Source organism: Equus przewalskii, chromosome 1 (assembly GCF_037783145.1).
Source record: "Equus przewalskii isolate Varuska chromosome 1, EquPr2, whole genome shotgun sequence".
Lineage (NCBI taxonomy): Eukaryota > Metazoa > Chordata > Mammalia > Perissodactyla > Equidae > Equus > Equus przewalskii.
In genome coordinates, this window is record NC_091831.1 from 69,258,865 (window position 1) to 69,483,787 (window position 224,923).

Sequence of the window (224,923 nt, forward strand, 5' to 3'; positions counted from 1 at the left end):
TGGGCCCCTTCTGAGTACAGGGCTCTGTTGCCCACCCGTGAGACTGGGTCTCCTAACCACTGAGCTCAGAAATAGAAATTCCTCAGACAATCCCTCAGGCAAGGGACAGAAGCTTCGTGGGCCATCAGAGAGGGACAGAAGACTCCCACAAGAACCAGCGCAGCCTGCAGCCGGCTGCTGAAGTAAGTCATGAGCAAGGACCAGGCCTTGGCCACTGAGGCCTGGTGGCCTCCGGGAGAACGGTTTCAGAAGGGGATCTGTGTAGTAGTTTCCTATTACTGCTGTGACAGATTACCACAAATTTAGTGGCTTAACGCAACACGAATGTATTATCTTTCAGTTCTGGAGATCAGAAGTTCAAAAACAGATCTCACTGGACTAAAATCAAGATGTCAGCAGGGCTGGTTCCATCTGGAGGCTTCAGGAGAGAATCCATTTCCTCACCTTTTCCATCTTCTACAGGTTGTCCACATTCCTTGACTTGTGACTCCTCTCTCCATCCTCAAAGTCAGCAACTTCAGGCCTCGTCCTTCCCACATCGCATCACTCTGACATCCTCACATCTCCTGGTCTGACTCTCTTCTGTCTCCAGCTCCCACCTTTAAGATCCATTGTGATTACCTTGGGCCCACAGGATAATCTAGGATAATCTCCCCATCTGAAAGACAGCTGATTAGCAATTTGAACTCTATCTACAACTAAATCCCCCTTTAGCATGTAACCTACCCAGTCATAGGTTCTGAGGATTAGGATGCGGATGTCTTTGGGGACTATTCTTCTGAGGACCACCAGGTCTTAACAAGAGAGGAAAAGAAGGCAAACTTGCCCTAAGCAAGGAGCTGTGGTGGTGAACACACGGGGCAGGAGCAGAGCCCTGGAGTAGCTGGGCACAGAGAGGTGCTGGGCCACACTCAGACAGCCATGAACAAGTCCTGGGAGGGGCTGAGAATCACCCCAACCTAGCAGAAGGGACAATCTAAGTCCAGCAGAGCTGGTATTGGGCACGACTCCTTAGAGAACCCACAGCAAGAAGGCTGTGAATGAGCAGCGAAAACACAATCCAACCAAGATCCAAAGTATAGCTGAATGGAGTCGAGGAGCCAGAGCTGTCCGTTTTAAGGTAGCTTGTAGCTTTATTCCGTCCTCATTGCAACGTGTATGTGTTATAAAAACTACACTGGGACCTGGGATTAGAAACTGGTTCTAGTGACAAAAGACTTAGGAGTTTGAGGTTTATTCTGCAGTGAAACAGGAAAAATGGTGTCAAATGGAAGAGCAGGAGGGCTATTTTCTTCTGGGACTGAAAGTGGAGAAAAGAGAGAGCCAGTCCAGGACCTAGGTGGCTATGTTAGTCAGAGTTCTCTAGAGAAACAGAGCCAATGGGATGTATACATATAGAAAGAGATTTATTGTAAGGAGTTGGCTCACATGATGTGGAGGCTGACAGGTCCCAAGATCTGCAGTCAGCAAGCTGGAGAGCTTGGAGAGCCGATGGCTCCAGTCAAAGGCCAGCAGGCATGAGACCAGGAAGAGCCAATGTTTCGGTTTGAGTTCAAAGGCAGGAAAAAACCCACGTCCTGGCTCAAAGCAGTCAGGGAGAAAGAGTTCCTTCTTATTTTCAGACAGGTCAGCCTTTTCGTTCCATTCAGGCCTTCAACAGATTAGATGAGGTCCACCCACACTGAGAAGGGCCATCTGCTTCACTCAGTCCACTAATTCAAATGTTAATCTCATCCAGAAACACCCTCACAGACACACCCAGAACAATGTTTGACCAAATGTCTGGGCTCCTCATGGCCCAGTCAAGTTGACACATAAAATTAACCATCACAGTGGCCCATGTCCCTGGGCACCAGTCAATAAGGAGCCACAAAATCATTGCCCTTGCAAATTCCAAAGCAGCCAAAATCTCTCAGCAGAATGGTGTGGGCACTCGAAGTTGCTGGTGGGAGCCATTGACATGCCATGCTCTGGTGGCTGTGTCCTGACTATCACATTTCTTCTCCCCGCCTCCTCAGACACACTCCCTCACACCTTGACAAGACTGTGGGACTCAGCCCTCCTCAGTGCCCCTGACCCCTTGTGCAGCCTCTTCTATCACAGACCTTAAACACTGCATAGCAATTGTTGGCTTACTTTTCTCTCTCCTTGTAAATCGTGGGCTCCTGGGGAAGAAGACAGTGGACCAGGTTAGGTATTCCCAGGGCTGATAGAGTTCCATAGAATAGTGCTTCCAAAGAATAGCGGTAGGAGAAGTAGTAGTAATGTTCCAGATAATTTTTTTAAGGTAAAAAACATTACTTTTAAATATATTATTCAAATTTCAAGTATATTATTTCAAATATAAAATAAACACAGGTCAAAGATTTTATTTAACTCATTAAGTAACTGTTATTTATTTAACTCAATCAGTAAGAAGTTACTCTCATTCCAGGAGAAGAAATATAGGCCATGAAATGAATTTACAAATCAAATAGATGCAAAGCTGCTTTTTCCCACAAGAGTTGGAATCAACTGTCTTCCGCCAGACAGAATTTATTTGTATGTCTACAGACAAAGATTATTTACTTTGCTGTCATTTACCTACAGCTTTCAGAGCAGTAAAATAGCTCAGAGATGGTGAAAGGCGCCAAGCCCACAGATTCCGATAACTCAGAAGGGTGTGTGTGAAACACTAGTTTTTCATTGAGGACACCCAGGAATCTTGTTGGTCATTTCAAATTCTTTCATATTTTTTCTGTGGCAGTGTCTCCCTTTTGCAATCGATAATCTCAAAGAAAGATTATTTTTGACCACAATATAAGTATTTCATCAGGTTTAGCCTGGTTATTTCCACAGATGCAGCAAGAGTGCTAACCACCGCACAGGACTCCTTGGGAGTGCTTTGAAACATCTAGAGCCAGCCACACAATTGCCTTCTATCCGGAATTTGTATAAGGGATCAGACTGGATTTTAAGAGCTTCTATTATCAGCTATTCTGAGGCCAGGAAGCCAAGCCCAAGAAACTGTCTCCATAAGATTTCCCTTGCAGTCCTATAACTTTGGGTGACTTCTTTTCTGGAGGTTTCCCAAATATCCTAATGCTCCTGACCTGTCAGGAAGTGACCTTCCATACCACCCAGAAGCCTTGCCCTTGTAAGTCAGCTACCAGGTCAGTTTTCTTTGAAGGATTTTGTAGATATTGTCTTCAAAAGTATGGTCAAACTTTATACCTTAAAAGTGGCTTGTCATATGTGGAACCAACCTAAGTGCCCAGCAACTGATGATTGGATAAAGAAGATATGGTATATATACACAATGGAATACTACTCAGTCATAAAAAAGGACAAAATCATCTCATTCGCATCAACATGGATGGACCTTGAGGGTATTATGTTAAGCAAAATAAGCCAGACAGAGAAAGACGAACTCTATATGACTCCACTCATAGGTGGAAGTTAACATATAGACAAGGAGAACTGATCGGTGGTTACCAGGGGAAAGGGGGGGGGGTGGGGGGAGGGCACAAAGGGTGAAGTGGTGTACCCACAACATGATTAACAATAATGTACAACTGAGATCTCACAAGGTTGTAAACTATCATAATCTTAATAAAAAAAAAGTGGCTTGTGATAGACTTAGTGAGCATTATTCTCAAATATGACACTGCCATAAGCCTTGGTTGTACAATCAGTTTGTTTAATTATATTCTTGGTGCAAAGGAAGACAGTTTCTTACTGAGCCTATGCAAATAACTATATTTCCAAGAGTAGTAAGAAGACGTTGTAAGTTTCTGAATTCCTTAAGATCAATGAAAATCTAAAATCATTTTAAAATGTTTCATTTCACTTCATAGAAAGAAAATTTAATAAATTGTTGTGGATTATGGACAGCTTAAGAAGAAAGAGAAGGAGAATCCTTGTATATTCAGAAAATAGAACATTAAAACAAATACACAATATACCAAATAGATAACCACAATAAAATTTTCCTCATTAATTCCTCAGTCCTATGAAATTACTACTGTTCTGTTGGATCTTGGGCTATTAGTATCATCAAGCCATATGTGTCTCAACTAAAGAGTTCTGGAAATCCTGACTCAGCCTACTGGCAGTCTAAAAGTTGTCTAAGTGATGTCAGCTCAGAAGCCGGTACCCAAGAGTCTATTCTTTGAAGTATCAGTAGTTAGAATTACCTGGTACACTTCTTTCCCATGCGTCACTGAGATGGTCTTTGTTGAAGACACAATATGTGGTCCATCCTTTATCACAGAGCCTCAGGTGAGCCTCAGAGTATAACAAAAACTGTCAGAGTATAACAAAAAAGACTTAATGACTATGGTTAGTTTGTTACCAATAATTTTTAAATATAGAAGTTCTAATGACAATTTATAATAAGAACAATGCATCTGACAAAAAAAGTGATTGTTTCTCTGTGTACAAAACAAAGAAAATAAAGTCATTCCAAAAGAATTTTTTAGACAAATATTTTTAAGAAAAGTAATTAAATTTATTTTCAAAGAAGTCAGTGAATGTTAAGTCTGATTTACAATGAATGAACATAATTTTTATAGAGGAAAAAGCCTGAGATACAATGTACAATAGTCCTGAAACATATAGAGGGAGGTAGGGGTGGTGAAGGAAATCAATTGTCTCTTCACTAGACAGAATTTATGTGCACTTCTAGTAACAAGGATTATTTGCTTTGCTGCAGTTATGTATAATTTATGGAGTTGTAAAATAGCTCAGAGACAATGAAAAGTGCAAACTGCATAGAATCAGAAAACTCAAAAGGGTGTGCCCTATATAACATGTAGTTCTTGTTGAAGATGAACAGCAATATTTCATTCCATTAAAGTCTTCTCTAAAGAGGAGTTAGAGGGAAGATAGTGGAGTTGGAAGCATCAGGAACCCATCTCCCCACCTAGGCAACAATTGCATTGGCAGAATCTGTCTGATGTAACTATTTTGGGCCTCTGGAAATGTATTAGTCACCTTGGGCTGCCATAACAGAATACTACAGATTAGGTGACTTAAACAACAGAAAATTATATTCTCACAGTCATGGAGGCTAAAAGTCCAAGATCCGGGTGCCATCAGGCTTGGTTTATGGTGAGACAGCTCTTCCTGGCTTGTAGATGGCTGTTTTCTTGCTGTGTTCTCACAAGGCCTCTTCTCTGTGCATGCACAGAGAGAGAAAGAGAGAGAGAGAGCTCTGGGATCTCTTCCTCTTCCTATAAAGACACCAGTCCTATTGTATTAGGGCCACACCCTTACAACCTCATTTAACCTTAGTTACTTCCCTAAAGACCCTATCTCTAAAGACAGTCACAAAGAGGGTTAGGGCTTCAACATACAAATTTTGGGAGAACAGAATTCAGTTCACAACAAGAGATTACTGAAGATTTTCAATTTCCAGGGGAAAGCTTGTGCAATAGCTGTTGTTAATTTTGGTCAATTTTAGCTCTTAACATGGTAGCAGCTACCCCTCCTCCAACCTCCGGCCCCATGACAAGCAACTGAGCACACATTTTGGGAGTGGCTTATACACAGCTTGTGGGAACCATGTTGGGCACTAAGGACCCTATTCTCCAAATAACTGGAATCTGTGCTCTGGTCATTGATTGTGGATCAGATGCAGAGGTGGGAAGCCATTGTTGCACACCCTGTCCACTCTGGCTGAAGTGACTTTAAGGAGATTTAAAGGGCTGGTCTTTTATTTGATTCATTTTTCTCTTTTCCCACTTTTGGGGACCAGACATTTAAGGACTAGGATATTCAAAAGCAACAATATATAAGGGAGAATTTAGAAAGCCACTTCGCATGCCCAGTGAAAATCATAAGCTCAGAAAAGACCTCAAATTTACAACTCAGGCTGATCCCTGGCATAGAGATACCCTATAACAACAGCAACAACAACAAACAATAAACCCTGATGAAGGGGAAGAATTGGATCTCCAGAGTTACCACATTATTAGATTCAAATGTCTACTTCTCCACAACAAAAAAAAATCACAAAGCATAACAAGAAACAGAAAAGTATAACCATTCAAAGGGAAAAAAATCAATCAACAGAAACTGTCTCTAAGAAATACCAGTTGGTGGTTTTAGTAGACAAAGACTCCAAAACAACTGTCTTAAAAATTCTCAAAGAGTAAGAGAAGACATGGACAAAGTCACAAAACAATTTTTGAACAAAATGGAAATACCAATAGATAAAAAACATTAAAAAGGAGCCAAAAAGAAATCCTGAAGCTTAAAACTATAATAACTAAAATGAAAAATTCCCCAGAATGATTCAAAAGCAGATTTGATGGAAAGAAGGAGCAATGAACTCAAAGATAGGACAACTGAAATTATTACATCTGAAGAACAGAAAGAAAAAAGATTGAAGAAAGTGAACAGAGCCTAAGGGACATCCAGCTGATCAACCTATACATTCTGGAAGTCCCAGAAGGGAAAGAGAGAAAGGAAGGGGTAGAGAGATCATTTGAAGAAATACTTGCCAAAAACTTCTCAAATTTGATGAAACACAAGAATATAAACATCCAAAAAGCTAAATGAACCTTAAGCAAGACGAACTCGAAGAGACTCACACGGAAGTACTTTATAATCAAACGTGAAAAAGCAAGAGACAGAGAAAGCAGCAAGAGAGACACAACTCATCACGTACAAAGAATCTCCAATAATATTATCTCGAGATTCCTCATCAGAAACCTTGGAGACTAGAAGACAGTGAATTGATATATTCAAAATGTTGAAGGAAAAAAAACTGTCAAGAGTCCTATATCCAGCAAAACTGTCCTTCAAAAATGAGGGAGAAATTAAGACACTTCCAGAAAAGTAAAAGTAGAGAGAATTTGTTACCTCTAGACCTGCCCTGAAAGAAATCAAAATGGGAGTCTATCAGGATGAAGGACACTAGATGTAACTTGAAGATGCATGAAGAAATAAAGATCTCTGTTAAAGGCAAATACATGGACAGTTATAAAAGCTAGTATTGTTGTACCTTTGGTTTATAACTCCACTTTTTATTTTCTACATGTCTTAAGAAAGAGACTATACATAAAAAAACAATGATTGGTCTATGTTTTTGGAAATAAAATACACAAAGATACAATTTTGTGACATCAATGACTGAAATAGATGGGATCAGAACTGTATAAAAGCAGAGTTTTTTTATGTCATTGAATTAAGCTGGCATAAATTCAAATTAGAATGTTATAACTTTAAGATGTTAAATGTAATCACCATGGCAGCCATAAAGAAAACAGCTACAGAATAAACACCAAAGGAAATGAGGAGGGAATTAAAATTTTTACTACCAAAAAAAATCACTAAACACAAAAGAAGACAGTAATGCAAGACACAAAAGGCAAAAAACCTATGAGGTATATAAAAAACAAATAGAAAAATACAAAAGTAAGTTCCTCCCTGTCGGTAATTACTTTAAATGTAAATTGCTTAAACTTTCCAATCAAAAGACAGAGATTGGCAGAATGGATTTACAAAACATCACCCAACTATGTGCTCTCTACAAGAGACTCTCTTAAGACCCAAAGATGCAAATAGGTTGAAAGCGAAAGCATGGAGAAAGAGATGGAAATGGAGAACTAAGGAGTTAAAAAATCTCCCCTAGAGCAAAAACTTTAAGATAAACTTTGATAACTGCAGCTGTGCATGTTTAACATAATCAACTGTCGTTCAAAACTAACCAGGTCTGTCTGTGCTTAGTATATTAGTGGGTGTCTTTCTCAGAAATTCAAGGTCCAGACATCAAGATTCAGTCTTCAAGGCCAAACGCAGTCTGGTGGGAAGGCACCAACTAGCAAGGCCACATGCTCCCCTCCCCCACCTAAAACCCCAGCACAGCTCCCCTCCCCCACCTAAACCCCCAGCACAGCTCCCCACCCCCACCTAAAACCCCAGCACAGCTCCCCTCCCCCACCTAAACCCCCAGCACAGCTCCCCTCCCCTACCTAAAACCCCAGCACAGCTCCCCTCCCCCACCTAAAACCCCAGCACAGCTCCCCCTCCCCCACTTAAAACCCCAGCACAGCTCCCCTCCCCCACCTAAACCCCCAGCACAGCTCCCCTCCCCTACCTAAAACCCCAGCACACTCTCCCTCTCCCACACCTAAAACCCCAGCTAAAAACCCACACCTTTTTCCCTTAGAGAAGGTGGATCTGAGTGCTAACTCCCATCTTCTGGTCTGGCTGCCTTTTGATAAGAAACCATCTTTCCTTGCTAGAAGCCTGACATTTCAGTTACCGGCTCTACTGTGGGGCAGGTAAACAAACCCATGTTTGTGTTTGGTAACAATATTCCATGCAAATAGGAAACAGAAGAGAGTGGGAGTGGGCTATACTAATATCAGACAAAATAAGCTTTAAATCAAACAAGTTCATAAGAGACAAAGAAGTACATTATATATTTATTTTATTTTTTTATTTTTTTTTTGAGGAAGATTAGCACTGAACTAACATCTGCTGCCAATCCTCCTCTTTTTGCTGAGGAAGACTGGCCCTGAGCTAACATCTGTGCCCATCTTCCTCTACTTTATATGTGGGACGCCTGCCACAGCATGGCTTGACAAGTGTTTGTAGGTCCGCACCCGGGATCCAAACCTGCGAACCCCGGGGTGCTGAAGCAGAAGGTGAGAACTCAACCACTGCACCACTGGGCCGGCCCCAGAAATACATTATATATAATAAAAGGTTCAACACAGCAAGAAGATATAACAATTATAAACATTTATACACTTAACAGACATCAAAATACATGAAGCAAAATTTGATAGAACTGAAGGGAGAAATAGATAGCTCTATAATAACAATTGGAGACTTCAATATCCCACCCTCAGTAGTGGATAGAACAATCAAGACAGAACATAAGTAATGAAATAGAATAGAGGACTTGAACAATGCAGTAGACAACTAGACATATACAGAACACTCTACCCAACAACAGAATATACATTCTTCTCAAGTGCACATGAGACATTCTCCACGATAGACCATATGTTAGGCCACAAATCAAGTCTCAATAGGTCTAAAAATGTATCACGCAAATAATTTTCTCTGACCACAGTGGGATGAAATTAGAAATTAATAACAGAAAGAAACCTGAAAACCCCACAAGTTTATGCAAATTAAACAACACACTATTAAACAACCAATGGATCAAAGAAGAAATATGAATGGCCAATAAGCACATGAAAAGATGCAAATCAAAAACCACCATGCCATACAACTTCACGTCCACTATTATGACTATCATTAAAAAAACAAAAATCAAAGGCAAGTGTTGGCAAAGATGTGGAGAAATTGGAACTCTTTTTGCTTTGTTCGTGGGAATATAAAATGATGTAGCTGCTACGGAAAACAGTATGATGGTTCCTCAGAAAAGTAAAAATGAAACCATCACGTGATCTAGCAATTCCATTTCTGGGCATACACCTGAAATAATTCAAAGCAGGATTTTGAACAGATATTTGTACATCCATGTTTTTAACAGCATTATTCACAATACCCAAAAGGTGGAAACCGCTCAGATGTCCTCTGATGGATGAATAGATAAATGGATAAACAAAACGTGGTATATATGTACAGTGGGATATTACTCAGCCTTAAAAAGGAAGGAAATTCTGACACACGCCACAACATGGATGAACCCAGAAGACATTATGCTACGTGAGATAAGGCAGTCATAAGAGGACAAATACTGCATGATTCCACTGATAGGAGGTCCCTAGAGGAGTCAAATTCATAGAGACAAAAAGTAGAATGGTGGTTACCAGGGCCTCAGGGGAGGGGAAGGGGGAGCCGTTGTCTGATGGGTGCAGAGTTTCAGTTTGGGGAGACGAAGAGTTCTGGAGATGGATGGTGGTGATGGCTCACAACAATGTGAACACACTGAAGGCTACTGAAATGTACACTTAAAAATGATTAAAATGACGGGGGCTGGCCCCGTGGCCGAGTGGTTAAGTTTGCGCGCTCCGCTGCAGGCGGCCCAGTGTTTCGTTGGTTCGAATCCTGGGTGTGGACATGGCACTGCTCGTCAGACCACGCTGAGGCGGCGTCCCACATGCCACAACTAGAAGGACCCACATTGAAGAATATACAACTATGTACTGGGGGGCTTTGGGGAGAAAAAGGAAAAAATAAAATCTTTTAAAAAAAATGATTAAAATGATAAATTTTTTATGAGCACTTTACCACAATTTTTAAAAAGTAATTAATTTTTTTGTCTTCCAATCTTTTCCTAACAGTTGCTTGTATTTATTGATGCTTTCTATGTGCCAACCAAGTGCTCTTCCAAACACTTTACCTGTGCTGTTTTATCTAATTGCCATAATAATCTTATGAAGCAGGTGCTATCATTATGTCTATTTTTCAAAATAAGAAAACTGAGGCACAGAAAAGTTTAAGTATTTTATCCAGGGTCATAGAGCCTGTTAGTGGTAGATCTAAGATTTGAACCCAAGCAATGTGATTCCAGATTCCTCATTCTTAGCCACTATGCTATACCACTTCCAAAATGAGTGAGCAACTAATACCTTATAAGTTATTATTGATTTGATTGTCATCATGTGATTTTAGATCAGTTGCTTTGCAACTCTGTCTTTCCTTGCATGCAACACTGAAATTCAGAACTCCTGCAAGTGGTTGTGACCTTCCTTGGCATAGCTGCAGTACGAGGTGGTGCAGCCAAATCAAGGTGAAATGATATCCCAAAAGATGAGTCCCAGACTCACCCCCTCAGAAGGTCTTGCCTTCTCTGACATTGAAAGTCCAAATGCCAACTCTACTACTTCTTGCTGTTTGATCTTGGGCAAATTACTTGACTTCTCTGAGCTTGTTTCCTTATCTATCAAATGGAAATCATAACATCTTTCTTACAAGGCTGTTGGTGAGTGTGACCTAAATATCCTCAGGCCTCATTGGCCTGTGGATGTAAATAAAACCATATCAAAGTTAATGTGTAAATTTCACTGGCTTAGGATCCCCTCCAGACTAAATATGTCAACATAAGATACACACATACATGGGGCCGGCCCCGTGGCTCAGTGGTTAAGATCGCACACTCTGCTATGGCGGCCCAGGGTTTCACTGGTTTGGATCCTGGGCACGGACATGGCACCACTCATCAGGCCACGTTGAGGCGGCATCCCACGTGTCACCACTAGAATGACCCACAACTGAAATATACAACTATGTATTGGGGGGATTTGGGGAGAAAAAACAGAAAGAAAAAAAAAGATCGGCAACAGTTGTTAACTCAAGATGCCAATCTTTAAAAAAAAAAAAGACACATACAGAGAGAATCTGCAAAGCCATATATATGCTAAATAGATTATAGCCAGTATTTTTATTGCTTTAAATAGTACATCAGGTCAAGGTGGAATAATGCCTATATTAACAATCTTAGAGTTTGGATATTATTTTCTGACTAATCCTCACCCATTTTGAATGGGAAACTTATGGGACCAATCTTTGAACTGCAGTATGCATATTCCTTGAAGAAATGGAAGACTTTCTAAGGACTACATGGACATGTAATCATTTTAAGGGAATCTATTTCTGATCCCCATTTCCATAAGTATTCTTCCTTAAAAGTGATGTGCCTGAGAATGTGCCTGGAGAGAGGGTGGGGCTCTCCTCTCCCGCTACCACATACAAAACTGCCCTCCCACCATCTTGTGTTGGTGCATTGCTTCCAAGGGACATAAACTTCCCAGGCACTTAAGAGACCATTTATCAAATGACTGTGACAGTTAGGCGACTAACACGTATACAAGGCGGGGAAGGAAGGGGCAGAGCGAGCAATTCTTTTTATCCCAACACAAGTGAAAAAGGATCTGATCTTGTATGCTCATTGATCATTAAAAATAATTTTGATGCATTAAATTATTATATAATCATTGACGTGCAACTCAAAGAGTTAAAAGAATTGAGGGAAATTTGCAATTCTTTATGTTCTGTTCCATTTGTATAACCAATGTTTGTTACTCTTTATTTGTACAAAGAAGAAAGACAGGAATAGAACTAATGCTGAACTGTGTCTCGTTCTAACATAGGGGTCATCTATGGATATCTGTACTAATAATTTTTAGAAGATCCAACCTTTCATTAAGAAAAATATTTTAAATTAAATTTTGATTTCATCTTTTATTTAAATTCATCAAAATGTGTGCTATATTACTGTTTTGATTAATTATAGTGAGAATGCCTTCCAGAAAAGAAAAAAAATTAATAAATAGAGCTTTATGGTCACCAGGTTGTTAAAATCTTTAAATTTCAATTTGTATATATTTGGCAGAGAACTAAGATGGGATGATCAACAAAAGACAATAATTTTATGATTAGATTAGAATTTTAGGATTAAGATTAAATTAGGATTGGGGGAATTAAATGGAAATAGATATTCAAAGAGAAATGGGGACAATGTAAAATTTTCAACCAATAAAGAATAATTTGGTCACATATCCGTGAAAGTGGATATTGATGATTATCAAATTACTGATTCCACTGTAGTCCTTTAAAAGAATGATAAAGCAGTTTTATTTTAAAATGTCAATATTACAATATGTTTAAAATTCTTCTTTGTGACTATTTAAACATATATGAAAAATTTTAGATGGTAACTTGAAAATACATGAGGGGAACATACTTTTATGAAAAAAAGATGTTATGGAGTACGTGAGCAAAAATTTGAAGACCATTGACCAAGAGCCATTTTTGTCCCAGCAAATGACCCAGCAGGGTTGGCCTGATCCCACCAGGATGGGGACTTGCATTTATTCCATCTCTACTGTTAAAAGACAAACTGAAACACGTTAAAAATTTTAATTTAATTTGATTTCAGCAAAAATCCATTCAAATAGGGCAGCAGCAAAGGGGAAGCAGTTAGGAGCCCTCTGCCAATGGGAGCCAAGGGGAAGACAGAGAGAAAGTTCGGAAGAAAAGAAAGGAAATTATTGAATGGCTGTGGCTTAAAGCCTACTTGGCTGTTTACGATCTGTAGTCCTTAGATTTCAATTTTGTAACTTTGAGGCATTTACAGGCTTCGATTTTGGTTCGCTTACATAGGCCACCACGGCATTAAAACCACCTCAGTTTAATGGCTAATTTAACACTACACATGGCCCCTGGCCAAGGAAATGCTCCGGGCAGCCTGGGTAGGCCTTGTGACAGTGCTTGAGGTATATGTGTTAGGGTGTGTGGGGGTGTGTTTGTGATGGTCTGTGCATTAGTGTGCTGGGTGTGAGTGTGTGTTGGGGGGTGTGTACTGGTCTGTGTGCCTGTGTATGGGGTGGGGGCTGTGTGTGTGAATGTGTATTCGTCTGCATGTCTGTGTGTTGGGGTGTGTGTATGTGAGTATATGCTGAGAAGTGTGTGTGAGTGTGTGTTGGGGAATGTGTGTTGGTCTCTGTGCCTGCGTGTGTGGTGGGGGGGGGGAGGCTGTGTATGTGAGTGTGTGTACAGATGTGTGGGTATGGATGCGTTTTGTGGTGTGTATGTTGGTCTGTGTGTGTAGGAGGTGTGTGCACAAGGCCTCCTCTGCCGCTCGTCTCCTTGAGGAGTCTCACCCCTCACACACGCCGACAAGGCCGAGGCTAAGGCCTGAGTCCCCAGCGTTATCTCCGGTTGTCAGGTCTGAACATGGCAGCGGGGGAATAATATAAAAATACAGCTTCAGGGTTTGATTATCACTTAACCACTGTTGAGGAGAATTGTGATTTCCCTTATGGTGAAGGCAGAAAAGTATAAAAATAGCAAAATGAGGAAAGAGTTATAAAACATGGAGCTGTCTTCACTGCACTTTGGTTTAACAGCACCTCTTGAAACTACGTGATGCCGTGTGAGCCGCACCGACTGCCGTGGAGCGCTGGCGCTCAGCGACGGCTTCACGCTGCTGAAGCCCTGGCAGGGAAACTGGGTCTTTAAATTCTCCTCCAGATTAATTGAGTCAAGAGCAGCTTTCCTTATATAAGAGGATAAAAAGAACCCCCCAAAGGGCTTAAAAGCCTGACAAGAAGTCTTTTAAATTAGCAGGGGGCTGTCACAGTTGTGTATTGATGTCACCGCATGGTACTCTTCACATCCAGATCCCGCCGCCGGGGTTGAGAGGAGAGCCTTTCACTGGAGACGCAGGAACGGAGGCAGAGACAGGCAGCGCAGGGTGTCACTGTAATTCCACTCCGCCCCCCAAGCTGCACTTACGGCCCCTGTAAGATAATCTGATATACCCACAGTACAGAACAATTCAATTCACATTTTCAACATCACAAAAGGGTTCTCTCCAGAGGGATTCCCAGGAGAGTTCAATTAAATAGAAAGTTCCTCTGCAGCATTTAAACCGATTCTATTTACAAAATATCCACAAACAGTAAAATCTCAGGAACCCAATTTTGCAAGCTAGATGCAGCTACTACACATCGTGAACCAAGTCCTTCCTGGAGGGTATCTCTAAAAGACTGCGGTGACTGGAGAGGACGAAATAGTGAGCTTTCAAGATGATTGCAAAGAAGGACTAAAGATCTGCAGAGAAAGGCAGCTGGTGGTTTAGTCTGGAGGGAGAGGCTACAGGTAGGCTTCACCCTGGCTGCAGGCGCCAGGCGCCAGGAGCCGCAAGGACTTCTGCAAGAAGGATGTGAGCAACTCTTATCCAAATCCTGGTGCAATAGATTCACATCGGCCCCCTCTTCCTCAGGCCTGCAGTCCAGGTGAACAAGGTCACCTCGGGTCTGGTAGCAAGAGCCAACTGTCCAGACTTTCCCAAGTATAACCAGAGCCTGAGACAGCTAATACAAAAGCAGAAAAGGATGTCTTCCCAATGAAAGTGAAGTTTTATTAAAATAAGAATATGTGTATCTATAAGAGCAATGACTAAGAGCTTCATAGGTTCAGCCTCAGGAGTCTAAATGTAACAGGCAAATGGAAACACACCGTCACTCTGACACAGATGCAGAAGGAAAATGTTTCTGTCTGTAGTGTAATCGAGGCCCTGCCATTGGTGATCTGGTCATTGCAAAGCTTTCCATGCCCTGCCTCTGTATAGCTGAGGGTAAAGCCCTTAAAAATTGTAGGACTCCATAAAATGCTGGTTTCTCATTCGTTGGAGACCCCAGGAGGCATAATTTGAAAAGGGGCTGAGAAAGAGGGAAGTGTGCTGTGCTGCAGTGTCACGTCCCAGCTGCCGAGTGAACTGTGAGCAAGCTTGCAAATTCTGGGGCAGTTGGAAAAAATATTTTGGGGGCTGGCTCGGTGGCACAGTGGTGAATTTGGCACGCTCCTCTTCAGCGGCCAGCAGTTCACAGGTTCAGATCCCTGGTGCGGACCTACATACTGCTTATCAAACCACGCTGTGGCAGCCGTCCCACATATAAAGTAGAGGAAGATGGGCATGGATGTTAGCTCTGGGCCAGTCTTTCTCAGCAAAAAGAGGTGGATTAGTGGCAGATGTTAGCTCAGAGCTAATCTTCCTCAAAACAAAAAAACAAATTTTCTTCTTCCACATGGGCGTTATCTCAACATGGACTGAAGCACTGTCTTTCTAGCTTTGTAGAAAGGTAGCCTCACACTTTGGGAAACACACAGGCCCAGAACAGGGACCCCACGCCCCAGAGTGAGGACCAGGGAAAATTATGTCACACCCAGAACAATTTCCTGATCTGATAAATGGGAGCCATAAAAGTCCCACTTCCTTGGCTTGTGGTGGGGATTAAATGAAATAATGCTCTTTTCATGTTTAGCAAAGGACCTGGCTGATAATAAACTCAATCAGTGGCTGTAGCTATTCATAAGCGGTGTTATTAATAGGAACATGCCCCTGCTCATCTTGACCTGTTCTCTGTTATTCTTTAATACATGTGAGGTTTCAGTTCATTTGCCTTTCACTTACTTTGAGCAGCCTATTAATTGCCTTTTTACCTGTCCTAATTGTCCTTTGTACCTGCACCTTTGTAGCAGGAAAGAGAAGGGCTTTGGCTCCAGGCAAGCTACTCTCTTCTGGAGGCCCCTGCTGAGATGAGCTTCGGGGTGGGGGAGCGGGGTGACTTCCTCACCCCAGGCCTGCGTCCCCTGAGACTGACATTACTTATTCACTGCAGGCGCTTACAAGAAAGGATGATTTTGCTCACCTTTGCATTTTCTCATCAGGTTTATAAACTTCGTTCAGAGGCATGAAGCCTTTCCTTTTGTGATCACTTTAAAACATATTTGAACAAAATAGTCTTGCAAATAGAAAACAAACCAAAGACTCATTCTATAGACAGAACCTGGAGAGCTTCTTATGCTGTTCTGAGAAGCTTGAATGGCATTTATAGGCAATAGGGAGCTCTAGGGGGCTTGATCAGGGGAGTGATGTGATCAGCCGCATGGAAGGAGGTGTGGAAGGGCAGGGAATGAGGAGCTGCAGTCACAGGCAGAGGCTGCTGAGGGCACCAACTGAAGTCAGGTCCATAGTGCTTAGAAGGACCTTTGACTGACAGGTGCTTCGGAGGGAGATCCAAAAGGACTTTGTGCCTGGATGGATGCAACAGAGAAAGGGGAGATCACAGCTGCTCATTTCCAATCTGAGTGCCTAGGAGGCTGCTTTCACAGACTGAGGGATAATACCGAGAGAAGCAGAAGTGTGCTTGGAAAGCGTGGCTCACAAAGTGACCTTGGAATGCAAGAGGCTCTGAGGGGACCCCGAGCAGGCAGGTCGGAATCCAAGTCTGAGCCACTTGAAATCCTGTTTGGAAGAAGAAAAAGCATAAATGACTACGGAATAAACTCTACAAACTAAGAAAATAGAAAGAAAAAAATTCAGAAATGAACTTGGGAAGTCAGGGGTGGAAGTGAGAAGGTGGGCGTCGCCAGCTTCGAGGTGATTATTGAAGACGCAGATGAGCAGCAGAGAGATCAGAGTGCTGAGCAGGAGCAGGCAGGGAGACAACTGGGGCTCCCAGAATGGGCAGGGCTGACCCCAGGGCGGAAGGCTTGGTGCCCGCAGGAGGGGAAAGCAAGGGGTGGCTCGTGGCGCAGCTATGAGTTGAGCTGTCAGGAAGCCAGAGTTTGGTCTTGAATTTTCCAGATAAAGAAACTGCAGCTCCTAGTACAGAAATTAACCTGTCTTGCCCCAAACCACATCTTCAGTCAACTAGACTCACCAGAGCAGCCTGCAAAAACAGAGGCAAATTCTCTCTCTCTTTGTTTACTGGGTAGTAAAATAACCCCAAAGCTACTGTAATTAATGATGGTTTCCACTGGCACAGAGACGATTGAATGGACTGGTAAAAAGATTTGGAGCCGAGAAGTAGATTCAAGAGACATCAAAGATTTAACATATAACCAAGGTGATATTTCAATTCAGGGAGAAAATAAGAATAAATGCTTTAATAATAAATGCTGCTGGCATAGTTAGCTTTTCATGTGGAAGAAAAAATAGCTAAACTTCTACTTCACACAATACAGAAATAAATTCCGAAAGGATTCAAGACAAATATTAAAAATAAATTGCAAGAAATAAAAAATGTTTTTGTAATTGAGGAAAACATCTGTATAATCATACAGAATGGGTTCTGTTTCTAAGCCAGATATGAGAGCTAGAGGCCATGAAAAAAAGACCAGACATATTTGATTAAATAAAAATGAGAAGCTTTTGTGTGGTTACAAAAAAAGTAAACTAAGATAATAGTAAAAAAAAGTCTACTGGGAAAAAATATTTCTAATACTCATAGTAGGAAAAGGTTTAATATGCCTAATATTCAAAGAACTTCTACAAATTCATAAGAAAAAGATACACTCACTAAGAAAATGGTGAAAGGATATGCACAGAATAAATCCCACAGGAGAAATCCAGAAGGCCAGTAAACACAGGAAAAGATGCTCAGTTTCACTGAGAGTCAGGAAAATGTAAAATAAAGTAACGTGACAATATCCCCTTATCATGCAATTGACAAACATTGAAAAAAAGAGTGAAAATAACACCTAATGCTTTCAAGAATGCAAGAAATAGACAGTGGGGTGCCTTGCTAGGGGGAGTGGGAATTGCTCCAATTTGGGAAAATAATGTAACAATATCTGTTTAAAAAGTTACACATATCCTTTTACAGATCTATCTCATTTATGATTCTGTTCCACTGAAGTAAAAGCACCAATAGGTAAGAATATATAGAGGATGTTAACTACAGCTTGCCTAATGGTAGCAAGCAAACAAGCAAGTGCAAACCAGATACAGCCTTCATGCCCGTAACTAGAGGGATAGTTTCATACGCTGTGTCCACCTGCTTGAGGAAATCTCACACGACTTTTAAAGAGAACTAGGTAGCGCCATATTTTTACTTGGAGGGATGTCCATGATGTGTTAATACAAGAGGAAAGCAATTTGCAGAGTAATTTATACAGCATGATCCCATTTCTGTAAGAATCCACAAGGCATTTCTCTATATGTGCATGTATGTTTGTGAAGATTGAGAGAGATGTGGACAGACAGACAAACTCTGTTCACTGGTCACTTGGGGAGAAGAGGACAGAGAGTGGCGAAGCTTTATGACTGTTTATACAGCCCTATGTTTTGGTGCTGTGTCACCGGTGTAATTTTAAAATTTATACAGAAAATGTTTTTTAAAGGAGAGACTTTTTCTAATGTTACCCAGATTCCCAGGCCCTCATTCTGTTTGAGCGGGTGGGAACGAAGCCTAGGAATCTGCATTTTGACAAGTAGCTTCAGTGATCCTTAGTGTGGTGGCCATGGACCACCCCTGAGGAGGCAGGCCAGTACAAGTTCCCTTGGGAGGGCAGCAAGGCCCACGTAGGGCTTGGCAGAGGGTTCCCCCGGAAAGGTCACTTTGGAAGAAACAAGAGAACTAACTAGCTGGCAGGACAGGAGAAGGGAAGGAAAGGGAACCGCACACATACGGGCCTCAGTTTGTGAAAACAAGACAGCTCTTCCTCTAAGCAGAGACGGTAGAAGGAGAACACCGGAGAGGAGTATGTGGGGAGATGCAGAGACATTTCCCAGGGCAGGAAAGGGAATTCTGGGAGTTCAGGTGAGAGTGAGGAACTTGGAGAAAGAATGAGGAAGGACTCGGGCCGTGGAGGGGCTGGCTGTACTCACAGGCTGGGGTTCGCGCTGGAGCTAATCTGCAGGTGGTGGTTCCCACCAGCACCAGCAGGACCAAGTAAAACATGCTGTGCCTTCTCCCCCACAAAGAGGGACAGCCTCCGGGCAGGTCGCTACTCTGCCCTGCCAGCCATGACTGCAGGGAGAGACGGGACTGAGATTAGGATTTGTGATAGGCATTTAGCGTGAGCACAAATTGGGTCAGATCCCAGTTGGGAGGTCTGGGAAATGACACCCACCATTTATGAAGTGCCTGATGCTGTACAAATAACATTTCTAATCTTTCAACAGTTTCTTGGGATAGATATTGTTGCACCAATTTCCAGAAAAGAAAATCGAGGTTTAGAGAATTGACTTTGTTCCTTTGGGCAGTGGCAGCTCCAGAATAGGCAGGCACACCTCTCTGTCAGCAAAACTCAGGTTCTCTCCACTACCTCTGCAGAGGGAAGGGGGTTGATGGCCCTGCCCAGAGCCCCAGGAGGAGGGAGGAGGAGCCCAGTGGGTGCCATAGCCCTTTGTCTTCAGGTGCAATGAACAGACTGGCCTCAGCCCCTCAAGCTGAGCCCGTGGGATTCTAGATCTCTCTGGCATATTCTTTCCGCAGCTTACTCACAATAGCTTTGTTGATGACTCACCCACTCCACTGATACACATCACTGTCCTGCAAATAATGCTGTCAGAGCAGGGGTCAGGGTGGCAAGCCAGGTTCCTCCCTCCCCCAGAGCCCCAAGGCACAGTTGGGAGCTTCAGTTAGACAAGAAAAGTGGGTCACCCTTTCTGCTCTTTCCTCCTTCCCTCCTCCTACTGGCATGGCCTGTGTCCCTTTTCCCTGTCTGTCCTCAGCCTGTGCTTAGCGCAGGCAGAGAGGTCCTGCTCCAGGCCCACAGGCCTGTGCACCAAGGGAGAGTGTGGGCAGCACTGGCTACCGGGGACTTACCCAGAAGGACTGGATGAGGATCCAAATTCCTTACCAAGGGAAGACGTGGGGTGGGGAGAGTGGGCCGCAAGCGTGTTCGTCTCCTATCCAGTAAGTGTCCATTAAATGCCTGCTGTGTGTATGCCAGGGATGCCCAGATGCTGAGGGCACAGAATCAGGTGAGAAGCTTCCCCGCGGAATCCTTGGCGTTCTGTTCACGTCTGCAGCTCCGACGCACGGAACAGTGTCTCTGCACACGCAGGCTCTCAGTAAACGTCTGTTGAATGAAGGGATGACAGACTCGGTCCCAGCCTTTATGAAGCTTACAGTATGGGAGAGGCAGACGTCAAGGAAATAATCACACAACTAATTGACTCCAATCGTGACATGGATTATGAAGCTCAGGATGAACTTGCAATTATTTCGGAAAGCTTTAAAAGTTTTTTCCTTGAGTGCAGTTTTCTTTTCAGAGTCTTCTCAGTTTCAATATGAGGGAAAAAAAATCTTAAAAATTAGCGCAAGTCTTAGGTGGAATTGGAGCTATAGACAGTTCAGCATGCTATAGTCTCATTTAACGGAAGAATGAATCCCTGTGGTGGCAAAACAAAACAAAATGGTGTGTGTGTCTGTGTGTGAGAGAGAGTATCCAAGCTCTGTGTCTGTGCAGGGGGGGTCCAGGGGCCTCCTCAGTAGCAGTCCCATGGGGGCTTTGGATCGACTGTTTATCATTTATAGTTTGGCCCCTCCTCTTCCAGTTATGGAATACTGAACAAAGCATTTGGCTAAGATGCTCTAAATACCATTCCTCCCTTGTCGTCATTCCCTAGTCCACTCTCCTCCGTGATGGTCAGTGGCCGCCTTATATAGCCCCTGCCGACCCTGGGCACTGGACCACTCTCTACTGGGGTAGATCCTCCTAACAGGGCGGGCTTAGCTGCCTTTCTCTTGCCCCATGAGCCCTCCCTAAAGAGCAGGTTGTCTTCCACTGGACCACTGCCCCAGCATCAGAGCCGAGACCCTGACTATTTAGAAAAACAGCAGATATGCTATGCTTCAGTGGGAGGCACACGTTTTAGATTAGGAAGACCTTAAATCTCGTAGTGGCTATTTTGCAGAATCACAATCTTGATCAAGCGACTTAACCTCCCTGAGCCTCAGTTTTCTCATCTGCAAACTGGGACTGACAATATTGTCTTCCTGACCTAGCTGTTGAGGGATAAGAACAAATGGGAGAATGTATGCAAAAGCCCAGGAGTGAGAGGACATGGCGGATGACTGGGAGATAGCAGCAGTGCCCACGGGAGCCTGGCTGCCTTGCCCCGCCCCAGGCCAGGGCAGAACATTTAGAGTGCTGCCCAGCCACGCCCCAAGAGAAAGTCAGACACAAGCTAAAATCACCTCTTTTCCCAGGTCTTTCTTTCCTTGGGAAATGTCTATTTGTGTGGCCACTGTAAGTGTGTGTCTTAGTCTGTTTGGGCTGCTGTAACAAAATACCATAGACTGGGTGGCTTATAAACAACAAAGATTTATTCCTTATAGTTCTGGAGGCTGGAAGTTCAAGATCAAGGGGTGAGCATGGTTGGGTGAGGACTGTCTTCCTGGATCACAGCAGGTGCCTTCTCACTGTCCTCACATGGAGGAAGGGCCAGGGAGCTCCATGAGGCCTCTTTTATAAGGCACTAATCCCATTCCTGAGGGCTCCACCCTCACCACCTAAGCACCTCCCAAAGGCCCCACCTCCTAACACCATCACCTTTGGGGTTAGAATTCTGACATATAAATTTAGAGTGGTCACAAACATTCAGACCATAGCAACGTGAGTGGTCTTAAAACAAATAAGACAATGGGAGCAACCAGCGAAGCTTGGCCCAGGGTGCAGGCCCCAGGTCTGCGACCCTCCTTGAGTGTGGCCTCCTGTGGCGGGGGGTGGGGGCCATTTTAGCCTTTTTGTCCAGTTAGAGATGAGTTACCACTCAAAGAATCCTTTAAATTCTTGAATGAAAGCCACTGGTTTTCTTCCCGCCTAGGATTCTAGAACTCTGAGACCATAAGACACACCTATTTTTAAATTGTCAAACAAAACTACATGGAGTGTTTGTAACTGGAGAAGAGCAACCCTGACCATCATTTTCCTCTGATGGTGGCAACGCCTTACGTAAGGGTCACTTGGTACTGTTCACTGGGGCCAACAGCATGAGCCACTGACCTCTGAGGTAATTTTGTCTCCAACTTAAAGCAAATGGAGGTCTGATTTGTAGACACAGGTAAGAAGTGAAGGGAAAAAGAAACAACAAAAGCTAAGAAGCTGAGAGCGCCCAGTGAGCAGCTGTGTCCTCTAGTTGTTGCTGGATTCCATCCGTGTGGGCCTCCCAGAGTCTCTGGCTGCCATCCAGGCCACATTAATGGCATAAGGCCTTTGCACTGTGTGTGATGTAATCGCTACAGCTCAGCAGTTTGCTAAAGGAACTACCCAGCTGCTAGTTATGATAAATGGAGGATGTCCACATATATTCCCTCCTGAGGCCCCCAGACGTCGAGCTCTGGGCTGAACCTAGCTTTTCCATCCGCTCATCTCTCTCACCTGTGATGATCCTGTCTGTGCTTATTGAGCACAACTCACAAAGGAAGTTAAAACGGTACCAAAATCAGCCTCTATGCATTCAATCTAATTGTTAAAGTTGGTTCTGTAACTGAAGACTCTGAGCTGCCCAGAAGCTTCCAGGAGACTAAAAGAGTCTGTCCAGACCTCTCATTAAAGATTAACAGGCTGGAGTTATGGCCCCAGCTCAGCCTGGCTGTCACTGCCCCCTCCATTCCAGGGTGAACATGCTGTCATGGGGCAGGCCAAGCACCCACTGAAGAACCAGAACAAAAGCCCCCAGACACAGAGGGGGAGGCCAGCATCTAGACCCCGGCTCTCCTCTAACCTCCTGGGGCCTCAGTTTCCCCACGTGTAAAATTGTGGGATTGGACCTGACTCCTCACAGTACATGAGAGAGGGCAGCCAGAGAAGGTGCTCTGCGAGGAGCTGGGTTGGTGTCCAGCGAGCTGCTGAACCCCTAAACCCTCACTTCCCTACAGAAGGAAGACCGTGTGCCCCGTTCCCCCTGACTGAGGGAGCGCCTCTAACATTCACCCTCAGGGCCGCCCTGTGAAGGTCCTGGGGCACTCAGCAGGAAGGCATTTTGAGGAAGAATCACTAGCTGCAGAAAGTCCCAGTGAGCCACAGCAGATGCCACGGGACACCTGAACAAGAAATCAAGTTTGGCCTTGCCCTGGGGAGCAGCACATAAAGTGGTTTTATGTTCTCTGAGAAGTTTTGCTGTTTGCTTATTTTTAATGAGAAGCTTTACGGGAATTCCTACATTTTAACATATATCCTTAACACCATGATAAGACATTCTGAAACGACACATATCTCAGAAATGCAGACTCCCATCTCTTACCCACAGGGCTCACATAGCATCAGGTGTTCACAGGCTCCAAATTGGTTTTAATTCAGGAAAACAAATGAAAACACAAAACCAAGCAATTTGAAGAGCAGTCTCTTGAGGGTTAAACTAGCGAGTGTCTGTACCAGTCTGTACCACTGTTTCCTTCTCCCGTCCACGCTGCCTCCACAATCAGATAAACGTGGGCCTGGAAACGCAGGCTCGTCATTTTTGTTTCAAGCAGGTGGAAGCTTCTCACCACTGTTGTGTGGTTCTGACACACATCTCAGTTAAAAATAAATAAAAACAGAAACAGCACCACCAAGTAAAACACCGTGTGTCTCCATTGGTCCATGCACCCATCTGACATGGCTGAGTGACGGCTGTCAGCTCCTGGACCTGCTGGATACTGGGGAACCAGAACAGAGCTACCCAAACTACCAGGATCCTGCTCTCTCTATAAGTATACTGAAACCCGAGGAAGGAATGCGTGTCATATTCTAAGGGTGTTCTTGCACGGCCTCAATCTGTACTCTGATTCACTAAAATGCTTAAGTCATCCTGCTTATTAGGGACTTTTAAGCTACAAAAGACGCTTAGAGGCTGTGAGGAGATATAGAAGAAATAAAGGCCTGCATTCCTGCCCTCAAGGAGTCTTCCTTCTAAGGAAGAGAGAGCAGGAAGCACATGAAAAAGTAACACGTAGTAACATACATAAAGAAATGCAAACTCACTAGTGTGAACAATAGGCCCAGTCCTGGGGGTTATGGGATCAACGAACATTGCAGACCAGGTGACTCAGGGAAAGATTTGTGGGGTAGTGAATCCATAACAGATCATAAGATCATAGATTATCAGATTCTGGACGTTCCCGTCAGTGAAGGCATGTCCTCCAGCGTGAGTAACACATGTAGGCTCCTAGAGTGGGAACCTGTAAGCACGCTTCCTTGGAGCAGAGTGTGAGAAAAGGACATAAGTGAAGATGAGCCACATGGAATGACCTTCCCATGTAGACCATTGGTGCCCATTCACACGTTTGTCTGGTACTGACACCTGTATGCGCTGTCCTGCATACTCCTTCACACCGAGAAGTATGGATAGGAGCGTGGCAGGAGTCAGGAACCAAGCAACGACACCGTCATGGAAGAAGGGAATTTATAGACAGTGTGAAGGAATGTTTATAGCACAATAAAGGCCGGGAGTGAAAACAAGTAAAATAACAAGACTTAGGAGAGTTTTATTTAGAAAAATAAATAAATGGCACAAAACTTGTAGAATTTTGTCCTCATTGTTTTGTGATCTTTTAAATCCAGACTAAAAAGTTAGAAATAAGTACATAGCATGCTGCAACAAAAACAGAGACAATGAAGTGGGTGTTCATTAACATTAGGTGCTTAAAGCCATGTTTTTCCATCAAATTCAACATAATCTGTACACCAACAACCTGGATCCCACAAAATTCAAAACAAATAATACTCCCTCCAAATGGTCAGAGATCCCACAAGCTGCCCAACCGCCTACCAGCTTCTCCTTACAGTCCTTATGACAGCCTAAAACCCAAAGGAAGCAAAGCCCATAGTTAGGGGCTGAAGGAAGAGTCAGCACTCATGTTTGGAGCCTGGCACTGAGCATTCAACGACTGCATGGTCCGTGTTTCAGGGCGCAGTGTTAGACGCACTGGACTTTCCTCCCTGAGGCTGTCACCAGCCAACTTCTCATAGCCTTCCTTCACGACAGGTGTGCTCACATTCTGGGTCGCCCACTGCTCCTCACGTGCACACACACACCCAGGCCGAGCCCCACCACCGGCTCCTGCCCAGTGGGGTGTGCCCTGGGCCTGCCTATGTTGTCTGCCTTTGTGAAGGTGTGTCGTCAAACACTCCAGAGCCTTTTAGTCAACGCAGCTGCTTCTCACCCTGTCTGAGCTGCCGTGCTCTGAAACAGGCTGGCCAAGAAACAATAGACCTAAAAATGTCTCTCAGGGCTCCGCGGGCTTGCAAACTGCCACGAATTAAAACAATATTTTAACAGATTGTCCAACCAACAGGGATCCTGGGACTTTTATATTAGGATTCCATGACTAATCCCGTCAAAACTAACACAGAGTAGAACAATATTTAGCCAGGGAAACTGCTGCCAGCTGCCAGTGTGTGGTCCTCCCTTTATTAGGATAGGATTGGGGACTAGCTAATAGTGAATTCTCAGGATTTTATGCTGGGCTTCGGTTTGGGAAGGAGATGGCATTTCAGAGAATGTTTACCTGCCACAGAACAGTGCCTGATGCATCCCAAGAAAAAGCCCACTGCGCATTCACACCTCCAGAGACTGGGCTGCACATGTGTGGGGTCTTTCGGGCACTCACTTTGCAAAAGGCAGACTGAGGTTCACCCAAATAACACATTATTTTTATTCTTGTAGCTGTGGGGCTGGCAACTTCTTCTGCAGCACCTGCCAAGATTCTGAGCCTTCTCCATAAAGCCTGAGAAGGGAGGCAGGCTAGGGAGGGGCTGTTCCCTGCCACTGGCCCTGGCAATGGTTCCTGCAGATGGAGGAGGAAGTAAAGTCCCCTCTGAGCTTTTAGGGCTGATGCCAGCTTTCCAAATGTGATCCGCAAGTCAAAATCAGTCAGATGGGAACTCTGTCTGGACGCAGCATCCTCAGCCCTGCTTTGGATGTTTTCTGTTCTCTGTGTCACATCTTCTTATACCCTGAATGCACACACGTGTGCATGCACACATATGTGTACACAAGTGCTCACACAAGCAAACACATATCTCTGTACACTCACACTCACACAAGCACTTGCAAACCTCCCCCACCCCCGGGAAACGACAGAGACAGACACAAGTGCACAGAGCTGCGAAGGAGAAGCAGAGAGTTGGGTTGTGTGTACAAAGGCAATCTGCCAGGGTAGCTCGAGTCAGGACATGGGTCAGGCAATAGCAGAGTCCCAGCTCCACCACCGGCGAGCTGGGTATTGTTGGGTTAGCAACTTAACCTGGGGCCTAGTTTCTTTTCCTCAAAAATGAAGATAACACCATCTACACGGGGGTTTTTTTTTGAGCATGAAATGAAATGATATATGCTAAATTATAAATTGCAGTGCCATGAAGAGTCCTACAGGAGCCACGGAAAAAGGAAAATGTGCACCCTTACAAGCACCTAAAATAGACTTACATATTTTGAACCAAGGGTAAAAAGTTAATTAAATCTCTGCAACCAAAAAATATGCCTCCATCTAAAGCCAGTGTTGCCATTGTCAACCATTGTACATCACCTGGTCGGGGGCAAGGGGACAGGGGCAGCTGCACCAGCCTGGGAACCCTGGGCTATTGGAAACCACTGTTTCATTGCACAGTAATCCAGGGTCATGAGACTAGCAACAACATCCTGTCTTTATTTAAAATTTTGATACTTTGTCACATTATGGATTTTTTGGATTAGTTTTTAAATACTGCATTAAAATAGTATTCATTTGCTTACTCAATTCTTTGGTGCTCCCTTAAATGTCACATGGGCGGTGAGTGCCTCCCTTGCGTCTCCAGCCCCAGCCCCAGTGAACTGGAAATGTTACTCCTTGCTGTGCTTGGTTTCACTGGATCTTCTGTGCAGCTTTAGCCAAGCTACTTTATCTTCCTCCCCCTTTGCCCAAACTATAAAATAGTAAAACTGTTGTAAAGGGTATAAAAGAAGCCAGAAAGCTGGTCCTTGAAGTCAAGGACATTTCTGTTTGGTTGGGGAACCAAACTGCTTACAGTCCAAGGACAGTCTGAGCTGCTATTATACAAGACAGTGCGGTACAAACTCTTGTTATACATTTTGTAGGAATTCAGAATAGGAAGAAGATGTCTGGGAGCCATGGCCCCTCTCCAACGGATTCATCAAGGTGAACCTTAAGGGAAATAGAAATTTGGATTAGCACACAAAAAGGCATTTTCAAGAGATGGACATTGCATGGACTGAGATGGCACAGGCCCACTTCCTTCTGTCTGGCTCCTGGGGCAGCCCTCAGTCCTGAGTAACCTTGATAGACAAAAGTGATGGCAGTCGGAGTTCTCTCTCTCAAAAGGAGGGTTCAAGTTCTCCCCGGTGCTCCTAAAAACTCACAGCAGCTGGCAATATTTTTTGGCCTTTTGGGCCATTTTGGCCATTTCAGCACCAACCCTTAAAATGGGTCTTAATGATGTGTTTTTACCATAATACAAAAAAAAAGAAAAAGTCAAGGTCACCAAAAACAGGGAAAGTCTGAGAAGCTGTCATGGCCAAAAGGAGCATGAGGATACCTGACAACTAATTGTAATGTGGGATCTGATGGTACACTGACCATAGTAAGGACATTAGGTGAAAACTAAGGAAATGTGGATGGAGTCTAGATTTGAGTTAGTAGTAAAGATGTAAGATGTTAATAACAGAGTAAGTCGTCAGGGGCACCTGGGGGCTCTGTACCATCTATGTAACTTTTCTATACATCTAAAACTACTCAAATAAAAAGTTTATTACAACAAACAAAAACAGAGGTCTTCATGGTGCAGTAAGACGGATGAAGATTAAAATGTGTCCTGAAGATACACAAGATCAAAGCACTTGGGCCAAAGGCTGTTTTCTGAATGTCCCCAAAGTGGCACATGGTGAGGCAGCTGAGTAATAAAGAAAGGGTGAAGAAGGAGTCCAGGGGGCTCAGTATTCCTTCATCCAGTAAAACCTCAAGTCCTTAACCACAGCCTGGGTGTTCTGAGCTGAGAATGACTCATAAAAAAGTCTCCCAGACCAAAGCCCAAGATGTCAGAAGGGAAGCAGGGTTCCTGTTGCCCTCCACCGAGGACCTCTGGCTCCCGGAGGCTGGCTCGGGCTTCCTTGGTGGCTTTGGGGATCCCACTTGCCCTCTGGGCCTCATCCTGGACAGCTCCGGAAGCTGTGACCCAGCATGTCCTCTTCTGTTGGACGGCTCCTCTGTGGCAGTCTGGACCCAGCTCTCAGTCTGGCCCCTGCCTCCTTTGCCTAATCCCAAAGCAGAAATGCACAGTGCTGATATGCCTCAACATGGGGTGAAGATGAAGAGTCATTAAAATAACAAGGTAGCTGAGGACACAGGGAAGTTCTGCAGACACATGGTCCCAGCCCCAGCCTCCAGGGCACCGTGGATTTATTTGTTTCCCTATTTGAGAAACCAGAACATGTGCTGAGATGAAACATGGAAGGTCTTACTAAAAGCACACCCTGCATGTGCACACATGCACACACTGCCAGGCCTACCACTCAGTCAGCAGTGCCGGACAAGCAGACAGGGGTCCGTCAGCCCACGGTCCTCTCACAGGGGCTGCCTTCTGTGCCCCTCCACCTGGTAAAGTGTTAGCCCACCTGCCTGCTCCACTCACAGGCTCCCAACGCCAGGTCAGACAACTGCTCATCACGTGCAGTTGCCTTCTCATTTTTTTCAAAACCACAAAGAAACTGTAGGACCCTTTGCCTTCAGTCTGCGTTTATCCTGCTATCTGACTGGAAGATTTCCAGTACCCCACACCAAGCAGCGCTCCCTTGACACAGTCAGATATGCAGAAACGGTGTCCAGTGTTGGCGCAGAGCCCCATCATCCTGGCCAGCAAGCCCATGTGATTTCACAACAGCAGGATAGAGACCAACCACCCAATTCTGTGGAGAGCCTGGCCAGCAGCTCATGCACAATCTTTGATCCAGGCACAAACAGTCAGTTAAAGTGTCCTGAGACCAGGCGCTTTGAGAATCGTCTGATCAAGACCCACAGACCCACTTATCAGTGGCCTCTGGCCTGGCCATGTCAGGCCCCTGACTCTTCGCCTCAGAGGCACAGTCCCTGGGACTTGGTGTTGGTGACTCAGTGTCCTTGTTTTCACCTCGCACTTGCCTCACCTCACCTCCAGTTCTCTCTTCTCCAACACTAACAGAAGCTTTCCTTTCTGACTCCCCAAAATGTCCATCATCTGGCTCTTAGTCTGCCTCCTGAATCCACCTAGTAGTGAACTTACTGTGTATGCTGCGTGAGGGACCCTTGTAGTGTTGAAGGCATTCCCTCCAGAGCATTTTCTCCATCCTGGATCCACCTTCAGCGAGCACTTCACTTGCAGAATTGTCACTACTTTGTTTACCTACTGTGGACACTTTGCTTTATCACCATCCCTTAAGGACTCTGTTCTCATAGCACAGTTTGGAGTTTAGAAGGAAATTAATGCCAAGGTAATTGATCCTAACTTTTCCCTTTCTAGCACAACTGGATAATAATTTCATTAGAAATTTCAAATCATTGATTTTCTGATTCTCTCATCCCTTCTACATTTATCTCCCTTTTTCTGTAAAGTAGAACTTTCCCTTATCAACTGAAGCTACTTGGCCAGCATGACAGGCAAGATGAACACTTATTATACTTTAATGAGCTTCAGAAAAGAAGCTGATTCTTTGGTGCAACAAATACTGTAAATGGAGGACTTCTCTCTCTCCTGATAATCATTATGAATCCACAGATTTTTTCCTTTCTAGAGATAAAGCAGTAAAGCCCAGAGAAAGTTTCCCTTTCCAATGTTATGTAGCTAATAAGTGACAGCACTAGGACTTCCAGGACAGTCTAATAGCAAAACCAAGCTCCTAACCATTATACCTCCTGCTTCTCTATTGTTTATGGCTTTTTAGTTTCCAAACACTGATTTTGAAAGTACTAATTCTTGCAGTTCACTTGGTTAATCCTAGATCCAGACACTTGAGTTAATGTTGCTTTGGTGGCTCTCTGACTATCCTGGCATTTAATTTGCTTTTAATAATCCTTCTCTTTCCTGTTTCCAAGATCATTCTCACTGATAGAGAAGACAGAAACAAAACAGACATTGAGAGACTCTGCTTTTTCGCTAACGTTATAGATCTTTCCCGAGCAGTGGCCCACCCCTTTATCATTCATCTTTTTCTATGAAGGCAGCTATAAATGTCACAAATACAATCCAGAGAACTACGAGAACATTCAGGTGAAATACATACTCTCTTCCTCTTTCCTGCTTCCTTCTCCAGATGTTCCCCACTGACATCACACCAGGAGTTTTGTGGCTTTCTTAACCCATAGAGTTCTTCCTCTGTTCTCGATTCTATTTAATTTTTTTTTGAAGTAGCTATGCCTTTCCACATAGTATTATAGTTGGTTCACATAATACCAAGTGATATTTGGCCTACTTCATCTCACCTACTTCCTCCTGTCTATAGGATCGACTCCCATCGTGTCCTGTACCTGTTTCTGCTAACCTTAAGATGGACTACTTCTCAGTTCTAAGGAGAGAGGTGGGCCTGGTATCTAGGCTATTTTTCTGTGTAAATAAAATCACAAATATGAGTGACAAATAAGTAAACAGCTAATCAACTCGTGTATTTGTGGGTTAAATAAATGTTATTGACTGATATAAATCTATCATTTAGAACATTAGTATTAAATAATAGTTAACAATTTTGTCTTCATTTATCACGGACTAGGGAGCATAGTAAGTCTTTTACTTGCATTATCTCATTTTATCTTTATGGTAACCATTTAAGATGGATATTTTATCATCCTCATTTTACAGATGAGAAAACCAAGGTTTAGAAAAATTACCCAAGGGTAGAAAGTGGCTGAGCCAGTGTTCAAAGCCAAGCCCTCCAACCAGGAAGTGCACACTTCAACCACTCTCTGTGACACTATCGCTTTGCTACTCAGGATACGTCAGCCAACAGAAAAGGGGCTTTGGACATAGAGTCGCTCATGTATAATGCTGTCACATGAATTCTGAGAAACAGACTTCCACTTTCAGTTATGAGTAAGTACCTTGGGGCAGATTAATGTTCCTGCCAAAAATAACTTAAAAAGCTAGATAAAAAAATTTTTAAATCACTTCCCATTCATCAGAGGGCCGTTGAAGCAAAGAGGACTTGAGGGTCCAAGATTCCAGAGAAGGAAGTGAGCTGACGTTGTGCAGCTATGTGAACCCTACAGGCCTGTGTTGATTCTGAGGACGGGTCAAGGGCTGACAGTCCCGGCTCTGCCTGGGCAGAGGAGCTGCTGGGGACAGAGGATCAGCAGAGCTTTGGGAGTTTTCTTGTGCACACTTGAGGGGCCAATTATTTCAATGAGAATGAAAGAGCAGAGACATGGACCTGTCACACTGCCAGGTTTTCCCTCAAGAAATTTCTCAAACTCTGAAGCGAGGCAGAGCAGAAGGTTAACAAGCAAACATACCAGGGAGACAGAGCAGCCCTCCATCACACTCTTATTCCTGCTAAGTACAACTAAAAGCGCTGGACGGTGTATATAAAGCAAACCTCAGAAGACTCTGAAAGGTGGAGAGAAGAAGGCAGGTGGGCTAGGACCTCAGGAGCTAATGAGTGACTTGGTGGTGAGTTCTCTAGGTCTGTGTATTGGTTTTGGTTAGTTCGCCTTGTATAATCCATAATCAGAGCTGAAGAAGCCAGCAACTTGGAAATGACAATGGGCACAGACCAAAAAAAGTTCCAGCAGAAGTGTGTTGTCTCTTACCACAGGGCCAGGAAAGGGCAGCCTAGCAAGACAGAAAAACTTTAGACAATAACCGCTCTACTCCAGGCAAACACCACAGAAAATACTGTGGTTTCACTGCCACCCATACCAGCAAGGTGTCCAACACCCCTTCAGGAGTGGTATCAGGGCAGACCAGGTAAAGAGCTGGGACTCTCCTCCCTGCCGGCTGGTGTGAGTGTCCTCCCCTACAGTCAGTGAAGACCACATGGGGCGAGGGGGTATCTGCCTCCATCTGGCAGTGCTGAGGCAGAGCCCCCATCCCCTGCCAGGCCAGTGTCAGAGGAAGCCAGTGAAACAGAAGGTTTAAGTAAGATTTCCATAACATAACATAATATGAAAATGTGTAAGTTTCCTCTGAAAATCACTCATCACACCAAGAAGCAGGAAGATCTCAAACTGAATGAAAAAAGACAATCAACACTGAGATGAGAGAAACGTTAGAAGGATCTGACAAAGATTTTAAAGCAGCCATGATAAAATGCTTCAATAATGCACCACAGTGTAAATGTATTTAATGCCACTGGAACACGCTTGAAAATGGTTAAGAGGGTAAATTTTATGTCGTATGTATTTCCCACAATTAAGAAATTTTCAAATGCTTCAGTAAGAAATTATGAACTTGATTGAAACAAAATTTTTAAAAAGCCTCAGCAGTAGAAGACGTAAAGAAGAACCAAATAGAAATTTTAAAACCAAAAATGCAATAACCAAAATGGAAGCTCAGTGGATAGGCTCAAAGCAGAATGGGACAGAGGAAAGAATCAGTGAACTGGGAGGTAGAATAACACAAAGTACTCAACCTTTACAAGAGAGAAAGTAGACTTAAAAAAAAAAAAACGTGAACACACCCTCAGAGACTTGTGGGATTATAACAAAATATCTAATATTCATGTCAATGGAGTCCTATAAGGAAAGGAGAAAGAGGGCAGGGCTGAATCGATACTCAGAAAAACAAAGGCTGAAAGCTGAGCAAACTCTAAACTAGATAAACCCAAAGAAATCCATACCAAGACACATCATATAAGTTAAAGAACGTATGCTTTATAGACACTGAGAATATATATATACTATATATCTCTCTCTCAAAATTCAGTTGTATTTCTATGTAGTAGCAATGAACACAGAGAGACTGAACTTAAAAATACAATATCATTTATAGTCACTCAAAAAATGAAATACATAGTGTAAATCTAGCAAAATATATGCAGGACTTGTAGACAGGAAACTGCACAATGCCAATGACAGCAACCGAAAATCTAAATAGAGACATACCATGTTCATAGATTGGAAGACTCAACATGGTAAAGATATATGAGTTCTCCCCAAATTGATATACATGTTTAACACAATTACTATGAAAATCTCACCAAGATTTTTTGTAGCTATAGACAAAATTATTCCAAAAATTTATATAGAGATGCAAAGGAACTAGAATAGCTAAGCAATTTTGAAAATGAAAAAGTGAGAGGAATCAGTCTACCCAGTTTCACAACTGTGAAGTGCTGGTAGAGTAGACACACACATCAGTGGAACAGAATAGAGCACTCAGATACAAACCCACAGAAATATGCTCACCTGATTTTGAAAAAGGTGTAAAAGCAATTCAATAGATGTATGATAACTTTCTCAGCAAATGGTGTTGGAACAATTGGACATCTATTGGCAAACAAAAGAAAGTCAACTTAAGTCTCACACTTTATACAAAATTTAACTCAAAATGGATCATAGACTTAAAGGTCAAACATAAAACTATAAAACCTTTAGGAAAACAATGTGGGAGAAACTTTTCAAGATCTAGGGCTAGGCAAAGAATTCTTAGACTTGACATCAAAAGCACAATCCACAAAAGAAACAATTGGTAAATTGGACTTTATCAAATTTAAAACTATTGCCCTGGAAAAAGATCCTGTTAAGAGGATGAAAAGACAAGCTATAGAGTGGGAGAAAACACTTTCAAATCATCTACCTGACAAAGGACTAGTATCTAGAGTATATAAAAATCTCTTAAAACTCCACAGTAGAAAACAGACAATCCAGTCAGAAAATGGGCAAAACGTATAATGAGCAGTGAGGCTGAAGCCATGTGACTAGTTGTGCCCAAAGGGCTCTGAGCAGAAGTGGTACATCACCTCCAGCTGGAGTAGTTAAGAAGTGGTATGAGTTTCTCATGTTTTCCCTCTTCCCTTTCCTGGAAGCCATGTGTTGAGATGGTGGCTTCACAACGTGCAGTGGCCTGGGTCTCTGATTCACTGCATGGAGGAGAGATTCTCTGGATTGTTGCTCAACTTACATTCACCATTGCTTGAGCAAGAGACAAAACTTTGCTGTGTTAGGTAACTGCAATTTCTGGAATTATTTGTTACTATGACTGTAACCTGTTCTACCTAAAAAATGTAGTAGGTAAACTATAATGTAATAATTTGATACATATTTCACTATCATTGGACAATTATATGACTTCCAGCTTTCCACAGTTATTTATAATTAATGATGCTGCAATGACCATCTTTGTTTATGCATACAGTTATTGCAGGATTTTCTTTGGAGTAGTATAGGGATGAAGATTATTCCATAGGATATTTCTGAAAGTGGTATTACTGAGTGAAGAAAATAAAGGGTTTCTATTATTCTGTATATTAGTGTCTAGTATACAGAATTTGGCCATCATAATTTGTTGAATGAACACTTCCTAATACTTGCCACCACCAATCTTACTAACTTTTACTATTACCATGTTTTGGGCAAAGTTAATGGGCGTAACATGATTCTTTCCTGATATTTTAGTTTCCAAGGCTTTAGTTAGACGTGAGACTGAGCATCTGCAAATATATTTGTTTACTAATTCTGATGCTTCTTTTGTGAGTTTCCCGAACAGAGATATTTGCAATTGAGAAACAAAGCAGTAGCTCTGTCTGGTGAAGCTGTTTCTCTTTGTCGGCTCCCCCAAAATAGCAATCAATCACATTGAAAGGTGAGATGTATACCATCTCTTTCTCTAACTATAACTCCTTACATGGAACAGAGCCAACTCTTTCCGCTGAGATTAGCTTTAACTAACCCTTTCAGCTGAGATACTCAAATGTTCTTTCATTATGTTCATCCAAATGTTTAATTAACTATGGTGATGATTAATTAATAGACACCATTTCTGCCATCTGGAATAAGCTCCCTCTACCTCCTGGCCTTATCGTTTCTCCAGTTCAGTTAAGATCTTAGTGAACACATTTGTCTTCTTTTTCATCTCATTTTTCTTCCTCTTTTCTTTTTAATGTTTAATTGTTAGGAGAACCCCAGGTAGGACAATTTCTGCCTAGGAGAAGACTGGGAGAACTCACTTAGATTTTCAGCATCAATGCGGCAAAGTTTTGTTACAGTCCTTTATTTGCTCTATTGCCTAAAAAGCCATAGTAAACTGTTCATTAGCAAGTATGAAAAAAAACCCTGAATAACAACAGAGCTTTTCTTGCTCTGGCCACTGTCTGCTTTTCCAGACCCCTTCTGAACACAGCACCATGCATTCTTGTCATACCAAATTGCTCACACTTTCTAGCATGGCCCCCCATCCTGCATCCCTACATGTCTTTGTATTATGCTCTTCATCAGCCTGGAGTGCCCTTTCCCACCTTTTCCACCTAAGAATTCCACATATTGGTTAGGACTCACACTATTGTCAACATGTCTGTGAAGGCTCCCCTGACACCCTGGCCAAGAGCTCATCACTCCCTCCTCACATTTCTGCAGGATGTGTCAACACTGTCACACCTACCTCATTGCACAGCTCTCTTGTCCTCCAAATTGTGAGTCATCAAGAATGCATCTTCTCTATCTTTTTGCTCCTAACATCTATCACAGTGGAGAGTAAGAATGTAATAAGCTTCTGTTCAATGAATGACACTAAGTCCAACCATTTAGCAAAGCTTATCACTTTCAACTTCTGACTGGCCAGACATCACCCCTGAGCAGTCATCAGAAACAAAACTAGAGTGACTCTTTTTGAGCGAAAGCATCCAAAAGAGCATCATAAAGCCAAGGGGAAAATCATCAATGCTGTGATTCAGGGCTTAGCACCAGCATTCCAGACCCTGTGGGGTCCCCATTCTAGCCACTGCCCTCACCACGACCTAGGGTTCTGAAATGCTCTCGATATACACAGGGAAGGGGTCTCCCAAGTCTGGGTGCACATTTTAGAAATGCTCATTCCAAGCCCAGAAATAAAGGGATGCATATACGTCAACTAATACTTGACAAGGGAGCCAAGAATACTCAGTGGAGAAAAGTCAGTCTCTTCAATAAATGGTATTGGGGAAATTGTATATTCACATGCAAAAGAATGAAACTAGACAGCTATCCTATATCACTCACAAAAATTAACTCAATCTGGATTAAAGACTTAAATGTAAGACTGGAAACCATAAAACCCCCAGGAAAAAAGTAGGAACAAAGTTCTTTGACATGGGTCTTGGCAATGATTTTTTAGGTATGACATCTAAAGCACAAGTAACAAAATAAAAAATAAACAAGTGGGATGACATCAAACTAAAAAGCTTTTGCACAGCAAAGGAAACCATCAACAAAGTGAAAAGACAACCTACGGGATGGGAGAAAGTATTTGTAAACATGTATCTGATAAGGGGTTAATATCCAAAGTATATAAAGCACTCATAAATCTCAATGGCAAAAAAACAAATAATCCAATTTTAAAATGGGCAAAGGACCTAAATAGACATTTTTCCAAAGGAGATATACGAATGGCCAACAGGTACATATGAAGATGCTTAACACCATTAATCATCAGGGAAATGCATCCCTGGCTTCAATTAACCACAAAGAGGTATTACCTCACGTCTTTTAGAATGGTTATCATCAAAAAGACAAGAGATAAGTATTGGCAAGCATGTGGAGAAAAGGGAACCCTTGTGCACTCTTGGTAGGATTGTAAGTTGGCACAGCCACTATGGAAAACAGTAGGGAGGTTCTTCAAAAAATTAAAAATAGAACTAGCATATGATCCAGCAATTCTACTTCTGGGACTACATCCAAAAGAAACAAAAACACTACGTTGAAGAGATGTTTGCACCCCCATGTTGACCACAGCGTTATTTACCTGGATGAAGGTGGTCAAAATGTACAAACTTCCAGTTATCAGATAAATAAGTACTAGGGATGTGACGTACAACGCAATGACTATAGTTACCACTGCTGTGTGGTGTATTTGAAAGTTGTTAGAGTAGATACCAAGAGTTCTCAGCAGAGGGAAAACATAGTTTTTTTCTTTTTCTTTTTTTCATATCTATGTGAGATGATGGATAACTAAAGTAATTGTGGTAATCATTTCACAATATATGTAAGTCGTTATGCTACACACCTTAAACTTATACAGTGCTGTATGTCACTTATATCTCAATAAAACTGGAAAAAAAAAAAAGAAGTGCTCATTCCAGGACTGAACTGATTCCTACCATAGATGATAATCCTCACAAAACTTGAATAGCTTTCTAAAAGCTGTGGATGACTCTTACATATGCATAATGTGGAATAGATAACTGTTCTTATCAGTTAAAATCGTATGTGTTATAGGATCTTAAAAATCTAGGTATTTCTTTTAGGTTACTTTGGTTGGTTTTGTCGTTCCAGCACTGTCACAGCCCACAGCATCTTGGCGTGACTTATGTTCAGGCAGGGCTTACTCTGAGCATACCTATGTTCTCTGTTTAGCCCTGCTTTTGAACAGCACAGGTACAAAATGCCACTCTGTTGAGCTCACTAACTGCTTAGACTCCTGGTAAGATGATACAAATGACTGAAGAGGGACCGGAGGAAAGGGAGTAGACACAAGGGTGAAATTTAACCCCTTTTCAGGGAGCAAAGCTATACTTAGAAACAAACGTAAAGGTTATGTTGATACGGGCAAATTACCACTAGCAATCTAAGTCTCATCCAGAAGACCAATGATTCAACATTCCTGTCCAGTGTCATCAAAAATCCCCTTTATACAAGTAGAAAGGGGAAAGTTTCAGAGGCTGGTGATGACACGGCCATTAAGTGGCCCCACCCCCCAAGAGGGGACTGCTGCAGGGGGGACAAAGGTGTCTCCTAGCCTAAGGGAGGAGCCCAGGTTTGTGGCTCAGTATCTTATTCCATGATCACCAGGTTTTAACAGCTTCAGTCATGAGGAGTGAAACTTCCCAGGAACCGAAATGGGGTGTGTTAAGTTTCCAGACAGTTCAGGTCAATATGATGGATCATTAACTAATGTTTTTGTTTAAAGATGAGTGGGAATGAGTAAGTACTGTCCTTCATCCAGAAAGTTCCCAGAACACAGGGTGCAGAGGGGCCTCCAGAGCCTGGGGCGCATGTAAGTCAGCTCTATTATGTAAGTCAGTTCCCTGGTGGACTTTGGATTCTGGAACCTCTATGGCCTGAAATGTCCATAGCTGTCATGTTAGTGCGACAGCACATTTAAAGAAATATGGAACCTAAGATAAGGAAACTTTACAAACTAACAAAAAATTTAAGAGTTCACTGGCAACAGAACGTTCAATTAGCAAAAACAGTTTTAAGTGACACTGCTCAAGAGAATAATGAAGTAACAGGATAGCACTGATGGAATGTGAAAGAATCTGAGGATTGGATGGACCTGAATGTTCAATGACCTAACTGTGCCACTGTTCAAAACTCGGACTTTTGAATACCAAATAAAAAATGCGTAGGGAAAACCCCCAGATTTTCTCTGTTCTAAGTAAATTAATCATCTATCAAGTTGTAATAGTGTGGTAGGGTTGTGGATGATTTTTTTCTCTATTTTCCAAACTTCCTAAAATGTTGTTTTACTGTTTTGCTAATAATAGTAAATAGATAAATTAACCTAGTAATAGGCTAATATAAACACTTAAGGCTTTTATTTATACCATGACATATGCAAATAAACAGAAGAAAATATTTACCCTTAGGAAGCTGTTTACAGGAAAACATTCCCACAGCGAACAAGAGGGGTCCCCCCACCCCAGCCTCCACTGTCCGTAGCATTGAACATTCTGTTGCAACCCCAGCCTCAAGGCTCCAGTTGCCCTGGAGAGGAGGTCCCTTAGTCCCCCAACCTCTCACCTCACCCCATCTGACTGTGCTGCATTCTTCCCTTGTGCTGCATCTCAGGCCCCATCTGGACCAGCTGTGACCCACACCTACCATAAACATCCCGTCTCACTCTGGAATTCTCAGGGACCTTCAGACATCACCCACCCGACTGCTTTGGCCTCCTTTCAGCTTCCCACCTGGGCTGAGTGGGAAAAGAACTCCTTAGGACAAGGGGGACTTCAAGAGTCTTGCTGCTCATCCCAGGTACATTACTTTCCCATCTAGTATATTGTCCAACACACCCAGAAGGAGCGAGTTGCAAGTGGTCAAGCTTTCACCCAGGGAGCTGCAAACAACTTCATTCATCTTCTAGGCACAGAGATAAGCAGCACTGTTAGCTTTGATTTACAGAGCTTCTAGAGAGAGGGGCGAAGTTTTTGGCCAAGAGTCTCTAAGCAAAGCAGGAAAAACAATAAGTGGTTTCTTCACTTTTCATGTGCTGCTGCCAGAGGCCAGCTCACCTCTCTGTTTTAAGCAGGCACCAAAAGAATGGGCCGGCACAGCACGGTGAACATTAGCACGTGAGGAATCAGCAGTGCCTGGTCTTCAGAGTGCCCTCCCCATCAGCAAGCAACTGCTGCAGGCCTGGGGGCAGAGGGAGAAAGGATAAAGACATCCTTTCATTATAGGGGACAATGGGAAGACCAGGACTCCTCGGAGGGAATGCCTGTACCTCAGAAAATGATCCTCCAGAATTTCAGACTTTCTAAATTTGTCATCGACACCCCAGCCTGGACCCTAGGCTTCTATGCACAGCTACATTCTGATAGGCCTACCCACTTCCCTAAATCCCTGCAACTTCCTCATCCCCATCGCATAGTGCACTGCTGTTCGTCTCTGTGCTGAGAGCCCAGGAACTCACTGGGCATCTCACCTGCTCTCCTGTGTCCACTGTTTCATAAACAGCTGCTCCTCTGGGTAGACACTGTTGGACGCTGCTGCCCTCTAAGCTCCCTCGTTGCTGTGATTCAGAAAGACTTGGTCCCCCAACTCTTTCTGAAGACTTTGGCATCTGACCCATAGTCATCTCGACCCCGTTCCCAGCCTCCTCATTCTTGCCGTTATCTTAAGTGACTGCCGTGTGTGTGAATTACCCACCCAGATTCTCGACCTTCTCATCCCCAAAATGATTTTCCTTACTTTCACTACAGACACCCAAGTAACATGGTTCTCCTGGCCACATGGAACAGCTCCACCTCCCAAGTTCAGATGTTCCTGAACATGCCGCCACATCCTCCTGCCTCTGACCCCTCTGCTTCTGCCCTCTGCCTTACCCATTCTGTCTACCTCTCCCTTCCTAACTAGCTTAGATTCCAAGGCCTGTCTTTTCATCCATTCCCTGAGAACATCTCCCCTACTTTGTCCCCTTGTTCTTTGGTAGCCTCACCCGTGGGTGAGCAAACACACTGGAGCACCGCCTCCCACAGGCATGGGCTAACCAACATTTGTTCCTGGTCCCTTAGCTGCCTCCATTCCTTCCTGCCTCGAAAAGAGTTCTGAGACCTGCATCCGCAGTAGCTACCCTTTGACCTCTGGAGAAAGGCTGAGAGGATGGCCCAGATGCCAGCCCTGACATCACTGAGCCTCTGAACCAAAGGCAGATCTTGCCTCAGTTGGATTTCTAGTCATTTACCCCACTTTCTTAGGTCAAATTTATTCCTAACAGATGCAAGTCCTCTGTAAATTCACTGTTGTTTGTCTCAGTTGAGTCCTCATTCAATGATACCTGTTTATTATGCCTCCAAACAATTCTTAATTATCTCTCCACTGCACTTAGCCAGTCTGTGCCTCCTTTGGCTAGCACAGTGCCTGGTATATACAGGAAAACAGTGATAAATGCCTGGCTTGAAGGCAAAACCTAAGGTTTATTTGGGCTTTAAAATTACTCAGTCCAATCTGTGGACACAATGCCTTATACAGGGACATTCGGGATTACAGTGCAGGACCCGGAGGCTTAGCTTATTTGGCTACAGACATTGAAATGATGCTAAAAGTCAGTTATCAGAAGCAAAAGGAAACAGCGAGTAAGAGACAGGCAGTCAGCCAAGAAAATGTAAACTAAAAGAGGAAAAGGGTCTCTCAGAGTTCTGGGAATGGACAGCGTCATGAAAAAGCAGAGAGTCAAGACGGAGAGAGAGACAAGGCAGGCTGGGTAAATGATCTTTTTATTGTTTCAGGGAACACTTTTCATGCCTGAGGGTTCCAGTAAAATGCATAAACGAGACTAAAGGGATATTGATGTCTGACCGGCCATTTAGCATTTAAACAGCTTTTGCCTCACCTTCCAGGAAGCAGTGTCTCTCTGTCTCTATCAACAGTGCCGTTAGTTTGGGGCACTGATTTCATGACCGTGACCTCCTTAGAGCCTCTGTGCAGACACCAGCCTGCTGTGAGAGAGACTCAGACACATTCATTCTTCTTATTTTACAAGTACAGAAATGGAGTTATGGACGTTCAGGATCCTAGGAAATCTCTTGTGGCTGCCCCTAAGTCACATCTGTGGTTAAGACTCTTGGCTCATGAGGACAGGCAATGGAAGGAAAATAAGGATTGGCCTGAAGACCAGCATATGTTTATGTAACAAAGCCCATCAGACAGGTCCTTGCCTGGTCCCCTCCTCCTGCTCACCCAAGACCAGGAAAGACTAACCTTGGCAGTGAGTCTAGCTCACCTGACTTGGGGCGGCGTTTAGTCAGTGGAGGTGAGGATGGACCAGACAGGACTTCGGCATCCATGACGGGTATTGGGGTGAGGAATGGGAGGGAGAAAGTAGAGGGGGGAATAGGGTGTCAACATGGCACACTTTGCAGCTGGCTGGGGTAGGACCAACCTGAGGAACAAGGAGGCGAGGCGACCTCTGTAGTCCGGGTGTGGGGGAAGCACTGTTGCCTTCAGCACCTTTCCACCCCTCACTTTTCTCTCATACCCTGAGTCCCAGCGGCAATAGCTTTAGACCTCCAAGGAAGGTATGTTAATATTAAATATTGGAGGAAGCCCTGGCACAGATGACTCTGTCAGCTCACAAACAGGCACAGGCTTCGCAGGGGTAGCCTCTGAGAGCTGGATGAGGAGGAGCCAGGATAAAGCCACCTGCTTCCTGGTTATAAAGGACTTTTCCATTTTCCTGTGTCAAAACACACTGTTCGGCTTTTGGAAAGAACCCAAGTTCTGAAGATGTCTGTCTCTGAGGACAGCTTGTGAAAGATGCAGTGTGTTCAATCATCATCTCCAGACGCCAGCTCCAGCAGCTTCAATCAAACCAAAGGAGGGAGGGCCACTCACTGTCAGGGAGTCAGCCCCGCCCCGCCAGTGCCACATGGCCGGGTACACATCTCTTCACTCCCAGTGTAGTGCTGGGTGATACTGAGGCACTGACAGATTTGTGGAAAACAGGAAAGCAAACTGGAGGGTGGAGGAACTGCAGAGTAAAACTACCAATCATTCCTCATCTCCAGAAAGCAGCCACTTCGTCTCCTTCATCCTTCCCTATGCAGCAGACATCAAGCTGCAATGCTAACCGCCTTGTGTTTACTCTGACTCAGCAACAGAAAACTGTATTTGGTGGGAGCAGCCTCTGGTGTGGGGAGCAGGGAGGCAAGTCCCGCGCCCTTATCAGAGGGTGGCCTGGGTCCAAAAATCAGAGATCCAAGGACCTGCATAGAAGCAGACGTGCAACCAACACAGTTCAAAGTGTTCTTTGCTGTGTGGACACGAGGGGTAGGGGTGAGGGGGGGCTGCCTGGCCGCCATTGTGAAGATAACCTCACGTGCCAAAGTCTCCCAGCGCTGATAGAGCAGAAGGCTTCAAAGCAGTTTCTTGACGGGGCTCTCTCGGCAAGAAGCAGAGCTACATTTCTCAATCTTCTTTAATTCCTCAGAACAGGCGAGGCCTGAGCCTTGGCTGGCTGGCTCCATGTCTCATGGGAGAAGGTGTTTACTCCATTTCAAAGCCAGAGTCACAAAACCATCTCCGGGGGATAAATTGGTCAAACGTTCGCTGCTGTCCTGGAGGACAACTGCACTAGCGTCAGCCAGAGGCCCAGAGGCTGGCGGGCAGATGTGAGAGTGTATGATAGCTGTTTTCCCCTCCAAAAATTAAGATCATTCTTCATCAGCATATATGATATTTTCTACTAGAAGTAAAAACAAAATGTCATATTTAGAGAATGATTCCCAAGTTGGGTATCAGGACCCCAATGTCCCTTGTCCAATCATCTCTGAAGTTTTCCTTTCTGGTGCCTGAGACAATGAGTTCATGAGACCCTGAATGTTCAAGGCCAGCAATCCAATGCATTACGCTGCGTTCCAGTTAAATGCTTTTCTCTGGATGTGACACAATCTCAAATGGAGCTATAGAAATGGGGTAGAGTGGAGAGGGGGTCCCCTTTAGCACAAAAGACCACGGAGAACTCTTCTCTCTAGAATATTCCATTTCCATGATGCTCAGGTACTCTGAGTTTAAGCAGAAAATAAGAGTGGAGGTTTGGGTCAAACCAGACACCTTGATCTGCTGGAGAGTGGCCATGCCCCAAGGAGAGGACTTTTTGGTGATTTTGCTCTTTAGAATGGCCCCCAAGTGTAGTGCTGAAGTTCTGTCTAGAGTGTGTAAGTGCAGGAAGGCTGTGATGATTTTACGGAGAAAATCTCTGTGTTAGGTGAGCTTCCTTCAGGCCCGAGTTACAGTGCCGCTACTGTGCTGGTCAACGCTAGTGAATCCATAGTAGATATTACATAAGGCATCTTTAAACAGAAACAAACACAAAACAAGGTTATGTATTGGCCATATGACAAAAATGTTATGACTGGAGAACCTAACTCTATTTTCTCTTGGAGTGCTGGCCCAGTATTCACTAATTCAGTGTTCACGGCAACTTTGTAGAACATAACTATTGCCAATGACAAGAATCAGCTGTAACTGTGCCCCAGGTTTCTGGCTTGAACAACTGGGTGGATGGTGGTGTCATTTGCTGAATCAGGCCTCACTGGGTTATTAGGCAGGGAACATAGCAAAACTCTGGAATTTTCCTCTCCTCCTGGGTCTCCCTGGCCTTATTTTGGTGTCATGAGCTGTGGCTGGACAAGTCCCACCCTATTCTGAGATGTTATTTGGATCAAGTAAATCAAAAGACCACTCAAGGTAATTCATTCAGTCTGATAGATAATATCATTGCTCCTGCCTTCCATCTCTCCGAGCTCCCCAATTTAATCCTCCAAAACCAAAATGCTGTAAACTGTAGGGAGGTGCCCTCAACCAAGTGGGAGATTTGCAAATGGAATTTCATAATGAGCTCAGGGTTTACCGCCAGCAAATAGAACAATGTGATGACAGAAGGGGAAAGAGAAAGGTGGCTGAGCTTTAGAAGACTGCTGAGGAGTAGGAACAAGAAGGAATGATGCTCAGGTAGGATAGCATCTTATGGAAATTAACCCAGACTGATTGCCTAGAAGATAGACAAAGAAAAAGGATTCCAGAAGAAGTGCGCCTAAACTTGAAATATTAAGGAGAAATGGAAGGGAGAGGACAAGTGAGAGGAAGAAGAAAAAAGAACTTACAAAGAGAATTCCAACATGCCTGTGAAGGTGAGTGACATAGGTTGTCATGTACCTAAAACTCACCTGACCCATATGAAGTTCATCACCTTGAGAGTGCTCACACTGTGATAAAGCAGACCAGGGGCTGGAAAATTACGGCCCATGGGCAAAATCTGCCTGTTTTCTGTTTTTGTACAGTCCATCAGCTAAGAATGGTTTTTACATTTTTAATAGTTGGGAAAAAAGTCAAAAGAAGAATGGTATTTTGAGATGTGAAAATTATATGGAATCTCAATTTCAGTGTCCCTAAGTGAAGTTGCATTGGAGCACAGCCATGCTCCTCCATTTCCCCCTTGTCTATGGCTGCTTTCAAGCTACAACAGCAGAGCTGAGTAGTTAAGACAGAAACCATATGGCCTGCAAAGCCTAAAATATTTACTATCTGGCCCCTTACAGAAAAAGTTTGTCGACTCTAAACAGAGCTTGCCTTTTAAGCAGTGTACCTAGGGTATGTTTCAGATGCCTCTATACAGAAAAAGAGGGAAAAGCCAGGAGGGTCGAGTGGCAGAACCTGGGTGCCACATGCACAGTTTCAAAAGCAGTTGTCCTGTAATTCTTTAGGTAATGGCCACTATGTCAACAGTGACCATGGAGAGTTAGTGTCCTGGCTTTTTTTATAGCCAAATGTTATTAAAACAAAACAAAACAAAACAAAACCAGTACAGCCTCATAATAAAATGCAATCTCAGAAAAATCAGTGCAACATGGTAAAATGGACATCTATCTCTAAAAGTCCTGTCCTGATTTCTCTTTTAAAGAAAAGTCATTCTTTTTTTTTCTTAAGATTTTATTTTTTTCCTTTTTCTCCCCAAAGCCCCCCAGTACATAGTTGTATATTCATCGTTGTGGGTCCTTCTAGTTGTGGCATGTGGGACGCCACCTCAGCGTGGGTTGATGAGCAGTGCCATGTCCATGCTCAGGATTTGAACCAACGAAACACTGGGTCGCCTAACTTAACCACTCAGCCACAGGGCCAGCCCCAAAAAACAGTCATTCTTTAGTCATCTCAGCCAGGAAAGCTGAAATTCCCTGCCTTCTGCCCCCTGATGTCAAAGCTTGAAGCTGTGCTTCTCCCCAGCCTTTCCTGGGAGTGCAGGCTGGCCCTGGGCTGGAGAGCCTGACTGGGTACAGGCAACTCACTAGTTAGCCTCCTCCAGTCAGAGGCCACGCCTCAGCCCTGGGGAGCAGACAGCCTCCCCTCCACCTGCCTTCCCATAATGTGCTCTCTGTTCTGATTTGACCTTCCTTCTCATTGCTATTGAGGTCAACCTCTCATCTTAATCCAAGCTAGTTCTCAGGGAAATAAAAAGCCCATCAGGGTCCCTTACAAGCTCCCTCTCTGCGCTATTCTCAGTCTCTGCTCTCGGAGATGGCTGCACAATGCCTTTGATTTTCCATCTTGCTCCTCTTTCTCATGAGGTTCACTTTGTCTGATGTCTCTTACCTTTCCAGACCTTGTCTGCTCTCTCTCACAAGCTCCCCTGCAGCCACAGCCTCACACACAGCCCTTCTAATTTATGGATTTCTTTCTTCTTGTTGCTGTAGCTACAAAGGTTGTAGTTCTGCAAAATAAGCCCCTCCCTGCCTGATTCCATGCTAGAACACTACAGGGCATGGTGACCCTGTGTACATGTGCACCTATGTATATCTGTGTGCATACATATGCGCGTCTGTGTACAGACTCACGTAGGTACCTGCAAGTCTGCCTACCAATGTGGAGGTGGCACCGGCTAGCTTACCTGTCAGACCAGTGCGTTGGGCCAGGCAGTCTCAGTGGCCAGGCTCAGATCTTACTGCCCAAAATATAAGCTTATGATTGATTTTTCGAATGTGTTTGTGTGTATATATTTGCATTTATAGGAAAAAGAGGCCTTAACATTTACCTTATAATTTTTACATTTCATAATAAAAATGATAACACCTTAAAAATAATATTGCAGCCGAGCTCCCTTCCTGATTGATGACAGAACAGAGGGAGCTACAGAAAACAGAGGTCCAAGTCAAGCACTTTAGGTCCTAAGAAAAGAGCCACAGGGAGAAATTAGAGTTATTCCTTTCTAGAACTACTTTTTAAATGGATAATCAAATCCATTATTTTTTAATGGATTAATTTTTTAGGCAATTTTGATGGAACTATTTTTAATGGATAGCTGTTGTCAGCAGTGCAGATGCTTCTTGGATCATCCAGGGAATATTTCCTATGCCTCAAATCTGTTTTGCCAACCAATGTGCACCCAGCCCCTACTACACTGCCTGACAAGTAGGAAAAGCTCAATAAAAATTCTTCAAACACATAATGCATATTGTTGACCTCAGAATCAATCCAAACTGAGGGAGGTCTGACAGCAGCCACTTTGCAGGAAGCTTTTTTCTGGTGAAGGGAAGTGAAGGAAAGAGGGTGTGGAGGATGGAGGGAAGAGGGATCTGTGTCCCCCAGCAACAGGGGGGAGCTGGGGTGAGGAGGAAGCCTGATGTCTTTCCAAGACGCTGGTCCTCCTGTCCTGTGCTCTAGTCTTAGATCTGAGCTCCACATGGAGAAGGGATGCAGGCACCAAGTTCCCCAGTGTGGCTTTGGTGCCAAGTGACATGAGGGAGGCTCCTGCGCCACACAGGGCCCAACCCTGTTGCCTTGAGGGCCTGAGGTAGGCAGCAGCTAGGAAAGTGGCAGCCTCGCCAAGCAGGCTGGTCAGTCAGCAACTGAGACAAGGGAGGCAGCTCCAAGAGGTGGCGTCATGGGGGAGGCAGGAGCACAAGACCTGTACCAGGCAGGACCAGATTGTTCTAGAACTTACATTTCTCATGTAACCCTCTCTGTACCCAGAAGGCAATGAGCCTGTAGAAACTCAGCTATCCTGATCCTATGGATAATGAGATGCAATTCTACATGATTTTAGGCGCAAATGACATGCTTTATCAGGCTCCACGGTTACTACTCAGGCTCCTTGAAGGTGGAAGTCCAGGATTCTTACTCGTACATCATCCAGGGATCACTGGACCCTTAAGGTGTCTTGACACTGAGGAGTCTTGGCAGCTCAGCCCTGGCCTGTGGCACCGGCTGGGGTGGAACTGTCGGTGGCTGGGGGCTGGTGAGTCCCCTTCGCTGGAACACAGAAAAAGCAGGCCTTACAGATTGCTTCCCCTCATTTCCACCTTGAAAGCAACTTTGTTTGGAATCCAGATCAACTGTTTCCAAGCAAATTTCTTAGATGGTCTTTTTTTTTTTTTCCTGAGGAAGATCCACCCTGAGCTAACATCTGTTGTCAATCTTCCTTTTTTTTTGCTTGAAGAAGATTACCCCTAAGCTAATATCTGTGCCATTCTTCCTGTACTTTGTATGCAGGTTGATGCCACAGCATGGCTGATAAGTAGTGTAGGTCTGCACCTGGAATCTGAACCCGCAAACCTGGGCTGCCAAAGCAGAGTACTCCGAACTTAACCAGTAGGCCATGGGGCCGGCCCCTTTGAGTCCTTTTTAAGGCTCAAAATTTCAAAGGACTCTTAGCTAATAAATATTCTCCATCTGCTTGACGATTTCTGGTTGCAGCAAGATAGAGACCAAATGCATCAACATGGTGCTCGGCTTTTCAAAGCTGTTCAGGATTTAAAGAATCTGTTTCTTCAGCTCTATTTCCTTCCTGACGCCATATTGTGAGCTCCAGCCCACACTACCAGCCACATGCGGGTTCATCGCCACCCTCGACAACCAGCTCAATACCCAGTAGATGATTAAAAAGAAGCAAAAATCTCTTGTCACTTTCAACCCATGTGGTCAGGCTTCCATCCCCAGGACCAATAGACATCAAGAACCACCCAACACGACTCAGATCTTACTCTCACCCCAGCCGCCACTGTTCACGCAATTCAGGCCTTGGTCACCTCTTACCTGTACTTCTTCAGTAATCTCCAAAGTGATGGCTGTCCCTGACTCTGGTACAGATCTCTCCAATCCATTCTGTCCTCTGCTTCCAGGAAGGCATACCTGACTGCCAGCCCTACCATTTTATTTTCCTGACTGTAACAGGATAAGCAATGGCCCCTAAAGATATACAGGTTCTAATCCCTGAGACCTGTGAATGTGACCTCATGTGGAAAAAGTTAAAGATCCTGAGATAGGGAGATCAGTCTGGATCATCCAGATGGGCCCCAAGTGCAATCACAAATGTCCTTGTAAGAGGGAGATCACAGTGATGGAAGGGGTGGAGGCAAGGCAGCTACAGAGACAGAGAATGTTGCGATGTGGTCACAAGCCCAGGAACACCAGCGGCCACCAGAAGCTAGAAAAGGCAGGCAAGGATCCTGCCTGGAGCCGCTGGAGGGTGCATGGCCCTGCCCACACCTTGATTTTGAACATGTGGGTCCAGAACTGTGAGAGAATGGATTTGTCTTGTTTTAAGCCACCCCATTTGTGATTTGTTATGGGCCACAGAAAACATACATTGACCAAAACCCTGCTCTCCAAACCATAAAGCCTTCAGTATCTGGGCCCTGAATATTCTTTAGACTCGTCCCTCATTTCGTGCTTCACTCGCAGCCATACTTATGCTGACAGAGTTTTGAGAGCTCCCCTGTTCCTCGTTTGCCCTGGAGAAGATGTGCACAGAGCTCCTGTGTCACCCTGAAAGTCATCTGCCTGAAGCCTTAACAGTCTGCTCCACCCATCCAGCATATTCAGTTCTGAGCTCCTGGAGCATCCCACTTGTCTATTTATAGTGTCTTTTCTACTAACCTGTAAGATCCTTAAGAGCATGGACTGAAGAACTTCTGTTCCTGGTATAGTGTTTATCACATAGTAGAAAGCTAGTAAATGTTTTAGTGTTTCCATGTTTAAATAAAATTACTTTTGGGCAACAATTTTGTACTGATGCTCATTGCCTCCATCTTCAAATTTGTCTCCCTTGGCTTCTGGTGTACCTTCTTCCTTAGTCCATTGCGACCTTAGTGATTGTCTTTCCTCATTTTCCTTTACTGGCTCTCATGCCCCATCCATCTCATGTTGGCATTGCTTAGAGGCCAATTTTCAGTCTTCTTTCTATTTTTCTCTCCCACTTACACTCTTTCTGAGTGATTTTGGCCATTCCCCTATGTCGTTGGCTTCCAAATGTAGTTCCCTCCCTCCTTTGAACTCTTTTCCACCTGCCCACTGGAAATCTCTGCACAGATGTCCCACAGACACTTCAAGCCTAACATGCCAACAACAATTTTCTTCTCACCTTCCACTGCCTATTAATCTGGGCAAGCAGGGCCCGTAGGCTAGGATCCTGGGAGCCAAAGCAGGACACAGCGAAGAATAGGATGGGACCAGGCAGGAGCTGGAGGCCTCACAATCAAGGACATCCAATGTCAATGTCTATGGGGAAGTTCAAACTCTTCTTCAAAGGGCTCAGCAGAGATGCAGAAACAGGACGTGAGACCACAACCAAGACACAAAAACAGGTCAGCAGGATGGGGCTTCCAGGTAAGAGGCAGCATATAGAAATATTGTGCAGAAACAAAGATTCCACAGTCTTCTCATGGGGCACTTTAAGATATCACTTTGGGTAACACCCACTCCTCCTACATTTCCTTTTTCCTTTCATTCAGCTTGTCCAAACTAGAAACCTCAGAGTCATTCTTGATCCTTACCTTGCCTTAGCCCACACCAGTGAGCAGGCTCTGTTGAAGGAACTCCTGACTATCTCCCCTGATACTTTCACCCCCTCCCTATTTTCTCTTCTTGTCTCAGCCTGGAGCACTTTGAAGAGGAAACTCCCTGTCTACAGCATCTTCCCACATCTACCACTCCCAATGTGCTGCCAAAATGCAGATATGCATTAAAACCCTTAGTGGTCCCCTGTAGCCTCTAGGATGAAATCTGAACTCCTAAGGAGGACACCCAAAGATCTTCACACATGCCAACCCTCACCTCTCCCCAGTCTGGTCTGCTGACAATTCCCCTCTTACCTTAAACCCAGTCCTGCCCAGAAACTCACAGGCCCTTGTGGCACCATGCTATTTGACACCTCAGAGCATATACACTCCCTTGCCTTTTCTACCTGCAAATTCTGGCTCATCTTTTAGAAGTCTACTCCAATGCCACTTCTTTTCTCATGTCCCTCCTGAGTGCCTCCTGGTCTGTCCCCATTTTCTGGGCTCTTGTGATGCTCTGCGCTCACCTCCTTGATCTGTTATCACACTATTCTGGGAGACTTGTTTCCACATTCACACACCCTACAAAACAGTGAGCTTCTCGACTGCAATGATAGCTTCTTATAAACTTTCATATTCCTAGCACTTAGCTTGGAACCTGGAACACTGCGGATACTTAATATTTGTTAAATGAGTGAATAGGATGTAAGCAAAGATGATAACTAAGAACAGAGAGGAAGAAGAGAGCCCCCAGTGGCTCCATCCCCCCACATCTTAGTCCACTCAGACAGCTATAACAAAATGCCATAAACTGGGTAGCTTATAAACAACAGAAACGTATTTCTCACAATTCTGGAGGCTGCAAACTCCAAGATCATAGTGCTGGCAGATTCAGTGTCTGGTGAGAGCCCACTTCCTCATAGATAGCTTTCTTCTCATTATAACCTCACATGCTGAAAGGGGCAAGGGAGTTTTCTTGGGTTTCACTTTTAAGGGCACTAATCCTATTAGCAAGGGCTCCACTCTCATGACCTCATCACTTCCCAAAGGCCCCACCTCCAAATATCATCACTGTGAGGATTAGGATTTCAACATTTGAATTTGTGGGACAAAAACATTTAGTCTATTGCACTCCCCAAGAGCTCCCACTGACTAACCATGCCGTTTCAGATAGAGAAGTTTTCTTAGCTTGCCCTGGGAGGAGGACAAGAAGTCAGGGAGTGAATACTTCCTGTGCATCATCCAGGACTGGACACCAGGGGTGAGGCCAGAGAAACTGACAAAGGGTTGATGGAAAATGTGAGTGTGGCTCTCAGAACATCAGAGCTGGAAACTTCTTAGCTTTCACTTAGTCTACACCCTTAATTTATAGCTGAGGGGACTAAGGTCCGGTGAGGTGATATGACTTACCCAAGGAAGTGACAGATGTCTTTATCACAAGGCAAATGGGCAGATTATCAGAAAGCAGCAGCTGGAGAGAGAAATGAATGGAACCAAAAGGAAAACTAAGTAGATTTAATTCATAGCACTCCAGACATCTTTCCTCTCCTCAGTAGTTTGAGGAATAAACTCAGTAGTTGAGTTTATTCCTCAAGTACACATATATTTGTGTGTTCATGTTGCTTTACAAAGAGATTTTTTCATATTATGTTCAGTAAACAACTGTTTATCTGTCTTTCCAACCAGATTAGGAGCTCCAGAAGAAGGTAGCACACTTCTCCATTATTTGAGTTCCCACCTCACCGCTCCATGCATCCGCAGGACCCACGTAGTCACACAAGGTCTCCATCTCAGGCTTGCTTTGACATCTAAGAACATGATGTCAACTTGCAGATAGTTGTCATTGCCAGTTTGGAGCAACACACCTAATCCTGTCAATTCACAGGAATTTTCCTCCTGTTCCTTTTCCAGTTCTGTTTCGCCTTACCCTAGCATCATCTTACTCCATTTACTAGTTTTCATTTTGAAGCATATTTTCTCCGGCCGCCACCCATGTTTTCTCTCAAGTTCCCCTACGTTGCCTTAGTACAGTTTCACTTTTCCAACAACAGATAGCACCTCCATTGCCTTAGACAAAGATTCATGGGGTCATGTATTTCCTTATCCCCGCGATGAGAGGTGGGGCCAGCAGAGGGTCTTTCCCAAAACAGACGGGGTCTGCAGCCAAAGGGCTGCACAGCGCAGAGCCGTGGGAGGCTGGTCATTTGCCTTTTGCTCTCCAGTCCATCCCTCACCTTTTTCCTGCTGGCTTTACCTCCCAGGGAGTTGAGCAGATGATGCAGAGTTTGTTTTATGCCCACAAAGGACATTCATGACCTGGGTTCAAAGCCTTCTTGGAAGATGTTGAGACTCATAGAGAGCTGTTTCGTGGTTCACCAATGGGGTAACAGATATGACAGAGGCTGGCTGTGCACCCTAAGGAACCACTCAGCTTTCTTGAGCCATGTGGCCCAGGTGCACAGCCTGGACACAGACATCCTTACGCTCCCCAACCCTAGAACAGAGAGATGACAATGGTGACAACCTCCCTAAGTGGTGACCGTACCGGCAGACCACATCCTGGAATGCAACTTCATGTGGATATTTCCAGAATCTTTGCCAGGCAGGTTAAGTTGCCTAGGGAGGACTATACCATCTGCTGTGGTCAATACTAATTGCCTGCTGTGGACACCCAGGTGGCTGGGGGCCACGCGAATCCCTTCATCAGACTTCTTCATCATCCCTTTGGAGGCAAAAAGCCAGAGGGCTCTCCCTGGATTATGCTGATTTTCTATATCAGCAATCAAGATGAACAAGTATACACCCTATGAAAGTTATACCTGCTTAGCAGGGGTGAAGGAGAGTCCTCTTGGGTTTCAATGAAGTAGGAGTCTGCCCCGCTTTCAGCATTCAGGGCAACCTTTGTCCCAGGAGGAGAAGAAACTCACTTCACTGAATTTTAAAAGAAGGCCAGAGAGAAGTTAGAAACTGGGGAAGGACAACCTGCTCCAGAGGCTGAAAGTGGCGATTCTGTCTTACATTAGTGTAACAGTAAATGGCTCACACATATTTGATTTAACATGACCCTCCTGATGGCCTGCGAGTATTGTTGTCCTCTCCTGATCCATAAGAACAACAAAGCTCAGTGGAGTGCATCCACTTCAGCAACACCCCGTACACACGGAGCGAGGGTCCACAAGCTCTCAGAGTTCTGGGAAGGCAAGGATGAACAGCACAAGGTCCCCTGCCCCGCTGGGATTTGTAACCCAGTCTGGAAGACAGACAAGTAAATAGGTCTTAGGCAGCAAGCGCTGTGAGAGAGTCTCCACAGGAGCCAGCCTGCTGAACCTGGTAGAGACCCAAGGCATGGATGAGGGGAATCCTCTCTGCATAAGGCTACTCAAGAACTCAACCTAAATGACCAGTGAGATGAGCAGGCCAGGAGGGCCTGAGAACACGTGGTACAAGACACACCAAGCCCAGACCAGCAGGGCCAGCGAGGGCGCACTGCTGAGCCCTCTGGAAACTGGACCAGCACGGATGGAGCGTCAGCGCCAGGCAGGAGGGCCTTGGAGGCCACAGTGAAATGTTTGCCGAGAAACGATTTAAAGACTTTAAACAAGTGAGGAATTTGGCAGATTTTATTTAAGATGCAGCCATGACTCAGATAACTGGGAAATGGATTTGAAGGGAGCAAAACAAGAGATAGTTAGGAGGCTATTACAACAGACAGGTGAGAGATGATGGAAGTCGGTCCAAGACAGGGCGCTGGTGGGAGAGAAACCTGACTGAAAAATATTTAAGAGGTAAAGAGTGACTATGAGGAGCAAAAAAGGAGTGGTCCAGGATGACTGCAGTTTATGATTTGGAGCTGCCTTTGATGGTGATGAGATATTGGGGAGTCGGGGGGCGGTGACTACAAATCCAAACCTCTGGCTCCCCACTGCAGGGTCTTTTGCATGTCCCTTGATGGGGAAGGGTACTAGGAGACCAGAGAAGGAGGGTGGTCTCTAACAGGAAACAAGATCACGCATCACCATAAAACACACCCTGAACGAAAGCAAGGCTACATAATTCTCTAAAAAAGTTGAGGGTGGCCGAGATCTGGGTTCCCAAAGAGTGGTGCACGTCTACCCCAGGCAGAGCAGAGGGGTATGCAGGCTCCTCGTGACCTGACAGAGAATTCAGCAGCCCTATCCCATGCACACATAGGAGTGTGGTGTGTGACCTCCCACCATCCCATCAGCCAGGGTGTTGGTCTGACTGAGAGTCTAGTAACCGTGAAAACTATTTCTTTCCCTAATGCTGACTACCTTTCTCTCATGGTTCCCCTCTGTCTCTCCACCCCAGGAGCAGGTGCCCATGTGCCAGGGAACCAGCAGAGCACACAGCTTAAGCACCCAAGTGCCTGGACCCTGGAGCTACAACTGCTTCCTTGCTGTGAGACCTCCCTCCCCACTCCCCACACATACCCTGACACATCCCCACGCCCACACCCTCTCCCACAAGCTCTCCTTCACCCCTCCCCCCACCCCTCCCCACAGCCACACCCCCACACCCACCCTCTCCCCTACTGTTTCCTGCTTTCTCCTGGGTATAAATACATGTGCAACACATAGAGTGCTGCCTGGAGGGCTCATGGGAAGTGCTGCGTGTGTGGTGGCTTCTCATTCTCTCTCACTGACCTAGAGGTCAGGTTTCTGTTCCCCCCGCAACAACAATTTCAACTCTGTCCCTGCCTGCCTTCCCAACCAACAAATGAACCCTGATTAGGGTAGAAATCGGATAGCAGTTTTCAACTCCAGTTTGATTTCCTGGTACAGACATTTCCCCAGAACTGAAATGCTGGTGAGTGAAGTGGAACCAGCCTGCTCTGTATTCTGGCTCCATTATTACACACTCTTTCTGGGTAATGAAATTATTTCTTATCCTCATGGTTTATACCGACAGCAATAAAAATTATGTTCAACCTTGTTGCTAGAATTCTTTGTTTAGTCATAGGAATAAAATTAATTCCCGAGTAATTTGAATTAATTCATTATCTCAGTATTTTACATATTTTTTACGTTGGGCAATATGAAATTACTGCTATTTGACCTTTTCTGACCTACAGGATGACAATGTCTTATAGTCACCTAATATTTTCAACCACTGATGGAATTTCTATTTATGCAGATGGGTTGGGTGAAAGAGTTGTTTGCTAAGATAACAGTAGAATTCCTCTTTGGGACGGAGCTATCTTTGTTTGGGGAAATAACCTTAATAGACATTCTGATTATGTAAAAGATTAGAGATGTGAAAAGACTAAAAGGAGCTATAATTTTTCTGCTTAATCAAATCATTAAGTTCGCAAGGTTTTTTTCATTTTGTTTCTTCTGTTGTCTCAGACAGAGGAATTTAACTTTTCTTGTGTGGGGAGAGTAAGACAGGGAGGTGTAGGCCTCAGGAGAGCAGGCCCTGGAGCTAAGGAAGAGACCAAAGAGTATGGACAGCATGACCATGGCCAAGAAACTTCAAGTGCAGAAATGCCCCCGATCAGTTTGAAGCTGAACTGTTGCTCCAGCATCTCCACACAGAGCCAGCTTTACTTACTGGCCTTGTGTTAGTGGTGTTTGGGGAATGTCAGTGCCAGAGTGCTGTCTACACTGTTGCAGGGAGAAAAGGCCCCTCGGGGCCAAGAGAGGAGGAGGGCCTTCAGAAGAGCCCTGCACAAACCAGCTCTTGAACAGAGGTGACGGGGGCTCACCCAAATGCAGGCATTGCATGGGACGTCTCAGAAGCATTGCACGTCTGGGCCACTGTTGGCCAGCCTGCAGTTTTATGTGTGATTCTAGAATTCTGGAGGATTTGGGGACACCTGGAATCCTTCATTCTGAGAACCCGAATCATCTGCATGTGCCTTTGTTCTTTCAGGAAATTCTTGCCTAGGAAAAGAAAAGTTCCAAATAACTTTGTTTCAAGAACTTCTTGAAAAATCCATTCAAAGGAACAGTCAACTATTAGACTTTTCAATAGAGAGCATTAATGACTATTTATACCCCAAGATTCTTTGAACCCCTTGCCCCAAAACCCTCATGTTGCTGTGTTCACCAATCCTAAGCCCTAAAATCATGAACTTTCCTCAATTCTAACTAAACTCCCCACGCCCAATGCACTGAGCCTCTTAAATCCACCCCCCAAAGCCTCGTAAATACCCCAACTGAAGCTCCCCTCTCTGAGATGCTATTAAAAGTGTCAAGGTCGTGTTGTCCCTGACCACAGTAAGCAATGAACGTGGTGGCTTATCAGCAGGTTATATGGTGGTATTTTCAAGGAGCCAGAATTTGTTCAGAGGAGTGGGACTGGGTACTGGGGGTACAAGTTCAGCCAGTCTTTGCCTTCATGAAGCTTCCATTATGATGGACATGAATGGAACAGGTCATCCCATTTAAGTCATTCAATAATTGATTGTAATTATGTAAATATCATTGTGGTAAGTGCTACAAAAAAAAAGAAGTACAGAGCCCTAAACAGGTGCAGCCCTGACCATTCTCATGAGAAGCAGGGGCTTGTGGAGGAGTGAGAGGGGCTGAGTCTGCAAAGGAAGCTGGCAAGGCTGGAGCTCAGCCCTGTACATCGCTACATTGCTCATTTTCACAGTGTGGCAGGGCAGGGTCTCAGGTTTATTAAGAGGGGACTGCATTTATAAAGAGGGAGAAGCGCTGTCCTAGCCTACAGTGAGGGGATCGCAGAATCTGGGCTGTGCACAGCAGTCCCTAGAGTGGGAGCAAGCATCCTTCACCGATGGGGAGAGAGTGGCGGTTGCTGCTGGGGAGGGCCAGGCAACAACGTGGGGAGAGGACCAAAGGTGAGCCATTGAGAAGTGTGCCTAAGTCATAATCCAGAGACCTGGTCAGGGGAGAACGGATGGCTGAAGCAGGTGGTTCTCGAGGCCAAGTTAGAAGCCTCTCCAATCCTTCAAAGAAGAATTGATAGAGGCTTGGACTGACGCTGTGGTAGGAGGAATCTTGAAGAGAGGATAGACTTGGGAATGTAGAACAAATACCTCCCAGTGCCTTACAATAAGAGGTAGGAAGTTGAGGGGAGGGAAGGGAGTGGTTTTAAGTGGCCTTAAGTCATGTCTAGATTCTAGACTCTGAAAGATTATAAAGGTAGGGCCTGGTGCCCTGGAATATGAAAGAATATGGCCAGTGCCCACAATAAAGTGTAAGACTGGTCTCAGAAATGCAGGTGCAACCCATGAATAGATCTGGGCCACCAGGTCTGGGCTGACTTGGATACAGCAAGAGTGGCTTGATTCTGAGTTGCTGCCAGACATTCGGAGAAGCCTCTTAATGCCTCTCTGATAAAAAACAAGCCTATGTCTGCAGGCAGTGGGAGGAGGGATTCAGGGAAGAGAATCAAATCAGAGACAAAAACTTGAGAAGGACAAGGTCATGTTTGGGGGATGAGGGAGAAAAGCCTGTGCTGAATGGAGGGCTCATTTGTGGAATAGAGATGAGGTGGGGAAGGTGTGCTGGGCCTGAAGGTAGAGAGCTAGCTGGGGATCAGAGGGAGCCCTGGAAGAGTCGGGATCAGGTACACGATGTATTAAAAGCAATGTGTTAGCAAGGGTCAGCTGGTATATGAAGGGTTAAGAGCCTAACAGGGCAGCTCTGGCCTTCCTCAGCTGAGATGACTCAGATCTGCAGAGGGTGGTGGCTGCAGGAGGTAGGGACAGGTGGAGGGGAACCTCGTCCAAGGCAGAATCCCTGGGGCCTCCTAATAGTTCAGAGGGTGGGAAGGAGAGGAGGGGTTACCAAGGCTGAGTTTGGAGCCTGAGTGACCAGGAAAATGGAGGAATTGGTGAGAGAACAGAAAGCCCAGGGAGAAGTAGGCTCAGGAGGTTACACCATCCTCAGCTTGGGATGCGTTGAGTGTGTGGCCGAACGTGTGAAGTCCAAGTGGAGACGGATCATGGCGAGGCCCAGAGACTATTTCTCCACTGGATCAGAAACTGATGGAGATCCAAGACCTGATTGATTTGCTTTTGGGTCCCCTCAGTGCCCAGCACCTGATCTACATTTGATGGCCTCGACCAATGTCTAATCTTGTTGAATCCAATGTCCAGTGGCTGCTGGAGAGGAAGTCGTTGCTATGGCATCCACCACAACAAAAGCTTATGTACATATCCTCATATTCACGCTGGGAAGTAAGGACAGGTGTGATCTAACCCACTTGAAAGACAAGAAGTTTAGCAACTTCTCCAGCTAGAAAGTAGCAGTATCAGACTTTGAACCCACATGCTCTTATACTAGAGACTGGGCTCCTGACTGTGGCAGTCCTTGGCTCTGAGTGCGTATCAGTTAGTGTAGATTTGAGAATCACCAGCATAGTGCACGAGCAAGGAAGAGAGACAGGAAACAGACGCCTGAGTTGAAAATGGAAGTCTTTCCTCTCCTCCATCCCCACCTTTCACCTATAGGACAGGACTGAGTGAGCTACCTCACCTCTTAGGAATTAAATCCTTTTAAGGGGCCCTGAAACTTGGAAGCTGTTCCTGAGTTCTTATTCTGAATGACTCACCTGGGCTCTAGGACAGTCAAAAGTCCAAGGGCTGAATGCTAATTCATTGAACTTTTGAGCTCTGAAATGAATGACAATATATCCATCATTCCTATGGAGGTGACCTTCCAAAATGTCTCTCTCTCTCTCTCTTTCTCCACACACATACACACACACACACACACACACACACACACACACACATCCCTGAAGAGCTCTGGGAGTAATTAAAAGTGAGATAAGGAGCCTCCTTGTCTCTGGGAGGAGCTGGCTTCTATTGCTGAACCATCAGCTTGGTGCAGGATTTCTAATCAGCCCCTTGTTTGTGTCTTCCCAGAGATGTTGGATCTTCAGGCAATTGTCAGATAAGCTATACCCACCTCTAAAACAGAGGGCCCCTGCCACCATCAGTAACACATAACATTTAGATGTAGCCAAATTCCCCAAAAGTAAGCAACGTTGGGTTCATGTGGGGTGTGTCCTATCAGAACAAAAAATGACAATGAATTAATAAAACATACCTAAATCTCCCTTCCTTCCTATTTGTGCTGCTTAAACCACAACACAGAAGCAGGCTTAGAACTACACAGTGGTTCTCACAAGGGTTCTCACTCTATTTCATCCGCCTACTTAAGTACTTTCATAGCACAGGGCTGCAGCAATGAAGGGAGTGGCTCACATCTTCCCAGCCTGGCCCTGGCCCTGCCCCTGGCGGTGTGTCCCCTGTGAGCTGACATTCTTCAAGAGTAGAGCGGCTCATCTGATTGGGTCATTTTACGCAGAAGAGAAGAGAAGCTCTGAGACACAGCAGGCTTTCTATGGAGACAAAGAGCCTTTCTGTTCTTTGTGATTTGACACTAATTTGGTTATTATTTTTGCTTCATTCTACAGCTGGCCTCTGAGAGGAGCTGACTTTTGCCTGGGGCCATCTTGCCAATGTTAACAAGTCCTCTATTTGCCCTGGAGAATCCTCCTCCTGTTTTGAAACATAGCATCGGGTTCACAGCTTATATCCACCTGGCTGCTGCCTACAATGTTTCCCAATTAAGGAGACACATGGGGTGAGCCCCACTGAGGGCAGGGCCCTGCCCATGTGGTGGGGACATGGTACACAGGATCACGGTCCAGCATCACCCAGGCACAGGCCTTACTGTCATCCCACGGCCCCTGCTTCCCATCCTGCCCCCTCTTCCAGGACATCCTGAGCTGTGGACATCAGATATTCACAGTTGGTCTCCTGTGTCACTTTTTAAGTATCTGCTCTGTCTTGGTCCTTCCACGTGCACTTGACGTGCCCATGCAGCCATTTAAACAGATTTGCCTTCTTTCTGGTCATTTTCTACTCTGCACCATTCACTTGCCTGGGCCCTGTCCCTTCAGCTCTACTTTCTGTGTTGCTCTTTAAAATGGGCCACCCACCCTGTACCTGAGCCCCTAGGGACTCAGCACTTCCTTGTCCACCAGCCACTCCTGAACTGGACTCCACCCTGGTCCTCCACTCATGGGAGAGGCTCCTTTGAAACATGTAATTTACTCTAGTAAACGACTTTTCCAGAGCTCACACAGAGTAGAATGTTCCATAGTGAGGACCACAGAACAAAGCCCCAGGTTTTCTATGAGTGCCTGTGGAAATGCAGATTCCTGGGCCACATTCCAGACCTCCTGAGTCAGGATCCTTGGAGGTAGAACAAGGAATCTGCATTTTTACGACCTCCCCAGGTGTGTCTTATCCTCACTGTTTTCAGAACATGCAGGGCAAACGTTCAGTGAGGACCAGGAAGTCTCAGGAAGCTTGCGATCTTAGGGAAGTGAAAGTAGACACAACCACAGTACAAAATGGTTCCCAACATTTCCCAACAGTTTGACAAGAGAATTTCTGGGACCCTTTTGTGCCCTAGGACTCCAATCTCCACAGTTTCTGGCTTCCAGACAGGAGCTAGCTGCCTGCATAGGTGGGTGATTTTCTGCTGCTGAGAAGAAATTATTTCCTCATACATCATTCATTCCTTCATCCCAACACTTATTAAGTGCCTACTGTGTACAAGCTCCTATCACAAGGAGGGCGTGTGCCCTAGAGTACAGAAGGGCCCATAATTTCTCTTGTTGAAACTTCTCAGTTTATAGAGAAAAAGCCCCAGAAGTTCAGAAAAGAAAATAACTTGCGCCTAGTCACATAACCCCTATGAACAGACCAAGTCTTGGGTGCTCAGGTAGGTTCTTTTCCATTTGGGCTTGGGTTTAGTGAAGATTTTCACACTTTTATTCTGATAATAAGCAAAAATGTTCTTTTGAATTTGTATTTCTGCTATTATATTTTTAATTTTCAAGAGCTCTTTCTTTGTTGTTCTCCGAAGTTTTCTTTTAATAGCATACTGTTCCTGTTTCATGGATATGAAGTCCTCTCTCGTCTCCTGATGTTGTGCACTACAGTTTTTTTTTTTTTTCCCAGCATTATCTCTTGTTTCCTTCAAGATTTTTTTTTTAAAATCTGTTTTGGTCCTTGCCTCTCATGTTAAAAACTTCCTCGAGGTGTTTGGTGTCATTAAAGAAAGGCATTAAAAAGCTGAATGGCGCTGGCATCTGGTGGACTCTGCTGCACAGAGTCGGGGCTGTCCTGCCCATTGTGTCCTTGGGAACCCCTCACATTTTCATACCTCTACATCTGTCTCTTGGGCTGCATCCATTCAGGATGTAGGATTTTACTTATTCTCCCTCTTTTTAGTAGGGCACCTCACCCTTATCTCTGTTCATATCACTCTCTGTCCAAAGCCTCTCCAGTTTGAGTTCTCTGCAGAATCAGTTCACCGTCTCCTGGCTGTGTGGGTTAATAGAGGAGGCAGGGTAGGCAAGATGCATCTAATTGTCCCTTGTGCACATTTTCCCTCAGTCCTCCTGTTTTGTACCTCACTAGTCAGTTGTGCCACCTTCTGAGCTTTGGGTGCCTCAACCCCTCTGGGGCTCGGCAGTGGCATGGGCTTACTTCTACTTCGCATTCCTCCTCTGCAGACATGCAGGTTTCTGCTTTCTCTGTCCTGTTGATCAGTTATCAATCATTGATCTGCTATCATCCGCCAAAACTGTGCTGATGTCTCTTGTCTTCTGTGCTCACCACTACTGTCCTCCTTGTCCTTGTGAGTTTATACCATTCACTCATTCATTTATGTACTCTCATTTTGGTGGGTTTTGGAATGGAACGTGGGTCCAGTCTTCTTTGTTTAACTGGAAGCCTTGTAGAAGTTTAAGAGTCAAAATGTATAATATTCAAGTTCAACCCCTTCAATTGATAGAACTGCAAATAAGCTTGAAAAATCTTCCCACCTTAGCTTGTCCTTATATTTCGAAGGTCACTGAGAATCTTCACTCCTCAGAGCAGATATATTTAGATATCCCTGTTTGTGGCTAGCCAGTTCTGAGTGAGTGGCAGGTAAATGGTGACAGGCCTAAAATGCATGTTCCTAGTGAGAAAGAGGAGTAGGGTGACCCCCAAGCAGACAGGCAGAAGAGACATTCAGTGGCAGGTAGTGATCAGAGATTTAATGGGATTCTCCCAAAGAGAAAAACATCCATCACACGTCCCCAGGGTGGAAGCAATCTCCTGAAAACGGGCTGTCCTCTCAGTTCTTCTCCCTCACACGCTGTGAACACCCTCAGCTGTGACAACTTCCAAGTTCAGGATTAGAAAGAGAGACAAAGGTCATATACACCTGCAGAGCAGATTAACAACAGGTCCAACTGGCTTTGAAGCTTTCATGTCTCAGTTTTCTTCTTATTAATCGAAGTGTGTGACTGTGCGTGCCTTTAGCTTTTTCTCCTCTACATCATACTCAGTATCAAGAGGGCTTTGCGGCTTCCTGCATCTCCCTTGATTCTGCTGGCACATTCCAATTGGTGAAACTCCCCAGCAGGTAGGGCCCAGGGCAGGGAATGTGCTACACCCGCCTCAGAAGACAGGTGGGCCAGGCCCTTCTCAGCTCAGGAGCAAAGAGCAGTTCTCCAAGACACACAGCACCTCTGCAGGTGGGAGCCTAAAACTCATGTGCCTCCTTCACACATTGTTGTCAGGAAGTCAAATGAAATAATTTATGTGAATATGCTCTCTCTCTCTTTTTGATGGGAGGTTATTTCCTCTTTTAAACTTTTTGAAGTGCTATCTATTTACAAAAATGTATACAACTTGCAATAATCTAATTCAAAGTGAATATGTTCATGTGACCACCACTCAGAATCAGAAACAAAGCACTTCTGGCACCCAGGTGCCCCTTCATGCCCTCTCCCCATCACGAGCCCCAACTATAACCACTCTCTAGTATTCTAACAGCACAGATTAGTTTTGCCTATTTTTAATATAAGTAATTATTATGTAAATATATCATCCAATATATAATCTTCTGGGTCTGGATTCTTTTGTTCAACATTATATTTGTGAGATCCATCTATTCTCTTGGGTATAGCTATCATCCTGAATGTTTTTAAACTGTAAAGCAATAGATAAAATTAGGTTTTAGCTGTTTAGCTGTATAATTCAAATGCCATTTAGAACAATCATTTCTTCTGCTTGTCTTAAAAGCTACCAGTAGGAGCAAAGAATTATTTGTATTTTAAACATATCATATAATGGATCTAAAATTCTTTCTTTTATGAAAAAGAAATGGCAAGGGAACCATGATTTGTCTATTTCATCATAGCCTGTCAAATTCTCCAGGTCCTAATGGATTTTGTCTGAAAGTCTTCTTGCCTGCTTCATTCCCCCTAGTCTCAGAGAGGCCTCCTTTTCCTGAAGCAGATGCTCCCCACGAGGAAGCACATTCTCCCTACCCGGAGTACAACGACAGTATCCAATCTTAGACACTCTTTTTAATCTATATTTATGTACTTATGCAAATTAGTGGGGCCATGCTGTTCATCTCCAAGGGAAATATAAAAGATTAAACTGAATAAGAATAGTGTAACTACCTACTCACACCAGAGCCTACCATCTGGTATGATTATGAGATCACTAAAATTAATGGCACTTTTATTTAGCTAATGAAATAGTCTGTGGCCAGATCAAATACCAAAGACATTCATTAACTCCTAATTGAGGAAGAGGAAAACTGAATTGAATTTTACATGCTAATGTTTTCTGAAACAAAGCAAAATCAAACTAAGGCAAAAAGAAATGAGACATTTGTAAACTTCTCAGCAAGCTGCCAATATTTCCTTTCTCTCTACCCTTGCATTCTGCGTGGTGCCTGACCATTGCATACAATCATATTCTCCATTAGCAAATACCCCCAAAGACACTGTAAAAAAATCACTGTAAAGGAGTAAAGTGCCTAGAACAGTGATATGGTTTTTACCCGAGCAATAGTTGATGAAAATAGCAGACAATTTTGGGGAAGAAAGCTGGCAGTTGGCTGAGCACAATTCCCAGATGCTGTGTCGACGCCCGTGGGAGGAGGACACAGGGCAATCACGGCTCCTCCCTCAGCACTTGTTACATTATTACCCAATTTCTACTCACCTTTTACAACATTTTCTGTAGAAGTCCATGCACCCTTATGGCCAAGAGACCAACTCAATGAGTATCTTTTATGAGAGGGAAAACCCAATCAGTGGCAGCATTTGAGGAAATGGGAACCTAATGACACAGATTAGAGAAGTGACACTAGAGAGGACACGACTCCCTCCCGGGGGCACAGCAGGAGCTCACAGCGGCTGGCTGGGCTGCAAACTGTGATTTAGCCCAGCAGATGCAGCAAGGCCGTCTGTAAACATGAAATTGCATCATCTTGGCCCTTAGCCCAGCTGCTAATTCATGGAAGGCAGAAGTGACCCTGTGAGCCATAAAAAGGTGCAGGTTACTTTGAGAGGAGTAGAAGTGGAAATAAGGACTGTGAAGTGCTTCAGAAAAAAATCAGATGAGAAAGAAAGAAAATAGCTATCTTAGAGCAGTTTATTATAAACAAAGCATCTAAACGTATGCCTCTGGGAAAGTGCTTTCTCACCTCAAGAACAGATAGTATACAATTGATACGCACATTTCGGAGTTAAAACTGGCAACTTCCATCTCACTTACACCTTTGAACTTGTTTTTATTGTTTTCTATTTCAGAATGTTTGTGGTAATTTGAACAACCACAGGTAATATCCCTCAGATTTCGATTTCTAACCAGACAGTTTCCATGACCCGTCCTGAGCACTGGCGTCAGGTTCACCTTCCTAGAACAAGGCAACCTCCACCCAGCACTCCCTCAGTGATTCTCTCACTCAGGGAAGTGCAGCTCCTCTGCTGAGCACACTCCACCTCCACTTCCCCCTGCACCTTACTCCCCACTACTTCCCAAAAAGCCTTCAGGTCCAGCCAAGCCAGGTCCCTCAGGGCATCCCCTTCACAGCATGCTCCGTCCTGGGTTTATTCAGGTCTGCTCTCCTCCCCTCCTCGATTCTGTTGAACTCTGATGCCCTTTCACATTGCTACCCAGACATTACTATATCTGTCCAGTACCCTCTTGGAGACAGCCAGACTCGGCAGAAGCATTCTACGCGAAGGGACTTTGTGTTCTGGGGACCAGACTGGACCAAGGGAGACGTTCATCCAGGGTGGGCAGAGAAAAAACCCAAAACCTAGCCACAGAGGAGCCCAAAGTCAGAGAAGCCTGGAAAGTGGCACTAAGCTTCAGATTCAAAGGGCAGAAGGAGGTAAATACCCAGGACATACTGTGGGACTACACGGCCCCCGCCCCGCCCATGTGGGTTAGGTGCAGCCACAAGGCTGGCATCAGCCAGTGAAGTGAGAGTGGAAGTGAGGATTCTGAGCAGGGTTATTTCTATTTGCTGTTTGCTTTCTTTTACAGAACATTAGCATATACCATTGGACTCGATTTCCTTTCTCCCAATAATTACAGTTGATACAACTATTTGGTATTTGGTCACTCCTGGCCACAAGCTATTTACAAGCAAAATGTGGACTTCATTCATTTTAGTAATCTCATGATGATACTGAGTAACAATATCTGAGAGGCAGAATCTGGTGCGAGCAGGTGGCTCTGAGTTCTGGGGTCAACTTTGCAGTTGGAAATGGCATGTGCCTCTTTTTGTTCAGTTTAAATAAACTTTTTACTTTAGAATATTTTTCAATTTATGGCAAAGTTGCAAAGATAGTACATAGAGTTTCTGTGCATTCCTCCCTCTGTTCCTTCTCTTATTAACATCTTACATTAATATGACACATTTGTCATCGCTAAGGAGTGAACCCTGGTCCATTACTACTCTCTAAATGCCACGTTATTTGGATTTCACTAGTCTTCTCCTAGGGTCCATTTACTGTTGCCAGGCCCCATCCATAATACCACATCACATTTGGTCGGCATGTCTCTTTAGCCTCTGCCGGGTGGTGACAATTTCTCAGACTTTCCTTCTGTTTGATGACCGTGACAGTTTTAAGGAGTCCTGGTCAGAGATTTTGTAGAATGTGCCTCAATTTGAGTTTGTCTGATGTTTTTCTCATGATTAGACTGGAGTTACAGGTTTTAGGGAAGAAGACCACAGAGGCGAAGTGCCCTTCTCATCCCATCGCATCAAGGCTACAGGCTACCATGGTGACTTATCCCTGATGATGTTCATCATCTGGCCGATGGCGTTTGCCAGACATCTCCACCGTGAAGTCACTCTTCTCCCCTTTCCACACTTTTGGAAAGGAGCCACTGAGCACAGTGCACATCCTGGGCTGGGGAGTTAAGCTCCACCCCCTTGAGGGAGGAGTATTTATATACATTATTTGGAATTCTCCACACAGGAGGTTGGTCTCTTGTCTCTTGTGCCACCAGAATGGAAGTTTTAGATGTCAGAGTAGCCTTTGCTATGTTCTCTCTTCCTACTGTACTGATGACTTCTAACAGTGGCTCCATCAGCCTGGACCCAGAAAGAGGACAATGATGACATGCAGCAGTGTTCCCAGCTGACCTGCAACAACATGTAATAGGAACAAGAAATGAACCTCTACTGCTGTAAGCCATCAAGGTTTGGGGAGGTGTATGTCATGGCACCATCACCAAGCCTATCCTTTCTCAGGGAAGCGGAAAGCGAGGTTGTGTTTAACGGGGAGGAGTCAGGAAGGTTGGAGCCATGCAGAGGCAGCACACCCTTCTGTGGATTAAGACTGAGGCTGTGGACAGGGCCAGGACATTGGAGGTCTGCTCTGACATGATGTGCTCTATGCAGCTTGAGGGCCACATGGCACTGAAAACCCCTGCCTGAGGGTGCAACTTTCCCTTCCAGATCTCTCCCTAGCGCTGCAACATACACTGGTTTTTTCATCCTTCAAATCCTGAATCAAATCATTATCTCCTCCTGGCCCATAACCAACTTCTCCTCTCAACTTTGTATTTCTGCACATGGTGTAGTCATTTTCCCTTTAATGTTTCCTCACTGATGACTTAGTGTGGCTGAATGCAGCTTCTCCCATGCTCAATCATTTCTATAGATTTTACTCCACAGGGTTACAGTGATCCTCAGCTTTTCATTCCCACAGTCCCTTCTCTAGCTCAGACCTGCACTGCTTTCTGTCTGGACCACTGTGATGTATCCTAATTAACCTCCCGATCTCTCTTCACTCTTCCCTTCTTCCCCTCTAAGTATCTGTCTCTAAATCAAAGACCAGATCAATTATTTCTATTGTGTGAACTACCTTCTTGGTCTGCCTTTCACAGTTTTGCACAATCTGGTCTCAGTCTGCCATCCAGCCTCATCTCTTGTTAGTTCTCCACTGCAGACATGCCTGATGGATCCATTCTCCAAGTACTTATATTTCGTTATAAAGTATCACTCTGCCTGTTACACCTTATCCTCTTTTCTCCTCCTAGTGGCAAACTCTCGTGCCCTTCAAGTTTTGTCTCAAAAGTCATCTCTTCTTTGAAATATTTGCTGACTCTTTTTCTATTTCATTCCTTCTTCCTTTCTCAATTTAGAAAAATCATATTCATCATTCAATGTTTGATTCAAGAATCATCTCTTTTATAACATTTCTCTTTCTTTTCTCCCCTCTTCTTCCTTCCTCCTGCTCTTCCTCCCTCCCTTGTCTCTTTCTATTTTTCTATAGAAAAATAAGCTAAGCCCTGTGCTTTTGGCAGCGATAAGACAACAAAGAAGACACAGTCCTTGTGCTAGTCTATCAGAAGGGGCAGACACATAATCAAATAAGAGGAAACTCCCTTCAGAAGGAACTATCAGCCTCCTTGGGCGCTCCGTCAAGGCTCTGTATCCCATGCTCTATCTTCAGAACTCCTCACATTGTCCTAGAATGGCTCATCTAGCTTCCTGTCTCAGGAAGAAATTGTGAACTTCTAAAGAACACAGCCACCTTAGTCATCTCTGAATTTATAATGCCTAGAATCATGCCTGGTACATAATGATTAATCAACAAATACTTGTTGAGTTAAATCCAAATAAATTGATACTATACGTTCTCTCTTGGGGGTTTCTTGCTGCTTGGTGAATTTTTTTAGCAGACTTGAATAAGGAACAAGTTTCCTGTTATAGTCACCTCGTAGGTGAGCATTAGATTTTGTTTTGTGTTTATACCAATAAAAATATGAATCCATATCTAAAAAGAGGCAAGGTTTGTATAATGTTGGAGAAAATGACTTCTTCTGAGTTTTCTTCTATTTGGAAACCTCACAGGTCTTTCCCTTTGCAATGAGTTGTGTGTCTAAAGTTTATAACTGCAATGATGAGTTAATATTAGTTACATTTTATGTGACCCAGAAATAAAAATAAGCCTCATACTCTGCGAAAATGGCAAGCAATTTAATCAGAATCTTACAAAAACTTGATCTATTTTAAGGAAATAAAAAGTGCAAAAGACAAGTGTTTGACTTAATTATTACATAAAGTTTAAACAACTAACTTGAAGCATTAACTTCCCAGTCTAGTTTCAGGTTATTGGTGGCTGTTCGTAACTGGCTCTTGGGCCAGCTCCAGGGTATGCTACAATTGCCTGTTTAGAAACTGATGTGAATTTTCCCTCAGCTTCACTTCCATCTTCTAAGAGTATGTGGAAGAGCAGTGCGTGACCATTTTGTGGCTGTGTGTGTCATGTTGTGGCCTGGGCAGTGGAGTGGCAGTGGCCTTCAGTAGGAGCTGCTGGAAACCAGTCAACCCCCTCAGGGTGAGGAGCAGAAATTAGGGAGCTGGGAAGGCCAGCCCCCTGAAGCTCCTCATTGGTCTCAGCCTTTTCAGAAAGGTCCTGCTCCTCTTTGTCAAGCTCTTCCAGGCCTCTGGAGAAGTGGAGACCAGGAATAACTTCCCATGGGTGTGTAGGTGGCAACAGCCAAGACAAGCTGCAGAGAGGCCTGGGCAGGTTGTGTTGTTGGGGGTGGAGCAGAGCCCACTGCTGGAGGAGCAATGGCTGGGCCTCCTGGACCCAGCACTGTAGTGTGAAAAGACGATGTTAAAGTAAAATAATAATAATGTTAGCAGGCACTTATACAGCACTTAGTATGAGCCAGGCAGCGTTCTGACAGCATTACATATATTAACACATTGTGAGCTATTTTTTCTCTAATATCATAACCCCCAAAATGCAAGGGACTACTTACTCCTTGGTATTTCTGGCAAGAAACCATTTTCCATTAAGGCTCTTTAAAATCTGCTCTTAGCATACAAGGGGAAAAAAAGAGCAATCCCTACCTTGAGAGAGCCTATCAGGGACTGCCTAGTAAACTTTTTCAAAAATCTGTTTATGCCCTGTAATTAAACTCTTGAAATTTTGCTTTAAGGGCCAAAATAGGTTATATGACCAAAAGCCAAACTCAAGTAATTTTTATGAACAAACAATACATAGCTAAACTGTAAATTCTTTTTGGATCTCACAGTGTTATAAAGTTTTCCTTAACACAAAAGTAAATTTTCCTCCCTGGAACGTCCTTCTTTGTTCTTTATGATCTCTCCCGGGGCAGCTCAAAGTATGTTCAAATAAACATAGCGCTCATTTGTTCCCAGTCATTTCCCTTCTTCCTTGCTAAACCTAATCAACTAATTGAGGCCTTCTTTAGATGAGATGTATGTATGTATATAAAATAGATAGTTATAGAAATAGTGCACTGTGTCGTTTAAAATGGACATTCTGTATGTGACAGTACAAGCACATGAGACTGACATTGATAATACATACATTGATAAGACATACACATACACGGGAAGTTCTTTGACAATGGGCCCTGTCAGTGCAATGCAAACACACTCTACCAACAGTGAGAGCCTCTTTCCTCCTTGGGGAACAGTCAGCATGCATGCCTAAGATGGCATGCATTTACTGGCATGGTTTTACTTTCTCCCAAGTGTATTCCATCGCTTCATTGTGTCTGTCTTTGGTTCACATTTTTGTCCATCGGATTTTACAGACAATCTGAAAAGCAGAAATCATATGAGAGATTATGAAGCTTGTACCCATCAGTGTCCCAGCAGGAAAGAGATGATATGCTCAAAGGGGTAACTGAAGAGACTTAAGTGACAGGCTATCTAGAAGAGTCAGAAGAGGATTAAGGAAACCAAGGAGCCATGGTAAAGCCCCAGGGATCAGCAACAAACAGAAGGTTACCACCCCTGGGCCTGGAGGGACAGGTGGGGAACACTGATCAGAACTCAGAGGGATGGTGGGGAAGATGGCTGTGACAAGACCTGGGGCTCCAGGGCAGGAGCCAAGTACTGCAGAGGCCCGGTCTGTTAGGGAGAGAGCCAGGCAAGAAATCTCCAATTCTCCCCTGCTCCCATCTCTCTCAGTGCCCCCCATCAACCAAGCCCAACAGGAAGCAGAGGTCCAGGTGATGGGGAGGGAAGAGGTCAGCCTTCCTGCCACAAAGTCAATGTGAGCAGGGTAGCCAGAAGATCTAGAAGGGCAAACAGAAAGCTCAGCCCAGCACGAAATGCAGTGAGAGAAGCCAGGGTCCCGGACGGCGGGGCCTGTGCACTGCGTGTTTCATGACTGTGTCTAGTGCGGAGCTGACACACCCTGTGCGCCCCACAAGAGGTTGACTGAATCTGTGAACAGATTAGAAGTAAGGAGCTCCGGAAATCTAAAGTATTATAACTGACAGGAGAATACTCATCACCTTTGATTTTTTTAAACAAGGAACACATCACATATTAATACTATTTAAAACTCCCTCTTCCTAAAACAATGTCTTTCTTTCACTAATCAGCTAATATTAAAGAGGAGTCTGATGTTTGATTTTCCTCTCCACTAACCCATCCATAACCAATGCACAGCGGAATTGTCTTCAGAAGGGAGTTTCTGATGCCTTTACGCATCTATTTTTATAAATAAATGAACGAGCAAAGCCCTGCTAAACAGAGTACCAAGGCCAATAAGGCTTGGCCTCAGGAGGCAGATGCCTTGGGCTCAAGACTCCAATTCCATGATGTGTGTTCCGTGGGGTAGGTCACCCACAGTCTCCACACCGCAATCTCCTCAGCTGGAAAATGGGGATAACAAACGTACGTACCTCTTAGGTACCCCTTTGTGGTGACTACCTACCTTCATCAAACACTGATGTAGCACTTGGTATGTTTCAATCAGTCAATAACTTCTATTGATTCAAATATGCAAAAGCTCTTGCTTTGACCTGGAATCTCTGATTGATCCCACTGCCTGGTCACTGGAACCTACCTTTCTGTCTGGCCCCTTTGGAGGGACACATTGGCTCTGTTCTTCAGTTTTGGAAATGGTGATTAGAGTCAGGCTACTGGATAAAACACAGGATTTTAAAATACAAATAAGTACAGAAAATACGCAGATAAAATATCAAGTCAAAAAAATTGAATTTCAGACAGAAAACAAATAATTTTTTAATATTAGTATGCCCCAAATATTGCATGGCAACCCTTGTTGGAGGCCACCTCTCAAATCACTGTCAAGTCCAGATTGGCCCATCCCATGCCATGGTCTCCCCCTCACCCAGTGCAACCCCGGGGCTAGAGCCCAGGTTCAACACCCCTGCACCCCTAGAGGGGATGTTGGACAGATACCCACACTGGCAGTAAAGCTATATTTTGCCCTCACTTGAATCCTTGGCATAGATATTCTGGAGTCTATTCTCAATATTAGACATGTAGGATGAGCTGTATGAAATAAAGTAAAGGGATTCAAATTTTAATGGTCACCTTTTGCTCTCTAAGGATCTATCAGAATTCCACCTTGGATGTTATGAAAAAGAAGTTTCCTCTCACATCGCTTGTCAATGGACTTTCAATAAACTTATATGGACTTTGTTTGCTTTGTGAATGGATGAAAGAAAGACTAGCTTTTCTAGCTTCTGTTTTGATAATGACAGTTGGGAATCTGAAAGGCCTTTTCTAGCTTAGTGGGTCAGAATTCTGAAGATGCTGCCTGGAATCTTATCAGATTCAAAATGGACTATACATTTATTCTCACTTTCCCCAAGTCCAAGGACAATCCTCGGAGGCAGAATGCGGTTTGTTCACCAGGAAGGAAATGGAGGCAGGTGCTGGCAAGTGGTCTGATTGCATAAGGGAACTCACGGTTTTCATCTTCATTATCCATGGAAATTTGCCCCACTGACTGGATAAAGGCAATGGAGCTTATTAGCAAATTTAAATTAAATAAGGCATCCAGGGAAGAATTTTCTGCCACCCAATATTTTTCAAAGTTTGGGCTCTAATTCTTGTCAACTTATTTATCACTGTTAACTCTACAGATATAATTAATTTTGCCAGTTTTATTTCAAAATGTAGTACATCTTTTGTTTTTTAAGGGTAACCTTTACTCTGTTCCCTTTCCTCTCCCAATTATAACTGTTTCTCTCTGCTTACTTCCTGAATGCTGACATATCATAAGTCAGGTTTTCAGACCAATATGCCGGAGGCAGGTGGCCATGAGGATACGGGTCTTTCTACAGCTAGGCATTCTTATGTCCTCTGTCACGTGTTTATGTAATTAATCCAACAGCCCATCTCCACTCTCCCCCTCCCGCTGCACCCTGTGACCAGGGCAAAACCCCTATTTGCTGGATAAGCTGAATGCATGTCTCTATTTTTGTAAGAATAGAAGACAAGTTTCTGCCCCACATTGATGATCGTTTTATTTTGTGCATTCAAATCCCCTGGCTCTGCCATCTTCTAGCCATTGAACTTGGACAAGTTGTTTAACCTCTCTGAGCTTAAGTTTTCTCGCCTGTCAAACGTAGAAAATAAAAGTTAAGTCATGGTTGTTTTGAAGCTTAAATATAATTATTTAAAACATTGCCAAGACTGAGACTGTCCCATCTTCATCAGTGTCTGCCAGTGGCCCTAGCCAGCCTGCTTTCTCCCCTTTATCTTCCACAGACATCACTCCCCCAAACCTCTCCCACTCCTAATCCCATCTCATGGCCTACTTCCCAGAGGACCTGGATGACGCAGAGAGAGGGAGAAGAAAAAACATTGGACAACCATGGGGAGGAAAGGAAGCTCCCTGTTCCTGGGCCTACCCTCAAGTTCCTTCCATTTAAGATCTGGCCTACTGAAGAGCAGTGAGCGTCCCTACTGAAGCAGTAGTCTTCACCGGGTGACTGCATCCAATGTCTGGCCAGAACCCTGAAAGTGAGTGAACTAAATCCACGACCCTGCCCCGAGCCAGCTCTGGGCCTCTGAATTCCCAGTGTCTGGTGGGTTTTCAGAAGCCTGATAACCACATCAAATATTAGCAAGCATGAGAGACTTTCTTATCTAGAACTCCTTCCTAGCTGTTTACTTTGTTTTATTCTTAAAGCTGTCCTCTGAGGGAGGACTTTTTCTAACTGAGGACAGTAAAGCACAGAGCAGTTGAGTAACTTGTCTGGAGTTGCACAGCGATGAAGCAGCAGAGCCACGGCTTCAGAACAGCTTCGTCAGACCTCCATCATCCATCACACTGCTGCTCCGCAGGGGGCTCCACTGCTAAAGGCACCTTATCCGTTAACTAAACCTCTGATGCACAAAACAGTAGGAACAAGGCTTTCTCCTTCACAGTTAAAGCCAAACCGATTTGGAAGTGAGCAATTTCAGCACAAACCTGTGGCATTTTGTCTTAAAGTTGTCATGCATGCACTGTGCATGCATCATATAGGCACATCACCTTTTGATCTTGTAAACATATGAAGTCACAGACCTCTTGGCTGTCATATCTCTCCTGAAAGTATCTGCAGAGACAAGTTTGGCCAGAATCAGCTCACGATTTGACAGACCAGTGGAGATGCTCTTTGCTGCTGCTCAGGAAACAATGGGGCAGAAAGGACAAGACTCTCCCCTCCTGCTAGCTTCTCCCTCAGCTGCCAACCACCAGCCAGTACAAAACAGTCTGCTTCCAACAGTCCAGTTCTGCATGACGGGAGCACTAACTGCTGCTCCCACCTGGACAGCGAGGCAATGCGGCAGCTGTATAATTTTTTTTGGGTCTTGGAAACTTGTGCTTCCTGAATATTTTGCCAGTTCAATGTGGAACTGAAGCTGTGTTTTGTTCCTAGCATGGCCACATCCTAACAGGTCACAAAACCTTTGGGGTGGGGGAGGGGAGTGTAACACAACAGCTGTTCCCAGATATGTGCTCCCTCCTCCTTAGAGGCCACTTTCTCTCCTACACAGAGTTTCCGTGATGGGTACCAAATGAGAGCTCAGCCTTGAAACGGAGCCTGATGGAAGCCACCCACCTAAAGTTCCACATGGGCTTTCTAATGTCTGCACAGAAGCCAGCCTTGACTTGATTTTTCTTAAAAAGCTGCCTGAGAATGGAAATAAGGGAATGGAATTTTCTCAAATGTCTAATGTTTGTCAACTGTTTTTACAGTACCATTGACACCTATCACAGACAGACGGGGCAGCAGGAGCTCAGGCCCATGTGGAGAGGCTCTCCTATTAGGTGCAGTTGAGGTGAGAAGTCCTGGGGCCCATGGCAGATGTCTGACACACGGCAGGATGTTCATATACAGAGGAAGCTGAGGAGTGGGGGTCTATGGCCCTCATTCGGATTAAACTAGTGTGAAAAATTAAAGAACATTCACAAGACACAAAATCTAAACTGACGTTTCAGCAGAAGCAAGAAGTCCAGGTCAGAGACCCTGGGGAAGTCCCTAAACTTTCCCTAGATGTAGAAAGGGAGTTTAAGATGATCTTGTCAAGTCATAAAGGGCAGGCTGACCCAGCTCTCTCCAGGTGATGCATGCAGAGAGTATGGTGATTAGTCGGCGGGACTGGGACAGAAAGCGAGGAGGAAGCATAAGTGCATAAAAGAAAGTCCTGGAATGAAAATATCAAAATATCGGGTGATGGGACTATGATTGTTTTTCTCCTTTCTAATTTTCTAGTTTTTCCAATATTCTTATAACGATAATATATTTTATCATTTAAAAAGTATTAAAATAAACAGTTGTTAAGGGTAGTTTCTGAAGGTAATTTCTTCCTAAACACGCAGTCCCCATGACTCATTTTTTATTCACCACCCTGCAGCAGCCACACGCACAGCAATAACTTTTGCAATATTTGTTATGCATTAAATCGTAAAACTCTGTGAGGCCCGGCAGACCTGCACTCAACACGGTGCTTTGAGGATAAAGGTCCCCATTTAATAAGTACTTGAGCACTGCCACATCTTTGTCAGTGGACTATATTATGATATTGTTTAAATTGTGGCATATTTGTGGTTGAAGGCTATGGTTAATTGTTAAAAAGTTAATTGCTATTGAGTCATAAGAGATAACTCTGTCTCCCCAAGAGAGACTAATTAACTTGGGAAGTCTCTGTAAGAGGAGATCAGATCAGAGAGGGAGCATATTTATCTCTACATGACTTTCCACAGCCAGCACAGTACGTTCCTGATGTGCAAGGAGTCTGTACGTTCAGTCTCACATTGGCAAGTACACATTGGTGCATAATAAATTCTTTTCTTCTTACAGATAACAACCAAGAAACTGTCAAGGCGTAAACTCACTTTAATCAACTTCATTATTTTCTCTGTTTTGCACTATTGGAATCTTCTTCCTTTTCCTTTTTCTTCTTTTCCTTTGAACTTTAACAGGTTTTGCTTAGTGAAGAGTTCATTCACTGAGCTGCTCATGCATCAGAAAGTGAGAGATTTTCTGTCTTCCTGGAAAACCCTTCATTTACCCAGGACGCGTCCTGCCACGTTCTTAGGACGCCCAGCTGCCTCTTCTTTCTGTGTGCCTGTGCTGGAGCTGCTGAGGCCTCTGTCCACAATCACATGGACCACTTGAGCCCAATGGTCTCACGACATAATTTTCTGTACTTGGAGTTTGGTGAGATCTACTGATTTCTTAACTTGATATTGATTTTGCTTAACATGAAAACTCCTAAGCCTTTGGAGATCAAGGCTGAAAAGAAGTGTGATTATCTTAAAATTAGAGAAAAAAAGGGGCAGGGGAGATTTCTTAGCTTTAGCTCCTGGTGAGGTTGAAGAAATTAAACTCATGCACAGGCAGCACGAGGACCCTGGAAGCCACTCCCCTCAGCCCAGGGCCTTGTAGCCCCCGCTGGTGGCATTGCCGCAGCAGCAGGCTATCCTAGAACTGTCGCTCTCCACTGAGTTCCCTACGTGGGCGTATCGCAAACTGCATGCAAGAGAAAAGCAAACTAAGGTCTCAAAAGTGGAAACAGGACCTGGCAGAGGAACAATGAGAGACAAAGTTAGATGGTCTCAGAGTATCCTGGGGCATAACTACCTATGAAAATGCCTTTAGGGAGGCAGAGAAGCAGAATAGGAAACAGAACCAGCCAGTACAGAAGCACTTCTCTCTTTGTTTTTCTTTATTTCTTCTTCTCCCCAAAGCCCCCCAGTACATGGTTGTATATTCTAGTTGTAGGTACTTCAGGCTCTGCTATGTGGGATGCCGCCTCAGTACGGCTTGATGAGCAGTGCTGGGTGTGTGCCCAGGATCCGAGCTGGTGAAACCCTGGACCACTGAAGCAGAGCTCACAAACTTAACCACTCGGCCACGGGGTCAGCCCCTCCACTTTTTCCATTTTGAAATAGAAACACTTGACTTTCAGTAGCACCAGATCAGTTTTGGGGATGAAGGTAAGGTGATTTTGATTAGGGCTTTGGTGACATGGGAGGCTAAGTTTGGGTGAGTAGTCAGCAACATGAGAGCCAGTCTTATTGAAGGTTGGCACAAAGGCAATAACTACTCATATAATGGCCCACCCCCTTTCTCATCCCTTAGATTCTGAAATAAACTGACAAAGGAGGTAAATTGTGTAGATCAAATAAACTTGTTGAAAATCCACTCGTCAGTGACTGTGTCTGGTTTAGACCATTAATGAGCAATAATTGCCTGTGTACAGCCCTCCTAGCTTTGTGGTCTGGCCTGAGATTTCATTCTAGAATGAAAATTAGGAAGCCAGGAGGATTGGGGAGAGAAAGGGGACATGGTGGAAGAGGATCCAAGTGGAGGGAGAAGTTTGGGGGATCTAAGTGATTTTGTGCGTGTGGGATTTTTCTGTATTTTTACCAATAAAACCTTTGATAAATAAATGAGTCAAGCTGAGCTGTTTCTGTTTTCCTTGCTATGGCTGATGACATTTTAGATATCAGAGTTTTAAGTCCCTATCAAGGACCTCTTGAGACACTTCAGCAGATTCGAAATGGAAGTCGGGCCCAGCCAGCTGGGTCTGGTGTCATCTAAATTTGCGACAAGTTGAAGCACAAATAGTAGTCAAGCTTCTTGATTTCCTTGATAAAATGTCCATTTTGATATTTGTTCCTGAAGCACACGACTTTCTCTTTCACCAACCACGTACAACAGTGGTTCTTATCTCAAAGTTAAACCTGAACCACCTATTATCTAGCATCTCTCAAAGAGTGATTGATGCAAGTGCTACTTCTGAAAGCTTGTGTACTAAAGGATGCACTAGAATGTCTAAGTTCTATTTGTGCTTTAAGTTAAATACTCCAAAGCAGTATGCCTGGGTTATAACAGCACATGCCCTGTGGAAACGCTTTCCATAGCCACCACACTGTATGCTGAATTAACGTTAATGCCTCTAGATGTTTGATTGAGAGGAAACGCTAGCAATAGCCTTATGGAAAATGTTTCTCCATCTTCTGCAAAACCAGGCACAGATGTAAAATATTCACGTTGACATTTTTAATACATTTTCTCCCCAACTGAAGCCAAATCCTAATCAGAAGCCATTCTACTAATGTAATATGAGACAGCACTGTCTTGGAGAGGGAAATTCAGGTGGTCGGTATGATCGCTGCATTCTCTCCCTTTGGGGATCTCCCTGAGATGCCAAATCATAATGAACCTGTTTGCGGGGTCCTGAAGAATAAGGAGAGATAGGAGATGTGGATGTTTAATGATATCAAGATAAGACAAGACTTCATCTATCTCACGATAGAGATGGTTTTGCCAGTGGGACCAGAAATATTCAATGTCATTGACTACTACCTCAGTAGCTCTCACCCCAGGAGGGATGACCTGCCTTATCTGTCTCTGTCAGCCAGCTAAGCCAAGGGGGCCTGCCAACATTTTCCCAGGGACTCTCTGCCCCTATGTCTGGCCAAGACCGCTGTTGACAGCTGCCTGGTACCCTTTCAATGTGGGCATGAATTCAGGCAGATGATCGCCAAGCCCCATTGGCCTTGGAGCCAGTCTGTCTCAGGATGGCTTTGCCAGTTTCACTTTGTGTTCATCTAATAATTTACCTTGAGTGTGAAGGGGACACCCTGAATCCCCTGATTTTCATGTTCTTGGAGACCATCTTCACCTTGGCCCTCAACTATCAGTAACAGGAGATCGTAGCATCCCTCACATACACATAATCATGCACACACACACACACACACACTCACACACACACACACACAAGACTGTCTATTGGTTTTTGGTTTTGTTTTGCTCTTGCTAACTATGGCAGAAAGAAAGCAGTTGTTCTCCATGTTCAAATTAATGGAGAGAAGAGACCAAAGGGGAAGGAAGGTCCAGCGGTGTCCTGGATCCCCTCTCTGAGGAGTGAACGCGGGCAGCGTGGACCTCTCTGAAGTGAGGGGGCAGGCAAGGCTGAAGCAAGCTCCAAGTAAACGCTATTTAAAGACAGGGAAAAATGCTATGTACACTCTGCAAAGAGAGGATGGAAGAAGCACCTAAATTGGTTGGGGGCATCAGAAACCCTTCTCAGAGAAGGTGACATTAATCCTGAGACCTGAAGGACTGGCTTATTAGGCACACATGTGGGAGGAAGGGCTTTCACACTCTGGGAATGTAGTGAACCAAAATCCAGGGACCCGAGAGTGCAGGGTACTTTTGGGAGAGCCAGCCAGAACAGGGTAGGACATTTAAAGCAGATGGGAGGTAAGATCCAGAGCAAGAAAATCCTTGCAGGCCTCGCCAAAAGGAATTTGGATTTTCTTTCAGGCCTGTGGTTCCTCAACAGAGGGCCAGCCACCTCTGGGGAAGATGGAGTTAATGACAAGAGACGGGAGAACCTACAGAAGCACCGAGCTTGCAGAATAATGCCACACACGTACGTGCTCCTATTTTTCAATTATATGTAGATGCTTTTGTGATTAGCTTAATATCAACTGAAAGCATTACTGAGCAGAAAATAAAATGAAAATCACTTTTGAATTCACAAAGGCTTTTATTATTGTTATCTCAATCAATGTGAAAGTGCAATTACACGTGGTTTTTTATCTTTATGTACTTGGATAAAAATAGTAAAAGTACAAATTACTATTGTGTAAGGTCTGCAAAATTTGGAGGCATTTTAAATGTCTGGGAATCAATGCTAGTGGCAATGGAGCATCACTGAACATTTCTTAGAAGTGAAGTGATGTGAAAAACTTTGAGTGTTAAAAAAAAAAATCCCACTGGCCACAGTGCAGATGCTGGTATGGAGAGAGGCCAGACAGAAGCCCTTCCCTGCATTCCTTCTGTCCTGTCCACACTGGCCTCCAGGACATGCCACACAGTCCTCTGCCTCAGGGCATTTGCACCTGCTATCCCTTTTGGAAAACTTTTCTCCCAAATACTTATTCATGTAAACATCTCCGTGAAGCACTCCCTGACGTCCTCCAAAGTGACTGGGCCCTCTATCGATGTATCCTGGGAAGGCTTGTCCTGGAGATGGAGGGCAGGACTGGGGCCAGACGAGGAGAAACTTCTGGGTCCCTCTGGGCTAGGAGCAGGCGCCCTGTGGTGGCCAGTGAGGCAGTCTAGGACACTACATGCAGATGAGCAGTAGTTTTAGTTACTCTCTGCACAGTATTCCAGTCCACTGAGGTTGAAGGTTCAGTGGATACAAAAAGATCATAGCCTTGCCCTGGAGGCAGCGTGTGGAATGAAGTGGACAGGCCCATCCTCCACTAGATGACCAGGACCACTGTCCACCCCCTTCAGGCTGGAGGGGGCAAGTAGGATGACATCTGGCCCCTCAGAATGGTCCTGTCCCAGGGCCCCATCCCTGGAGCCCTTAAAGTAAGGGCTGCATCTGGGTAGCAAGGTGAGAAGGCTGACGGCAAGAACCTGAGAAACACATCCAACACGTGGGCATCTCCAGCGCCCTCCGAGATGGGGACCCCAGAGCTCTGCTGGTCTTCATTGTAAAGTTGGTGGGGCTCATGTGCCTTTAACTTCTGATCCCTTCGCTGGCCACTACAGATCTAGGACCTTGACCCGTACGTGCACACGCGTTCTCATTCGGAACTCAAATAGCCTGGTGGGAAAGGCAGCACCAAGCTAGGCTCAGACCTAGCGACCTCTCCATCTCATCACACACTAAGTGCTTCTCTGAGTCTGGACTTTCAGGTCCAAGAACAGTGCTCCCTCCAACACACAGGGACACAGCACACGACCCGTTACAGATGCAGAGTCAGAGCGCGCTCATGTCAGACTGTAACCCCAGAACTCTCAAAACTCCACATCGATTAAGCACTTACTGTTGGTTGGGGGGTGCATTCCCAAAACATCTCTGGGGGCACGCCACGATGCTTCACAACCAGCCTTCTTCTGGATGTGGCTGAACTTTTATTCACTTCCAACAAAATTCTTTGGTAGAAAAGGCAAGTGCAGTTATATCCATAGGTCAGAATTTATTTCATACCACATCATTTATAGCATTTGAAAGGACAACGTTCAGCTCAACATCATTTATACTCGAAACAGAAAAGCACAACTTGGTAAGGCATCAGATTACAAGAGTCTGGGGAGAAGACCTTGCCCTCCCTCCTGGCTTCTGTGATACCTGGGTGGTTTCTCTTAAGTCTGTCAAGCACAGAGAGCAACATGACAAAAGTTTCATTTCCACAGACTTGGTAAAAAGAGACAACAAAACAGGTTTGGAGTATGTTGAATTTTTAAATTTTGTCTGGTCTACACTGGAGGAGTTAAACTAAAGTGGCATTTTCTGAAGCACAGCTCTTATAAAGTCTTCTCTGCAACACCAAGCTACAAGTTGAACAATGTTTGAGCTTTGAAGTGAATCAACTTTGTATTTAACTCAAGCATATACTTTTCAAAACTTTTCCTCTCAAGTCTCTATTTTCACAAAGAAATAAAAATGGAGAAAAACCTTGAGGAGAATCGTACCTTTACTATTCTATGAAATGCAGCAACATATTAAAAATGGTTGCAATTTAGTATCAACCCTCTAGATGTTCAGTGCTAATGGCACAGGTTGTATCAAGCTGCGCAAAAATAAACCACTTGAGTAAAGCTCTCAGAACTGGGCCACACAGGCATTCTTCACTAAGCGCTTTCCACCAGTGGCCCTAAAGGCAGAGGGTGCCAAAGGTCCCTCCCAGGGGGACCAGGAGTGGCCTCCATATGCTGTCACATGCATAAAACTCCTTTCAAGTTTCGTGTTCTGTCTTAAAAAGTAATTTGCACTGTACTCCATGGCATTTGCTTAAATATAAAAATACTGTTTAAACTTACCAGTCAAATAACTCACCTCCCACCCCCACCTCTGCACACCCGGGCAGGCAGCGCCCAGTCTGGGAAGCTGGCTTCCCAGAGAGGTGAGCCAGGCACCCAAGCTCCGAATGCATTTCATTGGGTCTCTTGAGGCATTTCCACAAATGAAGTAATTTTATTTACTCAACTTGCAACTAGCCACTTCAGAAAACTATGACTGATATCAATTTCAATGTACTGAAAAATAATAGTAAACAGTCTATGTATTTTAGATTTTAAACAAAGAAATTAATTTCATTTACTAACAGAAATAAAAGAAGCCCCTGACCTAAAGTATAATCTGATCTTTTACTTTTTCTATAGAAAAACACAAGACCCACAGAAAGAGAAAACTCTTCTATGCAATGGCTCTACAGAGAGTTCCCTGGTAATTGAATAGATTTTGGTAAATCTGCTCTACCCACTGCAAACTCCACACCACAATTCAATGCATTAGGCTCCTTTTTGGCATCTCAGAAGCATACCCATCAGAGTGCAAAACCTCTCTCCTAACATGACATTTTTTTCTCAAGAAGGTTAAGCCCTAAAAAACTGCCACCCTAAAGAACATTAATGTTTCACAAAAAGTGGTTTTCTGACTGTCCCACAGTATGGATGCAGCTAAGTGTGGGGGCTGTGGTCCTGGCACACACCCTGCTCCTGGCCGACCACAGCAGAACCCCCACGACCCCTCTGACACGCAGCACCGGCCTCTGCTGCCAGGTCCCTGAAAGGCGTCTATGGATCTATTAATTGGTTGTTTTCACAGGTTTCAAGTGACATTCATTTTAAAACAGGTTTTAAGAGGTGTTCATGTTTTGTTTTAAGATGGTGTCAAAAATGTGTTAAGATACACTTAAAATCATATCTAGGGTATAATCAAAAAGAGATCTGTTTAAAGAAGTGTTAACAAAAAGAGGAAGCCAAGCTTCCCTCACATGTTTTTGTGACCATGCTTTTTCCCACTAACTGCTTAGAAGTCTGAATCAGCAGCAAACGCGGCCATATGTATACGTACGTGTACGTGGACATGTGTACGGAGAAGTACGTTGTGCCTGACTTATGAAAAAAGCACACTTTCTGTCCCACAAACATTTGCTGCAGGCCTTTCAAGGGTGCTCCCTTCCCTGCAGGGAGTGACAGGACAATTTAAGGTTGGCCGCTTACAAACCACCGGACAGGTGCTCCCCAGCGCCGGGATACTGGGACTAAGGCCGTCCAGAGCACGTGCATCGCAGCAAGTACCACCTGCTGATCTCAACAGGAATCACTCCCTAAAGCAAACCTAAGAGCTACCGACCAACACTTGCTTTACCCCTCGTGGCATTTTGGCTATTTATACAGTGTCAACACAACTGGTCTGAGAACAAAAAATTCCAATAAATAATTTTTCCTTTTTGGCCTACTCAGTGCCAAAGAGTTAGTGGGATGATTTTTGTTGGTTGTTTTTAAATCTTAAGCACCTGGGTATTAGTTTATGACAAAAGTGACTGGTTTAAGGTTTTGTAGGCAGAAGTCTCTCATTTTCTCTCAGATTTTTGCTCCTTAAAAAAAGAAAAAAGAAGTATGGCATTTCAAAGCTAAGAGTTGTTCTGAGCACAGCTGGCCCGTATACACAACACACTGTGCACTAGGCAGCCCTTAGCCAAGGGATGGCTAACCACGCCATTTCCTCTTTGTTCTTCTGTACATTGTAACGTAGCGAAACTTCCTTCTTGACACCCAGATTTGAGGTGTCTTTTCCATATTAGATATAAATTAATCCAGAGATATAGAGCTATAAATTTCCAGAGTTACAAAAAACGTTAACTTACTTCAAAAATATCTTGCGTAAGTACCTCCTCCCTAAGCGCAAACACACAGGACAACCAGAGGCAAGAAGGAGCGCACGGGGTGAGGACCCTCCTGCAGCGCAGACACAGGCTCTGCAGACAGGCTCCGCACGGTGCAAGAAGTCACGTCAGCTAATGTAGCCTCTAATGTTGATTCCGTCGGGACACAGCTGCTCTGGGTTTCTTGCCGGCGTCATACGAAGCAGCAGTACGTCTTCCACCAGGACTTGGAGAGGTTTTTCATTTTGTCTGGAGTCCTGCTTTTGGACTTCTTTGGCTGCTGCTGGGAGTCTGAGTATTGAATGCCAGCGACAATGGCCGCGTCAAAGACCTCTTTGAGGTTTTTCTGAGTCAGGGCCGAGCACTCAACGTAGGAGGCGGCTTTGATTTCCTCGGCACACAGCTTAGCCGCCTCTTCAGGCACGGGCTTCTCTTTGCATTTGTCCAACTCAATGAGGACTTTGACATCTTCTCTCAGATCTGACTGAGTTCCAACCAGGATGATAGGGGCTTTGGGACAGTGGCATCGAATCTCCGGCACCCATTTCTCACTGACGTTCTGGAAGGAGGAAGGGCTCACAACACTGAAGCACAGAAGGAAGATGTCCGTGTTGGTGTAGCAGAGAGGCCGGAGCTTGTCAAACTCATCCTGCAACCAATCAAAGCAGCCAAGAGGTATTTTTTAAATCAATTTTCATCTCATCAGCAAAAAGACTATCTTAATATTTTTCTGGACCGGATCTGGCAGTGAGAGAAAGCCCACTGGGTATGGAAGGAAGAGCCTGTGCTGCTTACTTAAATGGGGCCATGCTCCCAGTGCCACAAAATCTGCCAAAGGTGTTCAACATCTTCATCAATACTCATGACCTACTTGCGACTTACCATAGAAAAAGTACTTAGATTTGATGGATTTTAGAAATAAAATTTATTTTATCTAGACTTCAGCCCAGAGTAACCGATGCTTACTTTTTCAACTCTGGTACTTAGCTACTCTTCTAAAATTTACCCAGCACCCATACTGATCCCTAAGACCTCAGCCTGATCCCAGTGAGCCCCAGTCTAACACAGCTCCCCTCTTTAGGAATCCAGCCCTGGGGCCAGCCCTGTGGTTGAGTCGTTAAAGTTCCACGCACTCCGCTTGGGTGTTCTGGGTTCGCAGGTCCCAGGTGTGGACCTACTCCATTCGCCAGCCACAACATGGAGGCATCCCACAAACAAAAGACAGAGGAGACTTGGCACAGATGTTAGCTCAGGGCGAATCTTCCTCATCAAAAAAAGAAAAGAATCCAGTGCTGCCCATCCTCAGGCCAACTGTGAGCAATGCCCATTTCATCCCATCTGCACTGTGCACACTCAGGGCACACACCGTGCAGAGTAATGTTAACCAGACACAAGGACAGACCAAGAGTGGGGGCTGAGGACCTTTGTCAGGTGGCTCTCACCAGCAACTCAGAGACTCTGTGCCTCTCACTGTCACTGACAACATTAGCTTACCCACTCTCATTCTTGCTCTGTATACTTCTTTCTTCTTGCTTTATCTCCTTTTGCTCCCTCCTTTCTTCCTTACTCCCCCCTCTTTTTCTGTCTACCAATACCAGAGGCCTCCATGCTAGGTGCTTGGGGAAGACAGAGGACCAGAGAAAGGGCATACGCACCATATCCTAAGGTACAGAGACTGGATGGGATCGGTTAGAGTCGATTATCTAAGCCAGCCAGCAGGCTGCTGCACACTCTGCTGCAGTCCCCTACTGAGAGACGCATGCTGACCACAGGCACTGTGAAGGGCCCGGGACACGGCAGGGAACAGACAGACACGGCCTCCACCTTTCTAGAGATGTCTGTCTCCAAGTCAGCATTTCTTTACGTCAAACACCCGACAGTCCCCTCCGGTGCCATATTCAGCTAACTGGAAGCTTTCACTCAACTCTCTTGCAGGAAAATATTTACATCATCTCATTCCTATTTAATATTTCTATCTGTGGGTGCCACATCCTCAGGTATAACGTGACGGATAATTTCCCGTGGCAAAAAAGTTAAATGTCATCCAGGCTTTTGTTACTCAATTGGCATACTCTGATTATTTAACAAACTACCATTTACATGCAAATTATTCTGCATTTGTGGTCTTTTTCTAGGCGTAAAGGAAACCTGGATCTGTTTTATTTGAAGGCACTTTCTTCATTTGAGGCTCCCCATATTTCAGTTGTGGGGCAGCCAATGATATTAAAGCCGACCAGCTGAAACACTCAGGAAGTAATATGGCATTTCAGAACGTCGCTGCCACGTGTCCATCTTCTATAAGCCAAAGTTAAAAAGGAACGACTTAGGTTTCTCGGTGCCAACTTTGTGCCGAACGAATAAACACTGAAACTCAACCAGGTAGACTAAGGCCCAGCTCTGAAGATCTTTTAATGAAATGTTCCCTCTGTTTTCAGAGGGCTTAAAGGAAAAAGCACAAAACCAAGAGTGGTGTGAAGTCAGCTCCCTCAGGCAGCTGCACTTGCTGCTGGAGGGCAGTTGCCCTTGGCCAAGCCCTGGGTTCTGGGGTTGCATTACCAGTAAAAAGAAAGGTGCGGGCAGGGGCTGGCCTTGGGAATCTAGCCCCCCAGACCTCCTGAGATTCTGACTAAGGGCTTGGGAAGTAAAGCAGAAATTAAACCCAACTGCTCACTGCCTGACCAGAAACCTTAGATAGTTGCTGAAATAGACTCAACACACGTATGTGCGAGAGGCATACTGGAATGCACCCTCAAGGAAATGCGCTCCGAGGCCCGGCACTTTGCACACCTTGCCAGGTCTGCGGGAAGACGTACAGGATTCAGTCCAGGGGCAGGGCAGGGCAGACACGCAGCTGGACAGTAGCATTGGTCAAGATGCAAACTGATTTTTCTTTTTCTTCTTTTTTAGTACGTTTTCCCAAGTGCTTTATGGGTCAAAAGGCTGAAGAATTCTCCACTCCTATTGGCAATGCTACAGTGACCTGTTCCTGTTTCAGTGCTGCTCCTTTCTCTTCCATTTCTTAAAGTCCTCAGTTTCTGATCACTTTCACTTGAGTAAGACTGTGAGTCCAGCGTCAGAAACTCCTTTCAACATCTTATATACTCACCGACCCTCCTTAACGAGAAAACGCACAGGCACAGAAGCAATTTCTAGTCATTTACTCAGCCAGTAGACTATATTCTTGGCCTGAGCTTCTATATGAAAGCCAGTTTGGGCCCCAGCTTATGGCTTCCTGTGCTCATCTTCTCCTGGAGTGTGAAACAGAGGTCGCTGGAGCCACGTTCCCCTACGAGGCAATCATGAGGGCTGCCCAGAGGCAGAAGGAGACCCACTGGCTGGGTCAGCATTGAGAAAATCTGGCAGTGTCCAATCAAGTCCCTTAGAAGGTACTTCCTCAGATCTGGGTTAGGACGACCACCTTGCCCAGCTTTGCTAATAGTCAAGACCGAATACTAACTGACAGTTGGGAGCAGGAAAAAAACTGACTTTATCTTACCAGCTGTGTATTTTTCATAAATACTTTTTGAAGTTGATTTTCTACAAATCCTTAGGTGGTGGCCTCCTTCATTACATAATAAGGTATACTTTACTAGCCAGAACATCAGCTAGGAAAGGCAGCAAATCTCAATGAAGACACTGCTGAGAGACCAGAAGAATAATTTCCAGATAAACAAAAGCTTACCAGTTTGCATCAAAATCTTTTTTTCCCCTAATTATAAGCTTTTTTCATGCAAATATTTCTAAAATGATTCTCATGCTTCCCTGGCTTTTAGACGGACCACACTAAGGAAAAATCGAACTCTTCCTTGGTAACTCAGGATCATTTCTACAAAGTTTGTCCGGTAAAAGGCCCATTCCTCCTCCAAAACTGCTTGGAAGTTTCCCTCCCAGACCCACTGGCCCTGAGTACCGAGCTGCCATTGTCTTCCCCTTTCTGTAACTTGGCTGGTTTCCTTCATAAAGTGGACTAACTGGTTTGTCTTCCCTATGGACTGTAAGTGTGTTGAGGGGCAAGCCCATGACAAGTTTGCATCCTCAGGACCTAGCACACCATTCATTCATCCATTCACAAACCCTGATAAAGCCCTACTATGTGCCAGGAAGGAGGGCACAGGGGAGGGAGGCAAGAGGCATAAAACCCCCGCCCAGGAAGCTGCCTCTGCAAGAACCAACGCTTAACGGAGAGCCCAGTGGGGCGGGGACGGGCACTGGGCTGCCTGCTCCTCCCCTAGAGGGTCCCAGACAACCATGCCTCTCAGTGTCCTGTGCTCCCTATCTTCTACCATTGTTGTCAGGCTGTTCAGCTGCCACTTCTTGCTTTAGCACGGACCCCTATGTTTATTGAGATGCTGCTCTGCCCCCATTTTGACCCACAGTAGGAAAAACATTCTCACTTTATACAAAGCAATTAAGCTTTAACTATAAATACCAGAAGGACATTCAGAAAGATTAAATATGAGAAAAGCCCGAGTTCTTTGATTTTTCTTTTCCACAGGCAGTAAAATAAGGACTGTGCCTGGTTTTCCTGCTCGCAGTGCAGGGGAAGCGGAGGTGCTTCAGTGATGGGTAAGGAGAGAACGGAGGAGGCCGGGCTACAGCTCACGGCACTGGGGCCACCACCAAACCAGCATCCACCTGGGGATCAAGGCTGCCAGTCTCGCATCACCTTGAGGTTTGAAAACTATGGCTCTGAATGTGCTGTCCCAGAGGTGAGCAACGTGGAGGCCCTGGCTTGGCTGAGGCACCTGGGGACACTGGAAAGCCTACTTCTTCTTAAATGCAGATGGACATGTGACAACAGCTCAGAAAGTGAGGTGGGCACTTTTACCTGCCTACAAAGTGCCCGCAGCACTTTCTCGAACTCTAGCAAGTACTGGAGAGACTGCATGTTTATTAACTGCCACTTTGGCAAACTCAAGAAATGGCACCCTGGGGTCTCAGAGAGCACAGCGAGACTTCAGTGACTTGAGCACCATGCCAGGAGGCACAGGGTGATGACAAGCGCCCAGAGCTCTTTGGGGGTACGCCCCAAGGGGGACCTCTTCCCATCACCTGGGTGTATCATCCAAGTGTGTGATGCTCGAGACAAGAACAAATGGTCATGATTTGGAAAGACTAAGTACCAGGTCCTTCACTCCTCCAGCCTCGGACAGCTCTGATCACTGCTTCAAGGGAGGCGATGGCCCAGTGAGCAAGCCCACAGCTTAGGAAGGGAAATATTAATGCTTACTGACATGAACTCTATCTTTTTCTTGAGTAAATTTCTTAAATATTTGGCTTGTTGGCCTTTAATCAAACGATTATAAGATATCCCCAACTTTGAGACATGATTACAAAGCCTCATTGATAATTTTTAACAAAAACTAGAAAGTGAATAACATCAGAAACTCCTATAAGATCAGAACTGTTCTTAACTGTCTCCCTGGCCTGCCCATGCAAAGCCGGGCCAAACCCTGCTTTACTGCCGCAGAGTTCTCCACCTACCCCAGCCCCAATCCCTCTGAGAGGGGCCAGCAGCAGCGGTGCAGCTCCTTCGCGAGGCTTTAGAACAGCCCAGGTATTGAGGGAGGTTCTTCGGAGACCTTTAAAAGGCCGTTTCCTTTCCCGGCACTGAACAGCGACGTGATACTCACCTGTCCTGCCGTGTCACAGAGCTGGAGTCTCACAGGCCGCCCATCCACGGACACCACAGCTTAAAAACAAGACCAACATGACCATCAGGTGGTGTCTTTTAAGCCCGTTTGGAACAACGACAGTTTTAGCTAGCACTACCATTTTCTCTCCAAACCCTTCAGCTCCTCTTCTGGGTCCCCTAAGGAATTAAAGACCCGCCTGAAACAAGCAGGCCATAGAGGCATTTTTCTATACAAATCTCCCAGAGCTGGCAATTCACTCCATTGCCACAGACAGGCAGCAAGTCCCTGAGCCCTTTGATGGCACCCCAGAAGGGCCTGCGCCTTTCTCCCAGCCAGGAAGATTCATTTTCCTGTCACTCTAGTTTCAAAAAAACCTAAAAACCACACTGGAGGGTAAGTGGAAACCAACTTTACAATTTTAAATCAGTGGAAAACCTCACAAATAATTGTTTTCCCTTGGGAAATGTTCTGAGACTTCAGGGTATATCATAAAATTGTAGCTTGTTTTGGGAACATGTGCGAACCCACGTTGCCGGGCATTGTCCTGTTTATAAAAGAGGGCACTGCTTATCTCTCCCTGTCAGCTCTAAGAGAGACTGGAAAAGAGAGACATGAAAGGCCCCGTGGCCACCTTTGTGCGGGGATGAAGTGTCTGGGGGGGCGCCTGCATCAGGGCAGGCCTGAAAGTTTCTACTCGAATTAAGCCTTCAGTTTCGTCTCAATACAACTTTCTAAATTGTTTATAAATGTTTATACTAGTGAGTTGAGAGGAAAAAAGGAAAGAAACAATTCCCTTGATGTGGGAAACCCACTCGCACAGCTGTTTTACCTAGGGACCTTGAGATGGAAGAAAGCAAGCCCTTGCCATCACGACTTTTTAAGAAGTGGAGAAGCAATTTTTTTAAGAGTGCGCGAGAGAAAGTGTTTCACACTAGCTTCTGTGGATTTTAATTTTTTCTTAAATTTCAAAAAGACAAGAAAAATCAAGATAAAAGATTTCTTTATCTTTGTATCTACCAAACCAAATAACACAGTACCCCATACCTAAGAGCTTTACGTAGCTCAAAGAGACACTGAAAAGATACTAAGAATCAGAAACTGGGCCATGGGGGGAGGTGGAAGTGCGGCAGTGGGGGCGGGGGTGCCTCAGAAGGGAGGAATCGATCGTGTTTACTCTTCGGGTTTAATCCAAACCTAAGACTTCACTAGTGCCACCAGCGCTATTTCCACTGAATCAACTATTTTACCATCTCTGCGGCTCTTTGAATTGGAGAAGCCCCTTGTGAGGGGAGCCGCCGAAAGGAAAGGACTGACACTGGAGGCCACATGTAATGGCACCTGCGCGTCACCTTCCGATTGAAACTGGCAGTGGCGCCAGCAACGTCGACCTTACGCAACTTCTGTCCGCAGCAAACTGACCCAGCAACCTGAACTCTACCTGTTTGATCCTCGCTCGACTGTGACTAAATTGCGGGGTCATTTCTTTTGCATCGCCTCTGACTCTCGGTCCCCGCCCCCTCCTCCAGCTCTGGTTGTGGGGCTCCCCACTCCTCCGCGGTCCCTCGGTTTGCTCGGCGCTCGCCCCGTCCCCGAGGCTCAGGGAACGTCCTGCACTCTGCCCTGGGTCCGCTCCCGGCCGGAGTTGAGAGCCCGGGGCCCCGTAGCCCCCTCGAGGCACCGCGGCCCTCGCCCCGCGCTCCCCTCTCTCGGCACTGTGTCCGTCAGCACCGCGTCCGCGGACGGCGGCCACGCGCCCCCGCCCCGGGCCCGCTCACCCGAGAAGTTGTCGAAGGCGGTGGGGATGTACTCGGTGGGGTAGCCGTTGGTGGTGTAGCTCACCACCAGGCTCGTCTTGCCCACGGCGCCGTCGCCGACCAGCACGCACTTGACGCCGCGCCCCTCTGCGCCGCCCGCGCGCCCCCGGCCCCCCGGCGCCCCGGGCCCGCGCCCTCCGCGCGCCCCGCGCTCCCGGCGCGGCGGCACGGGCGGCGCCTCGCAGCGGCCCGGGAACGCGGGGTCCCCCTGCTGCGGGGGCATCGGTGCGCGCGCTCGGACGTGCAGGCGCGGGCGAGCAGGGCCCGGCCCGGCCCGACCGCCCCGCCGTCCCGGAGCCCTCCGGGAACGAGGAGCTGTCACCGACCACTCCGGGCGCGTGCCCGGCCCCGAGAGCGGCGGTTCCGGGCACGGCTGCGGACAAAGGCGGCCGGGGAGGGTCGCGGCTCTGTGCTCCGGCGGCGCCACCCGACTCTGCTCCGCGCGGTCGGAGGACTGCGGGCCGCGCGCTGTGGAGCCCGAGCGCTCTGTCTCCTCCCGGCTTCCCGGCGACACGACGCGTCGGGGGCGGGCGGGGAGGGGAAAGAGGCGGGCCCGGCCCGGCAGCTCCGTCCCAGAGCCGAGGCCACAGCGCCCCCCGCCTGCGCGCCGGGTCCCTGCACCCGCGCCAGAGCCCGTGCCACGCCGGGCGGGCGCGGACCGCAGACGGCGGCTCCGGGGACCCAGAGCACCCGCTCTGGGGGCGACGCCTGAAAGAGCCGGACTGGGCGAGCGCAGCTTCTTCCCCAGCGCCAGCGACGGACACCATCGCGGGGCTTGGCCGGGGAGCCGCCCGATTGCGCCGCGCGGGCAGGGCCGCCTGGGCTTCCCCCGGTATCTCGCCGCGCGCCCCCCTCGCCCCCTCCTTCCTTCTTGGTCGGCGCCTGTGCTGTGGGACCCAAGGGGAGAAATAAACTGTCTTGGGGACATGTCGTCTGAAGGAGACTAAATTAACAGGCAACTTTTTTTTTTTAATTCTAGCTTCAGCCCATCGTGTGATTTTTCTTCCTTTAAAATAATTTATTCTCGTATCATTTGGGAGCGGAAGGGTGCCAGGTCCACTGTTAATGCTCACTTGACTTTCTCTTGGGCATGCCATGAACCAGCAAATTTCTGTATAACCCCAATTCCTTCATTTACTTAAGTATAATTTCGTGACATTAATATCATCTGAAAAAAATTTACCTTTTTCTCTGACTCTTTCCTCTCTGCCTTCCTCCTACCTGTGGCCAACAGTCGCCTCAGAAAACAGGGAGGCCTCTCTGGGCCCAGGCAGGACTCAGAGGCTCCTTGGGGTTTACAGTATGGTGTGAGGAGAGGCACATGCTATCTGCACAAATACTGATGCTGCAACTAAGAATAATAAAAATAGCCACAGCTAGCAAATATTCAGCCTTTCTCACGTGCCAGACCCTGTTGTAAGCACTCCGCCTGAACTTAAATCCTTTGGTGTTAACGTTACTTATCCTCATTTTACAGATGAGATAATCTAAGGACAGAGATGTTGAAGTGCTCAAGTTCCACAAGCTGGTAAGTGGCAGTGACAGGATCCAAACCCAAATAGTCTAGCTCCAGAGCCTCAGCTCTTAACCATGGTCCTGAGAGCAAAAACACACTGCGTCATAAACGCAGACTTGGAAGAGTGGCTGTGGTGGGAATGGAGAGGTGGATTTATCAAGAGGCCAGATGCTTGAATCCGGGTCCCTTTGCTTGCAAAGAACCCTTCCCAAGCCCTGGGGACCCTAGCAATATGAACACATGGTTATAGATTTTTGTAAATTTTACATAATAATTTATTTTAACCACCACCAGTTAAGTGTACTGTCTCTTTCAACTCTCACTTCCCCTCATATTGAGCAGCTTTGAAGTCACTGTGGACATTTTAGGGATCAAGCCAAGGAAAGTGAAGTTGGGGAGACGTTTAGTTTGGGTTTAATGGATACACAGCCAAGACTAAGGTGAGGCAAGGGAGGTGCCAAGGGAAAATTTTAAGGGAGCCAACCTTGCACATCAGCCTGACCCTGAGGATGTGTGCCCCTTGAAGTTCTGAGCCTCAGGTGCCTGGCTTGCCTCTCCTTAACCCTGACCATGATGGAATATATTTACGCGGTTTATAACTCCTATGTGTAAGTATGTTCTTGCTGTGTAAGAATGGCTACCAGTGACATGCTTACTACCCTCTGTGGAATCACGTTGGTGTCTACCTGAACTGTCCTACAGTCCCTGGCACTGGAAGGATTCCAGTAGCAAAGGATGAACAGAGTTTGAGATGGACCAAGCAGAAGCTAGTCTGTGGTAATTCTTGCCATCATAAAACACATAGTCTTGTTAGAGAGGATTTGGCTCTCTCCACTACACCTGGTCAAATGGAAGTTCACTCCTGTCAGGAATATACTCCACATGCAGCATATATAGTTATAAATGCACCATACATTTTTGGAGGAAATCACATGACATAGAATTGATGTGAATTCCTACTTTTGTGAGGACACAGATCTGTGGTAGTATCTCAAACAGCAAGTGTACCTGCATGTGAAGTACATTTCCATTCTTCTCATGGAAAACATATCACAAAATTGCAAAACTGAAAAAGTGGTCAAAGGCTATGCAGCTAGGGAGATATGGGGAGACGTTGTTCAAGGGGCACAAAGTTTCAGTTATACAAGATAAAAAAGTTCTGGAGATCTCATGCACAACAATGTGACTATAGTTAATACTGTATTACATACTTAAATTTGCTAACAGGGTAGATCTTAAGTGTTCTCATACACAAAAGTAACTAAGTGAGGTGATGGATATGTTAATTACTTTGGGGTGAATATTTCATAAGGTATACATATATATCAAATTATCAAGTTGTATAACTTAAATGTATACAACCTTTAATTGCCAGCTATACCTCAGTAAAGTTGGGGGGAATGACGTGCAGCTAAAAAATACTAAAAAATAATATTATCAAGGTGGGTCAGGCAGTTTATTAAAATGTTTTCTTGTGGATTTTTGTAAAGTTTATGGTGTTTGTCAGCCTTTTAAATTTTATAGCTTGTTGTGACACATTTCTCATTTTAAATCTATGTTTATTTTGTACCTAATTTTCTATTCTTAAATTTTTATGCTTTCTCTTAAAGAAGGCCCCAAAATTTGACAAGCTTCAGGCCCTACAAAATTTGGCTCTATCCTGACCACTGGCCATATATTAGTTTTTGTATCCTGTAGCCTCTGCCTCTTGTTTTACTTTCTTTAAAAAAAAAAATTATTCAATTCACTCATGTCTTCCACCTCCCTACACCCTGCTTCTTGCAACCACTAGTCTGTTCTCTGTATCTATGAACTTGTAGTGTTGTTGTTGTTTTAGATTCCACGTGTAAGACAGATCTTAGAGTATTTGTCTGTCTCTGTCTGACTTATTTCACTCAACATAATGCCCCTGAGGTCGATCCATGTTGTTGCAAATGGCAGGATTTCATTCTTTTTTATGGCTGAATGATATTCCATTGTATATATGTACTACAATGTCTTTATGCAATCATCCATCAGTGGAAACTTGGATTGTTTCCATATCTGGGCTATTGTAAATAATGCTGCAGCAAACATGGAGGTGCATATGTCTTTTCAAATTAGTGTTTTTGTTTTCTTCAGATAAATAACCCAGAAGTGGAATAGCTGGATCATGTGGTAGTTCTGTTTTTAATTTTTTGAGGAACCTCCATACTGTTTTCCAAAGTGGCTGCACCAATTTACATTCTCACCAACAGTGCGCAAAAGTTCCCTTTTCCCCACATCCTCGCCAACACTTGTTATTTCTTGTCTTTTGAGAGTAGCTATTCTAACAGGTGGTATCTCATTGTGGTTTTAATTTGCATTTCCCTGATGATTAGTGACGCTGAGCACCTTTTCATGTACCTATTGGCCATCTGTATGTCTTCTCTGGAAAAATGTCTGTTCAGATGTTCGTCCATTTTTTAATCATAGTGTTTGTTTTGTTGCTATTGAGTTGTATGAGTTCTTTATTTTGGATACTAGCCCTTTATCACATATATGATTTGCAATTGTTTTATCCCATTCAGTCGATTGCCTTTTCATTTTATTGATGGTTTCTTTTGCTGTGCAGAAGCTTTTTAGTTTTACTCCCTATTTTTATGCTGTCCCTTTTATGTTGAATATTGTCACACCCCACTCATTTTGACCCATCTTTCTAGATTTGACTTAATCAGCTCCCTGCAGCCTCATCTAAAATACCAATAACGAATTCTTGCCCTATTTCTAATAATCTTCTGCAGCGATGCAGGAAAGCAGACCCCACATTGCACCATGCAGTATCTCATTCAAGTCCAGAAGTAGAGAGACGGCCTCGGGTGGCAGAATGTGACTGAGGTCAGGGACTGCAAGAGGCCCCTCGAGCGTGTGGCTCCAGATCACACGATGCATGTTTTGGTCTGTCTGTTTACTGTCCATCTCCCCTTGCCAGCCCCATGAGGTCAGGGACTTTTGTTCATCCCTATACCTCACACCTAGAATTGTGTGGGGCAAATAGTAAGTTCCTCTTTCTATTAAATATTTTTAGAACACATAAATCAAATTTGACTACCTCTTGAAGCAATTAATATGAAACACCATTTCTTTGCTTTCTTTTGAGAATGCATTACCCCTCATGTACTCCCCTTTGTATTCCACCAGGACGGCACAGTTGCAATATCTTCATTGTGTCTTGGATCTAGTAAATTTGGGAAATGCTGCACTTGCCTGGGTGCAGAATTTCTGCTCTTAAGATCTGATCCCCTGCACTAACTTCAGCTGGATGGGCTTAGTGTCTGTTTCCCTCTTCCCTGGTAACTTTGGAACTCATGAAAGCTCCTCTTTTTTGCTCTCGTCCCTTGGAGTGGCTGTTTTCCTGACTGAGCCCTGACCACACTCTTCCTTGGTCTCTTTTTTCCACTGAGGATGCCATCCTAGAAAAACAAATAATCTTGGCATTTTCACTAGAGAAGATGAGAGAATCATTTAAATGTCACCAAGTCACCAGCTGATCCACCAATGGGTCTTTGTCAGTAATCACAAAAATCCCTGAACTCTCCCACCAGCTAGTACTATGGTAAGGGTTCATAGACATGGTCCAACCTGTTGATATTGGTGCCCCGTCTCTAGATGTCTTTTTGTCATTTGCCATTACCCTGTTGGTAACTAGAATGAATAAATTAAGATCTCCCATTGGCATGATGAATTTTTCAGATGTGAAAATAAATCATTACTTTTGATTGTAAAAAATATTTCTGGAAATAAAATGTTTATATTGTTTCTATTGGTCAGATTAGGCTAGTCTGTGCTGCAGTGATAAATACACTCAAAATCTTAATGCCTAGGAACATAGGAGTTAATTTTTTGGTCATGCAAAATCCACTGCAGATCTAGTGGGTCTGCAAGGCAGCTCCCTTCCAAATTGTGACTCAGGCATCCAGTCTGCTTGCATCTTGTAAATGTGCCACCTGGAACACATGGTTTACAGGAAAGAGAGTGTAGAGGGTCATGTGCCATCTATTAAATGCTTCCTCTTGGAAATGACTTCTGCTCACAGCTCTGTATGTGTACCATGCATTTCTGTGTATGTACCCATGCGTACAACAGCCATTTTATAGTAGTTCAAAACTGCAAACAATCTAAATGTCCAAAACAGTAAAATGGATCAGTTAATTTTGGAATTTGTGTTATATTATTCAGTCAAGAAAATGAATAAACTACAGATCAATACAACAACAATAATGAATCTCACTAACATAATGAGGAGTGAAAGAAACCAGACACAAAAATGTGTAAACTATCTGGATTTGATGTATATAAATGGGCAAAACTAAACAGTTGTTGGATGTCAGAGTAATTGAGAGTAATTGTTATATTTGAGAAGGAGAGGGGCCACTGGGGGCTTTTGATCTTCAGATATGTTCTAAGTGGTGGTTACATAGGTGTTCACTTTCTATTAATTAATTATACTATATATTTGTTTTATTAACTTTTATGAATTGCATTTTATTTCAGAATTACTGTAGTTAAAATGGCCTATAAAACTTATAAATATAAATTAAAAGGGATTCTTGGTTATTTGCATTTTAAAGAACTATTTCCTTTAGCCTAGCATGGTACTAATTATATATTGTATACTTTTTTTTTTTTTTTTTTTTTGCTGAGGAAGATTCACACTGAACTAACATCTGTTGCCAATCTTCCTCTTTTTGCTTGAGGAAGATTCGCCCTGAGCTAACATCTGTGCCAGTCGTCCTCTATTTTTGTATGTGGGTCGCCACCACAGCATGGCTGCCGGTGAGTGGCATAGGTCCACACCTGGGACCGTACCCAGGCCACTGAAGTGGAGCCAGCTGAACTTCACACTAGACCATGAGGCCAGCCTCTGTATGCTTTTTGAATTAAATAACAAACTCTTATAGTAAAATTTAAATGTGATTTGATTGACTGAATCCTATTTATACAAACTCATCCAGGAACACATAGCATGAAGTACTGCTGTACAGTATTTACATCTCTAATATTTACTTTTAATGTGGGTATCATCTTCCACAAGTGCTGTTTATAAGAGTTTTAGTATTTTTAACAAACTAAGCTAGTCCTGCAGGAATATTACAATGAAGTGAATGGCAATTCATATACATAAGGTCCTGGAGAAAAGTGAAAGCTGCAGGCTAGGCCCTTGGAGGGCCAGCAGGTGAATTTGTACAGGGAGCTCACTAGAGAGGGAGGGCTGGAATTGCTGCTAATGTTGAACACAGATGCTGGGCAAGGCACGCTGGGCTGCACAGCCGGCACCTTTCTCCCCTCAGTCTTTGTTTATTTTCCTTTTTGAAACCCCCTGTTCGGGGTCTTCCCAGATGTTGCAACTCAGCCATTCCCAACTCAGCCATTTCCATGCCCTCGGAACTGCTGGAGCATTCTGAGCTGCCCTCCCTGCTGTTCCGGCCTTTCCGACAGAAGGGCTCCTTCCCAGACCTTTGCAGCAACTGATGTGCTTCCAACTTCTCTCCCCGAGCACACATCACAGAGACTCCATGGCCAAACCAGCTGCCCAAATCCTCACAGAAGATAAGAACTCTTGAGAAACCCCTTAGCTGTTGCAAAACCTTGACCTCCTCTAATTTTTCAGCCACGCTGAAGATAAGAACTGATCATGTAATCATTTCCCAACAACCATAATCCCCCTGACCAGCAATTCTGAAATGATAGGACTGTCCTACTCCCTTCCAGAAACTGCAACCATTTTTTTCCTAAATCTTCCCACTTGAGGGCAAGGAAGCAGCCACAATCCTACCTGGAGAAGAGAAAGGAATTTTCACATATTCCGATAGTTGTCACATCCATTGCTGGCTTTGCAATGACAGTGTACTGAAATCCAAGTGCCTTATACACCTGCCTATGTCTGTCTTTGAGAAGAAAGTGCAGTGGGAGGCCTGTTTTCTCTCGTGCATCCTCAAAGAATATATTAGAAGATGAATGCTGCTTCTGCAAACTGGAATTGTGACATTAATTTGATTTTGTAGGGGGAGGGGTACAGTTGTTAGCTGCATTATTGGATGGAGAGATCCAACTTATGAACTTGGGATGACTAAGCGAGAACGATGGAGATGCCTACCGATGTGCTTAGATCAGGCTCTGGACTTCGAGTTTACAATTCTACTGAGAGGAAATATCTGTAAAATAACTGCAATGCAATCCACAATATGATGCGGGATATGCAAAGTGCAGTCAACAGTCAGAGGCCACGTGAGGACGGAATTCTGGTTGGGAAAATTCAAGGCCCCTTCTTCTGAGGCAGGCAAGCACACTGCTCAGAGCAATCTCCTGTTCCAAAAAGACCCTCCTTCCTCTCCTCCCCCCACCCGCTAGGTGATCGCAAAGCTTCAACAAATTATAGCCACACTGATTAGGCTCTCGATGTCCTAAGCATTTTACATGCATTGTCATGTTTAATCCGCAAAATCCACGAAATCTAAACATGTATTATTATTTCTTCAGTTTTACAGAACAGAAACTGGTGACTCAGTGATTGAGTTTCCCAGGGTTGCCCAGATAGTGCCTCCCGAGAGTAGAGGTTTTTACCGTACCCTGTAACCACGCCATCAAACCATTGCACATATACAAGACAACAGAGTGACAAGGTTATATTAATGTTTTTTTGAAAAAAGCAAACCTTTAGCAGCATGTCACAGGACAGAGCAAAGGTGTTGCTCCCTCGATCACTGATTCAGTATGAGGTGCACGGATTACATGAGGAAGCCCTGATCATTTGGGAAAGACAAAGGAATCAGACATCCAATGTCTTGCAGTAAACATTAGGAGAAGGGAGAAAAATACAAATGTGCATAAAAGAATAAAACCTAAGAGTTGGGGAGGGGAAAAAATGCAGAAAACCCACAATAACTTGGAACTTTTGAAAAGGCTGGGGTAAAAATTTTCCTCTTATTAGCTATTTTTAATGTTTATATGATATTAAGAGGATTGTAGAGGGAATTCTTAAATAGTTAAGAAGTAGGATCTATATCATGTGCTTTTGAAATATCATTTTCATACATATGTTTTGCTAATTTAAAATCATTTTTATCTATTCATTAAATTAATTCCATAAACATTCAGTGAGCCCCATTGTTAACTTAAGGAGTTATTAATGATCAAATATTTTATGTTTTAAATTTTTTTCTATAATTCTAAAATTTCATTAATTCAGATGGCTTTCTAATCAGTAAAAATTGGAAATTTTTAAGTCACATTAAATAATATTTTATAGAATTATTGCTGCCTGGAGAGCCCTTTCCATTGTCTTTACCAAATTAAATCATAAGGGTCTTCGCAGGTCCAGCGGGAAGTATTGCCATCATTCTAACCTCCGTGCTCAGCACCGTGGGAGACGTCCTCCTTGGTATTCTCATCACCCTCAGACAGGGCCCTCTTCTCAGTTCCCATGGGCTCCTGGGCCTGGAGGTTGAATAGAGATACACAGTTTTGCCAGGGAGGCTTCAGGAGCTCCGGGAGGGTCTCTGTAGCATTGGACCCTGGGCTCGCTCCACCCATGGCATTCTGGGGCTGAATCCTAGAGCTCTGTACCTCCAAACATGGCAGAGAACCAGATTTGGGATCTACCGGGTGAGAAATTCTTCTGGGCTATACCTCCCTAGGAATATAGACTGAGCCTGGTTGCTATTGGGATCTAGTTTCTTTAAATTTTGAAACTCTGCCCTCTGGAACTTGAGAATGGAAAGTGAATTCCTGCCACGTATTCCAAGAGAGTGCCTTAAAATTCATTAATTGAAACACCCCAGAGGATGAATATGAACTGTAGGAAGAGTTTTATTGCATTGAAAATATTGGTTTTCTTTTTCTTTAATCCCTATAACAGTAGTCCTGAGATTTAAAAAACAACATACACACACAAAAATAGAATAAAAGAAGAGAAAAAGGCAGAGAAAGACTGTCAGACAAGAAAGGACTCAAGGACAACCAACCAAAAAGGGGCAGTTTGCTGTGTTGTGAGAAAGGAAATATCAGAAGCTGGAAAGAGAGAATTGGAAAAGTATCTGCCAAGTGCGCCACCTCCATGAATAAGAGCTTATCTCCACCGGTGCCTGCCGCCTGAATCTGAAACAATCCTTGTCTCCTTTGTTTACAAGGTGGTCAATAATAAACCCAATATGGCCCTGTGGCCACCCTGCTTACAGACTGATTGCTTCTGTGGTCTCCGATGCTGGGTTGAATTTCAGTGAAGGAGGGCATATCCAAGACTGAAACAAAACGTCTGGGCAGTCGTGGGGGCGTGTCTTCAGCACGCAGCCCTGAACCAAACAGTCCGGTTTGCTTTGTCCAGCATACCCACTGGATCTGGACATTGATCTGGCTGCGTCAGTAAACAGATCGCCTGAGCTTGTTTTGCTTGATGAAGATCATGTGTGCTCTAAGCTTATTAGAACTAAAGGGACAGCCATAGAGGTTTTCAGGCTCCACTTTGACTAATGGTGAAACTCTAGTCATTGCTTTCCTTTTAAAAAGTGTTAAAATAACTTGCTTATGACAAGCATGTCTTAGGAAGAAAAATGTTCTCTTGGATCCTCTAACTTATGTGTGAAGCTGTTCAGTTACTGTTTTGAGAGACAAGGTGACAATTACATTCTCATAGCCCACGGTAAGAGTCTGGAGGCCAGAGATGACATGGAGTCACCAGTGACCTGTTCTGCAAATGTAAAAAACCTAAAAAAGACTGTCAAGAGGATTGGGGGTGGTGGTAAAGTGATTTCATTAGAGGAAAGTGCTGGTTGATGTTTATTGCATCGTTGGAGCGTGTTCTGTTGGGGGTGGAGTGCGGGAGATGGTCTCCTGGTTAGAGGATCCCATATTTGAGCCTGACAGAGCCACGTACCTGTGAAAGTCATTTTACTTCGACCTCGAACCTCGTCCTCTGTCAAATATGTGTGTTAGTTTCCTGGGGCTGCTGTAACAAAGTAGCACAGACTGGACTGCTTCAACAACAGAAATTTATTTTCTCACAGTTCTGGAGGCTGGAAGTCCAAGATCAAGGTGTCAGCAGGATTGGTTCCTGCTGCGGCCTCTCCCCTTGGCTTGTCGATGGCTGTTTCCCTGTCTTCACGTGATCTTCCCTCTGCTTGTCTGTGTCCTAATCTCTTCTTACAAGGGCAATGGTCATATTGGATTAGGGCCCACTGTGATGACCTCATTTCAATTTAGTTCCCTCTTTAAGGACCCTATCTCCAAATACTGTCACATTCTGAGGTACTGCGGGTTAGAGCTTCAGTACGTGAATTATGGGAGACATAATTCAACCCATAACAATGTGGATAATGCCACTTGTAGAGAGTATTATATTGTATTTATGTATTGAGTATGTATTATGTATGCATGATAATATATATTATCTATTGAGAATAATATCTGACAAAATTCTGTTTTTAAGTGTTTGTGTACACAAACAAATTTTGCTTAAGTGCCTATAATCTAATAGGAACTCTTATGATTACAAAGTGAGACCAATATAGATGTTTACAAAAAGATACTTATGTCTAACTTTTTTAAGGTATGGAGAAATTATCACGTAACTTTCTCTGCAGTTATTTCAGGTATGCTTGGCAGCAATAAGAGTCTTATCAAAAGAAGCAACATCTCATGATGCTCAGGAGAGACAGCTACTGAGTTAAGAAAAAAATTAGATAAATCGTTTTAGGAGATGTGATCCAAAAAGCATGGACAGACGGGCCAACCGGAACTCAGTGGCAGTGTTGCCGTTTGTTAATTGTGTGACTGTCACCTTCAACAAATATTAGCTCCCTTACCCTTGATTAGTGTGGTCACATGTTCTAGAGACAGAATATTGTGGTAATGATCTTTGGAGAGCACATTACTTTAGGAATTGAAAATTCAACAATTTTGTTTTTTCTTTAGAGAATCAAGGCACAAAGTAAATGATCAATAAAAATTGGATAGGTGGATGCATGGATGGATAGGAGAGCAAAATAATACAGGAATATATGAGGACGTTTTTTTTTGTCTCACTTAATCTAAACACTTGCCAAATATTAACTTGGCTGGTGAAGCCAACAGGAAGTCTCAGTCCTCCTTCTACTTTCACTTATCCCCTCAGGGTGGGTGCTGTGAAGTAGATGCTATTAAGGGTTATATTTCTGTTTTAAAGCCACATTGCCTTTTGCTTCATCAGCCACTTAGCCAAGGCTGATTTGGGTTGGCAATGCAAAACCTGCTTTCCCATCTAGTAAAAGACCCAGTCCCTCCCAGAGTAAGCATCCAGGGTCATGAGCAGTGTGGTCGTCCCCAGTAATGTCCTAGGAAGAGATGTTCATCTCGATGACCATCCTCATCCTCTCAGTTCACACCTTAGTCTCTAGGTTTCTAGATGAGAAAGGCAGTTTTCTAAATGTCTCCCAAATATTCTACATCTGAGCTTTAAGCAACCTTATAAGTACTTTGCATAGTTTTTCCTTCCTTCCTCTTCCAAAATTCCCTAAGATTCTGGGCCCCCGTTTGTCCAGTACTTGTCCCAACCCATTTCTTCATCCAGTTGATAGGGCAGTTCTTACCTTTAATGAGGTGCAGCTTTTTCTGCATCTTGTAGGCTGGCATTGGGCATAGCCTTCTGTGGTAGCTGCTCCAAGTGATCCCATATCCTGGGATTCACACCCTACATTGTCCTTGTCCCACACTGAGTAGGGTGACTCAGACCAAGTAGGATATTGCAGAAATGACAGTGTGACTTCTAACTCTCTCTTACAAAGCTGGCTATCATGTCATGCGAACACTCAAGCAGACGTGTGGAGGGGTCCACGTGGCAAAGAACTGGGGCCTCTTGCCTGTAGACATGTAAGTGAGCCATCTTGAGGTTAAGCCTTCAGAAGACTGCAGCCCCAGCCAACATCTTGACTACAATCTCATAAGCCAGAGCCACCCAACTAAGCTGCTTCCCAATTCCTCCCCACATAAACTGAGAGATAATAAATGTTGTTTTAAGCCACTATGTGCTGAGTTAACTTGTTAGGTGGCAATAGATAACTAACAAACCTCCCAAGCTGCCCCAAACCTTAATGGTCCTTGAAACTTATTTGCATCATCCTAACATCTTCCCCTTATGTCTAGAAGCAACTTCCTGACTCTTCCTATCCCAAGCTCTCTTTCCTCTTAACCCTTCCACTAGAAACCAATGGATGAAGAAGTGTTTTTTGTAGAGGGTGAGGGAACTCAGGGTGTCATCTCTTCCTCTCACTTCCACAGATTCTCATTATGATTTCTAATTTAAGTGTCCCCAAGGAAATGGTCTTCTGGAATACCACTTTTTAATACCAATTTAAGTATGTTATAGCAGATAGTCTATATTCTATATATAGAAAAAAAGAGACATAATTTCACAAAGGAAGTTAATCCAGGTAAAATGATCTATATATATGTCCTATATTATAGTCAGGCATGATGCTACCTTATTAGTCAAATGTCCCAATGAAGGGCATGGAATTACCTTGATCTTTTTGATTGTATCTTCTTCTGATCCTGAATGAACTTTTTAAATGGCTGGCTGGGTTCAAGGGTGCTGTGTTTAGCTCAAGAACACAGAACTGGGTTACATTGAGAAGGGACTAGGACACTCCTCTCATTAACTCAGATGACTGGCTACCAGTCAAATATTGTCTCTGATAAGATCATTTCACTAAAGCTGATTCTCAACTTTTTCCTCCACCAAGATTCCAGAGGGTATGCCTCCAGCACAGCTCCCTAATAATAGCGCACTTAGACAGTGGTTTTCCACACATCAGGTGATAAGCGGTAGATATGCCCTTCTCCCGATTCTACCTAGCCCCCTCCATGGTAGGACTAAACATACTCTCAGGGGTGTGTAGTTCACAGGCGACTTGAATGTTCTCCCTAATATCTAAGACTGTCTAACTAAAGTGATACTAGCATACCACAGAGCTCTAGAAGCTGAGCGAGGTCATTTTAATTCCAGGGAATCTGTTGCTTATGAATAAAATAGTTTTTGTTATGAGTCTTTCTGGCTCTATCCTTGTAAAGAACTTTGTACTTCTTGGCAGCCAGGTGGTTGGCACACAGTGTTATTACAGAAACAAATGGAGCAATTCCAGGCATCCTTTCAAAGTAGGATATATCAAAAAGGCATCTTTAGATGGTTTTAAAGATCTGAAATTCTTCATTCTTCTAAAATCCTCCTGGGAAAGATGATGCTTTCACTTTAGTGGCGTGAAAAGGCTAACTCTTGACTGCAGTCCCTCCAACTCTGTTATCCACACCGATAGCATGTCCTCAGCACAGCCCTTGTATTGGACCACAGCCCATCCATTTCGGGGTGCTTGCAGGAATGCCAGCTGGTTCTAGGCTTTCTAATCCCTAGATAAGAAAGTTAAAATAACTCATTTATTCAACGGTGAAAATGAGGAGAACTGGAATATTTGTCTGAATGGAGAACGAAGCCTCCCAGTCTCTCAGTGGCATTTCCTCATGAGGGATTTCACACTGCACCAGGGTGAGAGAAACTTACAGTGGAACTGAAAAAACAATTTGTGTGTGTGTAATTGTGACTACTTTCCACTAATATGGAAGCTAAGACATATAAAATACACATAGAAGGATCTGTGGATTCATTTAATACATACTTATGGAATGTCAACCCCGTGGTACCCACTGTATTAAGTGCTGGGAGTTCAACAGTGAACAAAACAAGCACAGCCCTTTTTCTCATGAAGCTCACAGACAACAGACAGACAACAGTAAGCTACCAACTAATGTTGGGAGTTAACTGTTAGTGTTAAGTGTTAGGAAAGAAACATAAATGCTGACTGTGAGCTACCTGAGGGCTGTTCCTTGTTTTCCTATTCACAACTGCTTCCTCAGCACCTGGAATCAGGCCTGGCCCATAGTAGGATTTAACATGTGCAGAATGATCTGATGAATTTATAGGTTCATCATAAGAAATTATAATAGAGAGACAACTTAAATTGTGGGAAGTCAGGGAAAGGTATGACATATAAACACCAATGGGAAAAATCAGCAGAAATTATCCACACGAAGTGGGTGGGACGCAGAAAACCATTCCAGGAAGAAAGCAAAATGGGTTTTATATTTTTTAAAGCTAAAAGTTACAAATCACAGTCAAGATATTTCCATTACAAATATACACACATCAAATAACACGACAAAGCCTGCACCTTTATAAAGCAATAATTACAAGAGATGCAAAAAGGCGTAGGTAAAACACAGTAATGTGGAAGACTTTAACACACTGCTCAGAACAAGACAAATCCAGTCAAACAAAAATAAGGGAAATATAAAAGAGCTAAACAACATAATCAAAAAGGTAAAACTTACGGCTATGTATTAAACTTTTCACCCTGATAATAGAAAATATAATGCCTTCTCAAGGCATAGGAATCATTCACAAAGTGATCATATATCAAGTCTCAAAGAAAATATCAGTGGGTTCTATAAAGTAGAAACATCACAGACAACCCTATCTGCTCACAGTGTAATGAAACTAGAAATTATTAACAACAAAAACCAAACAAAGCTGTTCCACCTGAAAATGTAAGAGCTTCTACTAAGGACTCCTGGAAGAAAGGAGAAATATACACTAAAATTACAAAATTTCTAAAACATAGTGATAATAAAAACAATGTGTCAGAACATAAGACACATTTAAAGCAGTGATCACAGGAAAATTATTAGTCTTAAACACTTTTATCAACAAAAATAAAAGATTTTAAAGAAATGAATTAAATTCCTAGGTCAACAAGCTAGAAAAAGAACAAAAAAGCGGACTAAATGAAAGCACAAGGAAGGAAAAATTAAAGATAAAAGCAGAAATTAGTGAGGTACCAAGAAAAACAGTAGATCTAACTAGTAAGTCAAATTCCCAGTTTCAAAAATAATTAAGAAAATAGACAAGCCACTAGGTAACTTAATCAAGAAATAAAGGAGAAGCAGAAAGCACAACAAAATAAGAAATGACAAGGAGGAAATAGCTATTGAAACAGGAGAAATTTAATAAACCATAAGAGACTATTTTGCAGATCTCACTGTAAATTAATTTGAAAAATTAGGTGAAATGGATAATTTCCCAGAGAAATACAGTTAACCAAAATTGACCTCTTTAGATTTAGAAAAGTCAAACAGACTAATATCTATAGAATCTGTGGAGAAAGTCATCAAGAAACTATACCCCTGAAAGGCACCAGGCCTAGAGGGTTTCAGGAGGAAATTCTACCAAATCTTCAAAGATAAAATAATCTCTAAACTGTTCCAGAGCATTGAAAAAGAAGGAAATTTTCCTAATTCTTTTCATGAAGCAAATATAACATTGATACCTGAACTTGTTAAAACAGTAGAGAAAAAATAAAATTACAAACTAATAAAATATATGAAAATTGAGACAAAATTTTAAAATAAAATATTGGTAAACAGAATTCAGTACCATGTTAAGAAAATAATACACCAAGACCAAGACGGAATTATTCCAGAAATTCAAAATTGGGTCAATATTAAGAAATCGACTAATATAGTAAACCCTACTACTAGATCTAAGGAGAAAAATCACAAGATTGCCTCTATAGATGCTGCAAAAACTTTTATAAAATTCAACATCCATTCCTGGTAAAAATAAATGAAAATAGAAATTAACTGACACCTTCTTAATCATAGATATATAAACACGTGTAAATATGTATCTTAGTCCTAAAGTCCTAAAGCCAGCATCTTGCTTAACGGGAAAACACCAGAGCACCAGAAGCATTTCCACCAGGATTAGGAACAGGGCAAGGATGCCCATTACCACCACTACTTTCAACATTATACCGGAGGCATAATGCAATTAGGCAAGAGTAAACAATGATGCATTGTACAGACCACAATCCAAAAGAAGCAAAACCATTTCTATTTGCAGAGGATACAATTGCGTACCTGTAAAACTCTAGATAACCAATGATAAAACTAACTCAAATGAAATAATTCAGTAAAGTAACAATATAATAGTAACATACGGAAAACAATAGCTTCACATACACAAACAATAACCAGTTAGCTGATAAAAATGATAGAGAAGGGGCCGGCCTGATAGCTCAGCGGATAAGTTTGCACGTTCTACTTTGGCAGCCCTGTGTTCACTGTCCTGGACCCCGGGTGTGGACCTATGCACTGCTTGTCAAGCCATGCTGTGGCAGGCATCCCACATGTAAAGTAGAGGGAGATGGGCATGGATGTTAGCTCAGGACCAGTCTTCCTCAGCAAAAAAGAGGAGGATTGGTGGCACATGTTAGCTCAGGGCTAATCTTCCTCCAAAAAAATGTTACAACAGCAACAAAGAAAATAAAATACCTAGGAATGCATTAAACCAAGAAATGTGCAAAATTTATATTAGGAAAATTTTTTAAACTTCTGAAAACCACAAAAGTAGACCTGAACAAATAAAGACATCACTTTTTCTTAGGTAAGATGATTCAATTTCATACAGATGCACTTCTTCCCAAGTTACTTTATTAATAAGAAGAAAATTGTTTTTGTAAAGCAATTTTTTGGTAAGGCAATACCAAGAAAAATATTAACAAGGTTTCCATTTTTTTATGGAATTAAACAAGTTTAGATCCATATCTTACACCATACACAAGAATACATTCCAAATGAGTGAGGGATTTAAGAAACCATACAAATACTAACAAGAAACATGGGTGAATTCCTCTTTAACCTGGGTATAGGAAGAAGGTACCAACTCAAGTAACTTTGGAATAAAATATTTGGCATATGTGTCCCTAAGCTAATGTATGTGTAATGTAAAAAGGCTTTCTGGGGCCAGCCCGGTGGCGCAGCGGTTAGGTGTGCACGTTCCACTTCTCAGTGGCCCAGGGTTCACTGGTTCGGATCCTGGGTGCAGACATGGCATCACTTGGCACGCCATTATGTGGCAGGCATCCCACATATAAACTAGAGGAAGATGGGCACGGATGTTAGCTCAGGGCCAGGCTTCCTTAGCAAAAAAGAGGAGGATTGGCAGTAGTTAGCACAGGGCTAATAGTCCTCAAAAAAAAAAAAAAAAAGGCTTTCTAACTATGACTCAAAATCGAGATGCAATAACAAAAAAAGAATGGCAAATGTAACTACATAAAATAAGTAAATAAAAACTTTAACACGGAAATAAAATACCCAAAGCATAAACAAAGTTAAAATACAGCTAGAAAACTGGGAGAAAGTATTTGTAATATATTTTATAGATAATGGGCTAATCTTCCTCATACATAAAATACTTTTCAAAAAATGTAGGAACAAAAGACAAAAAACCTGAAAAAAAATAGACAAACAACATGAGTTTGGCAATTCACACAAAGATATAAATATGATCCTTAAATATACAAAATGACGTTCAACCTCACCCGTTATAAGAGAAAAGCAAACCAAAAACTACACTGAGATCCACATAAAAAGGTGGAAAAAGATGCATCATGCAACCACCAACCAAACACTAATCAAAAGATGGCCAGAGTGGCTAAATTAACATCAGACAAAGTAGACTTCAGAACAAGGAAAATTACCAGGGATAGATAAAAAGGAACAATACATAATGATAAAAGTGTTAACTCACCAAGAAGGTATATCAATGCACTTAATAGAAGCATCCCAAAATGCTAATAGAAAGAAAAGAAGAAAAAACTAATAGAACTGAAAGGAAAACATGGACAAGTTCGCAATTATACTTGGATATTTCAACACTTTTCTCTCAATAACTGATAGAATAGACAGAAAATTAGCAAAGATGTAGACAAACTGAATGACACCATCAACCAACTGCAGGTAGTTGACCTTTGTAGAACATTGCACTCCACAACTGCAGAACAGATTCTTTTCGAGTGCACATAAAATATTCAGTAAGGTAGACCATCTTCCAGGCCATCAAATATACTGTGCTAAATTTAAAGAATTGAAATCATACAAAGTATGTTTATTCTCTGATCATAATGAATTAAATTAAAAATCAGTAATAGAAAGATATTTAGAAAATGGAAATTTATTTCAGTTATTTGAAAATTAAACAGCTCACTTCTTAATAACCCCTGAGTCAAAGTATCATGGAAAAATAGAAAATATTTTGAACTAAACCTAAATGAAAACACAGCGTATCAAAATTTGTAGGATGCAGACTAAACAACACTTTGAGAGAAATTCATAGCACTTTTGTAGAGAAATTTAGAGCTTTAAACACCTATACCAGAAAACTAACATATCTAAGCTGCCACCTTAAGAAAGCAGAAAGAGAAGAGCCTGATTACAAATCACAGATCTTGTTCAGCTTTTCTTCTCCTGGGAGGCTTCATATAACAGGGGCGATGGCATAGTTAGGTTTGAGCTCTCAACTCAGCTTTTCAAAACAAAACCATGTGTTACTGACGGCTCATACATGAGAAGTAAAGCCTCATGGAAAAACAAGGGGATTATTAATACAGAAGTCAGGATATAGTTATCCCTTGTGAAAGGACAAGGGGAGGCCCTTGACAGGAGTGTATAAGGAACTTCTGAGATGCTAGTTACCTTCATCATCTTAACCCGAATGCTGAGACACAGATGCTCATTTCATTGTTTCTTTAAACTATACGTTTACTTTTATAGAGTCTTGTGTATATATGATACACTTTCTCCCTTAAAATTTAAAAAATAGAAAATGAAATATATTAAATATAGAATCTCTCTGCCCCAATCTTTACTCATCTCACAAATTTTCATGTGACCACAAAACCTACCCACAAGAACTGATTGAACTTCACAGTTCTTACTTCTAAGATAATATTTCTAATCAGACTATTTTTTCCTATTACCTAAACAGAATAAAGAAGAAATGACTCTTCCACAATTAACTGGTCTGGCTACCTGGATTTGAGGCCTCCAAGTAGTTTACACAAACAACCTGCATGTGGGAGGACAGAAGCCCAGAAGGAAACAATAAATGCAGAAAATAGATTGCTCTCTTCCTGTTTGTTTACACCCAGACTCCAGGTCTGTCACCAATTCGCACTGGATGAGATTTGCTCTTTACCTATCCTCAAGGGGACCTAACTTTGGGATGCTGGCCCTCAGAGACCTTAATACAGTCTCAGGCTTGCTCAGCCCTGGCTGGGGAGGGAGAGCCAGGCTGCACCGACAGTAGGTGCAGGTGTCACCCAGACTGAAACATTAGTAGATCCGAGACAGCGATGCTGGGCTGGAGTTTCAGGTTCTCACGAGGCCCAGGCTGAATCAGAGGAAGGGCCTCTGTCTGTGTGTCTATGAGAGCTGTTAGGAGCATTATCCAACCTATCAACTTGACCGGGGATGTTTCAAGATGGTCACAAATCTTTTGGCGTTCTTCATCTTGGGAGGTAGTCTCCACATCCCCTCCCCTTGCAACTGGGCAGACTCAGGAGTACTTGAGTAAAGAACACAGTGAAAGGGACCCTATACCTGATTCTGGGCCCAGGTCTTCAGACACTGGCAGCTTCTACTTCCTGTTTGGAATACTTGCTCAAGGGGAAGCCAGGGGCTATGATATGGAAAGTACAATTATCCTGAGATCCCCATGCTGTGAGAAAGCCCAAACTAGCCACATGGAGGGGTGTATAAAGGGGGCTTTGCCCAGCTGCCCCCACTGTTGCAGCCATCCCAGCTCTGTGCCAGACATGTGAGGGAAGCAGCAGATGACCCCGCCCTAGTCCCTGTCTGACTGCAGCTCCCTGAGAGACATTTACACTATTAGGATAGCTACTATCAAAAAAATAAATAATTAAAAACAGAAAATAACAAGTGTTGGCGAGCATGTGGAAAAATTTGAACCCTAGTGCATTGCTGGTAGGACTGGAAAATTGTGCAGCTGCTGTGGAAAACAGTGTGATGAGTCCTCAAAAAAATTAAACACAGAATTACCATATGAACCAGTAATTCTACTCCTGGCTATTACCCAAAAGAATTGAAACCAGGGACTATAATAGATATTTGTATGTACACCAATATACACAGCAGAATTATGCACAATAGTCAAAAGGTGGAAACAACACAAATGCCTATCGACAGACAAATGGATAGGCAAAATGTGGTTTGTCTATACAATGGAGTATTATTCAGCCTTAAAAAGGAAGGAAATTCTGACATATGCTACAACATGGATGAATCTTGAGGACATTATGCTAAGGGAAACAATCCAGTTGCTAAAGGACAAACGCTGTATGGTTCCACCTACATTAAGTCCCTAGAATAGGCAAATTCATAAAGACAAAAAGTAGAATGGTGGGTGCCAGGACCTGGGGGAGGGGGGAAAGAGGAGTTAGCGTTTGATGGGTACAGAGTTTCTGTTTGGGATCATGAAAATATTCTGGAGATGGATAGTGTTAATGGTTACACAACAATGTGAATGTACTTAATGCCACTGAAGTGGTTAAAAATGGTTAAAATGGTATATTTTGTGTTATGTATATTTTACCACAATAAGAAAAAGAACCACTCACAGAACTGTGAAAGATCATGACTAATCATTGTTTTAATCTACTAAGTTTGGGATGATTTGTAAGAAGTCCTAGAATTGTCGCTGTTACACAGATCAAGCATGGACTGCCCACCTATTTCACTCCTCAGGATACCGTGACTGGTTAGCCACTCTCAGGTATCTTGTGGTTCAAAACACTGATTACTATTTAGTCTCAACTACCCATAAAAGTCATCTGCCCAATGGGTCTTTTGGTGGTTTCATATTGCTGCTGCACCTCCGGCTTGCCGAGATCCTGCCCTCCTCCCTGTGATCTTGCCCTCCTCCCTTCCATCCTGCCGTCCTCTCTGAAATCAGGGAGCACATCTCAGTGGCAGCATCTGCCACCAATCCTGGCTCCAGAGGACAGCAACTATGGAGGATGTTGATGCCTCCTGCACTTAGTGAACATCTTACTAAAGAGGTGACCTCTGGATCCCCAGGGAGATGCGGCAAAGGGGCAGCAAGTCAATATGATAAACCTATTTCAGCATTTCTACATCTCCATCCTTTAGATTGCTTCCTCTTACTATGCCAGGGAAGTCTTGGCATCTTAATCTTATTGACTGTTGGTCAACCAAGCAAACGGCTGCTAAACGTGCCCCTGATAATCTGAACCCCACGTCCCTGTGCACACGCTGCACTGACTCTCAAGGCCAGGCTGGTCAGCAGGCCAGGCCTTCGCCTGCGTGTCTATGTCTGTCTCTGTAGAAAAGGAAACAAATGGAAAGAAAACTGAGGGCTTTTGTGCCTTACGAGATAAAATTTCACCACACGATATGCAGCTTGCTCTTCCTGAGGGAGAACTGAATCCTAAAGTAAATATAAAGGGGTTGACACACCTCTGTGTTTGAGGCAGGCTTGGTCACAGTTGCCACGACCTTTGAAAGACAAGAACATAGAGTATTTAGTGTGCAGAAGACTGTCAAAGGTTTATTTTTATTGCCTCTAACAGTGCTGCTTTTTCAGTGATCCTGTTGGGTCTACGGCTGGTGATGAGATCGTGAGCCAGCTTGAGATCATTATCCATCTAGTCAGATTTGGCGGGAAGATGGGTGCCAGGAGCACATAGAACTCAGAATTAAAACCTCAAGAGGACTTATGCTCTCTCCTCATTTCTCAAGTTATTATTTCTTACGTGACAATTTCCTTTACTTATTAGTCTCATCAATAATGTCAGGGGCCGGCCCCGTGGCCGAGTGGTTAAGTTCGCACGCTCTGCTTCAGCAGCCCAGGGTTTCGCCAGTTTAAATCCTGGGCACAGGCATGCCACTGCTCGTCAGGCCACACTGCAGCGGCGTCCCACATGCCACAATGAGAAGGACCTGCAACTAAGATATACAACTATGTACCAGGGGGATTTGGGGAGAAAAAGAAAAAAAAAAAGAAGATTGGCAACAGTTGTTAGCTCAAGTGCCAATCTTTAAAAAAAATAAAATAAAATAATGTCAGTCATTACTTTCAGCATACTGTGGGAATGATCAAAGATAAAATCTAAAAACACATGTCAGACAATAAACTATTACAATGAGATAGACAGGAAGTAAAGAAAAGAGAACAAGGGAAAGAAATAGAGAGAAGATGAGCCAAAGCAAAGGGAATTTTCAGATATAAGTAAATAACGGGCCACAAAGCACCTTCCTTCCAAGCGGAGGAAAAAACACTCAATAGACGTTCTCCCAGCAATTTCTCAACCACCAGGGTTCAGTTCTCCTCCTGATGAATATGAAACGGAAAAAGAAAAAAGACACAGGAGCTAATATCTGGAACTCTCAACTGAGCACGAGTTAATCTCCTTAAATGTGAATCAGCCTCAGAGGATATGTTTCTAAGGGATTGGGCTTTTTAAAAACATGTTTGTACAGTTTTTATATAAAATACATGAAATAACGTAGAAAATGTGAGAAACAAAGAAAAGCAGGGAAAACATTAACTCAAATTGCAACTTCTAACTAAACCATTAGCTTTTCCAAAACAGGCTTTTCTCTGTTTTCTTGAATTCCAAATGTCTGCTCTTGGCACATTCCCTTGCTTTTATTATTACAACCTACATTCCTCCTATTACTTCTATATATATCTTGAGAAACTGAGTGTCAAATAATTATCATAATAATTATTATGATTATAATAATAATCACTAATGCTGCACTTAGCAAGTAAAACAAAAAAACAGGCCATTATCTTAATCATAAGACAGATAAGTTGGGAGGAACGGGAAAAATAGGTGAAGGGGATTAAAAGTTACAGATTCCCAGTTATAAAATAAATAAGTCACAGAGATGTAATGTATAGGGCCTATAGTCAATAACACTGCCAGAACTTCATGTGGTGACAGACGGTTATTAGACTTGTTGTGATCATTTCATAATGTATGTAAATGTCAAATCACTATGCTGCACATCTGAAACTAATATAATATTGTATGTCAACTATACTTGAATTAAAAAAATTTTTTAAGGCAGACCGGTAATAAAATGGTCTCTATATCCACACGTAGGTCCAGGAAGCTTGGTTTCAGCATCACAGAAGCTCACTGTAACTGTCTCCACTCCGTTGCTGAAAAGCAACGTGTGCAAAGCCACCCAGCACAGAGCTACAAGGAGATAATATGACTCACAGCTGAAACAATAGCTGATTAAACACTTTATGGAAAGAAAAGTCTGTCCCGGGCAATTTGAAATGGGTGTGGAGCGATGGAAAAATACTGAGTTGCAAATTCTGAGATGTGGTCTGGCACTGAGTGGATTTATGATCTTGCCTAAACTGATTTGTAGAACACGGACAATATATGGGACAAACTTTGAACTTTTGTGTAGAAAAATTGGTTCTCGCTAGCCCTAAAATCCTATTATTCTAATACTTTAATTTCATTCATCACCTAGTCTTGGGGGAAAAAACAATGTTTCCTTGATAATAGGTAATGTTAACTTAAAAAATCATCTTTGATGGTCTCACCTGTATGTAGAATAGAAAAACAAAACAAAACAAAAGAGCTCATACATCCATAGAACAGATTAGTGATTGCATGAGCTGGAGTGGGGGGTGGGCAAAACGGGCAAAGGGAGTCAAAAGATACAAACTGCTAGGTATAAAATAAATAAGTCATGGGGATATGATGTACAGTGTGACAACTATCGTTAATAATACTGTATAGCATATCTGAAAGTTGCTAAGAGAGTAAATCTTCAAAGTTCTCATCACAAGAAAAACAAATTTTGTAACTATGTATAGTGATGGACGTTAATTAGACACTGTAGTGATCACTTCACAATATGTACAAATAGTGAATCATTATGTTGTACATCTAAAATGAATACAACATTATTTGTCAATTATATCTCAATTAAAAAATAAATATTAAAAAATCATCTTTGGGGGCCAGCCCGGTGGCACAACGGTTAAATTTGTACTTCCACTTCTCGGCGGCCCGGGGTTCACCAGTTCAGACATGGCACTGCTTGGCAAAAAGCCATGCTGTGGTAGGCATCCCACATATAAAGTAGAGGAAGATGGGCATGGGTGTTAGCTTAGGGCCAGTCTTCCTCAGCAAAAAAAGAGGATTGGCAGTAGTTAGCTCAGGGCTAATCTTCCTCAAAAAAAAAAAATCATCTTTGTTTAGCTTCCCAGCAGTCAATTATCTTAAAATTAATTATTAACTTGAAGCAATTATGTGACTTCTATATTTGAGCTGGATATCAATGTCTGTTTCCTTGAATGTCTTTTAATATCTTCTTTATCACACTTCAAGCTAATTGAATCCTATCTGGGGATCAAATTAAAATTCTGAGTTGTTCTAAGTTTACCAGCCTGGAAGCCCACTACCGAGGGGAGATAGACAGGTTGAGGCCTGTCCACACTGACGGAGCTCTGCCACCCCATGTGACCAGAGCCAAGTGTGAACACCAACTGTAAACAAAACACCTTCATTTAACTTTGTTTTCATAATGGTTATTCTTACTGAAAAGCTTTCTTTTCTTTTTTGCTTTTTTTGAGTCATGGGTTAATAACCCTTAGGGTTAATTATTACTGAAGAGAATGATTGTTTATCTTGTTGAACTTCCCCTACTTAAATAGGCCCTGGGCTGGACCTTTCTGACCAAAAACCCAGTAAGACTCACAGTAGTAGTGTGGGCATGAGCTAGATGTGTGCTATGTGTGTTCCTGTGAAGTTGTATTAGATCTAAATTTCGTAATGTCAGTTATATACCATAACAGATTAGGGGAGCTTGAAATTTTAAAGGAGCTATTCAATGAAAACTTCAACAACACTCTTTTGTTATGTAAATACACTGTTCCTAGTTGTTTTGCTTTTGAAGTTTTGATTTTTCAAGATATCAGATTTTCTTAAATATGGGCACATCCACCAATGTTGTAAAAACTGATTTCAGAATCAGCAAAACAGAGAAGCCCCATCTGCAACTCAGGAAACCAAAGATCCTAATGAAGAAAGCAAAATCTCTAATCCCTGTGCCTAGGAAGATTCTTCAGCAGGACCAGGGAGGGGTCAGGATGGGGCACAGAGGAAAGGGCAGGGTCTACTGTGATATTTTGACCTGTGATGGAGCTGAGGGCAGAGCTTGGTAGCAACAAACAATAACATGTGGATAATTAGAAAATAAAAGATTTCATAAAGTCCTTGAGTAGTTAAATTTTTTTAACCTTTAATAATGGTCATTGCAGGATAATTTTTTTAAGAATTATATATTTCATTGAAACACATACTGGATTTTCTTCTCCGGCTATCTGGGGGCTTCAGTTCTACGAATCTACTAATCTCGGGTCTTTGGTGCTAACTTGTTACCAGGATCTGAATTAAGATTATCTTGGGCGCTACCAACTGGTTCAGTTGTCACAACCTTTATAAAAGTCCTTGTGCAAACCATTTCCACATTGTTTCTTCCATAATTACAGCCTAAACTATTTATAGTTAAAAGCAACCATGGCATGTTTCAAGGTCTCAGGCAATCAAAAGGAAGTTTGTGATTGCATTTAGTCTGTACTTACTGCATACTCGTGGACTAATTGTTTCCAAGTACAATAAACTCTGGATAATATGGTTAAATACTTCCGCCATGGTTCTTTCAACCTTTGTATTGACTTTGCTAACATTTGGGATGGTTGCCTTGGTGAGGAGGCATGGCAGGAACTAGATTTACAGCTGTACTGCTTGGGTCAAATTTTACCAGCTACTGTTCTCGGATACTAAGGACTAAAGATAAAAAATTATAGCCTGGAAAACTTATGTCCACAGAAAAACCTGCACATGGATGTTGATCACAGCTTTATTCATAATTGCCAAGACTTGGAAGCAGCCAAAATGTCCTCCAGCAGGTGAAAGGATAAATAAACTGTAGCACATGCAGAGAATGGAATACTATTTAACATTAAAAGGAAATGAGATATCAAGCCATGAAAAGACATGGAGGAACTTGAATGCCTATTGCTAAGTGAAACAAGCCAATCTGAAAGGCTGCAAACTGCATGACACCAACTAGATGACATTCTGGAAAAGGCAAAACTATGGAGACAGTAAAAAGATCAGTGGTTGCCAGGAGTTCGGGGAAGGGAGGGATGACTAGGCGGACACAGAGCATTTTAGGGCAGTGAAACTACTCTGGATGGAACTACTATGGTGGAGACATGTCATTAAACATTTATCAAACCCACAGAACGTACACCACCACGCCTGAGCCCTAAAGTAAACTATGGACTCTGAGTGATAATGATGTGTCACTGTAAGTTGTTGATTGTAACAAACGTACCGCTCTCCCGGGGGTATGTCCACAGCGAGGGAAGCTGTGGCTGGGGGTGGGGGACAGCATAGGGGAGCTCTGTACTTTCCGCCCATTTTGCTGGGAACCTAAAACTGCTCTAAAAAATAAAGTCTACAAAAAAACTATAGCCTGAATCCTCACAGTAAATTTAGCTTCCTTCGCAAGCAGACTTTCAGGGAGTAACTGCTTTAAGTCGTTTCCTCCCTCGGGGACTCCCCGACAGTGCATTGCGGGCAGCCGCCACCGCCGGAGGTCTCCCTCTCCCGTGTTCCCTCCGTCCCGAGGAGCAGAGGCACTGAAGGAACAGAAAGTGAGTTATAGGCACGCTCTCTCTTACTAGTCACCTCACTATTATTTTTTAAATTCTCCTTTGCATTTAGATTCTGACATCGAGGCTTACAAAATTAGGAACTGGGGATTTTAAGAGTAGATGTGGCTGCCAACTGCCTTCTTTGATGATGGAGCAGCGGTCGCAATAACATATGCTAGCCGCCATTAGAGGGCACTGTTCTCACAAGTCAAGGGTCACAGACTTTTCAACAGCCCTAACTGCTAAGTAGCGACAAGTCCTCAGGGAGGGTTGGATTACTAAACGTCACAATTCCCGTAATGTAGGAATAAAACTTCCATTGGAGCTCTGAAACTGAAATTCAGAAATATATTGCTGGGGCCAGCCCCTGGCCCAGTAGTTAAGTTCACACGCTCTGCTATAGTGGCCCTGGGTTTGTGGGTTCAGATCCTGGGTGTGGGACATACACACCTCTCATCAAGCTGTGCTCTTAGCTCAGGGCCAATCTTCCTCACTAAAAAACAAAACAAAACAAAACAAAACAAAAACCCAGCATTAAAAAAAGAAATATATTGTTAACATAATGGGTTATAAACTGCGAATATGTAATTATTATATTTTATATATTTTCATTGTTTTTGTTTTGCTAAATATATATATAACATAAGCTACTGTTTCTGTCATTTTAAGTGTACAATTCAGTGGCATTAAGTACATTCATAATGTGCAACCGTCACCACTATTTCCAAAATTTTTATTGAACTGTCGACGAAAATAATCCATAACCAATCTATAAATGAAAATTTGGGTGAGTTTATTCTGAGCTTAAATCTGAGGATTATAACCCGGGGCCTTTCTTCCCGAAGGAAAAAAGGGCACCAAAGAAGTGGGGTGCACAGACTGGTTATATACCTCCAGAGAGGATGTTTCACATAGGATTGAAATGTCCCTTTTACAATAGTCGCGAGACTGCTCTGTCGGCACAGTGATTGATGGAAACAGCAGGTAGGTCTTCTGTCTCAGTGAACACAGCAGGGTGGCAGTCTGTTGTCTCCAGCTGAGTGGTCACAGGTGAGCTGGGTGGTCAAAGGTGAGTGCAGCAATCAGTTCCTAGCCTAAGGAAAAATGCTTATCCCTAAGGAAATGCTAATGTGGGGGGAAGTTGCATCTTTATCTCAAGGGCCTTTGTTCTGGCCAAAGGAAATGTCTAAGCAGACATACAATGCGTGCTCAATAGCCAGTCAGGCCCTTTTGGAAAAAACAAAGTCAGGCCAAATTAGGTTTATACCAAATGGCTTCCTCATATACGTCAATATATCCTATTGCTTGCCATTTTTGTCAATCCCAAACAGAAACTCTATTGTAATACTAACTAATAAAACACATTAACTACAAAATACTAAACACTATATAGATATTGTCTCATTTAAACATCACAGGAGCCTCATGAGATAGGTATTTTTATTTTTATTTTATTGATGAAGAGGTTGAAGATAAGGGAGATTTAACAAATTCCTCTAAATCTATTAGTAGTAGAATCATAATTCAAACTTAGTTGCAACTACACATCTCTGTAAGCAAGAGAGATTTTGGGTCAATGGACTGATATAACATATATTATGTTATGATATAACATATATTATGTTTATAGAGGACTGATCATTAACATATATTATGTTTTCTCATAATAGTTAAATTTCATCTTTGCACAATAAGATGCCAAAATGTAAAAGCTCTGATCTTACAAACTCTGATTAGGGTGAAATTTTAAGATTCTTGGCTTTTACAATGTTTCCATTTACAGATTTTTTAACAATAGCTCTGGGGAGTAATTAAGGGTTGCTCCAGATTAACTCTCCAGGAGAAAGGAGTGGGTAGGAAAAAAGCCCCCGTGTCAAATGCTGCTAATTAAGGGTTTCACAAAAGGAGAACAAAGGGTTTTTTGAATTAGAATGTAAGATGAGAGGGTTAAATTTGATTAGAAAAATATGTTTAATTTATGTATACTTTTAACTGGAAGATATCTATTCACACAGTCATTTTACGAGTCTCTGAATACTTTAGTTATCTTCAAAAACTCTCAAATTCCTCAGTAAGCTGTCAGAACAATATCCTACCACTCTTCAATTCAAAACTTTCAATGGACTTCCACTTTATTTTTGATGGAAATAAGTGGCTCCTCCTAGAATGGCATTCGAGTTGCTTCTGACTCACATTTGCAGCCTGCTTTCCCCGCACCTCTTCTCTGCAGTGTTTGCGCTTCTTCTAGACAACACCCTTCTAGCTCCTAGTTTGTTACCAACTGTCATCAATAATTCATTCACAAATTCCTATCTCCAGCCAGATTTCTAGTCTGAGCTCTGGATCTGTATATCTCCTGTCTGATCCTGGGACATCTCCCCAACCTGTCCCCCATTCAGGGTTCACAGTGGCTCAGGGATTGGCACCAACTTCCATTCTGATTTCCAAACCAGAAACTGGGAGTCATCCTTGACACTTTGTCTCCCTCACCCCCACAACTACTCTGTCACCTGATCTGGCTTGTTTTTCCTGCCATATGTGGGGCGACTGCATAATCTAGCTTCCAACGTGAACACTTCTGAGGGTAAAAAGGAGTAATATAAATATTACGCTGGGGACCAGGCATACACCAGGATTGTATGATTTCCTACTAGATGGATCATTGTTTTCCCCCATGTCCACTGCTGCCACCAAACCCAAATCTCCATCATCTCTCACCTCAGTCGTTCCAACGGTTTCCTAAGTTGCTGCTTCTCATGGATGGACACCCACGCTGATGCTCCATTCCATGCTGCACAGGCAACCAGACACAATGATCTTTTAAAATGTCCATCTGATGAAATCCATTTCTCCCACTCCACTTCCTATTTATAACTTTCCTGTAGATCCCCGTAGCTCTTGTATAAAATCCAAAATCTTCAACACAGCTAACCTGCTTAGAATGACCTGGTCCCTCTAAGCCTCTTGAACCACACTCCTCCTCACCCTCTGTTCTCAAGACACATAAGGCCTTTCCTTCAGTCACTGAAAGTCGTCTTGGGCCTTCCTAGCAAAGCGCCTTCGCATATGCTCCTTTCTTTCCCCAGAGCACCTTTGCCTCTTCTCTTCCCCTAACTAAGGGTTATTTGGCCTTCAGACTTCAGCTCAATTGTCACATCCTTAGGAAAGCGATCCTTGAAATCTCCAATCAAGTTGCAGTCACCCGTCTCCAACAATGGCCTTGATTTCTCCCCTCCTTATGTTACCCAACCAAGTTCATTTTTGCCCACCACCCAGAAAGACAAACACCCAGATGACGAGATTGCAGCAGAGAGAGAGTTTACTCACAAGGCAGCCATGCAAGGAAGCGAGAGCATGAGCCTCAAATCCACTTCGCTGAAAATAGGCACTCAGGGATATTTATGGGATGGGGGCAAGGCGGTCTGAAATGTGGAGAGGTGATTGGAGGTGAGGAGGGGTGAGGTAACTGATGATCTGCGCAAGTGTAGACAGACTTCATGCCTCTTCACAGGACCCATGTTCACAAAACAGCAGTGTTAGTATGATCTGAGGGTGGAGTTTTTAGCCTCTTGACGTCAAAAGGTCACCTATCGGACATCTGTGCTGACCCATTTGCTTAGTTGGTGATCTCAACTGGCCTGAAGTGGACAAGGAGTTCTAATTCCTTAGAAACAGCTCCCACACCCAGTACTGTGGTGACCTAGGCTCCAGGGAGATGTTATCTGTAGCAGCCTAGTGGGAGTCAGAGAGCATATTGCCTAAACAGCACAGTTAACGATGGGTGGGTTAAACAGCTAGAGCTATAATCAGTAATTGCAAAAAGGAAAAAAAAACTTTAGTTCCTAGCTGCTTAATCCTCAATGGCTAACTCTCTGCTGGTTTCACTTGTGGGAACAACCATTCCTCCCAACTGCTCCACTCATCCAGAGGTGCACCTAATTGTATAAGTGCTGCAATAAACATACTTCATGTGACTCTTAATGTACATACATACGTGCTTCTCTAGGGTAAATGCAGAGTGGTGATGGCAGTGGATGTGCATTTAGTGGATATGCATACAGAGTGCCAAATGTTCTCCAAAGTGGCTGTACCGATAGCAGTACATGATTGCCCTGCAATGTAGCCAACTTTAATTTTATCAAGTTCAAAAATATTGCTGCTTTAGTGGACTCAGAGTGGTTTTCCAGTGTTTAATTTGTATTTTCCTAATTATAAGTGAGGATGGGCATCTTTTCATATGTTTATTAGCTATATGTGTTTCTTCTTTTATAAATTTCTTGTTCTTATCCTTTACCCATTTTTTATTATGTTGCTTGTCTTTTTCATATTGATTTCTATGAAATTTTTATAAATTCTAAATATTACCCCTTTGTTACATATGCTGCAAATATTTTTACCTTCCTATCACTAGATTACAATTTGTTAAGAATGTCTTTGCTATAAAAAAGTTTTAAAATCTTGCTGTTGTCAAATTTGTCAGTCTTTTCCTTTATGGGTTTTGCTTCTTTCCATCTTATTTAAGTGGGCATTCATTAAGTCAAGAACTCAAAAACATTTTCCTAAATCATATCAGTATATTTGGTTCTAACTTTTTTCTTCCCAAATGGAAAATTTGTTGTTCCAACATCATTGACTGGATAATTTATTCCAGCTGTGTCATATGCAAAATTACAGCATCTACCTGACCTCATCTCCTGATTCAGCTCCTTGACCTGTTTGAATATTCCTACTGTCGACGAAAATAATCCATAACCAATCTATAAAAGAAAATTTGGGTGAGTTTATTCTGAGCTGAAATCTGAGGATTATAACCCGGGAGAGTCTTTCCACAAAGGAACAGAGCACTCCAAAGAAGTGGGGGTACATAGGGTGGTTATATACCTTCAAAGAGGGTGTTTCACATGTGATTGAAATGTCCCTCCCACAATAGTCACAAGATTGCCCTGTGGGCACCGCTCTTGATGGACACAGCAGGTAGTGGTCTGCTATCTCGGAGGGCGTAGCAGGAGGCAAATCCATTGTCTTGAGCTGGGTGGTCACAGGCGGGTGCTGCAAGCAATCAGTTCCTAGCCCAAAGAAAAATGCTTAATCCTTAAAGAAATGCCAATGTTGGGAGGGGAAGAGAAGTTGCACCTGTATCTCAAGGGCCTTTATTCTTGCCATAGGGAATCTCTAAAGCAGATATACAATGCATGCTCAACGGCCATGGTCAGGCCCTTTTGGAAAGACAAGGTCAGGCTGAATTAGGTTTACACAAAATTGCTTCCTCATATATTCCAATATATCATATTACTTGCCATTTTTATTTGACACTACCATAATACCACCCAATATACCTTTATCTTTCTCCTTCTCACTCTCCAGAACACAAGCAGGATAAAGGTGAAGTCCTTGCCTTGTCCAGAAGACAAATGTCATTAGCCAAGACAAGAGGAAGGAATGCCTCTGCCACTACAGGGAATGCCTCCCTCCAGACCATCATCAGTTAAGTGGCAACCTATGGAGTTTCCTGTGACTCACAGCCAAATGCAAATTTGAACTGATACTGTGTACTTCTGGTGGAGTTGACTTTACCCCAGACTCCAAGGGTCAGAATGAGACTCAGGAAATTTCCTCTGGGCAGTTGACCCAACAACGTCCAAGAGAATGTAGTAATTCTTTTGCTGGAATAACTGGCCAAGAGCCAGTCATGTCTTCTCCTACTGAATGTAAACAAAAGAAGGATATGGGGCCTCTGGAGCTGCCTCCTGTCTCCTTGCAGGAAGAAATAGCATCATTTGGCTCCTTCTCTCTGCTCTCTCCCACATCTCCATTGCTCTGACTCATCCTCTGTGTATCATCTGGGACTTTGATTTCAGATCTTTATGGTATGCATCCCCTTTCCTCATTCCTTCTGGCATTATAAGTAAGTTTCACAAATATTTATATGAGTGGTGGTGGTGATGGTGATAGTGATGAGTTTGGTTTTCTTTTATATGTTATGGAGTTTTATTTTGTTTCTGTTGATTCACCATTGCTTCTTTTATCCAACCTTCTCTTCTTGGATCCACTTTTCTCTCCAGAGCATGTCATCTAGAAATTATTTGACGAGGTGGGTGGTTGTGGGTGTTATACTTTCTAAGTCCTTATAAGTTTGGAAATGTCTTTTTTTTATTCTCACCTGAATGATAGTTTGGTTAGATATTTGGAAAATTCTAGAATTCTAAGTCCAAATTACTTCTAATTGGAATTTTGAAAAATTTAATCCTGTTTTCTGATATCTAGTGTTGCTGATGTGAAGACTCATTTCCATCTTATTCTTATGCCTTTAGAATTAGTAAGTTTTTTCTCTCTATAAAATTTGAAGGTGCTCCCCTTGCTTGTGGTGTCCTGAAATTTCCCCATGCTATGTAGAAGTGTCAGGATGGTACAGTGATCCAGAAGGTTAGTCATTGGTGGTGTTCACTGTCAGACACATGGCAGGACTGCCTATCCATAGAGATGTAGGAGCCTGAGGGTTAGTTGTAAGTATCTTTATTCCAGGCTGATAGTCCCCTTGGCAGTGCAACTCTCTCAAAAACTTAGCTTTTATCAATTTGATTTCAATCAGTGACTTAGTCACACTCTGGTGGACAGCCTTCTAAAATGCCCCCAAAGATCCCCGTCTCCTGGAATCTACACCTGTATTAGCCTGCTTGGGCTGTCAGTACAAAATACCACAGACTAGACAGCTTAAACAACAGAAATTTGTTTTCTCACAGTTCTGGAGGCTGGAAGTCTGTGATCCAGGTGTCAGCAGAGTTGGTTTCATTTGAGGCCTCTCTCCTTGGCTTGCAGATGGCCTTGCCTCTGTGTGCATGTGAATCTGGTGTCTCCTTTTGTGTCCAAATTTCTTCTTCTTGTAAGGACACCAGTCATATTGGATTAGGGCCCACCTTATCAGCCTCATTTTAACTTAATCACCTCTTTAAAGGCTCCATCTCCAACTACAGTCATTCTGAGGTATGAGTCGGGGGTTAGAGCTTCAACATACAAATTCTAAGGGGACACAATTCGGCCCATAATGACTTTGTGTAACTACTTTGTGTAATGCTCTCCCCTTGAGTGTGGGCTGGACCAAGTGGCTTATTTTTGACCAATAGTATATAGCAAAGGTGATGGAATATCACTTCCATGATTAGATTGTAAAAGTTTGTGTTGCTAGCAGATTTTATTGCCTTCTCAGCTTCAGCCTATGGGCTTTGTTGCAAGAACCATAACCTTAGTCTCCTTTTCCTGAGCCATTGTTTTCTAATGAAGGGATTTTCTAGGCTCTATACTCTTTGTTGGACCCTAATATGAAACATTTTAATGCCTTCAGAGGTTTAACAATAGGTGCGATGGCATTGCCCTTCATTCGATCCTTGCCAAAGTCCGATTTTAGTATCTTCTCTTTCTCAAAGTTACATTCTTTTGGAGGGGATGGGATGAGGGGGAAAGAAGGGGATCAAAAGTAATTGTTTCTTCCAACCCTGCAAGAGCCTGAATTCAGCTATTCTCTATTCCCTTTTCGTCCTACTTGCAAGTGAATCATCTTTTATGAGCTATTTAAAAGTGAAATCAACATGTACTACTAATGTTCTGTATTTCAACCTCTTCTCCTGGAACTACCAGTCTTCATGTATGTAATTTCCTTCTCGAGGTAATATTTCATAATATTATCAATTATTTCATCACTAAATAGCAAGGATAACTGTTTCTCTAGGCTTTAATAACAGTATTCTCGTTTCCCACTGTCTGACCACTAAGATAAAGACACGTAATTTCCATTTTTGTTTCAGCAACACCAAACTTCTGCCACCAAGTTCTGTCAGGACAGTCTAGGCTAGGCTCAGAATCTCATTAGCTTAATACAACAAAAATTTATTTCTTGCTCATGTTACATGTTCTATGTGGGGGATGTGCTCAGCTTAGTCAGTCAGGGACCCAGGGAGACAGAGCCTCCTCTCAACACACGCTTCCACCAACACTGCATCAGGGCAGAGGGAACACAGTGAATTGTGCACTGGGTCTTAAAGCTTCCACACAAACATAACCTTGAGTGAAAGAAGCCAGACTCCAAAAGGTATATGCTGGATGATTCCATCTATATACAAAACAGAAAAATGAATCTTTAGAGTTAAAAGTCAAGAAAGTGATTATTTTTATTAGGGTGGCAGAGAGGGATGTGGTAGACAGAATAATGGCCCCCAAAAATGTTCCTATCTTAATCCCTGGGACCTGTGAATATGTTACATTACATGGAAAAGGAACTTTGCAGATGAAATTAAGGCTATGAACCTTAAAATAGGGACATTATCTTGGATTTTTGGGGTGGGCCAAAGTGGACCGTTAAAAGTGAAAGAGGAAGGCAAAAATTAGTCAGAGAGATGTTAGAAGAAAAGTCAGGGGAAGTTTGAAGCATTAAAGAGATTCAACCCACTGTTGCTAGCCTTGGAGATGGAGAAAAGGGGCCAGGAGTCAAGGAATGTGGGGACCTCTAGAAGCTAGGAATGGCTCTCAACTGGCTCCAGAAAGGAAATGTGGACCTCAGTCTTACAACCACAAGGAACTGAATTTTGCAAAAATCCTGAATGAGCAGGAAAGCAATTCTATCCCAGACCCTCCAGAAAGGAATACAGTCCTGCAGACACCTTGCTTTTAGCCTAGTGAGACCCATGTCAGACTTCTAACCTGCAAACCTTCAAGAAAATAGGTTTTTGTTGTGTTAAGGTGCTAAGATTTTGGTGATCTATCACAGTGACCATAGAAATGGACTCAACAGGGGAGGACAGGAAGAGCTTGGAAGGGGGCCTGAGAGGGACTGCTGAGATGTTCTCAGTGTCTGTTTCTGCTCTGATCCAGTTATGTGAGTGTGCTCACTTTGTGAACATTCATTAGCTGGACACTTATCATTTGGGAATTTTTCTGTTTATAGATTATATCACAATAAAAAATCTACATTAAAACAAGGCAATGTAAGGGTTTATTATTGAGGTCAATGTTGGAGGTTATGGGAGGTCATTTCTCTTTAGGGCCTCTGAGCACCACACAGAATTTCTTCCAGAACTGCTCACCTTACAGACAGAAGGTAACCTCCCTCTCAGTTTGTTTGAAGGTCGCTCCTGGGACACTGATTCCCACACACTTGTGGGTTGTGTGTTGGCTAAGAAAGTTCCTGAGTAGCAAAAAAGGTTTGGGGGAGAATTCTGGAAGATATTGTGTATGCACTTGAGCTATCAGCCTCCACTGCTGCTCACCACAGATGCAGCTGAACTCTGAGGTGGGCCAAGGGGATGTGGTGTGGCCACTGGAGGCCTTTGCAAAACAGGCCAGTTTTACTCATAAACATGCAAAATTTCTGAACAAAGTATTAGCAAACTGAATCTAACAGCATATGGAAAAGGATAATGTTCCATTTCCAAATTGGATTTAGTCCAGAAATGCATGGATAGCTTAATATTTGAAAACAATCAAAATGATTTATACATTAACACAATAAAGGAGAAAAAGCATATGACCATCTCAAGAGATTCATTAGAAAAACACTTGATAAAATTCAACATCTATTCATGATTGAAAAAAAAAAAAACCTCTTAGCAAAGTAAAGATAGAAGGATACTTCCCTATTATGCAAAAACAAACCAAACAAAACTTGAAATCAAGCATTGCATTTAATGGTGAAGTGTTACCCTCTGAAATCGGGAATGACTCAAGGGTGCCCATTATCATCACTTTATTTAACATTGCATGTGAGGTCCTAGTCAGTTCAATAAGTTGAGGAAGTTAATTAACAAGAAAATTAATCAAGAATGATAATTACATATATGGACAGATACAGAGAAAGAGAGATAGAGACAAAGGGAGAAACAGAGAGAGAGAATCCAAAAGAATCTACTTATAAACTGTTGCAAGGTCATTGAATATAAAATCATTCTACAAAAATCAAATCTATACAGTCATGCATCACTTAACAATGGGGATACATTCTGAGAAATGTGTCAGGTGATTTTGTCATTGTGCAAACATCACAGAGTGTACTTACACAAACCTAGATGGTCTAGTCTACTACATATCCAGGCCATGTGGCATAGCCTGTTGCTCCTGGGCTACAAACCTGTACAGCATGTTACTGTCCTGACTGCTCAGGCAATTGTAACAAAATGGTAAGTATTCGTGTATCTAAACATAGAAAAGTACAGTAAAAATATGGTATAGAAGAAATGGTACACCTGTATAGGACACTTACCATGCAGAATGGAGCTTGCAGGACTGGCAGTTGCTCTGGGTGAGTCAGTGAGTGAATGGTGAGAGTGAAGGCCTAGGACATCACTGTACACTCCCGTAGACTTATAAGCACTACACTTAGGCTGCACTAAATGTATAGAGAAATTCTTTCTTTCTTCAATAATAAATTAACCTTAGCTTACTGTAATTTTTTTACTTTATAAACTTTTTAATTTTTTAAACTTTTTGACTCTTTTGTAATAGCACATAGCTTAAAACACAAACACATTGTACAGCTGTACGAAAACTATTTTCTTTCTTTATATCCTTATTCTATGAGCTTTTCTCTATTTTTAAATTTTTTATTTTACTTTTTAAACTTTTTTTGTTAAAAACAAAGGCACAAACACACACAGTAACCTAGGCCTACACAGGGTCAGTATCGTCAGTATCACCATCCTTCAACTCCACATCTCGTCCCACTATAAGGTCTTCATGGGCAATAACACACATGGAGCTGTCATCTCCTATGATAACAATGCCGCCCTCTGCAATATCTCAGAAAGGACTTGCCTGAGGCTCTTTTGAGGGTGTGTCACTTTCTTCAGAAATATGTTCATGGTGATTTGCTTGGTTTGTTTCTTTTTTTCATAATAGGTTTGCTTGTAAGCATATAATGCACCTCATGCATTCTTCTCTATTAATGAAAACCTTTTGGTGTTGGGGTCCATGTTTTCAAACATTTTAAGAAGCTTGTTGAGGTCTGCAAAAGCTTCTGCTAAATCCTTCACTGTGAATTTTCTTGAGGGTTCTTCTTTTTCTTCTGCAGTTTCCTTTATTCTTGCCTCTTCTTCAGCTGTGCATTCCTGTTCCAGTTCCAACAAATCCTCATGAGTCACTTCCTCGGACATCACCTCTAGAAGCTCCTCAGTACCATCCTCATCCACACCTAGGTTAAGGTTGTTTGCCTCCTCAACCACTGCCTTGTTGATTTTTGCAACATCCTCCAACCTCCTCATCCTTAGCAAATCTTTTAATGTCTGGATGAATCTCTTGAGTATCTTCTTCCAGATGTATTTATACACTTCTTGGTGACATCAGTGCAAGCCCAAGCAAGGTTCTTTTTTTTTGTTTTTTTGGTAAGGAAGATGGTCCCTGAGCTAACATCTGTGCCAATCTTTCTGTATTTTGTAGGTGGGATGCTGCCACAACATGGCTTGATGAGCAGTGTGTAGGTCCACGCTGGGGAACCAAACCAGGGAACCCTGGACCTCTAAAGTAGAGTACATAAACTTAACCACTATGCTACCAGGCCAGTCCCCCAAGCAAGGTTCTTGATGTAGTCATATATGCTGTAATCCTTCCAGAATTGCATCAATGTCTTCTCAGTGTCTTAGCATAATACTCTCAAGATTCACCCATGTTGTTGCAAATGACAAGATCTCATCTTTTTTTATGTCTGATAATATTCAATTATGTGTGTATGTATATATGCATTTATACATGTGATATATATATATCTCACATCTTCTTTATCCATTCATCTGTTGATGGGCACTTAGGTGGTTTCCAAGTCTTGGCTATTGTAAATAATGCTGCAATGAACATAGGGGTGTGTATATCTTTTTGAATTAGTTTTTCATATTTTTTGAATAAATACTCAGAAGTGGATTAGCTGGATCAGATAGTAGTTCTGTTTCTAATTTTTTGAGGAATCTCCATACTGTTTTCCATAGTGGCTGCACCAATTTACATTCCCACCAGCAGTACGCAGGGTTCCCTTTTTTCCACATCCTCTCCGACACTTGTAATTTCTTGTCTTTTTAATAATAGCCATTCTGAGGGGTATGAGGTGATATCTCATTGTGATTTTGATTTGCATTTCCCTAATAATTAGTGATGTTGAACATCTTTTTATGTGCCTGTTGGCCATCTGTATATCTTCTTTGTAAAAATGTTTGTTCAGATCCTCTATCCACTTTTTAATCAGGTTGTTTCTTTGTTCTTGAGTTATATGAGTTCTTTATAAATTTGGGGTATTAACCCCTTGTCAGACCTGTGACTTGCAACTATCTTCTCCCAATTTGTAGGTTAGTTTTTCATTTTGTTGATGGTTTCTTTTTCCGTGCAGAAGCTTTTTAGTTTGATGTAGTCTTATTTTTTTCTTTTGTTTCCATTGCCTGAGGAGACATATCCAAAATTATATTGATAAGACTAATGTCAAAGAGCATACTGCTTCTATTTTCTTCCAGGAGTTTTACGGTTTCAGGTCTTACATTCAAGTCTTTAATTCATTTTGAGTTAATTTTGGTGCATGGTGTAAGATAATGGTCTACTTTAATTCTTTTGCATGTGGCTGTTCAGTTTCCTCAACATCATTTACTGAAGAGAACTTCCTTTCTCCATTGTATGTTCTTGCTTCTTTGTGTAGTTTTATTTCTGGGCTCTCAATTCTGTTCCATTCATCTGTGGGTCTCTTTTTCTGCCAGTACCATGTTATTTTGATTACTATACCTTTGCAGTATATTTTGAAGTCATGGACTGTGATGTCTCCAGCTTTGTTCTTTTTTCTCAGGATTGCTTTGGTTATTCAGGGTCTTTCATTATTCCATATAAATTTTAGGATTCTTTATTTTATTTACGTGAAAAATATCATTGGGATTCTGATTGGAATTGCACTGAATCTGTAGATTGTTTTAGGTAATATGGAAGTTTGACTATGTTTATTCTTCCAAACTATGAGCATGGAATATCTTTCCATTTCTTTGTGTTTTCTTCCATCTCTTTCAAAGTGTCTTATAGTTTTCAGTGTACAAGGCTTTCACCTCCTTGGTTAAATTTATTCCTAGATATTTTATTCTTTTTGTTGCAATTGTAATTGGAATTGTATTCTTGATTTCTCTTTCTGCCAATTAAGAGTTTATGTATAGAAATGTAACTGATTTTTGTATGTTGATTTTGTACCCTTCATCTTTACTGTATTTGTTTACTATTTCTAACAGTTTCTTGATGGATTCTTTGGGGTTTTCTAAATATAATATTATGTCATTCACCAATAGAGACAGTTTTACTTCTTCCTTTCCAATTTGGATATCTTTTATTTTTTTTCTTGCCTAATTGCTCTGGCTAGGACTTCCAATACTGTTTTGAATAAGAGTGGTTACAGTGGGCATCCTTGTCTTGTTCCTGCTTGGGGGATAATTTCCAATTTTTCACTATTGAATATGATGTTAGTTGTGTGTTTGTCATATATGGCCTTTGTTATGTTGGGATATTTTCCTTCTTTGCCCTTTTTATTGAGAGTTTTTATCATATAAGGATGCTGAATTTTATTGAGTGCTTTCTCTGCATCTATTAAGAAGATCATGGGATTTTTATTCTTCATTTTGTTAATGTGACGTATCATGTTAATTAATTTACTGATATTGAACCATCCTTGTCTCCCTGGAATAAATTCCACTTGATTGTGGTATATGATCCTTTTAATGTATTGTTGAATTCAATATGCTAATATTTTGTTGAGGATTTTTGCACCTGTGTTCATCAATGATATTGGTCTGTAATTTTCCTTTTTTGTGTTGTCCTTGTCTGATTTTGGTATCAGGGTAATGTTGACCTCATAAAATGAATTAAGATATATCCCATCCTCTTCAATATTTTTGGAAGAGCTTGAGAAGGATAGGTATTAAATCTTCTTTAAATGTTTGGTAGAATTCATCAGAGAAGCCATCTAGTCCTGGACTTTTGTATTTTGGGAGGTTTTTGATTGCTATTTCAATCTTTTTACTTGTGATCGATATATTCAGATTCTCTATTTCTTCTTTTTTATTACATTTAATGAATTATTTTTATTGAAAGGATAAAATTACATGAAATTGAGAAAATCTAGTACATGTAATAATCAAAATATAGACAAGTGTGTGTATATTTATTTATATATGTATACAATGTAGTTTTGTCTAAGTGTCAACATTCACAGGAACACAAACATTATGGTTTCATTCTTCTTAGAAACAATTAAAAAGTTGTCTCTAATTTTCTTTTGTTGAGTGATATTGGTGCATTTTACAGCCATGGATTTAAAATGAGGTCATAGTAATCCTACCTGATGCCAATTTTATTTTATAGTTATATACTTTTTCCCGGTATGATTTCATTTATATAAAGCCCCAAAATGAACAATCAAATCTCTGGTGATAGAAGTCAAAATAGCGATCATCTTTGGGGAGTAATGTTTGATACTTCTGGGGTACTAGTAGTATTCCCTAACTTAATCTGGCTGGTGCTCACTTCATAAAATTTTTATCAAGCTACATATGCATGTGATTTGTTCATCTTTTATATATATGTGCTGTATTTTAATTAAAATAGTTACTTAGAAATTTTCCAGGACATAGCCTTAGATAGCTCAAACATCCAAATGTGTTTCCGTGCTCTCTTCTTGCAAGCAAGTAATCTTCCCTGATGCCAGTTTTAAAGATAAACCTGTCTAAATTTCTCTCATCAGTTGTTAGAACCTCTGCCTCTCACAAAAGTGTTCAAACTTTTCTTTTGATTTTTTGATATACTTTTCCCAAAAGATTATTTCTTGTAATGAGTTTTATAAGTTTATTCATTGAAGAAAGTGATGTTTGATTTTCTCTAGCCTTACTTTCTCAATTTGAAAGGGGATTCTTTTGTACTAAAATTTAAAACTCAGTATTTAAGGCTTTTTTTCTTATATTATTTTAAAATGTTATATATATATTTATCACATTCTCACTTAGTCTTCCCTGTCATAGCATGCAAAATGCTGTTCTCTTCCACTTTGATTCACAACGAATCTTTAGTTTTCATTTGTCTTTCTACTTTTGTCACTTTTACTGAACCCATTCTGGATTTACTAAAATTCTAACAACCTTTCTGGAGGAGTTATGGCCAGTATTGCACAGGGATTCTGGTCATACCATAGTTTAATAAAAGTGCAATGTACAAGTACTAGTAAAATAAAAATATTGTCCTGCTTTACCAGCTTACTTGTTAAGCATTTTTGGCCTAGCTTAACTTTGAATTTTAACTATTTTTAAGTATTCTTTGTTTGCAGTCACATTCTTTGGTGCACAAATAAAAGGTATTGACATTAGAGATTATTAACTGTGAAGTTGGTTTGGCATGCAGGACGCTGCTGAGTACATCTACAGTAGCAAATAAATACAAATTCTAGTATTTTGTTTTTTTATTTTAATAAAATTAGGATTTCATTGGAAGTGCTTGGAATGCTTCACAAACAGCTTGGTACACCCCTTTGGCCTGCTTACCCCATTGGAATGTCATTTTATAAATAACATCCCAATTCACAAAATTGTACCTTGATGGCATAAAAAAAACTCCCAACATATATACTGGAAGAAGCATGCAAACTTTCTATTTTTAAAAATCTGAGCTCTAAATTTTCTGTTGCCTTCCTAAATCCTACACTTATATCCAAAAGATAGGAAAGTACAAAATACTTCCTCTTTCAGTCAGTCACTTTTTTAAACTAATTTTCTTCACATTTTCAATTCCTTTATATATTTATTTATTATTGCAGCAGCATTGGATTACTACATTTTATAACTTTCAGGTGTACAATGTAATATCTTTTGAATTCTGTGTAGATTACATCATGTTCACCAACCAAAGACTAACTACAATCCATCACCACACACGTGTGCCTAATCACCCCATTCACCCTCCTCCCTACCCACCCGCCCCTCTGGTAAACACCAACCCAATCTCTGTTGCTATGTGTTTGTTGTTCTTTGTATTATAGGTTTCTGGTTTGTCATTACCATGAGGTTCATATACAATATTTTATTTATATAGCAATTTATATTGAGTTGATAGTCACTTTAGTTTGACCTCTTTCTAAAAGCTCTACTCTTTTATTCCCCTCCTCCCACATTTATTATTTTTGAAATCATATCTAACCTCTTATTTTATGTGTCTATCCATTACCATCTTATCATTGAAATTGGTAATTTTAGTACTTTTGTCTTTTAACCTTCATATTATCTTCATACTGGTTGACCTGCTACCTTTACTGTATTTTTGCCTTTACCAGTGATTTTATTGCCTGTTTATTCTTTTTTCATAATTTTCTTATTCCTATTTGTGGTCTTCTCTTTCCCATTTCCATAAGTCCCTTCAGCATTTCTTGTAGAACTGGTTTCTTGGTGATAAATTCCTTTAATTTTTGCTTGTCTGGATCTCTTTCTCTCTCCTTCCATTCTGAATGATAACCTTGCTGGGTAGATTATTCTTGGTTGTATGTTTTTTCCTTTTAGCACTGTAAATATGTCATGCCACTCCCTTCTAGCCTGTAGGGTTTCGGCTGAGAGGTCAGCTGATAGCCTTCTGGGGTTTCCTTTGTATGTCACTTGTTTCCTTTCTCATGCAGCTTTTAGGATTCTCTCTTTATCTTTAATTTTGGATATTTTAATTATAATGTATCTTGGTGTGGGCTGTTTTAGGTTTATCTTGTTTGGTGCTCTCTGTGCTTCCTGTAGTTGGATGTCTGTTTCCTTCCTTAGGTTAGGAAAGTTTTCAGCTATTATTTCTTCAAATAGATTCTCTGCCCCTTTGTCTCTCTTCTCCTTCTGGGACACCTATACTATGAATGTTAGTGCGCTTGATATTGTCCCAGAGTTCCCTTAGACTATTGTTGTTCTTTTAAATTCTTTTTTCTTTTATCTGTTCAGCTTGGGTGATTTGCTCTAGTCTTTCGTCCAGCTCTCCGATCCATTCTTCTGTATCATCTACTCTATTGAGTCCCTCTAGTGAATTTTTCATTTTCAGTATTGTATTCTTCATTTCTGACTGGTTCTTTTTTATATTTTCCAATTCTTTGTTGATGTTCTCACTGTGTTCATCCAGTCTTCTCCCAAGGTCAGTGAGCATCCTTATGACTTCTTGTTAGAACTCTGGCAGGTAGATTGCTTATTTCTGTTTTATTTAGTTCTTTTTCTGGGGTTTTGTCCTGTTCCCTTGCTTGGAGTGCATTCCTTTGCCTTCTCGTTTTGCCTCTTTCTCTAATATATCTATGTATTAGGTGAATGAGCTATGTCTCCTGATCTAGGAGAAGTGGCCTTATGTAAGAGATGCCTTTTGAGGCCCAGCAGAGTGCTTCCCGCTTGTCAACAGCCTAAATGTTCCAAGAATGACCCCTGTATGGGCTACATGTGCCCTTCTGCTGTGGCAGGGTTGCTGTTACTGCAGGTACACAGGGAGTCTAGTTTCCACCTGGCCAGCTGTTTGTAAATTGTTTGAGGAGCCCCAGCACAGTTGGCTGCAAGGTCTAATAGCTTATTCCTGTGGCAGTTTTACTGTTAAGTGAGTAGGCAACCAGTTAAGTGAGTGTCTGGTTGCTAGGCTCAGAGGCTTACAATTGCTATAGGCCTTAGGCCTGCAAGGCTGTTGTCACCTCTCTTAGTTTTGCAGCTGAGTGGTGGTGGCCTCAGGCACAGGAGCACCCAATCGCTTCAGGCTTTGGAAGGCTGGGCCAGTCATCTTTGTGGCTGTTTGTGAAGCACAGGTGTTCTGTCACTGATAAGCCTCACCCACTAGAGGTCTACACAAATGGTCAACACAGTCCTGGCCCATGCACACTTCCTAACCACTTGAGGCATACCCAGTCACCCCACTGCAGAGGCCCCCACACTCTCCAACATTGCCCCCCACAGTTCACCTTCTCCTTGCACTGGCCCTGCCCCACAGAGGTGGACACACTCACCTCCCTGTAGAGGATCGAGGTACCCAGTCTATGCAGGCCAACAATTAGCCTGAGGGCTTGCTGTTGGGTGGCACCAGTTCCCAGGGTGGGCTGCCTTCCCTGGCTGAACTTGATTAAATCTGTGCGTCAGTGGGTGGGGAGACTCCTGGGCTAATAGGCCAGAGGAAGAATTCCAGTGGCATCTGTCAGCATCCTTGTACTAGGTCACAACAATGGCTGCCACCAATGTCTCACTGAGATGCACCCAGAGCCTACCAGGTGAGTCTCTTTTCACAAAAGGACTTGCACTTTTCTTTCCGGTGATTTTAGGTTGCTCTCTGAGACAGATGAATTTGTGTATGGGCCCTTTAAGAGCCAGCTTTTTTCAGCTTACGTTCAATAGCTTTTCCTGGAGTATTCCCTGTTGTAGTTAATAGCCAGCAAAGCCAAATATTATGAACACTCATCTCAGTTGTGCTGAGTCTGAAGGACGCTTATACTGGTAATGTGCCCCGGCTAAGGTCCCCTCTTCTCCAGGGAGGGCTGTGTACCTTAGGGTGGCTTCTACCTGGCCAGCTGTGAAGCTCCATGGCTCCTGAAGGTGGTTTTTCCTCTCTCCAGAAGGAATTTCTGCCTCTTCCACCTCAGTCAGGACTGTCACTTGTTGTGGGCATTCTTTTTATCCAGTTTTCTGTTCTATCTTGTGTTAATTTTCCAAAAATACTTATAACCTGGTTGTGTTCATGGGAGGAGGTGAGTTCAGAGTCTTCCTATGTTGCCATCTTGACAAGTCTTCTCTATTTCTTGATTCAGTTTTGGAAAGTTGTATGATTCTGAGAATTTATCCATTTCTTCTATGCTATCCAATTTGTTGGTGTATGACTTTCATACTATTCTCTTATAATCCTTTTTATTTCTGTGGTATTCATTACAATTTACCCTCTTTTCTTTCTGATTTTATTTGAGCCTTCTCTCTTTTTTCTTAGTGAGTCTAGTGAAAGATTTGTCAATTTTGTTTGTCTTTTCAAAGATCCAGGTCTTTGTTCCATTGATCTTTTCTATTGTCCTTTTAGTCTCTATTTCATTTATTTCTGCTCTGATTTTTATTATTTCCATTCTTCTACTGACTTTGGGCTTCATTTGTTCTTTTTCTAATTCCTCTAGGCATAGTGTTAGATTGCTTATTTGAGATTTTTCTTGTTTTTTTTTAGGTAGGCCTATGTGCAATAAACTTGCCTCTTAGTACTGCTTTTGCTGCGTCCCATAGATTTTGCTATCTTGTGTTCTCATTTTTATTTGTCTCTAGGTACTTTTTAAGTTTCTCTTTTGATTTCTTCATTGATCCAGTAGTTATTTAGTAGCATGTTATTTAATCTGCATGTATTTGTGATTTTTCTAACTTTCTTCTTATAGTTAATTTCTAGTTTCATACCACTGTGGTCAGAAAAGACGCTTGATATGATTTTAATCCTCTTAAATTTATTGAGTCTTGTTTTGTTTCCCAGCATATGGTCTATCTTTAAGAATGTTCCATATGCACTTGAGAAGGATGTGTATTCTGCTGCTTTTGGATGGAATGTTCTCTATATATCTATTAAGTCCACCTGGTCTAATGTGGCATTTAAGGCCAGTGTTTCCTTTTTGACTTTCTGTCTGAATGATCTATCCTTTGATGTAAGTGGGCTATTAAAGTCCCCTACTATTATCATATTGCTGTCGATTTTTACCTTTAGTTCTGTTAATAATTGTTTTATATACTTTGGTGCTTCTATGTTATGTGCATATATATTAATAAATATGTCTTCTTGGTGGGTTATCCCCTTTATCATTATATAGTGTCCAATTTTGTCTCTTGTTATCTTTTTTTCCTTGAAGTCTATTTTGTTTGCTTTAAGTATGGCTACACCTGCCTCTTTTGGTTGCCATTTGCTGGCAATATCATCTTTTATCCGTTCACTTTGAGGCTGTGTTTGTCTTTAGAGCTGAGACGGGTCTCCTAGAGGCAATGTATTGTTGGGTCTTGTTTTTTAATCCATCCCATCACTCTGTGTCTTTTGATTGGTGAATTCAATCTACTTACATTTAGGGTGGTTATTGATGTATGAGGACTTAATACTGCCATTTTATATTGTGATCATTGGTTGCTATCTATTTCCATTGTTCCTTTTTCCTTGTGTTTCTGTCTGCCATTTCAGTTTGGTGGTTTTCTGTTTTTGTGCTTTTCAGTTTCATCTTTTTTTAAGTTTCATGTGTTTGCTTTAAATTTTTGTTTTGTGGTTACCACAAGGTTTGTATAAAAGGTCTCATAGATAAGATAGTCCTTTTTTCTGCTGATAGCAATATTATCTTCCTTTGCTATGGAGGTTCCATCCTTTTCCTCTTCCCTTTCTATTCTTTTGTTCTCACAAATTATGTCTTTTTGTATTGTGAATTCATGACCACATTGAAGTATAGTTATTTTTATTGCTTCCTTTCCCTTTATCCTTTGTCATAATTGTTTACTAACCTATTCTGGTATAGAGTTGCAATTTTCTGATTCTGTCTGTCTATTTATCACCTTGCTCAACGTTTTGTATGTCTCTGCCTTTTTGTTTCAGGTAGGAGGCCTCCTTTCAATGTTTCTTGTAAGGCAGGTCTAGTGTCAATGAACTTCCTCAGTTTTTCTTGTCTGGGAAAGCCTTTATTTCTCATTCACATCTGAAAGATAATTTTTCTCCAAGGAATATTCTTGGCTGACAGTTTTTATCTTTCAAAAGTTATAATATCTTGTTCCACTCTCTCCTGGCTTATAGTGTTTCTGCTGAGAAATCTGCTAATAGCCTAATAGGGGTTCCATTGTAGGTTATTGATTTTTTTCCCCTGGCTGCCTTTAATATTCTTTGTCATTGACTTTTGACAGTTTTATTATCATGTGTCTTGGAGATGGTCTTTTTGCATTGAGATAATTGAGAGTTCTATTAGCTTCATGTGTTTGTATATTCAGTTCTTTCCCCAAGTTTGGAAATTCTCAACTGTTATTTTTAATTTAATTTGAAAAAATTAAATAAGATCTCTACTCTTACCTCTCTCTTTTATTTCTTGGATACCTGTTATCCTTATGTTGCCCTTTCTCTTTTTTTTCAATTTTTTTATTGAGTTATTGATAGGTTACAATCTTGTGAAATTTCAATTGTACATTAATGTTTGTCAGTCATGTTGTAGGTGCACAACTTCACCCTTTGTGCCCATCCCCCACCCCACCTTTCCCCTGGTATCCACTAAACTGTTCTTGGTCCATAATTTTAAATTCCTCATATGAGTGGAGTCATACACAGATTATCTTTCTCTCGCTGGCTTATTTCACTTAACATAATTCTCTCAAGGTCCATCCATGTTATTACAAATGGAATGATTTTGCTCTGTTTTGCAGCTGAGTAGTATTGCATTGTTTATATGTACCACATCTTCTTTATCCATTCGTCTGTTGCTGGACACTTAGGTTGCTTCCACGTCTTGGCTATTGTAAACAGTGCTGCAATAAACATTGGGGTGCACAGGACTTTTGGGATTGCTGACTTCAAGCTCTTTGGATAAATACCCAGTAGTGGGATGGCTGGATCGTATGGTAGTTCTATTTTTAGTTTTTTGAGGAATCTCCATACTGTTTTCCATAGTGTCTGCACCAGTTTGCATTCCCACCAGCAGTGTATGAGGGTTCCTTTTTCTCCGCAACCTCTCCAACATTTGTTGCTATTAGTTTTACATATTTTTGTCATTCTAACGGGTGTAAGGTGATATCTTAGTGTAGTTTTGATTTGCATTTCCCTGATGATCAGCGATGATGAGCATCTTTTCATGTGCCTATTGGCCATCAGTATATCTTCTTTGGAGAAATGTCTGTTCATGTCTCCAGCCCATTTTTTGATTGGGTTGTTTGATGTTTTGTGGTTGAGTTGCGAGAGTTCTTTATATCTTATGGATATTAAGCCTTTGTCAGATATATGACTTGCAAATATTTTTTCCCAGTTAGTGGGTTGTTTTTTTGTTTCAATCCTGTTTTCATTTGCCTTGAAGAAGCTCTTTAATCTGATGAAGTCCCATTTGTTTATTCTTTCTATTGTTTCCCTTCTCTGAGAAGGCATGGTGTCCGAAAAGATCCTTTTAATACTGATGTCAAAGAGTGTACTGCCTACGTTTTCTTCCAGAAGCCTTATGGATTCAGGTCTCACCTTTAGGTCTTTAATCCATTTTGAGTTTATTTTGGTGAATGGTGAAAAAGAATGGTCAATTTTCATTCTTTTACATGTGGCTTTCCAGTTTTCTCAGCACCATTTGTTGAAAAGTCTTTCTTTTCTCCATTGTATGCCCTCAGCTCCTTTGTCAAAGATAAGCTGTCCATAGATGTGTGGTTTTATTTCTGGGCTTTCAATTCTGTTCCATTGATATGTGCACCTGTTTTTGTACCAGTACCATGCTGTTTTGATTACTGTAGCTTTGTAGTATGTTTTGAAGTCAGGGATTGTGATGCCTCCAGCTTTGTTCTTTTTTCTCAGGATTGCTTTAGCAATTCCGGGCCTTTTGTTGCCCCATATGAATTTTAGGATTCTTTGTTCTAATTCTGTAAAGAATGTCATTGGGATTCTGATTGGGATGGCGTTGAATCTGTAGATTGCTTTAGGTAGAATGGACATTTTAACTATGTTTATTCTTCCAATCCATGTGCATGGAATGTCTTTCCATCTCCTTATGTCGTCATCCAATTCTCTCAGAAAGGCCTTGTAATTTTCATTATATAGGTCCTTCACTTCCTTAGTTAAATTTACCCCAAGGTATTTTATTTTTTGTTGCGATTGTGAATGGTATTGTATTCTTGAGTTCTTTTTCTGTTGGTTCATTACTGGAGTATAGAAATGCTACTGATTTATGCAAATTGATTTTATACCCTGCAACTTTGCTGTAGTTGTTGATTACTTCTAAGAGTTTTCCAATGGATTCTTTGGGGTTTTCTATATATAAGATCATGTCGTCTGCAAACAGCGAGAGTTTCACTTCTTCCCTCCCTATTTGGATTCCTTTTATTCCTTTTTCTTGCCTGATTGCTCTGGCCAGGACCTCCAGTACTATGTTAAATAAGAGTGGTGATAGAGGGCATCCTTGTCTCATTCCTGTTTTCAGGGGGATGGGGTTCAGTTTTTGCCCATTGAGTATGATGTTGGCTATGGGTTTGTCGTATATGGCCTTTATTATGTTGAGGTAGTTTCCTTCTATGGCCATTTTGTTCAGAGTTTTTATCATAAATTGCTGTTGGATCTTGTCAAATGCCTTCTCTGCATCTATTGAGATGATCATGTGGTTTTTATTCCTCAGTTTGTTGATGTGGTGTATCACGTTGATTGATTTGCGGATGTTGAACCATCCCTGTGTCCCTGGTATGAATCCCACCTGATCCTGATGTATGATTCTTTTGATGAATTGCTGAATTCTGGTTGCCAAAATTTTGTTTAGAATTTTTGCATCTATGTTCATCAGTGATATTGGCCTGTAGTTCTCTTTTTTCGTGGTGTCCTTGTCAGGTTTTGGTATCAGCGTGATGTTGGCCGTATAGAATGTGTTAGGAAGTGTTCCATCTTCCCTAATTTTTTGGAATAGCTTGAAAAGGATAGGTATTAAATCCTCTCTGAAAGTTTGGTAGAATTCCCCAGGAAAGCCATCTGGTCCTGGGGTTTTATTCTTTGGGATGTTTTTGATTGCTGTTTCAATCTCTTTCCTTGTGATTGGTCTGTTCAAATTCTCTGCCTCTTCTTGAGTGAACTTTGGGAGATTTTAGGAGTCCAAGAATTTATACATTTCCTCTAGGTTATCCATTCTGTTGGCATATAGTTTTTTGTAGTATTCTCTTATAATCTGTTGTATTTCTGCAGAGTCTGTTGTTATTTCTCCTCGCTCATTTCTGATTTTGTTTATTTGAACTTTCTCCCTTTTTTTCTTTGTAAGTCTGGCTAGTGGTTTGTCAATTTTATTTATCTTCTCAAAAAACCAGCTCTTTGTCTCATTGATCCTTTCTACTGCCTTTTTCGTTTCAATAGTATTTATTTCTGCTCTGATTTTTATTATTTCTCTCCTTCTGCTGACTTTGGGCTTAATTTGTTCTTTTTTCTCTAGTTCAGTTAGGTGTGCTTTAAGGTTGCTTATTTGGGATTTTTCTTGTTTGTTAAGATGTGCCTGTATTGCAATGAATTTTCCTCCTAATACAGCTTTTGCTGTATCCCATATGAGTTGGTATGGCATGCTACCATTTTCGTTTGTTTCCAGGTATTTTTTTATTTCTTCTTTAATTTCTTCAATGATCCATTGCTTGTTCAGTAGTGTGTTGTTTAGTCTCCACATCTTTGTGCCTTTCTCAGCTTTTTTCTTGTAATTAATTTCTAGCCTTATAGCACTATGATCTGAGAAGATGCTTGTTATTATTTCAATTTTTTTAAATTTGTAGAGGCTTGCCTTATTTCCCAATATATGGTCTATCCTAGAGAATGTTCCATGTGCACTTGAGAAGAATGTGTATTCAGCTCTTTCAGGGTGGAGTGATCTATATATGTCTATTAAGTCCAATTGTTTTAGTTTTTCATTCAGCTCCACTATTTCCTTGTTGATTTTCTGTCTGGATGATCTGTCCATTGATGTGAGTGGGGTGTTGTGGTCCTCTACTATTATTGTGTTGTTTTTACCATCTTCCTTTAGGTCTGTTAATAGTTGCTTTATGAATCTTGGTGCTCCTGTGTTGGGTGCATAGATATTTATAAGCGTTATTTCTTCTTGATGAAGTGTCCCTTCGATCATTATATATTGTCCCTTTGTGTCTCTCTTTACCTGTCTTATTTTGAAATCCACTTGGTCTGATATGAGAATTGCAACACCTGCCCTTTTTTCCTTGCTATTTGCTTGAAGTATTGTCCTCCACCCGTTCACCCTGAGTCTGTGTTTGTCCTTGGGGCTGAGGTGTGTTTCCTGGAGGCAAGAAATTGTTGGATCGTGTTCTTTAATCCATTTTGCCACTCTGTGTCTTTTTATTGGAGAGTTCAATCCGTTCACATTGAGAGTGATTATTGATGCATGTGGACTTAATGCTGTCAATCTGTCGCTCATTATCTTGTTTTCCTGTGTTTCTTTTCCTGTGTGCTTTAGACTACCCATTTAATACTGCAATTTCTTATGCTGGGTTTCTTAGATTTTTCCTTATCTATGATTTGTGACTCTGTTCTGTACTTTATTTTAGTGTCTACCTTGAAGTTTGTATTTAGAATCTCGTGTATAATATAGTCTATTCTCTGGTGGTCTCTTACCTACTTGACCAATACTGATTTAGACCCTTTGCTCTTCCCCTCCTAAATAATTATTTTCATTTTTTATTCCAACTCGTCTTATTAATTTGTAGTTAGAGTGCTAAGATCGTCCTTGTTTTGGTAGTTTCCTTACTTTTACCCTAATGCTATAATTGAATATTTGCTATCCTGTTGTGGTTCTATCCGTTGGTCTCCCTAGTCTGTGGATTGTGTCCCCTTTCTCCCTTTTTTCTTTTTTCAGGTGTGAGAGCCTTCTTGAGGATTTCTTGTAATGGAGGGCTATTAGTTACAAATTCCCTTAACTTTTGTTTGTCTGGAAAAGATTTAATTTCTCCCTCATATCTGAAGGAAATTCTTGCTGGATAGAGTATTCTTGGCTGAAGGTTTTTATCCTTTAAAGCTTTGAATATATCACTCCGTTCTCTCTTAGCTTGTAGCGTTTCTGTAGAGAAATCCGCTGACAGTCTGATAGGGGCTCCTTTATAGGTTATTCTCTTTTTTTTCCTTACTTCCCTGAGTATTCTCTCCTTATCATTCCTATTTGCCAACTTTACTACTATGTGCCTTGCGGTAGGTCTTTTTACATTGACAAATCTAGGAGATCTAAAACCCTCCTCTACACACATTTCTCCATTGATCCCTAGATTTGGGAGTTCTCTTCAATAATTTCCTTAAGCACACTTTCTGCTCCATTTTCCATTTCCATATTCTCCAGAATTCCTATGATCCTTATGTTCTTACTCCTCATTGGATCCATTATCTCTCGGAGATTTTCCTCATTTTTTTCAATGCTTAGTTCTCTTTCTTCCTCTGTCTGGCGCCATTCAGCCTGTCTGTCCTCGATTATGCTAATTTTCTCCTCTATGTTGTCTACACAGGCATTCAGGGAATCCGTATTCTGTTTTATCTGGTCCATTGTGTTTTTCATCTCAAGTAATTCTGTTTGATTCTTCTTTATGATTTCAATCTCTTTTGTGAAGTAACTCCAGAACTCGGCTTGTTTCTCTATCTTTCTCTCTACCTCATTGAGTTTTTTGATTATAGCTGCTCTGAATTCATTGTCACTTAGTTTACCTAATTCCAAGTCCTCAGGATTTAATTCTGTGTTTTTATTGTTTTCCTTCTGGTCTGGGGCTTTTATAAATTGCTGGATGGTAGAGGAGCGGTTTTTTCTCTTGGTGGTAGAATTCAGTTGCAGTTACAGCCTGTCGCCACTAGATGGGGGTCGAGAGCGGCGTGTTAGCTCTCCGCCTTCGGGGCAAGATGGCTGCGCCACTGGCTTCGCTGGGGGGGAGGGACTGTTACTCACACGCGCTGGTCTGGGTTCAGATCAGTTCTGTTCTCTGGTCTCCCAAGGCCCTTAATTTATGGGGTCCCTGCAGACGGAAGTTATACCCCCGTCAGCGGGTCTCCACTGAATCAGTGGCAGGAGTCCTGGATGATCCCTCGGTCACGCGGCCCCTCCCCCCCTCCTTCCCGACCCACGCCACAGCAATCGCAGACTCTAGGGGAGGGAGCGATGTTCTCTCCTACCATTCCAGTGCCTCCAAAGGTGTAAGCAAAGTTTATGATCTCCACCCTTCTTGGTATTGTAGGTCTCTAACAAGCTGGCATTATGTTTATTCTCTGAAATTCAGTTCTTCCAATCTTTTGTTGTATTTTGGAGGGGAGAGAATCCCAGGTCAGCTCACCCTGCCATTTTGCTCCACCTACTTTTCCTTATGTTGCCCTTTCTAATGGAGTCAGATAATTCTCAAAGAATTTCTACATTTTTTTAAGTTTTAGTTCTTTCTCTTCTACCTGCATCATTTCTAGCTTTCTATCTTTGAGTTCACTAATTCTAATCATAATTCCATATGATCTGCTCTATTTGTAATGCTTTCTAATGCATTCTTCATCTCATTTATTAAGTTCTTCAGCTCCAGAATTTCTGATTATTCTTTTTTAGAATTTCATTCTCTTGGATAAAATATTCATACTGTTCATTGATTTTATTCCTGACCTCATTGAACTGCCTTTCTAAGTATTCTTGTGGGTATTGAGTTTCTTCATGATAGCTATTTTGAATTCTTTATCAGTTCGATCATAGTCTTCCATAGCTTTATGTTTAGTTTCTGGAGAATTCTTATTTTCTTTTTTGATGCCATGTTACCATGGCTTTTTGTGGTGCTTGCTGAGTTACTGCTCTGCTGGTGCATTTGTTGTAGCATGCACATTTCTTATTTAGGTATAGATTTGTTTATTTTAATTAAAAATTTTCAACTGTTTGGAGATTAGAAGCCTTTCTTTTGTTTTTCAGTAGGTGGCACTATTGTGCTAGTTTTGAGTTTCTCTTATCTGAGCTTCCTCTGGCTCTGTTTGAGGATCTGTACATTCCACCCTCCATCACCCCTATTTGGAGTGTCATTGGAATTCTTGTTGTCACCACCTGCATCTTTGGGGGTCACTGATGCCTTACTGTTGTTGGTGTCACTGCAGTTGCTGGCTTCATCTCCGCCATGTCCCAGCTCACCTGGTATGGAAGCTCCACCACCTTGGGGAGATGGAGAAGTGCAGGGAACCAGGTCATGAGGCACTGTCTCAGATATTGTCTATTACCTTGTGGCCAAATGTGCCACTGTGGTTAGCTGACCAGAGTGACAAACATGCCTCCACTGCCTCCCTCTGAGTTTCCAGGGGCTGGGGCAGCTGACTTGGCCACCACAGCTTGGAGTACATGGTCCTGGGTTCTGCTTATGCTCTTCCCCTGTTTTGCCTCCTCGATGTCCTCCAATCCACCCACCTTCCTGTATGCTGATGTGTGGATCTCTCCAGTATCCTGGTGTGTTGGGCAATGTAGCCTTTGTTGAGTTACGGATGTTTTGCTCACTGTAGATTGAAATGGAGAGAAAGGATCCTCCCACACTGCCATAATGATGATGTCTGGCTCATTGAATTTCTTCATAACAACTATTTTGAATTCTGTATAAGTTTGATAGCAATATTCCATGCCTTTGTGTTTAGTTGCAGGAAAATTATCATTTTACTTTTTGTGATACCATATATCCTTGAGTTACAATAGCGTTTGAATATGTGCACCTCTGTGCTTATATCTGAAGTAGCAGATACCTTCCTTAAAGATTTATGTTTACTTTGGTTCTTAAAATTCACAAGGCCGCCTATTAGAAACCTTTTCTTTTATTCCAGCAGGTGGCAATATAACTCAAGTTTGTGGTTTCTCCCTTGCCAACTGATTGTAGCCTATTTTCTGAGCAAGCTCTCTGTCTACTGAAGTCCTGGGTCATGGATGCCCTCGGGAGTGCACAGGAGCAGGTGGCAGAGTGGAGGGAGGCATGGGTTTTAGCAGTCGGGGCTTTCAGGGTGCCTGTAGGCCACGCTGGAGAAGTTTTCTAGTGGGGTAATCCCAGAGGCTTGTGCACAGATTTCATGCTGAAGTACTGAAGAAGACAGTTGGAACCATGTTCCTTTAATGCCTTTTGATACTTATATGCTTTGTCCCCTTCCTCCTCCCTTTTCACAGTCATGAAGACCTTTCCTCAGAAATCAGGGAGCTGCTGGAGAGAAACAGGTTTCTCCAGTCATGACACACACAACTGTATAGCCAGGCAGTTACTCACCAGTTTCTACCTCCTCTGTGAGAGAGGTCACCACTACTGCCACACTTCAGCTCAGCCCCGTGCAGTGTTGTCCTGTGGAGGGAGTAGCTCTGGTATAATTTCTCCCTGTTCTCTGTGTCCCCGCCTGTCTCTATCCCACTTTGATGGCAGGTTATAATCTCCTTTCAAGCAGGCTGGACATTAAAATCTCTTGCCTGTGGGTATCTGCTCAGGTCAGAACTCTGCGGGATTTTTTTACCGACTGTGGTGAGTGGTGGTGGAGCAGGTTCTCTAACTCCTTGGATCCACAGCCCTCATTAAGGTCTTATTTGTTTATTTTTGGTTGCACAAGTGGGCAAGATTCCTCCTGAGTCCCTTGGCGTAGGGTGCTGTGACACTTTTGTTTGTGTATCTATGTCTAATTAGTTGTTAAAAAAGGAGGGGGGAGGAGGAACAACTTACACTCTCATGATGCTGATATCACTTGCTAGGAAGAAATACATTTCACATTTATTTAGACTTCAAAACAAAATCAAGTGTGGTTCAGAGTTGCTCGTTTTCAGAACATGAAATAGTCCAAATATATATATATTTATGTATAATTTATATATATATATTTTGATAAATAAATATATTTATATTTAATATATAAAATATATATATATTTCATAGACTGATCTCAGAAGTGACATCACACTACTTTTGCTGTGTTCTATTTGTTAGAAATAAATCACTGGGTTCAGCCCACATTAAAAGGGAGGGAATTACACAAGAGTGTGAAGACTGGGAGGTGGAGATCATTGGGAGCCAGTTTAGAAGTTGCCTTTCACACTTACAATTTGCAAAAATGAAACAACTCAAAACCAGTTACATGACTCTTAATACCTCATTCTCATTGAAGGAACAGGAGGGTCAAATTCCATCAGTTACTGAGTTGTGCCCAAACCTCTGTTTTTTGCACTAGTCTAATTTCTTTAGTAGAGCTGTCAATTTTTATTTATTTTGAGGATAAGTAATTAGGTGCACACAAATTTGGAATTGTTTTGTCTTTCAATAGAACTCAGTCTGCTGTCACTATAAAGTAACTTTTTTTCTCACGTTCTTTTTGCTTTAACAGATATTTTGATGTTAATATGGCTACACTAGTTTTTGTTTGATTAGTATTTGTGCAGTATGCATTGCCTACATTTTTTTTTTCCTGTGGAAGATTCACCCTGAGCTAACATCTGTTGCCAATCTTCATTTTTTTGCTTGAGGAAGATTAACCCTGAGCCAATCTCCCTCCACTTTATATGTGAGTCACCACCACAGCATGGCTGATGAGTGTAGGTCCATACCTGGGATCTGAACCCATGAACCTGGGCTGCTGAAGCAGAGCATGCTGAGCTTAACCACTACACCATAGGGCTGGCCCCTGTATTTTCTACCTTTTTAATTTCAACTTTTCAATTTTAGATTTTTTTTTTTGTAAATAGCATACTGTGTATATCTATATCTATATATTTTTAATGTATCCTGAAACTTTTTCTTTTCACACAAGCATTTAGCCCATTTTAATTTATTGTATTTATTAATATTTTGAGCTAAAATTTACCATATCAACTATGTGTTTATTATTCATCCTGCTAGTCTATGTTCCCTTTTTGCTCCCTTCTTGAATGAATTAAATATATTTTCATTTTATCTCTGTTAGTTTAGAGAATATATACTCTTTTAAAAATTGAGATATAATTAAAAAAACATAAAATTCCTAATTTTAAAGTATACAACTCAATGGTTTTAGTATATTCACAAGGTTGTGTAACCATCACCACTATCTAATTCCAGAACATTTTCATCATTTCAAAATAAAACCCAGTACACATTAGCAGGCACTTCCCATTCTCTCCTATCCACTCCCTAGCAACCATCAATTTACTTTCTATTTCTATGGATTTGCCTATTCTGGACATTTTATATAAATAGAATCATACAATAAGTGGCCTTTTGAGTCTGGCTTCTTTCACTTAGCATAATGTTTTCAAAATTCATCCACATTGTAGCATGTATCAATTATTCATTTCTTTTTATTGCCACATAACATTCTGTTGTTTGGATATACCATATTTTGTTTATCTATTCAACAGTTGATGGACATTTGGATAATTTCCACTTTTGTCTCATGAATAATGCTGCTATGAACACTCATGTTCAATTATTTGTTTGAGTACCTGTTTTCAATTCTTTGGGGTATATGACTAGGATTTGGATTGCAAGGCTGTATGGTAATTCCACATTTAACTTTTTGAGGAACTGTGAAGCTGTTTTCCACAATGGCTGCACCAATTTATATTCCTACCAGCAGTGTAGGAGGATTCAAATTTCACATCATTATTAACATTTGTTATTTTCCATTTTTTCTTATTATCTATCCTAATGGTATGAAGTGGTATTTCATTTTTATTTTGATTTACATTTCCCTAATAACTAATGATGTTGTGCATCTTTTCATACAAACTTGCCATTTGTGTATCCTTTTTGGAGAAATGTCTGTTCAGATCCTTGGTTCATTTTAAATTCAACTATTTTTCTTTTTATTGTTGAGTTGTAAGATTTCTTTATTCTGAATGCTAGACCCTCATGACATATGTAATTTTCAAATATTTTTCCCATTCTTTGAATTGCCTTTTCACTTACTTGGTAGTGTCTTTTGAAATACCAAGATTTTTAAATTTTCATGAAGTTCAATTTATCTATTTTTCTTTGGTTGTTTGTGCTTTTAGTGTCCTATCTAAAAAATCATTGTCTAATCCAAGATCATGAAGATTTATACTAATTTTTTCTTCTAAGAGCTTTCTGGTTTTAGGCTTTATGTTTAAGTTTTTGTCTTTTAATCAATTTTAAGTTAATTTTTCTATATGGTGTGAGGTAAGGGTCTAACTTTAATCTTCTGCATGTGGATATCCATTTGTCCCAGCATCATTTGTTCAATTCAATTTCTTTCCTCATTGAATGGTCTTGGCACGTTTGTTTAAAATAAACTGATTATACATATATGGGTTTATTTCTGGACTCTCAATTCTATTTCATTGACCTATATGTCTATCCTTATGCCAGTATCACACTATCCTGATTAAAGTAGCTTTGTAATAAGCTTTGAAATTGGGAAATGTGAGCTTTCCAGCTTTGTGCTTTACTTTCAAGATTGTTTTGGCCATTCTGGGCCCTTTGCATTTCCATATACATTTTAGGATTGATTTGTCCATTTCTGCCCCCTAAAAAATGGCAGTTAGAATTTTGGTAGGTATTTCAGTGAATCTGTAGATAAATTTAGGAGTTTTGCCAGTTCAACAATATTAAGTCTTCCAATCCATGAATCACTTTCCATTTATTTTGGTCTTCTTTAATTTCCTTTGGTAATTATTATTATTATTATTATTTTGCTGGGAAAGATTTGCTCTGAGGTAATAGCTGTTGCCAATATTCCTCTTTTTTTTTTCCCTCCCAAAGCCCCAGTACATACTTGCATATTCTGGTTGTGAGTAATTCTAGTTCTTCTATGTGAGCTGCCACCACAGCATGGCTACTGACAGATGAGTGATATAGTTCTGTGCCCAGGAACCAATCCCGGGCCACTGGAGTGCAGTGCACTGAACTTTAACCACTAGGCCATCAGGGCTGGCTCCTTCAGTAATGTTTTTTAGTACAAGTATTATACTTCTTTGGTTAAATTTATTCCTGAGTGTTTTGTTATTTTTGATTCTATTGTAAATAAGATTTTTTTTCTTAATTTCATTTTCAGATTGTTTATTGCCAGTGTATAGAAATACAACTGATTTCTTTCTTTTTCTTTCTTTCTTTCTTTCTTTTTTTTTTTTTTTTTTTTTGCTGAGGAAGATTTCCCTGAGCTAACGTCCATTGCCAATCTTCCTCTTTTTTTTCTTATGTAGGCCACTGCCACAGCATGGTCACTAACAGATGAGTGGTGTAGGGCTGTGCCCAAAATACAACTGATTTTTGTATATTTACCTTGTGTCCTATAAACTTGATGAACTCATTTATTACTTGTAATAGTTTTTTGTGGATTCTTTGTTTTCTATACATAAGATTATGTGACCTGCAAATGCATTGTTTCACTTCTTCCTTTAAAATCTGGATGCCTTTTACTTTTTTCTTGTCTAATTGCCCAGGCTAGAATCTTCAGTGCAATGTGGAATAAAAGTGTCAAGAGCAAACATCTTTGTCTTTTTCCTGATTTTAGGGTAAAAGCTTTCAATGTCACCATTAAGTAAGATGTTAGCTGTAGGTTTTTCATAGATGCCCTTTATCAGGTTAGGAAAATTTCCTTCTATTCCTAGTTTTTTGTTTTTTGTGTTTTTTTGAGGATTGGCACCTGGGCTAACAACTGTTGCCAATCTTTTTTTTTCCTACCTTAACTCCCCAAACCCCTGCTGTACACAGTTGTATATCTTAGTTGCAGGTGCTTCTAGTAGTGGGATGTGGGACGCCACCTCAATGTGGCCTGACGAGCGGTGCTATGTCCTCACCCAGGATCTGAACCCTGGGCCGCCACAGTGGAGCGCATGAACTTAACCACTCGGCCACAGAGCTGGCCCCTATTCCTAGTTTTTTGAGTGTTTTTCTTGTGATGGGCTGTTGAATTTTGTCAAATACTTTTCCTGTATTTATTGAGATGATTGTGTAGTTTTATCTTTTATTCTATCAATGTGGTATACTACATTGATTTTTTAATGTTGAATGAACCATGCGTTCTTGGGATAAATCCCACTTGGTCATAGAACATAATAATTTTCATATGGTGCCATGTTATCTTGCTGAGGAATTTTGCATCCATATTAATAAGATATATTAATCTATAGTTATCTTTTTTGTCATTTCTTTGTCTGTTTTTGGTATTAGGGAAATACTGGCCTTATAGAGTAAGTTAGGAATTGTTCCCCCATCTTCTGTTTTTTGGAAGAGTTTATGAAGGATTGGTATTGATTCTTTTTTAAATATTTGATACAATTTATGAGTGAAGTCATCTGGCTCTGAGATTTGTTTTGTGGGAAGTTTTTTCTATGGCTGATTCAATCTCTTTACTTGTTATGCATCAATTCAGGTTTTCTATTTCTTCTTGACTCAGTTTCAGCAGTTTGTGCTTTTCTAAGAATTTTTCAATTTTATCTTGCGTATCTAGTTTGTTGGTATACAATTGCTCATAGTATTCCCTAATAATGCTTTTTATTTCTGTAAGCTTGGTAGTACTGTCCCCTCTTTTATTCCTAATTTTAGTAATTTGAGCATTCTTTCTTTTTTCCTTGTCAGTCTAGCTAAAAGTTTGTCAATTTTGCTGATCTTTTCAACCAACCCACTTTTGAGTTAACTGATTTTCTCTGTTTGTCTATTCTCTATTTTACTTACTTTTACTGTAATCTTTTTTTTTCTACCTTCCACTTGCTGTGGGTTTAATTTTCTTTTCCTTTTATGGTTTGTTAAGGAGGAACATTAGGTTATTGATTTCATATTTTTCTACTTTTTAAATGTAGGTATTTTGTTATGTAATTTATTATACATTTTGTTATGCTATGTTTTCACTTTCATTAATCTCAAAGTATTTTCTAATTTCTCTTGAATTTTCTTTTTCATTTTTCTTAAGATTGGCACCTGAGCTAACGTCTGTTGCCTTGCCAGTCTTCTTCTTTTTTTTTGCTTCTTCTTCTTCTCCCCAACCCCCCCCCCCCAGTATATGGTTGTATATTCTAGTTGTAGGTCCCTCTGGCTGTGCTATGTGGGATGCTGCCTCAGCATGGTCTGATGAGTGGTACCATGTGAGCACCCAGGATCTTGAACTGGTGAAACCCTGGGCCGCCGAGCAGAGTGCATGAACTAAACCACTTGGCCACAGGGCCGGCCCCCTCTCTTACACTTTCTTAATTGGCCCATTGACTATTTAGCAATGTTGTGATTAATTTCCACATAAGTTTGAATTTCTCAAATTTCCATTTCTTATTGATATCCAATTTCATCCATTGTGGTTAGAGGATATACTTTGTAGGATTTCAGTCATTTTAAATTTATTGAGTCTTGTTTTATCACTTAACACATGATCTAGCCTGGTAAATGTTCCATGTACACTTGAAAGGATACGTATTCTGTTGTTGGATGGAGGGTTCCATAGATATGTGTTAGGTCTAGATGGTTTACAATGTCGTTCAAGTCTTCTGTGTTCTGATTGATCTCTTGTCTAGTTGTTTTGTCCATTTTTGAAAGTGTGGTTTTGAAGTCTCCAATTTTATAAGTTGAGTTGTCTGTCTTTGCTTCATATACTGTGGGGTTTGGTTAGGTACATATATGTTTATAATTGTTATATCTTCTTGGTGGATTGCTCCCTCCATTACTGGGAATATGAGATATTATTTTTCAAGGATACCACTGAGCTAGAGAGTGCAGAACGGGATAAGGGCAAGTTAAAAAGCCACAAAGCTTACTGTAGTGAGCTTCAGACTTTTTTCTTGACTACACATTCTCTAGGTTGCTCCAAGCTTTTGGATAAGTTGTAAAAAAAAGTTCATCCTGATCATTTTCATGTTTCTTTTAACTTTTATGGAGGGAAAAATATTTGGACATCCTTAAGTTCCCTCATTTTTTTCTGACAACACCTGTATCCTGTTTTAATTATATGTTAGTGGTTTCTCTAGAAATTCAGGCATGTATCCTTGACAACTATTTCTGTAGTTGGTCCAGTTTCTTTCTTTCTGAACAAGCCTAGAACCTTGTACACTTCAACCCCACTTACTCTCATTCTAAGTTATGTGTTATTTTCTCAGGTATTTTAATTTAATATATATTTTGAACCCAGAAGACATTATTGTCATTACAGTCAGTGTTAATGTAGATTTACAGGCAGTTGTTATGCTTTTTATTCCTTCTGACATCTCTGCCTCCATCTGGATTCATTTTTCTTCTGGATGAACAACATTCTTTGGACTTTATCTTAGTGGCAAGTTTCCTGTTGGCAAAATTCCTCCTTTTTTATTTGTCTGAAAATTTTGATCTCATCTTCATTATTGAAGAATATTTTCTTTGACTGTAGAAGTTTAGGTTTGCATTTCTTTTCCTATAGCATATTAAAGATATAATTTTATTGTTTTCTGACATCCATTGCTGTTCTCGGGAAGTTAACTTTATTCCTATTGTTAGTCCTTTCAAGCTCTTGTCCTTTTCTCTGGCTGCTTTCAATACTTTACCTTTGACTTTCTGCAATTTCACCTTAATATGTCTAGTTGTGGATTTCTCATTATTTTTCCTGCTTTGGATTCACTGGTTTTCTGAAATATGTAGATTGACTTTTTTCAGTAGTATTGGAATATTTATAGTCTTTATTACTTGAGGTATTATCTCTGTTCCATTCTCTCTTCTTCTTTTATGATTCTAATTAAATGTATGTTGCACATTCTCTTTGTATCTTTTTGTCTCTTACCCCCTTTGTTTTCCATATTTTTGAATCTCTGTGCTTCAATCTGGATATTTTTTCCACCCTATTTTTCATTTCTTTAATTCTGTCTTCATCTATGACTACATTTGTGGTTAAACTCATCTGATAAGCTCTTAATTTTGGTTATTATGTTTTTAATTTCTAAAATTTTTATTTGGTTCATTTTCAAATCTGCTATATAACTTTTTATGATTTCCAGCCCATTAGTTGTTGTCTTTAACTTCAAGTTGTCTTTAACTCTTTTAACATATGAACAAAGTTGTTCAGTTTGCTTTATTCCTGTCTTATAACAGTATCTACAATCCCTAAAAGAGTGTTTCTGTTGTTTCCAGCTCTGTCATTTTGCCTCCTCATACGTCTGATTATCTTTGATCAGGTGCTGTCCACTAAATTAGAAAACTAGAACTAGAAAACTAGTGATAGAAAAAAGCCCTAAACATTGTTTTTTTTTTCCAAAAATGGTTTGAGTACTAGGATAGCATTGTTTTCCTCTAAAGTTTATTTTCTCTTGTGTCAGTTAAGGTACATACCTGGGTGATCTAGCATCTAGGTTCACCTTAATTCGATCTCAAGGCAGAAATTTATGGGCCACACAGATGATTGGGGTTGCAGAGCTTGCAGTGAGGGTAAAGGCTGGTTAATATTTAATTCACCCTTACTTCTAGAGTGCAGGCTTCCAGGATTCATTCCCAAAGCACAGAACGATTTTCCAGGGTTCCCACTTTTGGTAGATCCTTGATTCCAATTTTGTTCCACTAGCTCTGTGAGGCTGTGAAAAGTTCAACTCAATCATTTTGTTCCTGTTTGGCACAAAACCCCAGGCAACAGTGGCCTTATCTCCTTGGATTTCTTTCCTCTCCTGGATCTTCACACAGTAATTTCTTGGTATTTTATTACCTTGTTGATACTTTAAGAATTTTAAACATTTATTCTATCTTTGTTACTTGTCTTCAGTGGGAGAGTTGGCCCAAATTACCAAGTTCATAATCAGTAGAAGCTGAATTCTCCCCATGATTGTTTCGTGATTACAAAAATAATACCTGATCATATGACAGAAAGTTATAAATTGGCAGGTTAAAGAACTGAAACCTATACTCACTAAATACTTAGAGGAAATTTGAAGAATCTGTTTAGTAAATCTAGTGGTTTTGCTAAGGAACAAGATTTACCAATGACACATTTCATGGACAGAAGTAATAGCTACAGATGAGTCTGAGAGAAGGACAGCCCAGGGACACAGGGCTCTGTCAGCTTGGTTGCTCACTACCCTCAGGAAGCTCAGTCTCATCTACTTACCCCACGTCTCACTCTTTGATCCCATTTGATGACCTCTCTGTTACTAATATCCTTCTCCTATCATAACCAACTTTCCCCAACCCATTCTTTCCTGTCCTAGACTGCAGTCAGGCTTCTGATTCTTCTGACACATTAACTCCAGGTTTGTGTCCTAGAAAAGTTATGTGGAAAGGTTTTTATGAGCAGAGACTTTTCAAATGGCCTACAGAACATGCCAGGGGGAGCCTTGCCCCCCAGAAGAAGGGAGAGACTCAGAGGAGGTAAAAGTAGTCATCATTTGACTGTATCTCTGAAGACACAGACAAATGTCTGCTTTGGTAAAAATCACATTGGATGATTTGAATATTAGTTTAAAAGTTACCTTTTTGATAGGGTAGAAAACTGCAGTATTTCAAAATTAAAAGCCTACTTTAAGATTTTAGACCTTAATGTACTTAGATGACTAATCATTCAGGTATTGGTAAGAATAAAAGCTAAGGGCTAATAAATTTTACTCTTAATTTCTATTTTTCTAAATTTTACATTATAGTCTAAAACTGGGGCATCTCTTCTCTATATATCTATATATATGTATATATATAATATATATATATTATATATGTGTCGCTATTTGGTAGGTGCCAATTCTCCTGCAACATACACAATTTCTTTCCTTTGGAGAAGTTATAACATTTGTTCACGTTAGTGTACGCAAAGTAGAAATGTAGGAGTGGGTTGGGGCCTCTGTGATGTGGCCAAAGAAGAGAGGAAGTTGGTCAAGGAGGCTAGCCTCTGGTCCTCTGGGCTCCTGCTTTGCCTGAGATTTGAGTCACCCCTCATTCGCTCTTTACTAAGTAACAGAAGGCTATGTGGTAACAGAGAGGAGCCATGTGAACAGCCCAGCCAGGCACTCTCCATGCACTTCTCTCCATTTACTTCTCTACACTTCTCTTCATGATGTTCACATCTTGGGCATAGAATTCCCTTCAAAATTCTAGGTTCTTCTGTAGTCTTCACTTTTTTTCTTTGCAGAGATGTCACTTACTAAATCAGCCTACCAAAAATTTTTTTGAGAGCTCTCATTTTATAGAGTGATCATCTATTATTCATATATATCATACTTGGGAGTCAGGCCTTTGTCACACCCCTTCTGCGCAGTCAGCTTCCCACCAATGAGCAACATTTCATTTGCCTAAAAGGAAGAAGAGTTGATGCCATTATAAAATGTGAGGGAGAGGTAGGCAGAGGAGATTTAAGCCAAAAACTAGAGGGAAAACAATACCACAACTAACTCATTTAAAATAAGCATGATGTTCTCAAGACCAACTTGAACCACACAGTCTTAGCTGGGATAGTGGATTCAGACAACTTTGCCAGGCCCTGTGTGTCCCATTTGGCATGGTATGAGTAATGAAGAGCAAGCATCCCCACAGGGCCATCTCTGTCCTCCCCAGTCATTTCTTTGAACGTTATTTTTTGCCATTTGGAGGTAAATTCACAGCCCCACTGCTGTTCTCTTCCTTCTGTCTCTCTTTTGTTCCTTTCCTTGTTCTCTCAGGTGTGATACCCGTGAGGTTGGGGCCATTAGCCAATCAGAACAATCCTTCCCTCTAGTCAGCCAACTGTCACTCTTACCCATCCTCTTCTTTTCAGAGCTGGGCTAATTCCATTCCTGTTGTCACTGGAGATTCTTTCTCTACTCTTAGTTTTCTCTATTCCACATGGTTAAATGTACAAGACAACTAAGAGCACTTCTCAATTTACCCAAGAGTGTGAAGCGTAAGACTCATACTTGATTGTTAATGCCTTCTCACTTCAGCACAGGCAGTGAGTTGGTTTAAGCTATAGCCATCAAATAAAATAAGAAAAAACTCCCTTTGGTAAATTAGCAGGATTAAATAAATTCACAAGTTGAGTGAGCATATTCTCATACGCAATTTTCTATAGCTTTAAAATGAGAGGTTTTTAACATCTACTCAACAGATTGGCAAAGATACAGTCATCATAAAATTTGTTAATTGCCATTTTGTTTCAAGATGGCAGACTGACGTGGGACTAAATATAGACAACCTGCAAAAATACCTGATTTGGTCAAAATTGCCCAACAATTTTTAAAAAGTTATTGTGTAACCATCCAGACAAAGGAGAAATAACAAAAGGAAAGTGAAATAGAGTCTTCTTTTTGTTCAGCCCAAATGATCACATCAAGACGTGTGGTGAGGAAACTTGACTGGTTTGACTGGGAGAGATCAGTGAGTTTCAAAGCCCAAGGAGGGAGCTGTGGCAGTGGTTTTACCACTTTCTCCCTTAGGCCGGTCTCTAAACTCCCATAGGGCAGCTCTCAGAGGTAAACTCAGGGCAGGATATTAACCATTTATTGGCGCTTCTCTAGTATCACATATGGGCAGGAATCTGAGAGCTGTAAGGTTTACAAATAGGAGCCTGTGTTAGTCAGACTGGGCTATCCTTTGTGCTCCCCTCAACTGAGGCTCCTTCAGATGTCAACCACAGCACCTAAGACTCTCCTTGAGTGTACAGGCTCACAGAGGTGGTCCTTGAGATGGGACTGTGACTTTGCAGTGTCTGGCACATAGTGGGCACTTGATGAATGTTTATTGGGGATACGGATGGCTAGATTATACATAAATATACTTCTAAGCTAATTTACACATTTTATGACTACAGCTTAGCTCCAAAGAGCTCTCTCCCTACAGCAGACACAGTAAGAAAACGATAGCTCTCATTGCTTGCTTTATCCACGATTTTTTGCTTTTTTTCCTGAGGAAGATTCACTCTGAGCTAACATCCATGCCAATCTTCCTCTGTTTTTAGGTATGTGGGCCACCAGCACAGCATAGCTGCTAGCAGAGCAGTGTAGGTCCCTGCCCAGGAACCGAACCCGGGCTGCCAAAGTGGGGCATACTGAACTTAACCAGTAGGCCACTGAGGCTGGCCCAACATTCACATTGTTGTATAACCATTAACACCATCCATCTCCAGAATTTTTTTATCATCCCAAACTGAAATTCTGTACCCATTAAATACTAACTTCCCATTCCTTCCTCTCCACGGCCCCAGAAAACCACCATTCTACTTTCTGTCTATGAATTTGACTACTCTGTATACTTCCTATAAGTGGAATCATACAGTATTTGTCCCTTTGTGACTGACTTATTTCACTTAGCATATCGTCCTCAAGGTTCACTCATGATGTAACATGTGTCATAATTTCCTTCCTTTTTATGGCTGAATGATACTGCATTGTATGTATACCTACATTTTGTTTATCCTTTCATCCATTGATGGATGTTTGAGTTATTTCCCCGTTCTGGCTATTATGAATAGTGATACTATGAACATGGATGTACAAGAATTCTTTGAGACTCTGATCTCAATTCTTTTGGGGAATATACCCACAAGTGGGATTGTTGGGTCATAAGTTTAATTTTTTGAAGTTAAATTATATTTAATATTTTCCTAAATTAGCCAGAACATGTTCTCAAATGCTATCATAATGACTCTCTAGACAGGCAGTTCCGAATTAGTGTATGTTATAGATCCCCAGGGCAAAAGACACCATTAAAGCTCTAAAGGCAAAGCCTCACCAAAAGCACAGCAATTAATCTCCAAAAGACAAAGCCAGGGGTTTTTTCTGCTATAACACACAGAGAAGAGTAAGTCTTGTAGTTAGCTCCTAAATGCAGGCCACGTACTTAGTTCTGGGGTTTCTAGAGGCCAGAGGAAGAGTGGAAATCCCATTTAAAAAAGATTTTAAGATAAGACAAACCTATTACTTAAATAGATAACATGGTACTTCTAAGACGCAAGAGAAATTTCTCTCTGAGGGTCTTTGAAACATACAAGAGACCAATACACACACAGATAATTCGGCTGCCCCAAAAACGGAGAAATGAAAACAGCCATAAAGGCAAAGGACAATGCATGACTTGGCAAATCAAACTCAGCAGAACCCCTAAGTAGGTAAAAGGAGTACTTTTCCCCATCTTTCCCCATACGTAGAACCATTGTTTCCTCGCTAAACAAAATCTTACGTGGAACCTCAAAAACAAAACTGACAAAAGCAGAAATGTTCTGGTCGATGGGGGTGCTTGTTGACTCCCTGTCAGCCTGTGAGACCAGTTTGTCAGTGATGTAGTGCTGGCCATGCGGGTGGCTAAACCTCCACTTGGGGGCCTTGCCCAGCAAATGGAGAAATGCCAAACTTCCTTGGATTTATGAAGCACTATAAGAAAATGGAAATATGTGATTATATTTTAGAAACGGGCTGTGAGGAATTGAGACATGCCTCTGTCCTCACAGAGCTCAACTGTTTGCCTAGAATGAAATGCCCAGATAAAAGTGAATGGTCAGAATCAATAAACCAGGGAAAGGAAGGCTTGGGGAACAGAAACTGCCATCTAGATCTTTTCACTTTTCTAGGCATTATTTTTTTATTGTGATAAAATACACATAACATAAAATTTCCCATCTTAATCTTTTTTTTTTTAAAGATTTTATTTTTCCTTTTTCTCCCCAAAGCCCCCCGGTACATAGTTGTGTATTTTTAGTTGTGGGTCCTTCCAATTGTGGCATGAGGGATGCAGCCTCAGCATGGCTTGATGAGTGGTGACATGTCTGTCCATGATCCGAACTGGCAAAACCCTGGGCTGCCAAAGCGGAGTGCGTGAACTTAACCACTCAGCCACGGGGCCAGCCCCCCCATGTTAATCATTTTTAAGTGTATGATGGTATTAAATCCATTCACATTGTTGTGGAGCCATCACCACCACTTATTCCCATAATTATTCCATCTGTAAACCTAAAACTCTATACCTATTAAACAACAACTCATTCTCCCCTCCCCCCCAGCCCCTAGCAACCACCATTATACTTCCTGTCTTTATGAATTTGACTACTGTAAGTACCCCATACAAGTGGAATCATACAGTATTTGTCCTTTTGTAACTGCCTCATTTCACTTAGCGTAATGTCCTGTGGGGTTCATCCATATTGTAGCATATTGCAAAATTTCCTTCCTTTTTAAGGCTGAATAATATTCCATTGTATGCATATACTATATTCTGTTTATCCATTCATCTGTCAATGGACATTCGCAATGCTTCCACCTTTCTGCTATTGAGAATAATGCTTCTATAAACATGCGTGTACAACTATTTCTTCAAGACACTACTTTCATTTCTTTGGGGTATATACCCAGAAGTGGAATTGCTGAGTCATATGGCAATTATATTTTTAAGTTTTTGAGGAACCTCCATACTGTTTCCTGCAGTGGTCATATAATTTTACATTCCCACCAACAGTACACATGGGTTCCAATTTTTCCACATCCTTGCCAACACTTGTTGTTATCTATTTATGTGTGTGTGTGTGTGTGAGGAAAATTGGCCCTGAGCTAACATCTGTTGCCAATCCTCCTCTGTTTGCTTGAGGAAGATTGTCTCTGAGCTAACATCTGTGCCAATATTTCTCTACTTTATGTGGGATTCCACCACAGGGTGGCTTGATGAGTGGTGCTAGGTCTGTGCCAAAGATCCAAACCTGCGAACCCTGGGCCACTGAAGCTGAATGTGTGAACTTCCAGGCCAGCCCCTATTATCTATTTTTTTGATAGTAGCCATCCTATTGGGTGTGAATTGGTATCTTGCAGTTTTGATTAGCATTTCCTTAATGATTAGTGATGTTGAGCATCTGTTCATGTACTTATATGCCATTTGTAGTTTGTACATTGGAGAAATATCTATTCAAACCCTTTGCACATTTTTGAATCAGGTTGCTTGTTGAGTTTTAGGAGTTCTCCATTTATTCTAGATATTAATCCTTTATCAGATATATGATTTGCAAATATTTTATCCCATTCTATAGGTTACCTTTTTACTCTGTGGATAGTGTCTTTCATCAATGCATACTTTTTTTAATTTTCATGAAATTCAGTTTGTGTATATATATATTTTTTGTTGCCTGTGCCTTTGGTGTCATATCCAAGAAATCATCAACAAATACAATGTTGTGAAGCTTTGTCGTATGTTTTCTCCTAAGAGTTTTATTGCTTTAGGTCTTTGATTCATTTTGTGTTAATGTTTGTATAAGTTGTTAGGTAAGGGTCCAACTTCAATCTTTTGCATGTGAATAGCCAGTTTTCTTTCACAATTTGTTGAAAAGACTGTCCGTTCCTCATTGAATAGTCTTGTCACACTTGTCAAAAATCATTTGATTGTATACACAAGAGTTTATTTCTGGACTTTTAATTCTATTCCATTGGTCTATGTGTCTGTCTTTATACCAATACCACACTATTGATTACTATAGCTTTGCAGAAGTTTTTGAAACCAGCAAGTGTGTCCTCTGGTTTTTAGCCCTTTTGTAAGTGCCTTATTTCACTTAGCATAATGTCGCCGAGGTTCATCCGTATTGAGGCATATTGCAGAATTTCCTTCTTTTTTCAATGAAAGGAAAATTATTTTTCAAAATTGTTTTGGCTACTCAGGGATCCCTTGAGATTCCACATGAATTTTAGGATGGATTTTTCTATTTCTCCCAAACACACATACTGGGATTTTGATTGGGATTGTTTTGAATCTATACATCGCTTGGGTAATGTTGACATTTTTACAATATTAAGTCTTCCAATCCATGAACATGAAATTTATTTTCATTTATTTACATCTTCTTTAGTTTCTTTCAGAAAGTTTTGTAGTTTTCATTGGATAAGTCTTTCATTGTATGTCTTTCACCTTTGGTTAAATTAATTCCTAAATATTTTATTCTTTTTGATACTATTGTAAATGGCATTGTTTTTGTCATTTCCTTTTCAGATTGTTCATTGTTAGCATACAGATATGCAACTGATTTTTGCATGTTGACTTTGTATCCTGCTATTTTGCTGAATCCATTTATTAGTTTTAGCAGCATTTTTGTGGAGTCTTCAGGATTTTCTACACACAAGATCATATCATCTGCAAACAGAGATAACTGCACTTTTTCCTTTCCAATTTGTGTGCCTTTTATATCTTTTTCTTGCCTAATTACTCCAGCCAGAACTATTCTGGCTAGAATAGAAGTGGTGGAAACAAGCTTCCTTGCCTTGTTCCTGATCTTGGAGGAAAAACTTTAAGCCTTTCAGCATCGAGTATTATTTTTGCTGTAGGTTCTTCATACATGGCTTTTATTATGTGGACGTAGTTTCCCTCTATTATATTTTGTTGATTGTTTTTATCATGAAAGGACCTTAAATTATCACATTTTTTTCTGCATCAATTGACGTGATCATGTGTGTCTTTTCTTTCATGATGTTGATGTAGTGTATTATACTGATCAATTTGCATATGCTGAATCATCCTTGCATTCCTGGAGTAAATCCTACTTGATCATAGTGTATAATCCTTTTAATATGATACTGAATTCTGTTTGCTAATATTTTCTTGAGGATTTTTCCATCAATATTCATCAGGAATGTTGGTCTGTAGTTTCCTTTTCTTGTAGTGTCTTGGTCTGGCTTTGGTTTTAGGGTAATGTTGGCTTCATAGAATAAGTTAGGGAGTATTCTCTCCTATTCATTTTTTGGAAAAATTTGAGAAGGATTGGTATTAGTTCTTCTTTAAATGTTTGATGGAATTCACCAATGAAGCCATCATGTTCAGGGTTTTTCTTTGTTGGGAAATTTTTAATTACTGATTCAATCTTTTTTTGTAATTTATTTTTTTATTGCAGTAGCATTGGTTTATAACATTATATAAATTTCAGGTGTGCATGGTAATATATTTCGAATTCTGTGTAGATTACAAAATATTCACCACCCAAAGACTAATTAGAATCCATCACAACACACATGTTCATTACCATCCCATTCACCCTCCTCCCTCTCCCCTTCCCCTCTGGTAACTACTAATCCAATCTCTATTGCTATGTGTTTGTTTGCCATTGTTTTTATCTTCTGCTTACAAATGAGATCATACAGTATTTGACTTTCTCCCTGTGACTTACTTTGCTTAGCATAATACCCTCAAGGTCCAGCCATGTTGTCACAAATGGCCAGATTTCATCATTTCTTATGGCTGAATAGTATTCCGTTGTGTACATATACCACATCTTCTTTATCCATTTATCCCTTGATGGACACCTAGGTTGCTTCAAAGTCTTGGCTATTGTGAATGATGCTACAATGAACATAGGGGAGCATGCATCTTTATGCATTTGTGTTTTCAAATTTTTTCAATAAATACCCAGCAGTGGAATAGCTGGATCATATGGTAGATTTATTATTAATTTTCTGAGGAAACTCTATACTGTTTTCCACAGCGGCTGTGCCAGTTTGCACTCCCACCAGCAACTGACGAGTGTTCCCTTCTCTCCACATTCTCTCCAACACTTATTGTTTCCTGTCTTGTTAATTATAGCCATTCTGACGGGAGTGAGGTAATATCTCATTGTAGTTTTGATTTGCATTTCCCTACTATTTAATGATTTTAACATCTTTTCATGTGCCTGTTGGCCATCTGTATATCTTTGGAGAAATGTCTGTTCACATATTTTGCCCATTTTTTAATTGAGTTGTTAATGTTTTTGTTGTTGAGATGTATGAGTTCTTTGTATATTAACCCCTTAACTGATATATGGTTTGCAAATATCTTCTCTCAATTAGTAGGTTGTCTTTTCATTTTGTTGATGATTTCCTTTGCTGTGCAGAAGCTTTTTAGTTTGATGTAGTCCCATTTGTTTATTTCTATTATTTCCCTTGCCCAGTCAGATATAGTATTTGAAAAAATGTTGCTAAGACCGATGTCAAAGAGTGTACTGTCTACGTTTTCTTCTAGAAGTTTCATGGTTACAGATCTTACATTCAAGTCTTTAATCAATTTTGAGTTGATTTTTGTGTATGGTGTAAGGTAATAGTCTACTTCAGTTCCTTTGCATGTGGCTGCCCAGTTTTCCCAACACCATTTGTTGAAGAGACTCTCCTTTCTCCATTGTATGTTCTTGGCTCCCTTGTCGAAAATTAGCAGTCCATATATGTTTGGTTTTATTTATGGTCTCTCAATTCTGTTCCATTGATGTGTGTGTCTGTTTTTATGTCAGTACCATGCTGTTTTGGTTGCTATAGCTTTGTAGTATAGTTTGAAATCAGGGAGCATGATATCTCCACCTTTGTTCTTTTTTCTCAGGATTCCTTTGACTATTTGGGATCCTTTGTTGTCCATGTAAATTTTAGGATTCATTGTTCTATTTCTGTGAAAAGTATTGTTGGAGCTTTGATAGGGATTGCATTGAATCTGTAGATTGCTTTAGGAAGTATAGACATTTTAACTATGCTAATTCTTCCAATCCAAGAGCACAGAATGTCTTTCCATTTCTGTGTGTCTCCTTCAATTTCTTTCAACAATGCTTTATAGTTTTTTGGTGTACAGATCTTCACCTCTTTAGTTAAGTTTATTCCTAGGTGTTTTATTCTTTTTATTGCAATTGTAAATGAGATTGTATTCTTAATTTCTCTTTCTGCTACTCACTTGTTAGTGCATAGGAATGCAACTGATTTTTGTATGTTGATTTTGTAGCCTGCAATTTGACTGTATTCATTTATTATTTCCAAAAGTTTTTTAGTGGATTTTTTAGGGTTTCCTATATACAAAACCATATCATCTGCAAATAGTGAAAGTTTCACTTCTTCCTTTCCAATTTGGATCCTTTTTATTTTTCTTGCCTGATTGCTCTGGCTATGACTTCTAATAGTATGTTAAATAAGAGTGGTGAAAGTGGGTATCCTTGTCTGGTTCCTGTTGTTAAAGGGAAAGCTTTCAGTTTTTCTCCATTGAGAATGATGTTAGTTGGGTTTATTATATATGGCTTTTATTATGTTGAAGTGTTTTCCTTCTATACCCATTTTATTTTGAGTTTTTATCATAAATGGATGCTGTATCTTATCAAATGCCTTCTTTGCATCTATTGAGATGATCATGTGATTTTCATTCTTCATTGTGTTAATGTGGTGTATCATGGTGATTGATTTACAAATGTTGAACCATCCCTGCATCCCTAGAATAAATTCGATTTGATTATGGTGTATGATCTTTTTAATGTATTGTTGTAGTCAATTTGCTAGTATTTTGTTGAGGATTTTTGTGTCAATGTTCATCAGTGATATTGGCTTGTAATTTTCTTTTTTTGTGTATTGTCCTTGTCTGATTTTGATATCAGGATAATGTTGGCTTCATAGAATGAGTTAGGAAGCTTCTCATGCTCTTCAATTTTTTGGAAGAGTTTGAAAAGGATAGGTATTACGTCTTCTTTGAATGTTTGGTAGAATTCACCAGGGAAGCCATCTGGTCCTGGACTTTTATTTTGGGGGAAGTTTTTGATTACTCTTTCGACCTCCATGCTAGTGATTGGTCTATTCAAATTCTCTATTTCTTCTCGATTCAGTTTCAGAAGATTGTATGATTCTAAGAATTTATCCATATCGTCTAGATTATCCAATTTGTGGGCATATAGCTTTTTATAGTATTCTCTTATAATCTTTTGTATTTCTGAGGTGTCCATTGTAATTCCTCCTCTTTCATTTCTGATTTTATTTATTTGAGCCTTCTCTCTTTTTTCTTGGTGAGTCTAGCTAAAAGTTTGTCAATTTTTTTCTCTTTTCAAAGAACTAGCTATGGGTTTCATTGATTTTTTTCTACTGTTTTTTTTTTTAGCCTCTATTTCATTTATTTCTGCTCTGATTTTTATAATTTCATTCCTTCTGCTGATTTTGGGCTTTGTTTGTTCTTTTTCCAGTTCCTTTAGGTGCACTGCTAGATTGTTTGGGATTTTTCTTGTTTGTTCAAGTAGGCCTGAATTGCTATAAACTTCTCTCTTAGAACCACTTTTGCTGTATCGTATAGATTTTGGCATATCCTATTTTCATTCATCTCCAGGTAGTTTTTTATTTCTCCCTTGACTTCTTCATTGACCCAATCCTTGTTCAGTAGCATTTTGTTTAATCTACATAATCTGTGGCTTTTCTAATTTTCTTCCCATAGTTGATTTCTAGTTTTATGCTTTTGTGGTCAGAGAAGATGCTTGGTATTATTATGATCTTCTTAAATTTATGGAGACTTGTTTTGTGGCCTAATGTGTGATCAATCATGGAGAATGTTCCATGAACACTTGAGAAGAATGTGTATTCTGTGCTTTTTGGATGAAACGTTCTATATATATCTACTAGGTCCATTTGGTCTAATGTGTCATTTAAGTCCAATGTTCCTTATTGATCTTCTGTTTGGATGATCTATCCACTGGTGTAAGTGGAGTGTTAAAGTTCCCTACTATTATTGTGTTACTGTCTATTTCTCCTTTTATGTCTGTTAATAATTGCTTTATATACTTATGTGTTCCTGTGTTGGGTGCATAGATATTTACAAGTGTTATATCCTCTTGTTGGATTGTTCCCTTTATCATTATGTAGTGCCTTTCTTTGTCTCTTGTTACAGTTTTTGTTTTAAAGTCAATTTTGTCTGATATAAGTATTGCTACCCCAGCTTTCTTTTCTTTGCTATTTGCATGGAGTATCTTTTTCCATCCCTTCACTTTCAGTTTGTGAGTGTCTGTAGGTCTGATGTGTGTCTCTTGTGTGCAGCATATATATGGGTCTTGTTTTTAATTCAATTGGCCACACTATGTCTTTTGATTGGAGCATTTATTCCATTGACATTTAAAGTAGCTATTGATAAATATGTATTTAGGGCGATTTTGTTACTTTTTTTCTGGGTGTTTGAGTAGTTCTTCTCTGTTCCTTTCTTCTTCCCTTGTGATTTGATGGATTTCTTTAGTAATAAGTTTGATTTCCTTTCTCTTACTTATTTGTGTATTTATTATAAGTTTCCGGTTTGTGATTACGATGACGTTCATATATAATAATCTTTGTATATAGCAATCTATATCGAGGTGATGGTCTCACTAGTGGAACCTCTTTCTAAAAGCTCTACACTTTTACTCCTCTCCTCCGACATTTTATGTTTTTGAAATAACAGCTAATCTCTTATTCTGTGTGTGCCTATCCATTAACCTCTTATCATTGAAATAGTTCATTTTAATACTTTTGTCTTTTAACCTTCATATTATCTTCATAGGTGGTTGATCTGCCACCTTTACTGTATCTTTGCCTTTACCAGTGATTTTATTTTATTGCTGGGTGTTTTGGGGGGTTTTTTTTGGGTAATTTTCTTATTTCTATTTGTGGTCTTCTCTTTCCCACTTACATAAGTCCCTTCAGTGTTTCTTGTAGAACTTGTTTCTTGGTGATAAACTCCTTTAATTTTTGCTTGTGTGGGAAAATCTTTATCTCTACTTCCATTCTGAATGATAATCTTGTTGGGTAGATTATTCTTGGCTGTAGGCTTTTTCCTTTAAGCGCTTCAAATATATAATGCCACGCTCTTCTAGCCTTAGGATTTCAGCTGAGAGGTCAGCTGATAGCCTTCTGGGGTTTCCTTTGTATGTCACTTGTTGCCTTTCTCTTGCAGCTTTTAGAATTCTCTCTTTATCTTTAATTTTGGACATTTTAATTATAAGGTATCTTGGTGTGGGCCTCTTTTGGATTACCTTGTTTGGTGCTCTCTGTGCTTCCTGTACTTGGATGTCTGTTTCCTTCCTTAGGTTAGGAAAGTTTTCAGCTATTATTTCTTCAGATAGATTCTCTGCCCCTTTGTCTCTCTTCTCCTTCTGGGACACCTATACTATGAATGTTAGTGCGCTTGATATTGTCCCAGAGTTCCCTTAGACTATTGTTGTTCTTTTAAATTCTTTTTTCTTTTATCTGTTCAGCTTGGGTGATTTACTCTAGTCTTTCATCTGGCTCTCTGATCCATTCTTCTGAATCATCTACTCTGCTATTGAGTTCCTCTAGTGAATTTTTCATTTTCAGTATTGTATTCTTCATTTCTGACTGGTTCTTTTTTATATTTTCCAATTCTTTGTTGACATTCTCACTGTGTTCATCCAGTCTTCTCCCAAGGTCAGTGAGCATCCTTATGACTTCTTGTTAGAACTCTGGCAGGTAGATTGCTTATTTCTGTTTCATTTAGTTCTTTTTCTGGGGTTTTGTCCTGTTCCCTTGCTTGGAACATATTCCTTTGCCTTCTCATTTTGCCTCTTTCTCTATGCTTATATCTATGTATTATGTGAGTGAGCTATGTCTCCTGATCTAGGAGAAGTGGCCTTATGTAAGAGATGCCTTTTGAGGCCCAGCAGTGTGCTTCCCTCTCGTCATCAGTCTAAATGTTCCAAGAATGACCCCTGTATGGGCTACATGTGCCCTTCTGCTGTGGCAGGGTTGCTCTTACTGCAGATACTCAGAGAGTCTGAGCTTTCCCCTCTGGCCAGCTGTTTGTAAATTGTTTGGGGAACCTCAGCACAGTTGGCTGCAAGTTCTAATAGCACACTCCTGTTGCAGTTTTTCTGTTAAGTGAGTAGGCACCCAGTGTGGCTGGTTGCTAGGCTCAGGGGCTTACAATTGCTATAGGCCTCAGGCCTACAAGAACGTTGTCAGCTCTGTTAGGATTACAGCTGACTGGGGTTGGTCTCAGGTATGGGAGCATCAAATTGTTTCAGGCCTTGGGAGCCAAGTCCAATCCCCTTTGTGGCTGTTTGTGTAGCATAAGTCTTCTGCCACTGATAAACCCCTCCCCCACAGGTCCACACAGACTGTCAACACAATGCTGGCCCATGCGCACTTCCTGACCTCCTGGAGCACACTCAGTCACCCCACTGCAGAGGCCCCCACATTCTCCACCAACACACCACACACTTCACCTTCTCATGCAGGCCCTACCCCACAGAGGTAGACACATTTGCCTGCCTGCAGAGGACTGAGGTACCCTGCCTATGCAGGCTGACATGTAGCCTGAGGGTTTGGGGTTGGGTGGGACCAGTCCCTAGGGTGTGCTGTCTCCCCTGCATGAGCTGGATTAAATCTGTGCCTTAGTAGGTGGGGCAGACCCCTGGGCTAACAGGCCAGGGGAAGACCCCCAATGGTGTTGACTAGCATCTGTGTCAGCATGCCTGTAGTAGGTCACTACAATGGCTACTGCCAATGTCTCAGTCCCCAAAGAGGTCTCACCTCTCAGCAAGATGCACCCAGAGCCTATCAGGTGAGTTTCTTTTCACCAAAGGACTGTGCATTTTTCTTTCTGGTGATTTTAGGTTACTTTCTAAGACAGGTGAATTTGTCTGGGAGCCCTTTAAGAGGTGGATTTTTCTGCTTATGTCTGATAGCTTTTCTGGGGGTATTCCCCGTTGTAGTTAATAGCCAGCAAAGGCAAGTATTACGAGACTCATCTCAGTTGTGCTGAGTCCAAAGGATGCTTATAGCAGTAATGTGACCCTGCTCAGGTTCCTGCTTCTCCAGGGAAGGCTGTGTTTACCTTAGGGCTGCTCTCATCTGGCTATGAAGCTCCACAGTGCTAAAAGCTGGCTTTCTTCACTCCACCTCAGTCAGGACTGTCCCTTGTTGTAGAGGTTCTTTTTATCTAGTTTTCAGTTCTCTTTCTGGGGTAATTTTTCCAAGAATAGCTGTAATCTGGTTGTGTTCATGGGAGTAGGTGAGTTCAGAGCCCACCTATGCCCCCATCTTCAATATCCAGGTTCAATCTCCTTTCTAGTTATAGGTCTATTCAGTTTTTCTATTTCTTTGTGATTTATCATTGGTAAGTTTCATGTTTCTAGGAATTTGTCCATTTCATCTAGGTTATCCAATTTTTTGGTGTACCATTCTTCATAGTACTATCCTGTTTGGGGTTAGTCTTGGCCTATCAATAGTGATGCTATCAGCTAGAAATGCCTGTGGGCAGTCACCAGGGCCTGTACTATTTGTGATGAGCCCTCACAGACATTTCCCTTACTGGAGCTAATGTTGTTACTGGCCCAGCCCTTGTGGTTCTTATTACAATTGTAAGATGCACCTCAGCAACAACCATCAGAAAACTTTGAAAAGACCAAGTATATTACTCACAGATCCTGGAGGCTACACAGCATCCCTAGGGCCACACAGCAAGGTGATGGGGAGAAAGAGAGAGTGTGAACGTGAGGTTCTGCCTTTACAGGGGTGGGGTGCCTAGGGTTTCCCAGTTTCACTCTTTATTGGTAAATTTAAATCATAAGAGTGGGAGTTAAAGCATGAGAAGAGAAAAGCAAGTGGTCAAATGGTCAGTTATCTTCAACCAGAAGAACACCTGGTTTCAGGTCAACCAGAGCTTTCCAAAAACAGGAACTCCTGGTGAGGTGGCCTGGTTCCTTATCTAGTTGTGTAGTCAGCAATGTGCTTATTTGAGATGCATGTCTTTGAAGTGGATGCCTTGACAATTGAAAGCTTAATGTCAGGCTATTGTTGGGTGGAGAGTTCTGTGTATGTCTATTAGATCTAGTTGGTTTATTGTGTTGTTTAAGTCCTCTATTTCCTCACTTACTTTTTGTCTGGTTGTTCTATCCATTATTGTGAAAGGGGTATGGAATTCTCCAACTATTATTGTAGAACTGTTTCTCCCTTCAATTCTGTCAGTTTTGCTTCATGTTTTGATAGTCTGTTGTTAGCTGTGTAATTGTTTATAATTGTTATATCTTTTTGTGGAATTTAACCTTTATATGGTAGCTGCTAGTGTGCTAAGAACTAAAATTAACCACAATTTACCATCCAAGCTTTCCCCTGGAAGTTGCAAGTCTTTAACAGACTCCAGTGTTCCAAAATAGTTAAATCAGACAGATTCTGCCAGTGCAACTATTGTCTAGGTGTGAAGACAGATTCTTGGTGCTTCCTACTCTGCCATCTTCCAAGAATCTTCCTTCATACTGTTTTAGAAGATGAAAATTTTGAATGAAGATGAGGAAAACGTAGTTAAAATTATATTTTAAATGAAATATACCTGGAGATTTTACTTTTCCTTTTCTGTATATTTTCATTGATATTTGCTCCTAAGTATGTACATATTTCTTGTATGTATACCCTCAAAATCAATGGTTGTAACCACTTATTTGTAGTCACCATTTATGAAGCCCTGAGCTCATACCAAACACTGGGCTAGATGTGCTTGATGCAGAGATAAATAAGACACAGTCCTAGAAGCTCATAACCTCATAGGGAAGTCAGACATGCCAAAACACATTCAAAATCTGCTGAGTTTAAAAAAAAAGTAATAGGACTAGGTACAAGTTCAAGGCTAAGACACAGGAAGTCACGGAGGCAGGCTCAGGCATAGGGAAGAGGGATTGACAGTTGCAGAGTTGGTCCTAAGCTTTAAAATGATCTCTCCTTGGAAAACAAAAATCCTTTGCTAGCTTGTCACCTGAATTCATTTGTTTACCCTTCTTTTTCATGTAGTAGAATTTTGGAGAGGATTTAACATGTAATGGGAAGAACTCTACATTTGCAGTCAGGAGACTGCATGTTGACCCACCTGAGAGACCAGCAATCTTGTTCAATTCCCTGGGTTGTTATGTGCTGAGATCCTTATTTGTAATTGTGGTGGTTTGGCTATATGATGTCTGCATTCCTCCCAGGCATTACTGGCACTTTCCTGAAAATTTTTCTAACATATTCTACACGGTAAATTTAGCCAAACAGCATGCAAATGTGTGTTTTGTGGTTCCTTGTTAACACAATTTTGTATGGCTTTTGAGAGCACAAGTATGTTCAAAGTTATGCAAAGCTGTGAGATTATTCATGTGGTTCTAGGCATTAATACAAAGACAGAGCTTGCTGCATTTTGGGACTCTGAATTAGTAGCAGTCTCTATTTATAATGCAACTCTACCTTGACATGGAACATACTTATTTTTAAGAAAGATTTTATATATAAATACTCTTATAAGATAGCTAGCTTGCTAGCTTCAAGTAGTGTTAGTTTTTAGGGTTTTTGAGGGAGGCTGGAGGAGTGGTTGGTTATGACAGGATTTGCTGGCCCTGTAGAAAGCCCTATGGAACAGATAACATAATGAGCTGTGGACCAGACTACAGTTTACTCTGTGTGACTGTTCAACACCCCCACAAAGCGACACAAGCATAATATTTCTTTTAATTAAATACACAGAAAGTAAATCAGAGCTCTTCATTTTACAAAACTTCTTGGAAGTGTGAAGGAGCATCACAGGAGGGCCAGTGTCTGTGCCCCAGGACTTCAAGAATGTCCCTGTGCCAGACTTTGCTGTTCCTCATGAGACTTTCTAGAACATTGAAGGAATCAGATCCAGCTTTGCCAGGTCAGTTCATTGGTTCATCATTGCTAGTGGTAGCTCAGTCTAACCTGCCTTTACCCACATCCTTAAGCAAGTAAGTGCACATATCTGAAATGACTCAGAGAGTCTTTGAATAAATCAATTTTCTCCTTTTATTTGAAATTTAAAATAGGTGTTTTTTTGTTTTTTTTTTTTTTACCAGAAATTACCTCTTATGCGTTTATAGCTTACGTATATCTCCTGGAATTTACTGCATTTTTAAAATCAGCACTTGAGAGATCTGCACACATATGAGCCTGGCTATGGCTTTCTGTTTTATTAGGTCAGGTGGTCACACACTTAGTCCAGCTCCAAGGATCAATAACTGGGAGTGCAATGAATGTCCCGTAGAAGGTAAAAGCGCCGTGATTGTTTTGTTGAGATAGAGTGCGTTTGTATCCCCATTTATTTTATTGAAAGGAGCAGCTGGGGGAGGATATTATCTGGATGCTTACTCTCCAGAGATCTTTCTGCGAGTCCTTTGCAAATGCCTCCTGTGAATGTTCTAAATGCTTAGAATGACCACTTTATCATCAGAAGTGTGACGCTGGACTTCACAGATGCCCTGAGTAACCCCATCTCTACTGTGGCAGAGTGTTACCTCCATTCTAATTGGAGTCTCGTTGTGGGTTTGTATATTTGATAACTACTTTTTATGGTTGATTTAATTCAGGTGAGGCTGATGAGAGGCTGTACTTTTCAAAATGAAATGAAAACTATACCGAGTGTTAGCTTGGGGTTGAGGGAAAAGAACACTATACCCTACTTATGTTAAAGGTTGGAGCACTTAGAAAGGAGGAATGCCCTGCAGCTGCATCAAAGAACACCAATTTTCCAGGATCGTGTACCCAAATGAAAGCTCATCTTGAATATGATGTCATGATAAAGCCAGATTCTCCCAGATTGTGGATTATATGCTAGAAATGAATATTGCTTTTTGATGTGCCTAACGCATTTAGGCCACAGTATTTTAGGTGCAATTTTTCAAACCATATTTTTAGAGCACAAATAATTTCCTCTGAAATTTCCTAAAGTTCCCATGCTGAGCCCCCTTTTCAAAGTCCAGATCAAGCATGTCACTCTGCATTAAGGAAGCTGTCCTCCTCTCCTGACCCTCTCCCTCAGAAAATAAAGTATCTTTTTAACAGGACTTGTTTCCACGGTCTGTTCCTGGTCGGGCTAGGATGTGAGACCACCCAGGAATACACCTTCATCCTCTCCTCACACCCTCCACCACAGGCCCTGGCAATTCACAATTATGTCCAAAAGATCCAAAATACCAGCTTGCCCCACAAACATATGGCAGAGATTTCTCCAAGGGATCTGGTCTGCCATCCCATTGAATGAAATGGCCTTCCCATGACAGGGAAGGGTAAAGGGAACAAACTAACCTTATACCCAGTGTGCAGTACCCATGGTATAGTCCCGAGTAAACAGGACATCGTGGGGCCTCATGACTCTTAGGCCCATTCACCTCCACTGCTTCTGAGAAATAAAGAGGTGCTTCTTCAAGTCCATGGGTGTCACTGCAGTAGGGGAGAAACACACACACTCACATATACACATAAACACAAACATCCTCTGCTCCTTCAGGTCCATCCACCAGGCCCCGGCAGCAAGGGGCTCAGAAAATGGCCCAGGAGACCATTGCGGCCAGTTCCTGGAGCCCTTCACCTGAAGGCCAGTCTCAGGTCAGTGCTATCTCTTCCTGGCCCAGCCCAAGCACCAGCACTCAGACATGGGGGAGCTGGCCTCTTCCCTCAAACCTCTCAATCAGGAAATATTCTCTTCCTTTGAAGACCATGGGTATTGCCCTGAAAGTGGAGTGTGAGGTTGCTGAGGAAGGCAGGCAGGGCTCGGCCAGAGCTCTCTGAGAGATCTCTGAGGCTTAAGGTGTGTAGGAGGAGGTAAGTTGTGGAGTGGCTGGAAGGGCAGCAAGGGGAAGGGCTCAGATGAGGACCAGGTGGAGTTCGGAAGACCTCAGAAACAGGCCCTGGACATGGCCAACCACACTTCTCAGAGTGAGCCCAATCTCATGGGATCTCAGAAGCTATGCTGGGACTGGTAGGTAGTCCCTGGATGAGAGACCTGGATGCTTTGAGCTCTGGAGAGGCCTTGCACCCCTGACTAGGCAGCAGGACAGTACAGGGTCTGGCTCATGCCACCTTTCCAGCCTCTGTGTCAGGGGCAAAAAGAGGAGGCCCATGCACCCCATGGGATTGCCAGGTACTCTGGGCCAGGCCCTATCCCCGTACTCCTAGGGAAGACCTGGATTGCCAGAGACCACATCAAGGCAGCAAGCTGTGTGTTACTACACTGCTCAGCTCTCTGCAGCCAGGGGGCCCAGAGCGGCATCCCAGGATCCAGACCAGGGCCCATGTCAGCAGAGGCAAGAGTCCCTGGCTCGGGGTATTAGGGCCAAATGTTGCCAACATCCAAGCCTGTACCAATACAAATGTGCTTATTCCCCTCTGAAATGGAAAATTCAGTGTTATCAAGACCAAGCAACTGGAGCAAATACCTTAACTTGTGGTATAATCTCCAGTAAAGTAGACGGTGCAAGGCCTCAGTCACCTCAGGCCTGCTCACTGCCCTGGACAAAGAGAGAGGAGCTTCCTTAAGAGTGTGGGCTTAACTTCAGGAAGGGGAGAAGCAGAGATACACATACACAGACTGACTCCCTAGGGCCTGCAGTATGGGGAGCATAAAATGTCCCTGGAGACTGCTGAAGTGTTGCTGCCAGTTCCTGGAGACCTTGGCCTGAGGGTCAGCCTCAGGGCAGTGCCCATGTGTGAGCATCCTGTGATGAGGAGCTGGCCTCTCCACCCAAGCCTCTCAATTGAGAAATGTTCTCTTCTTCTAGCTAAACCTTCCTCCCTGCCCTCCTTTATCACCCACCCCTCTCCTGGCGAGCAGAGCCTGGTCTAGGCAGGTTTTGTGTAGGTTCTCAGAGGAAGGGAAACAGGCTTGAGCTGGACTCCCTTGTAGCCGGGGGTGTGTGTGGTGTAAGTTAGCACATGGCTGTATGGGCAGCCAAGGGTTGAGCTTGGATTTGCTGAGGGTTGGAGGGATCTCAGAGAAGGGCGGAAATGAGTTTAGTCCGGACAGTCTACATGCTTCTCAGAGTAAGCCAGATCTCGGGGATCTCAGAAGCCCTGTAGGGGCCTGAGCATCTTTGGATGGAAGAAACCTGGGACCCCTGGGTGCCAGAGGCCCCATATCCCATATCTGGCAGCAGGGCAACACGAGGTCTGGCCCATACCATCTTTCCAGCCACCCCATTAGAGTTTGAGATGCAGTGGGGTGGCTGCCCCCAGGTTGGTGGCCAGGTGTGGAGGCCATGATCTGGCCCGACAAACATGGAGGGGTGAGACTGACCAAGACCAGGTCTGGGGGCGCGAACTGCACATGTTCTCACCATGAGGCTATCTGCAGCCAAGAGGCCCAGGGCCCAGGGGCAGGGCCAACCAGGTTTCCTTGGATACCAATTCACATATGCCTAGGTCCAAGGCCACAGCAAGCCACACTTGCTGTTCCTTTCCAAAATCAGAAACTAAGGGGCGTCCAGCCCACAGAGGACCTGAATGGGAGCCCACCTGAGAATACTGGGTGCTATCGGCTTTTGCCACCCTTCTCTGCCTGTCCCCTGCTATCCTCCTCTGTCTTCTGCCTGGGAACAGAGGACGGCTCCCTCCAAACACCACCTGCCCCACGTCCACACAAACCACAGTCCCTGCCATTCTCACCTGCCCAATGCCTCCTAAGGCAGAGGCAGTTTGGGCATCCCAGCCCCAAAATGCCCTGGGTGCACACATATCTGAGACCAAAGGAGGTTGCCGGGGCTCCACTTTCGATTCCCTGGAGAAAGGCTACCTGATCTCCGTCTCTAGGCAGCACCAGGGGACCCTGGCAATTCTCACCCACACACCATCATTCCTAAACAATGGCTTACTGCCCCGCCCAATGGCAGTGTAGACCTTCTCACCACTAGACTGGGGCTGCTATCCCATCCAATGAAATGCCTTTTCACAACAAGGAGGGGGATAGGGAACAAATGGCCCTTTCACCCAGAACCCAAGGCACACTCCCAAGTAAAGAGTCTACAGCAAGGCCTCAGACCCCTCAGGTCTGCTTATCACCATGTCTATCAAGAAACAGGAAGGTGCTTCATCAATTCCATGAGCTTGAGGCAGTAAGGGGAGAAACAAAGACACACACACAGAGATAACTCCCAAGGCCAGAGAGAAATGCTTCATAAATACTCCTCTCTTTCTCATCAGGAGGCCCTGGCACTTCTCATGCATCTGCAATGGTCTGAAACAGTAGCTGGATGCACACACCAATAGCAAAAAGAGCTTCTCTCTGCTAGACTTGGGCTCCTAGCTCAGTGAATGAAATGGCCAACACAAGACAGTGTCTAAGAAATACACACCCTGACATTTAGGGTTCAGGGGTTGATCACCATGTGTTAACTGGAACAATTAGTATATTTCTTGGTAGCGTTGACCTTTCCAAGGCAGGCATTTTAAAACGGGGTGGGGTTGGGGTCATCCTAAGGACACAGCCTTATGTTGTCAGAAGCCATGCCAGAGTTTGGTCAAGTGTCTTAGTGCAGGTCTTTGGATGGGGTCGTTATGTGCTGAGAGTTCTGCAGTTCTCAATGTGTTGTTCTCAATTTACAAATTTTGTATCATTTCTGGGGAGAAATTCAATAGAAATCAGAAGAAAAAACACATATGCAACCTTGAAATGAATATACAAAATACCAAGTGTTCCAGGCAATTGAGTTGGGGACACCCAGTGTCCAGCTGAGCCATATTGGAACCTGAGGCAAAAGGGAAAATCTGTGCCCTATATACACACATGCTTTTATTAAGTTTTTTCATAGTTAATTTTTCCTACAATATTTAAGCAGTTTAAAAAACGTTGAGAAAATTTAAAGTAGGTGTACAAAAATTCACAATATATGTTATTTATATTATGTTATGTTTTGTATTAGTTGTGTTATTTACACCCAAATCAGAATTTATTGTAATTTTACTTTCCCAGCTTTAATGGAAGCATGCTAGTCAATAATATTTTAACTATATATTTCTTAACATCCCTGATTTTGAGTGGGAAGAAATGCTACATCTGACAAGTTTTCATGACTCAGTGACCATAAACATTTTTCTTTAATTTCAACTTAGTGAAATACCTTTTCCAGGTCCCCACTATGACTGCTGTTTTCCAAATATACAATCAATATTGTTAGCTATAATAACCATGCTGTACATTACAGCCCCAGGACTTAGTTGTGTAACTGGAAATGTGTGCCTTTTGACCACCATCACCGATTTCACCCAGCCCCCAGCCCCCAGCCCCCACCTCTGGCAACCACCAATCTGTTCTCTGTATCTTTGAGTTTATTTTTTTTTCTTAGATTCTACATATAAGTGAGATCATACCATATTTGTCTTTCTCTGTCTAACTTATTTCCCTTAGCATAATGCCCTCAAAGTCCATCCATGTCGTTGCAAGTGGCAGGATTTCCTTTTTTGTGGCTGAATAATATTCCATTGTGTGTGTGTGTGTGTGTGTGTGTGTGTGTGTGTGTGTGTGTGTGTGTGTCTGTGCCTGTGTATATACCACATTTTCCTTACACATTCATCTGGTGATGAACACAGGTTGTTTGCATGTCTTGGCTATTGTGAATGATAGTGTAATCAACATGGGGGTGCAGATATCTTTTTGAGATAGTGATTTCATTATTTTGGATAAATACTCAGAGGTGAAATTTCTGGATCATATTGTAGTTCTATTTTGAATTTTTTGAGGATCCTCCTTACTGTTTTCCATAGTGGCTGCACAAATTTACATTCCCACCAATAGCATACAAGTGTTCCTTTTTCTCCACATCATCACCAATGCTTGTGATTTCTTGTCTTTTGATGATACCCATTCCAACAGGTGTGAGGTGATATCTCATTGTGGTTTTGATTTGCATTTCCCTGATGGTTAGTGATTTTGAGCACCTTTTCAGGTACTTGTTGGCCATTTGGATATCTTCTTTGGAAAATTGTCTATTTAGCTCCTCTGCCCATTTTAAAATAGGATTGTTTGCTTTTTGTTGCTGAGTTGTATGAGTTCTTTATATATTTTGTATATTAACCCCATATCAGATACATAATTTGTAAAAATTTTCTCCCACTCAGTAGGTTGCCTTTTCATTTTGTTGATGGTTTCCTTTGCTGTGTAGAAGCTTCTTACTTTGGTATAGTCCCACTTGTTTTTTATTTTGTTTCCTTGCTTTTTGGTGTCAAATCCAAAATCGTTGCCAAGACCAATGTCAAGAAACTTACTGTCTATGTCTTATTCTAGACGTTTCGTGGTTGTAGATCTTATGTTCAAGTCTTTAGTCCATTTTGAGTTCATTTTTGTGTATGGTGAAGATAGTGGCCTAGTATCATTCTTTTCCATGTAGCTGTCCAGTTTTCCCAACACTATTTATGAAGAGACTGTCCTTTCCCCATTGTATTTTCTTGGCTCCTTTGTCATAAATTAGTTGACCATATATGTGTGGGTTTATTTCTGGGCTCTCTATGCTCTTTCATTGATTTATGTGTCTGTTTTTACACCAATATCATACTTCTTTGATTACTATAGCTTTGTAATATAATTTGAAATCAGGAAGCATGATGCATCCTCTTTGTTGTTCTTTCTCAAGATTGCTTTGGCTATTTTGGGTTTTTGTGGTTCCATACAGATTTTATGACTGTTTGTTTTATTTCTCTAAAAGGAGCCATTGGAATTCTGATATGGATTTCTTTAATCTGTAGATTGCTTTGGGTAGTATGGACGTTTTGATAATATTAATTCTCCCAGTCCATGAGCATGGAATATCTTTCCATTTATTCACGTCTTCTTCAGTTTCTTTCATCAATTTCTTACAGTTTTCAGTGCACAGGTCTTTCACTTTCTTGGTTAAATTTATTCCTAGGTATTGTATTCTTTTTAACACAATTGTAAATGAGATTGCTTTCTTAATTTCTCTTTCTGATAGTTCACTATTAGTGTATAGAATCACAATTGATTTTTGTATATTGATTTCATATCCTGCAACTTTACTGAATTCATTTATTAGTTCTAACAACTTTTGGGGAGAATCTTATGGCTTTCTATATGTAACATTAGACATCTACAAGTAGAGACAGTTTTACTTCCTTTGTGATTTGGATGCCTTATATATATATATTTTTTTCTTGTCTAATTGCTCTAGCTAGGACTTCTAGTACCATGTTGATTAAAAGTGGTGAGAGTGGGCATCTTTATCTTGTTCCTGACCTTAGAGGAAAAGTTTTCAGAGCAAGACCTGATGGCCTCGTGGTTAAAGTTCAGCACACTCCATTTCGGCAGCCTAGGTTCAGTTCCTGGGCACAGAACCACACCACTCGTCTCTCAGTAGCTATGCTGTGGCAGCAGCTCACATAGAAAAGCTAGAAGGACCCATAACTAGAATATACAACTACGTACTGGGGCTTTGGGGAGGGGAACAAAAACAAGAAGATTGGTGATGGACATTAGCTAAAGGTGAATCTTTCCTAGTAAAAAGAAAGAAAAGAAAAAAAAGAACCCTGAAATATAGCATTTCCTGAAAGATCCCGTAACATAATTAAAGCCATTGGTACAGGGAGCTAAAGTGACTTAAAAAAAAAAAAACTTTCAGTTTTCCATCATTAAGTATGATGTTGGCTGTGGGCTTGTCATATATGACCTTTATTATGTTGAGGTACATTCCCTCCAAACCCACGTTGTGAAGAATTTTTTAGATGAATGGATGTTGAATTTTATCAAATGCTTCTTATGCATCTATTGAGATGATCATATGATTTTTATCCTTTATTTCATTAATATAGTGTATCATATTGATTTGTGGATGTTAAACCATCCTTGCATCCCAAGAGCAAATCCCGCTTGATCATGATGCATGATCCTTTTAATGTATGTTTGAATTCAGTTTGCTAATACTTTCTCGAGAATTTTTACATCAATGTTCTTCAAAGTTATTGGCCTATAATTTTCTTTTCTTATAGTGTCTTGTCTGGTTTTGATATCAAAGTAATTCTGGCTTCATAAAGTGAATTTGGAAGTATTTTCTCCATCTTCTCTTTTTTGGAAGAGTTTGACAAGGATTGGTATTAATTCCTCTTTAAATGTTTGGTAGAGTTCTCCAGTGATGCCGTCTGGTTCTGGACTTTTGTTTTTTAGGAGGTTTTGATTAATGATTCAATCTCCCTATTAGTACTTGGTCTCTTCAGATTTTATGTTTCTTCATGATTCAGTCTTGGTAGGTTATATATTTCTAGGAATTTATCTATTTATTCTAGGCTGTCTAATTTGTTGGCACATAGCCGTTCATAGTAGTCTCTCGTGATCCTTTGTATTTCTGTGGTCTCAATTGTAATGTCTCCTCTTTCATTTCTGGTTTTATTATTTATTTATTTATTTGCAAGGAAGATTGGCCCTGAGCTAACATCTGTACCAATCTTCCTCTATTTTATGAGGGATGCCACTACAGTGTGGCTGGACGAGCAGTGCTAGGTCTGCGCCCAGGATCTAAACCTGCAAACCCTGGGCTGCCGAAGCAGAGCACACCAACTTAATCACTACACCACTGCACTGGCCCCATCATTTCTGGTTTTGTTTATTTGAGTCCTCCCTCTTTTTTTCTTCATAAGTCTAGCTAAAGTTTTGGCTATTTTTTTTATCTTTTCAAAACAACAACTCAATTTTATTGATCATTTCTAATATCTTTTTAGTCTCTATTTCATTTATTTCCACTCTGACCTTTGTTATTTTCTTCCTTCTGCTAACTTTGGGTGTGGTTTATTCTTCTTTTACTAGTTCCCTGAAGCATTAATTTAGGTTGTTTATTTGAGATCTTTCTTATTTCTTAAAATAGGCATTTCTTGCTGTGAACTTTCCTCCTAGGACTGTTCTTTTCCACATCCCATAAATTTTGGTATGTAATATTTCCATTTTCAATCTGTCTCAAGATTTTTTTATTTCTCTTTTGATTTCTTCAATGGTCCATTGAGTGTTCAGTAGTATGTTGTTTAATCTCCACATATTTGTGAATTTTCCAGTTTTCTTCTTGTTGAATTCTAGTTTCATACCATTGTGGTCAGAAAAGGTGTGTGATATGATTTAAATCTTCTTAAACTTATTAAGACTTGTTTTGTGGCCTAACATGATCTACCTTGGAGAATGTTCCATTTGCACTTGAGAAGAATGTGTGTTCTGCTGCTTTTGGATGGAATGTTCTGTAAATGTCTCTCAAGTCCATCTGGTCTAATGTGCAGTTTAAGTCCAACGTTTTGCTATTCTCTTTCTGTCTGGATTATCTATCCAATCATGAAAGTGGGATATTGAAGTTCCCTACTGGTATTGTATTACTGTGTATTTCTCCCTTTAGGTCTGTTAATATTTGATTTATATATTTATGTGCTCCTATGTTGGATGCATCAATATTTACAAATGTTATATCTTTGTTGGATTGATTTCTTTTATCATTATGTGATGACTTTCTTTGTCTCTTATCACAGTCTTTGTCTTAAAGTGTTTTTGTCTGATATAAGTGTAGCCATTTCAGCTTTCCCTTGGATTCCTTTGTGTGGAATATCTTTTTCCATCCCTTTACTTTCAGTCTATGTGTGAACTTAAAGCTGAAGTGAGTGTCTTATAGGTGGCATACAGTTGGGTCTTGTTTTTTTAATCCATTCAGCCATTCTGTGTATTTTGATTGGAGTGTTTTGTCCATTTACACTTAAAGTAGTTATTGATAGGTATGGACTTGTCATTTTGTCAATTGTTTTCTTGCTGTTTTGTAATTCGTTTGTTTCTTTCGTCTCTTGCTCTCTTTCTTTGTGATTGATGACTTTGTGCAGTGGTATGCTTAGATTCCTTTTTCTTTATCTTTTGTGTATCTACTACAGGTTTTTGCTTTGTGGCTACCATGAAGCTTATGTAAAACATCTTATGTTGATAGCAGTCTAGTTTAAGTTGCTAACACCTAAGTTCAAATGCATTCTAAAGCTCTACATTCTTACTGTTCCCATCATGTTTTATGTTTTTGATGTCACAATTTACATCTTTTTACCTTGTGCATCCATTAACAAAGGATTGTAGTTTTAGTTATTTTTACTACTTCTGTCTTTTAACCTTCATACTAGCTTTTTAAGTGATTAACCCACCACCATTACAATATTGGATTATTCTGAATTTAACTATATTCTTACCTTTACCAGTGAGATTTATAATTTTGTATGTCTTCCTATTACTAATTAGCACCCTTTTGTTTCAGCTTAATGAGGTCTCTTTATCATTGCTTACAAGGCCAATCTAGTGGTGCTGAATTCCTTTAGCTTTTGCTTGTCTGAAAAAGTCTTTCTCTCTCCTTCAATTCTGAAAGACAAGTTTGCTGGGAAGAGTACTCTTGGTTGGCAGTATTTTCTTTCAGTGCCTTGAAGATAACATGCCACTCCCTTCTCACTTGCAAAATTTCTGCTGAAAAATCTGCTTATAGGGGTTCCTTTGTACATAGCAAGTTGTTTTTTCTCTTGCTGCTTTTAACACTGTCTCCTTGTCTTTAACATTTTACAATTTAATTATAACATGCCTTGGCATGGGTCTGTTTGGATTCATCTTTCTTTGGAACTCTATGGGCTTTCTAGATCTGGATGTCTGTTTCTTTCCCAGGTTAGGGAAGTTTTCAGCCATTATTTCTTCAAATACATTTTCTTCTCCTTTCTCTCTCTCTTCTCTTCATGGGACCCCTATAATACGAATATTGGCCATCTGTATATTGTCCCATAGGTCTCTCAACCCATCTTCACTCTTTTTCATTTTCTCCTCTGATTGAATGAATTCCACTGCCTTGTCTTTGAGATTGCTGATCCCTTTTTCTTTTTCATGTAGTCTGCTGTTGAGTCCCTCTATTGAAATTTTCAGTAGAGTTATTGTAGTCTTCAGCTCTGTGATTTCTGTTAGTACTTTCTTATATTTTCCGTTTCTTTGTTGAACTTCTCCTTTGTTCACGTATCCTACCTTGGTGAGCATCTTTATGATATTATTTTGAACACTTTATTAGGTAAATCACTTATCTCCATTTCATTAAGGTCTTTTTCTGAGGTTTTATGTTGTTCTCTCCTTTGGAACATTTTCCTTTGTTTCTTCATTTTCCTTGACTCTCTGTGTTGATTTCTTTGCATTAGATAAAATAGCCACTCCTCATTTGAAGAAGTGGTCTTATGTAGGAGATGAAGCTTTTCATTCAACCCTATCCCAGTTGTGGGTTGCCACTTAAACCTTCAAAATTATCCAAGCAGTCTTCTTTGTTCTTAGTGGCTTCCAGTAGCTGAAGGTGTGCTAAGACCTGACAGTGTCCCAAAGTGAAGGGTCTCAGTCAGCACCTAGATGTAGGGTGACTGGAAGCCAGACCCTCAGGCAACAGCTTTTAAAGTATAGAAATATACTTCTTCCAGGGGAAGAACTGGGAGATGGGCACTCTGTCTGCTCCCTCTGCACTGAGCCCTGGGGAGATAGCCAGTTAAGAACTGTTTGTTTGCTACTATCTCATTGACAGTGAACACAAGTCCCTCTGGCCACCAGAGCCAGGCTATCAAGGGATGTGTCCTCTGGGCAGCAACCACAAAATCTGGGGTTCCAGATTTGTGCACACGCTCCTTTCTCAGAGACACCAGCAACCTGGAGCAGAGCAGAGGGACAGCACAAAGATGGTGCCCCCTAGCCTCTCTGATTTCTGGACAAGATTGCAGTCAGCCCTTAAATGTGTGTAAAATTACAAGCCCTGCCCCTCAGGCCCCAGATTTTAAGATAAGTAAATACACCTTTTCCACAGAAAGACTAAGTATTTCTGCCTGCTGCCTCTGCAGTGTGCCCTGGTAGGATAGCTGCTTAAGAACTATTTCCCTATTTGGTACAGTCCTGTGGGACTTGCTAACTTAAGCCCTGGTGGCCACCAAGCCCAGAATCAAGAGGCAGCCCCTGGGTGGTAGCCACAAAAACTGCAGCACCAGACATAAATGCACAAGCTCCTTTCTGGGAGATCCCAGTGACCTAGAGCAAGGCAAAGGGAGAGTGGGGAGATGGGGCCTACTGGCCTCCCCAGTGTCTGGAGAGTATTTCAGTCAGCTCCTAGATGTCTTGTAAATTAGAAGACTACCCCTCAGGATGTAGCTTTCAAGTTAAGCAAAGAAGAACTTTCAGTGAAATACTGGGTGCATTTCAGTCTGCTGCCTCTGGGTTTGGCTCTGAGGGATTAGCCAAGGTGAATCCATGTGATCCCTTTAAGAGCTATCTCTGAGTTTTTATAGCCTTGTGGGTCTCATTGGACACAAGCCCCACTGACTTTCAAAGCTAGATGTTTTGGGGGCCCATCTCTCAGGGGGAAGTCTTAAAATCCAGGGCACCAGATATGAGGTCCAAGCCCTTCATTTTATTCCTCAGGGAGAAGCTGAAAGTTATCAATCCCCTCCTGGTTATATGTTGCCACACTAGGGGTGGGGTTTATGGTGAGATTGTATCTCAATCACCCCTACTTGTTTTTTCTCATCTACCCAATGCATAAGAGTCGCTCAGCTAGTTTCTGGATTTCTTTCAGAAGAAATTCTCCTGTAGGTAGCTGTAGATTTAGCGTGTCCATGGTGAGTTCAGGAGTCTACATCTCCATCTTGAACCAGAACCCCCCAGCTGTGACTGGTATTGTATAGACAAATATATGTCGAGTACTTCTAAATTGGGATAATATTACAGTAAGCAAAATTCATGAATCAATTTCAGAGGATGGAAACTTGATGGTGATTTTAAAAATAAACCTATTGATATTTCATGTTATTTAAGATAAGGACATTTCAATAGGGCCTGAATCATCAGAATATTTAATAAACGTCAGTGACTACTTTTTGGATTTTAGATGTATTAACTGAAAATAAATTTTCTCCTCTTAAAAATTCAATATCTCAAAGCACTGTCAATGCAAACAATCTATAATCAATCTGTAATCCAAATTGGGGTATGATCATTATGAGCCAGGTTTGAGGACTGTAGCCCAGGGCCTTCCAAGGAAGGAAGAGAACCAAAGAAGAGGTGCATACAGAGTGGTTACGTACCATCTTGGAACAAAGAGCATACATCACATATGACAGGAATGTCTCTTTTGCTACTGTCACAAGATGCTTAGCGGGCACAGCAGGTCAGTGGTCACAAGGTGAGCACAGCAGATCAGTAATTAATCCTCAGTTTCCAAGAAGAAATGCATGCCCTTAAAGAAATGCCGATATGGGGGTAAGCTACATCCCTATCTTTAATGGCATCGTTCTTATCTTTGGAACATAGTAAATGTTTAAAGCAGACGTACAATGCCTGCTCAACAGGCCACACCAGGCCTTTTTGGAAAAACAAAGTCAGGCCGAATTAGTTTTAAAGCAAACAGCTTCCTCATATACCCCAGTATTTCCTATTGCCTTTTATTTATTCACCAGCACTTTGTTTATTTTTATATATCTGTGTTTCATTGTGAAATTAGGAGGACTATTATCTCCTTATTTTTGTTACTGGCCTATTTCCTTGAATAATTAATCCGTTCATATGGTTTTCATACATTTCTACTTTTTTCTTTTATTATTTATTTTTAAATTCAGGAAGCATATCCATATGTTTTGTTAAAGTTTTGCATTCACTGAACAGACTTTCAAATAGATTCTGTCAAATCTTAATCTCCCCGAGCTTAGAGTGATCAGCTCTTTAAAGAGCAAATCAAGGACACAGCCATACCAGAACTGCAATAACAACAAAAAGATAATAACAATCTATACAGTATGGACTGTATGTCGTGTTGGTTCTGTGTTTTCTTTGATTCTGTATTTGCCTATTTAGCATCCATTCACTACAGGGCTCATTACATTAACTATATTTCCATACTTTCCATATTCTTGATATTCTGGCATTAGGGGGCCTTACAGAACTGGGGAGACTGCCCCTCTCAGGGATAGTTAACTCCTAAAGATGAGAATAACTTTCCCAGGACTATGTCTTTCATATGCAAACCAAACAATTCCAAGTCAGTAGCTCCAGCCGCCTCATTATCAAACTCTCACATACCAAGTCCAACATTTCCCCCGCCCTAAATCAGCCCGGACCCAATATCACGTGCCTGGGGTTGCCTCTAGCTCTCGAGGCTGCTGGAATTATTTAAACTAGCCAAACCTAAGCTGTTCACTCTGCACTGCTTTGCCTTTCCTGAGGAAATCCCAATAAAAGCTCTGGCCTAAGATTTTCCTCTCACTCCCAAATTCTGCCTCCTGACCATCCTGGTATTGTCCCTGGGGCCCCAGGTAGAGTGGCATGTACCTTCTTCTTGGCCTTTCCCCATGACATTGGCCTCTCCATATGGTCACCCAGTTATACCTATGTAAGTTAAAGTGAAAGTATAATTTTAGAACAGTGTCTCCCCCAAATTTGTATGTTGAAGCCCTGATACGCGCCATGTGGCTGTGTGTGGAGATGAGGCCTCTAAAGATACAATTAAGATTAAGTGAGGTCATAAAGGTGGGGTCTTGATATCATAGCATTAGTGTCCTTGCAAGAACAGGCACCAGAGAAATTTCTCCTTCTCTGTCCGTACATAGGCACTAGGGACTTCCGTGTGAAGATCCAGCCAGAAGGCAGCCATCTGCAAGCCAGGAAGACAGCCCTCACCAGGGACCAAACTGGCTGGCACCCTCCGAGACTCCAGAATTCTGATAAATCCATTTCTGTTGTTTAAGCCACCCAGTCAATGCTATCTTGTTATAGCAGCCCAAGCAGGCTGATATTATACAAAAACTATAATCGTATGTGTTATTACTTTAAAGTAAAATATGCGTTTGATACTATACATTATCCTCTATCATTAATTTTTCTTACAAAGTTGCTATTAATTGAACAAAACCATAATAGGATTAGTTAATAGTGACAAATATTAGTAGGATTATTTAATATGGTTTAGAAAAAACATAATGGTTTTAGAAAAATATAACAATATTTTAAAATAATTTTTTTGCTTTAGAATTGTTTTACATTTACAGAAGAATTGTGAAGACAGTGCAGAGATTTCCTATGTAGCCCAGAACCAGTTCCTTTTCTTAATAACATCTTATCCTTGTGTGGTACATTTGTCACAATACTGATACGTTATAATTATACAAAGTAGAGCCTTTATCCACATGTCCTCAGTTTCTTCTTCTTTCCCAGGATTCTATCCAAGGATCATGACATTTTGCTGTCATGTTCCATTAAGCTGCCTTTGACTGACAGTTTTTCCGAGTTATGTCAGATTTAATGATCTTGACAATTTGGGGGAGTGCTACTCACATATTTGTAGAATGTCTCCCAGTTTGGATATATCTTATTTTTTTCTCTTGATTAGATTTGAGTTATGAGTTATGTAACCAAAGTGGTAAAATGGCATTCCCATCGCTTCATATCAAGGGCACCTGGTCTGAAGACTCTTTGTCACTCTTGATGTTCACCCATGATCTCCTGGCTGAGGAGTGGTGATCAGGTTTCCTCACTGTAAACCTACTCTTATTGCCTTGTCCATACTGTGTTTTACTCTTTGTGAGGAAGTCACTAGGTGCAGCCCACACTTAAGAAGTGGAAAGTTGTATGTTCCACCTCTTTGATGACTGAGTATGATTTATTTAGAATCTTCTCTGTGGGAGATTTCTATTAGTCAGCACTTATTTATTTACTTATATACACATGGAATGATGGGTGTTTTATACTTTGGATTGTCATCCATTTTACTTATTTTGTTACTTAAATTGTCCCAATTTTGGCTATTGGGATTTCTTTCAGTTGGCTCCTCTTTTCCTTTGGCATAACCTCATCTTTGTAGATTTTTTGAGCATTCCTAATTTCTGACACTACAAGATTCTCCAGGCTTTTTTGTATGTTTCCTGCCCCAGTCCTGCTATCAGCCATTTCTCCAAGGATCCGTGGTTCCATTTATTGGTGAATAGTATTAAGAACCTGGACAATGAAGATAAGTCACCTCTGTTCTAAGTGTGCTTACTGCTACTGGAGTGATACAGATTCTCTGCTCCCTCAGCTGATAGTGCAAGGAAATATATGCATGTATCCTAAACTGTGTATATGCCTAGACACAAATATTCCCATAGAGAATCATCTGTATCTATATTGATGTCTCTAACTCTAATTCACTGCCACATGAATCATTCTAGCTTTTTCATCTTGCTTATCCTTAACCTTCTACTCCAACAGTGAGACACCTGGCAGCCACCTTTTGCCATCCATCAATTGTCCAGTTCCAGGATACTAGTATATATGTATAACAGTTTCTGAATTAACTAGTGGCTCTGTGGGAAATAAGGTTATCATATAGAGTCAAATATTTGTATACAATTCATTCGCCTTAATTCTTAAAGGTTTGACTCCTTTACAGTAACTTGCATCAGTGTCTTCCTTTCACACCACGTGCAGTGAGATTATTTCGTTTATTTGCAATATGGCTTGATAATTTTGTCACATTCTGCATTCTTCTTTAGGATACATCAACCTCCTAAATGATTATTTTTTATTTGCATACTTTACGGCTTACTGTTTGTGCAATAAAATTTTGTGGGTTTTGACAAATGCATAATGGCAGCTCTCTGCCATCAAGGTATCCCAGGAAACGCTTCACCTATTCAGCCTCCCTGCTCCCAAGGAGGCCTGATATGTTTACCTGGTCTCTAGTTTCATCTTTTATACAATGTCATATAAATGGAATACCAGAGTATGTATTCTTTTCAGACTAACTTCTTTCACTTATAAATATGCACTTAAATTCATCAGGTCTTTGTGTGGCTCGATAGGTCATTTCTTTTTATCTTTATTATAAAACATCATATGGATGTAACAAAGTTTGGTCACTCATTCACCTATTGAAAGACACCTTGTGTCCTTCCAGGTTTGCACCACTGTAAATAAAGCTACTCTAAATATTTACAGCTAAATATAAATATCTAAATACTTATATCTAAATACATATCTAGACCAACCTAAATATAAAAATATTTAGATATATCTAAATATAAATATATAGGTATGAAATACCTATATTTCACATCCTCATGAAAAATTGATCATAGATAGAGATAAAGTTATTCCTAGAGGTATGTAGCAATATCTCATTGTTTTGATTTCATTTTCCCTAATTGCAATCCATGTTGAGCATCTTGTATGTTAATGTGTCATCTGTATACCTTCTTTGATGTGGTGTCTGTTCAGATAGCAGGTTGCTTGATTTTTTCTTGTTGAATCTTACAGAGTCTCTGCAGACTTTGTGTACAACTTCTTTTCCAGATACATGTTTTGCAAATATGTTCTCCCAATGTGTGGCTTGGGCTTTTATTCTCATAATAATCTTTAGGAGAGTAGAGAGTTTGAACTGTAATGAAGTTCACCTTAGATTTTTTTTACTTTCTTTTTTTTTTTTATTGGTACCTAAGCTAACATCTGTTGCCAATTTTCTTGTTTTTCTTCTTTTTCTTCTTCTCCCCAAAGCCCCCCAGTACACAGTTGTATATTTTAGTTGTAGGTCCTTTTGGTCGTGCCATATGGGACACCACTTCAGCATGGCTTGATGAGCGGTGCCACGTCCGGCCCCAGGATCTGAACCAGTGAAACCCTGGGCCGCACAAACTTAACCACTTGGCCACAGGCCAGCCCTTTTTTTCTTTCATAGATTGTGCTCTTGGAGTTGTAGAGACAAATCCTTCACCAACACCAAGATCAGGTTAATTTTCTCCCAGAATTTTTATATTTTTGCATTTTACGTTTAAGATTATGAACTATACTGAGTGGATTTTTGTGTAAATTGCAAAGTTTGTGTCTATGTTCATCTTATTCCACATGGTTGTCCTATTGTTCCATTACCACTTTTTGAAAAGACTACCTATTCTATATTGAATTGCTATGGCTCCTTTGACAAAGATCAGGTGCTCCATTTGTACAGATGTACTTTGAGCTCCTTATTCTATACCGTTTATCTATGTATCTATATTATTCAGGTATCATGTTCCCTTTCATGTAAATTCTAGGACACTGTTCTTTGCAACATAGATCAAGTTGGAAAGAATTGTCATCTTCACAGAGTTGAGTCAAACAGTCATGGAAAAGGAATATCTCTTTGTTTAGATAGTCTGTGACTTATTTCACTATGTTTCATCATTCCTGGATACATATTTGTAATTATTTTGTTATAATTATACCTAAGAATTTCATTTTTTGGTGTTATAGAAAGAGACATTTTTAAAATTTTGAATTCAAACACCTGTTGCCCCCACATAGGGAATAGTTGCCTGTGTGTGGAGTGTACACTTTGCTTCTTTATATCTCCGTCCGTTACAGTCAAGGCACAAGATAGTGGGCTCAGTAGGGGGCTGCTCCCCTCAGGTGGATGGCCCAGAAAGCACTCTGGAGACTGTCACTGCCAGGGTTTGGAGCCCTTGGCCTGACAGATCCTCAGGGCAGTCCTCTCCATTCATGGCCAAGCCCACATGTGAACATCCTGCAGCGAGGAGCCAGTTTCTCCACCCAAGCCTCTCAATCAAGAAATTTTCATTTCTTTTGAACGTGGGTGAACACGGAGGGGGCCCAGGCCCTTGTCCCACTGGGTAGAGTGTGGGGTTGCCCAGGAAGGTAGGCAGGACTGGGCCAGAGCCCTCTGGGTGATCTCTGTGGCTTAGGTTGTGTGGGGGTAGGTAAGCTATGGATGGGCTTCAGGAAAGAAAGGGGAAGGGCTGGGATGAGGACTTCAGGGTCTCAGGGGACCTAGGAAACAGGCCCAAGATTCAGAGGATCATACTTCCCAGAGTAAGCATGATTTCAGATGCTTTCCCCAGATGAGAGATGCCTAGGAGCCCTGAGTGCCAGAGAGGCCTAGTGTCCCGGATCAGGCAGCTGGGTTGTTATGGGTCTGGCTCAGACCACCTTTCCAGCCTCTGCATCAGGTGCAAAAAGCTTGGGCCCCAAGCCCCAGGCTGATCACCCAGACTACAGGGCAGAGCCCTGGCTCAAAAGGCCTGAAGGGCCAGCTTTGCCCAAGGTGAGATGACAGGGAACTAACTGTATAGGCACACACCTTGTGGCTATCTGCAGCCAGGAGGCCCAGGGCCCAGTGCCAGGGTCTGGTCATGGCCCATGCAGGCAGTGGCCCCAGTTACTAACTCCTGAGGCCAAATCACACATGCCAAAGCCCGAGCTCGTACCAACATAAAGTCACCTGTTCTCCTCTGAAATGGGAAACTAAGTGCTATCAGGACCAGGCATGACCTGGAAGAGTGGACCCACTTGAGAATACTGGGTACCCTAGGATTTGGCTACCTCTCCTGCCCTAGCCATTCATCACTCTCTCCTTTTGCCAAAGGCCAGAATAGGGCTCCCTCCAAACTCCACATGCCCCTATGTGCACAAAAACCATAGTCCCTGTCACCCTCACCTGCCTAGTGCCTCATATCATGCCAGTAGGCAGAACATTCCAGGCAAACAAATCCCAGGCACATGTGTATCAAGGACCAAGCTTGGGGTTGGTGGGATTGCACCCTGACGCCAGAGTGAAAGGCTCTCTAAATCCTAGGTTTCTTCCCAGGCACCTAACCGGATGCCCTGTCAATTCACAATAATGTCCAAAATGCCCACGAACACCAGCTCACCACTCATACATTTGGCAAAGGAGATCTTCTCCCCTCAGGGCCTGCTCTGATATCCCATTGAATGAAACAGCCTTCTCACGACAGGGGAGGACTAAAAGAATGAAGCCCTTATACTCAGAGCCCATGATACAGTCCTGAGTAAACAGGATGGGGCTGAGGGTCAGGCCCCTTGGGCTCACTCACCGCCACTGCTCTTGAGAAACAGTGCAGTGCTTCCTCAGGAAGATGGGCCTCACTGTACAAAGGGGAAAAGCAGAGATGAACATAGACACACACACACACACACACACATGCAGAGAAACACACACATACACATCAGGTCCAACCATCAAGGTCCCAAAGCAAGGGGCCCAGAAAACATCCCAGGAGCCCTTTGCCTGAGGCCATCTACAGGACAGCACTGTCTCTTCCTTGCCCAGCCCAAGTGCCAGCACCATGTGATGGGGCAGCTGGCCTCTAACTTCTGGCCTCCTAATCAGGAAGTGTTTTCTTCTTTATTTCATCCTGGTAAGATGCCCACAGGCCAAGCCCTTGTCCAACTGAGTGAAGTGTGGGGTTGCCCAGGAAAGTAGGCAGGGCTGGGCTGGGGCCCTCTGGGTGGTCTCTGTGGCTTAAGGTATGTGTAGAGGAAGGTAAGTAGCAGACTGACTTCAGGGGCAACAAGGGAATGGTCTGGAATAAGGACCTCAGAGGAGTCAATGGACCTAGGACAAGGGCCCAACATGCCACCAACCACACTTCCCAGAGCAAGAATGATCCTACAGGATCTTGGGAGCCGATGGGGTGGGAAATGATTCCCCAGATGAGAGACACCTGGAAGCCCTGAGTGCCAGAGAGGCCCAGCATCCCTAATCAGGCTGCAGGGCAGTATGGGGTCTGGCTCACACATTGTTTCTAGCCTCCATGTCAGGGGTGTAAAGTGGGGACCACATCCACCATGTGGATCACTGGCTGTGCAGTGCCTGGCCCTGACCACACAGGCCTGAAATGATGGGTCTGCCAGAGGCAAGGTGCCAGGAGTGAAATTCCTGTGAGCACCCTTACCCGCTCTCTTCAGCCAGGATGCCCGGTGCCCAGTGCACAGATCCAAACAAGGTCCGTGTCTGCAGGGGCACCAGTCACTGGGTGCTGGCTCCTGGGGGCCAAACCACACTCGCCAAAGGCCAAGCCCTTACCACACGAACAGGCCTCCTCACTCTGAAATGGGAAACTAAGCATGTCAGGACCAGGTATGACCTGGAAGGGTCGGCCGGAGTGAGAATACCAGGTGGTCTAGGATGCAGCCACCTCTCCTGCCCTAGCCACACACACTCTCCTCTTGCTGAAAGACAGAGTAGAGATCCCTCCAAACGCCACCTGTCCCTACATGCATAAATGTCACAGACTCCATCACCTTCACCAGCCCAGTGCTTGGTATCACAACTTCGCAGAGCAATGCCAGCCTCCCAGGATCTCTGAAGCCATTCCTGAGCAGGCAAATTTCCCTGGCTGAGACACCTGGGAGCCCTGACTGCAGGAGAGACCTCATGTCCAGAACAGAGAGCAGGGCAGGATGGGGTCAGACTCACCCCCACTCCACCTTTCCAGCTGCCACCTCAGGGGAATAGTTCTGGGAGGCCAGCTCTTCCCAGACAGATGGCCAAGTGAGTGGAACAGCCCACCTGGCCAGCTACCTGGAGTGAGAGGGTTGATCCACAACCTCTGGTGTGGTGGCTGCAAGGTGGTGAGAGTCAGACCCCATTTGGCCCTGCTGCCTGATGGGGACCCAGGACCTCTCCAGCAACCAGGACTCCCAGGTTTGTCACATTCCAGGAGGCCCTGGCCCCAACTAGCAGGGCTTCAGATTTCCTGCCATATCAGGCCATATCAGGGTGAATAGAAGCATTGGGTAGGTGTGGGCTTGGATCTTGGCAGATGCCTTGTATTCCCAAAGAGCCCCTGATAGTGACTTGGCCTCCTCCAATCCGGGTTCTGGCCAGGTTCCAGGTCCCAGGCTGGACGCTGCTCCCCCTTGCTCAAGAGAGCTGCCTGGCACAGACCTGAGCAGTTCACTCTTTTGAGCCAGGCCCCCAGCAACTCACACCCACCTGGCCTGTGGGACAGGAGGCTGGCCCCCACCAACTGGACATCTGACTGGAGTGACGGCCTCCAGCAGCTGCAACGCATTCACATGCGGCTGGTGCAAAGACGGCGAGAACCAGAACTGATCAGCAACCAGGGCTCCCAAGTGTCTCCCATTGGAGGATACCCTGGTCTGCCCTGCCCACCCAGGCAAGAATTCCCAGTTCTCACCAGACTTGGCATCAGGGGCAACTGGTGGGATTGGGTAGGTGCACGTTTGAACGTTGGCAGATGCCTTGGTCCCCCATAGCCCATACGCATGGCTCAGCCTCTTAGGACCCATGACCTGTCCCAGATCCGGGCAGACGCTAGCACAGTGATGCCTGGCTCCCAAAACCACACAGCATGAATGTGCTCTGCACGCTTCCAGACACCAAGGGCTTCTGGACATCAATGCCTGTGTGGCCAGTGCCTGGCCCAGCCAACTGGTCATCCTCCTGAGTGGAGGGGGACACTCCCACAACACACTCCAATGCAGAGCCTAGAAGTGTGGCAACAGTCAATCCTCATTTGGTCACATGCCTGATGGGGACCCGGGGCTTCTCCAGCAATCAGGGCTTCCAGTCGTCTCTTATTGGAGGATACCCCAGCCAGCCATTACCCAATCCAGCTTGACTAAGCCTTCTGAGTATCTGGTAACTCTGGCTACAGGGTGAATGGAAGACATTGCTTAGGTTAGTCTTGGAATTAAGTGGACACCATGCATCCCCCAAGAGCCTGGGCCAGTGGTCCATCATGTCACAAACCTCGACCAGTTCAAGTTCCCTGGCTACCCAGAATGGCATGGCATGGACATGAGCAGCACCCACCAGGCCTAGGGCAGGCAGGGCCGTCCGGGCCTGTGGGGCCATGGCCAGACCCAACCACCTGAATACCCTCTTGGGTGGAGAGGGACCCCTGCAATACAATCTGAAATTGAAGCTGCAAATTGGCCAAGGTCTATCTCCATTTGGTCATGCAGCCTGATGGGGACCTGGGGCTTCTCCAGCAACCAGAACTCCTAAGGGGTCCCTTATTGGAGGATACCATTGCTAGGTCCTCCCCACCCTGCCCTGGCAAGGCTTTTGAGTTCCTGCCAGATCTGCCTCCCAGGGAATAGTCACCATGTGTAGATTTGGGCTTGGAATTAGGCAGACGCCCTGTTCCTCCAAGTGCCCAATCTGATGACCCAACATCTCCTGACCTGTGACCTGTTCCAGATCCCTGGATACTCTGAAATCTGCTGCAAAGATAGGCAAAATAAACACCCCTCCACCAAGCCTTGGACAGTGAGGTCATCCAGGCCTGTGGGGCTGTGGCTATACTGAACCATCTGTATGCCCTTATGGGTAGAGGGGGCCCACCCCACCCATGAGGGCATACAGATGGTTCAGTATAGCCACAGCCCCACAGGCCTGTGGGGCCATGGCCTGTTCAAACCACCAGGATATTGTCCTGGGTAGAGGAGGCCCCCATGCAATGCGATCTGATATTTGAGCTGAAAAGGTAGTGACACTCAGTTCCCATTTGGTCGTGCTGTTGACGGGGTCCAGGCCCCTCCACGAACCAAGACTGTCAAGTATCTCTCATTCAATGACAGGCTGGTCTCACCAATCAAGGCTTCAGTATTCTTGAGATATCTGCCACCAGGGTGAATAGGAACCTCCGCACAGATGGGGTCTTGGACATTGGCAGATGCCTGGTTTCCCCCAAGAGCCCCTGAGAGTGACCTGGCCTCTCCTACACTGGGTCCTGGCCTGGGACCAGGTCCTGGGCAGGGTCTCATTTCTACTTGCTCTGGAGACCTGCACAGGACACGCCTCCAGCAGCTGTGTCCTTCCCTGCAAACAGGATTTGCAGGTGTCTCTTACCGGGAAATTCGCTGGCCAGCCCCTCTGCACCCTATCCTGGCAAGACTTTTGAATTCCCCCCACCTCTGCCTTCAGGGGGAATAGCCAACATTAGGTAAGATAGGGATTGTAATTACGCAGACACGTTGGGTCTCCCATGAACCTGCAGGCCTGAGCTGACCCCTCACAACCCTTGAACTCTTCCGGACCCCTGGTTGTCCTGAGCTGCATGTCTTGTGCATGGGTAGTATGTACCCCTTCACCAGTCCTTGGGCACCCAGGGCCCTCCAGGACTGCAGGGCCATGGCCTGTCTACACCCTCTGGCTATTGTCCTGGGTGGAGGGGCTCCCCCTGCAATAGGATCTGAAACTGGAGCTGCAAAAGGAGCAATCATCTCCATTTGATTGTGATGCTGATGAGGTCCCAGTCACCTCCAGGACCCAGGACTTCCAGGCATCTCCCATTCCAGATTGCCCCATCTCACCAATCAGGGCTTCAGAGTTCCCCCAATATCTGGTTTCAGGGTGAATAGAGTCTCTGTGCAGGTGTGGGCTTGGACACTGGCAGATGCCTGGCTTCCCCGAGAGCCCCAGAGAGTGACCCAGCCTCCCCTGAACTGGGTCCTGGCCCAGAACTGGGTACTGAGCTGGGTCTTATTTCACCTGCTCTGGGGAGCTGTGCAGGCCCTTCACTCTTGCCTCAGGCCTCGTCAGCTGCGGCCTCTACAGCAATCAGGGCTCCCAATATGCCTCCTATTAGAGGACAGCCCGGCCAGCTCCTCTCTACCCACTCTGGCAAGACTTTTGAGTTCCCCCTAGTTCTATGTTAAAACCAAACACAAAGACCAACCTTGAAAATTCCCTGAGCAGACAAAACCAGTCTAGTCATAAAAGCAAAGCTTAATTTAGCTTCTTTTGTAAGACAAGTAAGACTAACTTGACCTGGGTCATTTCTTGCTTATGCCTCTGAAAGTCATAAGCAAATCTTAAACTGTTTCCCAAAACAGATATGAAGTAACCACCAACCAATTCCCTATCATTTAAGAAAATTCTAATATAACCAATCACTGTGTTGAAAAAACCATCACTGCCCTCTCACTATATAAGCTGCTTTATAACAATATACCCCTGCGCCTTGTTCACTATTTTGGTTCAGTGCTCTCGGTTGGCAGAACTGTCTTTTTGGCATGTGCACAGTAACCTTCTACTAATTACTACTTCAGTGATGCATCGATTTTACTTCTGCTATGTCTGAACTTCTGACATTTTATGGTATCAGAAGTGTGATGAAAATACTAAGAATAGCAATAAGTTTTCACATATTGAGGTATATGGGGAAGCCATTCTGGTTTAAATGTGATTTGCCCTAAGGCTTGCTTTTCCCAGAGCAGCCCGACTTATGACCCATCAAACAAGCATTGTACATCTGCTTCAAACCTTTTCTCAAAGTACAGAATGCACTCTATAAAGATAGGGATGGCCGGCTCCCTCTCTCTGATGTTGATACCAGTACTTTGAAGATAAGCCGTCTCTCCCAGAGAGCTAAGGTCAAGTTGGCTTGTTGTGTATGTTCTGAACTGCAGCAAAACATCTTGTGGCTTTGGGGGAAAAAAATTGTATTCCTGTCATGCCTAGTGTATGTTCTTTGTTCTGAAATGGTATATAACCATGATGTAAACCATACTTCCCTGGAGGGCTTTCCTCCCTAGCCAAGAGAGTGTTTCCAGACTAGTCCTCTAATCCGCTCATTAAATCTCTCTTTCTTCTCTATAGATTGGTTACTGATTATTTGTACCTGACAGGTGGGATCCAAAGAAACCCCCACCCCCAGGACTCTGAAGGTGGTGAGCAACCAGGTGCTGGCGTCCCCAGAGCCCCTTGAGCTTGCTGCTTTCTCATGGGCCTGGAGTTTTGTAAGTCTGGAGACACCTGGAGAAGGTAAGTCTTGGATCCAAGGTCTCCTCACTTTGTGTTTTGAGCGCTACGACTTTATTTTGCATACTTGTATTTTGTTTGTTGAAGCTTCTTGGTAAGCCACTTTATTCTGTTCAAAAGGGGAAAAAACATGTGATTCCCTGTATTTTGGAAAGCTGTTAAGAACGAGGGGCCCTCATAGTTAAGATGTCTTAGAGAATCTAAAAGCAAAGATGGGTTTCACCTGGTCTAAAACTCTTTCTCCATCTCCCTCAAAAAATTCTTCTTCCAATATGTATACCCACTATGGACCAGGATCTAGTGCCTTTTTGGAAAATAGGTGAACTTTTGTATAATTTGGAATTTTAGTGACCACTTCAGGGAAACATTAGCTTAGATAAGTCCACTTTAAGGGACACAATTAAAAGAGAGGATCCCAAACCTCTCAGAGGCAAGGGAATGCATTCTTTGGTTGATAGGAATACGTTGCTAAAAGACAAAATGACCACAAAAATAGCTCTAGAAGGATTCTTACAGCATGCAAACAAAAAATCTTTAGTGAAGAATTTTGGCCATCTGAGCAGGTAAACCTAACTTAGTCCATCTGCCAGAAACACTATTTGGATCCAACTATTCTTTTGAGTTTTGTGCTATTGTAGCTGAGACATGGCTTTGATGGACAGGGATTCGCAGGCCTGGATCCCAGGCATGGACCTAGGCACTGCTTATCAAGCCATGCTGCGGCAGGTGTCCCATATATAAAAAAAAAAACAGGAAGATGGGCACAGATGTTAGCTCAGGGCCAATTTTCCTTAGCAAAAAGAGTAGGATTGGTGACAGGATGTTAACTCAGGTCTAATGTTCCTCAAAAAAAAGTATACTAGTGTTGGGGCCATCCCCATGGCCCAGTGGTTAAGTTCAGCATGCTCTGTTTTGGCAGCATGGGTTCAGTTCCTGGGTCCAGACCAATACCACCCATTGGCAGCCATGCTGTGGCAGTCACCCACATATGAAATAGAGGAAATTGACATGGATATTAGCTCAGGGCAAATCTTCCTCAAGCAAAAAGAGAAAGATTGGCAATGGATGTTAGCTCAGTGTGAATCTTCCTCAGCAAAAAAAAAAAAAAAAAGTATACTGATGCAAAATTAGAAGTTGGTTTTCTCTCTGTTACAAAAACAAACTTATTTTTTAGATTATTGGTCAATGCTTGATGAAAAATTATAAACAAAGGCTTTTCTTTACCTTTAGTGTAATCTGCCTAAGAAACAAAGATTCTGTGTCTTCAAAAATATTTCCTATGCACCATGTTGTCTTTCTCACGTCTTTGATTACTTAAGAAAACTATCTTCTCTATTAAAAGAACTAAGGTTGTTTTATAACTATGTAACTTTCTGAATTTGCCTTTGAAATCTTTTAATTGTCACTTTGGTTCAATGGGTAACTAAGCAACTGCATCATTTTTCATGTGTATATGTGAACTCTCACCAGATCTTTTACCATATCTATTTTTAAGTCTTTTGTCTCTCACAGATAATTACAGTTTTACTTTGATGCTTTTGCAAAGGTGTTCCTGCAAAAATGCTTCATCTTCAAAGAGATTCATGGGAAAGATCCTGACAACTACTTTAAAATGCGGGTTTCTGATACTTTTAAGATAGTGACACCGAACTGGGTAAGAATTTCTAAAACTCTAATGGAAAACCGATTGATTCATAGAGCTCCTAATCCAAGATGAAGCAAAACAAGAATTACACGAGACTGAATGTAGTGATAAAGATGATTATAATTTTTATGACTTTTTGTTTGAAACATTATGGGTTCTTTTATGTTTTGTTTTTTCAGTTTTAAGGAAACTTTTTTCTCTTACGCTATCAGCGATTTGGTAAAATATGCATTTGTGAACAAAGATGAAACATTTTTATTTTCCTCCCTTCCACATCCCTCCAGAATTCAAAAACTCTTAGTATTCTTATTTTCATGGCAATATAGTTATTTGCATAAGTTAAATAAGAATCTGTTCTCTTTGTAAGAGGACACAATTGGACAAGTCCTTAGCTTAGATTCTTGCCTAAAGAGACTTGAAAGGTCAATCTGAGATTCCTCATGAAAAGTTTCAGCAAAGCAGATTTGAAAAAGCCTATATGGTCAATCAGTATTCTTGCTGCACTTATGTAAGTAATCAGGCCAAGTGTTTCAGAGTTGTCTTAATTTGCAAACACATGAGTCTTACTTTGGGGCTTTCTTTGATAGAAATGGGAACATAAAGGGAAAAATTATATTTCAGTAACACACTTGTGTGAATATCAGATTCTAGTCCTGTTAATTGTCTTTAAGGTTTTGTTATCTTCTTGTCAACTTCAGAAAAAACATCACAACAGATTATGAATGGGCAAGCTTCATACCTGATGCTGTATGGGCCACTCAAGAAAGTTCAACAAAACACCTGATGACAGCATCAAAGACAGTCAAACTGCAAACCAGGAAAGTCCATCGGACTAAAACTGCCATCCTCATTGCACCATCTGAAGATGCTTCCAACCCAAATCTAGTAATGGTCTCAACTGGCTGCTCTCCAAACTCAAAAAATGAATTTATAATTTGCTCCAACTATTAACCTTTGTTTTTTCTCTTGTGTCCACAGAAGTGCCTTTAATTAAATTACCTGATTCTTCATATCACATACAGGCCTAATTTAGGTGGAAGCTCACCTGCAACACTGCCGCCTGAAATTAACTCCTCATGTCCATCCTGTCCTGAGTAATCATGAGGATATGTCATGAATATAGCATGTTGTGTCCACGTAAAAACCTCAGAAAAAAAATCTGAAACCCACTTATACATTATCTCCCTCCCCCCAAGGATGTAGATTGACTTAGGTAAAACCTGAACCTTATTATAACCCATTTGAGTTATTTAATTGGTTAAATCTTGGCTCCTGGGAATCTCTGCTCTGGGGAATTTTTACATCCTTGGCTAGTGTTCTCCTTATAAGTCATCATATTAACCTCTCTAGTGCATTGTATCCTCTCAAGGGTTTTAAATGCCTTTTGGCAGCTAATCATACACACATCAAATGATATCCACCGGGATTAGACAACTCGAAGAACTGACTGCCCATGTCCATGATGATGACAGCGCAAGTGTTAGTAACAGTGACTACATGACCCTCCATCCTGTCCACTCAACTGGTAGAAACAGCAAATATGTTATTCTTCAGACTGGCTATATCAACAGTAGTAAACTAGAGTGCACTATACTTGGCACGCGGAGAGAATGATGAAAAGAGGGAATTGTTAAAATCAAATAATGGGGACCAAACTTGGAAATTCCCTGAGCAGACAAAACCAGTTTTGTCACACAGGCAAAGCTTAATTTAGCTTATTTTGCAAAACAAGTGAGACTAACTTGACCTGGGCCATTTCTTGCTTATGCTTCTGGAAATCACAAGCAAACCTTAAACTATTTCCCAAAATTCATATGAGGTAACCACTCACCAATTCCATATCATTTAAGAAAATTCTAATATTACAGCCAATCACTGTGAAGAATGGAGTCATTGCCTTCTAACTACATAAGCTACTTTGTAACAATAGATCCCTGAGCCTCATTCCATGTTTTGCTTTGAGTACTCTCTTCACAAGCTGTCTTTTTGGTGTGTGCACAATAAACTTTTGCTAATAACTACTTTGGTGACTCATTGGTTTTATTCTGCTATTTCTGAACTTTTGACATCTGTCTTCAGGGTTAATACACACCATTAGGTAGGTATGGCTAGAATTAGGTAGACACCTTAAGTCCCCCAAGAACCTGTGACAGATATCCAGCCCATCACAACCCTTGAACTCTTCTAGAACCCTGGCCACCTGAACTACACAGCATGTGTACACACAGTACCCACCCCTCCAACTGGCCTTGGGCACCCAGAGTCATCCAGGCCTGTGAGGCCCTGTCCATCTATACCACCTGATATTCTCCAAGGTCAAGGGGTCCCTCTTGCAATAAAATCTGATATTGGGGATGCAAAGGTGGCGACAATCAGTCCCCATTAATTCGTAGTGCTGATGAGGTCCCAGCCCCCCAGGACTCCCAAGAGTCTGTCATTCCAGGGCTCTCAAGTCTCACCAATTAAGGCTTCAGGGTTCTCATACTATCAGGTTCTGGCTGAATAGGAACCTCTTTGTGGTATGGGCTTGGACATTGGCAGATGCCAGGTTTTCCCCAAGAGACCCAGAGAGTGACCTGGCCTAGCCCTAAATGGTTCCTGGCCTCGCACTGGGACCCAGGCTGAACCTTATTTTCCCTTTCTCTGGAGAGCTGTGTGGGACCCACATGTGCAGTTTACTCTCCATCCACAGGTCTCCAGCATGCTGGGCTCCCAGGTGTGTCTTATTGGAGGATACTGTGGCCTTCCCCTGCCTACCTTGCCCTAACAAGGCTTTTGAAAGTTCCTCAGTTCTGCCTTCAGAGGAAGTATGCACCATTAGGTAGGAATTATGCAGAAGCCTTGAGTCCCCCCAAACATGCTCCAGTTATCCAAACCCTTACAAGCCTTGAACTCTTCTGGATCCCTGGCTACCCTGAAACTCACAGCACACCCATGGGCAGTATGCACCTTTTCAGCAGGCCTTGGGCACCCAGGGCCTTCCAGGCCTGTGGGGCCATGGATAATCCAAACCACCTGGATATTCTCCTAGGTGGAGTGGTTCCCCCCACAATACAATCTGGTGCTGGGGTTGCAAAGATGGCAGCAGTCAGTCTCCATTTGGTTGTGCTGCTGCTGAGGCCCCAGGCCACTCCAGGAAATAAGACTCACAGGTGTCTCTCATTCCAGGATGCCCAGGTCTGGCCAATTAAGGCTTCCAAGTTCCCTAATTATCAGGTTCAGTGTGAATAGGAGCCCATTTGTAGGTGCCCAGCTTAGACATTGACAGATGCCAGGTTTCCCCCAAGAACCCCCAAGAGTGACCCAGCCTCCCTGAACCAGGTCCTGTTGTGCAATTGGGTCCCAGTATGGGTCATATTTGCCTTTGCTCTGGAGCACTACACAGGATGGGCATGCACAGTTTGCTTTCTGCCCTGGGTATTTAACAACCACAGGCCCTCCAGCAACCAGGGCTCCCAGGTGTCTCTTACTGAGGTCAGCCCAGCCAGCCCTGCCCCACCCCACCCTGGCAAGACTTTTCTGATTCCCCCAGCTCTCCCTTCAGAGAGACTAGGTTGCATTAGGTGGGAGAGGGTAAATTCCCAAATAACCCACACCAGTGACCTGGCCCTTCATGACCCTTGAAGCCATCCAGACCCCTGGCTACACTGAACTGCACAGCACATGCATGGGCACTGCACACCCCTTCAGCAGGACTTGGGCACCCAGGGCCCTCCAGCTTTGTCTACTTGGAGTCATGTTACTAACTCTTCTCCTGACCAGCCCTGATGGCTTTGAATTCCAGAATTTTCTGCCAGCCATCTAGTTTGGCACCTGATTTTTTCATCATCACCCCTTTTTTTTTTTTTTTAAAGATTTTATTTTTTCCTTTTTCTCCCCAAAGCCCCCCGGTACATAGTTGTGTATTCTTCGTTGTGGGTTCTTCTAGTTGTGGCATGTGGGACGCTGCCTCAGCGTGGTCTGATGAGCAGTGCCATGTCCACGCCCAGGATTCGAACTGACGAAACACTGGGCCGCCTGCAGCGGAGCGCAAGAACTTAACCACTCGGCCACGGGGCCAGCCCCGTCATCATCAACCTATTTTTGACTCCACAACCTTCTGTGAACAATCCCTCTGGTTGATCTAGAATCTTTGAAAAAATGAGTTAGGCAAGACTACAGAATTAGATGGAGAGATAGCACAATTCTAATCAGGAGAGTGTGAATACAATGCCCTTGTTTAAGGACCCTCTACTGCTCAGGCCTCCATGTCTGCACAGTCCATATCCTCTTCCTCCCATCGAAACATACTTAATCATTGTCTTAAAACACATTAGCTTGACCCTAACTGAGCCAGATAAAGATGTGAATGGCTGACAATTGCTTAATCCAGGAAGGTAGTCTTTCTAAATGACTCAATCCTCCTTCTATAGTTGCTCAATTACTAACCAGCTTTATGATCCTCCTAAATTTACTTAACCTCTAAGTCTCAGTATTCTCATCCATCAAATGGAGATAAAATATCTATCTAGCCAATAAAATTCTTGAGAGTAATGTCAGCATCAAGGCAGTGTGATTTGTTCCCTTTGTCTTTCTCCTCTAAGTTACAACCAGTGGGACGTCCATAGACCAACAAACGACTCTCTACACAGCACACCAGAACACCTGAGAGACCTGTACATCTATGCATGTAAAGGGGTGGACTGGATCTCCTAGAGGCAGCAAAAGCAGGGGAGCAATGGTGATCAGTCCTGAGACCATAGGCTCCAGGAACTGCAGTGGCATCTTTAACCAGAGGCTTCAGGAATGGTGACAGCACCCATGATTGGAAGCCCCAGTAAGAGAGGCATTACATGTAACCAGAGACTCCAGGCATCACTGCAGTGCCTGCGACCAGAGGCTCCAGGACTCTCAGTGGCACCTGCAACACAGCCCCTAGCCCTTTCCCAAGTAGTGGCAGAGGCATCTGTGACCCCAGCCCTCCTGGCAGTGGAGACTGCATCCAAGATTCCTGTGCCCTCAGCAGTGGCAGCAATGCCTATGATCTGAGGTTCCCAGAACCATGACGGCACTTGCAACCCAGCACCTCCCTCTCCCTCAGCATTGGTAGTGGTGCCCATGACCTGAGGCTACAGGAGCTGTGGTGGCACCCAAGACCAGAGGCTACAGGAACCACAGTGACACCTGTGACCATAGGCCCCAGGAACTGTGGTGGTGCCTGCAACTCAGGTACTCCCTCCCCCTGGTGGTGACAGCAGCACTCAAGACTCTGACCCACCTGGCAGTGGTGGTGACACCTGAGAAATCAGATCCCCCAGGAGTAGTGGTGCCAGCAACCCCAGAAAACCCAGGAGCAGCAGCAGAGTCAGCATGTGTGACTCCAGCCCCCTGGCCCCAAGACGACATAGAGCTGGGTAGCAACAGCAGTGGAACACATGACCCTAGCCCACCCCAACTGCAGCAGCTCCCACATCTCAGCCCGCCAACCTGTCACAGCAGTGCTTACGGATCCAACAACCCAAGATGTAACAGAGGAGCCCATGAACCTGGCTTTTGCACCACCCTCCCCCTCCTCCCACTGCAGTGAAGAAATCCACGACCCAGGCAACCCTAGAAGCAGCAGAGGTGTGCACCACCCCAGTGACTCGAGTGGCAATGCCCACCAACACAGTGACTCTGGCAGCAGCAAGGCACAAGTGACCTTGGAGTAACAAGCAGCACAACAAGGACACCAACCACACTTTTGGCAGCAGCAGTGGAAAGTGGAAAGCACAGGTTCTCAAATACAACCAGAATTATCTCAAAATCAAAGTAAACAAAGCCTTACCTAAATAAGAAAGATGTTCACTACTACAATGCTCCAGCAGAAGAACAACTCATCAAGCACCATGAAAAATTATGGTAACATGGTATCATAAAAAGAAAATGACAACTCTCCAAAAACCAAACTTGAAGTTACAAAAGATTGTAATCTAACTAATAGACAATTCAAAATAGCTGTCATGAAGAAACTCAATGAGCTACAAGAAAACTCAGAAAGATGGTTCAATGAACTCAGGAATAAAATTAATAAACAGAAGAAGCACCTCACTAAAAAGATTGAAACTCTAAAAAAGAACCAGAAATTCTGGACTTGACTAACTCAATAAATGAGGTAAGAAATACAATAGAAAGCATTGAAAATACAGCAAACCATATTTTTAAAAAACCAGAATTATCAAGCTTTAAGATAGAAATCTAGAAATAATTCCGGTGGAAGAGGAGATAGAACTAAGATTTTAAAAAATGAAGAAAATCTAAGAAAAATATTTCACTCCATTAGAAAAAGAAACATAAGGATATTGGTTATCCCAGAAAGAGAGGAGAGGGAGAAAGGAGCAGAGAGCTTATTTAAAGAAATAATAGCTGAGAAATTCCAAAACTGGGGAAGGAACTGGATATACAAATTCATGAAGCTAACAGAACACCTAATTATCTCAATACAAAAAGACGTTCTCCAAGATACACTATATTAAAGCTGTCAAAAGTCAATGACAAACAAAAGAATTTAAAGACATCCAGGAGGGAAAAGGCAGTAACCTACAAAGGAACGACCATCAGGCTATCAGCAGATTTCTCAGCAGAAACTCTTCAGGCCAGGAGAGAGTGGAATGACATACTCAAAATATTAAAAGATAAAAACTGCCAGGCAAAGATACTCTATCCAGCAAAGGTTTTCTTCAGTTATGAAGGAGAAATAAAGACTTTCCCAGAAAAGCAAAAGCTGAAGGAGTTTACCACCACTAGACCTGTCTTACAAGAAATGTTGAAAGGAACTCTTCTATAAGAAACAAAAAGGCAAAAGTACACAAAGCTTTGAATAATTCAATAAATAGACAGAACCAGAAAATTTCAAAGCTACAGCATAACAGGGTGTTAAACACTTAATTATAGTATAAAGGTTAAAGGCAGAAAAGAGCATTAAAAATAACTAAAGCTAATTCAATATGGTAATGAATTCACAACATAAAAAGGGAAAACATGTGACAAGAAAAATGTAAAAGGGTGGGAGGAAAAGGATGAAATCTGCATAGGCAAATGAAGATAAGATGCTATCAGCAGAAAAAGGATTATTTTATCTATGAGACATATACAAACCTCATGGTAAGCACAAAACAAAAAATTAGAGCAGAAAGCAGAACATAAAAAAGGAGGTAACTGAGAAAAACATCATAGAAAACCACCAAACTAAAATGGCAGCTTATTTCTATTTTAAGAAAAATAAAAGAAGATATAGAACAAGCAGAAAACAAAAGATAAAATGGGAATAGTGAGTCCTCATTTATCAATGATCACCCTAAATGTAGATGGATTGAATTCACCAGTCAAAAGGCACAAAATGGCTGGATGAATTAAAAAACAAGATCCAACAATATGCTGTCTCTAGGAGACCCATCCCAGCTCTAAAAATAAACATATGCTCAAAATGATGGGGCAGAATGTGATACTCCAAGAGAATGGCAACCAAACGAGAGTGGGTATAGCCATACTTATATCAGAGAAAATAGACTTCAAGCCAAAAAAGATAATGAAAGACAAAGTTGGACATGATGTAATGATAAAGGAGACAATCCATCAAGAAGACATACATTTATTAATATATACGCACCCAACACAGAAGCAACAAAATTTAAAAAGCAAATCAACTTTTAACAGACCTAAAAGGAGAAATTACAGCAATACAATAATGGTAGGGGATTTTAACACCCCACTTACATCAATGGATAGATTATCCAGGCAAAAAGTCAACAAGGAAATGTGGGCCTTAAATGACACATTAGACCAGATGGACTTAATAGATACATACAGAACATTCCATTCAAAAGCAGCAGAACACACATTCTTCTCAAGTGCACACAGAACACTCTCCAGGACAGACCGTATGTTGGGACATGAAACAAGTCTCAATAAATTCAAGAAGATTGAAATCATATCAAGCATCTTTTTGTGACCACAAAGGTATGAAACTAAAAATCAACTATAAGAAGAAAACTGGAAAAGCCACAAATATATGGAAATTAAACAAAACACTACTAAACAACTTTTGGGTCAATGAAGAAACAAAAGGAGAAATCAAAAAATACCTAGAGATAAATGAAAATGAAAATTTATGGGACACAGCAAAAGTGATTCTAAGAGGGAAGTTTATAGAAATACAGGCCTATCTCAACAAACAAGAAAAGTCTCAAGTAAACAATCTAACAATGCACCAAAAGTAACCGGAAAAAGAAGAACAAACAAAGCCCAAAATCAGTAGAAGGAAGGAAATATTAAAAATCAGAGTGGAAATAAATGAAATAGAGACCAAAAAAAAGAGAAAAAAATCAATGAAACTAAGAGCTGGTTCTTTGAAAAGATAAACAAAATAGACAAACATTTAGCTAGACTCACCAAGAAAAAAAGAAAGAAGGCTCAAACAAAAAAATCAGAACTGAAAGAGGAGAAATTACAAGAGACACCTCAGAAATAGAAAATATTATAAGAGAATAGTATTAAAAGCTATATGTCAACAAATTGGATGATCTAGAAGGAATGGATAAATTCTTAGAGTCATACAACCTTCCAAAACTGAATCAAGAAGAAATAGAGAATCTGAATAGACCAATTACCAGTAAGGACATTGAAACAGTAATTAAAACCTCCCAAAAGTAAAAGTCCAGACCCAGATGGCTTCCCTGGTGAATTCTAACAAACAATCAAAGAAAATTTAATACCTATCCTTCCCAAACTCTTCCAAAAAACTGAAGAGGAGAGGAAGCTTCCTAACTCATTCTACAAGCCCTTGATACCAAAATCAGACAAGGACAACACAGAAAAATAAAATTGCAGGCCAATATCACTGATGAACATCAGTGCAAAAAGCCTCAACAAAATACTAGCAAATCAAAGACAACAATACATTAAAAAGATCATACATCATGATCAAATGGCATTTTGTTCCAGGGATGCAGGGATGGTTCAGCATCTACAAATCTATCAATGTGATACACCACATTAACAAAATGAAAAATTAAAATCACATGATCATCTCAATAGATGCAGAGAAAACATTTGACAACTTATGATAAAAACTCTGAATAACATGAGTATAGAAGGAAAGTACCTCAAAATAATAAAGACCATATATGACAAACCCACAGCTAATATCACACTCAGTGGAGAAAAACTTAAAGCTATCCTTTTAAGAATAGGAATCAGACAAGGATGCCCACTTTCACCACTCTTATTTAACATAGTATTGGAAGTCCTAGCCAGAGCAATCAGGCAAGAAAAAAAATTAAATGGGAACCAAATTGGAAAGGAAGAAGTGAAACTGTCACTATTTGCAGATGACATGATTTTATATATAGAAACCCCTAAGGAATCCACCAAAACACTTTTAGAAATAAGTGAATACAGTAAAGTTGAAGGATATGAAATCAACACACAAAAATCAGTTACATTTCTATACACTAACCACAAAGTAGCAGAAAGAGAAGTTAAGAATAAAATCCCATTTACAATTGCAACAAAAAGAATAAAACACCTAGGCATAAACTTAACCAAAGAGGGGAAAGGCTTGTACACTGAAAACCATAAGACATTATCAAAAGAAATTGAAGAAGACACAAAAAAAGGAAAGACATTTTGTGCTCATGGATTGGAAGAATTAACATTGTTAAAATGTTCATACTTCCTAAAGCAATCTACAGATTCAATGCAATCCCTATCAAAGTTCCAAGGACATTTTTCATAGAAATAGAACAAAGAATCCTAAAATTTGTATAGAATAACAAAAGACCCCAAATAGTCAAAGGAATCCTGAGAACAAAGAATTCTACCTTGGTTAGAGGTACCACACCCCCTGATTTTAAAATATACTACAAAGTTATAGTAATCAAAACAGCATGATACTGGCACAAAAACAGACACATCGATCAGCGAAACAGAATCAAGAGCCCAGAAATAAACCCGTACATCCATGGACAGCTAATTTTCAACAAGGGAGCCAAGAGCATATGATAGAGAAAGGAAAGTCTCTTCAATCAATGGTGGTGGGAAAACTGGACAGCCACATGCAAAAGATTGAAAGTATGCCATTGTCTTATAACATACACAAAAATTAACTCGAAATGGATTAAAGACTTGAATGTAACACCTGAAACCATAAAACTTATAGAAGAAAACATAGACAATACACTCTTTGATATCCATCTTAGCAGCATATTTTCAAATACCATGTCTGCCTGGGCAAGGGAAACAAAAGAAAAAATAAACAAATGAGACTCTATCAAACTAAAAATCTTCTGCACAGCAAAGGAAACCATCAACAAAACGAAAAGACAACCTAACAATCGGGAGAAGATATTTGCAAGCCATACATCTGATAAGGGGTTAATATCCAAAATACATAAAGAACTCATACAATTCAACAACAACAAAAAATAAACAACCCAATGAAAAAATGGCAAAAGATCTGAAGAGACATCTTTCCAAAGAAGACATATAGATGGCCAACAGGCACATGAAAAGATGTTCAACAACATTAATTATTGGGGAAATATAAATCAAAACCACAATGAGATATCACCTCATGCCTGTCAGAATGGCCTAATTAACAAGACAAGAAATAACAAGTGTTGGAGAGGAAGTGGAGAAAAGGGAACCCTCATACACTGCCCATGGGAATGCAAACTGGTCTAGCTACTATGGAAAACAGTATGGAGAGTCTTCAAAGAATTAAAAATAGAATTATCATATGATCCAGCTATTTCACCACTGAGTATTTACCCAAATAACATGAAAACACAACTGTGTAAAGATATATGCACACCTATGTTCATTGCAGCATTATTCACAATAGCCAAGACTTGGAAGCAACCTAGGTATCCATCAAGGGACGAATGGATAAAGAAGATGTGGTATATACACACAATGGAATACTACTCAACTATAATGCCATTTGTGATAACATGGATGGACCATGTTGCTATTAGGATCTTATGCTAAGTGGAATAAGTCAGACAAAGTCAGATACTGTATGATCTCACTCATAAATAGAAGATAACAACAACAAACAAACATATAGATACAGAGATTAGATTGATAGTTACCACAGGGGAAGAGGGGAGGGAGGGGAGTGAAAAGGATGATTAGGCACATGTGTATAGTGATGGATGGCAATTAGTTTTTGGGTAGTGAACATGATGCAGTCGACACAGAAATCGAAATATAATGATGTACACCTGAAATTTATATAATGTTATAAACCAATACCTCAATAAAAAAAGAAAGAAGAAAAATCTCAAATAAACAATCTAACCTTACACCTAAAGGAACTAGAAAAATAACAAATGAAGTCCAAAGTCAGTAGAGAGAAGGAAATAATAGAAATCAGAGTGGAAGTAAATGAAATCAAGACAAAAAAGACAATAGAAAAATCAATGAAACTAAAAGCTGGTTCTTCAAAAAATAAAATTGACAAAACTTTAGCTGGACCCACAAAGAAAAAAGAGAAGGCTCAAATAAATATAATCAGAAATTAAAGAGAAGTTACAATGATACCACAGAAATACAAAGGATCACAAGAGACTACTACAAACAGCTATACATGAACAAATTAGAAAATGTGAAAGAAATGGATAAATTCTTAGAATCATACAACCTTCCGAGACTGAACCATGAAGAAACAGAAAGCCTGAACAGACCAATCACTAATAAGGCGATTGAAACATAACAAAAAATGTCCCAAAAAGCAAAAGTTCAGCACTAGACAGCTTCACTGGTGAATTCTACCAAACATTCAAAGAAGATTTAATACCTAGCCTTCTCAAACTCTTCCAAAAAAATTGAAAAGGAGGGAATACTTCCTAACGCATTTTATAAAGCTATCGTTACCCTAATACCAAAACCAGACAAGGACAACACACAAAAAAGAAGGTTATAGGCCTTTATCTCTGATGGACATAGATGCAAAAATTCTCAACAAAATATCAGCAAACCAATGATAACAATACATTAAAGGGATCATAGAGCCGGCCCTGCTGGCCTAGTGGCTGAAGTTCGGCATGCTCCGCTTTAGCGGCCCAGGTTCTGTTCCCAGACACAGAACCACACCACTCATCTGTCAGTAGCCACGCTGTGGCAGCTGTTTGCATAGAAGAACCAACAGGACTTACAACTAGAATACATAACCATGTATTGGGGTTTTGGAGAGAGAAAAACAAAGAGAGAGGAAGATTAGCAACAGATGTTAGCTCAGGGCTAATCTCTCCCAGCAAAAAAATAAAAATAAAGGGATCATACTCCATGGTCAAATGAAATTGATTCTGAGGGTGCAAGGATGTTTCAACATCTGCAAATCAATCAACATGCTACACCACATTAACAAAATGAAGAATAAAAATCACACGAGCATCTCAATAGATGCAGTGAAAGCATTTGACAAGAATCAGCATCCACTTATGATAAAAATTCTCAATAAGATGAGTATAGAAGGAAAGTACCTCAGCATAATAAAGGCCATTTATGACATGCCCACAGTCAATATCATGCTCATGGGGAAAAACTGAAAGTTATTCTTCTAACAGGAACCAGACATGGATGCCCACTCTCACCACTCTTATTCAACATAGTATCAGAAGTCTTAGCCAGAGCAATCAGGCAAGAAAAAGAAACAAAAGGTATCCAAATTAGAAAGGAAGAAGTAAAGCTGTCACAATTTTCAGACGACATGATTTCATATACAGAAAACCCTGCAGACTCCACCCAAAGGCTATTAGAAATAATAAACTAAGACAGTAAAGTTGCAGCATACAAAATCAATATACAAAAATCTATTGCATCTTTATATACTAACAATGAACTATCAGAAAGAGAAATTAAGAAAACAATTCCACTTACAATTGCAACAAAAAGAATAAAATATCTAGGAATAAATTTAACCAAAGAGGTGAAAGACCTGTACACTGAAAACTATAAGACATAATCAAAAGAAATTGAAGAAGACACAAAAAAATGGAAAGATATTTTGTGCTCATGGATTAGAAGAATTAACATTGTTAAAATGTCCTTATTACCCAAAGCAATGTACAGATTCAATGCCATCTCAAAGTTCCAATGGCATTTTTCACAGAAATAGAATAAAAAATCCTAAAACTTATATGGAACCACAAAAGACCCCCAATAGCCCAAGCAATCCTGAGAAAAAAGAACAAAGCTGAAAATACCACAGTCCCTGATTTCAAACTATACTAAAAAGCTGTGGTAACCAAAACAGTATAGTAATGGCAGAAAAACTGACATGTAGATCAATGGAATAAAATTGAGAGCCCAGAAATAAACCTACTCATAAAAGGACAAATAATTTACAACAAAGGAGCTAAGAATAAACAATGGAGAAAGCAAAGTCTCTTCAATAAGTGGTGTTGGGAAAACTGGACAGTCACATGCGAAAGAATGAAAGTAGACCATTATCTTATGCCATACACAAAAATTCACTCAGAATGGATTAAAGACTTAAATGTAAGAGCCAAAACCATAAAACTCCTAGAAAAAAACATAGGCAGTATGCTCTTTGACATTGGTCTTAGCAATATCTTTTTAGATATGTCTCCTTAGGCAAGGGAAACAAAAGCAAAAATAAACAAATGAGGCTACATCAAACTAAAAAGCTCCTGCACAGCAAAGGAAACCATCAACAAAACAAAAAGACAACCTACCGATTGGGAGAAGGTATTTGCAAATTGTATATGCAATAAGGGACTAATATCCAAAGTACATAAAGAACTCATACAACTCCACAACAAAAACCAAACAACCCGACTGATAAATGGGCAGAGGATCTGAACAGATATTTTTCCAAAGAAGATACACAGATGGCCAACAGGCACATGAAAAGATGCTCAACATCAGTAATTATTAGGGAAATGCAAATCAAAACCACAATGAGGGGGCCGGCCCCATGGCCGAGTGGTTAAGTTTACGCCATCTGCTTCAGCGGCCCAGGATTTCACTGGTTTGGATCCTGGGCATGGACATGGCACTGCTCTTTAGGCCATGCTGAGGCAGTATACCACATGCCACAACTAGAAGGACCCATAACTGAAATATGCAACTATGTCCTGGGGGGATTTGGGGAGAAAAAGCAGGAAGTAAAAAAAGAAGAAGATTGGCAACAGTTGTTAGCTCAGGTGCCTATCTTAAGAGGAAGAAAAAAAAATCACAATGAGATATCACCTCACATCCATTAGAATGGCTATTATGAAAAAGACAAGCAATAACAAGTCTTGGCAAGGATGTGGAGAAAGAGGAACCCTTGTGCACTGTTGGTGGGAATGCAAACTGGTGCAGCCACTGTGGAAAACAGTATGGAGGTTCCTCAAAAAATTAAAAGCAGAACTACCACATGATCCAGCTATTCCACTTCTGAATATTTATCCAAAAAATACAAAACCACCAATTCAAAAATATATACACCCCTATGTTCATTGAAGCATTATTTACAATAGTCAAGATATAGAAACACCTAAGTGCCCACCAATGGATGAATGGATAAAGAATATGTGGTGTGTATATATATACATGGCACCACTTGGCAAAAGCCATGCTGTGGTAGGCATCCCACGTATAAAGTAGAGGAAGTTGGGCACAGATGTTAGCTCAGGGCCAGTCTTCCTCAGCAAAAAGAGGAGGATTGGCAGTAGTTAGCTCAGGGCTAATCTTCCTCAAAAAAAAAATCTTGCTATACCTTTACATGGTTACCTTGACATTCAAAACTCTGTTCACATGCACAAAAATCTGCACAATAATTAATACAATAAATACACAAATAAATAAAACAGAGAAAGAAAGACAGCAAACAACTAAAATACATCTGGATCTTTTATCAGATCTGCTGAGCTTCATGGAGATTTTCTGCTCTGTGTTGAATAACCAGCAGTAATTACATGGCTCTGAACAGAGCTAAGTAGGGCACAGTCACTCGTCAAGAAGAAAACAATGATGCCCTATGATCTATAGGAGTAACGTTATCACAAGTTCCCCTTGCCACCACTTTGGAGCTTAAATATCGCTTACAAAGGGAAGGAATTGTTTTTCAGTCATTGAAAAGTAAGAAAATCTTAGATGCTGTAGACCCTGAGGCTTCCTTACCCCAGCAGGAGGTCTGGTCCTGTCCAGTCTCTGAGCTAATGATAATGAACCTGGGTGTGCCTTAGGACCTCATCTCTGAAAGCAGAGGTCTGCCTTTGATCTTGATGCCCTAAGGCTGGTGACCATCACCTAGGGAGCTGCAGTCCCCTCTATAAATTCTGTGATTTGTATCCAGATAGTTTATTTTCTCCCTTGCTTCCTTGTTTACATTCTAAATCTCTTCCTGACCTAGAAGACTTCCTTGTTCATGGTCCATTTGAAGAGGTCTTGCCCTGAAGCTTGGCTCCTTCTGTTCTTCTCCTGTGGACTGGACCCTGCTCTGTCTTTCTGGTTTGTACCTCCTAAAAAACTCTCCTGGAACTTGGAGGAACTCAGCCTTCATATATGGCTGGTGTAAGAAGATTGCTCCTGAAATATCTTAAAGCTCAAATCCGCTTTGAAAATGATGCTATGGCTGGCCTCCCTGGGTTTGGTACACCCCCAAGGGCTTTGGCATTAGGATGACTGGTCCTTCCTTGGGGAAAGTTCTACTATCAGGTTGGTTTCCTTATTTCCAACCCTGCCCATTATAGGCTTCCTCTACTTTCCCTACTGAGCAGGTGCCTAGAGACTTGCCCCTGAGTTCCCACTTTCCTTAGTGACCAGGATTATTTTCTCTCCATTCACATTCTTTATTCTCATAGTTCCCACAGTGAAACCACTACTTGAATACAGATCATCTAATGCAGTGCTTTTGGGTAAAAATGACAAGATAATTCTTCCCTTCATTTACATATTATTTAAAGAAGAAATGAAATAAGAAATGAAAAGGTTAGTATTGAAAGTGTCTCCTGAGCTGCCTAGACATTCCCGTGGATTTGTGAGAAATGACTGGGAGATGGCAATGTGGGGAATGGGGCGGTATGTGAAGCAGAAACCTACAACTCAATTTCTGGGCAGAGTGCAAGGATCTGCTTACTTTCTCATCCCACAGGTCACTCACTACAGACAAACACTGTCCACACAGTTATTTTCAATTCATTTCTCTTCTGCAGCACTTTGCATCTCAGAACTCAGAAGTGCCTCAGGAGTGAAATTTCTGCTAAAGATGAAGGAATTTGGCTGTGGGACGCTTGAACTGACCATATGGAGTTTTATAAAGTCATGAATGCAAATAATGAGGGATTGTTTCCTTTCTTTCTTTCTAAAGAAGATTAGCTCTGAGCTAACTACTGTGCCAATCTCCTTCCACTTTATATGTGGGTCACCTCCTCAGCATGGCTGATGAGTGGTGTAGGTCTGTGCCCAGGATCTGAACCTGTGAACCTGGGCCACTGAAGCAGAGCTCGCTGGACTTTACCACTATGCCACGGGGCTGGCTCAGGATTGGTTTATTTTTATGCATCTTTTTTACAGTTGAAAAGCCTGAGACTAACAACCAAATTGATGAATGGAGGAGTCTAGTATGCTTCATGCCAAAAGTCACTTGTCACAGAATAAGAAAAGCCTTCCTCCCATCGAGATCAACTATCAGAATGAAAACGGGTGTTGGACGAGGTTTAATTTACAGGTCTCCTGTAAACCATCACCCACACTCTACCCGAGGCTGTTGAGCTCCCCATTGAGACGACAATCCATATACCTGCAGTATGGTTCATCTCCTGTCCATTTTTTTCTAAAGTCAACAGAAGTTTCTTCTCAAATCAAAATGTCCTTAGTCCTTGACTTACTTGTAGCCTATGAACTTCAGAGCATAAACTGCTCAACACTAAAAGCCAGGCTAAGACACTACAAGAAAACTACAGACCAGTAGTCCTTGTGAACATCACTGCAAAAATCCTCGGTGAAATACTAAGAAACTGAGTTCAGCAATATATTAAAACAATTATATAGCATGAACAAGTGGGACAACAACAAATAACATCTAGAGATAGAGATTGGATTGGTGGTTACCAGAGGGGAAGCGGGGAGGGAGGAAGGCGAAAGGGTGATTAGGCACATGTGTGTGGTGATGGATGATAATTAGTCTTTGGGTAGTGAACATGACGTAATCTAAACAGAAATAGAAATATAATGATGTACCCTAAATTTATATATTTATATGTTATAAACCAAAGTTACTTCAATAAAAAAACATAAAAAGTAAGCAAATAATATGACTTTATTTCAGTCCTAGAAAGCAAAGGTAGCTTTATCTTAAGTTCCATATTTTTAAATAGTAGTTATAAATGTAAGAGAAAGGCCTACACATTGTCATATTGTTTAGATTATTCTTTGTCATTTGTATCAGAATTTTGCAGTTTGTATTTTGTTGTCGTCAAGTTTTCTTTCCAGGAAGCAGGATAAATAAGCCACACTATTTTCTACTAATTTATCAAGAATAAAGGGCAATTTTCTAGCTATGTTGAAAACAGATATTTGTAGACATCTGAATCCCCTAACCCTGGTGGGCATTTTGGAAGAGATGGGTGGAGGGGTCCTACTTTCACAACAGCGAGTCCCCCAGGGTCAGACAGCAGCTGTGGATGACACTGCAATCATGGCAGTGCCAGAACAAGAGCAAGGTGCTGGCAGGTCAGCCTGAGGAGGGAGATCGAATGGGCTACCCAAGGGGATCAGAGGTGTCCTCTAAGACCTGCAGTGGGGAGCCACACAGTGAGACGATCAGGGAGGCCAAAGGAAGCAAGAGAAGGAAAAGCAGAATGGTGACTCCAGGGCACACCTGGGGCCAGGTCGGTCCTGGCTGAGGGGTGCTGTAAGAAGGCCGACAGGTATAAAGAACCTGGCAGTTTATGAGGCAAGGCAGTCTACTTATGATGATGTCACATCTGGGCTAGTGCATGAGAGTCCCAATTTCGAACATAGTCTCAATTCTGTCAGGTCTTATGTCCCATGTTCATTCATTCAGCAGTGTGTCACAACTACTACTAGCAGGTATTGGCCTAGTGGCCCATGATGGACTCAGAACCAGTGTGTAAACTGGGCTCTCAAATGGCTGAGCAATGATCATAAGATAACTCAGAGTGATGACCTATTGTAGGCAGAGTAACAGGTCATTAAAATCATACCCTTATCTTTCTGTCTCTGTTATTCTAACATGTTTTCCTTGTTCTGACCCTGATGGGTTTTTAGGATATGAAAGATTTCGCCCATTTCTCCAGGGGAAAGAAGACTGGTGCTTTGGGTGTAGTAAACAGTGTTACCAACCTTGGCTCTGCTGAGGAGGAGCTCTCCCTCTCTGACGGACTCCTGCTGAGCTCTCGTGCTCATTACCTTCATCGTGTCTCCTAGGTTTTCAGCGAAATTTTCAGGGTCTTGTGAACAGGCCACTTGCTACCCAAAGACTCATATCACAAAGAAGGGACAGCATGATTGAAAATATCTCTAACACATTACATCTAAGGTCAAACGATGTTTTACAAAGATAGATGTTGTTGATGGATGAGGGCGAGGAAGGGACGGAGGTGGACGCAGATGGGAGTGGACACATAAGTCTACATGTCTGTGTCACAAGTGACATCTTCCAGTCAGTGGCTCACCTTATATTTATTACTAGTAGGGGATTTCCATTAGCTGGCAAATGAAATTGAAGAAGAAAAGCAAGTAAGTAATCGTTAAAGAAGCTCTCTAAGGTTATAACGCATGTTCTGAAGAGAATTAACTTGTGCTGTAAACTATTGACAGGGCCGTGTCATTGTCATGAGTGGCCAGGCACTGCCCTCTGGTGGCCATGTGAGAAATGGCAGGAGTGCTGCAGGGCTCCCTGGTTCTGTCAGTAAAAGAAGCCACATTGGAACTTTGGCATCTTCACAGGATCGCAGGTGGATCAAAAGCAAATTCTGTAAGATTCAATGTTTTGTAGCTGCCTTCTAGTAGAAGTCATTGTCTTGTCACTTGACACTATGAAAAAATAGGCCTCTCCCCAAGTGGTGTTTCAGGGAGTATTACTGAGCGCCTGAGTCAGGCCCTGGTTCCAGAGCAGAAAACAGAGACCAGGTCGCTGCCTCCCAGGACGCACAGCGGGTGGAGTGGGAAAGTGTGGGGTAACTGGTCTACATCGCAGCACCTTATGACAGGCTGAGGAAAACAATGTGTCACAACAAAGCATATTTATGGAAATCTTCTGATTAAACAATCAAACATTTTAGGCAATTGGAAAGCTATCACTCAACGCATTTGTATACTTTCATCTAAATTTAGATATAGAGTTATTCTTAAAACTGGAGCACCCTTGGGGTTGGCCCCGTGGCCGAGTGGTTAAGTTCGCGCGCTCCATGCAGGCGGCCCAGTGTTTCGTTGGTTCGAATCCTGGGCGCAGACATGGTACTACTCATCAAACCACGCTGAGGCAGTGTCCCACATTCCACAACTAAAAGGACCCACAACAAAGAATATACAACTATGTACTGGGGGGCTTTGGGGAGAAAGAGGAAAAAATAAAATCTTTAAAAAAAAATTGGAGCACCCTATATTTCTACTCATTTTTCATTTAGTATGAATAATTATTCCTGCCCTTTAATATTGTTGAATGTGTGATTTCAGTCGCTGCATAGTATTCCTTATCATATCTTGTACACAATTAACTGCTTCTGTGGTTCTTGCTGCCATCTTCCTCCACCAACAATATCTTGATTATGTCTCACAGTGGAGTTCAGTAGATAGCATGTCCAGGCAGCTTCAAAATCTAAAATTATTCCCTGAACTTCCAGAACGCTTTCATTTTATCCTTTTCTCTGAGGATGGCAGGCACTTTGTACCGTCTCATCTCCTCTAGATTGGGAGCTTCTCCCAGCCAACATGCTGCTCAGTCAATTCTCCATCCAGCCTTTAAGCAAATGCTTGGCATATACGGTAAATACTCAGCAAAGATTTGAAAAGCACAATAAATCTAAATGAGCTGCTCATTGGTGCAGAGAACTTTGTCCATCAAAATCCATTCTGCACTTCTTGGAGCGCACAGCTGCACTCCATTATCCAGCCTCCCTTGGGGCCCTATGACCACGTCTTTGCCTGGGAAAGAGGAAAGGAACTGATGTGTGCCATTCTGGACCTGGCTGATAAAGTCCTCCCATGTTCATTTCTTCACGTTCTTTCCCCTGATGCTGATGGATGCCCATGTGGGTGATGACCTAGGGACGGAGAAGGCACATGGTGGAAGTGTGGGTTCCTGAAGGACCAGGTGAAGGAGTGCAGTTTCTCCAACATGAACACCCACCCAGCACTGTAATGTGGGGCGATATATAGTGACTTGCTACTGAAATTTGGGGAGTTACTTGGTAATTCAGCATAACATCATATATCCACAAAAGGTTTAAGTCACAGGATTAACTTAAATAGTTATCAATCTAGCACATTTAAAATGGTAGAAGTCAATTTGGCCCTATCAATGGAGCTGGTCAGTGGTGGGATGGATCCTCATGTATTCATTTACCAACTGCACCCTGGGTACTCAAATAGTGCCAGGGCTGGAAAACCCAACAAGGTCCCTGCCCTCCAGGAGCTCAGTCTGGAGGGGAAAGTGGACAGAACCACGAAAACAAAAACATGTGAATAAAAAAGCAATTGCTATGTGGAAAACAGCAGGCGCTACAGTGGAGTGCTGGGATCCACTAGGTGAGGGGTCTGGCAAGGCAGCATGGGGGTGACATTTGTATTTCCAGCAGCAGGACAAGAAGGAGCCAGCCTTGCGCAAACCCGGGGAGAGTTGCCTGGCAGAAGGCACAACAGTGCAGACGCTTGGAGGCAGAAGTGAGTTTGGCCAGAGAGGAGGTTAGACTGGAGGCCAGTGTGGCTGGAGGGAGCTTGGGAGGACAGTAGGGGAGGAGGGAGGGTGGAGGGGGCAGGGCCAGGGCCTAGGGCAGGACGACAGTATTAGTGATCTATTGCTACTGCGGTGTGACAACATTTCCCCAAACTTAGCGGCTTAACCACAGACATTTATAATCTTACAGTGTCAGTGGACCAGGAGTCTAGCAACGCTCAGCTGGGTGCCTCCGCCCGGGCCTCTCAGGAGGCTGGGGCTGCGGTCTCCCCTGGGGTAGGCCCTGCTTCACCCAGGCTCTGATTCTCTCAGGGGCTATTAACAGGGTTCTGTTTGGACTGAAGGCCTGAGCCCCTCTCTGTCTGTCGGTCTCCCTCGGTGCGAGGCCACGTGGGCCTCTCTCCATCTCCACCCGTAACACAGAGGCTTGTTCTCCAGAGCGAGGGATCTGAGGGAGCGAGAGAACCAGGGCAGAGGGAGCAGCGGCCAGGCACTGATTGCCTATAACCAAGTCTTGGAAGAAGCGGCACTGGGTCACTTTGCGTCTTCTGTGGAATAGAAATGAGTCACTAATTCCAGTCCACACTCACAGGGAGGGGATTACACAAGGATGTGTCCCCCAGAAGGTGGGATCACAGGGAGCCACTGAGGGGAAAAGGTGAAGGTCCCAGAGGTTCAGGGCTTTGCCAAAAATCACAGACCGGTGAGAAGGTGGACCCAGGTGTGAATCTAGCTGTGTCCTCAGAGTGGGGCCCTGTCTGGCCCCAGGCTTTCTCAGAGGGCCCTGGAAAGGCCCATGCTGCTGTAACTGTGCACAGATATGGGGATGGCTTGCGGGTGAGGGGAGCATGCAGCAGCCTAGACAGGCATTTGGCAAGTTCTTGTCTGAGAAGGAGCCTAGGTCGGGGGACCCCCTGAGTGTACCCCTCTCCACATCGCACCCAGATAGAGGGGACAGGGGCCACCTTTATGCTGAGCTCACACTTATGCAGATGTGAATCTAATCCCTCAGTGGATAATGGGGAAACTGAGGCCCAAAGAGAGGCAGGGACTGGCCCATGGCCCATGACAGGCAGAGTTCAGGGGTAGGGTGTGTCCCGACCTTCTAGGACATGGCTTGATCCCCTGCTCTAGGGTTTGCTTTGGAAATTAGAAACCCTAAGATCTTGGCAACCTCTTGCCCATCCCTTCCTCTATGGGAGCTGTTTTATTCTGGGCATCCAGAATGTGAGCACTGACACACACACACATACACGGTGACACTAGATGTGAGAACTACAAAATGGGATCAGACACAGGGGAGGTGACAAGAGGAAGAAGAAAGAGGTTGGAGGCATTACCTGTGTGTGACACTATTCCTCCAATTTTATAGGTGTCATCCCCCGCACTGCTGTGGACATCCCTAGGAAGTACTTGCTGGAATAATCCCCATTGTGCAGGTGGGAGACAGAGGCCCTGAGAGGCACAGTGGCTTCTCCAGGATCAAGAACAGGTAAGAATGAGGAGTTGTGTCTGAATACAGATCTGTCTCAAAGCTGAGACCCTCGCTGCACCCAGACCTTCCCAGGGCTCCGTGGAGAGGGACATGTTGGTGTAACAGCTATGGTGTCGCATGGAGAAGCAGGGAGTAGTCAGCCGCCCAGAGGGCTGTTTGGATAGGTGTTATCCGAGGAGGGGACTCAGGTAAGAGACCCCAGGAAGTGAAGCCATTTCCTTGACATAGACCCCCACAGAACTTGGGACCCCTGAAACAGGCACCCACATTCTAATGACAGCCCCAGATCCAGCTCACTTGGCCAGAGATACTCGATAGTGAAAAATGTTCTCCTGCTGTATCTCTACTTCCCAGGGCTCTGGCTTCAGGACACTCCCGAGTGAGAATCTTTTCAGACGCTGCAGACCTTGGCTCATCTCTCACCCCCGGCACCTCTGGCCATTTTCCAGAGGTCCCCTAAGGTAACACCAGATGGCCTGAGTCAGGCCGATCCAGGCCAGACCACCTCTGTGAGCAGCCCCCATCCCTCCTCTACATTGTGGGGGCAGAGGGACATGTGGGGAGGGCTCGCCCTGGGCAGGAGCAGGTTGGTGGGTGGTTGATAACCTGGTGGTCCTGTCATGTTCAGACACCAGGTCAGGGCTGGCAGGCGGAAAGGGGATTGCTGAGGTGCCCCTTATTTGCACCATGTACATCCAAGGCCCTCAGGCTGTCGTCTCTTCTCCCTCCTTGGTGGAGGTTTGTACAAACTGATCAAGTAGCACAACCGCAGCCCCTGCAGCAGACCTGTCCACAGGGCCAGGCACCTAGACAGCACTTTGCCTGCAGGACCCCAGTGAGCCCCTAGAGTAACCTGATGAGGTTGATCCTCTATTCACACCTTTGTATAGAGGAGCAAACTGAGGCTCAGCAACCCGCTGAACCCCACTCTGTGAGAGATTAGCCTCAGTGGGAGGAGGAGATCCACATAGGGCACCTAGTGAATCATGTAGCACACAGGCACAGGAGCTAAAGATGATGCCCTACAGAGAGGCAGAGGCAGCCTGTGAATCCAGTGCTTGAAAACCTGCGTGGGGCCCAGTGGACAAAGACGCTGCATCCAGATGCTACAGGAGGGACCTCTCATCTCTGAAGTCACATGAACTTTTGCTCCTTATGCCCAGAGAGAAACCTCCTTCTGCCTAGGGATTGCCTGATCTTGGTACAGGGAGACCCTACAGTGCCCAGGGCTGGCCATCTCAGCCAACACCCCAAGCCCCAGTCACAGGGGTGACACCGCTGCCTGAGCTCAGTGAGGTCTTGAGGCCTAGGGGATTGGATCTGGAGGAATTCTGGACCCTTGAGGTCCAGGGAGGAGCAGGGTGGGTGGAGCACAGAGTCCAAAGACAGAGACTGCAGTTCTAGTCCCTGCTCAGCCTCTTTCTACCTGGGTGACCCCAGGCAAGGCTCTGAGCCTCAGTGACCCCATCTCTAAAATGGAGAAAGTAAATGGAGCTGTTTAATGTGCTGTCAGGAGAATTGTTTGAGAAATGCCTGTGCAATTCTTCCCTGGTGTCTGGAGTGCAGTAAGAGCCATATGGAAATGTGGTCATGTTGGTGACCATTTATCCAGTGTATCTGTTTTTTCTTTTGTTGTTTTTGGTATCATCCTTGAGAAACAGATGCCAAATCCAAGGTTGTGAAGATTTGCTCCTATGTTTTATTCTATGAGTTTTACAGTTTTAGCTTTTAAATTGAGGTCTTTGATCCATTTGGGTTTAATTTTTTTATATTATTTTAGGTAAGGGTCTGCCTTCTTTCCATCATTCAGAATTTTACACTTCTGCATGTGTGAAGAGGGACATCTTCCAGACAGTGCATTACCTATAGTTGTTACTTGTGGGGAACTTTAATTAGAGGAAAAGCAAATAAATAATCCTTAAAGATATCCTCTAAGGTTAGAAAACATGTTCTGAAGAAAATTAACTTATGAAGTAAAATTCAACATGGGGCCGTGTCATCATCATGAGCAACCGCACACACACTGCCCTCTGGTGGCCACACGAGAAATGGCAGGAGTGCTGCGGGGCTCCCCGGTTCTGTCAGCAAAGAAGCCACGTTCAAACTGAGACATCTTCACAGGATTGCAGTTAGACCAAAATAAATTCTGTAAGATTCAATATTTGGGGGGGCGAAAGTCATTGTCTCCTC

General features: G+C 42.2%; 1 protein-coding gene and 1 long non-coding RNA gene across 8 annotated transcripts; one reads left to right on the forward strand and one right to left on the reverse strand.

Annotated features, from left to right (window-relative positions):
• Nucleotides 1-80,891: 80,891 nt before the first annotated feature.
• On the reverse strand, nt 80,892-91,556 carry RHOU (ras homolog family member U). The gene is made up of 3 exons (XM_070567109.1): nt 91,017-91,556; nt 89,239-89,297; nt 80,892-84,254 (listed from the first exon to the last, which is right to left on the reverse strand). The coding sequence occupies exons 1-3, from the start codon at nt 91,276-91,278 to the stop codon at nt 83,799-83,801; spliced, it is 777 nt and encodes a 258-aa protein (XP_070423210.1). The 5' UTR covers nt 91,279-91,556; the 3' UTR covers nt 80,892-83,798.
• Nucleotides 91,544-202,369, forward strand: LOC103542134 (uncharacterized). Of its 7 annotated transcripts, none has more exons than XR_011524621.1 (6): nt 91,544-92,010; nt 92,533-92,583; nt 123,554-124,056; nt 198,542-198,706; nt 200,250-200,357; nt 201,047-202,369. It is a non-coding gene; the product is annotated as an uncharacterized lncRNA (long non-coding RNA). The 7 variants fall into 7 exon arrangements; XR_011524623.1 differs by having other exon boundaries at nt 198,571-198,706; XR_011524622.1 differs by having other exon boundaries at nt 123,554-123,673.
• Nucleotides 202,370-224,923: the final 22,554 nt, after the last annotated feature.

Coding starts and splice junctions, on each gene's coding strand:
- RHOU (XM_070567109.1), bottom strand. CDS start 91,278: ATGCCCCCGCAGCAGGGGGACCCCGCGTTCCCGGGCCGCTGCGAGGCG. Junction 89,298..91,016: donor CGCCTTCGACAACTTCTCGG/GTGAGCGGGCCC, acceptor CTTGTTTTTAAG/CTGTGGTGTCCGTGGATGGG. Junction 84,255..89,238: donor TCTGTGACACGGCAGGACAG/GTGAGTATCACG, acceptor GATTGGTTGCAG/GATGAGTTTGACAAGCTCCG.